Raw genomic sequence first — 248,036 nt, 5'->3', positions numbered from 1 at the left:
TTGTCAGGAGTGGATGAGTATCCACACTGCCGAGGATGCTCTCTGGGATTCTCACTGCACATCAGTGTTTTCACAGCAATGCCATGATGCCCCTCACTGTAACATCAGAGAGAAATTTAAACAGGAGCAGTGTCTACAAGACACAGGTGGTAAATCTTCCTGTCCATTGATGGGGCCTCAATGGAACACTGTGCTTCATTTTTTTATATATTTGAAACAATACTGTAAACCAATTTCCAGCCACACCAGCTGTTTATACATGTTTATTCCTCCCTACAAGTCATGCCTTCTGGAGTTAAAATAGTTCATCGGGGCTTCCAGTCAAATTAGTTTGGAAAGTCTGAGCAAACCCTTTCAGAGAGTTATGAGAATAATTAGTTCAGCGTAAATTGAAAAAAGCCAGAGAAACAAAAACAAATCCTGAAGTTTGCCATTTCTGCAACAGAGAAAAATGTTTCATTAGTGATCTAACATTAGCTACGAATAGCCATGAAAATACCGTGCAATTCTGAAAAATGGTGACTGATACACCTTTAGCTGCTGCTGCAAGAGGATGATGAACATTTCCCCTCCAGGATGATGGCAACCATCCTATATTATTGCTCAGACCTGAGTATTTTAAGTGAGTAGAGAAATCCATTGCTCGAAACAAAATTAGACGTGAATGTCTGAGGAGAATCTTGACCTTTTTATGTCCGTTTTTCTGTGAAATTTTGTAAACTTTATTGGAGGCCACTTCCTGCATTCACAGAAAGCTACTTTTCTTTGTTAATACCCCAATAAGTCTGCAGAACAGTGTCAGAGCCAGAACTGCTAAGAACTGCTTTTAACCATTTCCTTTCAGATAAATGTAATCATCTGCTCAAACGCAGTTGTCAGAAATCAGCTGAAATCTTTCGCCATTCCTTCAAGGGCTTTATCCCCCCTGAGGGGCAGCACGATGAACAGTCACGTAACCAACTGCTGGCAGTGGGAGATGTGAACTTTGAATAGATTGAATATGTCATTCCAAGTCCTAGCTCCATAGCACTAACTTTAATTGCCAGCTAATGTCCACCTGCTCCTCTAAAATTTTGTATGAATATACAGGAGATTTCCACTATGAAGTAGCTTTCAACACCATATGGGAGACTAAGTTATTCCCATTTCAAAGATGAGTTTGTGAGACCAAGAAAAAACAGCTTGTTGACACTTGAAAATTGACTAAAAGAGCTTTTCTGGATGCTCTTAAGCTAGAATAAGAAAATGTATTAAGTCAAGTTAAAATAAATCAACTCTTATTCCAGAATGAGTGCTATTATATTTCGCATTCAGTGCATCAATCCTTATGGATGTGCTTCTAGCTATATGTGAGTCCAAAGGCTCTCTGGGGCCATGGTTACACTTTCATTGACTTTACTGGGTCAAGATCTTGAGAAAGGGGCTGAAGTGCTGCAGCCTTGAGACTTACAGAGCTCCCAAGAGGTTGGTCCCCATAGAAACCTGAGCCTGGAGTGGATGGAGATGTTCCCTGGGCTGTGAATGGGTAGGAAGAGACACATGTCTCAAGACAAGATCCTTTTAAGCATCACACCAAGGGGCGGTTGCCCCAGCTCAAGAAGAGGACTAGGAAACCTTCAGTGAGGGAATGATGAGGATGGAGGTACCTTTCATCTCACCTCCCCATAACTGCACTCCTGGGATTTCATCATGCTTGAAATTCACTCCTCAGATGTGTCACTTCAATCTTTCAGATTAAGAATTGGAGCAGGACAATTCTCCTTCCAAAAAAGGAAAAAGGAGAAGGAAAAAACAAAAAAGCAAAAGCTCTCATTCAATATCTCATTGGTTAAAATATTTCTCCCAAACCCAAGACCTAATTTCAACATCTGTCTGAAGATCAGATGAATCTTTTCTGCAGAGTAGAAGAGTGGACTTGTCACTCAAGATTAACTAATCTAAGAGAAAAGGTAACTTTTACTACGGAGCCACCATCACTCAGTGAGACTCGAAGTTATCTGATGATAACAACTTGAACATAAGCATTCATCATCCAGACAAATTATGTTAATGTTTGCAGAAGGCTGAGAAGCCCAAAGCTGTCAGACAAAATGAGTGAGACTCTGGTGCCCAAGTCCCTTAGACACTTTTGTACATCCCAGTCACAGCTTGTCAGAGAAATACCCTACGGATGCTTCAAGTGCTGTCTAGTTGCCATACTTTAGACCTGACCAGTCACTTGCTCACCATTCCCTGTCTCGGGGCATGGGGGAGAGAATTGGAGGGGTAAGGGTAAGGAGACTCATATGTTGAGATAAAAACAATTTATTGACATAAAATAAAATTAAAATAATAATAATAGTAACAGCAGAAAATACAAATGAGTAATGCACAATGCGATTGCTCACCACCTGCTGACTGATGCCCAGCCTGTTCCCAGCTAGTGATCCCAGACAAGAGAGAATGCTGAAACCCCAATCCCAGAAGTGAGAGTGAGCTTCCTGATCCACCCCCATCTACATACTGAGCATGGCATTAGATGATATGAAATATTCCACTGGACAATTTGGGTCCAGTGTTTTGGCTGTGCTTCCCCCACAGCTTCCTCTGTACCTGCACATGGGAAGTTGAAAAGTCCTTGACACCTGGACATGGGAAGTTGAAAAGTCCTTGATTTCTTAGCAACAACTAAAAACATCACTAGATTATCGATATTCTTCTCATATCAAATCCCATACTGAATCCAAAACACAGTACTATTCTATCTAAGAAGGGGGAAAAAAATAGCTCTAACCCAGCCAAAACCAGGACACTAGTTTTTCTGGTATTAACACTCTCCATTTTAACCACCTGCTTAACCATAAGCATTGAGGACAATCCCCTCAGACCTCATTTGTGTGTTCTTTGACCATCCAGCAGAGTCCTTCTTGATGGACTTGAGATCTTTCCCTTTCTACAAGAGAAAAATGCAATAGGTTTTATCCCAAGAGACTTAAAGCCAGATGCTCCACATAAGGCAGAATCCCCAATCACACCCACCAAGACTGATTAGCTATTTTTTTGGCCAGCATGACATTTACCCAGGCGTGGTTTTCTGCAGACTCCTGGATCAAAGCTTTGCCTCTTCGGCATGGCCACAGCCAGAGCCCCAGGGGAGGCAGAAATGGGCAGTGCCTGCTTCCCTGCTTCATCCACCTACTCTGTGTCCAGCCCAATCCTCAGCATCCAAAAACTCAGTGAAGACCCCCTCAGCTCTTCTCCTCGCAAGGGATCTTGGAGAAAAGCTCTCCCTTGGTTCAAAGCGATGTACAACACCTCAAGCCCTCTTCTCTGCTTCTTCCCTGCTGCCAACCCTTGCCGATGCTCTTCTGCAGTCGTGTCCCCTGGCATCCCTTGGGAAGCCTCCAGCCTCAGCAGGGAGCATCACACTACATTTTACCTTCAAACGCCTGCCTGAAGTCAGACCCCAGCCTTTGCCACACACATCTGCAAACACTCCTGTCACAAGATGAGACTTCAAATCTTGCCAAGTCCAAACATGACGACTCTAATAAAATGCTAACATTAGAAACGAGGGACTCTGTTTGGAGCCCGGCTCCTAGATAAGCACCTAACACGTTAGCTCCCTTGCAGGGTCTGTTCTGCATTTCATCCACCCAGTGCAGCTGACGAGGTGATTTCATAGCTGTCAGAGCTGGGATCCGATGCCTTCGATAAGGCATATCCCCTGGGCACTGTCTCAGCGGACACCTCTCGTCACAGCCATTCTCATGCTTGCTGACAGCCTGCTTACATGGGTCAGCTCAGTGGACACCTCAACTTCACAGGTACAATTTTTGAGGGGAAGAACCTGTTCTGGGTACCTAAGGCTTGTTTATCCCCGAGAATCAAACTTCAGAACAAAACCATCTTTCTCTCTAAATGAACCTTTTCTCTAAGTGCATGGGATGCAAACAGGTTGGGGAAACTCATATTGCCCCCAGTGCTATGCCAGATTTTCAGCCTTGGCCTGTCTATTCTGCCTGGAGAGAGCAGAGAGTTATCAGCACCCCGATCTTCCTCTGTCCTGTCAGCCTGGTGATATTTTCTCATAGTTTAGCACTACACCACTGCTGACATATTTCACATGACACTCTACTGCCAGATGCCTCAGTTTCCCATTTGCTGTCACACATAGATAATCCCCTGAGTGCCAAAAGAAGCTGGGGGAGAAATTAGCAAAGCCTGAAGAAAATGAAGTGGAGGATGCCTGGGAGGAGCAGAGGACAGCAGAGGGGACCACAGCTTGGAAAAACAGAGGAAACTCAGGTGGAGCAGGACCTCTGGGATGGCTCCATAACTATCCCTCATACAGCTGCAGCCCACTGCTCCCCCACCACGGTCATCAGTGCCTTTTGTGCAGGGAGATGCCATTTATAAAGCCATCCCGGGCTTTGGCACAAGCTTTCCCAGCCAACACTGGCAAGAGGAGCAGCAGGGGTGCCGCAGGTTAAGCGCCACCCGCGCTTGCCAAATCAAGCTGGGGAAATTCATACGGCAACTGCTTTCCACTTTGCTTGGCTCCAGGCAGTGCTATTAGTCTCTCCGCTTAATGAGCATTAACCACCGGCACACAAACAAACACGCCAAGCATTTACATATGGCTGACGGAGTCTGACGGAGCAATAAACAGATGAGCTAAGCTGCTCTTTACATAAGGATACATTTCACGCATCAGTGCGGGAGGGAATGTGATTTTTCTGCCACAAAGCATATTCCGTGAGAAATTACAGGTGTGTTTCTCATGCCCAGAGAGAATAATAATCATTTTAGAATTCCTGAATTAGGCCAATCACTCATCCATGGGGCAAAAAAACCCCTACAATAAAATCCTGCCTGACAAGCTGCCACCTGAAACCAGAGGCAGGTTCTTGACCTAAAACCAGCCCTCGCCAGAAAGGCTTCTAAGGAGGTAAAACAAAGATTTTTGGTTTTGGAAAGTTTTTTGGGTTTTTTTTTTTGAGAAGATAAATCACATGGATCTTCAAACCAGCTGCATGATGGGTGGGACAGCATAATGTATTCTCATAGTACGATCAGAAAAGGATTGTCTCTTTACTATCTACACAGATAGCAAGACAGTTTCTGTCCTAAAGTGCTTGCAGGAGGGTGTTGTGGCTTGTTGTAGGGTTAGAATATTATTTGGAGGCCTAAAACTGAAACATCTCAGGGTTGGATTTGAGTTTTTCATCTCCACGCAGCAAAATGTAGATGTATCTGGAAAATATTGCATTGCCAGAGTTTAATTTCCCCTTTTGCTTCTTTGCTAGCGTCTCCAGAGGCAGGGAAAACACTACGTAGCAAGCAACAAGGAGAAATAAAAGCATGGAAGGAAGCAAAACAACAGGCATCAATTAGGCTTTTGTTCAGATTTTTTTTCTTCCGTGGTGAATTAGAAGGGAAGAAAGAAATGAAAAAAACCCCTTATGTCAACATGTTTCAGAAGTCCAGGCCTTTAAAAATGCTGCATGTTTCAGTCCCCGCAGAATGAAGCACCAGTTCAAGACAACCACAAACTATTTTGATACAATCTGCAAAATTATTTTTCTAGTTGTTTTGAGGAGGGCTGACTAATTAGCAACACAGCACCTGAAAGTACCCATTTCTGTTATCCCAAGCCTTTGCATTCTGGCTCTCCCAGGGGCCAGGCAGGTGATTTCAACCCTTTTGCCCTGCAGCAGCAATGTTTGCTGAGGTGCGATGGGAAAACACAAACCACAGGACCAGAGCACCCTTCATGGCACTGGGAAGATCAACCACACACTGCCAGGATTTACTGTCTCCACCTGCTAAGGTGGCCTCAGCAGGTATAGGGTGAAGATAAGCCTTATCCCCCTTGCACAGTAAATGTCTCCTGCAGACAGACTGCACAAAGGCTTGAAAAAATATTATCCTGATTTAATTTTTTTACCATGAGAGGTAAACTTGTTCTTGTCTCTGTGTGGTGGTGGTAGACTGCTTGGTCTCCTACAGTCCATTTCAGCTCTACATTTCTGTGCTTCTAACTTCTTATTGGAGTGAGATAAAAACTTGTGTGGGGAGGGAAGGTGGTGGAGTTGCTTTTTTCACCTTTTATTACTTCGTCAACCAAGTTTTAGAATGACTTTATTCATGTCAAAAACTCCCTTACACCAACATGGGTTCCTGGCTTGTGCCTGCATCTCTGTGCATATACCAGCATTTTCCAGATGCAATAGAGGAGGTGATTCCTCTCCTCTCTGAGCGCTGAGCAGGTTTTTCCCCTCTCTCCTTGCTTTCCCCAATGCCTTTCATGACATATTGCCATGCCATTGCCTCTTCTCACCCTGCAGTGAAATTGCATGCATGGGTGGATTAGCCAGCCCCACCCAGTCTGCCCTGAGTAACTCTCAGCCATTAATCACCCACGGCTGTTTAGTGAGCTTTGTGAAATTTGACCGTTTTCCTCCTCTCCTCAATTCACTTTTTTGTGTCCTTGTGCCTACATCTGAGCTAAAAAATGAGAAACACCAATGTCCCCAACTGCTGCTTTGCAATTCAGCAGGGCTGCAAAACCCAACACCCGCTGGTGTGAGGAAGACCATCCTACTTCTGATCTGGTCGGTGTCCTCATCAGAGGAGGAAATTCAGCTATCCACTCACCCGCAGAGCTGAGCCCAGGTCCAGTCTGAAGCAGAGTATCTGAAGAGGATGGTACCCTCAGAGATCATACTATCTCACTCCATCCTCTGAGACTCGGCATCTGTGCGTTACTGGATGAACTACAGCTACAGTACAGATGGACATAGGTGGACCTCTACCACCCTCGCCTTGTTCGTCAGGTTTGCCTGTGGGTAAAAGCAGAGACTAATCATTAAGTGACACAGAAAACAAGCCTCCATTCTGGAGGTACACAGCAGATTGTACTGAGAGGAATAATAATTTATTTCCTTATATTTGAAGTAATTTAACCAACTTTTGCTTATCCCTTAAATGATGTGTCTAAATGTTGCAAACCCGCTCAAGCCTTACAATAACAAACAGGGTCTTTAAAACTTTAAAAGCCTTTCACAAGGAGGGCTTAAATGGAGTTTTTGTAGCCGTGCTTGTCACCAGCCCTGGCAATTGGGTACTGACCTTTTTTGGTGCCAAAATGGGACGGTGCTAGTAGTCCCATTCCAGGTCTCGGAGAATAGGTGTCTGAGTTACACATGAGGCATGGTACAGAGACGGTGATCCTGGAGAGATGTGGCACCGACTCCTTCCAGGTCAGGTCCGAGATGCACTGGGAGCCAGAGGAGAAGAGGATGCTTTATTGGGATTGGACAACTTCAGCCTCAGATGCCTTTCTGTAACTGTAAAAACAAAGGTTCCCATTCGCTTGATAAAATAAACAAAAAGGTAACATTATTTCGGAGTTTAACCAAATTCCAGCATATTTCAGCCAAAGCCCCGAGCACACCACCTGACAGGGAGGAGGAGGAGGGCCATGTCCTGTAACAGGAATCATCACACATGCTCCACTTCCTCCGCTCTTCTCTGCTCACCAGATCTTTATCATGAGAGATCACTCATGCTGTGCTGTTTCCTCTTCTTGTTACGATCTCCTGCACAACAGGGACTTCTCAGAATTTTAATGCTTAATATTATGTTTGACCTTTTCATTAGTCCAGCTTTTGGTTGGCTTTCACATTAACTTAATCTTTTTTTGGGGTGGCACACATTGCAAACTGGGCAGAAACATGCACTGACACCAATTCACATTAGAAAACACTGTAAAAACCAGATTAACGAACTCCGCAATTGGGTTTCAAAGAATTCAGGAGTCATTACAATTTTGGAAACGATACCACCTTTTTCAAAACAGAAGTGGTGCCAGGTGTGACAGAGATGACTACGTTTTGAAGAAAAACAAGACACACTTCTCACTTATTGGTAAAATTCAAAAAGTTAAATAAAATAGTATTATTTGGCATTGCTGAAGACTGAGCTCTCTCTTATTGCTGTAGAAGCATACGGCAAACAGCAGCAATACAAGTATCAGCTGGTGCCGGGACTCAAATACCACCACTTCTCACATCACCCTTTTTGACATTTCCCAAGAAATCAGCACTAACAGTTTCTCTGCTTTTATATCTCTGCTGACTGTTTTTATTCTGTGTTATAATACCCTTATCTGGGATAATCTGAATTTCTCTGGCAGCAGTATTTCACTCATCGGTATATTAAAATGCTTTCCGAGAGCCTACCTTTGGTTCTCTTTTGAAATAGATTTTAAACTAGCCTAAATTGAGATACATTTATTGATTCCATTAGCATTGATTCATACTGATTCAGGTGCTTATTTGGGAGTAAATAAAGTGAATCACTTTTATTTGGAATACTGAAGCTTTTTATATGATACCATTCCACCTGTGGGTGATTTTCTGGCTTCCCTTCCCTCACTTTTGCACAGAGATTTGATACTTGGTCCATTATTTTAATGAGGACAGCAGTGACAGCTATCAATTACCCGATGACAATTGCCAGATCAACCCAAGTTTTCTTATGAACTCTTCCTGAATCACACTTTGTCCCCTCTGGACAGTTTCCCCTGTCCATATGTTTCTAGAACTCCTCCGCAAGCGTAAGGCATCCTTCGAGCAGAGAAAGGTACTGCCTTTGGTCAAAATTTAATTCTGTGAATTTGGCTTGAGGTCACGTGTTAAACAAGTCCAGCAAAGCCTTCAGTACCATGCCTCCGGGCTCTGAGTGGTACCCGAGATGCTCCACACAGCACAGCAGGAATCCTTCTTTTGACTTTTATGGTTGTCTTTCCTGAAACTCCATACTAATCAGCACCATTTTAGCACATCCCACTTCTCTGGATGTGCATATAGACCCCCCTGCCTCCTACATATCTATATATACATTAAAAAATAGGTGTACACATACATACATTAGGAAACAAAATAGTGACAGCTGAGACAGAGAAATGTCCCTGTTTCTTCCCACCCTGAAATAAAGGGATTAAAATTAGTTGCTGTTGCACTATTAGATACGTACAAAGCACGAGTTGAGTGCCTTTATCTTGTCATCACTGGTTTACAGCTACAAGGGCCTGTTATTCCCCTATGATATTTCCTCTGGGGTGACAAAAATCTGTTTCAAAATGTTCCCAGCTGTGGTTTGAGGCTTCCTTGCTCAGGGCCGGTAGATAAGGCGGCTCCCTGTCGCTACATGTGCTGTAAGCAGGGAGCGGAGCCCAGCAACTGGCGCCAACCGAAAAAGGAGCTCTGCCCTGATCTTATCCGTCCGGCGCGTGCAACACCCCGCCTTGCTCCACGCGGGCATCCTGTTTCCCAACGCTGCCGTGATCTTCGCACAAGAAAAAACACATTTGCAACTGTGAGGGTGGTCAAACACGGGCATGGGTTGCTCAGAGAGGCTGTGGGGACTCCGTGCTTGGTGATATTCAAAACCCAGCTGGGCACAGCCCTGGGCAACCTGCTCTAGGTGACCCTGCTTGAGGAGGGGGTTGGACCAGGTGATCTTTTGAGGTCCCTGCCAACCTCAACCGTTCATTCTGTGATTCAGAAAACTCCAGCCTGACTCAGAGCACAGCTACCAAAAGCAACTCCGGCAATGAAACAGAGAAGATGGTTACTCTTTAGTATAACTGTGATTTGCATGGTGTTAATGCCAAATTGCCCCAGTCATCCACCAAGAGCTGGGAATGCTAGATCCTGTACAAACTCAGAAAGGAAGATATGACTCCTTCCCTCTCTCTGCTCCCTTCCATAGACAAAATTACACTGCAGTATCTGAAACAGCAATGCTCTGACCAAAGAGCTAGCTTCATTATTAATACTGTTTAAATTAAATGTCACATATGGGATATATTAACTATATTGGTTCACAGCGCAACTGTCAGGTTTTGTTTTACCCTCTCTTCATCCTCCCCAAATGAAGCATCAGGTGGTGCCTTGTGAGTAGAAGAATATGGCTATCATCTGGGTGGTGTAAGTGATTAGCAATGAATTAAAGTGACATGGAATAGTAAGAACACAGGAGGTGACAAGCAAAAGATCTGTGACACATGACTGCAACTCAATACGCCAGCATAGTGAAATCAGAGCTCCACACTGGCTAAGTAAGGCAGGTTTCATTCTTCCTCTCCACCTATGAATGAATTAATGGGAAAAAAAATCTAAAAATCAAGGGTGATGTGGTGAAATTGTCCTTGAGAAGCAGTGGATATAACGCTGACACTTCATATGATTAATGGAAGCAATGATGGCAAATGCAAGAATGCAAAAGGCTGTGTGCCATGTGAAGATATTCATTAACTGATTTGCTTCCTTGTTTTGCCATTTCCCAAAAGCAGAACCTGGCGACAACCCTTACAAGTTGGATGTGCACATGATCACCCTCCTCCTTTCCTCTCCTTCGAGCTGAAACTGAAGTCAGCCAAGTGTCTTGTCACCTGCACCTTGGTAGCCTCTAACCAGTCCCTTAAACTGGTTTGGGAAGGAAGGGGAAAACCCTTACATTAGTCCCACTTCATAACCATGTCTTCAACTGCAGTGTCCATGGCTTCCTCTCCAGCAGTCTACCCTGGAGGGTCCAGAATCTTAATATTTCATAATCCTACTGACAACAGACAGAATTTCTATCCTTCCTTGTTTTGCCAGGCCATCCAGTGGCAATGTATGAACAGGATCATCTCTATCACACCACTGAATTTGTCTGCACACAGATTCAGGGAGAAGGGCATTTTCTGAGCAGTCCCTGCCACGCTGTGTAGAATGGAGGCATTTGCAAAAATTAACATTCAAATAGGAACCTGGCTGAATTCTGCTTGACTACACATGTGCTGGCTCTCCAGTAAGCTATCTGAATTAACACCAGTCAGCTCCAGCTGATAAAAATGTTTTGATAGGTAATCATTCACTAGGAAATGGCTTTAAAGTACCGGTTTAATTCCAAATAAAGTAACAAACAAGCCTGCATTGGCTGTACCTGTCACTGGGCTGAAACTGAAATTTAAGAGACAACATATCCATTGCCTTGACTACCTATATTCAGTCCTTATCTATTTCTTGAAGCTCAAAAGGTGCGCACTAGTAGATTGCTATGCTTGCTAAAACACTGATTTCATAGAAATTGCTTTGGATATGGAAAAGAGATAACATAGTTTTGTTTTGTTTTTAAACAGGCAAAGAAAACAAGGTGACGTGTCAAATGATATTATTAAAGTTATTTCCTTTGTTAGAAGATTCCTAAAAAGGCTTAAAACCCAATAATTATTATGAATCAAATGCACCAGAAACACATTCTTAAAGCTTTGCCCATAGATAATTTATCAGCTGATTAAGAATAGAGATTTCTCTCCTAATTATGTGAGCATGGAGCAATTGAAGAGTTTTTCCCATTAAAAGTGAATATTATTCATTAATCAAGTCTCCCTGCCCCCACCTGAGCTCTGCTAAAAGCAGCAAGTTAAGTGGGTCAGGAGAAGGGTTACAAGTGATGCTGCAAGACCAGAGATAAGCCATCAGGCAGTTGGAGGGGAAAGCATTTTATCTAGAAGAACAGGCCTGGCTTTCGTTCCATCGAGATAAGCACTAGAGCTTCTCTGTGTGGGGAAATAGCCCAAAATAGCTGTTGTGGAATACCCCTGCCTAAATACCTCCCGAGATAGATACACTGTGCTTTGCACTAAACCCTCTTTTTGGTCCAGTGAGGAATGGGATGAGCCAAGTGGTGCAAAGGCTCTGAGAATGATGAATTAGAGGGCACCCTGAGAGAGCAGCAGTGGGAAAACTATTGTGATACAAAATCACCATTTGGCTTATTCCACCATCATTTCCCCCTAAAAAGAAACTTCAGGGTGGGGATTCTGGTGGAGTGTAAGCTTGGTAGCAGAATAGGGCAAACAACTAAAGATAAAATTGCATCAGAGGTCATCCATGGTTTATTCAGCCTAGTGTAGATGTGCACAGATCAGCCTGAAATAACAGCAAAGGTTTGCCTATTAACAGTCTGGGGCTCAAAGAAGCCTCAGCAATGCCGCAGTACATACAAAGAAATAAAGTACATGAGCAGTATTGCGGTCATCTGAATTTGTCAGGACAGGAGAGCCAGAGGCCACTAAAATATCGGCAGTTGCACGTAAACCTGAATGAACCGGCTAGCAATGTTATCTTCAAATCACTCCTTCCTTAAGGGCCTAAGTTTTCTTTTATAACTGTCTATACCAAACCCAGAAAGTCCTTCACCTTTCATCTGTTACATAAAGTTGTCTCCTAAGAGCAGCTGAAGTGTCTTGTACAAGGTGCATCACACACTGGCTTAATCTTAAAAACTTCCTTTCCAGCAGATATTACCAGCATAAAAATGGTATCCTATTGATACTGTTATCACTTTCCCCCTCTCTGGAGAAAACAAAAAGTCAATGCTCACATATTAAATGGATCACAGCCCATTTATGTACTGGAGAGTTTTCAGTCGGAACTGCGAATAGGACATCATCCAGCTGCAGTGTTTCTAGCAAGGTCCTGTGTAGATCTGGTTTTGACCCAGATCATGTAATATCTTATCAAAAGATCTAACAAAAAAACCCAGAGAAATAGAGCTGGTAATGTTCACAGATGCGGCAGATGTGTGAGAGCACGATAAAGATTAGCATGTCAGTTATCCAAAGCCATCCAGATCTGTTGGGTGGCTGGACTCGTTTGACCAACATGTGTTTTAGTACATCTCAGCTTCAGATCGGACATCCAGGGACCAGCGATGCTGGTCACATTTCTAAGGAGGGGAATGTATTCTGAAAAGCAGTGATTCAGCCGAAGCTTAGAGGTCAGCTGAACACAGGGTAAAAGTGCAATGCACAACTGTAAGCACAGCTCACTGCTCTACAACTACTGAAAAGCCATTCATCAGAACACAAGGGTATATATCTCTGTATGTACCCATATATAAGTACATGGGGCATAGTCTCAAGAAGCAGCAAGATGTTAGAGGGACAGTTACTGGAATATTGTATCCAAGTCTGGTATCCATGCTTTGACAAATAAAAGAGTCAGAATAGAATTACAAAAATATCTTTGGACTTTTGAAAATGAGAAGAAGCTTGGTTTCTTTTTATAATTAGATGATAAAACCGTTAGTGCTAGCTAGGACCTATTTTTGCTCTGTGCTAGAACACCACCTAGCTCTGAAGGGCTTCTAAGACTAACATAATGCAAATAATCAACATCAACCTGGACTGATTTAAACCTTACCGTACTCTAATGTCTACTGACAACTTCTGTTTTCTTACTGGAAGAAAGGGGGAAAAAGTTGAAGGGACATAAAGAGAATATTTGACTGAAGAAATTAATTTTTTTAAAGAACTCCCAAGAAAAAGCCCTTTAAATGCACTATCATGGCCACACAGCAGCAGCATAACACTCAGTATGTACTGCAGGCATCTGAACCCTGCATTCACTGCTCAGGAAATGCAACCATCGCCCAAACACTACATATTTCTGCCACTTCAGTGAAAGCAGAAGCTTTTCAAGCTGGTAGGACTTGGGTTGTTTTCAGGTCAGCCATTGAAACACCTCTTTGATAGACAACGATATACAGAGGTATCCAAAGACAACTGTATTCCATACTTTTCATAGTACACTGGCCAAAACAGTCAAGTGTGCCATCGGTTCTGGGTATGCAGCGTGCAACACCAAAACCTCAGTTTTCATGGAGACCAATGACTGATACTGCCTACAACCCCACGCACAAGGACTGTACATGTCTCAAGCTAACTGTAAAAAAAAAAATAAAAATCCGCAATGACTGTACTCCTAGATTCCTGGATTTATCCATAAATGACATACAGACTGAACTGACAACTAGAAGTCAAGTTGCACTAACACAGGCAGATGCTGTCTCGAAATCACCCATTTTGGGGGTTATAATGGCTATCACCAGAACAGGTACACACAAGAGGATATGCACAGATGAGAGCATACCCATAAAGGCACACACAACAGCCCAGAGAGGTCAGAGCAGCACTCACATCTTGCAGAGAGAGAGGGTGAATCAGCTTAGCTCCAGTAAGGCTGCTCAGGCCACAGATTTGTAGCAGCTGAGGATCTGGTCCTACAGGTGACGGACCCCCTTGCACCTTATACAGCAGCTCGTCCTTCCTAAGGTGGGACTGGTTCAGGAAAGGGTTTTTGAGAGCCAGAGCATCTGTGGTACCGCTAACAGCAGGCTGCCAAAATGCCTCTTCACAGCTTGTGTGAAATACAGCTGTGTTTCAGGCACGTCTGCTATGGCTTGCCTGGAACTGAAAACAGTTTGACAACTTTACTCGAGTCCAACAGCAACTGCAGAGCTCCCTTTTGTAGATTAGTCCTGTTTCTTCACTGTCATGAATCGCATTCAGAGGCAAACCTTTAAACTTGTTTTTTTAAAGTCAGTTACCAAGAGACAGCCGGTGGCAGGCTATCATGGGAGATGAATTTGAAAAGGGAGGCCGGTCAGATTTTGCAACTAACTGATAAAAACAAATCAACCACAGAAACAAATTCCTCTACTCATTTCAAAGAGGGAAAAAAAAAAAAAAAAAGAAAAGAGAAAGGCTTCAAGCACGATCTCTTTTTTTCCATCTCGGAGATTTCTGGGAGTGCTTTGAATGCTTTATTTTAGCAAGGAATAAAAGTCCCTGCTCCTGACAGATTGCAGCATTCTCTGCCCTGAGAACAGATCAATATTACAGATCACAAATAAAATAGTCAGAAGGATTGAAAACAGGATTTACAACTGAATAGCTACCACACCTACATGAAAATAATAATTTACATTCCTCACCACGCCCTATAAACTACACACAGGCAGTCTGAAACAGGAAAAGTAACAAAAATAATGGGAAAGAGCAGCAAATAGTGTCTTGACATTATTTGAACTGATATGAAAACAGGAGTTGAGGGCAGGGAAGTATTTCCTCTTGAAACCAAACAAAATAACCCAGAAACCTTTGGAGGGTTTAGAGTTTCAGGCTTTCTTATTGAGAAAAAAAATCCCCAAATCCTCCCAAATCTATGAAAAGCAGACACTTTCCATAGAGAATGGGTTCATTGAAAAGCAATTTTCTGTTAAAAATCAGTTTTGACAGGGTAGTTTCATCCAGGCTCAGATGTTGGATGCCACAGGAGTGTTTGCCAGGAATAAAAACAGGCATTTAGCTCTGAAGGGCTGGGTTGCCAGGGTTAAAGAATTCTTCTTGCCTAGGGGAGAGGTTCCTCCATCCCAGGGACGGCCGGTGACAGATCAGAAGGGATAGAGGTTCACGATTTGTGTGGGAGTCTTGAATAATCTGTTCCTATTTTAATGTGAACATGGGTGGTAACATGGAATTACAGCGTGTGGAGGCGGGCTGGTGTGTGCGGATTAATGAAAAATAATGAGATAATATTGAGCATTTATATAGTCTCATTAGAAGGGCTCGGTTTCTCCACTGACAGAAATCCCTGGGAAATGTCGTGTTCTGGGACTCCATCCCTAATCTCTGTACCACGAATTAATAAGACACACAGAGGCTATTTCACAAGTATATTCCTTTGAAAAGAGCTTTCATTCTTAGCCTTAAATTTTAAGCGACCTAAGTACTTACACAGTAATCCTTTCAACTCATATTTCATTGAATCCAGAAGTCATTGTGGCTCCTAAGGTACTCCGCTGTGAAAAAAGATAAACACTGATAATTGCATGCTGGAAATTATGACATGCTTATACGATACACCAAGACAAAAATAAGCACTGAAGGGCAGAAGGATAAAGCTGGGTTTATTGAGGACTAACTACATTTGGGTTGACTAAAAAGAAAAAAAAAATAAAATCAAGCATGTTCAAACTGCAATCCAAGCAAAATTTATTTTTAGTCCCTCGATTATTGTGAGTTTCATAATGTGATTTTGAGGGCCTACCGTTGCCTCCCATTAACACGGCTCTGTTATATATTCAGTGGTGTCTTGGTGGGAAATGATTCATTGGAGAGCTGGGATTTGACATTCGAGCACAGGGATGGAGAGAAACATACTTTGATTCACCACGTTTTAAAAACACAAATTCACCCTCAGATGAAGCTTTCTTGAAAGTACTAAAAATAGAAATACTAGCGCCATAGAGGCGAAAGCCAGGAACCAACACTTAAATCTTTATTAACAGGGAGAATTACATTGGTTTTGGTAAAGTTGCAGAAGGCACTTGTCAGAATGCACCGCTCAAAATTCACTTGTGCTGTTGTGGCCTGTTGGTGACAAGGGGAATTTTGGTTTAATGCCAAGGCACTGGGCAGGCAGGTCAGAAATACGTTGCTTACCTGGCTACTAGATTGATCCAGTCGATCAACATGAATGGTGATGCTGCAGATTAAGACCCGCTGCAATTACATCACTTGATCCAGTAACAGAGAAAATGACATATTTTGAAACCAGTTGCCTCCCACAGACCAAACTGAGACTCCATGACGATGGCATATGCAGGCACTGGTCACTGGAGGAATTTTTAAGCCTCTGTTACTATAAAGCAGGAAAAGGCTATTTTCAATTGAGTAAGAGTTTCCCAGCAAAACTGATGCGGGGAAGGATTAGCCATGATTCCCTGTTGCCTAGATTGAGTTGAACGGGTGAGGTCAACCTGCCCTTTGCTTGCAGCTGCTGGCAGGGTGATCTAGAGAAAAAGGCAATGGTACACCATGGTGTGTGACTCTCACCCAGACACTTAAACAAGCACAAACACCACGCCGGCCCTGAGTTGAGGCCAGGAGATTTCTAAGACTCTCTTCGTTAATAACACGAGGCCATGCACAGAATTTCACTCCTGCAAATGACTCAGCAGCCTTAATGATTATTAGTCAATTTAGTTCCTGCCTATGAGCTCTCCTCTCATCTTCTCAGACCCTTATCTGAAGTCAACGAAAAGAGCATCACCATCTCCAGTAAGTTTTGGGACAGGACCTTGAGTTTGTCAAGCCAGTCATTTCTGTCTTAATATGGCACAACGTGGTTTCTCCTCCACGCATTAAATATTTGGACTATCCCATTAGCTGAATCTTGGGTCTTTTTGAAGCAAAATCAGTAATCTGGCAACCCTTAGCGAAAGAAAATGGGAAATTCTGCTCGTTGGACAAAAGCATTCCTTGGAGACAACATACATCAAACATGACTTAAGGGAAGATTAAGTTTTATTCAGATGGTATCTTAAGGAGTTTCCATTCTCATGTCAGTGGTGAACACTTTTATTGTGGGGAGAGGCTGGTTAATCTTTAACCAAGACTTTACAAGAGATTCTTAAAACAACAACAAACAACTTACGAAGCTTCACGAGCTCTTCCTTTTATTCTGAAGAGTGTGTTCTGTGAATGCTACCAGATTGATAGCTGCATTATGAAAGAAAGAACAAGTTAAGCGATATGAACTACCCAATAAATCCCTACTGGGAAGATCACCTCTGGATACAAGACAGGAACTCAGCCAAAAACCCATGCTGAGGGAAGGGTTCCAAAGAATTGTTTATGCAGTCTGAATGTTTTCCAGAAAAAGTTGGACCTTGGGCCACTAACTCATTTCAAAAACATGGTAGACCAAGTGGCAGGTGACCGATGCCACCATTTTACATAGTAGGACCTTAGGGTGAATACTTCTCTAGCTCAAGCTGAAGCTGATGATTGTTATTAATGTCATTAGCTTCAATGAATACCAAAAGTGGACCTGCGCCCAACTCACCAGTCTCATAACCCATACTCAAAACCCCAACTCATAATGCATTCAGTCTCTCTAGTTAATTAATAGGATTTGTTATCAGGTAGAAATGCAATTCCTTTGAGGTGCCAAATTGCTGTGTGTTTCCTGCTGCAAGAAAGAGATGTTTCCAGAAAGCTTAAATGGAAAACCCTTTTGTGTCAGAAGTTTATTTTTATTGGTAAAATATTAAATAATATACAGAATTAAAAACTGCACTTACACTTCTGAGAAGAAATAATTCTTGGACAAATTATATGCTTGTTCCTGAGATTCCCTACATTTATTCCAGTAGCTGTGCACTCAAGACAGTACAAACCTTTATAATATAATCCTTTTCACAAAGTATTACAAAGTTTCTGCAGCTTCTTTTATTTATACACACATACAGACTCACACTCTCACATGGCTGTACAACACTCACACATGTACAGAGTACACACATACAGATGTGGAACCATATGTATGCATGTATACTAAGAAAGAAAAAAATAATAACAAGTCCCATAGTTCAGTCTATAGCGGCAAAACTTTTTTAGCAGGGGGATACAGGTTTACATTAGGGTTGCTCACATGCACCACTGTCATAGTGATAATTTCTGAACTCCTTTTATAAGAGCATGTTCCAATGACCATGTAAAGCAATGGGACAATTCCCAGTGTCTTCACTGGCTTTTGAAATAAACTCTGATTTTTTTTTTTTTAATTTAATTTTTTAAATTTAAAAGTTTCCTCAATTTGAGCTCAGAACATCTGTCACAGAACTAAAAAAAAAATGTAACCTGGGAGAAAAGTGGTCATTTGCCAGATTACTCACCTGGCTTGTTTCAGGAAAACAGCACTAAAGTGGGCAGAGTGCAACTCCGTATGAGGCAGGGAAGATGCCGTGACAAATGGGTCAGACCTGATAGCCCAAAATTACGCTCACAAAAAGGTGCGTGCTTTGCTATAATCCCACTGCTTCAGGGCGGTCCCTGTTTGTGCGAGGACCTCAACAACCTATGTGAGGTTACCAGAATTTGGCCCAAGGAGCATGAACCCGTGGGCAACCGTGACAGTCGCCCACTGAATGCAATTTTCTTCTTGAACTCAAATGCAAGAGTCTGGGAAATAATTTGGCAATCAATCAGAACAGGATACAGTCTCCTCACTTTTGTTATTATTAAAAACAAACATCTTAAATACAAATTTAAAAGACAAAAGTGGCTACTGTGCATGCGCAGTAACTGCCTTTCAAAGAAATCTCAACGGGATTTTTTTTTTTTTATTACGTACCTAAATACATATTTACAGAACAGCGGCTTCAGTCTACTGGGGGAAAAAAAGGCATTAAAAATACACTATATATAAATATGTATGATATGTAAAACAAGTCCCATCTAAACTTATATAAGACAAGGACAACTCTAAAGAAGCTTTTCTGGTCTCTCAGGTAGATAAAGGACACGAGTCCTGTAATTCTTATGCAGGCAAATCTCTCCCATTAGAGTAAATGGCAGTTTTGCCCTAGCTAAGAGATTAGGCCTAATCCAAAATCCATCAAAGTCAACAGGAGTCTCCACTGAGTGGGTTTCGGATCAGACCAAAAGATTAATTTTTTTTTTGTTATTTTTAATAAACATCAATATTAAGTGCTTTTCTTAAAAAGAAAGCTGCAGTTATAGAAGAAAGGGAAGGAAGAGGCAAGAACAGGTATGTCCTTAATTCATACACTGGATGTGTTTCAATGTCAAATAAAAGCAGGAGTTAAGGTACGGGCTTTCGCTTTAACTTATAGTTTCTCACCTTTTGTCAGTCACAATCTTAATTTACATAGTTAGTTGAACCTTATCTTTGAACGTATTTAAGACAGAGCATTTTGTTTCACTGATTTGTGTGGACTGAGGAAAGAAAAACCATTGTACATTAATAAGACGTCAGGGGAAGTATTGCACATGAACAGAAAAATAACCCAAAAAGGTGGTTTTGTTGGTGATTTTTTTTTTAAACCAATATAAGCAAATCATCCATTTCTGCAATGAGCACGTTTAGAAAGCAGGATCCAAGAATGAAGCATAAGAAGCAAATTTGGGGTTGGTAACCCCCACCCTGGAATACAACAGTAGTAAAACTTTTTTAAAGCATTTTCTTCCAACAGGAAAAAAAATTATATGACTTTTTTACTTTACAATTTTAAATCTTTCTAAACATTTGCATTAAAAGTTTCCAGTTTCTCATAGAAAGATATACATTTTAGGAAAAAAAATACAACCAGAAAATAAAACCAACTAAAAAGGAAGGCAAATATACAGTATTATAATTACATCACTGTGGAGTCATCTCGGAAGGTACCCTAGATCTTTAAAGTGTTACAAAGTGTACGTACCTTATTTTTTTTCCTCAAATCAACTATCTTTTTTTCTTTTTCCTGTTTTTAATATAAAACTACACTTGAGTACAAAAATATGTAAACAGACTGTACAGCCAATGAACAAAAAAAAAAACAACCAACAAACAACAAAAAACAAACCCCAGAACCCCTAGACAGCCCAAAGCTACAGGAGATAAGAGCAGGCCCAGACTTAAAGCTCAGAGAAGGAAAAGGGGGAGAGAGAAGGAGAAAACCACTGAAAGCCAGAGGAGACTGCTACATGGCAGAGGAAGTGAACATGTTCAAGCTCTGAGGACACTTGACAATTCGTCAAATAATTGATCACAGTTTCAGAATCTGAACGATTACAAAAATAACCAAAAAGTCCTTCCCTTGTTACAGTGTGTTCAGGAACGAACATCCATTTCCAGTAAGCAATGTCAAATCCCAGTAAGTGCATAGTAGGGGATTCAGTGACCTCTACCCTTCAAGAAGCTTTTCTTATTCGATGTCACTTGAGGTAAAACTAAATGGCCCAATTTACTGCAAACTGGCCTCGTTGTGCCAATAACGGAGTCATGCTCTCCACCATGCCTTGCGGGAGGTGTCTGTATTTTATCCATGATTGATAATACAGACTAGAGGCTACCGGTATTCACGTACCGCCGAGTGCGAGGGATTAAGGCTACTACACAAATGTAAGTGAATGTGTCTTCACTGCAGAGCCCTGCCACTCAGTGCTGATGACTGAGACCTAACCAGAGCTGCTGCGCTGCACCAATTAGCAAGTAAGGCCCTGATCTCACAAATAATGGTAATTATTAAGCACACGGTTAACTGCAAAGCTCCTGTGCACTTCCAGATCTAATCGAAGGGATGGCAGTAGGCTAATCATGTGCTCAAATGTTTTCTTGGGCTGCAGTGCAGTCACCGAAATCAATACCTGCTGCAGGAAGGAAGCATCAGCCCAAGCTTCGGGTCAAGCTGCTCCCTTTCTCCCAACAGAGTACACATCATACGAGCCCCTCTTAAGACATGATCTGATTAACTTCATCATCATTCACTCTATTAAAATACTTCACATACTGCTAGTAAACACATAGCAGTATTTTTTTTGCAACTCTAAATAATACTAGGTTTTACTACAGCAATGTCATTGTTGAAATGGTCATTTCTGTCCACGGATTAATTAGGTCCCATGATTTGCATGTGAAGGAAAAGTTTTTACAGAAGCAGAGAGCATGGGCAGTTATCCTCCCAAATGAGGAGCCACGCGAGCATACTGATAACCACCTTTCTGAAGGCTGGAAGCGAACAGGAACCAGGAATGCTTGTCTGCATGATCAACTGAAAAGCTAGGTGACTTAAACAGATATAAGTTTTATTGTTATCTTGGCCTGTTAAGCGTGCAGCATGGCAAAATGTCAGCACACCACCTCCTCCTGACTGCCCTCTATTCACTTCAGAGCCTCAGTGGAAGGAGAAAGACAGAAATCGGACGCTTCCAAGCATGGCTGTAGGATGCTAAATTAGAAACTGGTGATGTTCTCCTTGGCCTGCACTTCAGGACAACTCTTAATGGGATAAAAGGGAATATATTTACTATGAAGCAAATTCTGCCTCTTTTCTACCTAATTCCTGCTCCCACATATGCTCTGTGACTGCCGTGGGCCCAGACGCAAGTGGAGAGGTGCCGAGGAGCTGGCACCGGGCTGCCCCTGGGCTCAGAGTCTGAACAAAAGCATGCTGGCCTAGTCACCTCCCCCTACCCACAGGCTTCACTCCATGTCCGTGCTGGCATGCTTAGGTGCTGCACCCGTCCGGGCAGGGTAAATAACTAGATCTGAAACTAGGTCACCAACCAGCCAGGAAAGTACCGAAACAAACACTGTGCTTTTCACCAAGTGTTCCAGCTAACAAACCCCAATAACATCTTCTACAGATGCGCTTCCCTCATCTCTATGTTAATTATTAGGGCAGCAGCAGCGCAACGGTCAAACTTGCAAACCATTTCCACAGAACTTTTGTTCTTGCTGGATTTCTTTTTCCAGGTTGAAGCAAGTGGCGGATACTTTAAAGTCTGCTCCCGTTCCTAAGAGGGAACTTAAAAGCACAGCAAAGTCCACTGTCAAGCATGCTTTACTTAAAGCTCTGGAGAGGGAGAAGCAGGAGATGGCTGCCCTGGCACTCCGTAGGGCACGTGCAGCTGGGGGCTTTGCAGTGAGTCTTGGCGCCGCTCTGGGGACACCATGTTGGTTGGGACCAGCTCTGAGACCAGCTCTGGCTGGACAGGTGGAATGCACTTTGCTAGGGTAATTTTCAGCCTTTCCCACTCCTAAAAGCCAGCTGACTCCAGGAAATCTCACAGCAAAGGACAAGGATGGTCCTCTCTCCCGGTCAAGCTGCCGAGGAGGGTGCGGAAGGGGAGAGGGATCTGCCTCGCTACGCCATAGGAGAAGGGATGTTCACTTTGGGTTGGTTTTTGTCGTGCATTCTGAAAGGGTATGGTAGGATATCATGAATGACATCACAAACTTCCAAAATGCATTTGAAAAAGGCACATATACAATAAAGCATATATCTAATTATATGATACCATATATATATAAATATACTTTCTCAAATCTCCAGGTGCTCTAGGCCACAGGCCATCACTACCATCCATTTTTGTTTTTAAATGATACTAAGCAAAGCTAAGATGCAAATTTCTAAAGTCAAAGCCAATTTCATCACACTTTTCCTAAAATCCCACACTGAGTTTAGGCGACTCAGGTATCAGTGCAGCCTCCCTTCTCCCTCCTCATTACATTAATAATGCACAGCTAAGAGTTAAGGAAAGGAGTATTATGTAGCAAAGGAACTGTATTACTGCGGCTCTTGTCCTTGGCTGAAATAAGGACCTTTCCCTAAATTATCAACAAAGTTTCTTTCTGGAAGAAGGAGTGTCTGTTGTCTGGCTTCTTTCAAATATGAAAAAGCTAGCTCTGGACCTAGACAACAAGAATAATGTCCTTTTAAAGGCCAGTTTTGAAGGGTTTGGTTTAATTCCTGGCCTCCTCTTCTGCTTGACAGCCCCAATTTAGGAATACCCTTGTAAACAGAAAGAAATTTGGAAACTCCTAAAATTGAGACTTTCTTCACCTTTTACTAAATATATTTTAGTTCCACATGGCTATTTTGTGAGCTCTGTCCTTACATTGTAGAAACCACCACCATTAAAAAAATCAGGCCAATTAACAAATTTAGATTCCTTCTCTCTAATACAGACCAACAGAGGTTAATGCCTAGACACCTTTCACGTCATGTCATAGATGGAAGCACTTTTTAAGGAGGATAAAATTGTTTTAATCCTATAAGTTACTGAGTAAAGAGCTGGCTTTACTGAAAAATGCTATATATTTTGATGTGCACTCCTAACTGATTGCAAAGAGAGGTGGCTGTAAAATTAATTGGCCATAACAGCAGATATATAGATAATGCCCTTTGCTCCAAGAATATGGATCATACCAAGAGCAGAATAAGGAGTCACACTTCTATTTCAATTAATAGGCTTGTAATACTCTAAATTGAGTCAGATTTTTGTGATTTTTGATGTAAAAAGAGGTGAAAGGGTTTACTGGCAGGGATGTGTACAGAAATGGCTTTTTTTTTTTTTTTTTCCCCTCATGAAAATGGGGAATGCTCACAGGAAGCCAATTCTAAATTTGCAAATGCATGTTTTTAACTGGAAACCCGATTCCAAGAATTTCAAGAGAGTCCAATAAAAATCAGCCAGGTTCGATTTCCAACACTAAATACTTAGAACAAATGGATCTGCAGGCCAAGGATTATCTCCTGAAATTCCTAGTACACTGTGAATGACTAATGAACTTGACAAAACTCAAGAGCTTTTCTTAGAAGTCTGCAGAGAACAAGCAAGAAAAAAAAAATTTCTGAGGCCCCATATTGCACACTTCCGTGTAGGGGCAAATTGCTTTATCTAAAACCCTCCAATAATTTTCAGTAGGAAGTGAATGCTAACATAAATGCTAATCCAAAACTTGTTCAAAATTTGAACAGGAATTTAATCTTTCTCCTTTCCCTAGCTCTAGGATGAAAAACTTCAGAGAGTGTTCAGAAAAGGACATGGATAATAAAAATTAATGCAACCCCTCAGCTTCTTGCTCTGCAAAAAATGCAGTTTTTGGAAGATAACGAAACCAGGGTGTCTCCCCACTGCCTCCCCAGTTTTCTGTGCCTGTGATACTGGGACACGGTAGCGCTCACATTCAGATCTTGCATGCTACCATTGGAACAAGAAGTTGGGCTTAACTGAAGCCAGCTATAAAACCGCTGAGCCTCCTCATCTGATCTTTTAAGCATCTACAGAGTATACACTACAGGAGGTATCAACGAATCACCAACGAATGAAAGTGCACGCTAATGAACTGCAGATATAATTGCAGCCAACTTACTTGTGGATACACAAGAGATTCTCTGCCTTCCCCATACTATGGTCCTTTCCCAAACACAGGCAGAATTTTTTAACACTTTTTCTCTAGTGCTAAGTATTCCAAGAAACTACAGCCCATGTTCTTTCCACTGACCACAGAGGGGAGAACGGAGTGTTGTCCCCCAGAGACTGAAAAGGGATTGCTGGCAACCCTTTTCTCAGGTTCAGGCGCGTGTCTTTCTGGAGGCCCACACAGCCTACTGACCTTTGGGCCCAGCACCTTTCCCTTTGCACATTGTTCTTGAAAGACCTTTCCTGCCTCAGCAGAAATCACAACCACTTTTTTTTTTTCGGTGGCATGCTGTAAAAGCAACCCCCCTTTTCTGAATTTCCAAGCACATCCTGATGCAGAACATGGCTGGCCGCCTCCTAAGCCAACCTTCATAGCTGCAGAGAATCAGCCATATGGAATAAAAGTGATGCCCTCCAGCATCTCCTTGTTTTATTCCTGTACAGAGTCCTTTGATTGCACCAAGCACAAGAAAATGAGAATGGTCTGGAGGATGGCAGTAGTTCATTTGCCTGAGTTGCCTCTACATTAGGATGAAGAAAGAAGGAGGGGGAGGAACCCAACGACATTAAGAACAATGTTGGGAATAGGTCTTTAAATCTGTCTCTCCAAAGCCCGCATATTCCCAGCCTTGATAGGTCTCACATTACACAAGATGACATTTCTCTCCATATTGTATTATAATTAATAGGCTACTGCAAGACTTTACCAGCTCCTACTTAATAGCATTTCAGTGCTGGGAAGCAGTCATCAGGTAATCTGGCCATGATCTACTGTATCCTTTCTAAACACAGGTTCTAGCTGCCAAGAATGTCACCATAAAAAGATTTCAATCAATACCACTCAGCTCCTTACTTTCAAATGCTCCAGGTCTAGGAAGAGAAGAAGAAAAAAACCAGTACCCTCAAAACGAACAGCAAACTGGCATATGCATCAAGTACGCAGATTGAAGTGAGCAGATGGGAATTCATTATGGCCTGATCTTGCTCTCTCTTTTATACTTTAGTAACTTTATACTTTGGAAAAGGTCTCACCAAGCGCATGGAGACCGTGTGCACAGAGGGGGTTAAACCCATGCAGATCTTTCCATTCTCAAGCTGCGCTCTTGTTGCCAAACAACAACATTTCAATTGTGATTGGTACAAACAGTTGGGTTTCAATGGCAATCTGTCACGTAGGTTTAAGCCCAGTTTTTACTGATGCAACCTGCAACTTGCTGGGTGGTTGCTGGCTTTGTTATTTATTGGGAGAGAAAGAAAGGAAACAAAACAGATTGGTGTGGTTTTTTTTTTTTTCTTGTCCAGTCTGTAGTTCAAGGACTTGCTCTGGAGTTTGTTTCTCCATTTGTTTTCCCTACAGTGAAATTAATAAATTGGGAATAAAAATGAAATCTGCAAATCCAAATCAAAGCACAGCACCTGCATCTCCTTGTATCACTTTCTGAAGAAGGAAGGAAGGTCATATGCGATCTGTTCATTTGCAGGGCTTCTGTGCTCTCTAAGAGCAAGGGCTATCCAGCAAAACCTGCAAACACTTCCACCTCTAAATTAAAGCAGAATTGATGACTTAAAAACAAAAGGAAATCACTGGTTCAGCAAATTAGCAAATAAGATGTCAACAGGAGAAAAAACGGTCAAGGCTCGGATCCTGATGTAGCTGAAGTAGTTGGAGTAGTTCCATTAAATTCAATGGAGCTAAGAGGATTAATGCTGGCCAAGGATCTGGCTCCTAGCTTTTTCCCAACTGCAAGTCTTAGTTTAGGCTGTTGCCAAGAGGTTAACACTGTGATAGTAGAAGGAGAAAGTATTTATATAATTATATATCTATATATACCTATATTTAAAGAACACTTTGCTACTAGTACTTTTGTCATTTTAAAATCCGTAATTTTAAAACAAAATTATTTCAGAAGAGCAGCAGAACCTCTTGAGTAAACTACAGACTCTCTCACCCACTCCTAGGCCACTTACCATCCCAGGAGCAAGAAATGTTATTTCTAAATGCTGTTTCTTAAAACATAGGGTGCAACTACATAAGAAAGGCTCCCAAGGGTCTCTAAGAAGCCAATGAGTCAACACATAGGCATGAAGTAACAGCAAATCAACAATTCTAAAAAAGGTGCTTCATAAGTTAAGGAAAATAAAAATACAAAGCCTCAGACTTACCACAGAAGGCCCTCAGACTTATGAAACTAAACTGCTGTAATGTGGTACAGTGTTAAGACATACATTTCTTTTTTTTGTTTTGTTTTTTTAACATTCTAGAGGGGCAATACACACTGAACCCAGGAAAAAGCTCACCCTAAAAAGTAACATCAACTTTGATTCGTGCTCCTAAATCCCTAACAGTTTTGCTTTAAAAATAATTGTTCATTCTGCAGAATAAAGTTCCCCCCCCTCCAGCCACCGAAACCCCGCACCGTATCTACATGTTTGACAAAGGCTCTCCTCCAAAACGTTTCTACCTATTTGTCTGAAATTGTACATGAGTGGCATCTCGTCAGGACTTTAAAGCACCTAGCAGGGTTGAGCGATATCCCAAAACAGGACATGATGTACAGCTGAGTGAGACAGAAACAGACTGCCTTTCAATTCCCACAGGAAGCGAGGCGGGTCACTCACCAAAAAGTGACGGCAACAACAATCCCCTCTTTTATCCCTTCCCTTCCTTCTTTCCATTCTTAAGCTGGGCAGAGCAAATGAGGTTGGGTCCACAAAAAATAAGGTTAATAATAATAATTAAACAACAGCAACAACAACAACAGCAACAACAACAAAATAGGCGTCTCAATGTCTGAGGAAAAGTGGGATTGTAAGTGCAGTATTTCTTCATGTGCAGTTCTTCTACTTCATACGAGTCCCCTTTGGATGAGAAGGCCTAGTGGAATGTGTGCTCCCCTCGGACTATGTGCGACGAGAACTCATAGCGGTCCTGGCTTCGGTAGCCACAGATGTTGCACTCTAGCGGGTCCCGGTAGCCGTGGCAGCCCATGTGGATGGTGTACATGACATGGTCCAGGAAAAGGACGCGACAGTGCTCGCACTTGAAAGCCCTAATCTGCTCCCCTTCTCCATTGATGACCTTGTAGATATCCTTTAAAGAGCCCTTAGAAGCTTTTGTGGCATCCAAAGCCTTGGCGTCCTCCTTCATGTAAGCCGGGCTTGGCTTTCTCTTGGGATTTAAGGCAGAGTTTCCTTGGTAGGACTGGCGGTCTTCGTGGCTGCTCTCTGAGTCAGTAGAATCCAGGCAGCTATTGCTGGGGGAGCCCTCTCTATCCTGGGTTCGACTCTTTGGTCTGATGAGGGAGATCGGGCCATCCATGTTGTTCTCGTGACTGTCAGCTGTTTCCCTGCTAATGGGCCTTTCTATCCTGTTAGGATGATAGACCTGAGCATAAGCTGAGCTGATGACCGGGGACACCTCTGCAATTGTGCTTGGTGTGTGCTGCATCAGGGGGTGAAGCGCCTCAGCTCCAAGGTAGGTGATTGCATTGTTGATGGCTTGGTCCATCATGTGAGACTGCATCAGCTCGGCCTCCTTCTCATAGGTTAGGTTCATATCAAAGGGAATATCTGGATAGCCAAATCTCATGAGCTTTTCACCTAAGGGACAAGAGCAAATCAATGAGAAAAATCAATGTAATCACTCCAAGGTTTCACTGTAAAAGGGGTAGGGAGGGACAGAAAACGCCTGACTTGGGGTGAAATTTATTCCAGAGTCCAAAGTTAGCTTCCTTCTACTTGTTTACTGACCTATAAAGTTTCTGTCCTGAGATGGGTAGAACAGCAACCTCACCAACAGCTTTTTTTTTTTTTTTATTCCAGGTGAAACATGTGGCTCCAGTGACCTCCAGACTGATTCCTGTCGGGGTTACCATTAGCCGGGGTCCTTATTTCTCCGTGCGGGAACAGGAACGACAGAACACCAATGTGATGATCAGATTGTCCATCTTTATTTTTTCCAGTCCTAGTTACATTTATATCCTACTAAGTTCCGTACACGCACTCATCTATCTTCTAATAGGCTACAGGTTATCTACACGCGCTGTTCATGTGCCTCTACAAGCATTTGCATTGGTTAATTGCAATTAGCATGTAAAGCCCAAAACTTGCCAAAAACTCCCCTGTCTCATACCCTGTTTTGCTCAGACTTGTGTGCTTTTGCTGACCAGAGGTGTTTCTCACTTATCTGCTATCTTGTGTGTTTGTGCCAGCCTTATTTTGCTGGCCTTGTCTTCGTCCTTGCATTCTTCTGCCTGCACTAACTTTCCCTCAGTGTGGCTCAGACTCCTACAGATTCCAAACCTTCCACTGGGCCGACTGTGCCCGTGCTTCAAGTTAGGAAACACACGGTAACTGGTAGAAAATGGGATTGAACCACTGAGGTCAATGAGGCTCCAACGGTTTATACCATTAGACAGACTCTCCCAAAATTAAAGGAGGCAGTACCACATGTCCCCCACACTCTGAGGTGCCTCATACCTACCTTACAACAGGGCTGCATAGTGAGAAACCTAAGCGACAGTACAGGGGGCTGGTACGGTGGCACCTTTAGAGCCACGTACGTAAATCCTTCAACCAGAAGAAAAAAATATGAAATGACTGTATGCAGCCACAGAATGGAGGAAGTAACGGGAACACTGGGGGCTGATCTGCCATCTCACATTCAGGCTATAGTATCTTTGTAGTTCTTACCCTCAAAAAAAAAAAATCCTATCCCAATGTTTTGGGCTGAGGAAAAAAGATGCACACCCTTCAGTGTCTATTTATGCAAGAAAACAAAACAGAGAAACCACATGTATAGCTTAGTTTCAGTTGGTAAAAGGCAAAACCAACTTTCATTGACACAGGATAAATAAATACATAGTGATAATGAGGCCAGCTGATTCATCACTATGTGAATCCAATTACACATCCTTGTAACCTTTTTAAATCAATGGCACTACAAATATGCAAAACCAGAACCACATGCTGGTAGATTATGCTAGTCACAAGGTATGTTACGTATCACAGCTCTCCTTTGAAGTTAACAAATTTACCACTACTTACATCAGGGCTCAGCTCAGCAACACTGCTTTTCCAGTGATGGCTTTAGAGTGTCAGTACAAGGGAAGTTCATATAACAACTCTTCTTTTTAAATAGAAAAGGTTGTATGTGTAACGATGTACAAGATACAAGACATACATGCTCATATGTGTTCACACACACAAATATCAGCTAGTTGCTGACAGATAATTTTTAAGCTGATTTTAGAAAGTATGATAAATAATTTTGGTTGGTTTTCAGTGTCTTTGTTACTTTTCACTGCCTGAGTACATAAAACCAGACTTTTCTTCAATAGTGTAAGCTAATAAATTCAAGGAGTCACTACATACGACTGGTTTGGCTATCCAAGAATTAAAGAACTCAAGAATCTTCTATCACCTTTTGCCAAAACTGCTTGGAACAAAATGTGTATAAACCACCATAAGAAAGAAACAGAACTGTAATCCTAAATCTCTTCCAAATAACATTAGTACATTTCAACATAGCTATCACTCAGCATTTTATTTTTGCCTGTAACAATTCATTCCACTTAGTGTGGCTTATCTTAAAGTGATGCATAAAGAGAAATAATTTTACATTACCCATGGAACAATCAGGTTATCCTTGGAGATGATGCATCACTCTTGGTTGGGAACTTAGCCCTGATTAGCAAGGTAATTAAATGCAAGTCTAAAGTGAAGCATGTGAATATTCCTACTCTCTTCAGCAGTACTGCTCACATGCTTCTGATTAGACACCATGTTCATGTACCTCACAACCTTTCCCTACAGCTGGCTGTGTTACAGCTTACCGAAAGGAAGCATGATGTAGAAAACTGTTCCTTTGTTACACATTAGACATTTGGAGAAAAATAGGGAAGGAAGAAGTAAATGGTGCTACAGCAATAGCCTCTGTAATCTAACGTGACCTAAGGATGATTCTTGCCATCAAATATCCTCTTTTCAGCGTTTCTGCCGAGGGCTGGCAGTCTCACTGTCTGTGATGGCTGTCCCGCTGCTGATAGGATGGACAACTCTTTAATGGGAGGTGGCTCCTGCCTCACTTGAAACTGAGCAGCCCTTCCCAGGTTGGGCCAAAGTGGGACTGGGGGACAGCTCCAGGAGGCACGTGATCTCTTTGGCACAGTGGAAAGAAAGAAATGAAAATGGAAAAGGCCATTGGTCTCTGTCACCTGCTCTGGCCACCTGTATTGTTCCTGTGTTTGAATAAAGAACTGGATCTAGTAGGAGTCTGATCCAGCCATCAAACACGCTGTCAGTCCTCTGTAGGCTATACAGATCAAGAAATAATACCTATCCTTTATGGACTACTTGGATGAATGATACAAACCTTATTTTGATTCCTTTTATCTTCCACATTTAGTTACTCCACCACAGACAGCAGAGTAGAGAAAACTGTAAATTGCCAGTAACCTGAATTATTCATTCTTTTAATTATGAACCGGTTCCAAAGATGTCAGAGCCTTAGAAATGAAGCATGACATAAAAAAGTAAAATAAATGATAACACGGGGAGGAGAGGGCATAAACCACAGAACTCAGAAGAAACATTAACAAACCAGCCTGACGTGGTTCTCAATTTGAATTCCTCTTTAGCCAAATCTGTACTTAAAACTAATCAGATTCATAATTTTGAATTTTCATGCAAAATAATGCTCAAATTCTACTTATTCTTGCCATATATTAGTGAAGTAGAAGAAGAAACATTCTTCACTGTGGTCACCTTATCGTATGACATTCAAAAAACCTCAAAACAGGTATTTGAAGCTAGATCAAAGCACACAGACACAGTTGTCCTGTGATACCTGTAGTCCATCTCATCAAGTATCTAAAGTGACTGCAATGCCAGACACTTAGAAGAAAGCTGCAAGGAATCTTGGAGAAAGCGGTTACAGAATCTACCACCGGGTAGATTGCTTCCTTAACCCCATTAACTAGAAGCTGACTAATTCTGAAGCCAGTTGATCTTTACCTATTCTGAGATGCCTGTGTATTTTTAATTCTTACTATAACAACCGTGGTCTTATCGTAAGCCACACAAAAGTCTCCTTTTGTATCCTGTCAGTTCTTAATGCCAGTGACACTCTGTGAGAGTAAGCACTACATTCAAACCGAAAATACATGAATCTGCTTCATGTGATCAGCTTGAAGATGGTTGCTTTCAATTTCACTAGTGTCTGCTTCTTCCTTCATTGAAGGAGAGGCAAAAAGAACTACTCAGACTCCTGCGCATCAGAAGTTATGCTTTCTGCCTCCACTATTTCAACAAGTTTGGTAAGACTAGTACCTCCATAGCAGATATATAACCAAGTCTCTCACTCAGAAATTAACAGAAATTTGCTGTATGCTGCTTCTTTTCCTCCCGAACTTTCAGCCAGAGTAGAGACTGTGGTCCATAACCAAGGTCCCTTGGAGATTGCTGATCAGAAGAGCAGTAAAGCATTGATAGATGTAGCATGCAAAGATTTTAGCTTATGCTTACATGACCTTCTCATAAACACCATTAAGTTGTTTTGGACAGGTGCCACACTTGCAGTATGCACAGGAAAATTTCCTGCAAGCAAGAGAACCATTACAAGTTCTTCCTGATAGAGTTGAACAATATTTCATTGGGGAGAAAATGGGAAGAAAAGTAACATCATGGTGAAAAATGAAAAGTGGCAAAGTGGAGACTGCTGTTTTTCAATTCAAACACTGTGATGCCATGAAAGATCAGAAAAGGCAGAAATAAAAGATACAGTAAATATGAAAGAGGACACTTTTTCCCTGCAGCTGGATCTGGATAAAAAGCTGCACGTCACATGAAACCCTGAATTCCTAGCCCCAGGAGAACGGAATACCAAAATGATCTGTTACACCTATAGAAGAAACAACAGTTAGAGTTTCTCTAACAACAAAGTAGCATGCCCTACTGAAGAGAATAATAATCTGCTACAGCGTATCTCAGGCAAGGATTTCCAATCAGTAAATTTGCCTTTGAAGACAGTAACAACATATGGTCAATTCCACCCGAGTGGACAAGTAGCATAACCTTCCTGGTCTGAAAAGACCATAATCTACGGATTCCAAAAATGGATTCAATTTATACCATCCAAAATGGTATAAATTTTGGATGGTTGCCTCAGTTGCAAGGTACACTTACAATCAGTAAACTATACTGCTTTGGGAGCAGGCATGGGTACACCAGAATTTAAGGGAAGGGAGCAAGGTCTCCAGCCCTCTCAGATAAACTCTCTAGCCCCTGCGCAGATAACCTCTGAGAGGTATTGCAAACACAATTCTGTTCAAGTCAGTGGACAACCTGGGGGAAAAAAAGAGCAAGAGGTTTGAACTGCCCTTCTTTCTTTTGAGGCTGTAATGTTTCTGACAACACTAGGGAAACCTGCTATGATGGGTCCATGTTTACAATCTCATAAAGCTCTATTTGGCTTGTCAGTGCTCCCATTTCCACCCTCTTCAACCCCAGCTGTTGTCACAGCAGTAAATTAAATCAGAGTATAAATCCTCCAAGTTCTTATCAGCTATACAGCAATTCATTTCAGACCACTCTTAAAGACAACAGTTTTAAGAACTAAGCTTTTGTCTCAGAAGGACTAATAACAACAACGTTGGAAATACTGATGCCTCCTGGTGTTCATCCTGTGGGATGGATTGTTCCTGACCTAACCTCGGCTTAGCACTGATATCTGGGAATGGTCAGATGACTGAGAGCAGCCAGGTCAGTGTGTCAGTGCCCTCCAGGTGAGCTGCTGCATGCTGCTAGCTCCCTACTATTCAAAACCATGTGGGTTAGCTTAAAAAGCCCTTCAAGTGGTGATTTAACATATCCATCTGAATCTGCATTTAACTGAGGGGCAATGACTTTCCTAAATGGCTGTGTTAATTGCTTACAGTCCTCTGATCCTCTCTCCTAATTGTCCTTGGTGTAGGCAGAATGAGTATGTGACATCCTTAAATTCTGTACGACTGTCCATCCGGGGACTGTGTGGAAAACATGTATTACATGACTTCAGAGTCTAGCAGCATACACTTACCCCAAGTAATTCTCTGTCCCAACTCCACTCCTAAGTTCAGCACTGCCTCAGTAGCAGTAAAAAGAAGCTTTAAGCTACAGCTCAAACCCATACTATCTCCTGTTAGAAGCTGAACAATTTTAAGATGTCAAGACACAAAGCAAAATATGAATTCTGGGCCTAGGATTCTAAATTTGGTAACCAAAAGTAAGCCAGTGCTGTTTTATATTCATGCGTTAATAAGGTTATTGTGTGCAGAACGCTACACTTGGAGCAAGCACTTCTTCCAACAGAAGTGATGTGATTTTACTTCCTCATGCCGGTATTATCAGGCCAGTTGTTGCCAACTCTCAAGAATTTAATACAAGTCTTGAGATACTTGTTGTTTGTTTTTTTAACACACACACACATACGGAGCCAGATAATTATACGAGTCTTAGGTTTTTTTTGCTGGGGCAAGGAGAGGGAAGATGACAAGTCTAAATCTCAAAAAGGCCAGAGAAAAGTTAAAAAAAAAACCAAACCAGCCTTAAGGCACAGTAAAAAGCTCAAGATTTTCTAAGCCATTTTCATGATCCTGGGGATCTCACTTTTGAATTCTCTGGGTTGGTAAAATTAATTAAATAATTTTCATGATTTCTTGCTTTGATTTAACCATCTCCATTGTTGCCCCTCCCCATCACAACCAAGTTCTGAGTGCGCTACTTTTCCCTTTGTTCTTTTGGCTATTACAAATGACAAGTAACCTACCTACGCACTAAAAATAATAAAAGGCGTATTGCAAGCTTACCCACAAACTTCTGTGGGGTGGAGCTTTTACGCTTTCCCATGTTGCTTGTCAGCTTCTCTATAACAGCAGGTCTCTCAAAAGGCACCAGAGAAATATTGTTGTCCATCACAGGCTCTTGTTCCTTACAATCTTCCATAGGAGGTACTACATAAAACCAAAAAATCGTATCAGACAAGTCTGGTCTACACTTCACAGACAACACAAATCATTTGAGCCCTGCTGATTGCGCAACAAGTGCAACACAAAATAAAGCAAGGTGCAAGAACACACTGGCCATCAAGATAGCAATCACCTTTAAGCAGAGCCACGTTTACAAAATGCCTCTCTTTAGGAGCCTCTTACTTAGCAGAAGTCCAACTTTAAGCATGTATTAAAGGACTTGTTTTGTTCTGAATGCTCAAGATCCCCAGTGAGAAGGGGACACTTCTGAAAACTCAATCTGTAGATGACATTTTCTGTTATTCTCCCTTGTCACCTGTTGTCAATGTAACTTTTTAGTTAGCATTCTGTGTGTATTCCCTTAACTTCACGCTTATCATACAGCATGTTATTTTCTTTTCATGCTAACCTTAATGACTAAAAAACATACAAGGCATTGATGACCTGTGTTTCCTGGGCCTGGCTGTGCATTCCCCAAGACAAAGGCTTCCTGAATGAAGGATCTGTTTGTTCAAGCATGTTTCCTCTCTATACACAAGACTGTAAAATCAACAAACACTGTACTGGAATTACAGGATTAACATTGCATGGAAATTCCCTTCAGAATCAGTCGCAGAAACTATAAATTTTTTGATTAATACTTTATTCCTTCAAACACAGACCTAAAACCAACCTGTGAATGCAAGTCTTCTGTGTCTATCCTCCCACTTCTTGGGATCAGCAGGGAGCATTCCTGTGCTAAATAGGTTAGGGGAATGCTCATCCACTGTCTCTGAGATGATAAAAAGAAATCAGTGACCCCTTCTGTCTTTACTCATTTCACTCTTCATTGCTTGTCGGGTTAAGGACTAAGGTGCTAGAGCAAAAGAAGTATAGGAATTGCCCAGGCTCCTGACCAGGATAGCGACAGACTTGCACAGGGTTTTATGTCACTTGCTGACATAGTGATTCACTAAATGCCTACAGAGCACTCTGATTTTGTCCAGCACCCTCTTATAAACACCAAGAAGAGTCAGTGGTACCGTGCTGCAGATCAGGCCCAGAGAGTCTGAGTCATTTGCAATATATGTCAAGTGTGACTCCACCTGTGGCTCTGCTGCCATGAATTTAATACATGGCTTAATTGTCCTGCAATCATCTTCAGACGGTAGTAAGAGACACTTGAGAAGGATCAGCCACTAGTTCATGTGCTAATGGGATGGTAAGGTGTAAAAGATTTTTTGAGAAGAATGGATGGCCAGAGAAATAGAAGCTAGGATGATCTTGCACAGAGTTCCTACAATTTGTAAAGCGAGCAACCCTTTGTATACTCTGTATTAGATAAATCTTCCAGTGAAGTGCAGGTGGTATTACAGAGGTAGCAGAGAAGGGCTGAAACCCTTATCTTCTGCTAGTCCTCCTCTGGTCTCCCACTATAGCAGCCTTCCGTGTCACAGACACCTTCTCCCATTATGTGCCATAAATGAACACCACCAGCCTACTTTCCTCCCAGGTAACTTTACTACCTTTAGGATCCTAATATGGAGTAATCACTCCCCTGTTCTTAAACATGCAGCTGTTTGCTAGCACATAATATATGAAAAATGGGGTGATAAAAGCCTTGTCTTTGCCATCTTTCTAGTAAGGAAGAGCAAATACCAGGCAATTACAAGAAAGAGTATCTGCTCAGGTGAACTTCTAAATCCAGACATTCATAATAAGAAAACATGGCAATTTATTCATTTGATTCCATTTGTGCCTCTGCTGCTATGGAAAGCTGAGTACTTTGAGGCTCAGAACCTACCATATGCTATAAAATGATTTACTCTGCTGCTTTTTTATTTGTACAGGATGCTCCCCCTGAGAAACACAATGGTTTCTCATTTACAAGGCAGTCCTGCTGGCATCAGTGAAAGAGAGGAAGAAAAAGCGTAAATATGAAATGAATCTAATGTTGCAACAAAATGCGATGCAGTGTTCAAGTGACCTAATTAATGCCCAGTGCAGACTGGGAGGTCTGGAATACTTTAATAACTAAGGCTAAATTTTTACGGTTATTTAAATACTGTGGTTGGTCAGGAGCTATCTTTACTAGTTCTACTCAAGTATTTACTGAGGAGATTTTTGGGAGAAAGGAAAGATTATGTCTGTTGATTTTCACTGGGAACTGGCATCTGACTGTCCTTTTGGTTTACCAAAAACGAGTGTATGCACGCACACTCTGTGTGAAACCCTGGATCCCTGCTCCAAGGCGACAGCCATCCTCACTGCGATGGGCCTGGTTTGCACACAAGTGCTACTTCAAGAATTTCCAGCCGTTGGTGTACAGAACACACGAGGCTGGTGGTGGGGACCTAGGGAGGTGCAGAGGGCTCTAAATCCCTCCTAGGAAGACTTCCTAAAGGTATGCTAGCTTTGTAGATCTGTACTTACCCATAAAATCAGTTGAAAACCTCCTGATTACTTCCATAGCCATCTGAATAAGCCCCAAATGCAGTGACATTTGTATGTCTTATAACAATTAAGTAATAATTAAATAATTCTACTGTTGGGCATATGCGTATAAAATTTCCTAGACGGAATTTGAAACCTTTCTTCCATGAAAAATGAATAGTGCTAAAAAAGACATCTGCTCTTCTCTAAGTCAGGCAAAAATTCTGCTTGGACTCCTTTTAAAAGAAGTACAATCATCACCAATAAAAACATTTTCTTTTCTATCTTTCCTGCTGCAAGCTCTTTTTCCCACCTCAGAACTCAACTCTATAATCCAGACCATGGCTCTTCTGCAACAGAATCACTGAATCATGCCAATATTTGTGTTGTGATGGGAATAAGTTACCGGAATGTGTTTTGTTATGCAGATTTCCTGGGAGAAGGGAGAGAGAGAAGTAGTCTAGTTTCTGGAACCATTTAAATTGCATGCAAAACCAGACCAAACAGGTGAGACGTCACATCTTAGAAACCCAAGGAGTTACGCTAAAGATCACATTATCAATTCTACATACACTAATTTTCATTTCAATTTAAAAAATGTACAAATAAAGGGCAATCAGCCCAGCCTGCATAATTTCTTTTTGGGAAAAAACAAAATAAAAAAGAGGAAAAGCAAACCGATCACACACAACCAACAGTTATCACAAATCAGCTGCTCTGTGGTAGAAGCTCATGTGTACACATTTACTCTGCGGTAAATGCAATTCCTTTTTTGTTGTATTTCATTGTACTTCATTCCCTTGGTAGTGGGAGCTACCGAAGAACAGCTGACATGTTATAACTAGCTTTGATACAGCAACTCATTTTAGGCTGTGAACCTATGGCCTCAGCTCAGAAAGGCTTTTTACTTCTAAAAGCTCACATTTTAGTAGGCTTCTGTTCAGGGATATTCTTAACCAGCTATCAGGGTGTGCTCCTGGATTGCCCATGCAAACATTCACCACTTCTAACACTGTTAATGTCCTCAATTGCAGTTAACACCAAATGTTGTTTCTAAACCCAAACTCTCAATACACAAACACAGATGATCTTCAGAACAAAGACTTTATTTTCCTGAAGAGACACTGGTCTTTCAATCACACTGCTCAAAGTGGCTATCTTTTCATTTCTGCTTCTTAATTTGTAAGAAACGACACATACTATTAGAGAAGTTTATGCTGTTTCAGTGAGGAAAGAATAGGGAAAAAAAGAAGTAAAATAAATCACCCAGTGTGCATTTTGCTGATAAATACTTTTGTGTGCAGACGACAGACACTGGGCTGAGTCTCAGCTGGTATAAATTAGTATTACTCCATCAACCTCAATTTCCTTTCTTAAGCTCACAATATTGCTATTTTAAAAAAGTGTGTGTGCGCAGAAAAATGACAGGAAATATTCCCATGTACCCTGGTGTGAAGTCTCCTGTGGGACCAGCATTTTAATGATGTTTTAAGCAACTATGTAAGAGGGAAGGACACAAGTCCATTGTGTGTTTTCTGTGGAGCTGGCCTTTGAGCCTTGCACTGCCTAGGGCTAGGCTTCTTTCTCCTTCTAAAAAGGGTATCCTTCTGCACCCCAATTTAGGAATGTCCCTAAACTTTTTTGCTTTGTGGAGATGGAGAAGAACATATAACTGGGTGTAAACCATAGCTAGTCTTCAACACTTCTCCCTGTTTCTTCCCACCAAGGTCATGTTCTTGGCATTCGGAGTCTGCCACTTTTGCCACCCCCAACACACTGTGCTAACTAGGAGACCGCAGACTAATTTCTACCTCCAGGGCCAGCGCTGCTTAGCCGAAAATTGCCAACAACAAAGTCACTGGAGCTGTCTTGCAGCTGCCATCGTGCTGAGCAGGGAACAGGAGCTAGCCACAAGGAGGGGCAGCTCAGCAAGCAACCGGCACCCTGCGAGATGATGCAGAGGGACCCAGAGACTTGTACATTCCTACCCACACACCGAAACTAGCCCTTCTTCCCCTCCTCTGGCTTCCCCTTACAACTTTAGTCAGGTGATCTAGCCATCTGCAAGACAAAGATAATTGAAATTAAAGGCCTCATCAGGCCACTGCGTAAGCATCCAAGTAGATGTCTGTAGCATGTCTATAAAAACTGATCAACTTGAGCACAATGCTTGAAAAAATTCCAAACTCTCTAGGGGCTGCCTCCAGTTTTCCAGAACAATTCATGTCTGCAGAAATAATTTAGACTGATATTAAGTGTTGGCCATATTGGTGGAGACCCAGCACAGCTACCTGCATCCTTAAAGCAGGATGCAGGTAGGGATAAGAAAATCCCCACCTCTATCTATTCTGTGCATACTGGTGAAGTTGTGACCAGGAGTCACACCAAAATGCATTCAGAGGCTTCAAAACACTCAGCAAGGAGAAAATACTGAACAAGTATTTGGAAAGAGAGTCAGAAAAACTTAACCCCAGTGTGATGCAAAATAAACCAATGATCAAAATCTCCAAAGCATACACTCACTCATTCTCAGGAGTACCTTTTCCATGTGTGACATGGGAGAGAAGGAAACAAATACATTTTTCAGGGTTAGACTAAGACCTAACTTTAAGCTGAGTAATCATTTCTATGGTCTTCCCTGGTGTCTTTATAGTCCCAGGAGAAAGGACTTTGCTGCAGACCTCTACAGGTTGGTGCTGATGACCCTCACACTCCCATGCTGAACTTCACGGGTGGGAGTGACGCTGGGATGTGAAGTGATATTTATTACTGGTCCCAGCTGAATTTGGAGCTCCCTGTCGCTGCCTGTCCTTGCTGTGCCCTCGCTAAACAGCTAAATGAAGACAGAAACAGCTAAACAAAGACAGTGGATCAAACATCCCCTTAAACATTCACCAGGGGAGATTTAGACATATTTGCCCAGAGGAGAAAGAGGCACTAGTTGAATTCAAAGTGCTGTTTTAAGCTAATTTTGTTGAGAAAAGTGAAGTGGTTGTGTGAACATTTCTATTTTAAGCCCAAGCAAAGTCAGTCAGGCTGTAAATAAAAGAACTGTCCACATGGGGTTTTCACTGGTTTAACTTCCGTTGGTAGAAAAATCAAGGCAAGGTCAACCATTCCAGCTTCTTTGGGTAGACAAGGTTAAGGACTTACTCTTCCTGTCATAGCATTAAGCAGCTTAGAAAAAGCTTTACATTTCCACAGAAGTACACTACCAACAAGAGTAAACCTAATTTTAATAAATAACTGAATAATAAACCCAGAAGTTGAGTAGAATTTGGGTAGATCCTCCACAACGTGACCTCTGAAACCTCCTGGCTGTCATAACTCTATCAGCCTACTGTTATTTCCCTAGGGAAAGGCTGACTGAAATCACCATCCAGCTGGTTAATAAGACAGGCACACCCTCATAGAGTGAAGAGGGTGTATTTTGTTGGGAATGGAGTCAGTGGTTAAAATCCTACTATCAACTACGTGCTCCATCTAGCAGAGAAGCACACAACAGGTACCTGCAAATAGCAAAGCCCTGAGATCAGTCTTTCTGCTGACTTTTACAAGTGTAAAGTCAGGTCTAAAGCTGATAATCACTAACTTTAAAGACATTGAAGTCATCCATTACATTTTAAATGTTGATTGTAGTCTCCAGGGTGTCTACAGAGATAGTAATTACTTAATAGAGCTGTATGAACATTTTGGCAATACATATCAGATATATTTAAATGCCTTTATAGGATTAAATTGTTCATGGAAAAGTACTCTTTAAAATTTTTTGGTAATTTCTTTCACCAAAAAATAGCCCATATTAGAAACACCAAATAGAATTTATTTCAGCTTGTATTTTTAGGTTTTTAGAAATGACCTTTCAGAACTTTTACGTAATTAATTTGTAAATGAAGCCATATGACTCCACTCAACACGGTAAAACAAAATGGAAAAAAAGAGGAAATGTTCTTTCACCTTTTCATCTACCTACAATCTAACTTTCTGGTATTTTTAGATATATGGCGGTTTTTAATCAAAATGGAAAACATTTAATTTTTATATTTTCTGATTAGTAAGAAATTTTAAATCAAGTACCAAACATCTAAAGACAACTTTTAAAAGTTAAGAGATACTCGGTTTTAGAAGAGTTTCCGAAAGACTAGTTTTGAATAAAATTGTAACAATTTTTGGACAGCTACCATTTAGTATTTAGTGCTACAGATAAGCTTACAACCCTCCAGTCCAAGACATTATGCTCACTATCCATACTAATAGATACAGAAATTTTTGAAAACAAATTCATGGAGTTTGACATTTCTTGCTTTCAACAATCTTTTTGGCAATCTTCAGTCTTTATGTATATTAACACATGCAGTGTTAGTTAACATATTAATACTAACACATGTAAATGCATATAAACATTTTTTTTTGGTTATAATGACTTTCATCAACACTGTTGAATTCCATTCTGCTCTGGTGATTTTTATATCTATCCCTTCCCTTTTTTTGGATAAAAGAAATATTACAGGGAGTAGAAATAATGACTTCTGAATACGTCCACCATTCTTATCTCTTATAATTACCAGTCACTATCAGAAAGGAAGGGGAGGGGAATCATACATTTCATACATGGCTTAGTTAATTTTTAGGGTAACTTCGCACAGATGACTTCGCTTTATTTTCATGACTGCATATTTATACATACTAAAAAGTGAAATACTGACTTAATAAATAAATAAATAAATAAAATCAGCAAAACCATTGCTGTTAAATTGGACAGAGTGAGGATTTTACCCATCTTTTCTCCTCCTGCCTATCCGAGTATAAGCAATCTATAAGATGGAAGTGATGCAAAGCTGAAAGGAAGGAAGAGAAAGAGATGGAAAAAAATCCGCAAGAGATGCTGCAAATCCAAGAGACCTCAAGAGGCAGTTTCCACCCACCATGGTGACTCATGACCTGCCCGGCAGCCTCCATACTGACATTCTGCAGATAGTTGTGGCAGCGTTCCTTGTGCTCCTCCAGCGAACTGCGCTGCTTGTAGCTCCGGCCGCAGTAGTTGCACTTGTGAGGCTTCCCCACTGCGGAAAGAACAAGAGCATCAGGTCAAATCCACTGCAACCCACTTTTGCTATCAAAATCACACCTTTGCAAAAAACAACTCTTGCGATGGAAAGACACCCAAGAAAGGTTACTCAAGTCCCAGACCTTTTTCCCAGCCCCATTTTCCCACCACACACACCTCCTCCCACCCACCGGGTACTTCGCCCCATCCGTTTTTCACACTAACGCGTAGATTCATCAGAAGGAAAAAGAGGCGGACTTGTTGGTCGCAAAGCAAATAAACAGACGACGAGAGAGGAAAACAAACCAAACAGCTGAATCACACCCCAGCACTGCCTGTGTGTCACCAAGTCTCGTGGGAAAGAAACTTCTGAGACATTTTGCCCATGGCACGAACAGTTGCCTTTACAAAAACGAGTTGCCCCAGTGGCCTAATTCTGCTCCCAACTGTGGGGAAACCCATTACATGGCCCAGAGGAGTTGTTCTTTCATTGAGAAAACTTTGCCAAAATTACTAAAGGGAAAGTTGGAAAATAAAAGACAACAGAAAGTAACTTTGGTAACAGCACTGTTACAAGCCAGAACCAAGCTGTCAACAGTAATTCAGAGATCAGCTAATATTAAAATATATATAATATAAATATATAAAAAATATAAAAGGCCATAGGTACAATGAAAATCAAGCCAGACAAATGCAAGACGTAACTCCAATTTTTTAGTTTTTTTTGTTTCACTCAGCAGCATTATGAACAAATGGCAAATGCCTCTTAATACATGCAAAACCTGGCACCAGATTCTCATAAAGTATATCCTTTTCATAGCATGTCATTAAGAAACCACAAGAATGGCCTAACCCAAGGCCAGAAAGCTAGCCAGAAGTGTATTTTGCCAAGCTGTGATAATAAAGGCTTTTAATATAATTTAAACTTGTAGAACACGAACATTTATTCTCTAATAACTAAAGAGCTATTAAGTCAGTACTGCAAGTCTAGTAAAACACCATCGGCTGTGATTTTCAGAGCTGGCTAAGGGATGGGGAAGGCCAACTTCTTCCAGAATTTTGAAAATCTTAGGTAAGAATTTTAGTTTCCGGCCAAAGAAATTAAGAACATCCTCTGTTGGATACTATACATGTTTCTATTGGGTTTGTCCCAATACAGAAAGCTTTTCATGGTCATTTATTTAATGAAATCCAAGCTGCACTAATTGCAGCCAAAATGCACCGTCACTACTGGGATGGGAAAATGCAGGGGAAACTGGGGAGGACACCTGTAGCCCATAGGAAGCTGGTCAGAGGGCTCCTTGCATTGGGGCTGAAGACCCAGAGTCAGGGAAATTCTCTGGGGCTCTGCAGGACTAGCACATACCACAGTGTGTGCCCCACATCACCCATATAATGGAAGATGAAAAAGCCTGAGTCTCCAGTATCAGAGCTGGTCAAAAAATTTCAAATGTTTTTGTCCCAGAAAAAATGGATTTGATGAAATGAACACACTTGCAGAAAGTTTCTGTTTTTCTCAAAAAGTTTGTGCGTAAAGTTCAGTGACACAACCAAGTCTTCCACTGGGGGAAAAAAAGCTGCTTTTAATAAGCATCCAAACTGTGGATTTATTTCTCTTTACTTAGAGATAAGGCTTATCCTCAGGAAAGTATTGTGTCTTTATTTTATTTTGCTCACTAACTTACACTGTTGCCATAACTGGTGCCGATACTGGAAATCTCAGTGGAGGCCAAGCATGAGGCTCATTACCATTCCCAGAGTAATTGCCCTTGATGTGAACGATCTGTATCAAGTCTCAGCTCTTAAACATAAACCAGCCATCTCATTCTGGAAGCACCTTTAGGAAAACACACTGGCGGCTCCCTAGGGTGGAAAGACTTTTATCATCACCATTACGCTGCTTCATCATGCATCTAGATGGCATCCATGTCTGCCAGACTGACACCTTTATTAGAAGCTAAGTGAGTCAAAAAAAATGAGTCCAGTTAACTGGATCAAAAAAATCAAATACAGTTGAAGGGATTAAGTTAACCGAGCTGAAGCAGGGCTGAATTAGCCCACCCAGTTTTGCTACACAGGTTTATCAAGATAAAGTGTAAGACACAAGGGAAAGGGATGACTGCTTTCAGCTATTCAAGGGGCAGCTACAATTAATTAAATATGTTATCATTTAGCACAGAGAAACATATTCTGCTACAAGCTCACTGTACAAAATCAACAATCAAAAAAAAAGTTTGTATTACACTTCTTCAAATGGTTGCTCCCTGCATTGCAAAAATTTCAGAAACACAAGGCTGAGCTTTTCCAATGATATCTAGGATAGTCAGCTACACAAATTCCATCAAATTTCAAGGTTCATAGAGAGATGATAAAAGCTAATGATAAAGGTACCATTTCTACAGGCAATATGGGATTGGAGGAACATAACTCCCCAAGGAAAGAAATACTCCAGCACACATGCTCCTTCCTCTGGGGAGAAGATAAGAGAATAAACAACACGTGACAAATGTTAGTCATGTTGCCTAATACACAACTGGAAGCTGCTCAGACACAACCATGAAGAATGAAGTTTATGAGCTCCAGTTGAGTAGGATCAAATACAACTCCCTTGGGTTCATTTCCAAATTCTGTTCCCCCTGCTCTACAGATGCAATCACATCATCGCCCCACATGTGAAAAATCTGATTTATACTACAAAATCACACAAAGTGACGGTGACTTGGGTTGCAATGCAATTGATAAGGTCAGACCACAACGGAATCAGTTCTGATAGCAGCAGTTTGTGTCACCAGCAATTCTCACAACCCATTTGGTAAGAGGTGCAGCTAGCTGAGGTAGCAATTACAGTCTGGATTTTAGAAACCTTGTTGTTGTGACAAATGTCACGTCATTGAAATAGCTGCAAATTTCCCCTCATATTCTCAAAGTAACTAATGTCAAAAAATATATATATTTTTGGATGTGAGCGTTGCCAGTGGGCGTACATTTTTCCATATTTTGTATTACGCAATAAAAAGCTGTAAAAGTGTATTAGCGAATTCAATTCTGGTGATCTCCTCAACAGCAGACTTTTTTCCACATAAACCACTGTATGAAACCACATGACTGCCAAGAGAGATTTCAGCCTTTATCAAATACTGTATAGGAGGTAAACATTAATAGCCAAAATTTGCCCCCAAAACATGTGGCTTGCACTACTGGGCATGAGCAGTCTTGGTCTATAGACCACTGACTTGAAGGCAAACAGTCTAACAGTGCTATGGCCTTCCAAAACCCTCTCCAAGCACCCACTAAAGGCAGCTCTTTCCACCATGGAGCCATTTCCACTGTGAAGTCACTCAAAAGTTTGGCTCAGCTTGCTTGGTACGAAGCTGCCTTCTCAGAGATCCTCACTGAAGACCATGGTACACAGACATCACATTCAGCGTTGTATGCAGCCGCCACTGCCAACGGTAGTGGCACCCAAGCAAAGTCAGTTTGGAAATCCCTGGTTTGGGGTAATTATTCCTTCATCACCTTCTCAAGGTAAGCAATCAGATAAAAAATTACCATCACTCATTCTCATAGAAATGACACAATACAGTGAATGCAAACAAGCCCAAAATCTTGAGAAATCTTCAATCTGTTGTTGAACTGGGAAAGACCAAGGCACTGGGCAAAACCCAGCAGCCATACCTATGAAACAGCTAACTTGAAGAACATAAAACCCCACTTTATATTTCTTGCTGAAATGTCAGAATTTCCACGCGTTTAAGCTCAGATTCGTACGGATGACAATGTGGCACAGAAAACCCACAGTGGAGTCTCAGCCTCAAATGGAAAATATTATGACAGTCACAGTGAAAAAGACATTTAAATTTGAAGTACAATTTTTACCATTAAACAGGTAAACCGCTCGTCGAGATTCACAGAGAAACGGAGTTTCCTTATGAAATTAAAATGCTCATGTGGAGGGAGGAGGGGGAAGAGGAGGAGGAGGGCATAAAAGGCAAGGTGTTTCTGAGTTAGGAATACTTTGAGTCCTGTGGGTGAACTTTGATAGCTGAGAAGTCTGCGTGCAGTGACAATGAGATGGTGTAACTCTAAGGTCAATATTCAAGACAGAAAGCAGACTTGGGCCTAGGGAAACTTCTTTAAAGTCATAAAATAAGGTCAGTGAAAGAGAAAGAGCCCGTAAGGCATTCACGCAGCATTTTGTTCTCAAAAGACATGGGAGTGCATAGCAGAATATAAAGTAAGTCAAAGGGAAATAACAAGGCATCCCAGGTAACACCTTGCCATAAGCATATAACAGCTTACAGAACAGGTTAAGAGCAACGATACACTTTGCTGAGCCAAAATCCTGTCTCCATTAAGACCAATGACAAAACATTCACCGATTTCAGCAGTCAGGATTAACTACTCCCACTATTTTGGGTACCACGTTCTCCTCTGCAGCAGCACAGAGCACAACTCCTTGCCAGCCACCTGCCCGTGTCCCGAGTCCCTGCGACAGCTCAACCGCTAACGTGACCAACTCATCCAGGAAAGTGCATTACTACGGCCGTGTGACGTAGGTCAGCACAATCCAAGGACTAGAGACTTTGCACTGAGCTTTGTACCAGACTTTTATTACTTTTGCATTATTGCCCCATCAGGACCTTGGAAGGGAAGCCAGCCAGGATTTCTGAACTAAGTGGCCATCTGACGTAGCTACTTTCAGTCTGAGAAAGTTCCTCTGATAGTAGTGCACTGAGCACAACTTATTTCTATAATATCTGAAGTCCTACTTGGCCCCTATCACCCCGGAGTTGGAGGGAACCCCAGCACTCTCCAACTGAAGCTTTCTGAAGCTGCATTGAGGAAGTTAAAATGTTCTTTTGGGCTGATACTCACCCCTATTAGTGAGGTTGCAGAATTGTCTGTCACAGTCATAACACCAGTATTAATTCATTATTTCTACTTTCTTCCCTAAAACCGGAAGCTGCCTGGGAGAGGGGAGCTGTTCTGCAGTCACACAGTGCCTACCACAAAGCAGCCCTTTGCCTTGAACAGGACTTATCACAGTAAGATCAGTTCTAACACAGAGGTAGGACATATTATTAAGGTGCTGGGTTGAGACTAGGGAGCATAGGGTTCAACTCTTAGTAATGCTACAAATTTTGTGACTGCAGGCAAGTTATTCTGATTTCCTGTGCTTCAATTATTCATATGTATGATTAAGGTAATAATTCCCTTCTTCACAGCATGTAAATGAATTCATGCACTTTGTGAGATGCAGAGGCTAATTTGGTGAAGCTCACACAAGTAGGTAGACACAGACAAATACGGCCCATATCTCCACTGAGAAATTAAGGACTTAATAATACACTGTGATTTTATTAGATATGGGAGTGAACATTAAAGAGCAGGAGGAGATATTTGGGATGGCACAGAGTGGAGGATCAAGCAGGAATAAGAAAATCAAATCAGAAAAAAAATAAGTGGCATATGAGGCAATTTGCAGGCATGGTGTCCTTTCAGGCCGTGAAACAGTCAGCCCAGGGAAATGTAAAATGCCCCTGAGCCTGGTGACATTTAACACCATACAGGACAAAAAAAGAGAGTGTGCAATAGTCACAAAAAGGTGGATATAATAGCTGCTGCGGTCCTTCCCACCTCCAGCTTCCCCAAGCCAAGGAAGCAATTGTCAGAGCCAAGGAGGGCCAAGGCAGCACTGAGGTTTCGGCAGGAGGGCTGAGGCTGCAAAGAGGTGACACACAGTCCCTCCAGTTCACTGCTGTAATTAAACAGCGCACTTTGGCTTTTCTAGAGCTGTCTAGCTCAAAGCTTCACACACAAAAATATTTACATGAATAATAGACCCCTAAACGAATTAATCACCAAAAAAATTAAAGTGAGACCTAAGCCCATGCTGGCTCTGAGCAGCACGTAGCTTTGCGAAGGAAACTGCCTCCTACTCCGATGCTGTATCTCGCTGCTGTGCTTAATGACTGTAAATGTGTTCATTGAAATTCATGGGGGCTCTTTGATTTGTTGCCTTTTTTTTTTTTTGCCTGGGAGATTACACACACACAAACACACAATAATCAGTATATACGGGAGTTCAGAAATAACAGCAAGTCCCACAGCTAACCTGAGATTGTCTGAGACAAGCTGCATGCAGAAGTCACAACACATAAACGTCTAAAATAAGGCTCCAGGCTGCTGGAGGACACAAGCACACAGACTTGCGACACACAGTGTCAAGTACCTCCACTTCTGAGCGCCCAACCTGTGACATCTTAAAGCAGTCTGATTTTCAGAAAGAACCAAATCTTTAATCACATTAAGAAAACTTTGCCTTCACCTTGTCATGCTTGCCAGTCCAAGCAGAGGCAGCAATACCTGAGGTACGTTTCATGAGATATAGCTACGTTTCCGGACCCCATGGAGTTCTGATGTCTCCATTCTACAAGCACTTTTTAGATCACTGTATTTTGGGCCAAGTCTTAAGGTTTGTGAAGTCATGTGGTAAAAGATGGGTTCACTAGATCATGCAGTAGAGGAACCATACAGCTAGATCTGTGCTTAAAGAGGTTTCTGAACACCTCAAAAGGTTCAAAAAATCAAAATGCAGCATTACAACAGGTGAAGCCTACATACATGCCATTAAGCAACTAGTATTTTCTTGACTTGGAGCTTGAAATAGAGCACTTGACTCAGTTTGGGCCTCGTGGCCCAATGCCTCCTAGTAAGGATTATTATCAATTGCCTATTGATATATACGTGGCTGTTCAACATTTTGTGAGCCTCCCAGCAAATCAAAACCAGCTTGTCCTGACTTTCTGTACAGTGGCAGTCAATGATAAGTTATTTCTGTCGACAACTACCATGTACTATTACTAGCAGTGAAACACCACTAGATACTTGAGGTACATCAGCATGCAGTAAAACAATGGCAAAACATTGCACCTACACACCCTTTGTTTTCTAGACACGCCTGCCTTCCCTATAAACATCTCCAGGGCATGAAACAGCAGCTTGACACCTGCATCTACCTGCCAGTTTTTTACCGTAGTGTAAAATAAGCGGCTAGCAGTGAAATACTGTACTAATGTTCTGTTCTCCCTCGATCTTCTGCAGCAAGCAGTATTAAACATCAGATTTTCAGGACGTCATCCGTCCTACATTTTGGCTAGAACCGACCACAAAAACACGCGCACATGGAAAACAAGTAAAAACTCTAGTCAGGAGAAACTTTCAAGCATCTATACAGGCTAGAATCTGGTGTAAATCAGTAAACATTAGTGTTCATGTACAACAGCTCAAGGGTTGGGGTCCTTACTTGTACCTTTGAGGCAGTTCTGCCTGCAGCCTTTTATTACTTTAGTAGTTTACTATGATTTATCTTGCAGCTGCTGGTGGCTCTGTTATTTAATCTGATTCATCAGATTGTGTTTATTTATTAACTGATCTGCAGGATTTTACAGATAAAACAATGTTCCAATCTGCCACAAGGGTTATAAATAAGTAGGTGGCATTTTTGTGCCAGAAGTTTAGCAAACAAACAAACAAACTCCTGTTTCATTGGCACAGTCACAGAATTACTGAACTCTCCCTAACCACCCAGATACTTGCAGGGCTCCTGCCACAGTCTTGCAGCACCCATTAAATAATTAAAAACAGAAAAGCGAGAATCTTATACTCCATTTTCTTTCCTTGCAGCACAGAAGACACCCAGTTTACTTTGTAGGTTTGTATGTTGTATCTTAAATATGTGTGAAAAACAAAGGAAAACGTACCTGTCTATGTGAAACCATGAAAATAGATTACATACTCCATCAAGGAAAACACAGATAAGGACACTAACATTGTATTTAGTTCTGAAAAAGATGAAATTCATGGTTACTTGCTCCAATTCCACATCCCAAGAAACATACATCCTACCACATAGAAGCTCCCCTCATGGTACCTTTATCTCCTTCAGTGAAGAGCTTCAAAGCTGGCAAAAGGCACCTGACACTCATTTTTTAGTTAATATGAATGTCAGTGGAGCTTTCAGATTCTCCACCACATATATTTGAAAATTTCAAATGCAAATTCTGCTGTGAGGCCACTGAACCGGGCACAGTGCCTTTGTGCCATACCAACATGTCCCAGTCCTCCAGGCACCCCTGGCACTGGTGGGGTTCCCAGGGACTTTACACTGACTCTGAAATGGTTAAACACTATTAAAAAGGGACTCTGTTTAAATAGCACTCTGGTGGTGAGATAAACTAACAAAAACCAGGAAGTCCACAAAATAACTGTGTATTTTATCACCTGGCTAGCTTCAAAATTGCTTAAAGGCAGCCAGGTTTATGGCAACTTTCTTTTAAAGGAGGAGAGGCCCTGCTATGAATACGAGAGGTGACTTCAGAAAGGAGCCTCCTCCTGCAATGCCCTCACACTATCTGGATGTGGGTGGGAAGTGGCTTAAGACAGAGGTTAAACCTTAACTGTATGTACTGACTCTGTACTTTCCACTCCACTTCAGACCTTTAACATTATATTAAAGTTGACTTGATAAACAGAGCGTTAATTGGTTCACAGGACAAACCTTCCAAAATACACTCGTTGGCATCTCTTCATTTTAACCCTGCTCCTGGGACACAGTAAGTAGGAAAAACGAAAACAAGTTTAGGTTGGTCTGTTGTTCTTCTCTGCCCTGTCCTGTCTGCTCGCTGTCAGTGCCACAGCTCAGCAGGAATTTAAGGAGGTGACTGGAGATCCACACGCCATCGCAAGCCGACGTCCGACTGCAGGTGAAGAGGAACAGCTCACACAGGCAGCGCAGGGTGTAGGTACCCTGGTGCAGAGCAGGAATGCTGCTGGACAAACACTCCCTTGAGAAGTGCTTTTGTTTGTCTTGGGGTTTTTTTTCCCTCTTTGGGTAAAACAAGTGTAGATGTTGGGCCAGATTCGTAGGTAGTATTAATGGAAGTAATACCCTGAAGTCAATTTACCTCAGCTGCTTACAGTTTATATTTATTCCAAGTGCTGCCCCTTTGCAAATTTTGCAGAAGCTCTTTAGCATTATAAAGCCAACAGAACCTATGAGTTATTTGAAGCGAGCAGTGCCAAACATAGTGTTACCAGTTATTTTATACTATATAAGCAGAGACAGACAGAATACATGACATTTAACTTATAGCACTTAGCTACAGCACTAGATAGTTTTCTTCTGCATAAAATCACTGAACAAGCCCTTAAACTCTAGCTCAAGCCTTCTCATCCCGTGGCAGTGAGCCCCACTGTTCCAGCTACATGCTCCTGCACAAGAAAAACCATTTCTTTTAGCACCTGACACCTTTTAATTCTTTGTCTCATATTAGGAGATAGGAGGAAGGTGCTTCAGTTTCCCTTTAAGTAAGGAAGTTTTCCCTTTTCTTGTCACTGTCAGAAACAAAGTTCTGGAAACAGACAATTAATAGCAAGCTGTCATGAAGATAATAGCAACATGGGGGGAATAATATTGACAGCTCCTCTTCTTTTCCCAACCACTTTAGTTGGGAGTTTTCACTTATTTTGATTAAGGCTAGCAGCGAAGGAAACCTTGCTTCCAAAAACAGGTCAGGCAGTGAAACTAATGGGCTCCTTTGGGACATGAAAATTTTTATTCATACTTTCCTTAGTGCCCAGGAACGTGCGTGGCTCATGCCTTTGTGTTACCCTCGTAAAGATTTGCTGTTCAAGCATGCGGTTTTGTCATCTCTTGCACAGATGTCAAATGAGGTCAAACAGAAAAAGAGCTGACTGACTCCTTTTACCTACGCAGTTTTCCTATCTGCTCCTGTTGCTCTCTGCCAACACGCCTGACAACATATATATTTATCACCAATGTTACAGAGGAGCTTGAAATATGGGTGGGACTTTTCTCAAGCAGACAGTGCTGAGCCACGCTGTGCTGCGTACTTTGGAAACCCTCATGCGAACGACTACTCCAGGAAGAGACTTTTTGGTGCAGCTCACTGCTCCCAAAAGCTCATCCCAGCTCCCATCACATTTACTCCAGCTTCAACACAGCAAATGAATCTGCTACCACCAGGGCTGGACAGATGCCTCCTTTCCACACCATGCTCGTCATCAACACCTGTGTTGCTCAGTGCTCCATGGTCAAAGTTAGCCATAGTACTTGGCAGGAGGAAGCCAAGATGATTTTTTATGGAAACAATGCTTAGCACAGAAAAAAATTAACAGTAAAGTTATCTTTTGAAGGATGATGGGATCCTTTAACTCCCCGAGAGATGAATCTGGGATACTGGACAGCTTTTGTTCTAGCACAAAACTCTGCATCAAGTGTCTATGTCTGCCACTGAAGCTACATTAAGCTTTTCTGTGTAATAAAATTCAGCAATTCCTGTTAGCCCCAATATCTTTCCTAGTTGTATTTTTTTTTTTTTTGTAACACAAAAAATAAACGACAGCTCCAGAGCACTTGCTAAAATGCAGGATTTTTTAGGTTTGCTCCGTGGAGAGAATGAGAAGGGAGGGAGGGAGGGAGGGAGGAAAGATTTTGGGTTTTTAGGATGTTTCTTTTTTGGTGCGATTAGTTTTGCACTACAAACCCTGGATAGATTCAAAAACTGTTATCGTGACTGAAAGGAAGGCAGACAAAATGAAAGGAAATTAAATATGGGTGTGAAATTAATCCAAAAGAAAGAAAAAGAAAAGAAGGAAAGAAAAAGAAGTGCTTGGGCTGAAAGTAAAGACAGAAAAGCTTGAGAACACAAAACAAAGCTCTCCAGACATCCAGAAGTACTTTGAAAAGGTTTCCTGTAAAAACAGGGAATTTAGGAAACTCCGAATGTACTTATCTGCATTCGTTGACAGAAAAACATCCAAACAAAAATTCACACTGAAGGTTCTACTAGGCTATTAAAAAGAGGTGTTTTCTCTGAGAAGTCTGAATCAAGAGTGAAAGAGCATAAAACTTCTCACTTCACCTGGGAGAAGAAAAATCTCCCTTTCTCATTTTCTTACTTTTTTTGTGTGTGTGTATAGTCTTGTAACTGGGTCAGCAGACAGGGCTTTAGGACATCTGGGTTCATTCCTGTGTGTGACACTGATGTCTTGAATGCCTTTGGCAAGTCCCTTTTTGTCTGTATTCTAGATTCAACCTCTGTAGAGGGTGGTTGGGCAGTAAACCTTGTTGCCTTCTTGTCTCGGACTTGAACTCTCTGAGAAACAACTGTCTCTTGCTATAAGTTATATGTTACCTGACACAAAATGGCCTTTCCCTTCTCTTCACCAATGGTACAATCCTACCCCAGGGACTGTACACCAGCCAGGTCAAATTCATCCCAGACTTCATGCTGATCAAGGCAGGAACCTCATGCATCTCAACCAAAACTGTACTTGCAGTCTCCTGAATTTGGCTCATCATTAGCCCTTGGGACAAACTCATTGCTTGTAGAAGACTAATGATATGAACATAATGGATACATTTTTCACAATATAGCTAACGTGGACATTTTACTGTGGCACATAAAAGTCAAACAAAGCACTTTTCTTGGTGGATGATCTATTCTTTGAAGCTGAGCAGCTTCATTCCAACAAAACATGCCAAAAATCAATTCTTTGATGGTACTTGATGGAAATGTAGCTATGGATACTGAGACACACCTGATCCTACAGCATTACCAACACCTGCAGTCAGCTGACCAAAAAGAAAAGTTAGCTCGCAATATTTTCTCACTCCCTCCCCACTCATGAAATAAATATTGTAAGGTAAATAAAAAGGCCAGTTTATCACCTTTCACTCTCATTTGTAAGTGTCTATGATCTGCAGGATCTAGATTAATGGTTTTTTAATTCCTGGGGTTCGAAATACATCAATAGTGTAAACTCTGAGGAACTGTGCCATATCAGTGGAGTTTCTTCAGATTAGTACAACTACAATTGCTATCAAAAGCTCAGTCATTTTGTTCAAAAACACTTTTGTGAACCACCTATTTTCCTACTGGAAATTTTCTACTCTCCTGTTGTTTTAAAATCCAGTGGAGTAAAGATGGCTTTTTTCCCTAAATGTGCTCTTACTTATGCCTTAAATCATTTCCCTGTTCCATCCTGGTGTTTTACAGGAAGGAAATTAATACTATACATGAATCACAGAATAAAGTGCCTCCTACAAAAGACATCACTCTATTAGGAACACATTGTAAGTGGCACATTCACTATGCATTTAATTTTCATTTACAGTATGCACTCTATACTCAGTATGCTGCCAGTATCAGTTTTTGTTTTCATAACCTATTCCTGACACCTAACAAGAACTGGGAGTGCTGCTCCAGGATTTGGCAAGAAGGAACAGGTTGTGGATGAGCAGGTTTCTCTGACTCACCTACACGGATCAACAAGGAAAAATAAAAGGGAGAGGGTGGAGATTGCAAAGGGGAAAAAAAAAATATGAGAGAGAGAGAGAGAGGAGTGACGTGTTCCTTTGGATGTGGTGTGTAATGCAGCTGGCAGACTGCCTGCTCGCGGTGCCACAGAGTTCCAGACATGCCAGTCCAGCTGACTCAGCTCTTCGGAAGAAGGAAAGGGAAGGGAGAAATTTCTCAAACGTTTCTGCTATCCGAGGGATGGGGATTGTGAGGCTCTCCTTGAAGATCTTTGAACCCATCTTTCACACCAGGGACTTGAGTGGTGTCCCCGGAGAGGTATTAGAGAAAGATGCTCACATTATAATCTTGTACAGAACTGCTTATGCTTGTATCAAATCATGTCTCTGTGGTTGTTGGAAAATTCAGCAGCACAGCTTGATCCCACAAACCAGAAATGTCAGGCCTTTCCTAGCCAAGGCTAGCTGCTCTCAGACAAGCCACTGTCTCCAAGGAGACGAGCAAAATGCATGCACATGAAGGGTATCCAAGTGAGAGAGAGTCTATGGCCCATGTCGCTTTTCTATATAAAAATTTCATCATCAGATTTTCAGCAGTGTATCCCTTGCATATGATTTATTTTCTAGGAAGAGCTTGAAGCCCTTAAGTAGTCTGGGCTCTGCCTACCTGTGAGACCAGCTCTAACCCATGATACAGCACTGTGCTATAGGCAGCTCAGAACAGTCCCGGTCCTGTTCAGCTCGGCGGAGACTCTGTGCTGTCCTAGCCTTCCACTCCAAACTGAAGAGGCAGGGGGAAGAAAGTACCTACTTCCCAGCAAAAGGAACTGAAACACAGGCTAATGCCCAGACTGTCAAATCCCCTAATTCTTGTCAAAATCAAGCAGACCTCAGTGCTTTTGAAGATAAGAACCATGGTGAACTGGCCCCAAAACCAGCACTAGGATGAGCTTGTCTTAATTTTCTGGTCAAGATCCTCACTACGGGCCCTCGACCATCTCGGAGCACGTGAGAGCATTCACGCCTGTCTCACTGGAAGGGAGGAAAAGGACACATGTTTGGGGAGCACATTCCCCATCCTTAATACAGGATAGCTAGCTCTCTGAGCAGGAGGAATTTCAGGGCAGCAGCAGCATCCCAGGGAACTCTGTCGCCTGACGTTGAAAATCCTACTGAATTACACTGCCCCACCGATCACTTGCAGCACTTCCCACAGAGGTACAGTGACACTTGCATATTTAACAGAAAAAGCCCAAACAACCTTTAAGTAGAGGCTTTTCCAAAAGTGAGTGCTTTGCAGTGGACAGATAACTGTGTGGATGGGGAGCGTCCCAGCCAGGTGCTCTTTGTCAAAGTTGCAATAGGCAGGGCCTCAACAGCATTTTTCCAGCTTCAGGAATGAAGATAGAGATCTCGTGTCTCTGTTGCAAGGCACGGAGGGAACTTGGGGCACCCTGTCTGAAATCAACACAGCACAGTTATGCAAAACATGTATGCAACTGGCATCTCTTGTGTAATCCTGGCTGTAATCAACCTCTCTAACCACTCCAGAAAGGAAGGAGGGGCAGAGGGTGGAGAAAGTTCACACTTAGATCAAATAAAAAATGGGAAGATATCCAGAGAGCTTTAGTCAGGTAAAAACACAGTTCCCTCTCATGGGAAACCTCCAGGACAAGTTTCCTTGAACTTCACACAGGGTTATAAATAGGAGGAGAGTCACACAGAGTTCAGTACAGGTTGACTGTAAAAAATCTAGACAATCTCATTTTCCTTCTTGAGTGATATCCATCAATATCTTTGCTGTAAGCCAATTCATAATTACAGGTTGCTGAGAGCTCAGGAGAACATATCAGTAGCAGCTTTCTGCAGCTCTGCTATGGCGTGGTGTTAACTGGGTTATTTTTTCCCCCCTTTAGTTTCTCTTGGGTTTCTTTCCAGATAGCAAAAAAACCCTCTCTGACACCTTAAAGCACTCATATATTATCAAAAATGTCAGTGGCTATTCTCCATTTCACACTGCCCCATAAAATAGCTCTGAGATAGCAGTGAAAGACGGCCTCAAACCACCGTTTGACTCCAAGCTCAAACTTTCTCAAGCTGAAAGGTTTCACAAACTCCTTCAAGAACTGACAAAGGCCAGCTCCAAATGCTGGATCTCCTTTCCTCAGAGGCAATATGCAAAAGCTTTTTGCCCTTGAAAATAATTTTCTCAGGGGAAAAAGAAATTACGTTTTTCCTCCTTAGAGCTGCTGTGGTATTTTGCTGCTCAAACAGAGTATGTGCAAGAAGTGGTCTTGGTTTTGCTGAGATGTGGCTTTGTCAAGTCAAAACCATTTTCTCCTCTCAAGTGCACAAGAAAGCTCTCAGTCACCTCTTGGATCTGTTCTACAGAAACCACTGCAGCTACCTCAGAAGGCTGCCTCTGGAGCAGGAGGACTCCTCATGCACCGGGTCACGTCCCCCAAGCTTATTCTAATGCAAGGAGACACCCAGCTCCCAAAGACCGTCTGGAGCCTGGCTGTGCAATGCCTGTGTTTACAGCTGCACCTTGAACTCTGATTTTGTATGTACATATGCAAACTTGAGCATAAAAATAGTGGATCTGTGAAACAACCCCTGACGACAAGGAAAACAAGGCCAAGAGAGGCCTCTATAGTTTGAACTTAAAGGAGCAAAGGGCTACACATCTTTAAATACCTAAGCTACTAGACCCTCACCTGCCAGCCTGTCCACAGTAGTTCTGGAGCAGAAAGACAAGTAATTCACATGAAGTTCCCTTGGTGCTTAGGTACCTGAATTTGCAAATTGGGTCTTATGGGTTTTTTTCTATTTCATTTTCCCATCACTGAAAAATGGATAACAACCAGGCAACAACACATACTCACTTCACACATGCTTTGGGCTGATGAAATAGATAGGGTTCATAAAAGAAAAAAAGACACAAAAATTGCAGGCTAAGTAGTAAGTCCTTTAGCATTATTAATAATCACCTTACTATTGTGTCTAAGATAATCATGCTGGTATCAGGGTATAATACCTCAGTGGTTATGGTAACAATACAATGTTATTATTCCTTCCACTTTGTAATTATCTCATTTCACTATTGCACAAAGGCTAAGTAAAACTAAGGAGATAATACACAATGCTATGCAGCAGGGGCACCAGCAGCACCAGAATACTCTGCTACGTACTTACATGACCTTCATTGCAGCAATATGCATGCGCCTTGCAATCATTTGTGCATGCTGCCCTCTCACCATCATGACAAAGTTGAGAAGTGCTCTTTATTTTGATTTCACTGACAGGCAACTGAGGCAGAGACGAGGTTAAGGGGTCTGCATCTGTACTGGCCCATGTTTCAAAAGTGTAAAATGACTTTACAATTTAAGTCCTTCATAAATGAGTGAATAACAGTAGCAAAAAAATTCAAAATTAGCAATAAAAAAAGAGATTAGAGGATTGGAAGATAAAGAGAGACTAGAACAGAATTAATGCCAGACATATGACTACAGCCTATCACAGTGTAAACTGAGCACACGAATTACTCACAGTCACAGAAGATAGTGTTAGGAAGAGCAATAATCTGCAGCAAAAGAAAGTATAGTTTAGGTTAAGTATCAGGATAAGAGTCACAGCTATAAAAAGCAGATGGGAAGTGGAATTGTCTCCCTAGGGAGGCGATAGAAACAGTCTCTCTGGATGTTTAAAAAACAGGTTAGGCATGCTGTTTAGAAGGACTGCTGCTCTATATGCAGAAGTCTTATCACATTCATCTCCTGTTTTGATGCCAGTGAAATCCCACATATAGCACTGTGGCAGAGTAAAAGCCCAGAGGAAAAAGAAAGTCACTGTCTCATTTGCTCCTCCAAAGCAGGATGGCTGGTGTAAGAACTGGCATCACCCAGCAGTGAAGAAGTGTCCGTTTTCTCTCCAAATAGCAGCCCAATAGGGCAGGACCAGGTGCTTCGTTCTAGTTGTATATGGTCTGAGGCAACACAAAGAGGTACAGAATCTGGCTGATGATGCCAGGATGTGAATTGCTAATGTGAAGGGGAGACAGAAACCACACAGCAAACTGGACATCAGCAGTCCTGTCCCAAACACACACTTCCATCTTGGCACAGGCATTCCATCAGGAAGAAAGGAACTGGTCAAAATTAATGAGGCATGATCCCACGTGAATCTTACACCACAGTGATGCTGTCTAAATAAGGACCTTGTTACCCCTAAGTATTACAGGGCTGTCTGACCTTCTGGATGAGGTGACAGCAGGTTCAGGAGGTCTGAAGAAACGGGCAAAGGACAACCCGTCCCCTCTTTGTAATAAGCACCTTGTTGCACTGCAGAGCTGAAATCTGCCCTGAGGAAACTCCCTCATTGTGCAGCTGCAGTGTTGGGGCATTCGTACTCTTCCCCATTTTGTGGTGCAGGACCTCCTGCCAAACATAAAACTCTTCCTTGCCAAGGATCTAGAGACTTAACCTGACACCAAACACAATTCTGCCACCTTGTCTCATTAAGGAGAAGAAACTTGGATGATCAGGGAAAGGAGAAGATGACGCAACCTCCCTCCAGATCTGCTCTCCCCATTCTCTCTGCTGAAGAATAGAGGACTCACTGGTAGACCTGCAGGAGGCAGAGACATAGCAAGGCCACATTCCACTGAGAGATACAGCAGGAGGCACGAGACTTGTCTCACAGATACCATGATAAATCTTAGCACCTACTAATCTTGCTGTGAATTGATATTTAGAACAAGGATACTCCCATAGTGTTGGTGTCTCTCATTGCTGGCGGAGTGGGTGAGTCTTTCTCTATTCCGCCAATTTACAGGCAGCCCCCAAGCACTAAAGGAACAGGCCACCTCCTGCTTACACTAGGGCATCACGAGAAGCAGGGAGCCACACAGCATCTGTTCCCCTGTCATCTCAATCACACACCCTGGAGAGAGGGGGAAGGTAAAAAAAAAAAAAAAAAAAAGAAAGGAAAAAAAGGAAAAAAGATGATACCCAGTCCTAAAAGAGAGAGATATTCATGAGGCTGGCACACAGCACATCTACCTTTGTTCACCACGACCACTTCTCCTGTTTCTCTGTCTTATCTGTCGGAAACAGATCTCTTGGGTTGAAGAGTCAAAGATTGATCCATAACTACCACAGATAAGAGGGAATCTTTATGGAATTTCAATACTTTTAAAAGTGAACACTTCTTGCTCTAGGTAGAACCATACCTTTTCAGAAGTTCCCCCCAAAACCAAAGCCTACATGTATCTTTTCTGGAAAGATCATGATCCCACAGCATCTTTAAATCAAAGATGATTTCTCAGTGATAATTATGCTCTGTAGAAAAGGCTTAGCATGACCAAGCTTGTACACTGAGATAATTCTGAGCACATAAAAGATGATCTTTTTATATAACTGATACTAATACTTATCACAGTAGTGCTCTGGAGGTGAAGAGGACCCCACCACTTCAAGGATCAGGTTCAGATGGGGCTTTAGTGAAGTATGGGATCCAAATTGGCTCTACAGAGGATTAAACTTTAAATAAGGATGCCTGGGGGATGAAAGACCTGGCATACCAAACTCCTAACCCTGTACACATTTTGGTCTTACCTTCCAAAAATGCACATACAAACAATATGGAAAGCAGAATACCAGAGATTTTAGACACTCTACAACACAGACCGAAGGCCTCTGGGTACTGGAAGCATTAATGAGAAAGCAGAGACGGTGCAGTATTGTGTACATGCTAATAACAGTTTGGGACCTGGCATCCGATAAGAAAAACACAAAATGGTTTTGTGACGAGGTTAATTCCACTGAGTTTAACTGAAATAGCACAAGAAAACCTGAGAGGAAGAGTAGCTCTGCCTGATTAAATAGAGCTTTAAGTATCAGATCAACAGAATAAATGCCCACTGGCTCATCACAACTGAGGGAAGATGCTGTTTGCTAACCTATTTGTGGAACTGGGATTTGCATGCAAAATATCCCCTCGCCTCTTCACATACTTGCTTCATTTTTCACAGATAGTATCCTACTTGTTCACATTTAATTCTTTTTTGCCATTCACAACATGTTTGAGTCAGTCCAGCGCAGAGAGTAAGAAGAATTTCAGGTCCCAAGATTCTTTTAATTATGATGTTCCCAACCTCAAAGACATAGTTACACAGTAGATACTGGGCCTTTTGAGACTGGAGATGTTAATAGTGGTAAAAGTCTCTTCAAGATGAAAAAAGCAGTTTAAAACATTGACTCTTCATTACTCTTAATATCTGTCCTTGCCACTGTTTCAATAATTCTCACTGGCTTTTGACAGGCAGGACTTCATGCACAGCATTGTCTCTTTCAGCACTGTGCTTGTTCACCCAATTTTTCAGCTGGACTGAGACACTCACAGGTGGAATGACTCTCCCAAATATGTATTGAGTCAGGCACATTGTCAGAACTAGGAACCAGGTTCCTTCTGCCTCTGAGCACAGTTGCACACACAGATATCACTTGTCAGTTCTGCCGACAACAGCCATGCAATTGCAGGCGTGTAGGACATCTCGAATGGCTCACTACCACACAGGAGGAGCTGAGAAGAAAGTCCTTATGGAGAAGACGAGATGAGAAAGATAGACTTGCAAACCAAGAAGCGTAGACGGAGTTACTATCTTTCCATGAACGAGGCATTTACCTTTTTAATTATACATGCCTTTTATCTTCCACACTGTACATAGTTTGCTAAGATTGTGCTTTTGGGAGTTTTTGCCTGAGCCTTTCTTTTCAAAACAAATGCTTCACTGCTTTTCTTTTGCAAATAAAATGATACCATTAGTTCAGTGCTACTGAAGAGCTGGGCAGTAACAAACAACGTGCAGCAGCAACGCAGGAAGAAGAGGGGGAGGAAAAAGCAAATATTCGTTAAAAGCGGAGAAGGGGAAAAAAAAGCATTTTCTAAACAGGAAAAAAGTAGCTTGGAAGCAAATTTTAAAATGTATTGCAAGGAAAAGCTTCTGTGACAGGAAAAAATAATGATCTGACTACCTGCTTTTAGGAAGAAATAAACACTAAAACTGCTTTCATATACGAATAACACTTACATACTCCCACAGTAAGGGAATGTGATTGAAGTTGCTAAGATAAAGAGAAAAATCAGGAAATTCCATAATTAAGGTTGCCTGAGAAGGGTTCATGTGGTCAGTGTGTGTGCATGCATGACGGGACAGTCTTTTAATCACAAAAATCACAAAATAATTTGCCCACGGGACCATCCTTGCTTAGTGCAAAGGATGGATGGATGGCTCTCACTTAATCTGCGTTTTGTTTTCCCCTTAGCAAGTGATCCCATCCCTCATTTACGGCTTACTGCCCAAGCCCTGCTCTGAAAACTAATGCACTAATGTTTTCTATGGGGTCTTCCAGATTGCTCATCATTGCAACCTTGACTTTTTAAAGAATTATCAAAGCATTTATGTTGACAATAGCATTATGAGGGGAAGGCTGACTTGGCTCCATTTTAGACAGAAAAGAAATTAATGTCAAAACATGACTGCTAATTTTACGTGCCCATTTGAAGATCCCTGGCTTTTTAGGGTAAAACAGCATCAGGTTGTATGTCATATCTTTCAAAGCACAGAGGTTAACATCTTAGGTGCTTTAACCATCAGACTGATCTGTTGGATCAACTGTCTTCCTTAAAATTTCTGGGTTTTGTTCATTAAATTGCCTACAGTAGAATTCATCTCATCTGTTTTGCATCTGCCTTTGTCTCGATGTGCAATTCTAAAGATGAGAGAGAAGATGGGCACGTCTCAGGGTGAGATAGCAGGTACTCTGTGCCTGCCATCAGGAGACTGGCTTTGCCTGGGTGTTTTCCTCTTTAAAAACAGCAAAACCTAGGCAAGGTGAAGCCAATCCCTGCTGGTCTGTCAAGGGCATCCTGCAGGAGGGGGCTACCAACTTCTGCCCCAGCCCTCCACAGCCTGTCCTTACACTCACATCCTGGAAGCCCACTCGGTCACCTCTCCTGTATTATCTGTGTTGTGGAACTATGGAGTTAATTCTGAAAACAACATCTGAAAGTCCCGTAAGTACCTTGAGGCTCATGCCCACTCTTAGTGTAATTCTGTGCATGAATCTCTCCCCAGGCGTTATCCTACTGATGTCCTGAAGGCATCATTATATTCCTGAAATCAAAGAAGCTGCATGTGGGAGGAAAATACACACACAAAGTTCATCAGAACTCCATATGTCAGTAAAAGGTAAATAATTGCAGGGGTAAATCACTGCAAGATAAGTTCTTAATTATTTAGGGTTAAAGAGCAGCAGTGTTACAGATGCGAAGTAATATTCTGTTAACCACTCATCCTGGGAATATTTATATAGTAAAATATTATTCTGCACAAGAAGGGGAGGCACAATGTGGATTGTGATGCTTAGAAACATTTTCAAATAAATAGGAAATAATATTAAAAATCATGAATTAAAAATCCATCCAAAGTGCAAAAAAAAAAAAAAGCTGTCATAAATTAATTTTTTCCAGGTTAATAGTAGCTTCAGCTATTTCAAATATCTCTGAGATGCTTCTGCTAATTTCTGTTTGCAATTACATTTCCTTATTTTTTCACCTTTCCTGTCTTACTGCATGAAAATCCTGCACTAAGCACAGGAAAAATTGACTAAATGGCAGTAGTGAGAGGGTGTAGCTGACTAAGTGGTGACACAAACAAAGTGCTTTCAAAATCACAGATCAAACTAGCTGGGAGAAAAATAAAGATATAAAAAATTCTTTAATTCCTTTCTTGCATACTCTGCCTTCCATAAAAAACAAGTAGTTTAAAACCTTCTTGGGAAGGAAGAAAGAATGCGGTTTTTTTGATTAATAGCACTTTTTTATTTAAGAAGGAAAAGGACATACAACAGAAAAAAGGAAATTGGTCTTGCATTTTTGAAATCATGTACCAGATCCTCAGCTGGTGCAAAATAGCAGTACTTTCTTTGCTTAGGGGATGTAATTCCAACCTGTATCAGCTGAGGATCTGATCTAAAGAGCTTTCCTCTTCTAAATAAAAAACATATTCAGACTCACCTCAATTTAGTGTACCAGATTGAAACTGGATTGAAGTCTCATATTTCAAAACAGTTTTCAACCTCTTCTTTCTATATTTTCTCTGATATCCTCTTTTCTGGTCAGAAATAGCAGAAAAGGTAAACATTTATAGAATCATAGAATCATTTAGGTTGGAAAAGACCTTCGATGAAGTTTACTAGATTTTCTACACCTTCAAGGTCTACGTACTTTGATGTGTGCTTTATTAAAGCAGAAAGAGCTTGTATAGCAAGTACACTAATACGAAACCGCTTAAAACAGTTTCGTATCAGTGTACTATACAAGCACTTTTTTAAAGCGAACATCTACCCACCTTCTCCATGAACCAGGTTCCACAAATACATATGCATAAACCAAGCAAGCTTGCCTGTGTAACAGGGACAGAAGGACACCTTAATTTCCATGCTCACACTCAGACTGGCATTTCACCTTTGTGTAGGCGGGTGCCAGGTTTTAGGGCAATATCTCAGGTTTCTAACTCTTCATCTGTGAGTGCTACTCTAAGAATTGTCTTGGAGAGTGTTGTGGGAGCACTTGTTTGTTCCTGCTGGCCCTCTGCTGAAAACTGTCCTAGCTGACTACTTAAGAGGGGTGACACTTTCTCCACTGAAAACAAACCATAAAATTACAAATTGAGCACACCTGAACACAGATAAGTCAGTTAGGGAAGGAGCTCCAGGGGAACTTGTATGCCTAAATAGCTTAGGTGCCTTCTGAAAATCCCACACCTTTACATTTCATCCTCATGCAAAAAGCAGAAACATCAGCCATGCACTTTTCACACAGGAAGAACGAACAATCTCTATCAATGGCTGTATCTAGGTAACAAAACCTATATTCATATTATGAAAACAATCTTCAACCGCAATGTTCATGTTTTGTAATGTGGGCTATTTTATGTCACAACTCCCTTTTTTATTTTAATGGTGAATATTTTTATCGTGTTTTCTTTTTTACTAAATTTCAAGTTGAAACTACAGTTATGGTCAGATGTGTGAAAATTGCACCTCACAGCTCCACAGACATTTTCCCTTTTGACTTTCAGATCAAATCCTCACGGCTGACAACTCTCAAGAAATTCTCTCTCAGTCTAATCCCACACTTGCACTCCCTTGGAAGCTCATGCTTTCTGTCAGCAGTACGTTTGCATCAATACAGCCTCCTGCATACTCCAAAGTCTACCTGGAGAAGCTTACTAGCTTATCTTTCTGATTCTTGGAAATGTCAAGGCAACTCTGTATCCTAAGACCAGCCTAATGCTCACAAACCAGAAACCTCTACTGAAGTGATGCTGACCCTGCAGAAGAAATGCATATAAAGAGTCAGGAAGCTCCATGATTACATTTTTACATGCAGAGTTTCTGTCTGTGGCTGCACTTCAACCACTGTGTTTCAGTAGTCACACATTTGCTAACACCCAGAAAAGTTCATCTATAATGCTGTCACTTGTAACCAGTCCAATTATCTCTGCTCATTCAACAATGAAAAACACAGTCTCCTATAAATGGCCTGGACACAAAAGCTGAACATCCTAGGAGATAAAAAACACAGCAAGATCTCACTCAAGAGTCCTACACAAATGACTAAGTGGGCAGAATGCAGCCCCTTGGTGTAGCGTACAGGGACTAGAAACACATCCGATCCTGATCATCAGGGCTACCAATATAATGACTAACACGCAGTTACGTGACAGGTATTTCTTTAGAACTTATCAAGAAACTGTATCAAGTAGGCTTGATATAGACACGATACTATCAGGTAGCAAGGCAAGACAAACCCAATCTCTCTTGGCCACCATCTAGGGCGAGTGCTGTGGCTGCCATGAATTGGGACTAGAGCAAGATGTAACTGAATCAGAAATGCAATTAGGAGGTTTTTGAAAGATGAACAAGTATGAACTCCACCAGCATATGGCATTTATTAGATGAAGAAATGGGTATGAACTGCAAAGCAGGCTTCCAAGAGCCCACAGTTATTCTTTTCGATCTCTGGAATTTCACAGCCACTTTGGGGCTGAGAATGTCAAAACAATCTGCCAGCGAAGCCTGGATACACCCAAGGAGACATTCAAAGGGAAATGCGATAGCATCAGCAGAGGAGCTCAGTTACACAAAAGGAGAGGTGTGGCTGAACCACAACTTTTCTGATTCACATCAAGGCTTTCCCAAAGTTCAGAGCTGCCCTATCTGAAGAGGATAGTACAGACCCAGAGACACCAGGAACACACAGTTATTTTCACAAATCTACTTCACTTGAACGGTAAAGGAAAAAACAAGAGGGAAGAGAAGACAAGGTGGGCTCACCAGAGTGCGTCCTGAGGTGTCCTGTGAGGGCGTCCCTCCGTCGGCAGGCATAGCTGCAGAAGGGACATTTGAACGGTTTCTCCCCAGAGTGCAACTTGATGTGCCTCAGCAGGTTCCCCTTCTGGGTAAAAGAAGCTCCACATTGGTTACAGTGGAAGGGGCGTTCACCTGGAAGGGAATTGGAAGGGAGAGAGCTGTCAAGAAACATCACAAGACGCATGGAGCCAGTTATCCTGCTCTTTGTAACAGTGCCATCTTACATAGGTACAGTCCCCACCACCACCATCACACGGCACTTGCTAAAGTCAGAGGCTGTTTCTTTTGCACAACAGACAAAGCCTCAAATAGTGATTTGAGGCTCTTTCCTTGAGGTGATTAATGTAGCCCAATTTTCTCAAAGTTCTCCACCTCAGAGGTTTTATCCTTCATAAAAGATGAGCTCTGCTCAAAATTTAAATCCATAACTGTGGTTTTGTAGTATTTATCTCTATGGTTTTGCACTTATTTTTAATATAGGTCCAATCCATATGAGTTTTTAGAACTGACTAACAATTGGACTTGGACAGATGTTAAGGTCTTAGCTTCAAACCAAATCTTTTGCTTACATTATACTTTAATTGAAATCCCCTTTTAAAGACTGCTTTGCAATGCTAGAATGGTATGAAGAGAATCAATGACAGTGAGGATGAAGCCCACAAGCTCTGGGCAGTAGCAAACACTGATAAAAATCTTAGACCATTAAACTGTGAAATAAGCAAATTTGTGCTCTAAGTAAAACTAATTGAAAAGACTCATTTGATGAAAAAAAAATTAACAGAAACTCTACACCTTACCCTCTCCCTTCACCCCATGCATTCACACACATCCAAAACTTATTTTGATGCTAATCCTTCATATTTGCCCTAGACAGTGGCACTGGATCCATAAAAACAAACAACCTTTAAAAAATATTATTATTATTATTATTATTACTACTATTATTATTATTTAGAGGAAAAAACCTGACAAACTCACACAGGTTTTGTGAAATATTATCAAAACCATACTCTTATGTCAACATTTGTTGAGGACACTAAGTCTCTGCTCCAGCATTCTTGGGCAGACAGTCAGCTCAAATCATCCACTTGTGTCCCTCTGTGCAAACCAATAGGGCACAAGCATATACTTGTGCTGGCCACTTGCCTAAACGCTTTACTGCAGCTGGGCTTTAGATGCAGAAATGTTTTCACCAAGTAGGGCTCCAGTGCAACAAGGTCCTGAACATCAGATTTCAGATGTAAGCAACCTCATTAATTTTTTCAGTGCATCACAGAGTCTGGTGGGACTTTCTGATGTTGAATTCAGTGGCCTGAAGCACAGATCTCATGAAGTACAAACACATTCTGTGATCTGTCACATCTCTCCAAAGCCTTTTTCAATTGCTTTAAATTGATTACTCCCTTGCTGGACAAAATTAATGCTATGTTTTTACAAAAGGAGTTCACGTGTCTAGTGCAAAGTCCAAAATAAGTCTGTAGATTCAAATGGAAAGAGGAAGACGAGAGCTCTTACAGATGCCCACAAGCAATTCTTGCTTCAGTGGTTTAAATCACTGCCAGCATTACGGTCCTACCAGGAGGGTAGCAGAAGACAGGTGCACCATATATATGCCATACCTCTGCAATTTCACTTCACCTGTGTGAGCTGGAAATTACATCTGAAACCGCTTCAGATGCACTGAGGAAGATACTAAGGTTTCTACAATCTTACCAAGAACATTATAGAGTAATGATAAAAAAAAAAAAAAAAAATCAGGGCATAAAGCTCTTCTTCCAATACACCGAACACGAGCTCATTGGAATTGATAGAGTTTGTGGTCTCCCTTTCGAACTCCCACACTATACTTAAAGGATCTGATTAGCCATTATCTTCTTTCATATCATTTCAAAATGTCCATAAGAGAGATATGTAAAGAGCCTGCAGTAGAAAAACATAAGGGTTTTTTTTTTCTTTTCTGTTTTGCTTTCACTGTCTGAGAAAACAGGCAAAACCCCTTCCTTTAACACGTTTCTCAGTATTCAGGAATGATAGCTTCAGTTTCAGGATGACAACATTAAAGAAGGTAGCGAGTTTCTTACCAAGTCTAAAGTCTTTCCTTTTACTCCTGTTGTATTTAAAACTATGCAGTTAATATGTTTTACCCACTACATCACCCACTTATCTTTGATATTTTGGAGGCCATGTAAAAGCAGGTATTATTCCTTGATAAACTGGCAGCTGAAGCCTCTGGTCAGGAATTCAAACAGTCACTGCACCTCAGTTTGGGGGCACAGATGACATGAAAACACCCACCACAAAGACACCAATACTCTGCTCTTCTCTTGCAACAGACAGAATCTGCCACAATAGCACATTTTACCTTAAATAACCTTTTTATCTATTCAAAGCCAGCACAAATTCATTTTTCCTACTGGCTTAATTCCGGGTAAATAGCTGCTTTGATCTGTTTGTTATACTTTTGTCTAATCATTTGATTCCTTCTCCTTGTTTAAGCTGCAGGCTTGTGGGATGACTGTTAATTTTGGTCACACCTTTGCACTATTGATTAGTGGCTTTTACAATTAGTACAGTTAATCTGAGAGACCATTCTCCAATAGAAGGGTACAAAAATAGTGAAGACTTAATAATAAGAATATTTTGCTGGTTTTTAAGAACTGTGCTGATGCCTGCTTCAGATACTAGCAAACCAGATTTCTTTGTCACTTCAGTGCCTTGAGAAGACAATCATTTATCCTGCTGCCTTTTCCTAGTAGGTCTGTAAGCAGTTCTCCAGTATTACTATTTCCTAATAACAAAATAACAACCTTGACATCCTTTCTCCTCTTACTCTTCTGTGAAAACTCGAAGTTTTTATCCATAGGCTCAAATTAATCACACTTCAAACTAAACATCCACTCACAAAAAGTCTTTAAATAAATTTTTTCTCTACATGACAGTCCTTGATGATGTTTCAAACGTTTTCGTATCTTTGGGGGTGATGGCAGCACAGACATACCAGAAACTATAGACCTGTTAAACAGGTGGCATACACAACTACAAGAGAGTAATGACGATTACAAGCATGGTACGTTTTTCACTATTTATAGCTATGTATTTACCATTTCACTCTACATACTTACACTGCTTTATTAAAGTAAAAACTCCTTATAAGAAGAACATGTACTGAAAGGCAACTTAAGCAAGCGTTTTGCTTTTCAGCACTGGGAACTATGTGACAACAACGCAACTGCAAATATTTTTAGTCTACTCTAAGTATTAAACCTTTTCTCTATTTTAGAGCTAAACCATGGCAGAAAAACCTCAAAGCTTAGTGATTTAAAAAAAACAAAACAAACTGACTTTCTGAGTGGGGAGAGGGGGAGGAACAGCTAGCCAAACAAAAATGATGTTTCTTTTCAACTCCAGTTTTAAGATCTAAAGCCAGACAAAACCAAGAATGTCTAAAAAGCCTTGTTCTGCAGCTCAGGGAATTTAATTATCTAAAGTTACTTCAGGAATGGACACGGTAAGGTGAGCTAGAGCTGCCAAGTATTACCTTTCCTAAGGCTTAGTAAGAGGGGCTTGTGCCAGGGAACAGCCCTGATAATTAATTAAATAAATACATAAATCCACAGGTTTTTATCATTTTACAGTTAAATAAAGTAGTAATTAAAAGGTACGATTTCAAATATTTACCTCCAAATTACAGTAAAATACTGCTGAAACTTCACAGTTTGTTGTTTAACATGCATCCGTTACAGCTATGTCTCCTCCAGGAAATGTAATAATGAAATATTACTGCTCTTTAACTACACCAGTATCTAAAGTACACAAGTTAACTTGCTGTTGCGCAAACAAATACTGAGATGAAAGGTGAAGTGGACCAAGGGAGTCAGGGTTATTAGCAAGACACTGTCCCTTCATAAGTATCTTTAATATTTGGCAGCTGGCTGGAGACTTCATAGAACAAGCTACGAACGCCGTCTAGCTGATACAACCTGAAACCAAGCGAATGAACTGATTAACTTCCCACTAATAGCATTCATATTTTACCACTTATATGTCAAATGTTATTTCAAAAAGCAAACCAACTCCTTTTTCTGCTTAATTGGAAGCTTCCCTGCACAATAACTCTCCTTTACCGCCTCAGCACGGAAGTGCTGCGCAGAAGTTTCAGTATGAGTTATCCTTCTTCGAATCTCATACTGGTGCAAAATAATACATCAGTGATATTTTCTGTATCAAAACAGAAATTTGACTGAGGACAAAGAGCCTGCAGACCTCGCAGCCAAGGAGAGTTAGATTTTCACAACCCTTGGCTGGTAACTTTTGTGCCTTTGAAATCAAACGGAGCAGCTCACAAAATAATGCACTGGTTCTCATTAACAGTGAGGCCTAGTTATTTCTACAGCAGTGCTCAAGTCCCTTCCTGTGAATGTTTTAATTACCTTTTTTTAAAAAAATGTTGGTTTTAAAGTCTCTTCATTATAACAAGGAAAGCCAGGATAGAGTCCTTCTACATAGAACCGGGTCCAGTGGGACTACATTTAACATCCGTCCTGGCTAAATGTGTATCTAAGATCTCACCCTTTTTTGTTTGGCACATACTTTTGATATGCAAAGGATAGCTTAGGTACTTCTCAAACACATTTATTTTAACCTCTTAATGCAAAATTACTGTGTCCATGCTGCCATCAGAAAGTATTTGCTCATACTAACAATACTGATTTTCACCCTTCTGTAGTAGGCTTTTTGTTAATATTCAGTTAAAATGAAACATTTCTCCTGATTCATCAGATGCCGCAACTGCTCTGATTCTGCTCTGTCCCAGGAGCACAAATGAAATATCAGCTGTGCTACTGACAGAGTGACAGGCAGTGAGTTGCAACCTGCCTTTACCCAAGCGAGATACAGAGCAGCAGACTTCGCTCCAATTCTGTATTTGTTATTCTGGGGACAATCTAGTCTGCATACCTACTTACTGTTCTATCAGATTCACTTAACAGGCTGCACATCACCTGAAATCAGTGATTTTACTAGGGCTTTTTGTTGGAAAAACCTACTTTCAGAAAGGGCAATTTATTATAAAACAGTAGAGACAACTCTCTCATGAAAAATTCTGGGAAATCCTGGGTGATTTCCAAGTGTCCTCTGTACACAAATTTATGACCATATTCTTAAGAGAGAACTGTGAACTGGCAAAAATACCAGAAGAGTTTAGCTACTGAGTACTGCAAGTAAAACGCATCCTTAGGCAGAGAGCAGTTTTGAAAATCTAAGCTCCCTTTCTTTATGCTTAAGTAGAAAATGAGACTTCTGGAAATGTTAGATTTAAGAACCTAAGTAGAAAATATCACTTTTAAAAATTTGCCTCTGCAGTTTTTGATTCAGTGCCAAATCAATTCATATTGCAAGAGGCAGGAAGCCTGCACTAGGTTACAAATTACAAATTAAACCAAATAAAACCTTTCTACTAGAAAATAAAACAAGCAGTCCCACGGAGTAAATCGTAATATGTTAATATGACCATTTGTTTAAATTTGTTCTTGGTTAGCTTCTTTAGGCACAGAAGTCTTTTATACTGAACAGCACAACTGGGTTTTTCCTCATTTATTAGTGGTGTCCCAAAAACTTGAACTCTGCATGAAAAAAAGTTAAATAGCATTCAGAGTTCCAGTGTTGCATATGTTCAGTTATAACACTATGGATGCTAAAGCAGAACTTGAGGATTTTCCTCATGGGCACATAACATATCTAATTTCACTGAATTTATGGTACTAAAATGCACGTGGAGTGCAAGCAAAGATCTGAGACCCTCCTGTAGTTAGCACCCAAAAAAAGCCTAAAAATAACCTATGAGCAGCCCAAAGTGAGAGTGGGTCAAGACTGCTATCCCTGCTGACTGCTGTGCCCTGTACCCGGGGACCCAGATTTGACCTGTCACTGTCCCACTATGTCCACACAGAGAAAGCATTTAATCTCTGGGTGTTCTTATAACAATGAGGACAATCCCAACCCTCCTTTAGAAATAAAAAGCAGTGGACTTGATAAAGGACTGGATGTTACAGTGGAGAAAAAAACCCCCACAAATTCACAGTGCAAGGGAGAACAATGCGTGGACCTTGCAGATTACAGAGGCAGCAGCAGGGCTGTATCAGCAAATGGTTTCTGCTTTACCAAAAATGAGGAGCAAGAAAATTTTAATTCAGGCCCGCTAGCAGAAAGCCTAAAGAGGTGAGAAATCACTGGAGTTCCTTTTCATTACCTCAGACAAATTGGATTATTGACCTTATCTTCTTCTTCTCCCCTTCCCTCAACACCCCCAAGCATAAGCCCCCGGAGTATCCAGTGGCAATATTATGTGACCAGTCATCTCCTGAAGTAACAAAAAACTCTGATAAAGATGTTGCTATTCAGGGCATGTGCTGTGGAATATGAAATCTGGACCAAAAGAAGATAGTATGAGAAAGGAGGAAAATAAATCAAACCTGACACATGCTATTCTTCTGACACAAGGATGTACCACGTGCAGGAGGGGGTGGGGGGGTACCCTGCTCACTAAAGTAGGGAGTGCATCATGCTTAATTCCCACATTAAGTGTTTTATTTATTTTCTGTCAGCGATGACAAATAAATAGAAAGGGCCTTCTCCTGATGCCCATGCAGATTACAAAAACGCTTCACCTAAATTATCAGTGTTTTCAGAGAAATGTGTTTGGCAGTATCAGATGAACAGTGCCATGGGCTCCGTGACAGAGGTGCCGTGGACCAAAGCATCGCTTCCACCACACGCACAAGGCAGCGCTTGTGCAGATCTGAAGGATGAATGGGAAATCCCTGGCTTGGTCTATCACGGGAAGGGGTGACTGCAGACATCAGAGGAAATGGATGCTCCAGCACATGAGGATGAGAGATCGGACACTGAGTTCATCTACTCCAGCATCACTCACAGCACAGATTAATTTTCTCTGTCCCTATATCTGTGTGACTGAACTACCATAACGTGGCAGGGAAGACAAGTGCTCCTCAGGAACAGATGAATAATGGCTGAAGAAAACTGTGACTCCACATGTTTAACGCAGCCAAAGCCATATGGCACAGCTTCTCGCAAAGCCTAGGTCCCTGGTGTAAGGAAAGCCACATTCTCGTCCCAGCATACATGCAAATTACAGCCTCTACTATGGACCACAGCTTTTTGTGTGATTTACATAGAATGCTGACAGGTTTTTTGGGAAGGGAGAGAGACTTTAGTTTTTGCCAATGCAAACAACTGGCCAGACCATGCTCTGGTTGTGTACAGATAAAGAGAAGAGTATAGCAGGATTCAGCTCCCAAAACATACTTAAACTGGCTTTGAGAGGTAAGGATTTACATGCCAGTTGCATTAGCTGATAAAGAATATCATCCTTTTGCACTCACTAGGGACAACCTCCCTTCCCTCCACCATTCTACCTTAGGCTGCAAAACCAGACTACCCGCAGGTCAGGGCTCATTCCAGAGCTGGGGCCAGCCCATCGCGCCCGGCTGCTGAGGAAGTGGCACTGCACTTTAAGAGATAGATACCAGTATGTTAAAAATACTCCTTAAAATCAAGGATGTGGAAATCCAAGCAAACTTTTCCTTCTGTTGTGGACAGTGAGGCAGCAGCATGTATTAAAAAACAAACCAAGTGGGGGGGGGGAAAAAAAGAAAATTCCCCCACAAAATTTGCCAATTGGTTTACTGAGAGTAGGCCACTGAGCTGCACATTAAAAGGAATGCCATTTCTATATGCTTGAAATCATCTGTATAGAGCAATACATCACATCTCCTCTGCTCAGATGGGAAAAGAGTCAGAGCTCTAAAAGGAACCAGCCCAAAGGAAAAAGCTACCAGTTATGCAATTCCTACCCCTGTACCCGCATACAGCTGTCTTGCCTGCACACAGATGAGATTTGGTTCTGTTCGCTTTGAATTTGCATGTCGTCTTCAACATGAAAAAGGCAGCTTGTTTGTATTTAAAGATGCGCTAGCTATTCAGTATCTCAAAAAAATGCAGACCATTTAATTAAGTACCTAAATCTAAATTTAGCAGGTCTAATTTAGCTGCTCAAGTTCAAATACATGGACTCTGATGCACCTACAACACATATGCTCAGATACACGCAAGTGCCAATGAAAACTTTTGGGGAGGTTGAAAGCTGGGGACTCAGTCTGTTACATTCTCTATTCTCTTTCCCTTTCCTAGTAATAGCATGTCAAATTGTTAATCAAGATTTTGGTACTCCAGCTAATGCTTTTCCCCCGTCATAATTGCTGTCTAAAATCATGACTACATCGTAAACGACACTGCAATGTTTTGCATTATACATTTATGTTAAGTTATTATCAATACAACTTATATACAGGGCATTAACTATGTAATATATATTTGTTATTCCTCTGTACAGAAATTCTATTGATTTCTTTCCCATCAAGAGCACACTACTTGACTGCAAACTACCAGGTTTACAAAGGGATTACCTAAAGTCTTTCTTACCCTACCTTAAAACCCCACTTTTCTTTTTGTATCTTAGCAGATATCTCATAGTCAGTGTGAGTCTCTCACCCCATTAAATATTAGCAGAGAAAGATAAAAAACCAAAATATCTTTCATTTTGTCCATAAAATATGAAGAACAAACACCCACTGAGGCTCCAACACAGGAATCTGCTTAACCTTAATAAGATTTAAGTGTGTATCTTAAGGTAAGCATATATTGTAGCACTTCAGGTGACTTACACATGCTTATAGCTCATAAAAGTTAAGCACAAGTTTACATGCTTTTTTGAATCAAAGGCTGTGCTAGGTAGACCTCTGCAAGACCAGAGAGTGTTGTCTTCTGGCACCATCTATACTTTTATCCTGTTGGAGGTAACTGTCACTCCCCCCCCGAGGAGCAGCAGCAACAAAGTGAGTACCAGCCTCCTGGGCACCCTAGTTTGTCATATTAGCCAAAACTCCCCTGAAATTCCCTGTTTTGAACTTGAGGCCTCATCTTTCAGGCCTCACAGACCTGCTCAATCAGCATATCGCAAAGGTTTTGTCTGCCTCTTGAATTCTCAAATCCCTAAGCCTAGTAAGCTGTTTTGGTCTCCAAACAGTAGTAGTACTAATAGTAATAAATTATAGGAGAATGCAAGAATTGAAAGGCTGTAAAAATGGTATCTGGATGGTGAGGGGGAGCCAAGTGCTAGTCCGTGACATCGGTTCAGGTGAGGTTCCCCTGATGGAGCTGTCACACAATGAGCAGCAAGCCCACCCTGGCATCAGGATCACTAGGTAGTGAGTGTGCCCTGTGGGGTTTGCTAATCCCAGGTTTGCCAGGCCACCGGCATCATGTCCAGCCACTTGCAAAGGAAGTGTGAGATCCCTGGGAACCTGCTGGCATTGTCTGCCTGTGAGCGCCTCTAAGACCATCTAAGACTCACCTTAAAGGCTCAAAAGCCTTGCACATGCACACACACGAAGACACACACCCCCCTCATGCCAGAGGATGACTCTCACCATCTTGCCCCTGGCCAAGAACAGTAAAAAAGGCAATTTCCAGACTCTGTGCTGTTTTTAAGAACCAAAGGCTGGAAATCAATGTCAAGGAAGCACCATGATTGCCAGAAACACAGCATCACCGGAATTTGGGGAGTAGGAAGAGAACCAAACCAATGAAGCCCGTCTCACCCCTCCCCAGCCTCCTGCTACCCCATGAATGAAAAGGGAAGAGAGAAGAGTTGTCAGGTAATATCAACATCAGACGCCACAGGCAGTCATCAGATTTTCTTTCAGCTGCTTACCAGTGTGGCTCCTTTTATGTACCATTAGCACATTGGGCCCAATGCAAACCATGCCACAGACGTCACATTTCAGTTTACCATTCGGAAGCCGGATTCCTCCCTCGCTCGATAGCTCCTGGATCTTTCTGTTATCCGCCATCTCGTTACTCTCAGTGAGGGGCTCTTCCAGGCTGCTTCCTTCATCATGAGCCCTGATCTCATCCTCCTGACTCAGGGGCTTCCTGTCACATTCCTCATCACTTTGCATTTCTAGCTTTACTGAATTTGCTGAAATAAAAAAAAAAAAAAATTAAAAGTGTGTATTTTCGACGTTCCAAATTGATATCATGACAAATTCCTAGTACTGTCAATATTAAAGCACAGCCCTGAAGCTCACACCAACATGAGGGCCTCGTGGTGGTGATGGCACCACAAGTTACAACTGCATGTTTCTTCAGGGCCTTGTTTGTTTTTTTTTTTTTAAATCCTAATTTCTATCCCTACTTTACAGAATAGGAACTAAGGCACAGCATGATTCAGAGACCTACCAGAAGTTGCAGAGATGCAGCAGGCTTAAGAACTGACCTCCTGCTTCTCAGCTTGAAACACAGGCACTCCCTTCCTTTCAAGGAGCCTGAGTTACAAGAGCAAAGGACATAGCCAGAGCTGCTTCCTTCATGTCTCTCCTGCCTTGAGCTACTGCACCAATACATAATGTTTCCAAAGAGAGGATGCTGCACTGCCACAGCTCGTGGAAACACCCTTTGCAGGCAGGATTGTTCAAAACACAGGAACCTAGCGAAGCCAGGCTTGTGGACTGTGTTGGTAATCTCCAAATGCACGGGCAGGTTTCCTGACAGAGGGGAGACCAATCTCTGGAGGAGCCTCCAGTGCTTTTTTGCTACCATCTTCTGATTCACGTAAATGGGGCACTGCCAAGGCAAACAGGTCTGAAGCAAGACCTATGCTGCTGGCTTATTTATATTTGCAAGTGAAATAAGTGCAGTTGAAGACCTTTCATATCTGCCTAGTTAGGCTGGTGGGCCCATCACTGATTTCTGTGATCCTCAGGTCACAGGATAAACCTCCTCTAACTATCAAGAGCTTGTGGGATCAGCAAATCTTTAAAGAAAATGAATGCATCACGCTTTTTCATGTAGGGGTGTCGGTGCAGGGGTGTTTTAATCACCAGACACCCCCATTTCAATGCCTCAATGCTTGGTCAAAACTGTTGAAAGGCCTGTCCCAGCGTCACACTCTCCAGCCACACTGCCAGCCAGAAGGCAAGCCCACGTGCCTGCTTCCCTAAGCCTTGATCCTGCTGAGAGGTTTAAAAAGAAGGTGATTCAGCCTTCATATCTAAGCAGTCTTTGACCTCTGTACTAAGGCCCTTGGCACGAGTGTCAGTGACAGCAGTGGACCTGGCTGGTGTCTCCTAACCCTGGCCAGGTGTGCTCCAGAGCAGCCACAAAAGGGGCACCTCACTGGGAACCCAACAAGGGAGTTAGGAGTAAATGTGTCTGATTGCTGTGAGGCTTCAAACAGCCGGCCTGGAAATGTCAGAACAAACCCTACCACTTAGACTTCCTCCTTCATCATGCTTTCTCCTCCTTTCCCAGAATTTATAGTTAAAGAAAACCCAAGGTTCAGACACTGGCGTTGATGTTGCAACTCTAAATCACTGCTGTTACTTCTAGGCAAAGCATAACAGGCTAAAGGCACCAGAGACCAAACAACAGTAAGATGTTGCTTTTCAATCACAAAATTGTTGAAACGCATCTTCCACTATTCATCACGGCACTAATGGGAGCTAAGGAATGAAAGTACTATTACAGCAAAGCACATCCAGAGCAAGGACACAGCCAGATCAGATCACAGCAGGCTAATATCAGCACAGGCACTGTCATTGAAAAGGTCTATAACTACAAAATATTTGAGCTCGTCATTTATAGAAGGGAATTGATATTTTTGTTGCCACAGAGATGCATTTATTGTTTAAAAAAAGAAACAGTGGCACAGACTGAGAGCTTGACCATGACCTGGCCCCAGCCAGTGCCCGGGGGCAGTGCTTGGCTGTGCTGGCCTGGGCGCAGGATGGCCGTCCCCACCTACACCCAGCGTGGTGGAAGAGCACAGCCCCACGGGGACAGCTCTCTGCTCCACAGTGCTAATCCTGGTACCAACAGCACGCACAGGGAAACGTGTGGATGAAAGCAACCTCTTGCTGGCCATGAAAAAGACCCTAAACTTCTATGTAATTGCAAATCACCTCCCCCTAAGGTCAAGATATAGTTGTTTTCTTAATAGCTTTTTCTGCGAGGCCACCACCACCTCAACAAAGGGAGGAAGAAAGGCAGAAACAGGTCAACAGGAGACTGTTTGCACAGCAAGAGCAAGGCAGCCTGCCCCACCACGGCAGCAAGAGAAGCAATCGGAAGCCATCCAATGCTTGTGTGGAGCCCAAGGTATGGGGGCTGGCACAACCATCACCAGCCTCGTGACCAGAAGGATGCACCCTCAGTGGAGGGGCTGGAAGAGCGGGAGCTTTGCCAGCTCCACGGGCTGGCAGGGAGAAAGCTGAGGTTCTACTCCCACCTCCCCGTGGAAAGCACGCGTTGGTGATTTATGGACAGCCCACTTTCAGAGCTAAGGAATGGCAGTTCCCTCTAATAATAGCAGCCTTTTGGGGTATTCAGCAAGTCTGAGAATGAAGCCCGAATAAACAGTTTGCTGTCTTCAGGAGCAGGATTTAATACACTTGGCCACACAAGTAGCTAGGGTAGAGCCAGAAATAGTGCCCTGCACTCCTCACCTAAAACCCCAGCCGCTGCCACGAGCCTGCACACTCCCCACGCACAGTAATGCACAAAATAACCAAAAAAACCTCATACCAATTGCGTATATTTATACGTACTCACAAGAGAGATAGAAAGCCTTGTATCTTACGTATGGAAGTTTTTGTCTCTATTTCTCTGACATGGAATAATAAACACTTGACTGTAATAAGTGCTGAACACCACGAGTTCCCATTCACGTCTGTGGACCTCTGCCTGCTCAGCACGTATGAAAGCAACGCTGCAAGAGCTTACAAACTGGAAGATCACTTACTTTATCTTGCCCTAGCGTTTCTTTCTGCTAAATGATGGCTTTCATCCAACAGGATAAACAGCACAACAAAACGGAGCGAGCCGTTTGCTGAAATGCAACCTCCCCAAACACACAGTGCTCCACAACTCCTGCAAACGTAGCTCACAAAGCCCAAGTAATTCACATTGCATCTCTCATAACATGCCAGCTATTCTGCAAAGTTGTGCAGGCTGTTCACTCTTCTTCCCTCACCTTCACACACACACAGAGCACCATCACTGACATTTTCAGAAACCTTCCGCTAGCTCTTGTTGCTGCGGGAAGGTTTCCTTCAGCTGGGACTAGTCGCAGGTCTCCAAGGAGGGGTGCACTGGTGCAGCAGGGATCTCCTCAGCTCATTGCTAGGGCTTTGCTAATCAGGTCATCTCCGCTGCCTTACATCATACTGGTGTGTATATTAGGCTTGAGTGGTAGCCTGCATACAAACAGGCGCTTAAATTGCATATAGTTTGTTTTCTCTGTTCTCAGTCAGTCTTTGAAACTACAATCATTTTGTATCACTGTCTTTGTTTTCACCTACAGCCACAAACTCAGAGAGCATAATGAACTCCGCTGCAAAGAAAAAAGGGATTCAAGGGATGTTTATGGCTATTCTGCATCGTACACAAGTCTCCACATCAAATTTTACCCTGGGTTCCCTTGCCTTTCTTGTTCACACGCTTGCTAAAAGTGGCAGGCTTTCTCATTCCTTGGCAAAGCAAAGCATAAATAAGTAAATGGAAAAAATTTTTAAATTTTTTGGCACTTTTCCTAAAAATTACAGCAAAAGAGATAGCAGGGATAAACTGTAATCCAGCTCACTGCAAAAGCATGAAGTCAAACCATTTCCCTCCAGTTAATACAAGTTCCTTCCACTTTTTCCCAGTCCAGCACAACACCTCATGGAGAAAAAAGAAAAGAAAAAAAAAAGAAAAAAAGAAAAAAAGAAAGTCAAGCACCCACAAAAGCTTCTACCTATGAACACAAAGCTAATGGCATATAATCACCAGACCACATAGCAATGGGTTTTTTTCTTCTTTTTTTCCCCTCTTTTATTTTTTTTTTCAGAGCACCATCCAGCTGATCCTGAATCACACTTTATCCTGAGTGGCCAAGTTGAATACAATTATTGCTAATGTCTCATAAGTGCTAATTAAACTGTAATTCCCTGTTAAACAGCATTTTGGCAAGTTTTCAGTACCAAAATATTTCCTTCACCCACAAATTAGTGTAGCTACAAACCAGAAGTTGGAAGATCCACCTAAAAAATATTCCTACTATTTCATCCTCTGTCATGGAAATTTGTTCCCCTCAAAAGTGAGATCTGGGAGGAAAAAAAAAACCCCTCCTGTCTTGTTGAGACATTTGATCCCCAGGTGGGATGTAAATTAAAGCACTGGCCATCTTGTCCTTCAGTGAGCAAGCTCGAGTGCAATTCCCACCACAGAACAAAAAATCCTTCTACCCAACACAACAGGGAACAAGCAGCAGGACTGTGCCCCTCTGTCTCCTCCACTGTCTGCTGTCCTAGGTCGTTGCTTATTTTATCTGTGGCCGTGGAAAACCAGGCTGGCCACTGTCACCAAGGGTTTGTGGTCTCCGGCTAGAGGTTAGCCTTTCCTGGCAGCAGCTGCATACCACCAGCCTCTTCCTGCTGCCCCCGGAGCAGCAGAAAAAGCAAGCCTGACTCCTCAAGCCCTCCCGTGCCTCTTCCCCCATCCCTCTTCTCGCGCCAGCAGGAAACAAAGCTTTGGCCCAGCTTCAGATACTCATCCTTGAGGAGGCAAAATTCAAATCTGCCGCCCCCGAAGAGCCTTGGAGTGGCTCTGTGGGCAAGCACAGCGAAGGACACTTGCAGCTAATGCAGACACAATGCGTTCTCTAACCAAACTTGTCTGATAGCCGGGGGCAGGTGGCACATTAGCTCTCCCGGGGTCTGCTGCAGATTCCCTGTCCAGAACACAATATAATGCAATAGTCAAAGCCTGGATAATGTGTCTTGTCTTTACGCCAGAACACAAAGAAATTAAGAAATTGTTACTTCCCTCTGGAAAATGAGACCGAGCTCTAACTACCACAACACAGTGACAGGCAGCTACAGCACAACCTTCCGCGTATCATCTTGTCAATGGTCAGTGACACCACCTATTTTAATCATGAACTTCTCCTAGGCAGTGGATTAGTAACATTGCTAATTGGCAGCTAAAGACAAATAGAAAATGACCCAGCTTCTCGCATGTTTTAAACCTGGGTACCTAGTTCTTACACATCGCAAGACTCAGATGTGGAGTGTTTCTGTACTATTAAATGCCCTGTTTCTATACAATTAAAAGCCCTCAGTAATGGTGAGTGGAATACAGTTAATATGGGATGGCAAACTGCTAAGTGTTTTGTAAAGCAAAAATTAAGCAGGGAGAGAGGGAGAACTCTTCTGTCTTGACAGATTTTGAAAATTCAAGGTAAGGAATGCCAAAAGCTGGAAACAATGAGCCCTGACTCTTTGTTCAGTCTAAGAGCACTCTGGTAGCAAAAAGCATCCTTAAAGAGAGTGTTTACACCACTCCAGAAGTGTAGTGAGACTTTAATGCATGTTTAAACATACTTTCCTCCTGGAACAGTATAAAGGGGTCTTAGTGAAAAGAAAACTTCATCTTTGAGTTTCTTATTGCTGGTAGAAGTTGGCTCTTAATTAACGAGGCTTTTCAAGCCCATTTTAGCTTAATTGTGAGCTATCAAATGTGTAAACAAGGGACCACCAAGACAAATCTTCCCTTTTTCAAAAGGCACCCATACAAAGGGTGAGAATGCCAGCTGAGCAGCGGCAGAACCAGGCAAGGAATCTGCTCTGTTTTTGCCTCATAGCCACAAAGTACTTGGCAAACAGGTTGACGCTAAAAAGCAAATTAGCTAGAAATTATATTCAGTTCCTGAGAAAGGAACAGGCCTCCCCTTCTCCTTGTGCTGTGCTGGTGCAAAGCAGGTATCGCTGCAAAGCTGCGTAAGCGTGATGCTGAGGAATAAGGAGAGTCAGGTCTGCTCAAGGCACTGGCAGCGCATCTGCTGCTTCGGGTTAGATAACCGTGATCTCCGGGAGAAAAGAAGACGTCTCGAACGACACCTGTGGGCAATGCTGCCCTAACGACACTGTAATGGAAAATGTTTCAGTTGGGGGTTAGAAAGGTGTATTTCAAGGGAGTCAGTTCTGCTTTCACAGTAGATTGAGGCTTTCTGGAGGCTTAGAGAGAAGTGAAGCTGTATCTGGATGGAACAAATGAGGGTGAATGTCACCTGCAAAGAACGGGGAATTACCCAGCTCCTTTCTCAAGTCAAGCAACAAAAGCCCAAGCAGGGCCTCTTACGTTACACATGGACATCCCCGATGCTGGGTGTCAAATTTGTTTATCACAAGCTGCCAAAGATTTAGCTTTTTGGCCACTGAATAAGTGGGAATCTTAGATGGTGACACCATGTTGTCACGGTGACCTCAGCAGGCTTATGTCCATTTGTAACTGTTAAATCAAACCAAATATTTCATAACTAATATAAAGGAGGGAAAGGAAAGATTTTAGAAGCTTTGTGCAGAGTCCTTTTCTGCATGCTACAAACGGGATTCTTCAAGCCCACATGGAGGTAGTTAATACGCCAGAAATTCAGTGAGAAATGATCAGCTTATTTAGGCATCCTTAGAAATTTTTAGTTTTCACATTGAAGAATCTCAGTTTAAGCCTGTTACCTCTGAAGTCAATTTAAACTCTCACTAAATGCAACAGAATACTTATTTCATATCTTCCGGAGGTGGTGTGTGCAGTAAGTGTAGACTAACAGGTCTGTTACACCCAAGTTTAGTTTAAATTAGGATGTGATTGCATAGCTAAGCCAAGCTTCAGTCAGGTTTTAGCTGACACAAACTGTGGTTGCCATCCTCTCCTTCCCCACCCCTTCCATCTTTTATACTGGCACCAGCGCTCATGGAACTGGATGGTAAGCCAATCTGGTTGAAAACTAACCTTCCTGAGAAAAAACAACCATTTTCAGCTGGATCTGGCATACTGTGCCATCGCAAGAACCAGCTTTGGCTGATGTGGAGCAGCACCCTAGATGTCACTGCAAGCTTTCAGTAGCAATGGTTTTAAAACACCAGGCAGCTTCTCCCAACCCAGCTGTCCACGGTCAGACACAAGGAATGAAGACTGCAGCAGTGAAACCTGTGGAACAACTTTTATGCTCAAACAGCTATGCAAGCTTATACAAATATTAAACTGAAAAGACCACAGTTACAGTTGGACAGGCTCCGATCTAAACACACGGCATCCCAGCAAGTGCAGCATTAAGACCTGAAATTTATTTTCTATCACAGGACCAAATTCTGATGGTTCCAATGATTTTTGAGTTGCATTCAGTGAGAACCCTGCTGAAGTCCAAAGACTGAGACACTGATTAAAGAGTACTTTGGTATAAGTAAGGATGGCAGTATCTAGACCAGAATTTGCCCCAGATGCCCAGCCTTTAGACATGACTGTTTGCTCACCACAAGTCACCCATGCTGCATACCTCCATCTGGCAAGAGTCAGAACTCCTAACTGAATATATATGATTGCTCAGTGTCGCAAGATTCCTCTCCAGAAGGACATCAGGCCAAATTTCACCCACAAATGCATCTATGCAACTTGTACTTACACAAGTGAGAGTCTTGTATTCATATCCCAGGGTAGTACTCCTGATGACCCATCCTCCCCCTCCTTTTTTGACTATACTTACAAAGTAATTACAGTGCAACAAGTATTGTGCTTAACATTATACAAGGTTTCTGCTGATTCCCTATAGGTGCAAGGAAGAGCTTCCTCACCCCCATGCCCCCCTATCTACTTGCAACGTCAGAACCTGGCTCCTGCAAAAGGTGAATGGAATGCAGTGGTGCTCGGCTCCTAGCCGCTGTCCCCTCTATTGATGCTCAAGCTAGGCCAGTTATCAGGCTTGGACTCATGGATTTTTCCCTACAGTCAAATTAGGAGCAATTGTGGGATACCTGTTTATTCGTTCTACTTTCTGGGCTCTTTTGACGGGGTGAGAGGGAGTAGGATTTTTCTTTTTCCTCTCCTTTTTCTGTGGCATGAAACATGCTTTACTGAGCAAATGTCGAGCAACCTTTCTGCCTTTATGCTACACCTGGTCAGCACTTGCGCTCCCCTGCCCTCTCCTGCCACATACTGTAACCACTAAGACTTTCTGCCTTTGTCTTAATGACTTTACGCTCGTTACAGACGGGCAGGTGATGTTGAGGGAGCTGTGGTGCATGGCAGGTGTTCGCCAGGGCCCCTTTTCATTGTAAACTTTTATTTCACAGTTACTGTGAGCTGCAGGAGGCAGGGTTCGGTGACGTGGGTGGTCTTTCACAGCCCTTTCCCTTGCCGATCTAAAGCAAGTCTCTTACTGTCTGCAACATGTACACTAAATACTGTCAGTCTCCTCTCCTACCACAGCTCTTTTTTACTTCAGTGGAGTTATTTCTGATGCACACTGGAAAGCAGAGAGAGGAAGAAAAATAAAATCGGGCTCAGTCCTGTAGTGAAACACTCTGTCTCTCAAAACATTAAACCATGAACACCTTTTTATTTTTAAGATCAATTCTAATTCTAATAAGGGAGCAGAACAACATACTCATTGAGCAATGACACAACATTCACCTCTAAGTGGATTTTCTAAGAGGCTGCTGAGAGCTCTATATGGTACCCAAAACTAGAATTCTGTAATGGAAAATGCTGACAAACTACAGCTATATATGGATCATCTCTTATAAACAAAAATAAAGTGATTTATAAAACATCCATTTAAAGTGACCAAAACCTCATTGCTCACTCATTGTCATCTCTGCTTCTTAAAAAGTGCATGACTTCCTAAAATGCTTTCCAAAGTGCGCAAAGAGTAGTAATTAGAACAGTAATGATTATTTCATTTATAAGGAACTTTCCATTAGGGATCTGCACTATATTTGAAAATACACCTGAAAAAGTTGTTTGAAGCCAATGGAGTGACTTCTCTGGGTCCGGACCAGGTACTTTGCTTCATTTTCTGGCATTTTTACCACTAGAGACATTATTTTAAATACGTGAAAAGCTTTCACTACAAAGTTACACCTTTGGATCATTCACAGCTTTCAAGAAAAGATGTATTTATTTTTAATTATATAAACTCTAAATCATCTTAATGCAACCTGATCTAGCCATGTCCTCCTCCTCTAAAGGAGGCACCTCCCCTGACTCATCAACCCATGGAAAATTATAGGATAAGCACCTGCCACAAAAATATTTTCTGTCTTTGTCACTACATTGTAAAAAGGAGATTAACAACAAAATCTGTTTCATTTATTTGAGTCAAAGCCTTGTCTGCAACCTTGTAGGCAGGTGGCTGATGCAAAGCAATGGGCAGATCCCTGGATCGCTGCAAACGTCTAAGCCTAGGGACTTCTCACCATGCACTTCACAGTCCTTGGTGTGTTGGACTCCACCGTGATTACAACAAAAAAACGGAAAGCAGTTTTGCCTAACCGCAGACTGCATATAGTTGAAGGAAAACTCTTAAAAGCCAGTGTCTTCGTAAATGCTGAGTTCTGTCAGCATGGTGCTGCTCTGAGACATGTATTTTTACTTGAGACAGTTGAAAAAGTATATTCCCCTCACTTTTTTTTTTCTTTACTGATTTCAGATAGCCAGTGGGGACAGAGATTTGGGGATCTGGGATCTAGAGAGACCTGCTCACAGTTCAGAGACCCCAGTAGTATTGAATTCAGCACATTAAGGCAGGATTTAGAGCTCAAAAATCTACCTACATCTAAAGATTCACATGAAAGTGCTGCTCTGAGAACCAGACATTGATGGTGTGTTATAAGGATGGCAGAATCTGGTTTAGTCCTTTAACTTTTCCAATTTAAAGGCCAGAACAGTCTATAACCATTTTCTACTTTCAAAAGTCACTTCAAGAATTTAAATCTGTTTAAACCCCAAATTTAATATACTAAAAATGGGGAGGGAGGGTATCTCTGTTGCTTCCTTCCCACAATTTAAAACACACCAGCTATTAAAACAGCAAGATATTTAAATGACTATTCATTCTGATTTTTTTTTTTAAAGCAGTGCTAGGCTTTCACCTGTATCATTATTATGTAGGCAGTGACAGATGGCAATGGAAAAATATAAAATAACTCTTGGAGTATTAACTTTTTTTCAGTACCGTATGTGTCAGATTCTTTAGCATAAATAAATGGCATTACACAGTCTCATTAAATCTATACATCTGTGTAGTAACTTGCAATTTATGGATATTTTCTGACACAATGTTCAAACCAACAGGTTTAGCTCACATGTTTCTTTTCTCACCATGCCATCTCCAAGTCACCAGAAAAGCAAACAAAAGCAAAACCCTACAGTAAATATTCCTGAAAAATTCTATGATAAGATTTGCTATTCATCATCTACACATATTTAAGGGAAAGAGAAGGGAAGAGGGTGGTGGGATCATGGAAGAAAGGGGCTGGAGGGAGTTGGCAAGTCAAACAGATAATTAGGCACCTAAAAATTTACATATCTAACAAGTAAGGAATGATTCCTCAAGTTAGATTAAAACAATAAGAATGCGGGGGCACATGCACATTTTCTTGTATCAACCACTTAAACACCGAAAGCACCCACCACATTTTCACTGCAGTACCCAAGAGCACTGAGCGGATGCCCCCATCGACAACTCAGACAAGAAAGGACTAGGGATTGCAGGACCAAACCCCAAGCTGAAACATTTCAGCGTGCCGAGGAGGTCATACGATGCACCATCACCAAACAAGTTAAAAGATGCTGCAAGTGGTTTTGAGTACTACTTGGTATTATTCTGGAAGAGTCAAGAAGTTGGAGACGTAACAGATTCATAGACTGAAGCATCTGATACTTCCTCAGGGGATACACGCAGCCCTCTCTCGAACACGTCTCAAACTCAGCTACTCCTTGGAAACCGCACATTCAACCACCACGTACAGCCATGCACACAGCTTCTCTGATGGACAGCAGAACTATTTCATTTGTTTGTCCTCAGCTAGCTGTAAAGCAGTGTGTGTCCTTTGTTTTATTAAGGGGCTGAGGCTGGGCAGCATCAAGGAAGGTCCTTGTTTGCCTTGTTCTGGCTTCTTCAGCCCGGGTTACACAGGGAGAGCAGGGACACTCCTCCTCCTGGGAGCACTCCCAGGCCCATCTTCATTCATCCTTGAGCAGGAGCAGGGCAGCTGTGGAGACCTTGCAGCTGCTACAGCCTGTCCCAGTTAAAGAGTCTCTTCGTGAGCAACAAGTTGTCTTTGGGAGCCCTCCCTTTAACACAACAGCCCGCTGGTCCAGGCTGGTGGAAGGGGATGCAGCACCACTCACTATTACTAAACATTCATTAAAGATAAAAATCCATAAACATAGCTGCAAAGAACAAGCACCCACCAGAGAGGAGTACAGCAGCCCTGCAACTACATTCCCGATTGCTGTGTTTCAAGAGGTACCTCCTTTTCCAAGTGCCGTGAGAGTACCTCTGGAGATGTTCTCCAAAGAGCTCCAACGGGTCTGGAGAGCTGTTAATACCTCCAAAATATCACAGAGTATCAAGAAACACTCCTGCCTGAACATCAAGTCACATCTTACAGACAAACTCAGACCTCATGTACGTGACACATTCCCATTGGAAAGCTTAAATTTGGCATTAGCAGCAACTTCTGCACATCACCCTTTTGTCTCCTTGGGTAAAGGATCTGTTGGGAGCTATTTACGTACTGGCTCTTTTCCTCTAGGAGGAGCTGGTATCTCTGCCTAAAATTAAGATTGCTTGACACTTCCTACGATGAGGCCCTGTTTTTTACTTGCTTATCACTTTGCCAAAAACAATTTAGGCTGAAATTTATAGGCAATATTTTAAATTTTTTATGTGAAACTGCAAATCAAAACAGTTCAACTGGCTCTGACAAAGAGGTCGGAGAAACCACCACCACTGGTTCTTAGAGTTCAAGTAAGGTGATCCATGACTGGCCAAACTAACGAAGCCTGCTTTTCTACAGATTTGTACCCACGGTCTCTTTCAAGCCCTCTTTCCTTGCAGTAATCCTAATTGGGGTACCTGCTGCCAAACAGAACAAGTAACATCTGAGTTCCACTTGCCTTCCCCCTCACTAACAAAGGCCAGCAATCCCAAGAGATCCTCTGACCATGCCCCAAATTTCATCTCATGGGTACACTTCTACTGTGTCAGTTCAAGAAAAGTGAGATCCAGAGACATGAAACATCACTGACATGCCTTACTTTGTTTTTGGGGATGGGTCATATGCATTTAAAAATCATTACTCACTGCAATGAAAAGAAGAAAGAAAAAAAGGAAATAATTTGGCATCCTAAGAGCCTCACTAAAGCTCTTTAAAGTGCATAATTCCATCACCGTACTGTACATAGCACACAATCTCTGAGGGGTAATTATCCATGGATTGGAAGCCAGTGTGAATATACACACAGTCAGTCAATATGATGTTGTGCTTGCTGCTGCTGCTGCTTCTCTTTTTTTTCTTTTTTTTCTTTTTTTTTTTTTTTTAAATCAATTTTAATTGTTGTAGATCTATTTCTGCTAATAAAAGAGAGTGAACTGATTCTGGTCGGATAGATTTCTGGATACGGAAAATGAGTGAGCAAAACATGTGAGAGTACTTACTGTATTACCAGAAATATTTATAAATGGCTCTTCCCTCCCTCAGCTGGCAGAATATCAAAGCACTGAGGAAGCAGCACGGATGGCTTCTGAAGGGATGGAGAAAGCAAAAGTCCACTCCTTCCCCATCAACCTGGGAAGGCAATGCCACAGAGCTCTGGCAGAAGCCCAGACTAGAACTGCTCTAACAGCAACATCTCCCCTCTTGTCAAAGGGCTAACGCTATTCTGAGTGCAAACTGTATTAAGAAAGGATCACAAATGAGCCTCTACAGGGAATAATGTGTCTACTGGGTTATGACAACATATGGAGACCCAAGGTTTTTTGTAATTCAGATGTGATTCCTGGGACTGTCGGCCATTCCATCTGAGGACAATCTCTGAAGGCTTGATGCCTACATACATCAAGACTAACCTAGACTCTTTGGGCTTGACAGTAGTGCAGCTGTCCCTATAAAACACAGCACTATCACAGTGTATTAGGTGTATTTATATCAGCAAAATAAAAACGTGGAGACAAGCACATTTTCAAGAGGCACATAGAGAATCAGCCGTATCCCTGCGTGAGAACTTGGCTGAGAAAGAAAGGACTCTGCACTACGAGCTCCTGCAAGAGGGTTTCTGCAGAGGTACACACACACAGAGTGCTATACTGGGATGCAGATTCCTGTGCTTTTGCATAACTCATACCTGTACACAGACTAATGAGGCTTTCTAGAATTGGATTAACCAAATACACACTCTGAACTCTGATCATGGTTTGCTTCCACGTATCCCACTTGTGTTAATGCAAAGGCAGACAGGCCAGTTGTGGTCTGCAGATTTACCTGGGAGGAGACAAGCACCCTGTTGGGCTGCTGTGCTCCCAGCTGTCCCCATGCACACCCAGGTGCTGGCAGTGATGCCCAGGCTGCAGAATTGTCCCGAGCCTGCTGTTTGTTCTCGTCGGTGGAGAACTACAACAAGGTGCACCAATTCCCAAGTTAGCTTGTGCATGTGAAAACGCCTGGGGGTCCTGATTCAGTGCAATACTTAAGCAATCACTGGTCTTTAACATTAAAGTCAACAGGACTTCGGTACATACATTGGTAATTACATGAATTCATCACTGGGCTGAGCAAGCATGTTCCAGCTCACAAAAGCAATGAAAGGACAACGTGCAGGAAGAACGAAAAGCCTTCAGGAAAGGATTAGTAGTGTCACAAGTTAAACATCTCCTCCCTGATGACATACAGGATTGGGTCAACTGTGCAGACAAGCGAGAATGCTGTAGCATTAAGTTAGAAATGGTAATAGCCTGCTTAAACTACTGCCTGTAGTATCATTTCAGATAACAAACACAGAATACTAATGTACAATAAGCAATAGTTTAATAGCTCTCCTGTATAGAGGAGGTAGAGATTTTTCAATGTTTAACTGCACGTCGTTTCTATTCCAGATCTCCTATTTGGCTGTTTTAACTTACCTAGCAGATTTGAGTATAAGAAATAACAATAAACTTCTCTCTGTAATCAACCTCTGAAACCCTGCAACTCTTGCTTTACGGTTCTAAAAATCATAACCTAGGAGGGCTATAACCTAATAGCGATATACTGTCATTAACAGTCTACTGAATTACAACAAATAATGTAGAAGGACCTGAGCAACAACTCCGCCCCACTATTTTAAAAATAGCTAACAGAGGTTTGGTGACAGTATGAACACATTTCAGTTTTATAGTACTAAGTAACCTACCACTGCTTATGACCAATCTTGCTCTTTTTTTTTTTTTAAAAAAAAAGCATTCTTTAAAAAATTGTCTTAATCCACACTAAATATACAAGTTCCTCAGATGATTATGTCTTCTCATAAGTACAGGAAATATCAAGAATTTACAGTAGGTCATTCGAGTACCCTTGCTCACAGCAAGCAGAAAGTAGTTCAGCACCTACTGAAATAATTGCCAAGCAAGGAAAAGATAAAGATATAAAACAAATTTATTGGCTGTCTAGCGGACTTTACATTCAATTTTCTCTTGTCACATTCTCATCAGGTGTATGTACCCACACAATTCCAGTTGCAAAGGTTATCATCAGAACTGTGTCAGATTCAACTACCCTGGTGCCAAATTTGATCTGAGGGGTTCAGGGAGGCAGTGTGCATACTCCCAGGTAGGACATATAATTTTATATATCACATGCGATGCTTCATTTATCTGCTTTCATATGCATTGCGGATCCATTGATTTCCTTTAATGTTCCCAAACATTCATAACCACCATTATTCATGCATATATGCTAAACAGTCTTTGCAGAAAGTGACTTGTTCATATAAGCAATGCCTCGTTACTACTCTGTTGTCAAGTTTCTGGCCTGGGGCTTTGGGATCATTGGCTTCCTTAAAGACATCATCAACAGGGGATTCTCACTCTAGGGTAAGAATAAAGCATCTACCATGACGCAGAGCCTGAGATGCTTAAAGCTTGATTTATTTTAGGCAGCTGCACCCCGCACACATGGAGGTGGAATATTCCAGTCTCCAACTTTCAGTTCTGGTGGGAGACATAAGGAAAATAGAGTTTTTTTGCAGTGACTACTGAAAACAAAAAGAAAGAAATAATCATATGGGTCAAACAAACAGAAACATTTCATTTACTATGAAAATAATTTGAGCTGACTCGAGACGTTTATTTGAGCAAAAATAAAATAAAACATTTCTGAAGTTGTATAACCTCCCCCTTTCAAGTGCTGGCCCTTTTGAGCTGAAATACATCATTTTGAAACAAACATGGAAATGTTTTCTACTTTCAAACATCAAAAGCCATTTCAATGTTGCTGAAGTGTTTTCTCCCCCAACATTTTCATCTAACTTGACTCAAATTTCATTCTGGTCCCGCTCACAAGCTGCCTTTTTTGACAAATTTATTACTTGTCATTTCCACCTAGCAGTTTCCACAGCAAGCTCGTTCCCAGCAGGCTGTAAGGATGCAAACCAGTCTCGAGCTAGTCTTTTGCATCAGGAACTAAGGAAGCATTGAACTCGTTTAAATCAAGGAATTTCTGAAACAGGCATGGTTTAAAACTAAATAAATGGAAAAAATAAAAAAGCAAACATTTGAAACCTCTGTATGTCCTTAACTGTACGATGGCATAGTTACATCATATTTTGGAGAGCGAAACAGCTGTCCCTCCTATCCCTTTCTTCAGCACAGATGGTTAATTCAGAAGCCTTCACTGTGCTCCTGGCTGCCCAGCCACGACAGGGATAGAGGACCTTTGCAGTCACTCATCTCCATGGGGCCTGGAGCCGTACCCTCTGCTATGGCTGGAATGGATCCAGCTGAAAAGTAACCTGAGGTGGGAAAGGGGTTGCTGATAGAAGTACAAGGCTGGGAATAAACAGAAAGGGGGAACTGTGGCTGGGTATGCCTGTGTGAGTAGTGCTGTCCCCAGACACCAGGCGTGGGCTCCTCAAGGTCCCAGCTTTCATCTCCTGCATGCACTTTCTGCCTGTCACAAGGTGCAAGTCTGGGTTCGGCTCTAGGTCTGCTCCCAAACACAGGTGAGACCAGGGAAGTCAGCACAAGACTGCTATAGATCCTACAGTGCCTAGCTGAATTTATAAAAGCCCCTCACTTCTTTGGGCCCTAAACTTTCACTCAAAATCAGTTAAGGCACTTTCATAAATCTTACTCGGCATCTAGTTGCATCCTTAGGTGCCTAAACACATGTTTAAACAGGAATCTAAATCTACAACTCAGTTCATCTACAAAATAGAGGTTGTAATTCTTTATCTTATGGGGGTTCAGCGACGATAAATTGATTAATGTTGGAGATTAACGTTCATGCGCTGAAGTCAATGAAAGCAGAAACAAATCCTAATTCAGCGTGACATACACTGCTTACAGGAATCCCAGCATTTGTAAAGCCAGTGCCTTCTCTATCAGGGACAAGATACATCTGCTTGCAAAGAAACTTGAACAATTTTCACTCCATATATTTTGGCTCAAGCTAGTAGTAGCAGCCTGCCTCTTTTATGAGCCCTTCAGAAAAAATATCTCTGTACATCCTTTAAGTTCTCTACTGTTGGGTTCAATGAGATTAATGCAGAAAAACTTGGAACATAAATTCAAGCGACAACTGAAGTTTAACACAGGCTGCAAGAAAAAGAAAGGCAGGCAGGACTTTGCATATGTTTGCACAAAAGAGAAATTGTTCAAGCGAGTGGGAGGAAATTTCTAACACTAATGTCTTATAACATGACCCCATGCCAGTTGAGATGTCTTTCAAAGACCGCATCACGTGCTGTTGATTCCATGACGCATTATTTCCAATGTTAAAAGAAAAGTATGGCTGGATACTGTGCTAAGAAGGAAAATTAATTTGTGTCACTATTGTAAGTTTTTCTTATATTGCAAACGGAATACACTGATTAAAAAAAAAAAACCAGAATCTGGATGTTAATTTAAGGCAAAATAGGTCATTAATAATAATTTGGAAAGAAACAGTAACTACATCTGCTAAAATAGTATCTGCTTGAAGAGACACAGAACAAAATCCTAATATTTACTACATTTTATTCTCTCCCTCTATAAACAGAGCACATGACTAGCGCTGGCCTTAAAGAGGGTTTGCATTATACAGAAAATGTCAAGGCTGTCATTGAGAAAGTCATGAAGACGATACAGACCCCAACTCAAACAGAGGGAAGAACCCTACCCCTTTGGGGTCTACAGCGACACTGAGCACTTGCTCAGGTTGACTGAGCCCAAGATCTCTGTGGCACTGCTACAGCTTCTACCTTCTAAGCTAGAAAGGGTGTTGATCACGCATCTGTTTTCATCAGAAATTCCATCTGGATTTTAGAAATCTTCTCAATTTAGATCTCATCAAGACTTGCACACATCTGCAGAGAGCTTTGATTTCTAGACACCAAAGGCTTCCAAGCAGGAAAAAAGCTTCTCTGAATAGTTTCCCACCCACTCTTGCAGCAAGACTGATAACAGTACATTTGTGCCTGTGCTTTTGGATAGAAAAGGTACACGCATATATAGATATGTACACACATGTGCTTCTGCTGGTGAAGCTATGCTCTTTTCTTAGCTTGGGTTTGGATGTCCTCACTCAAAAAACATCGCAGCATCCTGAACTCATCAGAGCACTGTCTGCCCTAGAGTCCAGCACCACTGGTTTTAATGAGGAAATGCCTGTGCTCATAGGTTTTGTTTCTACCGTATCTTTATCTGCTGCCTGGAGAATTTAGGTGCAGGAAAGAATGTGGATATCAGCTGGATACCAAACATCATCGGCCACTGGTGAGTCAAGCAAACGGCAGGACTGAATGGAATGGATTTGACCCAGAGGTTACCAACTTTTCAAAATATTGCACGTGACCATTCCTTAAATAGATTAGATGACACATTCTCAGCCAAACGCAAACCAGAAAATGAGATTGTTATCCTCCTATTTGCCCGCTTTTTGGAAAAAAGGGAGGGCAAACTTTCAACCTTCTTAAAAAGGCAGTGAGCTTTCTGCATTCCTGACCTTTCACTTGCAGAGGGAACGCTTATTTCTTGCTGAGCTATGGCTCTGATCATCCTTGCCAAAGCTAAGATGTACACGAGCTGGCTTACCCTTGTTTCCACTGGCTGCTGGAGCACGCCAAAGAGACTGTGTGCCCTACTGCCTTAAGCACCGAGCCAAGCAATGTGATACTTTTCAGAACCTTATATAGCACTTTAAGAGCTGTATAGAGGAGCTCGAAACAAGATGACATAGAGGGCAGCGGTGCAGGGAAGTTGAGAAATGTCTTCTACTCTGGCTGTGAAGCAGATCAAATGGTCAGTTCTAAAGTGGGGCATGATAAACTCCCTAAATTTTTGGAGTCAAAAGTTAGTTGAAAGACTAGAATAACACAGAGTAGGAGGGGAAAGTGGATGTGATCACCCACAGACAAAAAAAGAAGGTTTATTCAAGCATTGCAGTATGACAATCATGCATTGCAAATGCCCCTGTGAAGTGAAAATTTGCAGTCAGTACTGGAGGCCTGGGGTTTCAGCATTCACAAGGTAGGTCAGCTAACCGAAGCACTTTGGGAACTGCATTTGGCTTTGTCATTTCTCCCAGTAAGCCCAACAGGAAACATTTGTGCTGAACTACTACTTCTAAATACCTGAGTTACTGTTTGAACAGACTTACTACTACCCCTTCCATCAGAGCTGTGCCTACAGATCCTAAACAATGCCAGGATCCCTTCCTGCCCAGTGCTCTGTTTTACCCAGCGTTAGAAAAAAGTGCAGAAAGTCAGGAGGTCTGTACCTGCAGTGCCCATTTATCTATCCTGTTATCTAGGGTAGCGCCTAATACGTGCCGCAGTCCTACAATTCTACTCCTAAATGAAAAAAAGGGATCAGGGTTTCATTTTTCAATCACTGCAGCATATATCTGGGGTGCTCTCTACCAATATCAGCACAGGCAGAGTCTATCTTCAGGCCTGAGGAGAAGAGAATTTGGCCCAAGATGTTAAAGGGTTATTTTAAGGAATGCTTTTTTTTTTTTTTCTCTCTCTCTCTCTCCATTTGTTTGTTTTGGAATTGATACCAGGAAAAAAAAAATGTAACTAGGAAACAGAATACATAACCGCCTGAGGTGATGTACAAGAAGTTTCTTCGCATTCTCTGACTTTTTCCTGGTTAAAACCAGTTTGCCTGGGGATGGGCCAGCTTGGTTTCGGCTTCTCCTGCTTTCCCAGCATTCCACAGACCAACATGACCTTCATTAACTCAACACAGCAACTGGATCCAGCTAACAAAATCCAACACATGTAGGCACTTGTCCCCCTCGTCCTCAAGGGTAGAGAAACAAGGATACAGTTGTTCCAAAACTGGCCTTGCCATTTCCAATCCTTATCCTCACACAGCAGATGCTATCAAGACTGCTTGTTGCTGGTCAAAGGCTGCAGCAGCTTCTCTGCACCCTTTCTGCTCGCTGGATTAACACCCAGTTGCTCTCTTAAGGAACTGTGGATCTAGTGAGAGAGCTTCATGAAAAATAGTTTACAACAAATGATAAATAACTAGTAGTCAGCTCTATACTTGTCTTGGCTGAGTGTCAGGGTATTTGTTACTGAGAACATGGACTTATCCCAATTTAAAAAAAAAAAAAAAACAAAAACCAAAAAAACGAAGCAACAACAGAAAACCTCAGAATTGTAGCAATCTGGACACAGTTTGATGGATTAGGGGGCGTGGGTGAGGAAAAGATCTAGTCAGCCTGCAAAACTACGTATCTGGAGATGCAACAGAGATAGTGGGCAGTGAACTGAAGATAACAGCCTGGCCTCATATTTCATTATTTATTCAAACTTTTCATGTTTTCAGCAGAAATTCCACTACAAAAAAACCCCAAAAAACAGTCCAGTAGCTATCAGCAGCAGAAAACAGGACACTATCATGAGCTAAAAAAAAAAAAAAAAAAAAAAAAAAAATCTCTCTCTGTACCATTTACACTCAGGACCAACATTGACGAGCCCAGACTTGGCAGCAGCAGGTCTTATATGCTGCCTACATCCTGCTGCCTTCAGTAAAACTATTTTTCTGAATTTACAGGTTAGTGAACAAGTGAAGTTTCAGACCCACTAACTCCAAAATTGGACTCTGCACCTCATCTAGGGCAGAGAACTACAGTACATAGAGGGACTGCATTATTTTATCGACTGTGCTTTTTGTCATGCTGTACCACTACTTGTGACAGCCTTACAAATGCTAAAGCGGATATTAATCCACAAAGGCTCTTTCAGTGAAACCAACCCTTTGCAAAGCTACAGATCCAGAAGCAGAAGCCTTGCTCTAGATGAAGCCTAAAGCCATTCTGAATCAATTCAGTAAAGGGTTATTTGCTTTAACTGAGACAGGAACCAAAGGCAACTGGGTGTGATGCTGGTCTGGCCACTTCCTCGAGGAGATGAAAACTGGCACACCTCCTATGCAGGGGCCACATAAGAACAAGGAAGACCCTTGACATATTTCTGACCGTGATTTAAGTGTAAGACCTTTCCAGACTGGGACCCTTTCCCTCATTCTTTTTTAAAAATCACAAAAAAGTCCATAAAGTCCACAGACTAACCAGAATGGAAATGGGCAATGGGAAATGGTGGAGGAATAAGCCTGAGTGAAGTGTTACATAAGGAGTGTTAGGGTTTTAGGGGGGATGGTTAGTTTAGTTTGTCATACCAGCAAAGTAAGAAAGTGAAAGTGTTTCATATTTAGAAAGTTCAATAAATACTTCTCAGGACTTTGCTGCTCGGTCAAGATTCCAGGTACCAGAAGGAATAAAAAGTATCATCAAGCTTGCACAGCAGTTGCTATGTCTCTGTTATTTGTGCAAACGGAGAAGTCTGTCATTTTTATCCCCAGTTTAATCTCAGATGTAATCATCTGGTGGTGCGTGTACTTAACCAAACTTCTCATTATAAGTGCATATAAGTTCCACTAGCAGAAGGTACCCTGGATGATGCTACAAAGATCATTACTGTTATGAGCATATAGTATATCAAAACAACCACTGTATTTAAAGTAACCAACATGAGAGATGTCCTCGCCATAATCAAATTCCAGAATGGTTTTGTGCACGCATTCCCATCTGTCTTCGTCCTTCCCCATAGTGAGTTTAACTATCACCTCACCATTTTCTGCTGCAAGGGCAAATTTATGCCACCTAGTTTTACACATCTAACAGCTAGTTAGCCAAGTCCCAGCTAGCACTGTCTAGGTTCCCTGTGAAGTCAATCCAAATAAATAAGCATCTCCAGAGGGCAAATAATTTCATCCCACCTGTTCTGTGAGATGATGATTTTTGGAAGAGCCTACAGAATAAGATGAAATGACTAGTTTGGACTAGATATCTAGCTTCTGCAAGGCTCAAGTTCCTAAAATGAACCTCTCGTGGACAGGACTATTCAGTGCAGAACTTCACAGATCCTTCCACAGAAGTTGGAAAATATTTTAATCAGCTATTTCAGCTGAAACCATTTATTACTAAGACAACAGTCCCAAATCATCTTCAGAGCAAGTCACCCTCACTAGATATCAAGCAAAGCTGGACCATACTGCTATGCCTTCCCAACTTTGGTAGGGATGCTCAGATTCACCATCACCGTTCTACTTTTTCGCCTTCAAAAATCCTAAAAGGACACGGCTTGTCCATGTTTTCCACATGATGCTGAAGTCAAGTTCTCACAATATTATAAGCCCTGTCTGGATTTGAGAAAGTTATAGTCAGAGTATTTTACGTTACTGGAATTTCTTATATCAAACTCCCTTTTACAGATCATGGACTAATTTATGCCAGAAGAAAATCTTGTACTTATTTTAATTATTTTATTGGTTCTTGGAAGAAGAAATACAAACTTAAACTAGGAAGCGGGAAAGATAATGTGCACTTGTCTTCCACATACAGTCAAAGTCCTTCCAATGATACTGGTGTTAATAATGCCCAAGATCTACTCTTTTGCTTTAAGTGGTAAAAACCAGACCCTTTTCTCTCCCCTATTCCCATGGGAGAAACAACTGCAGAGAAATAGCAGGAGTGAAAAGACATGGGGAGACACACTCACCTATGAAAGCTTTCACATACTACAACTTTGCAACAAGGTTACAAGCATTCACCCAAAGCATGGTATGTTGAGACACCACTACTGTTAAGTCACTGTGAAACAATGAAAGGAAAACTACCAATAATGAAGGGGGTGGGATGGTTTGAGAAGTCCAGACTCAGGTAGGATTCGGACACATTAAGATGAGAGGGGTTGTTATGAGCTTCTAGTCTGACCTCTCTGCCCACAGAGCTTTGCCTATCAATGTCTGCACAGATGCCACAGCTTGTTGGCTGTTACCTTTCCCTAAACCACTGACACTCTTTCTCTGCGGGTGCCAGAGGCAGGTTGTTCAAAGGTTTCTATCAACTTGTTTCACTCCCTTGTACACAACAAGCACATTACATACACAGCTCTTCTGAGGACAGTCCTGAACTCTAATGGTGTGACCAATGTAATTAACTCAGGATTCATTACAGGTGTGCTGTGATCCACTCTGAAAATACCTGGACACGTGGCTGCCCACCATGCTAAGTCTTCCTTCCCGTCAAGCTTCCAGCCAGGACACTGAGCAAAATCAGGTTTAATCCCAGGTTATGAGTGTGTATGAGAGCATACTGCTGGAAAAGAGCAGATTAATAGAAGCTGGAGTTCCTCCTAACTCCACGAGTATTGCTAGGGCAGAAGTCCTGCAAGCTGACTCACACAGTTCCCCACCCTCTCTGAAAGAAGCAATCTTGTTGAAGAGACCTATAAACTTAAACAGAAAAGAAACCCTACGGGTTTTCTCAAAGGGGAAAAAAAAAGAAAAAGACAGACAGAAAAAAAGGTCCTAAAGAAACACACAGAGAATTTAGCTACGCTCGGATATTTTCTAGGACATTAAAAAAAAAAAAAGTGTAATGGAGAAAAAGAACTACTTTCCTAAATTTCTAAAAATTCTTATTTTCTAAAGTAACTTTTATAAAGCTAGTTAGTACTCAAGAGAGTTGTACCATCTACATTCTAAATCAGATCTGCGACATAAAAATTAGAAATTAAAAAATCCTCTCACAGAAAACACTGTGTTCTGGTTTTTAAACTCTGGCTTTTCACAGCTCCAGGTTTTCTCCTGATTTTCAAAGCAGAGCCTGGTCACACATAACTCAACCAGAAGAACAGGCAGTGCCTAGCCTGCAGTAGCATGGATATGAGAACAAGCAGGCAAGGGATGAGGGTCTTATCCTCTACCTGTTGCCAGCACTCTGCTGGTGGAACAACAGCACGGCAACACCTCATGAGCCTGAGTCCTGGTCTGAGGGATGGAAAAAATAATTGCTTTTTCCTACAGTGAAACTGCAAAGGACTAACAGGTTTTCTGTGCTATTTAAGGGGAGGAGGGGGAAAGACTATTTGGCTTTTATTAAGAATGGCTGCTCTCACGTTAGAGATTATTCTAAGAGGCGTTATCACCAGTTAGTCTGAGTTCTTTGGTTGTTGCCTGAGCAGAGCTGGAAAACAGACTTGTACTCCCTGCAATAAATTATTGACTGCTATGATTTTCAGGAAGCCCAAGGTGTGGTCCTTGCTGGCAGGTGTGAGGGTGTTTGTTTGCCAGCCTTTCCCCCAACTGGAGGAAAGGTACTCATAAAGTAGAACTGCAGAAGAAAAGCAAAAAGTGAGAGCCAGGATTCCCTTAAGTGACTTTTTGGTGTTCAGTGGACATGCACATTTTGACTATGTTGAACAACCAAAGTGTACATCAAAGCACAAACGCACCCCACACCAGAAAACAGGTCTATGTACGGAGATGTCTGACCTTTGCTACGTCTCCTTCTTCAGAGCCACAGGTAACCATTATCAGGAACACAGAAAGCACAGATCACACATGCACTACACAGACCAACCACAGAGCAAATACGGACAGACCACTGCTGTGTATCAGACCACTGCTAATAGCCACTAAAGGATATTCATGCCCTCTGTGGTGATCTTTCCAAAGATTCAGATGGGATTTAATTAACTATTCTGCCCAACACCCATCCTGGGAGGCAGGCAGGGAAATGTCCTTACCCCTTTCCTTGCAGAGAGGAGAAAAATGAAACAGAAAGGCGAATCAGCTTGCTCAAGTCTGCCCCATGAGCCAGAACTAGATTTCACCACCTCCTTCCTCCCAACCCAGTTTTCATTCCTACAGACCAGACCACCTCTCAGATCTGCTCCAGGTGAGCAGATAACACACACGTACTTCATACCACCGAAGGAGGAAAAGTCATAGTGAAAAATGACTCGAGGACTCAAAGATTTGGTGTGATTTATAACTAAGCACCCTGGGAACAGCAGAGGCTGATGATACTTGAAAGAGAGAAGGTAAAAGCATAAAATTAGGACTGGAGCTAAGGTGCTGTGCTAAGCATGACAACCTGACTGCAAGCAGCAACCCCTGTTGCACTTCTTCAATGCCCTCAGAAGACTTCAGACACAAGACAATTCGTATTTCATTCATGAATCCCTGGTACTACACCCAGTTAATATCTCTTGTAAAGTGTATTTCCTTGGGGTTTTGGTTGCTGAAAGGTTCAAATGACACCAGGCTCTTCAGAGTTGTCCTTCGTGGGTGTTTTCATCATTCTGACCTCCTACTCTAAAACACAACTGCTAATTCCTCCTAGTTAGAAATACAAAATTTTAATAAACCAGCCAGCTCTACCTCATACCATAATAAAGTAATGCCCCTTGCTATCTCCTATTTGTAAAAAGCTGGCCTTTATAATAAATCTTAGGCTCTGGAAATAGAAAGATATCATGCCTAGATGTACAGCCATCGGAACAGTACAAATATTCCAAGGTGAAATGTTCTATGGCCAGAGGCTCTGAAAAAGAGCACACTTAAGAGCCCTGAAGTTACAGGCTAATTTCAGTACTTGGTGAATCTTAAAATAAAGCCTTTATGTAAGCCTTTTTAGGATTGTGGCCCTCATTTGTTTTTAACTGAAGAAATGAAAACTATCATTATATAGCTCTGGAAAAGACTTATTCCCAAATAGATCCTGTTTAGAGGCCAAATTCTACCCTTCCATGTTTATATGCAACTCCCATATAAAAATTAAATACCGCCCCCTGAAGATCATGAGATCGTGTAAATACACACAGGCTCCCAAGCATGCTCGGCCTGGCTAGAGCCAACTTTACAAAGGTTCCTCTAAGGCAGCATCTGTCGGTCCCTTGCTGTCGTGGTACTGGTGCCCCGGCCACAGGGCCCTCGGGCTCCCCTGGGCTGCAGTCAGGGTCGATACCCAAAGCATGCTAAGCCTCTGCTGCTGGGGTGCAGCGCTGGCCCTGCCCACACGTACACACGAGCTAATTTAGAGCCTGCCCAGGTAAATCCACAGAAGCTCTGTTCACACCTCTGACCACACTGTAGATGTGCTTTGAGGGGAGTAGAGTGACCCTGAATTCTTTTGAAAAACAAGCCCTTAAAGGTCTGATTTCAAAACCAAACTTTTTCACCTATCACAGACCTGACAAATTCACAGTTGCAGAAAAATGGGTTTCCTTAGACCTAAGAAAGGTGCTGTTTTTCAGCTTATTTAAGAATTAAGAGTTTCAAGATCACAACCATGTGCCCTGTCTCCCTGAAAGCATCGCCTCAGTCATACCTTGGTGGCTAACATAGGTGAAACCAAAAGGTTGTGTCAAATATTTTACCAAAATCAAGATCACTACCTTTTGGGATGACTGACTGCAGCATTTCTTGCCGAAAATAAATTTCAGTTTCTTTTGATAAAAAATACATTTGGGGTTTTTTTATGCTCTTTGTGAGTAAGCAAATCTGCCTGGCAGCCCCCTCTCCACTGTGCTGCTGAATTCTGATTGCGTGGGGAAGACGGGATGGCTGTTAACCTCTGTATTGTCGCGTCAGCATCACAACAACATGCTCCTCCAACAATCCTACACCTCCTGTCAGAACATTCCTCTACCTCCGCTTGTTTTTCCAAGTTTAATTAAAATTCACCACAATTTTTTCCCATCTGCTCCGAGGGGTTGAGTGCCTCTGCCTCACTTCTGCCTCTGGAAAGCAGCAGGAACAGAGGGGTTAATGCTCTGTATTCAGAACAAAAACCACAACGCTGAGGCAGACCTGCACTCATCCAATCCATTCCCTGACAAAACTTGTTGCTAGTCCTGTCTGCACCATCCTAGATCTCCCAGGTTTCGCTGGCCTCTAGCCAAAAGTGTCGTTTTACTCTCATAATGAAGGGGGCCAGAAGGATTTATCTTTCCCAACCTCTCCCTACATTATGTCCATCCCTGCAGAGCAATCTTCTTGTTTTTCCACATTTTCTTGCAGTCTGAAACCCTCCCAAGGGCATATCCCCAAGGATCTTCTGAGATGGAGGGCTTCTCAGTTTACAGCTTCTGCCTACAATGCTGTATTTAGCCCATTAAAAATCCCAATAAGGTTACACATAAAAGCTCCTTCAAAGTTTTGGCCCTGACACTTTACTCCTTGCCTTCTAAATCAAGTTATGCCTTATTTGAAAATCTTTAGAAATTGTTTGGAGGAGTGAATGACCTATTCTGAGGCTTTAAAATTAGATCAAAAGTATAAAGTTGCTTCCTCCCAAGCCACTGTATTACTAAACAAGGAAACGGTCACACAATAAAATTTCCACAAGAAGAATGGAGTCTGTAAACTGAAGCTGTCACAGGTAAAATAGTGTAAAAAAAAAAAAAAAAAGGAAAAAAAAAACCCTGAAGGCTGATGCTTTAGAATTTGTTAAACTCCTGAAAGCTAAATTAATAACATACAGAATGCAGTTCCCATCTTCCAACTTGCATCAAGAACTGCCTCCCCAAAACTGCGGCTCCTCCAGAAAACCAAACCTCTGGGGTCAAACATTTTCCCTAGAAACTAAGTGCAGGCTGAGAGACACGGGTTAATGGGGCAGATGCCAAGTTTACCTTTATCTGCTCGAGTAGTCTGCTACTCTGGTGGAGTCAGGGGATTACAGACAAGTACAAATAACAAAGTCTGCCCACTGGATCCCTCCTTTCCCTTTTCAGTCTCTTTCCTCCCTACAATGTTATCATGGCCGAGTTAGTCACAATATTCCCACTGAGTTGTGAAAACCCTCAAAAAGCACTGAAAGCACAGCTGAAAAGCAACCAAAAAAAATCCAGCTCCGTGCAAGGATATATTAGCTTTCTCTGAAAGGATTTATTTTCTTGGGCCTGGAAGACTAATTCAAGATTGAAATTGTTCTCCTCCTGGCCCGTGAAGAAAACTCAACAGTAAAAGTTCTGCAGCTGGAATTTAGCAAATAATCCCATTGACGAGGCACAAATACCTGTTCTAACGTGGCAGTTACGACTCTATTGGGTCCATCAATACTACAGTTGGAGTAGAAACCTCCCTTATTTTTAAGCAAAGTGAGCAAATAAAAGTCTGAAAGCAGGGGGAAGGATCCTGAAGCCAGTAAGTGCTATTTTTACACACTAATTGCCGATAAAAATCACACTTAAGGAAAGAATGAACTTTAGCAGCACATCCATTGTTCCCCATTGCCATGGTCTACTGAAGGGAATCTCAACTAGATCGAGCCTGCCTTGAGTTTTACTTTGTGTTTTGATTCCAGCTTTGATAAGGTCACACCTTAGAAGAGCCATGCACAGTGTAACAGATGGGAATAAAGCTTTCAGCTACTCCTAGACTCTGCTAATAGCATTTCTAAGAGAAGAAAAATCATAATTTTTTTATATCTATATAAATAGGTACGGGTTTTCAAGTTACTTTTGCTCCCACCTCATCCCACCAACCCACACGGGGATGATTTCTGCTGCAGTGGAGGCTGTAACAGCTGAGAGCACAGAGGCAAATACCCACTCAGGCAGGCGGAGAGCCTGCAACTGCCTCCCCCCAAGGACCATGGTCGCTCCTGGCCTCCTCTCTGCCGAGCCATAGTCCTCAGGGAAGGAACTCCTACCACGAGCTCTGGAAAACCACCCAGATCCCCAAACCCATGAAGGTAAAGACCAGTTTATGTTCGGACCTTCCTTCCCAAATAAGCCAGCCATCCTCCACTGCTGCTCCACTCCTGGCACTGATTTCACTCCGAATTCACCCCTCTGAAGCCTCAGAGCCTTCCTTTGGTCTCCCTCCTGCTGCCAGCTTGGGATCCAATCCATCTTGGATGTCATTGGTAAGACACCAACAGTGTCAACTACAGGATATACTACGGAATTTAAAAAAATAAAACATATTAAAAAAAAAGTGAGGTAATGGTGACCTAATTTCCTAGACTGGCTGTCTGCTAACCACAACTTTAAGGTTTCAGAGACTTTGGCTCACTATCAGCTCTAAAAATGCCTTCTCTGCAAACTAGAAATAAGCATATTACATTGTTTTCAGATAATACCATCCAAAAAAAATGAAGGAAGGCCACAGACTTGCATCCCATGAGTAACAAGCCAAGAAACTTTTTTATTCATATCAAACTTTTAAAAGAAATATGAGCTTTTATACACAAAGGAGCTTAACTCTGGTCCATCACAAGAATGATGCTGCCACACAAACGATCCCATACCAAGATTTCTACAATGCAGGCTTAATCTTCAGTGAATTATGTTAGAAAGGCCTTCAGTTTAGTATCACTTTATATCAGGTCAGGAGATAAGCGGTAACATTATTAGCTGTAATGCTGAAAATAGACTGTGGAGAGAAAGTTTTGGAAACTTCATGCCATAGGAATTAAATGCTAGGAAAATGTGGAAAGCAATTTGCTTAAGACTGTGGCGGCTGGACCGAGGCAGAAGAGGTCACGCTTAGCAAAGCCTCTGGAATTCCCAGGGACGGTACTGCAGTGTCGTGAAGGAATTTCGGGGGATGTTGTATACTCAGAGTGCTAAAAAGCATTTCATGAGATTCTGCACCAGACAGCAACAGCTAAGGTGAAGAGTTTTGAAATAAGATCTGAAGTGGGAGCCTATACAGTAAATAGAGTTAAGAGCAGGAGCCAAAGGGTACCAAAAGTGTACTTCAGGTTGGAATGAAATCAAAAGATCACTCCAGAGGTCAGTTTAAACCTCTTTCACAAAATACGTAGGTACTCATTTATACAGGCTCTTCTTGCCTATTTATGTGTTTGACAGAAGTATAGTAAGTCCATAACGTGGTTTTGGTTCGCTCTCCCCTTGCGTGTTTCAGTGTATTACATTTGCGCATCATTTTACAGTTGCTAAAAAGCAAGGTAATGAAAATAAATTGAAACAGGACTAGATCAGTGAAGGAACAGAGCCATTGTACATCAAGTGATGTTTGATAGACATGAGCCTGAAGTAGCTTCATCAGTATACAGCCATGTGTGCCTAAATAGTTCATACTTGGAGGTTAGTATACACAAGTACGCAAAACCACAACCCAGCACACTGGTCAAGGAAAAAAAAAAAGATTAGGCTGCATTTACATGGGTCACAAAGACTTTTGGTCTGGACACTAGAAAAGGTCTAGAAAAACTGTGGAAGATAAGAGGCAAAAAGCCTAGCCAAATTCAAGATGGAGCTTAGGGGAACTGAGACAGTTGCCTCTACCACAGCTAAAGATAGTAAGGCTCCTCCATTCTTAACTAGGGATCACGGCAGAAACACGTCTCAGAAATTCCAGTACCATACACAGGAGCTAGTGAACAAGCAAAGTACATGGTTATTCTTCTAGAAGGCTTCATTCAGCAAGGCTCTTAGGAGCACGCTCAAATCTTGTACAAGCCAAAGGGGCTTGCTAGTGTCTTCAGACCCGTGGTGAATGGGGAGAGGACTACTCAAAGGTAAACAAGCACATAACTGTTAAGCTAAATAGTATGCTACCGAAGTCAGATCTGAAACATTTGCTAAAAACCCATATTGATCAAGTTGCATAAATACAAATTCAGTTCCTCAAGGACATATTATTATTATCCCAGAAACAGTTCAATGAAAAGCAATCAGGAAAACGCCAAATACCAAAAACCGTACATGTTGAAGAACAACTGGAAAAGACAGGTTGATTCCCAGCAGAAGAGACAATTTCTAGGAGACCTTTTTGAAATTTTTTATCAGTACAGGAGGGACAGACATTGTTCACATGCCAACTGTTTTACAGTGGTAAAAGGTCCAGAAAAGTAGGAGCAGTGTAAAAAGAACAGAAGTAAACATATTTGCTTCAATGCCTGGTTAACTCGGGCAAATGTAACTTGCAGAAAAAATCTCAAATTTTTAACTAAGCTTAGAAGAGACTTACTCAATAGCAGTTCTGGACAAATCCACCTAAGCTCCCGGATCAACTGGTTTGTGTTGGACCAGTCTTTGCTGAAAAGCCAGCCAACAGCAAAAATCCAGCTCCAGGAGCTCAGAAAGAATAAAAGACAGTGAGCACAGGCCACCTGATACTTTTTTCAGGAAAGAAAAGTGAAAAATAAAATTATTCCAAAGACTGTCTCCATTCCCTAAAGTGTCCTCAATTTTGCTAATTCCACCACCATCAAGCAGACAAAAACATCAGCTTTGCTCATTTGGACTGAGCTAAGTACCTCAGATTCTGCAGATCACTGACATGGTTTAAGAAAAAGAGGAAATTTAGCATTCTTATCACAGAGCATTTCCTACAACCAGCTAAATGTTAGCAAAGCCTCTGGCCTCTCAAAGTATCCTATACCTAAACTGCAACTGTGAGCTTCTCTAACGTGTCATGGCTGTTTGCCAAGTGATTATTCAGCAGAACTACCATGAGAACAGAGGAAGATGCTTCTGTACTTCCTGGCTTTTAGACACAGATATTTCTCAAGTCAACTGTTTTGCTTTTTTCCAGCTTTACTGCAGGCTGTGGGCATAGAAAAATCCTGGACCCGTCAGGTCTTACCAATATTGCTAACTCAGTATTTAAAGGATGCTCTATGACACTGAGGTCTATTTGCAACCATAGACCCCTGGTGCCATTTTTCAGCTTGCCTCTAGCAAACAAATTCCTTGATAAAAAAAGAGATACATTATGTTCACTCTTCCAGTTAAAGGAAACAGGTAAATAAACTCAGTGATAGTTTTCAACCAAAATGTACCTCTCCTTCCTCTTGTCAAGCAGCCCTTGTAGAGATAGTAACCCAGCAGCGGAAACAGGTGTAGACACGGAAACAAATTTGCAAGAACTGATCCCTATTTGTCACGTTGTCCATGAGATAATGAAGTATCACACTCCAAGAACTAACCTCAGGGCGAGAAGGTACTAATCTGTGGTGACTCTTACTCCCCCCCAAAACCCATCAAAACACCAAATTATATTCAATGCATATACATGCACGATTTCTTATTGTTCAGGTTTGACAGAGAAGATATCTTGAGGTAAGGGTGGTCAGAATAGTCTTTCGCCTGAATAGCACTATATATTCTCCTACATAAATATAATGAATGTATTTATCTCCTAGAAAAGCCCAGCCTCTTTCATTGTCACATCAGGCAGCAGAAACATGAAAATTCTGCATTAAAAGATAATTTTGAGGTAGTCCTTTTTTTTTTTTTTTTTTTTTTTTTAAGAATCACTTGTAGTAGTTTCTTCCAGTATGTACTTCAGATACGATAAAAGCTGAGAGCATTGGGAAATTCCTATTCTTAGTATTTAAAGAATACAGTAAGTCTTAAACGTGCGTCCAAAAAACTTCTGACACTTATGGATATGTTTTCAAAGCAGCTCACGGGAGGTACATGCACAAATCCTGTTATTTGTTAACAGGATTAGTGAACACTGCTTAGAAAATATATCCCAGACTGTTTTGGCATTAACATGCACATTTACAAATCTCAAAGACATTATAATTTATTCTTTGTAAGGAAACATTGGCCTACCAACTATTGCCCAAAAATTCCAGTTAGCCAGCCCCAATTAATCTCTTGTCTCATTTACTATCTGGGCAGCATAGCTTGTTTGTCTGACAGCAGTGACATTACACCATCCTATTTCATAGCAGAAGCGCAGTAGTTCGTAGAATTGAATTTTGACCATTAGAGTGAATTAATGATTTCAACCATACTACAGAAGAATGGCATTCCTTCTCTTCTTACGATAAATATATGGGAAAGAAAACCAAACAATGTTTTATTATGGAGCTTTATGTTAAATAAAAATGATGGCACAGTTTTAAAACTAAATAAACGATAGATAGTAAACTAGAACATCAGATACTCTAAATCAGAAGCCCTTATATTAGATCTATACTTACGGCACTTCACACCAACTGAAAATTTGGCACCAGCTGAGGATTTTCGTTCTGTATGAATGTCTTCCATAAAAATCAAAGCAAATTTGCCAGAATATTTATACACAACTTACAGTAGGTTTTATAAAAAAATTATAGATAGTTCAGCCAAAATTTTCATAACCATTAGAATTTCAGTTAGTCAAGGGAGAGTTAAATCTCCAGTGCTCCAGACACAGGCCTGCGCTTTGATTTCTGCCACTACTCATTCATCTAAAATTGAAGATGGGCCTAACCTTGCCCTGAACAAAGTGAGTGGAAAAAGGAATGCACTAGGTTTTCAGACTCCACACCTACTGTCACCTGTCGCTGATGAGGAACACTGAATCCTTGGACTTACTCTCTCAATTGAATTTTACCCTTGTACTCAAGATTAGGTTCTGAGTATAGGGGTATAGAAAATAACATAGAAGTAACTTGAAATGCACGTAAGGAGTATGAAACACTGTTTTCAAGGGAAAAATATCAGATTAAAAGCTATGTATTTTAATGATATTTATTTGGAATGGGGACATATTGTTTAAAATATTCTTTATCTCTACTTGTTCTTCCCCTCCTCAAAATACTTAGCCTGCTGCATAGCTGGCCTCAAGTTTGGACAGCAAGATTTACTATAGAGAAGTGAAGTCACCTTGCTCCCAACAGCTAATGAAAGAGCAACACTGAACAGGACCAAAACGTCACATCATTTAGACTCCTTCCACAGCTGCTCAGTGAGATGACTTTCCTTCTTTCACTGTCCTCTCATAAGGAGAGGAAGAAAAGCCAAATGCCTGAAGACTTTCATTTTTGCAGCACAGCAAACAAAAAAGAAACATACTCTTAGTTCTCACCTACTCCAAGCTCCCCCTCAAATACAGAACACCCCATCCCACTAAAGGGAGTTCATAACCATGCCTCTCTGTATCTTGGGACTTCTTGTAGGCAACTGATTCCTTGCTATAGACCTAGTATAAGTCTTGCCAAAGAAAACCTTGGTTTTCCTACTGGAGCTCATGTCAATCAACAGGGTAGCAAACTCATGCTGGAGTTGCAGAAAGTCATGAAAAGTACATGGAAATGACGTTTGTGCTGCTGCACAGTTGAACTGTGGCCCATGAAAACCAAGGCCTTGTGTATGTGCACAGACATTGAAGGCCTTGGCTTGGACTTCAGCGTAGAGAGGGACTGCCACCAGCCTTTGAGTGAGAATTTGAGAAGATGAGGAAGGCTCCAGGCAGGCCACACAATTGGTGACCTCTATAAAGTGAAAAGGTGCCTCGTTGCTCTACGTGACTTCCAGCCCTTCACTGTCAGGCCATCGTGCCATATGATCCCATTCAGAAATGTGTCAGGCTCCTGCCCACATTCTGGCAGAAGCAAAAGGGTAACTTTGCTTTATTCGTTGTCTGCTGCTTCTCGTGACAATTTTATAAGTTTAAATAGCTTGCCACCCCACCTGATACTTGCCTCTTCCTGTACCTTTCAATGGGCCAAATCCCTTGCCCTTTCAAAAGGTTTAATTTACCAGGCTGACTAGAAATGGCAGAATACACCTTCATTTCTTGACAGAGCAGAGAGATTCCCGAAATAGTTTAAAAAGGGAGTTCATGAAACGGAAGACGTCTAGTCGCTGAAGCGCAGACCTCTGCGTGGGCTAAGCTACCCTGGTTCTCAGGCTTGTAAAACAGCGTCAACATTTCCCTTCTCCACTGGAAACGCTTTACCTGCAATATCACATCATGGCATATGCCTTTTTCATAACTTTATGATGTTGGTGCCTGACAGACATCTGGTGTCGCCTAAAAACGTTCAGATATTTTTCAGGTATGCAGGTTACAACAGAAGTTCTTATTAGTTCCCGTATGTCTGACCTTGTACCGTGCACTATTGTGCTTCATCTCATTTTCACTGCTCTAGCTGAAGTGTGTCAACTTTCCGTGATTCTCTTTCACGTTGATATTGCCTTCTCATTTGACTTTGAAGATACATCAGTACCTCCTCATTTTTAATGGCAATTCATTAACAGGTATTTGAAACAAATTCGTTTTGAGACTGAACCAGGAGCTTGCAACCTTCTTGTAGCCTGATAATTCCCATCTATTATAGCCTGCCATGATCTTCCATTTAGACATTTTCTCATGTGCTTTATAACAGCATATCAATTTCTATCTTCTTAGTTTAACTAACAACTTTCTCAGTAATAGCATATCAGCTGCACTACCAAAATGCAGATAGATTAGGTATACTGTGTTTCTCGTTTCTAAGATAAATGTATTTTATTAAAGAGAAAGACATGCTGAAATAATTCATAATCAAGTGATTTAATCACCTTTCAAAGTTGAGGTTTAAAAAAGCAACCAGGAAACTTCAGTTTAAATACTGTAGCTGAACCTTGTCTCGCATTTGGACTCAGCTGTTTTCTAAACAAAAACTATCAGCCACAGAGACCAGTGATTTTGCAAATAAATGTAAGCTTTATAGTAGATCAGGCACTTTTTATTACCTCAGGGGATATACCATGCACTTATTTAAAAAGCTTAACATTCATTTATTCATACATTTGTTTTACATGTTAAGATATTAAAGGTAATTAACAGCTTCATTTCCTAGATTATTTTTAAATTAATGATTTATGTCAACCTTATCCTAAACGCAAATTGGAATTGGCCTCAACTTCTCAAACCAGTTTTTATTCACCAGCTTGCAGAGGAGAACAAATCTCTCTGCTTTTTCACCTCCTAGCCATCTTACCCATTTTGATTGAACTCTGAATAAACTGAAAAAAATATCCCTGTACCAACACAAAAAGCAGCAACTACAGTAATAAAGCACTTTCAGCAACAAGCTCTGCTTTTAGGTGCCGATTTTGTGACATCCCCAATTTTAGTAGCTAGACATTCTTTAAAATTTCAGCAGCAAATATTTAAGCAGCACTTTCGCTGTTATTTAAGTGATCTTTCTGTTACTGTCGATTTATGTTTTAAAATAGGCTCTTACGAATAGGCTCTTCAAACTTAAGCAGGGGTTTGAAAAGTTATTGAATCGAACCTGAAAATCCAATCAATGTTTTAAAACTTCCTCTTTAAACTGTTGGATATTTATGTACTTTGCTGTTCAGCTTGCTCAGCCTGCCTTTGGAAACTTCGGTTGCACATGTTCCTGAAGGCATCTTAAAGCGTTTTCCCCTGCATCCTCTCTCTCTCTCTCTCTCCTTTCCTCAATTCTTTGTACTATTGAGGTCACACTAATCCAGCTATAGCTGTTCACATGACTTTTGTCCTGAGATATGCCAGTGGCTACTATGCCATCTCTGTGAGTGATATTTATTAAATTATGCCTTTGTGGACATTTATTTATTTAAAAACCCCAGGCTTGTGCAAAATAGTGTTAGCTAAGAGGAAGTGCACAGAGTTTAATAGACAGGGATGGGCATGTTTTGCTAACTAGCTAATCAGACTCAGAAAAGCATAAACCCATTTAAAACTTCCTGGTAAAACCTGGTGCTGTCACAACCAGCCAGTTACCGAAGTACAGAGGAATCGCTCTCCATATTGTCCTCCTCCCTTCATTTTCTGCTCCGTTCACTCTGTGGGTTCCTCCTTTGAGCAAACCAGTATTTAAGCCAGAGCAAGCTGCACTTGTCTGCACCGGCTGGCCAGGTCAAATAGCTTCACAGGGACACTTAACATCTACAAGTGCTATAGGATAATCCTGGAGTCCTGCCCAGCATTCCTTCTCTTGCTTTCATAATCATACGTAAATTAACTGGCACAAATTGAAAGTTCAGAACTGTGTGTGGAATATTGTTGCATGCCTAATGCCTATCTTCAGGTGCATAATTAATTGTTTTGTGAGGCATTTTCAGGCAGGGGGAATAAAAGCTCAGCATAAATGCCGATACAACAGTCTGTAAAGCCAGTGGACTAGAACAGAAAGGCCTCCGAGATCAGTAGCTTTCAGCTAAGACTCCCGCTATCATTATGCGGAGGACTAATTAGGATATTATTTGTTACCATTTGGAGGAGCAGCTTCTCAGTTTGGTTAGAGGTGAGCACTAATCAGCTGCTGAAATCTAAACTGATTATGTCTGAAGTGTCGACAGATGCAGAACTCCCCGAGTGAAGAATGAACATGTGTCAGCTTTTTGTGACAAGCTAAGGGAATACTTGTTTAACAGAAAAAAAAAAAAAAAATTGCACATTATTTAATACTGTGCAACAGTCATGTACAAATAGAATAAAATCATATGGAGAACAGTGGAATTGAATGTACCAGTCTAACACAAAAATAATTATAGAAAATGTCCTATTTCTTCTCAACATAACCAAACTCTTTCCCCACCGATGCTTTCCCTTAATAGAGTTGTCGAGGGTAAGAGAGGGCAGAAAAAAAGGAAAACCTCTCAGACTTGTCAGCAAAGCATTGCTCTGTAGACTGTGCATTAACGCTGTTGTTTAAACAAGTGTTATAAATAAGTTTTCCATTCCTCAAAGACTAAGCTCAAATCCTTCCCCCTATCCTAAAGTCACCTGTGCACTTACATTTTTACACAGTAACCTACGCCGCCTGATATATCTACACACAACAAAACAGCAATCTTTGCCCTAAGGAATTTAGAAGGGAATTTAATAGCGATACTCCCATCCCTGCTTCACAGCAGTTCAGAAGTAGCAGAAAGATCCTAGTTCTAACCAGGACAGTCCTGTGGGCAGCCAGGGAGGACTGCCTAACTTGGCAGGCCCTAAAATTTTTTTAAATTTTGCCAGAGGAAAACTCCATCCTGTTTTCAAAACGCCATGAGACTGAAAGGGAGTACAACCCAACCAATTTCCTTTGATCTTCTCCTCTGTAGAGTCTGGACCGAACAGCTCAACACCTAGCAGGAATAAACATCAACACTCCACTTGACACAAGTTATGCAAACGCATTAGTATTTGCGGGATTGGGGCTTCAAAGACAAGGTTTGAAAAGTGAAAAGAACAGAGAGATACAGCATCAAAAATGGCATGTTTCAGCATAATCACCTGTTCACACAATTGCCAGATACAAGACAAAGCAGTTGCAGTTTATCATGCTCATTGCATTAAGCGAGGCAACAACTTGCACACTTATCCTGTCTGCACTTTGCTGGACCAGGTATACAGGTAAAAATATGAAAGAGCAGTTTGAACTGTTGCACAAGTAATATGATGAATTATAAAGACACTGCAAAAGCATCTAAACTACATAAGGTGCTGAGCATATATATGGAAAGAGACAGCCCATATCCCAAAAAGCTTTAATCCTCCTGAAAATTAAAATCCAAACGAACGTGTGGGTTTGAAATGTCATTGTTCAGCACCAGCCAATGAGATATTCCAGTTTGAGTTTCTGAACCATCTGGTAAAGCATCACAACAGCTTTAAGCATCCAAGGATCTGTCAGGGGCTTTAGTTTAGAAATACTAATAATCCCATCATGTGCAGCTCCTGCTGAATGGAAGATATACCTACTCAATGATTTACTCCCCCCTCCCTTTCCCAAGCGAGCTAGGGAGAACTAGCCTGAACAAGATTTGTTAACATTTCTCCATTTGAATACAGCATTGCTCAAATGATTCGAGAACTATTACCCTCCTTCAGCTTATGAGCCTTTGTGAGGAGCTTTGGTGGGCCAAAAGGGAAGAACAATACCCAGGACGAGCATTTAAGGAAGAGGAAGTATTTTTCATTGAACCACTTAATTCTACTGATTTTATGCTAGGGATTTCTTTCTTTTTTACAGTTTACCTTGACTTTTAGAGGCGACATTTAAAAAAAAAAAAGACAAAAAAAAAAAAAGAGGGAGGGAGCTTCATTAAACACATTTAACACTTCTACACAACCCACAGAGCAAGAAACACTGGTCTGGTGAAGTGAACTCATAGCTGGAAGACAGGCATTTCAGCTTGTTTGTGGCTTGGTCGCTGACTCACTGCATATGATGGACCACCTCACTTAGTCCAACTTCATGTATCCTTGACCCATTTTCAAATGGTCTAGCAATCCACGCCATCTCTAAAAGTCAGGCCTACAGTATCCCAAGTGGAGCATCCCAAAGACAGGTGGCTCTTGCTGAAAAAGAGGGTAAGCTCTTCTCCCACCTCCGTTCTCTGAAAGTACAAAGGATGCTGCTTGTTCATCGTTAAAGAGGACTTTGAAACCTTTGGATGAAATACCCTTTCTGAACCTTATTCATGGCCTGCCAAAACCAATAAGGGGGCTTGGGATTCTTTTTCCCTTTTAATTCCAACAGGGTTTAAGCCATGTCTACAAGTATAAAGTTGAACTAGCAGCTCAGGACTGTTGGCCCCAACACGTGGCTTGTGGTCACCGTGTTGCACTTGGGAGATTTTGATGATGCTCACAGCAACAGAAAAACAAGGTGACACAGAGACCTGAATACAATACATTTGCAGCACTGTTATTGCCCATGGGCTGAGAGGGGCTGGTGACTGTTTTCTAGAGTAGCAGTTTGCAGTCACTAGGATACTCCTAGCAGGGGACCCACACAAAAAAGGAGAAATGCAAAGCTGTTATTAAACAGTCTTAAATTGTGAAATCCATAGCTACAATGCAAAATGGTTTTGGGTCTGGAAATCAGAAAAAAAAAAATTAAAATTAGCACTTTTTAGAAGAAACTGGCCTTTGAAAGTAACCTCACAGCCTAGCCTCACTAGAAAGGCACTCTAAGCCTAATATGCAGGCTCTTCAGGGAAGTTGTTTAAAAATACTTTGTGCACAGCCAATTAATTTTAACTTATCGATTGAGATGGCATCTCTTAATTGTTCAATTTGTTAAATACTTCTTTGAAGAATTTTCTTTCCAAAGAGCCACTTAACACCAATTTCTGTAACTTGCCATTCAAGCTGTTGGTGGACACATATACATTCATAAGCATTATATACATGGTGAAGATATATACATTCATAAGCGTTATCTACATGGTGAAGACTTTTTAGTAGTTCAAAAAAACAGCAGCAACAACAAAAATAAAAAAAAAAAAAAAAAAGGGTTTGTCTTAGAAAACCACACTGGAAAATAACCACTCACAGGTAATTCTAAATAGAGACTTGTGAAGTAAAGACAAATGCAACTGAGAGCTAATAAAGCCCTATCTGTTAAACTCAGCATCCTGTGAGCTGATATTGGGCTTTTAGCACTCACCATTCTGCAAACCACTGGAAAAAAATGGTAATGGGTAAAACCCAAGAAGATGTGATAAAGTCTTCCTATTTCGCTGAAAAGCCACACGTCATTTGCATGAACACTTCAGCAAATAATTGCCGAAAAATCAGCTGTCAATCAGCTGCTGCTTCTATACGACAAGTTGACTGGAGGAAAAAAAAAAAAAAGTTATTTTCAAAATTAAGAATTGTGTTGATGTATAGAAGCCATTGATCAGTACGTGGGCCAACGCAGAAGTGACGCAAATTACAAGGTACTGAATTAAGAGTCAAAACCCAAAAAGTTTTAGGTAAATGAAGAAGTATTCTTTATTGATGGGAAAGCAACCCAGTAAAGGGGTTCACAGCCTTAAAGAACAAAAAAAAGCAATTCACCAGACAAAAACTCCATGCTGAATGGAAACCTACTGAACACAATTGACAAGATCCAACTTCTTTGCTGGCATCTGGGCCTTTTCCTATTAGTATCACAACTTCACAGTTTCCAGTGCAAACCAGTGCAAGTCAAGTTGCTCCACAATCAAGCCATGCGTGAAAGCTCTCCCCATGCAGGATTACAGTGAGGGAATTTATCATGACAGTAGCCTTAAATTGTTTCAGAGCAATAACATAGATAAGATATGGTGTTTGGCTTCTAAGTGTCCAGTTTTGTTCACCACCAACTCTTCCACACCCCCTGCCTAAGACACAAGCCTGTGAACACTGAAATACATTAATAATTCTACCCATGTTGGTATTCCCATGGCCTGCTCTAGGCCAGGGTATGCATGTACTGAATCACAAGCAAAACTCACGTTTTACACTTGCTAGACATCTGGACATAACTTGAGATTCTCAAAAGGAATGATGTGATGAACACTCTGGTCTTTCTCTGCCTCTCAAAACTGAAAAGGCTCGTGAGCACCCATGCACTAGATGACAATGTTCTCAGAAGATTAAAAAACAGATCCTTTTACCCATCCCAAGCCAAGCATGCCTTTTATTGGGGCAGATGAGAAAACAGAGTGAAACTAGGCCTGGACAACAAATATCACGGATGTAAGATACAACTCTACCATTAAAGAATGCCCCATTTTTCAATCAACAGCAGAACTGCCTAAAAATAATAGTAATTTAAACTCAATCAGAAAATTGAGGTATTTTTCATTAAAACTGATTTTTCAACCAGCTCTAACAAAAAGGAAGTAGAGGAAGAATGAAAATAAAAGGCATGAAAATGTAATATTAAAAGTACTCCATGTTTTGTGGCTCTTACTACAGTAATAGCACCTCCCTGCCCCATCCACAATTTTCTTTGCAAGATCAAAACCAGACTGACCCAGCACCTCGCTCCGTATAATTTAGCCTTCCACCGAGAAACATAAATAATACTCTCAGTCTCCCTCATACAGTCTACTATTTATCAGCTACAAACATCTTTACTCTGAGATAAAGTAGGTTTCCAGCTGTCTAGATCAGGGGATAACTTACAGCAGCATTTCAAAAACATGTTTGCCCAACTGGGGAGAATTCAGAGCAAAAAGGGAAGTCCTGCAGGACATGCTGTCCTCTGATAGTCAAACCTCTGTGCTGTTACATGAAGAACGAGGAGGAGGAGTGAGGAAAAGGAAATGTACACATATCACAACTTTGTACTTATACAACACTTTCTCTCCACAGTCCTCTACAGAGAAACAAGGCATGAATCTTCACCAACCCCATCTACCAGGGATGAAACTGAGGCACAAGAGAGGGGGAATTTCCCCGAGATTGAAAGAGTACTGGAGGGAAAGCAAAACTCATGCTAAAAATTTTTACTGGCTCTGAGGATTACGCTAGTACTACCACCTTGTTTTTTTTCCAACAGAAGAGTCCTACCACATAATTGCTTCTCCAACACAGCAATGGACATTGAACTTGGAGTTCAGGGAAGAAGGAGGAGGGGGGCAGAGAAGGGGAAACAAGCAGAGTTTCAAATCTTTGGTGTGTATTTATAATGTTGTAGAGAAACTGCATTTCAGGATGGAATGATTATTGATTTCTTAATGGATTACTGCTGCACAAATTTACACTCCCCCCCAAAAACATCAATCTTAGGATAATAATTATAAACCTATCACAGTGTATAGAGCATTCTGACTGAGTAGAAACGTATCACTATCTGCCGGGAAATGGCCAGTTTTCTATTTCTCCCACTCCAACCACATTACAGCATGGCAAGGAGCTACTAAAAAATACATGCTATTATAAAACAAAGTTTGTAATAGCCACAGGACATACCTCTAGTCAACTTTCATTAAACGGACTCTTTTAAACTGCTGCCTTTAAGACAATGCTTGATCCATTAGTGAACAATTAGTTATTAGAATCCTTTTACATTATTTTTATCATAGTAATGAAGCAGCCCCAGCATAGAGTGAGACTCCTTAATGGGCAACATACATTCACAAACCCACACACCCTCACTTTTTCTGCTTACCAGCCTACAGTCAAATGTTTCTGTAGCTAAGTAATTTTTTAGCGAAGGCATCCATAGAACAGCTTTGCTACAAGCAGCATCACATTGCAAAAATGACTGAATTACCACAAGGACTTCCCTTGACTTCAAGAAGCGCCAGACCAAATCACTGGAAACGGGGCACTATGGCAATTTAAAAATCATTCTAAAACAAAAACCTCAATATCCCAAAGTTTGTGCAAGGTGCAGGAATGTGGAAGATTCAAGTCTGGCTCTGCTCAGCGGTTCCCACCCATAACACCACCTATCTTCTGCCCACTGTTTAACTAGAGACATTATATGAGGTTATAGTCCAACATGAGCTAAAAGCGACCTGCAAAAGGGCTGGTTGTGAAGCCAGCACCTCTCAGCTGTTGGCCCCACCTCTCTGCAAGAGACCACCCTTTGCACTGGGGCAGAGGCAGCAGAAAAGCCAATCTGCTGCCTCCTTGACCAACACAATTTACAGATCTGTTAGCTCCAGGTATTAGCACGGTTCAGCATACCTTTGACTCTGCAGAAACATCAGCACCAGGACACCCTACTTAGACACCACCCTCTCACTGTGTGAGACCGTGCAGTAAACTGGATCAGTGAATCGATCCAAGCTAAAAATATCCCATTTTGTTGTTTGGTTTTTCTTTTTTAGAAAAACTGCTGGCATTGCCACAGAGAACAAGGCACATTGAACTCTACTTTGAACGCTTGCCTTAGGAACAGTCATCTCTGCTAGAAGGGCATGTGGGGCACTTGCCAGTCATAACATCTTTAAAGAGTCCTAACTAATGACAGCCCACACATCCACTGCAGGTTAAAACCTGGCACACAACAGATTTTCAAGCTCCTGCAGCACTGTTTGACTGCAGTTTGCTCTGGAGCAGAGTTGCAGTTACACCCTGCTCAACACCAGTCCCACTGTACCCAGTGCTGAGCCTCGCCGTAAGCAGCACTTAACAGAATAGCTTGTAGAAGCCAAGTGCTAGAATTTAAATGGAAAGATGACATATAACTTGATTGTAACCTGGCTGTTCCCTTCCATGCCTAAAACAATTTCATATACAAATGCAGCCAGTTGATGTTCCCCCAGACTAAGGTTGTCATTACCTACAACTTGCCCCCATGAAAAGGGTCTGCTCCAAAAGCACGTGGAACTACATGAAGAACCTTCCACGAAGTGCAGTGGGCTTTGGATAGGGCCTAAATTACGCCTGAGGAAGCTCTCCAGCTACACAGCACAGGATCAGCACTCTAACTCTCATTTTCCAAGAGCCTACAATTCAATTAGTGCAGCAACTTCCCTTTCTCATAAACTGTCATTCCTCCCCTAGTCCAGGAACTAGTCATAGCTGCTGTGGGACAGCAAGAGCATCCCCAAAAAAACCTCATCTACTCAAAAGGTGGTTAACAAAAGAAGAAAACAGCCAAAGAAAGCAGCATTCTCCAAGGTACACAGGCCACATAAAATAAAAGCAAAAGGCCCAAAGCGCAACACTTGCCATCAGCTTCAATTAGCAGCAAAGTGGGGTTTGGGAAAACAAGGGCCTCTTCAGAGCTGCTATAGGGCAAAGATGAAATCCCAGAATTAAAAACAAAATCCCCACATGCATATTAATATTCAGAGGCAATTACCTTTCAGCTTAAAGTCAGCCAACATGCATCTTACTACAGCAGCTCTTAAAGCAATCTTGTTTACAATTGGAAATGGATTACATTATCTCAGCTCCACCTATCCTCATAATGCAGAGCAAACTGTCAAACATAAAATTACAAAATGGTTATTGTAAGGTATCCCCTTCAGCATAAGAATTAATTTGACCTATTTTATTACTAAATTATTACTCCCACACAAATTTTCTATCATAGATATCTATCAGCGCTGACATTTATATTCCAGAGAGGCGCTCTCAGATGCATATTTTCTTCTTCTCCATCTCAAAGGTGTATTGAGCAGATTTGATGTAAACAGCCTCCTGCCAAGCTAGTTAAAATCTTTAAACTTTATACATACAATTAGACTGTGACAATAACCATTTGCTGGGGAAAAAAAAAAAAGAAAAAGAGAAAGAGATCTACACAGAGTTTCAGAATCTGAAACAAAATGCTTCACAAGTTAAAGAAATGATTAATCTAAATTTAAGGAGGACCTACAGATATTTTTACTATGGCTCCGGCAGGTAGTTCTGATTGTCACCAAGAGACACGATTTGACACAATGGCCCTGATTAAGAATGTGCTTAAGTCCTATTAAAGCCAATGGAAGTTAATCATCTGTTTAAGAGCTTTGCTAAATCAGGACCAGAACAGGAGACATTTCCAAAAAATCTGGGCCTAAATTGAACACACACTAATTAGCTGCACACACCAATTACATGATTATGGATGAAACACAGTTGTTTAGCATTTACAACAGCACACTTTGTGTGGAATCACTTAGAAATAAGGTCTAATTATCATTCCGTAACAGGTCCCACAATGCATTATAACCCCCATATACCATGTTAATTTGAGTTGAAGGAATAGCTTAAAGAGAAGAAAAAGAAAAAAAAAAAAAAAAAAGAAGAAAAAAAGAAAAAATCCTTCCAGTAATATTTGTCCAGATTCTCAAGTGGATCAAGATCTGACCCTTCTGGAACTTCACTGTGTTCACAGTAAGAACATCTGAGCACTCCAGCTCAGCTCTGTTTTCTTATTGCTACATTTTGCTTACAGAAAATATTCACTCTTGCATTTCAAAATGTAACATTTGTACTCTATGCCGCCTAATGACTTAAGCCCTGCACTCAGGAAACAAATTGACACAGATTTGCATATCCAGGATTACAGATATCAGAAAATTATTTCTAGCAAATTACTGTGCGTACAAACCAGGAGTTGCTGAAAGTGTAATTGTGAATGATCTCAACCATCTGAACTACTCGACATTAGCCAGGATTGCCAAGCCTCACTTTTATGTCCCTTAGACCGATATTTACTGTTTTTTTCTTAGCAGCAAGACTTTCAGATAAGTGACCTCAAAAGTCTCCACTTTCATTAAATTAAGAAAAAAAGACATTCCCAACCCCAGAGACTGCTGAAAAGCCATGCTTCAGTGCAAAACACGGCTCAGAAATGAGAAGGTAATTGAGAATTACATTTATTAAACAAACACACACACAAAAATTTCATGGCATGTAAGGCAATCTTGCGATTTAAAACTTGACTCATGATTGTGAAAGTTTGGAGTTGGCATGCCAACTTGGTGAGCCATCTGCTCACCAACAATTTATAAACGAGACTGCTGCCAAAGCCACCCGATTACTCAGTTCTAATATTAGTGATGTAACTAAAACCTTACAAGCGTGTTTTTCTCCCCATGAACCAGGAAGCACAAGAAAAAAATCCTCACAGAGGAAAAGTTAAAAATAAAATAGGTAAAATGTATTTATGCTCAATATTCCCTTCAAGGCTGATTAGTAGGAGCATTCAAGATTAATTCAATGCTTCAGTTCTGTAATTCCCTCTAAACCAAGTCAGAAGGAAAAAAATCAGTAGTGATTACAAATGATGAGACAAGGTGAATCATATATTCTGTATCCAATACCCATTTCTTTGTTAATGATTCAAACGGTACTTTGTTAAAATAAAACACACTACGCTAAAAAAGCCCAACACCTCATAAGAGCATTTAATATATTTTGACAACAGATTAAAAAAAAAAAAAAAAATCAAGAAATTGTGCATACACGCTAGCAGGTACAACTGCTAATTTTACTAGTGATGCTAGAACCAGGCAATTTGGGATAAAAACACTATCCTATTTAAACAATTCCTTTCTTATTAAAATTCCAGATTTCATATAGCAGTGAAAAACTGCTGGAAATTAACCTACAGTAAATAATCCTTGGGGCAAAAGATACTGTAATGAAACTGCATGGAAAATTACTCACTCAATCATTTTTAAAACGTTGAGTCACAATTCAGTTTTGTTGGCCTGAAACTCCAGATCTATCTCCATGGCAAGTCAGTAGCAAATCCCAAAGCACAGTCAGTATTCCCAGAGCTCAGACATGTGGATGTGCTGCTACAGTAGTAAACCCAGGAGCCTGCAATGTCTTACACTAGCACTTCCACGTAGCACCTCTTCCCACTGAAGTAAAGAAACAGTTTAACCACTGGCTTCAATGTGAGCAGAATTAGGACATTCTGGAGTGCTCTATAGGGGACACTAATAAGACTGAAAACACAGGCAATCCTGGTGGTATTAATTAGAGGACAATGACAGCGATAAACATCCCACTTCATTTCAGAACACCTTGCTCTATCACTGCCAAAAGAAGGAGCTTTTAAATCTGCATTTTGAAATTAAATGCATCATCATTACACAATTACTGTTCTAATTAGCCTCCTCAACAACAGATCGGCTTTATTTATGATTAATTTTAGTTAATGAGTTAGTTGTAGTTTTATCTGACAGATAATGGGAGAGAATTAATAATTGCTTAATCCACACAAAATTCTGTTGTTCACATAGTGCACAAAATTTTGACAAATTATTCTGAACCCTAGCCAACAACCACCAGCACATTTTCACTATCTGAAAGCAGCCAAAGCTCAGCAAATGTTACCATATTACATTACAGTAGATTAAACTGTTTATATATATAGTTAGAATTATTATTATAAACTACAGTCATAATTATAAATTGAAATTTCGTCGCCAGCACATAAGGAAGCATTCCCCCTTCCAAAACACCTGGCCAGAGCAATTAATTCAGGTCATCTCTTTGATGGTCTACCAAAATCTATTCCATTCACAGTCACACAAGAAAATGATGCTGAGACCCAAGCTGGAGAAGAAACTGTCGTGTCCCCATGTCAGGCATCCCATATCTCTCATACCTTTGTCCATACCTCTCCAATGAGCTCTAGCCTGCCTCTGAAGCCAATTCAGCATCACAGTTCTAGTTTTTTAACTAGGCATTGGTTTTAAATGGTTTTAAACCATCACCTTCAGTTGCCACATTGCCACCTTCTCTCAAAAACACTTTCCCCTTCCCAAACGCTGGGCTGGTTTTGCCTCCACCCAGACCTGAGTACTGACCTCACAACAGGAGACACGTCAGGAATTCCTCAAAGGGACTCTCACACACCACTAGTCTCATAAGGGCGTTTGGATGCCACAGCAAAGGCGAGGAAAACATGACAAGCTGGGGCACCGAATGACATTCACGTGTTTGAGAAAACAGAACAGATGATAGCGATCAGCATAAGCAAAGCAGAACCGATATCCTAGTGCAATTCTCTTCTTCTAGCACAGTAGTCTGTTGCTGGAGTGCTGTCTATCAGATGCAACATAAAACTTAAGGATCTCCCCGTATACAGTCACTAAGGAACCTTGGATAATTATACTGCAATTATCATTCATGTTTCTACAATGAAAACACTATTTTTACTCTTTTCCCAAGGCACTGTACTTTGCTGTTCTAGGCTGTTAAAAAACAAACAAACAAACAAACAACCAGGGTTCCACTGCAGGAATGGCAGCAGCTGGGACACAGATAAAGCATCCTGACATGAAGATGAGCAAGTACTTCACAGAGCGTCATTATAGATTATTTCCTGGAATGCACTGCAGTTTGCTTTGGTTTTGAATACATATGTGATATATATTTACTAGAGCAAAATTCTCACTATTATCGATTTTTCTATAAATATTTAATGGTTACCAGTCAGAAGCTAAATTTAAGTAACAATAGCGCTAATGACATTAAATAAATGAAGCACTTTAAAAGTGTGAGAAAAAAGCAAATACCTCTCTACAGCATTTTAGCACAAGAGCAGTAAGACAGCAACCTGCAACCATGTTACGTGCTGATAGCCTGAGTCATGTCTGGTCTCACAGTCCAACCAGCGAGGTGATTTTGCACAAACATCTAACAAAAAAGTAAGTTCTCCGAGCAGCAGATTTAGCAGAGACTGGCTTCCAACAACTTTTTCCCATGCATCTGACGTTTGAAAAGGGTAGCGCTTAATAGCTTTTCCTTCAGCAGAGGCACAATTCACATACCTCTCCTCTTTCTGGCTTCCTAATTTCATGAGACCTGCATGATACTAGTATTTTTCAAGCCTGTACATCTCTATTGTATGTGACCGAAACTCTCTATAAGTGCCTTCAATTTGTATTTACACACATCGCACATGTACAGGCTTGTCATAAACCAGGGCTGGACACATTTTCATATTTTTTTCTCCAGCTGCCAACCTTCTCTACTTGGTATTAGCTAATCTGGGGGCAGCTGACTGGTGATAGCATTTATACTCTGAGAACACTCTGGTTTGGGATTCACATATAAGTGCATAGGATTTTAGAGAAATAAAGAAATTGTGCAACTGATAGAATACAAATTTAAAAGAACACAAGAATCAACTCACAGAGCTCTCACAGCCTGCTAATGTCATATACTACTTGACCCTTAGATACACAACTAGCACATTACTCTTCCGAACTCTTGAGTTACCTATAATCTGACATTTTGAAGTCACATACACAAATGATGAAGCTGACTGCCTCCCACCTATAGGAGCTGAATTCATACACTAATTTCTCTAATTTTTCTCCACCTCTTCAGCCTATAATTTTATTCACCCATTTGTATCTCTTCAACTGGCATCCTTTGTGAAGCTCTTAAAGATTTATTGTTGAAAAAGCATGATATAACAAGGAGATATTATTACATTACACTCTAGAAGAATAGATTATTCAAAGGATAATACCTAACAGTGATGGAGAGAGGCCTGTGTATTTAAGCTAGAGGAAATTTTCAAACAGGGGGCTCAGTAAAGCTGATACACTTGATTGTTCCACACAGCTGCATGGAGATGTATTAAACTCATTGGGGAACCACCTGTGCTGGTTACAGGGTGAAAACAACTGCTAAAGTTGACTCAATTTTGGGAGATAAAACCATAAAACTGTTACACACATGTATGTCTAGGACATGCCTACATCTGAAAGAGGATGAGGATTAAGGCATGGTGTGACTTTAAGGCCCAATAGGTGTATTCTAAAATACTAAACTCTGCACGGGTACCAGATCATTGCAGGCTCTCCAGAGATGCAGGGGGAGGAGCCCCTCATCACGATACTACACATGCGATACAAAGGCTGTACCTAGGAACAGAAAATTAAAAGCAGTAGGAAAAACTGCTAATTAAGAAGATTTGTTCCCCTTCAGGGGCCATTATCTGGACAAGGCAAAACAGATGCTGCAGGATATCAATTTCTCAAGAAATAAGATTAAAAACCACCAAAACCAAACCCCGTTTTCTTCTTTTGCCTGAGCCTTCTCCCCCTATTACAGACTTGGCTGCTAACCAAAACAAGGTCTTCAATCTACTGCAACTCTTTCCTGGAAACTTTTAAACCATCCATGACTTAAAGAGAATAGCTACTCTTCCTCAAATGAATAGACCTCATATCTCTTCTGTGTAAAGACTTGCTGTTTTCATACAGAAAGAGGCAACTTCTTTCACTTTCAAAAGAAGGGAATTCACACCATCCTGTTTGCTGCTCTCTGGGCAGAAGTGAGTGTTCTAATTCATGCTACTGGAGTCTAAAGGATGCACAGATATATGTAACAAAAAATGTCTCAGTTTGTGTTTTATGGCTAGGCCATTATGTAAGAGAGCACATTTCCTTGCAGAGGGAATCATAAAATGTCCGAAGGCTGGGCTGGGGACTAGGAGAGTAGCTGTGAATTCTTGTATGACTGCACACACACACATTCCCAAATCAAAGAGTAATTATGAGAAAAATTAACATGGATTTGGGCATATCACAGGCTTCTCCAGCCACCTTTCTGGGCCACTCACCAACATAACTTTCATAGACTAAGGGAACACTTGTCCCTTGAGAAAAACCAGGACAACACCACTGTCTCCTGATGGAATTAGGGGTTTTTGGAGGTTGAGGGGAATGCAAGGCAAGCATGACTAATAAGAGAGAGGCTGGAGAAGTCTCCAGCCTACTGTTGAAGGTCACAGCATCATTATCTTTAGAACAACACTTGTTTTGTGCAAGTGGAGGAACAGAGGGGATAAACAAGAAAATATCCCACATCAGAAACTCAAGGTTTGTCACATATGTGGTTTAACTGCAAATGGAGCACCTCTATTATAATCCCTGCCCAGATCTTCCATTAGCTGGAGATGAAACACGGACTGTCTTACCTCCTCACGTAAGAGGAAACTTCACAAGAAAAAAGGTGATAGACAGGACAGGCAGACAAGGTGAATGGATTTTTCTGTGCTTCAGTATGTCCTACCTTCTTTGGAAACTCCTCCAGACTTCCACCCCCCAGGACAAAGGACCTGACACCAACAGCACCAAGATGTAGCTGGGTCTTCTATCCCTATCACTGCATGAAGCTTCGGGGTAGACAGCGGAGCTGAGTCCTCAGAAGGCCTTCTCCAGCCCAGCGATAGGGCAAGGACTTCAATACTCCCACTAATCTTCCCTTTCTTGATCCCCTACTGCAGTGACTACACCTGTGCCCAGAACAGCCCCACAGGTGGTTCCCATATCTCGGCAGAAAGAGTGGGTGAAAATAAAGTCTTTGCAGCTTCTCCAGGTAGTATGAAATATGGTGGGGAGAGGGGAGGTAAGTCTGGAGTGAATCAGATTCCTTGGCTCATGACTTGCGTAAAGCCCACAGCCTGCTTAGAAGAGGGGCTCCTGCCTACGTAGTGAGACAATGCACTTAAACTCTGCTGTCTTTTTCATTCACCACCAGCTGGCAGCTGCAGTTATTCACACCCTCTACACCAGGGCTGGGAGTGCAGTTTGGCCCTAGGACTGACCTCCAACCGCCTACAGGTGTTCCCCCATTCCTGAGGGGGCACAGGGATCCCACCAGCAATCTTAGCTTCACTGCAGGAGAGGCCAGGAGCCCCGTGACTTCTGGACAGGCCGAATGCAGAGCAACGGTGAGCTAAAAGAGCGGGTATAATGCGCAGGGAGCCCACCACCTCTGTGATGCTATGCTATGGGAATAAACCCCAAAATTGGAAAGTAAAAATAAGAGGTGCGGAGAAAGCAAAAGTCAGTTTAAGGAAAAAAAAAAAAAAAAAGAGGTTTAATTCATGGATGTTTACATGACCTATCAGCACAGAAATGGGGGGGGAATCAATCAACCCCACGCTTTTCCAGGAACGGTGTCTGCTATTTTATGGTACGCTCCAGTGTAACACCTGTAACACCGCTTGCAGGTGACCCTGCCAGCCAGGGCTGTGCTCACAGCAGGAGCTTCTGCCAACATCGCTCCGCCTGTGAGGGATTACAGTTCTTCAAAGCCACAGGCTGACACAGCAGTGCCAGCAGAAGCCGGTAATGTAGACCTGGCTCCGGATCAAGGGCACATTTTGCTGGGTAGTGTAAATAGGGGTTTGTCCACACAGATTTGGTAATGCTCAGCTGCATGGGAAGAGTTAAAATGCTGTGGTTGTTCTAAGGTAATCACAACATAACAGGGTGCTTTAGCACTATGTGGGACAGGAAATAAGCTACACTGGTATTAAGGTACTTCTGAATGTGTCTCATTGTGGGGCTGCAAAAATTAAATGTAAAACAACCCTGAAGTTGTTCTGTAGATATTGTAATAAAATTCCTACTTTTGTCAACGCCTAACATGTGTCATTCAAACCACCATCGTAAGTGATCTACAGCCTCTGTGATTCAGAGAAAAAGGCAAGAGAGGGAAAAAAAGCAGCACAAAAACATGAAGGGACTCCCCTATGATGACAAAAGTTGGGAGAAAACCTGGACCTCTGATCACCTAGCCCAGAGCCATACCCGTCAAGCCTCATCGCTTCTTGGTGATAATCACAGCTCTGCTTCCTTCTGTTTGGATGCAGCAGTCAGCCGCCTGGACTCCAAACAAGTGTTCACCGCTCTAGGCAAGGGACAACATGCCGTGGCACAGGCTCTGCACCCGGGCTGGCAACAGGTCTTGTTACACAGAGAGCAGTGGCACAGCCTTCTCTTGAAATTTTCTACAGAGCTGCTTCAAGGTGGATCCCCTGAGGAGTTTGATTCACTGGGATTATTGAGGAAAAAGCAGAAGAGGGCTATCCCTTTTCTCCCAGGTAGAACAGCATCGCTTCGTTAAGGTGCCCTCTTGGCACTGGAAAGAGGTCACGCACCACTCACCCTCAGTAATGCACAAAGATGACACAGGTAGCTGCATTTCCACCTGTAAAACCTAGTCTTGCAGACCAGCACTTAGCTGGAGGACCAGACAGAGCCTGTGGCCCACAGGAACGGGAAACAAGCCCTCGATCCAATTTCCCAGGGGAAAATACCCACTGATTTCAACAGGAATGGCACCTTCCCCTGGGTTCAGGGATGGGAAAGACAGAGCGCTCTCTAATGGGTATCTCATTTCCATTGCTATCAAAGTGCCACATTTCAAGGAAGATGAGGATTGCTCTTTTCGTTGACATGTCTGAAAAAGAACTGAAATTCCAGAAGCAAACACTGAAAACTTGCTGACTACCAAGCTAGCAAGATCACTAAGTGTTGTAACAGGGTGTGTACCAAGGAAAGTTAACCGAACCTGACACTCCAAGAGAATAACAGAAGCTCCCTAAGAAAGGTGTGTGCTGCAACAAAGCCCTGGCAGATGACCTCTCAAAAGACTTCCATCAGAATGAATAAAAACCTATTTAATGAGATTAACTGATCATTTCGCTCCACCCTCATTATAACACTCACCGAGAGAGAGGAATGTTTTTTCAGCCGAGTATCTGACTCCATAGGGAATGCCAGAGAGACTGTGACAGAAGATATTTAAAATACACAGGGGAACTCTCCGCCACTGGAGTGTGGTAGTAACTTAAACTAACTTAGTAAATAACTTAAACACCTACTTAAACACCTTAGATAACAACTTACTTAAACAAACAGCAAGTAGCCACTGAAACTAGTAGGTGTTCACACAGAGTTCATATCAGAGGAACTATTTAATGATTTTAAACATACCAGTGTGAAAAATCTACGCTGATGTGGATGAAGCTACAACAATCCAAGGTGCATCCCAGCAAGTATGTCACTTCCAAGTAACCCTTTTTTCTTTTCTTAAAAACATATATATATATATATATACAAACAGTGTACACTGCTCTGCAGAGCTTCAGTTTCTTAGGTGTGGACAAAAACCTAGGTTTCTGTTTAAAGCCTGATCATCACCTTTTTATTTATTATTTTTCCTCCTTAAACTTCAAGAAAACTAAACCCATTGGCTAAAACTTTGATGAGTATTATTCCCCCTGGAACTCTCAGGGAGTCTGAGGTTAAAAGACTGAGGCAAAGTCAGTGCTCCTGAAAGCGTCAAAGGAGCTCACTTCTTCCAGTTCCCTGCCACACTTTCTTGAGCTCATCCCTTACATCTAAGCTCATTTTGGCATAGTGCATCTTCACTGCCCTTCACCCTGTAAGACCACAGGTACGTCTGTATCGGGCATCATCGTGAAATTCCACAGCTGAGCTCTCTAAACATCAAAGTGTCAAGGTTGGGAAGTCAGACACAAAGGACTGGAGGACATCTCAAGGGACTGCCAAAAGTCCACCTTCCTGCACTGAGGCAGGATCAAAGATACCCAGACCAATAGATGTTGCCTACCCTACTCCTTAAAGGCTGCTGGGGAAAGAGATTCATCGGCATCTCGAGGTTATCCAGTCCAAGTTTTTCGCACCATATGCAGTGTTTCACACTTTCCAAGATATTTGGAAGAACTAGAGACCTGATTCCCTACTTCAGAGCACAGCAGTTTGGCTGCCAGAATTCTTCATGCCCCAGTGCACGTGTCAGGGGAGTGACTGCCTCAAAGCACTAATTCAGTCCTCCCAATGCAGCCCAGCCCAGCCAGCTTCAACCACCCTCCCTACAGAAAAGTCTCCTGCAGAGGCTCAGCCTCCGTTTCCTCATCCTACTGAAAAAACACATACTGAGCCAAAAAGAATCCCAGTGCAAGGTCCAGCCTCACGTGCCTGGGCAGCAGACTCTGGCGATGGCAAGACTTGCTTGCTGTGTATCTGAGGCACGAAGCAACCTCTAATTTCATGCAGTTTCATTCCAAAAGGCACGCTCCACAGTTACTTTATCCATACAGATGTGGTGCTGATACAGCTGTGGCACATGAAACTTTCTGCTCGAGGCAACACAACTGTGGCGAAACAGGATTTGCATGACAACTTAGAGCTGAAAAACTAAAGTAACCAAGAAAGATTTGGGGCTTTGAAGTTACCAAAAAAAAAAAAAAAAAAAAAAAAAAGAGGGTGCAACTGATGGTCCACCCCAGTCTTCTCTCATCACTGGGAATACAGTATCGGCTACATGATACTAAGACCTTGCCTAAGTTCTCTTTAAATACTGCTGCTGAAATCACTCACACTTAACCCTGTTGTCCCAATAGCTATCTTGTCAGACAGCACGATCATTCCCCACCATGGAGAAAATGCAATCACCTCGTTATTTTCAACGGAGTCAGCTCATAATGCTTATTTTCTTAATAAACTATTTCTCATAACTTAGTAACACTTTAAGCTACTATAAAAACATCTTGAAAGCACACCACAATTTTAATCAGTTTCAAACATCAGATGTTGGGTTTGATATTTATGATTGTTCTGACTGTTTCATTTAAGGGCTCCTTTTGTCTATGAAAGCAAAGATAAGAAAATTATCTGGGACACCCACTGTAAAGTCTCCAATCTAAGAGGAAGTTTTCTCTGTCACTGACTGTCAGATGCTAATAGCTGCTGTTACTATTTTCTGTATGATATCAGGCAAGCAGTCTTAGAGAAGTATCCTTCATCCTATACAAAGTAGTCATCAAGTCAACAAATTGAACAACTGTGCCCCTGCAGTTTCTAAAGGGCACATTCTTCTAAATCCATTTTAATCTACAGGCGGGAAAAAAAAATCTCTAATAACTATAGTAAGAACTCAGTGTGGTATTATGAGGAGGTGACTGGGAATTATTTCTTTTTAAAGCCTCTTTTATAAGGATTCCCCATCAGCCTTTAATTAGCGTACCGGTTCCTATTGGGAGGTTCCTGGTTACTTACAGCCCAGTTCAGCACTCACCGAAAGCAACAAGACAGACGCCCTTGAACTCCGTGGGGTCTATAGAGGGCTCAGAGCCACGCAGGGAACGCTCTAGTACCAACACGAAGTTAATTGAGCAGGCCTTTGATGCCCAGCTCTGGGTGTCAGCCTTTGGAAGAGTCTTCCTATGGAAGATCAGAAGAAAATCTGGATTTCCCGATTTGGGGCTATGTAAACATATCCTAGGTACTCGGCAGGTATAGCACTAATTTGTCTTGCTGTAGAGGAAAGTGAGATGATCTATCAACCTATTCAATTTGACTATTTACACATAGTTTAAATCTTTGCTTACATAGAACTACAATAAGGTACTTTAGAACAGAGCATCTGCCAAAATACATACAGTATTCTGCTAAAGGCAGATACATACCGTCAGGTATATGTAAGATCATTAGTTAGCTATGACAGGCGATTTACTGTGATTTATCTTTCAGGATCATCTCATTCACAAGGAAAATTGAGTGTCAACCCCATCCATAACCTATACATACCGTCTAAATACTTGAAAACGGTAATAGGTTAAAGGATGCTGTAGACAACTCTCCAACACAAGCCAAAATATTTAACCCAAAACCTTTTGGAAAAGAACCTGAAAACACCAGTAGCCCAGCCAGAACTCCTGCTAACACCGATTGCCAGGGGCTAACGAACACAGAAAACTCTTTACCTAGCACATAATTTTACTGTTGCTGGGAGAGCACAGCTCAGTCGTTTCGGTACAGATCCAAGAAATTTGCTTCTCATGGTTTTCTGTCTGAGCCAGACACAAATTAAGCCTAAATTAAGAGCTGTGGTTCAAAACGATTCAATGGAATGCAAGAACAAAGGTCAAAACTTAGATCTCTGGCCTGCAGGTGCACATCCTGAGCGTACAGCTAAATAAGGCCATCCACCTTCTCGGGATGATTGGCAACAAAACCAGGAGTGAAACATCTGGGGTCTGATCCATGTGCCACCTTACGTACCAGCTCCTCCATTAGCAAACCCTACCCAGCCAGAATGACATGCCCTGGGCTTCACTGTAATGGCAGGCCAACAGTAGATCAGTCTCCAATGGCTCCACTAGAAATTAAACCGTACTGAAACACTTACAATGAAGGATGATGGATTGATCCAACAGGAGCAACTAAATTCATACAAAATATTTCAAACAGACATTCCTCCTTACCATCTCCCCCTCGCCTAAAAAAATATATTTAAAAAAAAAAAGAGGTCACAGGCCTGTGGGTTACTGAACCTTTCCTATACCCTGCAGAACAGGTGGAAAGCTCTAAAGCACAGCCTGGCAATTTAGTCTACACATGCCAGATTCAAGATTTGGCCAAAAACCTTAAATGAACCAACGTAACAGCTGCCACAAAAGCCGACAACCTCTAATCAATACCTTCCATGCTTAAGAGAGAACAAACCACCTCTCTGCAAGACATTCTTACGCCTGCAAAGAGTAAATAAATTACAACAAATTTAAGAAGTTCAAGTTTCGCTTGGCTTAAGAACCTCAGGCAGAGCCCCTAATTTTTCAACAGCAGCACATGCTTAATGCAGAGCAGCAGTGATGAAAGCAGTTGAGACACCTGTGAGATACCACAAAACACATTTTAAAAAATAAGATATTCACCAAGGCTGCAGATACATGTGTGTTGCAAGAACTAATGAAGCTTAAAAACCACTGAAAATGTTAACACAATGAACAGGAAAATATTGAATGTGTTAAAGTATTTTTGCATGACTTCATTCTAGATCTTTTTATTCCCTAATTTGACTCTGGTTTTTAGTCTAGATTATAAAGAAGATTTAAAACAGGGAGCTTTTTTTCCCTTCCAATGAAGGCTTCCCATTAATAAAAAGGAAACAAAGAAAATGAAGAAAGTGAGTAGTAAAACTTTTACAACATAATAAAATATATCAGAATCCCAGTGCAGCAGGATTGGAATTGTCTAAAGATGCTGAATTATGATCGGTTGTCATATAAAGTTCAGTCCAGAGTATTAGCAATCATATTCTCTAGCAACATGTATATAATTGGGAGATCTTCATAATAACCCTCAGTTTTAAAGGCTCATAAAAACTGCGTTTTACTCGTAATTTGCAGGAGGAAGGAAGAATTCTTAAAGGAAAGTAACATCTTTCTCTCAGTAAGAAAGACTCTGAAGGCAATACACTGTGTATTTTAAAGCAGGCAACCCTAAAAGCTCTCTTCCTTTCACAGTTTTCAGTGGGGTTATTAGACAAACACTCAGTTTAAAAATATAAATATGTATCTATAGTACACACACTAGAAAGAAAATCAGTATCACATAGAGAGAAACCTTCTGAAGGTATACTGGAAGCAAAGCATGTTAAATTGTTTTTGAATACAAGTACAGAGTTACTTTAAGGTAAATATCTTGATGTAGCATTGTAACCAACACTAAAACGAGCTGTGGCACTCATGCACAGAGAAAAGAAAGGATGTTGGGTTTATGAAATGTGTGTAAAGAACATTTATCGACTTCCAAAATACAACATGAAAATAATTATAAAAATATTATCAGCACTTGACACTCTGGGTAGACTCCCAAATGTCTCTATGTTTTCTCAATTTCTCCGCTGACATTCTAAAACAAAATCCTTTCAGTTTGTTAGAGAGTCAACTACCGAGTGCCATAAACTTCCAATTATCCCAGCCACTTTTGGACTTGCCAAGGCAAAGCTGAAGTAATGAATAGGATGCTGAAGTTTCTGTATGGAATACTAAAATACAACCTGTCACCAAGCCCAGATATTTTAACTTTATACTTTTGCCAGAGTAAAGCCTTTTTGTAAATAAAATGTGTTTGTTTTCAAATAAAGCTACTTCAAGCTGTTTTGGGAAGCACAGTAAGTAATAATAATAATAACAACAACAACAATTTCCATTTGGATTTCAAAACCTGATGAAAAAAACCCAGCACATGTCAAGCCTAGTGTTTTCCTACCTGCAACAGGTAAGGACCAGCTCTCAAATGCCACCTTGGGATAGTTCAGACTAGTAATCCCGTTCATGTTTAGATGAGACACCAGCATGAACAAGAAAGGAAAAAAAAAACAACAAACCAAACCAAAAAGATCTACCCTGTCCTCCTCTTCTTTTATTAGCAGTGCCCACAGCAGTGGTTAAGACCCAGTAAGCAAGCTGAGGACCTGGAGGACCAGACTAACCCGAACCCGCTGCTAGAGAGAACCAGGTTTAAGAGGAGACTTACTGCTTGCCATGTGACTGGGGGAGGTATGCTGCCCATTGGGTGTGCTGGAGGTGAGGTCAATGGCCATGCCGGAGTGCTCCCTTTCGGGCGAAAGCTCATTGTCACCTGCTTTCACAAAACAAGTCCCCCGTAAGTTTCCATCCCCTTCATCAGCAGAGCAACACAACAGTTAAAAAAGTACGACTCGCTCGCTCCCTTTGCCCTTCCCTCCTTTACCAGTGGGGTCTTCCACAGCCTGCAAAAACTGAACTCTCAGTGGCCACAAGTAAACATTTGACTGATTTTAAGAGCCCCCCCAGACCTACTGTCACCAGTCTTCTACGCACACACCTGTGACAAACCTTGCCCCAGATGCTTTGTCTCAAGAGAAGTTAGGATTACTTTTCATTTGCAGACACCGAGAACCCAGGCTGGGCAGGAGAAGTCTGAAACAGTACTTCACCGTACGGACCTTCCCCCCTACAGCTCTGGGTTAACTGACAGTTAAACAAAGCACTTACACAAACCCTGACACAGAAAACAGGAGAAATGCATAGTGAAAGGGAAAAAAAGTTTTTGGCTGCAATTTGAATTTCTGAAGATGAACTCTCTCTCATTTGCAAAGTTCATTCATCCTCAGCAAATATTTAAACCCAGAGGTACTCACTCATGCACCCCTCCCCACGCATTTTTCAGTCATATACAAAGTTTGTGTTTAAATGCTATTAATTCAGTGTCATCTCAATGCAAAGTTCATACACAAGGAAGCTAAAGTTTCAGGTGTCTGCATTATAGAAAGGACAGTGGGAAAAGTAATTCAGAATAATCAAATGAAATGACTACTTACATGTTATATATCCATCAGCAGCCTCTGCTTCCATAGTCAAAGTGCAGTGCTGCAAGGCAGAAAAGTACACCCTCAAAGATGCCTGTCAGTATCAACCATTAAATGATTAAACTTACTTAAAGCCCTAAGTAGTTGCCCATTTTACTGCTGTTGCAACCATTGCCTAGAGAAACACACAAGTGTACTGTATGTGCTCATTTGCAAAGCACTGAACTCTTCCTGCAAATTATGTGAGTAGAGAAATTCAGCTGCCTCCTGGGCAGGCAGCACTGGGATCATCTTCGTCTGACTGAACCCCTGTCTCCCACTTGCATTTTTACCTGATCTGAGAGTTTTCTCCCTGACTTTCCGCTTGTTTTGTTCAAGCTGGGACGGTAATGATTTATCAATTACCAGCTCTCACAGCCAGAACAGACTTTGAGGAGATGGATACTATTAACAATTGCTCTTTTCACACGCACTCCAAGAGACTCCATCCTGATCTAAACAAAATAAAGCCCTCCCGTGTCTGTTCCCCTCTGAGAGTTACTACAACTCTTTGTCTCACACTACCGTACACGGACGCACACACCTGTACACGCACCTGTTCACTCTAACCCTTATTTATCTGCCACAGCATGGGGCCGAACATCACACTTAATACTCCCAGATCATGCATTTTGTGGTGTGAAGCAATCTTAAAGTTTCTGGAAGCACTTTGCTGACACAGAACAAGCTATTACTTTCCAGAAACCCAAGTAACTGTATAGAATGACACCCCCTAGCTATCATTTGATATATATTGAGGGAAGAAAAAAAAAAAAAAAGAGAGATCAATAATCATAACTATGTTCTTTTAAGTGGAAAAGTTAAGAATCTGACATGACCAGAGGAGAATTTTATTTCCTCTCTCCCTCCACGGCCTCTTTTTTGCCTTTAGTTTCAAAACTCTCACTGCACCAGGCAGCTAAATTATTCACAATGAGCCATTTCTGTATTGATCGCCAAGTATATTTAGCCCTGGCTCCTGGAATTTCTCCATTACTTACTGGAAAACAGGCAGCTTCACTTCTTGTCTCCAAAACCACTTCCCTCCCCCTCCCTTAACCCGCTTTCCTCCCCCCACCACCCCCCCCCCGCCGCCTTTCCCCCAATAAATAAATACTTTTCTCTGTGCTCTTCTTTGGTATAAAGCAGATCAAATTCCCAAGGCATTCAGCACATAACACTTAAATTTCAACCTGCCCAGCTGCTACCAAACTCTCTTCAATTACTGATTTTCACATGACTCTTAAAAAAAGAAATCTCAAAAAAAAAAGTTTTCAAAACAGGTAAGCCGCTTCCTCAAGCCCTTCAAAATTACCTTATCTTCCCCCTAGTCCAGGTAGGCAGGCACACACTGAGAAAAAGAAAGAAACATCAGAAGCAACAGGGAAAGATCATCCCAGCCAATGAAGTGGAAGGAAAGAGAGGGGAGGAAGGGAGGAGGAAGAGAAAGAAAGACAAAAAGAAACACAGAAACATCCATAACCGAAATTAAAACACGGTTTGATTTTTATTTTTTATTTCTTCAACAGGGGGGGAGGAGGAGGAAGAGGAGGGGGGGAAGAAAAAAGTTTGGTCACCATTTTTAGGCTGGTGATGGCAAATCCCAGCTGCTAAGCCTCTCTCTACACAACGAATGGGGAGAGAGAGAGTTTTGCCCGGGCTGAAGACACAGCAAGATGGGGAAAGTTAAAAAATAATTTTTAGAAGAAAGGGGGAGAGAGAGGGAGAAGGCGGGGGGGGGGGGGGGGGGGGGAAGAGGGAAAGGGGAGAGAAACCCGCCCCCGGCACTTACAGGTGGGGCATGCGGAGCCGGGGAGCCGGGCAGCCCCGGGGATGAGCCGGCGGGGAAACTCGCTCAGGAATGGCACATACTTTGAAGGAAGATGAAGAACAAAAAAAAAAAAAGAGAGGGAGAGGGAGGGAGGGAGGTCAGCCGGTGCTACAGCAATGCGATTAACCAGCGGGGAGAGAGAGAGAGAGAGGAGAGAGAGGAAAACTTGATCCACCGGTTCGTTACGAATCGGCACGAAAACGGGGGGAGAGGAGGGGATGTGGGGAAGGATGGGGTGAGGGGATGTGGGGAGGGATGGGGTGAGGTGGGGCCCGGCAGACGCACTCACACCCCGCGCAGGAAACCTAGGCCAACTTCCCCGGAGTGCCGCTCCGGCCCTGGGCGACACCGGGCTCCGAGCCTCATCCCTGCCGCTCCCCACCCATACCACAACCTGTCAAAGTCACGGTCCTGCTTCGTTTTTCATTTTATTTTATTTTCTCCCTTTCCCTTGCACACACACGCGCACCCCCCCGCTCGCCGCCGTCTTTCCCCCCCTCCCGCCGCCGCGTCAGGCCGCAGCCCCCCGGGGGCCCGCAGGTGGCGGCGGGCGCTGAGGGAAATGGCAGTTGGGGCCGGCGCTGACTAACGGACCGGGCGAGCCCCGCCGCCCCCCGCCACACGCACGCCCACCCCCGCCGCCCCTCTCCGCCCGCTTGGGATGGATTGGGGGGGGGGGGCGCTTTTTCTTTTTTTTTTTTTTTTGTGGGGCTAACAGCAACAAGTCATCGGAGCCCACCGCCGTGCGGGAGATGCAGCACAACCGCACTTTACTCGGGGTCCCCTCCGCACACCCCGCCGTCCCCCCGCCGCCTCGCACACCGGACGGAGCTGTCCTCCCCGCCAGGGAAAGAAAGACCGGGGTGAGGGGGGAGAAGGGGGGGAGAGGGAAGAAAAAAAAAAAAAAAAAGAAAGAAATAAAAAGAAGCCAGGCGCAGATTTACCTCAGCCGCGCAGGCAGTGAATCACTTCCATCACCCTTTTGTTTGTGTTTTTATTAGTGTCGGCTCTCTCTGCCTAGTGGAGGTGTGTTTGTGCACGGCAGTTGGCTATGGAAACTAAGGCAGTGGAGCTGTAGCTAAGGGTAATCCTGTTTTTACTTCCTCCATCTTCAGAGAGCAGGGTTAGCCTGGGACAGCTGGTCAAACCCCGAGAAACCGATCCGGCGGCGGCAGCCGCCCGCCCGCCCGCACTCCCTCACACTCACACACACACACACACACACACACACGGACACGGACACGCTCGCGCGCACACACACACACACGGACACGCGCGGCCGCCGGCGCCCCCGCGCGCGCAGCCCCGCGGGCGGGCGCGGGAGCGCGCGCGCGCGCTCTCGGGCCCCAACAACCGCCCCGCGGCGCCTTCTCCCGGGAGCGGTGAAGGGTGCGGGGGGGTGCGGGGGGAGGCGGTGGCGGGGAGCGGGGGGGCGCGGGGGGCGGGTGCCCGCGCCGGCAGGGCCGCTCAGCACGCTCGGCAATCGATTAGAGGACAAGTGCCGCCGCCGCCGTGTGCGCTCCGCGCCTCACGCGGACGGACACACGCGCGCGCGCGCGCGCCGCCCCCTCAGGGCACCGCCGCGTCCCCGTGTCCCCTTCCCCGCTCCGGGCACCGGGCTACCCCGTGTCCCCCCCTCCACACACCCACCCCCCCCCCCCCGCCCCCCCCGCTCCCGCTCCTTCTCTCCTCCCCTCAGGAGCGGCGACCGCTGGGCCGCCGCGGCCGCCGGGCGGGTGAAGTTGCCGGCGGAGTCATGATTCAGCACTTCTATTTTTAACCGCCGGGCGGCCGCGGGTGCGCAGCGCCCGCCGCCCCTCGCCGCGGCCCGTCCCGCCTGCGCTGGCGGTGCTCTAATTACCGCCGCGGTGGCAGCCCGGGGGGCAGCCGGATGACGGCGTAAAACCGGAGGGGAAGGGTTCAGAGCTGTCGTGCTTGTTATCTAATTGAACATTCAAAGTAAATATGAGGTAATTTCTTTCCTTTCTTGTAAGTGTTACGCTTAGAGAGAAAGCCCGGGTAAAATAAAAGCCTTGCCACACTATTTTCCCCCTCTCCTGAGAAGCCGGTGTGGTGGGAAAGGGGGAAAAGCCAGCACTATTCTTCTGAGGAAAACCCTTGCTCTGCTTCACAGCCGAGGCTGAAGCAACACCTCCGAGCGCCACAGTCCCACCTCAGGGCCCCGACCCAAACCCACGGCAGCCGGTGGGCGCGTCTGCAGCAGGGCAGCACCCCGTGTCTTCGGGGCCGAGCGCGAAGGCTTGACATGCTCTCTGACAGCAGCTTTCCCTTGCCTTCGACAGGTCTTCGGTCAGGTGCAACAGCATCATCCCTTTTTCTTCTTCGAGCATCTCTTCATCGAAGCTGAGCTGCTGGGTGCTGGTGACTGTGGCAATGCCATTATTAGGCACCAGAGTTAACGGTCCATTAAGAAGCCGTGGTTGTGTATGTCATGCATTATATACACAGATACTAAATTTAAATTTGCAAAGTTAAGCGCACACAAACACTAGGAAGCACCGGAATTCAGGCTGCCCACACACCCTTGAGGCTTTTCACCCAACAGAGCAGCCAACAGGAGTAGCAGGGAGTTATTATTTTCACTGGTACCAAAGGGGAATAACACACACATTTTGCCAGCGAGTTTCAAACGTGCACTGATGAGAGCACCTTCATCGCTACATACCCACGTTCTTCGTGTATGAAAAGCCTGCAAAGGCTCCAGGTACCTGTAAATTTTTTTGCTGTCAAGCAAAATCTTAACTACAGCCTTATCTCTTGCTCCAGCTACATGCGAGCGCAATACTGTGGTTAGGGACAGTAAAGTAAAACCCAGGTTTTATTAGCTCAGCCACTTCACATCAAATGACGTTCTGCTTTGTAGTGGCAGAGCCGCCCTATCCTGAGAGAGGGAGACAAACTCCACTTTTAAAAACATATTAAGTTATTCAGCCAGCCAAAGAAACTGAAGTTAATAGACAGCTCTCTCCCTCCCCAGCGCTACAAATTTTAGCCAATTAGTCATTGCGCCACCTCTGTGAAGTGGGTTAATTTAACTCTTCTCATTTTGCATAGGAAGGAGGCAGAAAGGTTAGGGGACTGGCCCAAGGCCACAAAGAGCACGCAGAGCTGAGCCTAGAAAGCAGACTTCTTGTTTCCCACGCCTACGTTTCAACAACTAGACTTGGCTTGCCTACATCAGAAAATAGACTGGCATAGCTATAGCTGTGTAATTATACCGTAACAGTTTATGCCGGAATAACTCTCCTCGTGGACATTCTCCTCCAGATGGAAAGTGGCTTCCCAAAAGCTGTCCAAATGAATTCACTCAACAGCCCACACTTTGGGTTTTGCCTTTTTCCCTGCCCCCCTCTTCATTTTGGGGGGTCAAAATTCCTGAGGTGCGGGCCTCGGTAGCATTTTGAAGCCTTTGATCACTTCCACAGACCATTGAAAAGCAGGGACAAATGCAAAACATGTCATTGAAATGCTACAAGTCTAGTTGTCAAGATTTTTATGGTGCTTTTCATCAAAAATGTTGAAAACTGAAAGCTTCCAGCTGGCTCTCTTTACAGGTAATAATTTAATAGCTAACAGCTTTTCTCCCAAAACTGCTGGAACCTGCTTGAACCATGGAAGCTGATGGGAAAAGCCAGACCCATCCTCTACAGTAATTATTTCTGATTTTTTTAATCCTGCAGCTTTCAAAGCCAAATGAATCTGTGAAAACAAGGAGGAGTGACCAAAGGAAAAGTAAGGGACAGGGAATAAAGCGAAAGGGTTTGCCTTTAAAAATCAGCTTGTTCACTCCAAGGACTGCAGAGATGAGCGCATCTTCACTACAGCAACATGGGGGTGAGTCACTGGTTTCAATGCAAAACGCAGCTCGGGGGCTGCAGCAAGAGCTCGGTGGTGACTTACATCCAGCACACACCTGTCCCCAAACGAGCCTCAGCAGAGCGGCTGGGATGAGCTTCAGGACCCAGCGATGGTTTGGGGATCAGGACACCTGGGTTCCCATCCAGCCACACTCAGAGGTCCTTCGCGTAATTTCAGCCAAGTCGTTGTTTCCCTGCGTTTCAGTTTTCCATTTCTGAAATGCGGGGAATAATGCCATGAGAGTTTTTCTTCTGCTGAGCAACACCCCAAGAGTGTTCTCAGCTTTGCCATGGTCTTGTGCCGCATTGTAGAGGTCACTTCAGTGCACCTCCGCAAGAGCCATTGCTGGAGCTCCTGTGGGGCTGGTGGGCAGCCCCTGCCCCTTCCATTTCCACTGGCAAGACCGAAGCAGCCTTCGCCTGCCACACAAGCCCCGCTGCCTGGGGATCACAGCCTGTGCTGACAGCCACTTACTCTTGAGACCCGCGTTGTCCTTCCGGGCATTCGCTCAGTCTCCCCGGGCCTGAGCTCTCCTGCCGTGTGCTGGAGACAGTAGAGCTCTCCCATCTCACAGGGACTCTGGGAGGAGAATTTAATTCCTCATCGCTTGTCAGTAATGTGCTTTGATAAGTCAGGGATGGCCTCAGCCTATTTTCAGCAAAATATTCAAACATTTAACCCACATATACATGTGTGTATGCACATGCATATGTGTGAGAATTATTACTCAAAACGACCATGATGCTTTCATGTAAATTCTGGCTTACATTGTCTAATCCTCCTTTTTTATATGCCTGTATAAGGTCAAGGTATTCCAGGAGTTCACTCCCAAAACACTTGTATTAGGTATTCACATAAATAGTAGCTCATCACAGCAAAAGCTCCAGCTTTATTTAGATTTATCTGACACACTGCTGCCTTGGACAGCTATGAACACCACAGAGCGGCAGACCCCTGCATCAGCTTTCTTGCCTTTAGACTGAACACTCTCTTTTCTCCCCACAGAAGGGGCACTTTGAAGACAACCTGGATCAAATCCCAACATACTTTGGGGAGGACAAATGTAGACCTTTCTTTACTTAGCTCTGTGTTGGGCAATCTAAAAACCATATAAGCACTAATCTATTCGTTATTCCATCTCCTCTTTACTACAATAAAGCACTGTTTTATGCTTATATGCATCAATAAAGAGACCTATAAAGAAAATAATGAACATCCTTTAATATCTTCAGAGTATACCCTATTAATTTTAAAAGGGACACAACATACTGTACCCCTTGTATTTCACCAAGATAAAAGCCTATAGATTAATTCCTATTAAAACAGTTGGTATTTTCAGGACATGCAGATGTAATTTATGGAGAGGCACAATACTCATAATAGCTCAAAGGCCACAGAAACTGTAGATCTGTGTCTGTTACTGTAGTTGTACAGGCATTCATTGTACAGAGAGCAGTTGAAAAGGCAGCGTATGTAATCTGAATACTAAATTTGTGAATAGTTTCTCACTTGGGCTGGTTAGGCTTTTCAAGAGCAGCGGATGCTTTGTGGGGGACTTTGTAAAACATTCTGCTAATATATCACACGGTTGCTGTATTTTCTTCTCTTATCGTTACTGTTAGAGCTTTATTCATGAAGACACAATATTTGATTCTTAAAAGGGCACCAGCTCCTGCTCTGTACTCTCCACCTGAATTCAGTGTGCTCCATGAGAGACAATTTTCACAACAAATACTTCTTCTTTCTTCTGTAAAGTGGACAACTTTAGGTATATATAACCCAAAAGTGTACAAGAAACAAAGATCCTTGTCCTCACCCCTGTGCATTCCAATTGCTATATCCAACTTACTTGGAAAATAGTATTATATTTTCTGGTTTATTATCAATAATAAAAGTGTACAGGCTTTCTCTTTTATTATGGAGATATAAATGTATATGGATATATCATTTGTGAGGAAGGGAAATTCTAAAGTGTCCTAACAAAATTTAATTATGATACAAGCTACTAACAGAGAAGCCTTCAGCCCGGGATCATTTTAATTCTTTGCTTGTACAGCACCTAGCACAATGAGGATTTATGCATGACCTAGCTTCTCACTTAGTACTTCAACAAAATTAAGAATTAACTCTTGCTTTGCTTATGGCTGGAAGTCACAGTACCAACAGAATGATATACATCCAGTAGGGAACAGTGAACAGCACAGACTTGTGAAGTTTGTTAGCAGCTGATACAAAAGCATGCTAGACCGATTTAAATTACTGGAGTTGCTGGAGGCATTTAGGCAGATAGATAGTTGTTACTTGAGCTGAAATTTGGCAAAATTATAGGTGTCAATCATGTTGAGTATTGCAAAGTGCCAGGAAACGTTCAGTGACAAGCGACCAGGCTCATGGCTTTGCAACATCTGAAAATTTGGTGGGAATGATGTTCCTCCATTTCTCTATGACAGGATTAATGTGAAGGCTGAACCTCAAAAGGCCAAAGGTCACCACTTGGGTTTGAAGGGGCTTCTACAATACAGAAGACTTCTACCGAATTAGGCTGCAAACATCATGGGAGCAGGTCTTGTAAGGCTTCTGACACTGACCTCTGGGTTCAGCCTGATACACTGCAGATGCATTCACAGTTCTCATCCTGGGTGAAATACAGACTAGACAAGGCCACCCTATGTATACATTTCTGAACACTACAGCTCTTTAATGCTTGGCAAAGAATTAAGGAATAAGGACATTTTCTCTTTGAATCCAACCTACCTATGAGTGCACAGCATGAGCCAGTGGCTTCCTGGGGGCCAGGAGCCACAGGGGTGTCCCAGGCCAGCATGGCAAGAATCTCACCAGCCAGGGTCCATCCCACAGCCTTGGCCTGGTTTAACCCCAGCTGGCAACTAAGCCCCACCCAGCCACTCGCTCACTCCCCCCACAGTGGGATGGGAAAGAGAATCAGAAGGGTAAAAGTGAGAAAACTCCTGGGTTGAGACAAAGACAGGTTAATAGGTAAAGCAAGAGCCGTGCACACAAGCAAAGCAAATCAAGGGATTCATTCACCCTTCCCACGGGCAGGCGGGTGCTCAGCCATCCCCAGGGCAGCCGGGCTCCGTCACGCGTAACGGTGACTTGGGAAGACAAACGCCATCACTCCAAACGTCCCCCCCTTCCCTCCTTCTTCCCCCAGCTGTATGTGCCGAGCATGACGCCACATGGTCTGGGATATCCCTGGGGTCGGTTGGGGTCAGCTGTCCCGGCTGTGTCCCCTCCCGACGTCCTGTGCACCCCCAGCCCCCTCGCTGGTGGGGTGGGGTGAGGAGCAGAAAAGGCCTTGGCTCTGTGGGAGCACTGCTCAGCAACAACTAAAATGTCCCTGTGTTATCAACACTGTTGCCAGCACAAACCCAAAACACAGCCTCATACCAGCTACTATGAAAAGAATTAACTCTATCCCAGCCAAAACCAGCACAAACCCTGAGCAAGGGAGTAGGGCAGGCCAGAGATGAAGGCCAGGTCTAACCAAGACCCTCCAGGCAGGTCTGCAGGGATGAGGCAGGTCAGACATTGTGCCAAGAAGTAAATCTGCAGGTCAGGATCAGCAAGGTCCAGGGCTAGGCAGGGGCACAACCATGGCCAAGCAAGAGACCAGCACTCCCCAAGCACAGCCCAAACAAAGAGCAAAGCACGGGCTGAGCTTAAACGGGCTCCTGGCCCAATGGCAGGAGTGTGGATGGAGGTCCCATCTGAGGCTGATCAGGGTCATTAAGGTCTGTTAGTGCCTTCGGGGTCCTCACACTGCCAACCCAGCTTCGACTCTGGACAGCTATGGGTAGGAGTTTTCAAACAATGAAACAAATCGCTGACCTTATCATAAAGTTAGGTAGTCTAATTGACTGTGCATGTTCTTGCTCAGCAGGAGTATTTAGGCATCTCACTCCTCCTTTGCTGAGGAGCGACGCTGTGCATGAGGGAAGTAACTGGCATGTTTTAAGCTCATGTCTCACCTTACCTTGCAGGAGCTTGCAGATCTCCCTGGTAAGCAGGCCGTTTCCCCTGATTCTACCTGGGTGGTTGCATGATTTCCCTCAGTGTCCCAGGGTCTTTCTTCAAAACATCTGAAGGATGTCCTGTTTATTCATTTCACTCCTCGCTTGACACATTTCCAAAAACAACACCACCCCTGTTCAGTGTGCATTGCTACAAAGAAGTCAGCATGGATTTACTGGCATGTACTTTACCCTCATTAGTCCTTGTCCCTCTTTCTTCACCATCCTTCCAGCATCATGCTGATGCTTGTAGGGAGCTGGGGAGAGGTGGTGGTGCTGGGTGGAAAACCAGTTGCTGTAGTTGTCAGGGTCTAAACAGCTAAAGCATCTTTCAGGCTGACAGCAGCTCCTGCAGGTGTGGGGCTCTGTAACATGACCTGAACCAGAGGGCAGGCACGGCTGTCCCAGGCCAGGGGAGCAGGGCAGGGGTTAGTGCCATCTGTGCTGCTCCATGCAACGTGTGGACTCAAGTGTGAAGTGCCACCACCACAGTGAGTGCTGGGGGTGAAAAGCTGCCGTCCGAACCAGTCTTTTGATCATTGCAGAAATGGTAAGTCATCAGAGTCTCATGAGTAATGAAGTCAGAATGTAAAATTGTCTTAGAAAACAAAAACACCAAGTTCTTCACCTCCAGAAGTGGCACAGCTGAGCCAAAGGCTGTCATCTCAGAGGTGAAGGACAGCCTGGGAACTAAGCTCGCTTTCCATGCCTTGCTTTGGAGGAGGATATACATTCCCTGCCCGCCCCCCCCCCCTCCCCATTTACAAGAGGTATTCTGATATAGGCACCTTGTTTAGCCTCCTGTTCGTCAGCTGCTTCTGGAGTTCATGGAGAGGACTGATGCATCCAGATTGCAACTCCAAGCACCAAAATTAGATTCCTGCTTGTAGTCACTCTCTAGAGGAGCATTTCTTTCTGTGGTGACTGCATAGGGAGGCTGGAGATACCAGCCAGCTAAATCAGGTACTTACAGTGGGTGCATATTCCTGTTCATATTTCCGTTCTTCACCTAGAAAGTAAACTTGATAGTATTTATTCTCCTCTGTTAACTGTGCTGAGAATCAGGAACACCTCAGCGAGAGGGGCAGGGACTTGGATACAGCTGCGATAGAGGCCGTGCGAATGTGCAAGAGAGAGCCATTTAAAAAACAGGGTGTTTGTATGCCTCTTTTGTGCCCATAACCAGTGTCATCATAGGAGTGTCCTGGGGTTTGATTGTGAAAATACAGTCACCTTAAATTAACTGGCCACATAATCAGTTTTAAAGTGAAGCCAGGTTAACTTTGATTAACCACAAGCAACAATTTAGATCGTAAAAATAAAACATTAGCATCTTTTTACGCTCCTCTCAGTGTTACATGAAACAATGTTTGACCACAGCCTTTTAAAGCTGCATGTTAATTTTTATTGCAAAGCATTCCTCTGTATTGCTCCAGCAGCAGAGCTGATGGAGTGCTCCACAGACTTTTTTTAGGATACTGATTCATTTAGTGGTAGAGGTTTTCTTCATTTTTCCAAGTTTTATTTATTATTCTTATTTTACTCCAGGAAAGGAATAACATTTCTCTACATCCAGACATTACCCACACATAACTGTGCAAGCAGAGAAAACATAACTTCATTCTTGTGGTTTGAAAATGCCTCCTTTTTCCTGTTTGTTTGTTTTTAAGAGGGAAGCGTTTCCATTTCTTAGGTCTCCTTTGGGGATTTAAATCAATGAAGACATCATTTGGTCTCTATATTAAAAAGACAATCTTTTATTCCCAGCTACTGCCAATACACTATCATTTTTTTCTGAGATCTGGAAGAACAAGTGTTAGTTTCGGTTTATTAGCAACATGAGGGAATCTTCTAATTAAGATTTTGGGTGGTGGAACGACATCTAAAGAAGATGTCATTTTATCAGTTATCTTTTCTTCACTGCACAGACCTGAGCTTATACCACTAATATCAATAGAAATTCTCCTACTGACTTCAGCTGAAAAGACCTCATCTAAAATCTACAAAAGTGGAAAAAAAAATTCAATTTTTACAGCATTATGAATGAGGACATAAATAGAAAAAACTGCAGATATTATCATCATCTTTTCCTTAAAAATCCTTCTCTGAATTGCTTTTGCCAGTTTATTGCATCAGTACACTGCTAAAGAGTGTTCTTCTCATAACAAAACTTTCCTCATTCAAAACACAGAATTTATTATGACGTCCTATAGAAGTACCAGGTCTCAGCTTACTCATTGCATTAGAAAGGCAAATGCTTTTCATAGTGGCTTGCTGCTGGTTAGGTTTTGTTGGGATGGTTTTTAATTCAACAAGGGTATAATTTTACATTCAACTCTGAAGTCTGGTTAAAAATAGCAATTGAAAACGATCCTTAAAATCTGAAGATGTTTTCCATGGAAATTGTATCCAAAGCAGCTAAAGGTCTTTAGCATTGACTTGATCCTAAAGTGATTTCCACAATATATTGAGTTGTCTTAATGGCTGACAGGAAAATCATGACCCTCCAGCGAGGTTATCCTAGATGGCTCATACAAGACCTTTGCACATTTGCACATATGACCCTTTGAAATAAAGTGTTGTCTGACTGTAGATGGTGGCTTCATCTTTTGTAAGACAAAAGAGCTCTGTTGAAAACCTTGACTTGTCATCGCCCTAAAATCAGACATACTGAAAGACGAAAAACTAAGACAACGACTTCTCTAAGAATTACTATCTGTGACTGCTCTTAAAGTAGACAGAGCTATGAAAAAAACAAAATGCCAAACTGTGGGGCTGACCTCACATTTCTCCGTGGGAATGTTTTTTTCCACGGCCTCCTTTAAGAGGTAGTTTCCTACTTTAGATAAGGGAAGCTCCATCAGCTGCTTCATAGAGCAAAACTGACACCCACTGGCCACCCCCAGTACTTGACACACTTTGAGCTGTTGAGCAATCCTGACTTCAGGGCAGAGCAGGAGAAAGGAGAGGTGATCACCCTTCTAGCTCATCTCAGTCCTTCTTCTTTACAGTCCATGACCTCAACTTTGTCAGTGGTAGCCCCAGAACCCTGCTGCCATGGAGTGGGATGATGCATGACGTAACACCCGGGCTCCCTTTTGCTCCTTAGGGAACCAGTCATATAAAGTCCTTTTACATGACAAATGGCAGGGCTCCTACCCCTTTCTATAGGAAGATAGAGCAGCTTTACTGACCATTTTTGCCTCGAAATTCAAGAAGACATGTCATTTGATCAATCTCGGGCTTGCTGTGCCCATGGTCCACCACACTTCCCTGCATCAGCTATTTGGAGGCAGCCATCCATGTGCTGGTTGCCACTCAGCCAGACTTACTCAATTCTGCTCCAGTGGAGGTCCGTATCTTCTGCATCCCACATTTCTCTGTGGGATCCTCGTTTCTCGTCACGCTGTCACCTCTGATCGCTGGAGCTTTATTATCAAGGCTCCCAAAGATAATGTTTCCTACCAGGTACTGTCGCCTGTGTGTTGTGTGAAGAAGTGTCCCCTTCTGCCTCCCTGTCACAGCACAGGCCAGAGTTACATTGGCATTTATACATTTATTTTTCAATCGCATTGCATGCTCATATCTAATTTGCTATCCACTTAGGCACTTCCAACATGATTGCCTTGTAAGTAGCTCCTTCCTACCAAATATCTTTGTTTTAGATTATATTTATCTCCTCATGGAGAACTTCAATCTTCCCTGAGATTCAATCTAATTCTCTTATTTCCTCCACATGTCGTATATCATCATGTGCTACCCTCTGGTAGTATTCCTTGCTCCTGTCTGGTATTTGAAACTCTTCTCCGGTCTCTTATATGTTACTGATTTCATAGAATACATTATATTCAACATGGAACATGTCACTTTGCTGAAAGGTACATTATTACATTTTATGTAACCAGCATGCCCTTTTATGCCTGCGTGATCAGTTTGCACTTTAGCTATTTTAAACATCCCGGTAGTACATTATTCAAAATCTAAAGCATGGTGTCTATAAAGCACTGTCCTGTTTCTTATCACAGTTTCCAGGCAGCGTAGAGTAACTTATGTTGTTAAACGGGGAAGAATGTTTTTTGACACGGAGCAGCTTCATCCACGCACACTGTCCCTGCCTGTGCCCCTGCCTGAGCTGGCTCAGCCTCAAGTGAAAAAGGAAACTGGGGTAAACTGTGCTCTCCCTTTCTGAACACTCATACATTCAGATCGTCTCACAAGGGTTTTCAAGAATAGGCAAGCCACTCTAGTATTTTAAATAATTATTTTTTAAGACCACCAACAGAAATGAATACTCTGACTTAATTTTACAGTTCTTTTAGCTTTTAACTTCTCCAAGTGAGCAAAGCATCACATTGCGTTGCTTTAGAGGAACCTGATGAAGTTACAAGATTATTTGATGATTTCAATAGCTGGTTAATTAATAAGTTGAAGGCAACATGTGACACACAGCCTCTCTAAGATGAACAGAGGCCACAGTGTTTCTCTGTATTTCCCTAACGCTATTTATATCCACTTCAGCCTCAACAAATTCCTCTCGCCCATAGCCTGACTTCACAACAGGCTGCATTGCAGGCTGCCGGGTCCTTAGGGGACACGAGCACAAATACCTCTGGCAGTGCCATCGGGGGAAGATATTAGGGCCGCTCATTGCCACATACCCAGCATCAATATTGCAAGGGAGGAAGATCCCACCTTGGCTTTCCAAGTCCAGGGTCCAAGTGCTTCGGCTTAGCCTGGTTGTTAGTCCAGCCCCAGCTCTGAAGCGTGAGCCTTTCACAGGTGTCAGTGGGGGACAAGCCATGGGTCTGGGTTAACAAGACAAAACTACTTGGCCCACGGCTGTACAATGTTATTTGTGAGCATGCAGAGATGCCCTGTCTGCCCAGGCATTTGGGAGCAGCGGGGAAAGAGCTGGAGGGAAAGTCCCATCCGAGCACAGACGTACCGGGAAGGGATGCCAGCTTCAGCACAGTTATTACAGAAGGCGCCAACCAGGAACCTGTCCCTCGCAGTACAAATATACTTTATTGCATCTCACTTTGGTTTCTAGTCTTGCCTGAATTACAGTTTCTCCCAAGCTACAGTGTGCAGCCTCGTGGCCAGAGGATGAGGAGTTTACTTGGAGAATATGGAGTCTGTTCGTCCCCAGATGTCACCACGTCCCAGAGGCAGTGGTGCTGGTAGGATGGTGGGGACACCCTGCTGCCTCACTGGGGGGACTGGGCTCCCTGAGCTCCCTCTGCAGAGAGGGGGGGTCATGCTGAACGCTGAACTGAAGCAGCAGATACCTCTCCCCTGCTTTCCTTCTGCAGTGATAACATTATTAAAATAATACTAAGCTGCCGTACACATGGCTGATGGCTACACATCATTTATTGATTTTTCTTGCTTAAAGCTTAGCCATGATCTCAGGCATGCAAAAATCCGTTACATCAGAATGATTTGTCAGTAAATTGCTTTTTATGTTAAAAAGTGGAGGAAAAAAGATGTTCAATAAAGAATCCTGAGATTTTCAGGCTATGCTTAGGTAATGGCGGGGTTATGAAAATACAGGTAAGTCCCCACCTTGATTCATGCCCACACAAATTATATGCTTTATCTGCGGGCTTTCGTTTGAATATTCTTTTCCATATTCAGACTAGATTTGTCTCTATATAGTGGGATTCCTGGGGGAGAGAATTGTTTATATAGACAAACCTCAGATTGTTTAGCTTTCAAATTTCATTTTTCAAAGCAATTTCTGAAAAATGACCCACCCCATCGCCCTCCTAAGTATTTGCTTTCTCAAGGTCTGCAAAGAGGGATAATTTGCTGCAGCTGTCAGTGTAGGGGCACAAGAAGGGGCTGTATATTTGCAGTGGCAAAGGACTCGGTTTGGTTGTGCAATTTTGTGGAAGTGTTTGAACACAGAGTCCCTGTGCTTTCCCATGCTATCAGGTCATCGTTCTGAAAGCCCAGTCCTGTTTGGGTGCAAGTTATAGCAGCATGTCTCTTCTGTGCAGTTTCCCAAGTCCATATTAATGTATGGTGTTGATGTACAACCCTGATCTTATTACTGTTTGACTTTTTAAAACTAGACATCACATCCACTCTACTGCATCCTGTTGAGACCTCTTCACTGTGCCATAAACTGTGAGGTTAGTATCTTACTATCTGTGTTTCCACCTTCTCATATCAATACCAAGCGATATATCTGCAGCCACGGACACAGTAGTCTTTCCTACATAGCAACAAATGATTCGAAGACACTTCTGAAATATGTGCAGGAGCCCTTTGTGAACTGACACCAACACATTTGAAAGTTTGGATGCTGAGAAATCCCTCAGAGACAGACAACATGGAGACCATTTGAAGTCATCTATGCATATATTTTGCTGTGATCATACACAGGTGGAAAAACTGCCTGGCAAGTCTGTGCTGCTGGGTAAAGACTACTCACATACCCCATGTTTATATGTGCTTATTTGTCAGCTGAGGGTTTCGTATGAAATGAGAAGAACTTCAAGACACTGAAACCCTGAAAAAAATGAAGGGCTAACAGCCTTCTGATTTGCCATACTTTCACTGAGATGTATCAAAATCTATACAGAGATCCAGACATCCAGTATAAACATGCAATCCAGACACTTTCTGTAAGTGATGTGAATTCAGGGAGGAAATCCCAAGAGCCAGTTTTAACAGTGTTTTGAGTGCAAACTTGTTTATAGACTCACAACCAGTATTTCCATGATTTTACCAGCTATGTTTCTGTTGTGAGACTGAGACTATTGCTCGGTTTTTACTTTGATAACTAAGAACTGCTGATGTGGTTGGGTTTTTTTCCTGGTCTTTCAGCCTTCCTCTCAGCTGCTTGAAAACATGCAGACTTTTTCCTTTCAATTTTCAGGTTTAGGTCTCAATCCAACAAAACACTTAAACTAATATCTTCATTTGAAGTTAGCCCTTTTTTTTTTTTTTTCATCAGGAGGATGAATTATATGAGCTCTACTGGTGTCCTTTCCAACCTAAATTACACACCCACACCCCCCCATTAATAGTCATAGTACTTAATATTTTCTGTAAGATTCTCTCATGGCCATTACAGATCAAAAAGACTCAAAGATGTTATAACCCACATATATAAGAAGCAAGGACAGAGAAAGAAAGGGCACTATAAGGTGCAGAAAGAGAGTTGGTTTCCAGTAGTCTAATAATTTTTTGCAGTATCATGGATATGATGTGGAGGTTTCTCATCCCATTTTTTTTGCCCTTCATGCATGTTTAAAATCCATAGCCAATTTCCAGCCTTTGACTCTTCTGGTTTGGGTTTTTTAACATTATTTGTAAAGGTATTTGAGAAATAAATACACTGATCAAAGGGTTTTCTGGAATTGTAGCTTGCTTTCTACCTTTCCATAAATAATGGCAATACACAGCCAAGGCGTAGTAAGCATGTGGCTGTAATATTTATTGCTTTCCTCTGGGGAGCCATTTATCTTACAACTACTACAGTTTAGTTTCGGAAACATGTCTGATTGTAACACTTGCAAATGCATATTTCGAAAGCTGGCTCTGATAATTTATGCACTCACGCTTCCAGATCACACGTTATTTTTAAAGCTTCCCTTTTCATGATGTTCCCCATTTTCACTAAAACAAAGGGGAAGAAAAAAAGCCCACCTGTGATATACCTAAAGGGAAACCCATGTAGATGAAGAATAAAATTTCCATCACGTTGCTCTCTATATCACATTAGTCCTGTTGGGCCACAACATACACCATGTATGCTAAGATCAAAAAAATAGGGGAAAGCTAGAATTTAGTACAAATTACTCTAAATTTGTCAAGATCATTAGTTCAGAGTAGGAGAAATAGAAAAAAAAAAAAAAAAAAAAAAAGCTGTGCAAGTTTACTGTACCTGCAGACTTGTCCCCTACAATTTACCTCAACAGATAGAAAAATGTGCAATTTGGTGGAATGTTTTCCATCAAAAACCCAAACTGTTGGGTTTTTTCCTCTATTTTCATTTCTGCCAGTCAAAGTTCAAAAATGTCCACCCTAAACTTAAGTTTTCTACTTTTGGAAACATATTTCTGAATTTGGGGTCTTCAGTTTTCTCAAGAAAAAAACAGCACCATGAATGGAAATTATTTCACTCTCAATTTTTTTAAGTTAAAATTTTCTGTTAAAAATCTTTTGATTAAAAAATTTCAGCTAGTTTTAATCTTGATTCTTGCTTTTTGACCATAGCTGCAGGCATGGCAAAAGACTGAAGAGAGGACAGAAACAAGAAGTCCCCGGCAAAAGTTCTGTGAAAGGAAAACATGTGAAGAATAAGTAAGGAATAATATTATTTGCCTTATTCTGATCAAGTTTCCAATATTCAGTGATTTCTTGCCACTATATTTAACAAATGAAATAAAAGCCAGAGTCACAAATATCAGGGTGTTCCACATAATTATTTTGCTGTGTATTTTACCCCACACGCAAACTGAAGTTCATGTTGCTGAGAGTGAGCAGTTCCTAACAAACAGCCCTTACACAAAAGGAACTGTAATATTTCTGGCCATTTTTATGATTGCCAGTAAGAAAACCAAAGTGATATATAATCTCCTACCCCTGCGTATACCTATTTGTTTTAGGGCACTATAAGCCAATTTTGTCATGGCAAAGGCCATATTATCATATTTTGTCTAATACCAGCTACTTTTCAGTGAGTGAATATACTTTATCGTTTACAGTAGTCTGGCTACCCAAAGCTAATGACAGATATTTTTAGGTGTGAATTTTTGAAGCACTGAGAGCAGATGATGAAACATTGCACCTCAGAGTTTGCCTTTGGAGTTGCACGCATTTGCAGGGAATCTCTTTGAACGTCCCTGCCAGAGCAAAACACGTGCTGCGTCTTTCCGCTAACTTAGCTTCTAGTGCTCTCCAGATCCACCTGTATAGGGTGTTATAAATCCCTTATCCCTGTCCTTCCCAAACTCTTCACCACCCTCATGAGTGTATCCTGATAAAATCCCTGTGCAAGAGGAAAGCAGGGTCACAAGTGCCTCTCTCAAAAACAGAATTAGGGAGCATGTGGGCTGCTTGCTGTCTTCTCCAGCCTGAAAACTTTGCCCGGTGAAAGGTTTTAGAGCAAGAAAGCAAGGGGTAATTTACAAAACAACCCCCAAAACTTTCCACTATACATAAACTTTTTTTTTTTTTTTTTCCTGTGGTAAAAGGCAGATGAGTTTGATGTTTATTATCAGTTTTTCCTGGTGTCATTGTGCAGAGTTAATGTAACTGCCATGCTATAGTAATATACATCTGCACTTTGAAATGCACTGGTGAATGTCAGTTAGGCAGTATTTATGCTTTTCATGGTGTCAGAGTAATTAACATCCCCTTCGTTTTAAGTATGCCATGAAACAATACATTAAAAGTCCCCGCAGAACATACCAGAAAGGGTTTAAACAGTAGAGAGAAAAATATAATCATAAAGATCAGGGCTGCATTTCAGCCCCTCACTTTGGGTATGGTAAAGTTTAAACCCAGGGCAAAATCCTACTAATGGGAATTAAGCAAGAGGTGCCTGGGCTACACGCTGGCACGGAGATGAGGGTGGAGGAGTGTCATTTGCTGAGGTTCTGGACTAGAGACACCTGCGCTGCTTGGATTCCCTTTTGTTCTCCATTTGTCCACCCTAAAGCCTCTTTCTCTCTTTTTTTTATTCATACAGCATTGAGTTTCATTAAATGTTTATGACCCTATTACAGGATACAGTTTTAGATTACTATAATAAAAGGGAGTTGATAAAACTTCATTATCTGTGGTGGCAGAGGAAGAATAAAATCTTACACCTTCAAGTTTGTCCATAACATTGGTTGTAATAACTTTTTTAAAAGCCAAAGCACACACACACACACAAAAAAAAACCCACCCTGAAAAGCCAAATTCAATGTTCCTGGATTCAATGTCACAGTGTCACTGTTGGAAATTAGTAAATCAAGCATATCAGGAGAACTTTACTAAAGCCACAATTTCTTTGTCACTGCATATATTATTTCAGGGCAACACCTTTTTGTTCCCTGTGTTATAGGGTGGGAAGTATATGATGGTTAAAGTACAGGAGTATCACCTCAGCAAGGACAAATTTATACCTGAGTCAGGGTGTGGAGCTCAGAAATTCCTGTGATCTTTTCCTTTAAAAAATAAATTGCTGGTACTTTAATCATTTATCAGAAGGAAGAGAGTGTTTGTTTCAAAGGCGCAGAACGAGGGCTTTAAAATTAAACTCTGCTCATCTTTGGCTTTTGAGTGAATGCAGAAGTAATAAGGATTTTAAGATCTGCAGAGATGTTTTAATTCCTTTACATTCTGCAGGTAAAAAAACCCACCTCTTTTCCTCCCTCTTACTAGGTGTGCAAAAAGAGACATTTTGATAAAATCCAGTTCTCAGTTTTGAGTTTTATAAAATAAGAGAAAAATGTTACCAATGCAAAAATGCCTCTCTAACAGCCCCCGCAAAATACTCGCCTCTTCCCCTCCCACGGCATTTTAAGACTAATTGTATTTAGCGTATGGATTCGGCCGGGCCATGCAGAGGTGATGCTTAGTAACCTACTGCTGGGCTGAAACACAAGCAGCCCTGAGAGGTACCTCACGTCCCAGTGGTCTGGGGGAGCCCACGGAGAGGTCCAAGATGCACAGTCTGAAATGCCTGCGGGGTTTGGGCTCTGACACCCCTGAGAGGGGTTCAAGAGCTGCAGCCTCGAAGGGGCATGACCAAGGGTGGGCAGGGAGAAGGAAGGAATTGTGCAGCTGGGGTTTGGGAAAGGTTTCTGCAGGGGAACCTGCTGTCCAGGTTCCTGCAAGTCTGCCCAAGAATGGTCTCAGAGGAGCATATTGGATACAGCGTGAAAAACTGGTCTCAAAGGATCCTTCAGAAGCAGAGGGCTGGGCAAGCTACCTGAGCTGGGGGGCAACCAGCCTGACTGCAAAGGGTTGAAAAGAAACAGGAGGTAGTTCCCCAGGTGCCCTGCTCTAGCTACACCGCCCCAGCACTGCCCCCTCCAAGCCTGCATGTATTTCTGGTGCTTTCTCTGTTTCTCACCCTTTCTTCAAAAAAAGTTCCTCTGAATGGGAGAGCCACCGCCATTTGATGGCAGGGCAAGCTGCAGCCCCGTTGGCCAGCTGTGGGCTCCAGATGTGCTGGCAGAGAGCAGGCACCCACCTGGGTGTCTCTGCTCTCCTCACCTGCTCCCAGCCACAAAAACTGAGGGTGCTACTTGTTCTGACCCTCCATCAAACCTGGTTGAAACGCCTCCGGGGGCAGACAGAGGGTTGGGGGCCGTGGAGAGAGGGAAAAGGAGACACCACGTGGTTGGGGTGTCCCTTGGGCCCCAGCACTGCACTGCTGGCATCTCCCCGCAGGCAGAGGAAGGAAGCCCACCAACAAAAGACAAAGGCAGGTGTGCAGGGGGAAGGGTGAGGAGATGAGAGATATGGGGCAGGGTGAGGCCCTGGATGGGAAAAGCTGCATTTAAGGAGCCGTTTTCATATCTGAGACTGGCAGAAAGAGCACACAGCCCTTCCTTACTGATGGCCCGTGGACTGGTATGGCCTCTGCTTGGGAAGCCTTGGTCACATCTCCTCTCCAGTGTGCCAGCAGGGATGAGAGGACCTCTACCCAGTATTCAATGCTGGTTTGATTGCATTTGGACTAGCAGCAATCTGCATCACCAGGGGTGGGGAGAGCTGGTTCTCCCTTCACCCACCTGAAAACGCATCTTCAGTTTGTGGTCCTGGTCCTTGCTACCACTCCACTTTTGGGCTTTCGGCACTCACAAAGGTTCCACGCTCGGCCTTACGGCTGGAAGCACGAGGGCTAGAAACAGCTCTCATTTAAAACCCTCTTCATATATAAGCAGAAATGCTGTGAGATTTGGCAAAATCAGGAGCTTCTTGGCTGCTCCATTTTTTGTAGAAGTTAAAAGGGAAACGGAGCATTCCTGATCCTGAAAGACCCAATAACCAACTTCTTGTACTAAAAAAGCTCTGTTGCACACACGGAAAATGTGTAAAGTGTAAATGTGTAAAGTTTAGACACAGGATCATGGGTGTGTGCGCTAGAGCCAACAGCCCCGTATTGTAAAACTCAAGCACGTCCAGGCTTTGGCTCTCCAAACTGGCATGTGTGCAGACGTCCCACTGAGGCATCTGGTGCTAGAAATGCAGCAAGTCAGCAAACAAACTTTCATTCCTACCTGTGAAAAAGATCAGGAGGTGGAAGGAGGAGGTTGGGGGGAGAAGGGAGATGCTTAAATGGTCTTTGAGTAAGATCTGTTTTCTGAAAGTGGAAGCAACCATCTCATGGTTGCTTCTTGATGGTTGGAAGCAACCACCTCCTGCCCTATAAGAAACTAACCTCAGGTACACTTCGTACGTCAAAATAAAATTTTAGTTCAGTGTCTTGGATGGAAACTGCTTGACATGAAAGAGGCAGTTTCATATAGATGTCATTAGGATTCGGGGTTTCTGCCCACATGCAAGAGAGTGGAAAGCTGCTTTTAAGACGTTGTTGGAGCAGCCCCGTTTGTTACATCGGTTTGTGGGACGGACTATGCCTCTGAGGGTTTAACTAAGGTTTTAACTTGCTGTGGCTTGAGCCCTGGGGGAAAGAGGGGGTTCAGTGAGTATGTGCCAAAGCTCCTCAAAGGTAAAAATGAAGTTGGTGCCTATTAGTCAGAAACCACCACAAAGCTGCGGAGCCGCAGGATGCTGAAGCCCTGGGTGTGCTATTTAACACCTGCCAGCTTTCAGCACAACTGTATCCTATGAGGCTGTTTCCACTTGCATTTGTGGTTAGCAAAACCAAACCCCAAATCTTTAGCAATTAACACTTTTTCTCTAAGGTTTCTGCTGAAGTGGACTGTCATTGCACGTCTGAATCTCAGTGAGGAAAACCCAGGTTGAATGCTTGAACTGTATTTTTTTATGGAGGCTTTGGTTTCAGGAAAGGCAGATGTGGCTCAGCAATGGGGAGAAAGGGATCAGGGAGATGAAAAGACGGCAAAAGAAAAGGAGACCGCTGAGAGCACATGGCCTCTGCAGAGTAAAAATCTTTCTGGATACTCAAATTCCTTTGAAAATCCAAAGCCATTGGGATAAAGCAGCGAAGTGCCTGCTTTTTAGCTTCTTTTAAAATACCCTCCAGCCTGTGACCATTTAAACAAGGGTTAAAGAGGGGGATTAATTCACACCCCCCTAAAGCAGCCTGCTGCCTGAAGCCCTGCCTGCTCCATCCTGTTTCAGCTCCCGCAGCCCAGTTCGTAGGCACGCAAAGAGCTGTAGCCTGAGCTCTGGCCTTCGGCTCACCCTTGCTGCGGCAGGGCAGCCTGGAAATACGCTCACAGCTCCAGAGATGCGATTTCACTGCGCTCCTCCATGAATTTTTGCTGCCCTGAGAATGGGGTGGGTCTGCTCCCAAAGTCGGGGGGAAAACCTTACAGACCTCGACTTGCTGCCAGGTCCGGGTGAAGGGAGGAGAAGAAAGCAGGTAACAACTTTTTGGTGGGAGGAGGGGTGTGCTCTGCTCCCCTGCCCAGGGAATGGGAGGGCTGTTGAAGAGCTGCTTCTGCAAGAGCAGGTCCCTTCTGGCCCCTCTCCCTGCCCCCGAGCAATACACACTGTGTGGACATAAGGTCCTTAAAAAGCTTTGGAAACAGGAACAGTTTTAAACTTGAGTGTCCCGTGGGTATTCGTCTTTAACGAAAGAAACTAGAGGAATCAGCCATTTGGGAGCAGAAGCAAATATTTATGTATGAGCTGCATTTATTAAATTCCCTTTCATGGTTGACCTCTTTTTTTTTTTTTTTTTTTTTTTTTTTTTTACTTTTAAGGGGTAAACCAGCTTAAAAACAAACCCTCTTTGGATCAGCGTCTCAGGCCGCTCTAGACCAGGCGTCTCCAGTAATCCTGCTGTTTTAACTGCAAACACAGCTCATTGCAGACCTGCTCCCCACCAAACATCTCAAACTTCCTAAGCGGGAAGCCCTGGCTTTGCCTTCCTGTTAAGTCAACAGAATAAAATGGGAGGAGAGACGACACTACCCAGCAGTGTCAGCCTCAGAGCTGTGGGGCCGTTCAGGAACAGCATAGCCCTCCTCAGTCATTAGCATGTAGCAGAGGTGGGAAGGGAGAGGATGACTAACAACATGGGGGAAGAAAAGAAGAAAAAAAAAAATCTATGCACAGCATTCACAGCAGCTGAGTCTGTCCCCTTCTCCTCTCTGAAAATGGTAGGGCTCGGACGAGACACCTGCATGCTCGGGAAGAGGTGAAAGTAAATAAAACACATTAGTTAAGCAAAAAACCAAATGCAAGCTCACACAAATATAGGATTTTCAAGGACTGGTGTGTTGCAAGTGATGTGATGGTCTAAATTGAGTCTCTGGTGTGATTCTGTTCTGCCTGAATTAAACTGGCGCTTCCCCTTGGCTGCTGTGGGATACAGCGGTGCCGCAGGTCAGTGGGTACATGGCTGCTATCTATACATTATCAGTGTGAACAGTCATATATATTTGCATAAGGACTTCCAGCTGGAATGAACCATTGGGGAAAGGAAACCAAAACACTGGGTAAAAGCAGTGATGAACAGATTCAGATACTTTAGGCCTGCTTTGACTCCTGAGAGCAATTAATTGGTGGTCCCTAAGGAATTTTGATGGTGGCATCTAACCTTCATCAGCAGCACCTCGCTGACCGAGCAGGCTGGGGCTTGCGTACGCGTCCATGTGGGTGCCTATGGAACAACGTTTTGATGTGATCTGGGATTATCCCATGGGACTTCACACTATCCCATAACCATGGAGGTGACTCCAGTGCTATACTGGGAAAGCTTTTCCAGAAAGCCTCCCTGCTCTGCTTTTGTTATCCAGGCAGCCTGCGGGTGCTGTACCTAGACATGACACATGCGCACAAGAAATAAGTCCTGTAATATTCTTGCACAACTAACATGGTAAGTTAGACTGCATTCCTGTCTTTCAGTTGTCAGGAGAGTGTGGAAAGAAGATATTTATCGCATTAGCCCTGCATGATCAAGGAGAAGCCTGGCTGTTTAAGGATGCTTTATTAATGAATGCTAGAGGACATCTACCCCTCCTAACGTACAAGTGGCTTGTTACTGAAAAATGCAGGGAGATAAACAGCCAAGTCCTCTGTCTTCTGTGGCTGTTCAGTAGGTGTGTTACACTTGACATGGGTTATTTATGAGTCTCAGATAGTGCCCAAGGCTAAACCTACCATTGCCATTAAAAAATAAAAGCAGATGTAACTGACAGTGTTCTTCTGCTGCTGTTTTAATAACACGAATGTCTTTCACATGACTTAAAAGGCCCAATCCAAACTGTATCAAAGTCGAGGATAATTTTTCTATTGACTTCAAAGGGTTTGGGATCAGGCTTAATAATGCAGCTGGTACCTTGCCCCCCTCTCTCCCGCCCTCCTCCCCCTGCGCTTGCTCTGGCTGGAGGCATATCAATACCTCAGACAAAACCAGCGCTGTGTGTGCGACTGCTGCTGCTTACCTGCTCCATGCAAAATGTGTACTTAACCGCTGCTGGAGCACTCCCCCAGATCACCCCGTGCTTCCAGCAAGGTGCCGGAGCCCCACGGGGGGTGCTGATGGGAGAGCGGGGAGCCAGGGGCACCTTCTTCCCTGGTTGACTCTTTCTTAGCAGCGCATTGACAGCTCGTGTGAAGCTTAGAGAGGGTCAGCTGGCCCACCCTGGGTGTTGGAAACGTGTCCCTCTCCAAAATGTAAACGTGAAGGGGTGCTGCTATAAGGGAAACCCTTCCCAGGTCTTCACCTGCCTGCTTTTCTCCCTCTCCCTGAAATCTGCACGCACCTACTAAATTCAACCCACAAATAGTAGGGGAGAAAAACCCCACAACTCCAGTAAATCACACTTCGTGTTAAATAATGAGATGTATTTACATCCATGGCATTCCCTATGGCTCGTTCAATCCTGCTACAACTGGACAAAGGCCAGTCTTGTCATTAGAAGACATATAGCAACCCTATAGCCTTTGTATACCATCCTGTAGCAACCTTTTCCACTCCAGCAAAGGGAAGCAGAGCAGGCAGGGTTGGCAGGCAGTGTATGGTTCCATACCTTACCATCATGCTGCTCACACCCTCTTGTGCCAAGCACCTGAATTTTTACCAGCCAACCTTAATTTCCATAGCAAACCACAACGTGGAGGCCCTTGTGACCTCATGGCTCTGCGAGCTGGACAGTTAAGTCTTTTAATTAAAACTGAAGGAGCTGATGGCTCCAAGTGTCTCATAATGCCTGCTGGCAGCCTGGCTGTGGGAGGGAGCTCTGCTGTCCCCCCTGACCCACACAGCTCTTCAAAGGCTCGGGAAGGCGCCCAGAAACACCCTGGCTGGTGGGGACGGGGATGCTGCAAGAAGCCAGGCACACGATTAGCCTCACTGGAGACTGCAAAACCAATAACACCAGGTACACACGCAAATGCATGGCTGGAGTGGAGCCTTTTAAAACACAAAGTTAATGAAACTTCAGCTCCTGATGAGCTGTTAGTATTTTAACCCTCCTAACATGAAGGAAGGCGTAAGGGCACTGATATATGGAGAGTTGTCCCCAAACCAGAGGGGCTGAGGTGCTGGTGGTAAAATGCCCTGGTTGCAGTGAGTTTACTGGGGCGGGGAGCTGCAGCAGGGGCGACTCAAAGAGCATGGGGTACCCAATGGCGGTGGCTTCAACACAAAACTGCTTTTAAAATGAAATGACTGAAAGAGCTTCCCCCTCCCTCCCAGCGCGTGCTCGCTGCTTGCTGCCAACACATTGCAAGCGCTCTGGAAAATGCTGCTCACTTGCTCTGTGGTTGCTCATGACAGCTTGATTTGGATGAGAAGAGAGAATTAAAACAGTCTTCTGAAGAAGATGAACGACCTGCATCCAATGCTACCTTTTTTTCCTTTTTTTCTTTCTCATTTTTTCTTTCAAAGCAGTGCTGTCCTTCCAAAGGCCACGTCCTCAGGACACCAAAAGCACCAGTGCATTTTCAGGGAGGCAGTCGCTGCTCCTTAGCTCCCCTTTTATTGCACACACTGCACACAGGCAACACGACACCAAAATAAATTTACCTATGACTTCTACCAGCTCCAGACCCTGTGGGCACATCACCCCCTTACGAACGCCTCCGTGCAGAAAGGATAAATTTGCCCTCCAGCAAGCGATGCCAGCAGCACCGCGCTCGGGTGAACCGCACCAGATTTATCCCGCTGCGCGGGATAGATCCTGCCGTGCTGGATTGATCCCGCCATGCCAGGTACCAGTCCAGGGACGGGTTAAACCAAGCCCTCCCTCAAAACAGGAGAGCGCCTTGCTCCCGAGAACGAAACTCCTGCAGCACACACAGACACTCATTTTAATGACTATACTTTGTTGTAATGTTACCAGATATTTTAAAGAGCATATCACTCTAGCAGAAGCCACTGCCATCTGTGCTTCCCCAATTAGGAATGCAAGCAAATATGTATTTTACAGTAACATCAATAAAATGTAATGCGCAAGTGATGTATCTTTGGTTTTGTTTTTTTTTTAAAGACACAAATTAGGGAACCAGTCAGTCTTGAAACTGCGGAATTCCCTCGCAGAAAGAATGGGGGTTTTGTAACCAAAAGAACAATCCAGGCAGGGCCTCTGTCGCAAGGATTTTAGTTTTCAAAGCAGAATAAATGGGCTTTAATATCTTTTTTTTTAAATGTATCATCACTTTGAGAACATATCCTACACTTTTTTTTAAAAAACCCCAAAACCCTGCTTGCCAGGCTATTCATTAGTGAGCATCCCATACGATATGCCTGAAACCTGCCTCCTGTCAGAAGACAGGTGTTGAATGTTTTCAAAAATCTTGGCTCTTTTTTTTTCCACTGCTGGCTCAGATCGGTCACCCGCACTGTAAATCAGCAATTCAGGGAGGAAAATGCTTTCTTTTCCCCATTACTTGCAACAAGGAGATCTGGGTGCTCTGCAAATATTTTTGGTTATTTCCAGAAGGTCCTTTCCCTAACGGAACTGGGCCATTGCCCTCCCCATTACCCCACAGTACCCAGCTCCCTGGGAAAAGAAATAAAAGCTTTCAGAGGGCAGGGGAAGAAAATACCAGGGGAGAAAAAACACATTGCAGAGGAATAGAGAGGGTGGAGATCCCTGGTGCAGGGCTGGAGAGCCCAGCTCCTCAGGGGACGAGGGGTGAGGCCGGGTACCGCGGGGGGGATGCTGGGTACCCCAGGGTGTTGCCAGGTAGCACGGGGGGATGCTGGGTACTGCAAGGTCTCTCGCTGGTGATGCTTATCAGGCTGCAAAGTTGCACAGCAAGGGCTCACTGCAGGCTGGGGAGGTGTTTGAAGTCAGAGGGGAGCCGTTAGAAACCTCCAGCCTGCTGAAACAGCGCTCTGCACTGCGGTCACTTGCCTCTTTCTGCCTTTCTTCTTCTTTTTTTTTTTTTTTTTTTTCCATCCAACTGTGTCTTAAACTGTTTCTCTAGAGCATGCGGTCCCCAAAGGGGAGGGGGGACCAACCCAAACAAAGTAAAAAAGCAGCATATTGTCTGCGACTGCCAGCAAGGCATCCCCTCCCTATCTCATGCTTAATGTGATAATGAATCTTCCCGTAGGAGCTTTTGTGGTTTAGGGCTTACTGAATAATAATGTAACACAGAATACATGCAAAGCCACATTTCTCTCTCTCCTCCTCTTTTTTTTTTTTCTTTCCAAAATACACATCTGATCAAAAGCCAGGCTGCAATTAAAACGTAGCATAGTTTGAGGTTTTGGTTTTGGTTGTTTTTCTTTCTTTTTAATGCCACTAGATGGTATTTCATCAGCAAACGAAATCTAAGACAGCGTAAATATTTTCTCCACAATGGCAATGATAAAGGTTATACTTTGTAACTCTGCTTTGTGCTTTAGCACTTAGCCCTTTTAAAAATATTTTAAGTTTAGCATGCAAATAACTAAGAATTGTGCTTTGTGACAAAGGGAGACAAGCACAGAACTTGCTTTGCTCTGTGCAAGTTTCCCATTTCAGCATTCCCTGACCCCATCTGTAACTGTGTTGCATTCACGTGTGCGTCTCCTCCACCAGCTTAACCACGAATAACTTCTGTCTGACAAAGATCTCGGAGCATCCCTGCGTGATGCTGCGGAGACCCAGAAACGATGTCCCTTTTAACAGCGGGGAAAGCCGTCAAACTGCTGCCATCTTTGCCCAGGTTTTTCACCAACTTTATGCCAGAGAGAAGAAGAGAATCAAGTCTTTCGATGGCCTCTTCTCCTCCCTATGCTGTAACTTGCTCTCTGTGTGTATATTAATGTACTTGAGAGACTCCTTGATGTGCCTGGAGGCTTCACACCACCTATAGGAGCAGATATTGGGTAATAAACCCCAACTAATCAAAGTGAGGGGAACATGAATAAGAGTGGGATGTGAGGACCTCACCATGGAGTAGATGGTGTCAGTCATGGCATTTGAGAAAATACTTGCAGGACCAGAGCATTAATTCTGTTCTCAGTCTCTTCTTGTGTAAATCCAAGTATAAAACATTAAGCTCCATATTGATGTGCAGAGATCCCTTCTTCAGTCCATCGGTGAAGAGGGACATTCTCAGGAGGAGCTTCTCTATTTTTATCAGCTTGAAAATTTTCAAACAGGAAAGGAAAACAGGTCACCAAATCTTCCCTCTCCATTACCTTCCTTTACACTAATAGTTATGGTCTTCCTTGTAGGATACAGATGCAGTATCTTACTTGAAACCCTGATGGGAGTCACTCATATGCACAATTAAAATTAATTACATATCTGTAGAAATGTCCCTGAGCCTTGCTAATAAAGAAATAATTCAATTTGATGGTCATCCTCATTTCTATCTTAACCACAGCATGTAAGATTGGAAATACATGTGTTTCATTTCAGTTAATTACTCTGGGCACGCACACAAATACACGTGCTCCACAATTAATTACTCAGAGCTCAGTGAACTTTGCAGGCACTCCAACCACATTCATCAAAGACCTTTTCTCCCCAGTTTGGCCCTTGATTTCCCTGTGTCTCTCTGGAAGCCTATTCCAGGGAGAGGTGGGCACAGGGTTTTTTGGTGCTCCGGGAGCCACAGCCAAGCAATGTGTGGCTGGCAAGGAGGTTAGGTGAGGGAAAGCGCTTGCCTTCCCTCCTCACAGCCACCTCTGATCTCAGACAAAGACAAAATACTGGGCGAGAGGGAGCTTGGGTCTGGCCAAGTGCAGCTGCTCTTATCTCCTTGGGTAAGAGAAGAAAGTCTTGGCACCAGTGAGCCGCTTGAATCAAAGTCTCTTAAGTTCCTCCAGAAAACGTTTTGCGTGGGAGCCAGCCCAGAGGAGCTCCAGCCCTAGAGAAATGCCTGTGCCGCCTCTCTGGGCTGCCCTCTGCTCCTGCCCTCCAGAAACAACCCCATTTAGCCAGGACAGTTTTATATAGGTTGAGAATGACATTTACATAGTTTCCTTTGGCTATTTCTCTGTCGTGTGCAGCCTGCCAGATCTCCTGGGGAGAGCTGCCTCCCACCCTGGGCTTGCTCCATGCAGGACAGAGCAAGCAGGAGGTGCCACCTGCAGCAAAGATGAACTAGGAAAGGCATTAAAGAAAAACTTTCTAGCGGCAGGGGGACACAGGCATGGGAGTAGATGAATTGCCCAGGGAGGCTGTGGTGTCTTTGTTATTAGTGTTTTCTAAGGTTGAAGAAACTTCTCAGGGGCAACCTAAGCAGCATCTGCAAGTCTCAGGACAGACGCAGTCATCTTAGGAGTCTCTTCTGGCCAAGCTTCCTGCAATTTCCAGCACCCTCGTACCTCACAGGGACTTGGATACCCCCCTGCAGGACCAATAACCAATACAAGAATTTCCGACCCATTCAGGAATTTATTTTACATGCTGATGAAATTTGAGTTGCAATTAAGTCCCGTTCATCAGGACTTTACAATATCTGTGATGGAAATTCGGCAGATCCCATTCAGAAGACGCTAGCTGCTGCATTATGTTTATTTTGAATTTAGAGGCTTGTGCTTAGCGACAGGTTGCCAGTGTCCATCTGTAGCTTGTTTTTTGTTTTCATCCATGCTGCACATTTGTGTGACAAGACGTGGGCATGTTCAGCGTGGAACAAACCTGCTTGTTTTTCACCTCCAGTCTACCCACAGGGAAGGCTTGGCAGATCCCAAGCCTGGCAGCTTTTTCCCCAAAGGCACCTTTAGAAGCTCAGCAATCCCATCCACTGCCCCAGGCATGCCAGGGTCAGGCAGGAACAGGCTCTGTCCAGTGCAGGAGGCCTCTTCTGGCCAGGAGCAGAAAATCCCCTAAGCCCTGATGCTCTAAAAGAGTTGGGATGGCTTCTTCCTAGTATTTCAGCTATAAAAGACATTAGTCCTACACTTCTCATAACCTCACCAATGGAGCAGAGGATAACTTCACCACTGTTATTTAACAGCTGGATCCACAGGCCAGGGACATCTGGACATCAGAACCAATCAGTCTCCCCCAAGCTTGCAAAACCTTAACCAGGGCTTTACACCCCACATGCATCCTCATCCCAGCACCCATTCAGCAGGCAAAGCATCTGCCAATCCTCACAGGGCTTTTCGCTTTGACTCTGGTACCCTCCCTGCAGGCCTGAAGCTGGCCATGTATTATTTATCTTGGTCAGTTAATTAAGCTCCCAATTTTTTTTTTCCCCTACTAAGGCCTTTCCTAGCATTTAGGAGAAGCATTTAAATGTGCTAGTGGCCCATCCCCGAGCGCCCCCAGCTATTTAAACTTCAGGCTGCCACAAGCAGCTCACAGGAGAGAGGATGGGGAGACCAGGCTGCCTTTTGTAGGAGATTTGGGGATTATCATAGCTCTCTGAGCAAATTCAGAAGTACACATGCACACAATTAACCAACGAGTATGTTTCAGTAACAGAAGAGCCTCCTTTTGCCATTAGTTGAAAGAAAAAAAAGTTGATGATTTTTAAAGCAACTTCTTTAAGGGAGGAAGGGAAATGATGCATGTTATGCAATTGCAATGACAAATAAGGATGAAGTTCTGCCTGGTCTCAAAAATAAGCAAGAGGTAAAACGGTGCTGATATCCCTCCTAAATCACTGAAAGCAAGCTAGCTAATGCACAGTACATCTTGCAAAAGCCTGAATTTTGGTTTTCCTTTTTCTGCTCTCTCTCCTGCAGAGAGGAGCTCCCTGTTAGGGTGCTGGGGGAAAAAGCCCCCAGGAGGAAATCGCACACATGAACCCAGGGCTGGCTGCATGCTGCCACACCCCAGCCCTAACACAGGGCAGAGACTTCACCGTTCCTCACTAAAAGCTGTGCCTGAACCGCCCTTCTGCGGGTGCCAACCATCGTGCAAGGCACGCGCTGCAGTCAGATGGCAACGTAGGAGATCCAGAAGTTGTGCCAAGGCTCTGGCTGGGGCGGGGGAAAGAGAAAAGAAAAGAAAAGAAAATAGTCACCCACACAGAGCAGCCTTTCTTTGCAGGCTCGCCGGCGATGGAAAGCTCATTGATGTGCCCTGAAAGAGCACCTGAGAATCCCAAAAATGGCAAAGAGAGGAGCCAAGCAGGCGGTTGCACAGGTTCTCTTTCTGCAACATGCACTTTTTCAGAAAACCTTAAAAGAAGCAGCAGTCTCTCTCCCTGAGCACAGAAGCCAAGACTTTTGAGGCTCTTCTCTTACTAGATTTAAATCTTCACAATAATTCAGCTAAGGGAAAACAAAGAAAACCTCAATGGCAGCAGACTCGTGTGCAAGACTTTGGCAAAGCCCTTTCAGGCAGCACAGCTGGAGGAGGTTGCAGCCTGCACTCCCCGGGAAGGCGGCAGGAGGAGAGCAGGGGAAGCAGCCAACACACGAGGTGGGTTCGGCGGGATGAGACCAAACGTTAGAGGAAGCCTGGCCCACGTGCACAAACGCTACAGGTCCACTATTGTCAGAAGAAGTCCCCTGGGAAATAGACACCTGAGCAGGAATAGGTGAAAAGAAAAACTGTTGATTATTGTTACAAGCTTTCCCTCCCCTGCATGGTCAATACAGGAGTTGACGGCCTGCTCCTGTTGCAGGAACTATGTGCAAGCTCTGCTAGGACAACAACTGGCAAAGCCCATGTCTATCCTTAGCTCTGCCCTAAGCTGTCATGTAACTTGGAGCAATTCCCTTCCTCCCCATGTAACCCTGCTTAAGCCGTAAGATCTTCAAGGCAGAGACCTTTTGTGTGTATAGCACCTGGGGGAACAAGGTCAGGGGGATATCATCTCAGGTATGATATTTTCCATCATCATCATAATAATAATGCCTGGCTGTCACCCACCCTGCGTTCAGTCACAGGCTCTGACAGTTTGGCCAGAAATCCAATTTATTTGTTGATGTCCTCATAGCTCCTGCCTTTATCACAGAGAGCTGCTCCCTTTGATCTACACACAGTGGGAGACTCCAGCAATTTCAGAGGCTCCAGGCAAACTCCTTGGAAGGGCAATCAGCCCAGTATGGGACTGGAGAAGATTTATGACCTTGTTAGTACAAGTGAGGCTTTTCTACCCAGACTATGACTGGGCTGAGACCGGGCTCTGCAAGTGCTCTGCTTCAGAAAGCTGGGCACACAGGTCAGCTTATCTCTTTACAAGCAAGCAGGTAAGACAAAAAAGCCAAACTAGAACAAACAAGGAATATTATTGTCTTTGTTTATGCTCTGCTCACTCCTGGAGGAACAAGTTAGGACTCAGGCCACATTGTAAGAAACACACTCCATGGTGCTGCAGGCAGCAGCCACCAGCTACACCCAGGACTGGGCTTACAAAACCATCTCAGGCACAGAGGGCCAGCTGGAGAACAGACCTCCAAATTCCCCGAAGGGCAAATACAACAGAACTGACTGAGCAGCTTCACAGACACACACAACGAAAAGCTCAAACTCCTCCCTCCTTCACTCAGGGCACTCCTAAGTGGGGTGTAAGGGACTTTCAAACCAAAAATACTCCTCCCTTAACAAGCTCCAGACCTCAGGCTGTAGCTGATGGTAATTGAAAGCTGTTAATGTGACTGCTTCCAGCTGTGGCCAAATCCCAAAGATGCTCCGTCGCCAGACTCTGTCAGTACCCCAAGTGACTTCATAGTTTTTCAAAGGCAAATGTGTAGCTCTCATGGTTATGGAAAACCCTGGTTCAGAGACACTTAATGGGCTCAAAAACACAGAAAGAAAATAAACAGATCAATGAAAAATCCTGGTTTGGGGTGCTTTTCTTTAAAACCACTGACTTAGTTTCTGCAGGATTTAGCTCATAATTTTTGAATACAGGGGAAAAGCCAAATACTGAGAGTTCTGGAATCCAAACGGGGCAAGATGTTGGCAGCACCCCTCAACCTCAGGTGCTTCACCAGTCCTGTGTCCCTTCTTGTGCCCCCTGAGCTCCTTCGAGCTATGGCCGTGCTGCGGGGCTGCAGTCATTGCTCCCACTGCAGGAACAGGAATAGCCAGTGGGACTCGAGTATGCTTGCTGTTCATGACCTGTATTAACTAGAGGATTTTCTTTTGAGGGTTTGTGCCTTTTTTTGTTTCTCAATAATGATGAGGGAGATACAAATATGTTGGGTGTTCTTGTAATGGTCTGTTTTGTTTTGTCCCTGTTCTGTTCAATGTGTTAGCATTGCTTGTGTTTGTGACTTCAGCCTCACTCTTGGGACATCACCTTGTTTTATAGATGTCCCATTGCAGTTATAAATCTTCTTTTGTGAGTAAAAGCTCATGGTAGTGGTGGAGGTAGAAAAAAGTGAAAGCTGAGCACCTTCAGCTGGGAAAAGTGAGAATGTGAGCCCTAATGCTGAAACATTGTCAAAAAGAGAGGCAGGGATTATGATGGACTGTAATGTCTTTTTCTGTTTAATCTCTTGCTGCTTGGTCAGTTATACTTTGGCTTTGTTGTGGGGTTTTGGTGAGGTTTTTTTAACACCTGGGCTTGATTGTACGCATTGGTTTTTTATTTTTCTTGGTAGAGGATGGGACAAAATATGCTACTTGTTTTGCTTCTGTGCATAGTCTGACACTGGCTATAGCCTGAACCACTCAGCAAATAGCAGCCCTACCAACATGATGTTTTATTGCCTACAAACAGACAGGACTCCCCACTTCAGTACTGGTTTAGAAGGAACAGCCATCACTCATGCATTTCTCCCCCTGATTTTGATAGGAGCACCACCAAGTAGCTTGAGATTTTGGAAGCAGCACTCAGGAGTCTGCAGAGCCTTACTTCATGGCCTTGCTCTGACGAAGGAAATCCTGAAATAATTCTTAAAGATTTTGGAGCTTGTTTTGTTTGTTGTTTTTTTTTTTTTTTTTCCCCCCTAAGGATCGTAGACTGAACTCTGAGTTTTAAGAGGTTTCAAACAACATTAACCTTTATTTGCAAATGGTATGAGCTGAGAGAGACTTGCTGCAGGCATTGGGTTTCCATTCCCGCAGGCTCAGAGCTTTTCCTGGTAGGTTTACGGTGCAAGGACGGATGGACTTTTTAAAGGCTTTCAGCACTGTAACTTTGGCTTTTATTATCCCCAAAAATCCACATTCAAATGTAATGAGTTGGCTATTAGAAAAAGTAAGACATGCAAACAACACGTTTGTAAAATCTGCCATCCTGCTCGTGGGAGAAACCCATGCAAGGATGCATCTCACACTGACAGGCATCCATGCTGTCCTGGGCATCTTTTTCAGTCCTAGGAAATAAAAAAAAAAATTTTAAAAATCACAAATTGTGCTTTAGAAATGCCATGCTCAGGCTGCAGGGAGACAGCAGAAGTTGTGTGTTAGCAGTGTCCCTGTGCACTACTAAGCTGCAGTGGTAGGACTCCTGGGGCACTACACCAAGGACGGGGGTACATGCAAAATAACCCTGGTGATTTTATTTCATTTTCTGTGAGGTGCAGGGTTGCTCAGGCTCTACAAGGTTGGGGTATCATGCCCAGCAGAGTCCAGCTCACTGCTGAAATGGGTTTTGTTCACTCCTTCCCATGAAAAGGGGGGAGCGAACACCAGCCCGTGATAACCCTCTTGTTCATCGAGCACCATTTGACAGCAGCTGCGTTCTGGCATGTTTCAATTATACTGCACCCATTACGATATCCAGCAGTTTGATTACTACAGTTAACTGTTATTTGAAAAATCTGACCAAGCTGAAGAGATGTGAACAGGTCTCCTGGTTAACATTTCTATGATAGCTTGGCAAAAAAAAAAAATCCCTTCCCACCTTTCACCTAACCTGTTCCACTTGTCAGGATGCTCTCCCCACTCATCCCATGCCCAACCCACTATTCTTCAGTTCACGCTTCAAAGGCTGCTCTTTCTGAGCCCACTCCCAGAATTATACATGCTTTGAAGTACCTGGGCCTCATCTTCCTCACCGGAAAGGTGCTTATAAAAGGAGCCCAAGGAGAGAAAACTGCTTTGTTGGCAGTTCTGCCTCCAGAGCCACTGCCCTTGCCCCATTTTCCTGCCACACCTTGTTAAATACCTGCAGGAAATTGCCTGCTTCCCTGGGGTCCGGTCTCCCGTGCCTTACACAAGTGCAGAACAAGGATTAAAAAGTTATTAGTCTAACCTGGCTGTGTTTTCCACCTGCCTGCTCTGGTATAAGGGACTGCAGGACGTGTAGGGCAACAGACCCAAGGTACAGCTCACTTCACATGGTTTCAATCAACGAGAGGCAGAAACCTCTTAAAAAGGTAACCCTGGCTGAGGCCCTGAGCAAAACCCCACTGAAATAGGCATTAAGATTCATTACCGACCTCTGACATTGCTCCTGTAGCAATGCTGAATGACAGAGCAATGTTTTATAGGTAGTAATTTTGCAAACATTTCTTCTTCTGCCTACAGAAGTAGCACATCCCTCATCCTCCCGCACAATCCAATGGCTGGTGTAATTAAAATGAAGCCAGACTCAACTAATTTGACACTCAAGCAGTTCAGATTTAAAATATTCTCTTGAAAAAATGCACTTTGCTGTTAAGAAGCAGCACATATGTTTATGTATGGATAATGAGCCTTGCTGGCAAGGACAATTAAGTCTCCTGTAAGCATCTGTGGTCATTCTCCACCCGCATTTCAGAGGGAGGCTGCCTGTAAAATATTTGCCATTCTCTAAGGTAATTGTACCATCCCTTGTACTAGGCTCTCATGGTTGCTGCAGTGATTCTATAGAAGACTGTTCCTTGCCATTTTCCTGATGCGCCTTCCTAATCTCAAAGGAAGCCTGCACTCATCGCCTAAAGTTAAGTGTATTTTATCTTTATTCTCCTTTTACATCGTTTTTCTGCCTTGGACCTGGTCTTGCAGTTAATTATAAAATAAGCACAACCGAAAAGATTGGGTTGCCAAGTACAATGACAATATATCTAGCAGCAATTTCTTTCACCCAGGTTTTTCCAGTTTCTTGCTTTGGCCCTATCACATGTCCCAGCTGCTAGTGAAATAGCTCATGGGGTTTTGCAGGTGTGGAAATTCAGGGAGAGCCTGATGGGAGCTTTTTCCATGCCAAGAGGGGGTGGATGGGGCCAGATCTGCTCAGGGACAAGACAAGAGGTCCAAAGCAGATCAGGTGATATCACCCATCTTCGCTGCCAAAAATGACCACATTTCTGGGTATTTATGAGATTTTTCAGCCCTCCCAGGAAGGAAGCTCTTTTCCCTACCCCTGGAAAAGAGTTATATCATACTTGTTTCCAGAATCCAACTTAGAAGCAGCTCAAGCATGATGTTTTTTGCTGGCTCTGTGCCAGGCAGGCCAGGCTTCTCGCAGGCAGTGTGCATGCCATCACAGGCACAGCGGAACAGGCAGGGGCAGGGCTCCCCTGTCCCTGCAGCCACATGCAGCATGTGCAGGGAGGAAACATGTGCAGCTCTGCAGGAGAAGGGAGCCACCGTGCCCGGTTTCCCTACTGCTCCTCCCAGGGGAGGATAGAAGCCTTGTTGCATTTAGGCCCACAGGATGCATTAGCTGCTTCTGACTTCTTAAATACAACTTTCCCTGCAGCTAGATGGAGTCAGGGCAGTATGAGTGTACACTGGGGCTTTGCTCAGGCCAGAGTTATTTCTGGCACCTTTCTCCACGCAGGGAGTTTGCTGAGCTCTTTGCCTTCCCAGTAATTCCCACTTGCTCTAACACTAGGAATGCCACAGGAATATACTGAAATAACTCATGTTGCAAAGATGGTGCACAGGTAGAAAGTTTTATACTGGGTTGTATTCTTGTGACAGGAGCCCACAGGGGAAGGCATTATCTTAGGAGCTAGCCCTATCTTTGCAGGGCTAGCAGTCCTGAGTTATCAAGCTATACCCATACCTTACCTAATCATTTAAAGAACAGCTGAACAGGGGACTAGCAAAGGTAGCCCTGTGCATATCAACTCTCTTGCTTTTTAAAATTTATATACATGCACATGTTTTTGGGGCAACGAATAATCCAGTGTGGTCCTGAGGAGTCCCCTTCTGAAAGTGCCTTTTCCCCACTCACAGCTATTTCACAGTAATACACTTTTATTGTTTGTTATAAGTAGATTTCTCAAATTGATGTGAGTCAGAGCCAATCAAAATTTCAATTGTTTACTTAGCAAGCGGCAACAAGCAAAACAGCGCTGGGTGGCCGGGGAGTCCCTGCTCCACCAACAGCGCGCACTCACTTCCCAAGGGTCCGTCTTTTTTATATCCTCCGCCTTCCGGTATCGGGTCTCCCTGAGAGGTGTACCCTGCGTCCGCGCACTTTGCAGCTAGGGGGTCGCTCCATCCGGGTCTTCCTCACGTCACCAATTCCTCGTGTTTCCTGCTTTCCTGAGAGTGGCTCACAAAGCTTTTGTTTATATCTTACAGAGTACAGACACTTCCCCTTTGTCCTTCTTCCCTTTGTCTTTCTCCCCTTTGTCCTTCTTCCCTTCTCCCTCTTTTCAATCTTTTGTACAATAGGAGTCCTTGCTTCAGCATTTCAACTTAAATAAGCACTTGCAGTCAGTTAGTCGTTACACAATGTAATAGTTAAGATTAAGCTTAGGCTTACATAGTTTATGGAATAACATGTCACAAGCTCCCAGTATCTTTAATGGAATTTGATGAACAAACAGTTTACTGTCTATCACAATCCCCCCTTTTTCTTTTTATCATTTTGTTCATCAAATTGTTGCAATTTTTGTTGAGTTAACAGGAGAGTTGTTTTTTTGTTGGTTTTTGTTTTTTGTTTTTGTTTTTTTTTTAAAGTCGTCATCTAATTGGTCGTTTTTGGTTTTAATGAGTATTGGACAGGTGACAGACATCAGATATGTTACCCGCTGCATCATTTTCCAAGTTATGACATATAATATTATTGACAAAGTTAAACTGATCAAAATTAATATCAAGAGAACCACAATGGGGTGACACAACTTATTCAAGATGTCTGTAGCAGTAGGTGACCATCCAAAAAGGGTGTCCCACCAGTTATGTTCTGCATTCTTTTTGCTCTTTCCAAGACTCGGTGTATTTCCTTCACATTGTGATGAACAGTTATTAGTTTTTGGGGGTTTTTTTGTCCGTTTTCTCAAACTTTCTCTAAAATTTTAACTAAGTCTTTGTGTTGAAGTAACTGCTTAACCAAAGTGAGATTCATTCCAATGGGTGTAGGTTGTAGATTATGTATTAACGTATAATTGGATTGCAGGAGTTGGTGAGACATGACCGGGGCTAAATAGGAAAAGTCACATTCGATTATCTTTGTGAAATTGTAAAATCAGAGATTTGAATAATTTTTAGTCTCTACTATGACCTTATCTACGGTTAAGAATTCACAAACCGTCCTCAAACATACACAACCTTTGCCGATATATATGAGTACTGTTTTAGGACTTTCATTGGGATGGACCTCAAAGTGGTAAATATTTTGTTTGATATCTAAACAAATATCTTGTGCCTCAATTGCATTGCCTTCACAAATAATTCCTTGTTGTCCTCGTACAATGCAAGGTTCTAAATTGACGGTTTGTCATTTTTCGTTTACTTTTCGGGCCCATACTCTATGCTCAGAAGGATAGAGTATGGTCCCATTGTGATTTAGTCTTAATGAAATGACAGGGTAAATTTGGTATATGGTGGTATTATGAACAGTGAGTACAAAGGCAGTAGCTGTATTTGTGATGGGGTCATAGGTAAAGTTTACCAGATTCCACCAGGATTGGAGTTTCCTTTCAAAATCAGTGGTACTGTCCCAAATTATTCTCCGAATTTCAGTAGGGTGGGTTCCTTCTTCATCTTCTTTTATAATTGAAGTAGCTACCGACTGCATCCATATTTGGGCCTGGACGCAGCTGAGAGCCAAAGATAGGTTATTTTGGAGTATACCGAGTGTACCTGTAATCAATTCGTGATCTTTTATATTTACCTTTTCCCCTTTTGGTAATATATTTGACAACAGCTACTGATTTGTCCCCAAAGCCAATAAGGAAGATTACAAAGGTTGTTGTAAATCAGTTAAATTATTAACTGAGGTTGTCAATTTGTTCATTATTACCTCCGAGTCAATATTATTTAAAACTCCTAATCCTGTTTCCAAAACGCCGGTTAAGTTTCTCTGTATTCTTTTCATAGGAGGAGTTCGTTTTTGTAGCCAGGTTGTCCAACCTTTATAAGAGGTTTTTAGGAAAGGTGAACAGGTTGGTTGAATATTTGAAACATTATTTTGTATCAGCAATTCAACTTATTTGAGAGACCACACCGGGTTAAATAACATTTGTTGTTGACCTGTATTTCTAATTGCATATGGTCCAATTCCAAAGATTCTTGGGTTAAACACGGCAGTTGGTTGTGTTGGAACAGTATGAGTAGGAGTAGTTATAGTTTCCTCCTGTATGTTCAGTGGGAATCAGAAAGATACAACCTGGTCTCCTGACCTGGTTCCCCCCAAACAAACTATGGACACTGGTTGGGTTGCAGTAAACGCGTACCAACAGATCTCAGTCTCACAACGGGTTTGAGTTATTTTAGATCCCGTCTTGTCTCTTATAACGATTTGAGTCAAAGGGGGCTGACGGGTTATCACACTTACATTGAATGTTCTGCAGTCTATTTGTATCTCATCTCCTTTTTTAGTTGTCCAGGTATGGGATGAATTTTCCTATTTATATGTTTGGAGTGTTCGGTTATTATTTAATATGGTGGTTGTCAACCTCATCCCATACAAATTTGTACCCATACTTCCTGTATGTCCATAATAAGTGTCTGACCAGGGTCATGGTATTAGGTTAGTTAGGGTATGTTCAAAAGGCTGGTGGGATTCTATAGATTTATGTAGTTTCTCTTACATATTTTTTTTTTTTTTTTAATCAGGTTGTTTGGCACTCCTATCTGGCCCTTCCCTCTCAGAGGTCTTTTTCTCCTCAGAGTAGGGTAGCAAAGTTTTCCCCACTTCAGTACGTCTCTGCCTCCTCTGCCTACTCTGTTGCTTAGAGCAGCAGGGTGCTCCATCTTCTCGGCAGCAGCCGTATTCTTCAGGGGTACGCTTACCTCTGCTCCGGGACACGTAGGCCTCCTAGTTTTTAATTTTGACTTCGGGTCCACGGCAGGGGACCCAGGGGATCTGCTTTCTACAGATCACCCTTAGGATCTGAGGGTGATATTCAGTAGGCCAATTAGGGTGAGTGCACTCTATTTCGGGATTTATCCCTTTGGTAAATATTTCCCACCAAATTTTCGAATCCTCAATTATTTTTCCCATTTTTACTCCAATTTTTAGGACCTGATTAGTTAATCTTCGTTCTCGTTGATAACACTGTTCGCAACTAGACCGAAGATTTATTCCATGTGCATTATGAACCCACCAGTCTTCTTTACATGCATTACACTTTATGTAGATAAAGGGAAAACAAATACAAGTTTCAATTGGACAAAATATCAGGGTCTCACTCATCGAGTCCTTCGTAGGTTCTTTCAAGTTTTCCGAAGGGTGACTCGTAGATCCCTAGGAGGGCTGGTTACTTTCCAGGTCGGATCCTGTATAAGTCCCTTTATGCGACTTGCGTGTGTCCACCCCTTCTCAGCAGTCCAAACAGCAGTTTCTGTAGTGATAAGAGTAACATAGGGTCCTTCCCAACGGGGGGGTCAAAGAAGATTCTTTCCATGATTTGATTAGTACTTTATCTCCTGGTTGGATTTGATGCATGGCCACATCCAATGGAGGCCTTTGTGCTACCATCCCCCGGGCCTGCAGTTGTTTTCCCCTTGCCATTAGCTGTATCAGATAGGATTTTATCTTTAATTCTTCAAGTTGGGGGTGATCTGGTGGTATTTCTAAATCATAGGGCATCCCATATAACATTTTGAAGGGAGAAATACTTACATCGGTTTGGGGTTGAGTTTTGATATTTAACAATGCTAAAGGGAGACACTTGATCCATGACATTTTGGTTTCTAACATCAATTTGGTAAGGGTTTTTTTTTGTTTTGTTTGTTTGTTTGTTTGTTTTTAATTTTTTTATTTTTATTTTTTTTTTCTCCATTCATACGTTCAACTTTTCCTGAGCTCTGCGAGTGCCACGGGGTATGGTATTGCCACTGTGTACCTAGGGCAGCCAAAGTCTCTTTGGCTACTCTAGATACAAAATGTGGACCCCTATCTGAGTCTATTGTTTCTATTGTTCCATACTGAGGTATAATTTCTTCAAGTAGTATCCTTGTTACTGTGTGAGCTGTGGCTCAGGCTGTGGGAAAGGCTTCTACGAATTGGGTTAAATGATCTATAATTACTAATAAGTATTTATACCTCCCCACCTTTGCTAATTCGGTAAAGTCTATTTGTATTCTTGCAAAAGGTCTATGAGCCAATTCTCGCCCCCCATATACTTGTTTTCTTATTTGATGTTTATTTACTTTTTGACAAACGAGACATTCTCCTATCACTCGTTTGGCTATATCATATATCCCAATGCACATGTATTTAGTTGCAAATTGATCCACTAATGCCTGAGTTCCCCAATGAGTGTTTTTATGGAGTTGCTGCATTATCTTGGTAGCTATGGGTTTTGGGAGAACTTCTCGGCTATCCGGGAGTTCCCATTTTCCATTAGCTTTCTGTTTAATCCCCATTTGATTTAATTTTGCTTGTTCTTGAACAGTAAAGCTTAAAATTTCATAGGATTTTCCATGGAAAAAGCACTACTTAAACCCTGGTCTTTCACATACACATTCTATGCCGTCTACCCCGAAATCGTCCCAGCAAGCATAACAGGGGAGGTAATTATCTCCACAATTAACACACCGCTTTCTGTCCTCTATCGGATCATCCAAGTGCACTGCTAATAGCGCTGCTCTCTTTGCCTCTTGATCAGTACGGTTATTCCCCCGTACTAAAGGATTTAGCCCCCTCTAGTGTCCCTTTAAGTGTACTACCGCAATTTCGCTGGGCCCTCGTATAGCTTGCAAAATTTGTGATATTAACTCCTGATGTACTAGGCCCTTCCCCCGAGAATTGATTAAGCCTCTCTCTTCCCATATTTTTCCAAAGGTATGTACTACTCCGAAGGCATATCTAGAATCGGTATATATAGTCCCCACTTTTTCTTTTAGTAATTGTAAAGCCTTTAATACTGCATATCATTCGCATGCCTGTGCATATTCACTTTCCTCCAAACTAAAGGGTTCCTTTGAATTGACATAAATGTTTAAGGCTTGACAGACCCACTCTTCAAAGGACGCAAAAAAACCAGGCCAATAGAGATGGTCGCCCCTGGTTTGTTTCCCTCCCCAAACCTCCATACAATAATAAATCATTTCTACTTTGTCCTTACCCCCTCTAGAGGGGTAATTTTCCCAATGGTTTAACATTAAGCCTAAAGGGCTATCTGGTGGTATTTGGGGGTACCTCACCTTGGGTCCCACACCACCCACGGGATCAGAAGGCTTGCTCTTCTTCTGTCCCATCTTCCGGAGCGCCTTCACAAACTCACACAATTCGTTTTTCCCCCTTTTCGTGACCCAGTCCCTTGCGGGATATGGGAAATGCACTACCGAGGGGCCTGCACTCGCTTCGCCCTGCTGGGCGTCTCACACACCACACTCCGGGAAACCCAACCCCAACCGAACGGATAACCGGCCTATACTCACACAACCCTGCGTCTTCGTCCGGGGCTTCGTGCACAAAGATTACGGGGTTACCAGTATTCTTTTGCTTGTTGCCGAGTTTTGGAGTTCGTCAGTAGAGGGTGTGATGTGATAGCACTCAGCCAGGGCCGCTGAACTCAGTGGGGCGCGCCTCCTCGTATGGGGCTTCCCACCAGATTGCCTCTATCCGAGTCATGGCACCAATTTTGTTATAAGTAGATTTCTCAAATTGATGTGAGTCAGAGCCAATCAAAATTTCAATTGTTTACTTAGCAAGCGGCAACAAGCAAAACAGCGCTGGGTGGCCGGGGAGTCCCTGCTCCACCAACAGCGCGCACTCACTTCCCAAGGGTCCGTCTTTTTTATATCCTCCGCCTTCCGGTATCGGGTCTCCCTGAGAGGTGTACCCTGCGTCCGCGCACTTTGCAGCTAGGGGGTCGCTCCATCCGGGTCTTCCTCACGTCACCAATTCCTCGTGTTTCCTGCTTTCCTGAGAGTGGCTCACAAAGCTTTTGTTTATATCTTACAGAGTACAGACACTTCCCCTTTGTCCTTCTTCCCTTTGTCTTTCTCCCCTTTGTCCTTCTTCCCTTCTCCCTCTTTTCAATCTTTTGTACAATAGGAGTCCTTGCTTCAGCATTTCAACTTAGATAAGCACTTGCAGTCAGTTAGTCGTTACACAATGTAATAGTTAAGATTAAGCTTAGGCTTACATAGTTTATGGAATAACATGTCACAAGCTCCCAGTATCTTTAATGGAATTTGATGAACAAACAGTTTACTGTCTATCACAGTGTTAAATACAGGGTGGTTTTTCAAAGAAGCACACTTGGGAACAATTACTTAGCTCTGGACCCATCCATCTACTTACACCCATCTCCACCCCTTTTCCCCTGTTATATTTTTGGCATCTCTAATACGTGTCAAAGTCTCAACAGAAGAATAATAGTCCTGAATGAGAGGCCTGGGAACAGCAAGCAGAGCATGTTATTAAGGGACCAACTCTGCAGCGTTGCACAATAAGGAGCTGCACTCATGGAACAGGGCTGTTTGGGGCTTTAATACCAAGCAGTGCAGTTGTCTCCTTTTTTTCTTAAATTCCTTCTTTTATAAAAAGGATTCTATTATTTATTCACATTAGGAAAGTTGAGGCTACCCTAAGCTCAGGTGAAAGCAAAAGGCAGTACTAAAATATCATTAAAAATGATAGAAGGTTCCAGGTCAAGTTGGCTATTGCAGATAAAGCTACTATCATCTCCCGTTAGTGACTGGGACTGAGCGCCAAGTGTTTTCATTACACACCAAGTAAGAAGTACTTTATAAATCACAATAATTCCTGACACGCAATAACATCCAGTCTTATTAATATAAACTGCAGGGATTTTTTTTAAGTCTGCTGGCAGTAAAACCACCCCTGCCATAAAATGTTGGCATTCACACATGCCCTCCAGCTCCTCACAGCACCTTTAAGCACTAAAGATGTTCATTACCTCATACACTGAAAAAATAGAGTGGGATTATATTATTGCTTCAAAATACTTTCCCCCACCTCTCCCTAAGTTGGAAGGTGCCAGTTGTAGGCACACCAAAAACCCATGGAGGTACCTGACTTGCAGCAGCCAGCCCTGCTCCAGCACCAGGTTGACTCTGCTCTACTGATGCACCACTGGATTTAGCACCCTGGCACGCAGGTAGGGCTGAACGCTCTGAATTAGGGCAGAAGAGCATTGCACTCAATGCTTTCTTCTTCTTTCCATTTAGAGACAGCTAGGTTTTATTTTATTATTGTGTTGGGAAGCACTGCATCTCCCTCAAAGCAGCTTGTCCACATAGGCCATAGTCTCCCCTGATTTAGGGGTTGCAGGTGGGACCTCCCGTGCTGCAGGGAAAGGGCTGGAGGTTCCTGGAAAATGTCCAGACCCCTTCTTTCTCCAAGGAGCTTCAGACAAAATGACAGTGTGTTAGCTCAGGTCCTCACTGCTGTGGCAGGGGGGGGTCCTGTAGCCACCAGGATCCCACAGACTCCTAGCCCCTACCTTGCTGGGTCCTGCAGCCCTTCCTCCTCCTCCTCCCTCCCTGCCACTTCCCTGGGAGCTCTTCTGTGCTCAGTGCCCACAGCACAAAGTTCTCCTCTCTATTGAGGGTCTGCAAATGTTTTCCTAACACAAATAAGCATCATCACAGGAGACACTGCATTCTTGTGCAAGGAGGGACATGTGAGCTCCTGCAAGGAGAAAATCAGAACTAACCACAAAGAGACAACTGGGATAGAGGTAGCACCATGACCTTGCTGGTCTTCCTGCATCCATCCACCAAATAAGTAACTCTTTCTACCTGTGTACAGCAAACGTGTTGCAAGAGGAAGATGTTGTTGCAATATAAATACTAGGATAGAGAACAGCTCAGTGAGATGATACCTTTTTTCTATCTAGGAAAAAGGGGACTTTTCCTGAGATACCCCTCTTTCTGATTCAGGAGAACACACGTCGTTGAAGCAGGGAGAAAAGACACTGCTCCTCCGGATTAGCCAACCCCAAAGGAAGCAGCAAAGAGATCTGAGCCCAAATTGAGCAACAGAGGGACTTGGCTCAAGCTCTCCAGCATACCACAGAGCCCCACCATTACCAACCTGTCTGGGAAGTTTTCTCTTCTTGATGAAGTCTTTCATCAGACAATTTCTGACCAGCCCAGCTGCTGCCTTCCTCCCAAGAGCCTCACCAAAACCATCACTCCAGCTTAAATACACCTTGTATTATAGTTAAAATGCTCGTCAGGTGTTGGTCTTACATAGTTTCATGCCAATGCACCACAGCAGGGCCTCATGTATACCTGCTCTGAATATTGACAAGGATGTGAGAGGAAAGACAAGCCCCAAGTTTCTGTTATTTTCAAGTGACTTTTGATGAGATACGTCAGAAATGGCAGGATCATTTCAGAAGTTAGTTGTACTTTGTACCAATAGCTGCTTTTTGTGCATAATGTGTTGAGGAGTTGCTAGCGGGAATGACTGGAGCACCAGTTAATAAATAAATTAATTGCTTATAATTGGGAATGCTCCAATAAGGGCACTTAAAAAAAGTGTAATGAGGAATAACTCATCTTACAATAAACTTTTGCAACTTTTTGACTCACAAGTGAAAGCCACTTTGCCTGCTTTGCTGTGTGTGGAAGCGGTGGATGCTGCTAATGTATGCACAGCCATACACAGTTTTTCTGTTTCTATTAATTGCCAGTGCCTCTCAGTACTGCATTTGGTTTGTGGCTTCAAGGTTTATTCCTCCCCCCGCTGATGGTTCCTATAATGTACACAACAAGGGGCTCCTGAATGTCACTTAAATGTTACTAGAGATGCAGCATTGAAACGCCGCAGCAGAGGCACAAACACTGTTATAAGCTTCATTTGTAATCTTTAAGGCTTTTTTTTGGCAGTTTATTCTTTCTTGCTGCAGGAAATAAAACATGTTTCCTAGCTGCACCGTGATGAAAAAAAGAAGATTTTAGTACTAATTGGATGAAAGGAACAGTGTAAAACTTAATAGAGAAAATAAATCTAGAAGGGGGAGAGAATTAATGCGTAAAAGTCCTGTGGGTCTCCTAAAGAAAGCAAATGTTTACCTGCCCTGAGTATGTATATTTTGAAGGTACCTTAGCCCAGTAACAAAACTGAGATCAGTGCAATACACCCTTCTATCAATATTTGCACTTCAGCTCGTTCTCTGGGGTTGTAACATTATGGCATGAATTTTATTTCCTTGGTTTCTTGGTATGTGTGCTTGCCCTCAGCTAGACTCGGTATTTAAGGCACCTGGCCCAGGGAGAAGCCATCTGAGGGCAGCTGGTGGAGGCGATTCCGGGCTGCCGACAGCAGATGTCAGCATTGCCATTTTCCTGAGAGGAGCAAGCCCACCCAGCGGCCCCCCCGGCTGCCTCCGCCAGGAAATTTTCATTGGAGGAGAAATTAGTGAAATAGTCACATCGAGAAAATATTAAACTAATAGGCAAGAGCATTTATTTTTGCTCTTCTGCACATTTCTAGGCGTTTTAAAAATATTCATGTTACCTAATGTCTTAGGATGGATAAAAAAGACAGCGCTGTCTTTTTCCATCAGTTTAATGCTTTGCCGGATACTCTTTTAAGGTTTCTCTTTAACGATTTTTCACATCATATGACTGTGAGAAAGAGCATATAACAAATTATTATTCCTTTGTTTGACCACGCAGGGTCTGAGAAGGGCAAGTGGCCTCTCTTCTCCCTACTCTCCATCAGCAAGTGCCGCACCTATAGCGCTGTGCATCAGTTTTACCAGCCTGGGATGGCTTTCCGATAAACTCCGGTGCCTTGCAGGAGGCTGATTGCTCCTATTCTTGAATCTCTGAAAATCAGGGGCTAAAGCATCCCCCAGGTCCATGCCCCCAGCTTGGTTCTGTGATGGGCTCCGCTCGTACACCGCAGGGCTGCGTGGCGGGGTGCAGGGACGGGGCCGAAGCTTCTCTGCCTGGTGCAGATATATTCTTTGCTTTGCATTAGGGTGGCAGCATTGGCCGCGCAATGGGGACTTGCAGCAGCCCTGGCTGTGCTGGCAGGAGCTGTGCATCCTACGCGAGCTATAGGTGCTGAGGTATACGGGCTGTGCAAGCAGGGGAGCGAAGGGCCGGCTGTGCATGGGGACACAAAGCAGTCCAGTAGCGTATGCACCACCAGGCCCTGAAAAACTCCTCCAGAGTTGAGGTTTCACCCAGCTGAAATTAGAAGCTTTACTCTCTGACAGCTCTGGGATATTTTATGGCATGAAGTAGCCCCAGGCAGCCCACACGTGGCCAGCTGGTATTCAGCGAGCTGAATCTAAGCGTGGTATTTGCCATAGCGAGGACACATGTGAGCAACCAGCCCTTCTTGTCCCTGCTGTCCCCTCCTGCTTTCAGCATTTTGGAAAGGGAGATGGATGGAGTTTGGGGACAGAAAGTTCCCACTGGGGTGGGGGGCAGTGATGCTAATGAAAGGGACTTCATCTGGAGGGCACTCGAGTGAGAGCAAAAGAGACCAGTTGTCTGCCAGCGCCGTGTCCCCATAAGCTGCCCTGTGCCTTCCAGGTGTGGTGGGAAAAAGGGGATGTCTGGCAGGAGGAGGGGAGCCAGGGAAATGGAGGAGAATCAGAGAGAGGAGATAGTGGTGCATTTATTTACATGGGAAGTTTTAAAATGATGATGGAGTGCAATCGCCGGTAAAGATGAGAAAGGATCATTCACCTTGGAAAATTTCTACACTCCCAGCTTCTACCACAGCCCCATTCGCAGAAAATGTGTTTTCAGGAAGGCATTCATCTGCTTGTGGGATTTCAGGCTTTTGGATATCTAAAATTAATGCTATATTGGAGATACTGACACACCCAAAGTCTTGCAGTCTTTCTCCACCAGTCCACCTGGGATCCTGAAGTGGCATGAACTATTCTGCCAGAGCCGCGCAGTGCCGTAACATACTTAAAATTTCATTTTAATTTGCACAGGGCTTTGAAGGCCTGGAGCAGCACCATTTATGAGCAGTGTAGTCTCCTTTCTCTTGCCCCACAGTGGTTCACTGGTGGGAAATACCATTTGAAGATTGTCATCATCACCTTAAAAATATACTCGCTGGCTACAGTTTTTGGAGCAGCTGACACTTTCTTTTTGCTCTTTTTGAACTTCAAGCTCACAGAAACCAGAAGCCTTTGAATGATGTGAGTCTTCAGATGGTGCATGCAGTATGAAAACCACAGCAAGATCAGAATTTTCCATTATAATTACACACAATTGTTTGGACTGATCACAGCATCCTTCATTTCTGTGGTAATTACACTGGCCTTGAACGCCATGTACTGACATCCCAATGTCTCCCTGATATTCAGTAACTGCTTCTGATCAATGCTGATGTGAACGAATTAAAGTTAATAATATTGCCTCCTACTAGGGCAATGGTTGCTGGGCTCTAATTCAATCCTGCCAGCTGGGAGCCAGCCTGAGCAGGTGCTTTCACTTTGGATGTGAAAAGAGACATGATTTAAGGCCCTGGTGAGAAGGCTGAGATGTTTTTTCTCCTGGAAAGGAGGGAGAATAGGTAGGTAGTGATTGCATATTGGAGAAACACTTTATTAAATGTGGTTTTTAATAGATGTTTTAGGCCTTTTTGTTACCATGATAAATATTAAAGAAAGGGTATTAAGACTGAAAGGTTTCACTTGGTTTTGCTTTTCTGCAACTGAAAGAGAAAAAATGCTTATTTTAATTTGCTTCTATGTTATAAATAGGTCATGTTAGGATAGGTAGCTTTATAATGAAAAATATATTTGTATGGTGCATGGAGCCAGCACCAGAATGCTTTTAAACTCATATATATATATATACACTTATATTACTCTTGAAGCCTGGGGCCTGAGTTTACTGTTGTCCTGAACTTTGTTCACCTCATTACAAAGCAGATGCAAAATCTAATTTGTCTTTGCTCTAGATGGCTGAAATTAAAAGCCAAGGTACTAGTGAAAATGACAGCACAAGACAGCTGGCAATGGCTCCTATTTCTTGCTAGTACTTTCCTTTTGGTTAGGTCCCCTTGCAAACTGACAAAAGATATATCTTTGCAAATCATTTTCCAGCCTGCACATGTGTTTAATTAGTCTCCAGACTGCATAAGGAACTGCAAGGAGGAAGATAATTATGCAGGTTTCATGCTGTTTTGAGCTCTTGTGCTTTGCAATTTCTTTTCCACTGTTCAATTAAAAGCTAAGCACTTTTTGAGGCTATCCAAGTAGACAGCTATTGATTCTTCACTCGGTAGCAGAAGCTCTTCTTATAATTTGTCAATTTGTAAAGTTGCTGGCTGGGAGAGAAACTGGGTAGCACAACATCCTTGGGGAAATAACACAATGAATTCAAGGTGTGAGCTACAAGATGGTCTCACACTTAAAGCCCAAATATCTGATAATTTAGAAGCACCTTGCTTTTTTAAAGCATTAACCAATAATTTTCTGGTTAAATAAAAGGACAGTTAGTGATGTGTGGAGTTTTGAAAAGATCTTACTATGTGAGCCAGTGGAAGCTGAGGGATTTTTAGGTGTGTCTATGTTTGGAGAAGAGGATCCATGGGCTGTTCAGAAAAAACTATGTCAAGACCCTTTACCTATATTGACGAAACACTAGTAAGATAGTGCTTTGTATAGTTGTAAGGTAATCACGCTGACAGCTCCCTGGGACAGATGAGAAATGTGAGTAAAAGCAGTGCTTGGACTGTGTGGTTCTGCTTGGTGGGGATCCTGGATCTGCCAGTGATGTGTTTTTTTCTGTATAGGATGAAGTGCCGCAGGGTGGGGGGGGCAGTACTGTGTGCCTTAATGCACAATTTAACTACCATGTACATCTTTACTATGTGCACTGCTTATATGCTTTGGAGGAAAGAAATATGTTGTTAGAGATTCACTGTCTCTCCTTCACTTGTGGACAACATACACATGTCCTCAGTGGCCATGGTCTACCACTGCCACAGGAGACAAGTTGATGTGACAACACCGGAGGTGAGAAAGGAAGAAAATTGAAAATGTTTGATCTTTTTGCTATTAATGGGTTGCCTTGGTAATGTTTGGTCTGTGGAAATTTACTCGTTTTTTTCATGAGTAAAAAAGTTTCCATAAGTACCTAATGCAAAGAACATTCACCCCCATGGGATCTTTTCCTTTATTTTAAGAGATTTTGAATGTTACCTCTAATAAAGCAACAGCCAATACACTATTAGAGGAACTGACACAGCTAAAATAGAAATTCCCCATGCAGAAGTAAAGATCTTTATGCAATAATGGCTAAGGAGTAAAGAGGATGGTTCAGATGAAGATTATAAATATCCCCATTAAGGGCCCTCATTTTCACTGATATAATTACAGAAAAAGCAGGGAAATTTTATGGGCAAAGCTGACAGTCCTCATATAGGCTTTCAGCATTTATACTGGCACATAGCTTAATGGTGACCAAGTCAAACAGTGCCTTCTGTAAGTGTTCAGTTGTGGAGATCCTCTGCGCTACCACTTTTTCACATCTGATCTACTGGATATGGGCTGTGCTTCACAGCAGCTGGGTACAAGCTTTGGCATTGAAAGCACCTGAGCCTGGTCCAAGTTTTGCTTAGTCTTTTCTCCTAGGCAGCTTTAAGGAGGCTGCAGAAAATGGTGGCTATGGCTGGGAGAGCAAGGAGGCTGCAAATGGAGGGTCCTACTTCTCCAGGAGATTCCTCTCACCCTCCTGTGTTGGGGACATAGGCAGGAGAGGGCTATGAACTGCTTACAACAACAACATTTTAGATCTACAACAGCATAGCTCACTCAGTCCTAATTAGCTGTGACCAGTGGATGCATAAAGCTGACACAGTACAGTGAAAGAAACATATCTGAAAATGTGCCTAGGAGGAAGGCTGTTATAGAAATACTATAGTAGAAGATGAGTCTTTCTTTAATTAACAGATTTATGGTACAGTGAGTGCGTGATGAATTGAGATGGTATGGTTAACTGTGGTGAACAAAGCTGTATCCTAACAACTGGTGGCTCTATAAAACTACGTTTGCAATGAAATATCATCATGCTTGATAACCCCAGGGCAGACTAAGCTGCAAAGCTGAGAAACATGTGCAAGAAGAAATGTTCAGGCATGGAGACTTTGGCCGGGCTGACTTTACAAAGTCCATCTGTGAAACCTGAACCCAGAGCTGGTTTCCAGGTTTCCATGCCAGTTCAGACTGGATTTTCAGAATGAAGCTTTTGGTCTGTATGTATTGGTACTGTTGTTGTACCCAGACATAGCCACCAATTTCATCAACATTTTCTCAATGTTGAGAATCTGTTGCTTGTTAATATTAATTTGCACTAATGGTAGTGTTAATCAAATGCCAATTAAGACATGGTGTTCTGTGTAATGATGAAACAGGCAAAGTGCTTTAATGGTCACAATTTTTTTTTTTCATGTAGGGACTGCACTCTTCACTGGAGGGTATTGGGGAATGGCCGAGGTTGTCTAGAGGGCACTCACCTTCCTTGTACAGGTGGAGGGCGAGACCACTGGCAGGACTGTAGCTGGAGATGCCTGCAGTTTTTATTCAGGTGCCATCATGCTATGAGCCCAATTTCATACAGGGTGTCTCGTGGTGGATCCTGGAAACTGAGACAGGTGAGATGTCAGGTCTGCAAATGTTCAATTAAACATCTTGGAGTTGTACAGAAAACCAGTGCCCTGTTATGCTACTTGCCATAAAGCCAAAATCTTTAGGGCTATTTTGCCTGTTATATAATTTAGTGTGCAAAGTTTTGAGGTTATTCCTGCATTCCTCCTGTGTTTAAAACTGCTGTTCATTAGGCACACTTTGGGAGGAATGATAATATTTTTGATTTAGACTAGTTAAGAAAAAAATGGATTGTGTTTGGTCCTACCTGTCTTCCTTCAGATATAAAAGGATTTGGGCTAAACATCACAATTACACTGATCTTGCTGGCCATTTAGTATGAAAAAAGACGGGGGTGGGGAAAAGTTATGTTTTTACACCTCTTCATCAGAGTTGCTATTTAACACAAATTATCTTTTTCCTGTGTAATCTAATTGCCAAAACTTCAGCCATTTCATTTGCACAAAGTAAGGTAACCCATGGGATATTATACAGATGTAAGAAATAGGTTCTCTGCACTGTCTTAATATATTTATAATAGAGATTCATGCACAAATTAGGTGAAAACAGACTTAACCACGTGTTTATGAAGTATGGCAAATCTAATTTAGAAAATGCAGGGATGAAGAAAACATTGCTGACATCAACTTTACCTTCCTCAGCCTTAGATTTGCTGGGCAACAGCATATTGTAGCTATTTCTATTTTTATAAGCTTTGTGCAAATTAATGTGCCCTGTGGCTCTTGAAAAGGAATTAACAAGTAGCTTCCAAAAAGCTGGTGATTTAACTTGTGACGATGAGAGCCTATGAACGATGACATGATGGGTTCAGTTCATTACCTCCGGTCTTAAGTTGATTGGAAAACCTCATCTGATTTTGCTGAGGGTTGGGCCAACAGGTTGCTTTTTGCCTTTAGCAGTAAGTAAAATCACTGTGCGATGTCTGCATGCTTGGTATACACAGTGATTTTTAAATTGTTAATTCTGTAGTCAACATGTCTCACTAGGTTCAGTGGGTGCTTGTTAGAGACAGAGCCTTGAGTTGGAAAAATGGACCGTGAAGGTGATTATTTCTTTCTGAATTATTCATTGGGGAATCTTCGGCTTGTAAATGAGATAAATGTCTTTGACACAGGACCTGACCACATGCCAGTCTGCGTAATTGCTGGCTCACTGTGAAATCACCTGGCAAGGGCTAAGGAGGGTGAAGACGTGGCAAGAGGCTCTGCCTTGCCAATTGGAGTGCAAAAGGCAGGCTGTCCACGTTTAGAAGTGTTCCAGCTGATAGGACAAAAGGTGTCTGACATTGTGTGACGTCTACCAGGACAGCTGAAGGCAGGCATACACTTTGCATTGTGCCACACATGCACGCTCCCTCCTGCACAGAGAGAGATGGAGAGAGGGAGGAGGAACTTGGGTCTGGACAGCTATGTATGCCTGCAACAACTCCAGCTCGCTCAGAACCTGACTTCATGTTTTTGTCCACAAAGTTGTTTTTTTTTAAAGCAGGTGATCTTGCCTTCTGTAAGAGTGGGAATTACAACTGCAGTCACTTGTCGTATGTTCAAAAATACTGATTTGCAGCCCCTAGCTTGTGAAAACTAATGTTTCCTTCTGCTTTAAAAACACTTTATAAAAAGTGTAGAAAGCGAAAATTGCAGATCTGTGATGGAAATGTCAAAAGGGATCTGTATGGGCTACTTGGCCTACTTTCTTTTTCTTTCCACACTTTGTTTCACATTTCCCACTATTATATGGAAAGGACTATACAGAGCTATGCTCTGATGTGGGGTTTGACTTGATTCTGGCCCTGGGAAAGGGTAGTGGATATGGAAGTGCACATTGATCTGGTACTGGACAGAACCATTTCAATACCAAGCGCAGCAAGGTGAGTTGTGGGTCTGTAAGGGAGAAGATGGGCAGACACTGGCCTATGATGATACTTGTATTATGTCCCAGTAAAGCACAAATACGTGTTCAGAAGTTGAGGTGAATTTAGGTGAGGGAGTTCTGATCCTTCTCTTCTGACCCAGCTGACTATTTTGAAGGGTCAGAAATGCCTTTACAGGGAGGTATCTGTTAAATCTGGTTAATTTGAACAGATAAATTTGTAGTCCTTAAACAGTTGTATCATCTTAACTTCCACTGCAACAAACTGCTATTAAAGGTAAGGCTACATTTCTCTCTATTCCAAACCAGTGGAGAGGAATCAGCAGCCCTCAGACTGCCTTGTAGATGCATGTTTTAGACAGCTGGCTGCCTCAGGATGGTAGCATAGTAATCAACACCCAGGGTATGGAACTATCTCATCTGGTCAAAACAGCACTGGGAAGAGTTGGATCTGAAATGACATACTTCTCGAGGGCTTGGGTACCTCATCCCTGGCTTCAGGGAGTGGACTGGAGGAGGGTGGGGGCCCATATACAGCAAGCCTCTCCTGGACACTGGCACTGCAATTGCTCTTTCCAGAAAGGTGACAAAGCTGGCAGAGTCAATTTTAAGGATTTGCAGTCAGTGAAAACCTGGAGGATCTTCCTCTTGGTTTCAGGTGCCTGGATCCCTTTAGGCCTCTCTAGATTCTCAGCTTATCTTAGGGATTTGGCTCTAAATTACCAGGAACATATCTGAAGTATAAAGTGGCATGAAATATAGTAAGTGTTTATATTAAGTTAAGCTTCTGGTGTGTGAGCTAGCACATTTTAAACCAGTTTGGGCATCTTCAAACGCAATTCAGGGTGCTCAAGATTTAGGTGTAGTTTGAGAAGCTGAATTACCAATATTTGCTCATTCTATTCTATACCAAAAGGATCAAATGGCTTGATAGCAGAAGTTATGGCTGTGCTGTAAGAAATATGAAGGTAAAAGCAAAGAACTTAAACATAACATTTTCAGACTTCAATTTTGTGGCACTTCAATATTTAAACAAAATATTACAAAAACCACAAAGCAAAGCATTGACATTTAAGTATAGGGTGTCAATATTGTACTATTGCTTTCATCAGACATACATGAAAATGAAAACCATAAAATGCTTCATTCACACCACAAGCTGCATTCAGTATTGTATATAAAAGACTTTTTAAAGAAATCATCTTTTATCCAAATGTTGGATTTTTACAGAATTGTTGCCTGAAGTCCTATATCTCTGTTAATAATAAAACAAAAAGATGGACATAAAGACTGTGCAGTCTCCGTTATATATTAATATAAGGAAACTAGCGTACACTGCCATCCTCAGCTGAGTTAAGACAGATTAGAGGTAGATGACTTCTAATTATTTATATCTTCACATTCTGTATGTGAGAAAATGACGCTGCACTAAGAAGAAACAAAATAATAGAGGAAATTAAAATTCCATGCTTGGTCTTGATCAATGTGACTGACTTCAGGCAGTTAGTGAAATGTTTGGCTAAATACCCTGATAGAAAACATTGCTTTTGGCTACGAATCCCCTGCTCGTCCTTGCCCATCTTGCATGAAACTCTGTGACCTCTCAGACCAATTTTTTTTAATAATTTCCTGGCTGTTTTCTTGGAACAGGAACACATAACATCTTCTAGGTGTATCTCTGAAAGCATACGTGTTGAATACCCAAGGATTGTCAAACTTCTAAAAGCACAAATGGAAATGGTCAGATTTCAAAGGAGATTGGTCAGAACAGGGAAAACCGAAGCAATAAGTCCAAGTAAGGAAAGCAGCAAAGAGCAGGCGAACGTGTTTTGGCGCAAGAAGGGTGAAAAGAAGTGAAGTTGCCTGTCCTCTGTCTGATTAAGATAGAGATAAGAGAGGATTGGGTGCAGGGAGTAAACTTAATTTTGGTGAAGCACCCAACAGTTTTTAAATCACTTATATTTTTGCTAGATATATTCCTTTATGTATATTTTTAATCAGACTTTGACAGAGAAAATTTGGTTATGTCAGGTCTTAATGTGTGCATATATATACTCAAAAAAAAAAATTGAGCAGGAAATGAGCTAAAATGATTCTGGCATGTGTTAATTAATATGAGACTCAGACTTCCAATGGGAAGATGCATTACCTGGGTAACAAGTAGTAGATTACTTGGAAGCATGATAAAATAAGTAGTAATTTCTGCTAGCTTTTCTGTTGTTTGTCCTTTAGTTTTGTGTGTTTTCTGACATGATGGCATCTTAATTCTTGCCTGTATTACTAAGCACAGATTACAGTAATACAGCACTTTGTTTTCTCTGGTCTTTTGTTTTTAAGGATGGTGGCTTTCCTTTTTAAAACTGTCACAAACATTTTTTTAGCTTGTAGCAGGAGTGTATTAGCTGCTTTGTGGTCAGTTACCTAAATCTGAAAAGCATATGAAGTAAACTCAATTTCAAAGAGGAGAAGAGCATATGAAATGAAAAGCCTCTAATTATCAGGAACAGATGATCAGTAGTTCCTGTAAGCTGCATAAATAACTTTGTGTTCATAAAGCTGTAGTTTAGAGAGAACGTGGATCACAGTTCTAAAATAAAAAAATCACTGTATGTCACCTGTCTTCTCTCTCTCAGCAGAATTTATTCTTGTCTGTGATGCAGAAATACTCCCAAATTTAGTACATGGAGAGCCAAAAGGTACCATCTGTCCAATGCTCCTGAGAATTTTCAAAGGCAACAACAGCAGAAGACGTGGAGGCTGTAGTTCTTGGGAACAGCAGCATCTGTGTGATAGAATAACTCTTTTATTATACATTACAGTGTACAGGCTAGACTATATACAATTACAGGTCCAGTGTCTGCAGTGGGAAACCTGCACTTCACAGTACTGTGCCCTGTGCAACCTGTGCTGTGGGGTCACACTGTACTGATGTCAATCTGCATTATTGACAAAATACTTGACCATTCACTCCCAAATTCTTCCGTAAGGGCAGTCAAACCTTCTCATACTTCTGTTTGCACTCATACTGTTGGGTTTTGAGCAGAGCATTGTCTCATTCTTTCCTGAGAAAGAGCTGTGCAAAATTGAGGCCAGACTAAATTTTAGAAACTTATCAAAGAAAAACAGCTTTTGGATTAGGTGATTGAATAGTATAATTAGTATTTCAGCTAATGCTAGTTATGCTTTTAATAAAATCCTTAGGAGAATGAACAACAGCAGAAGTGCTGAACTATTGGGAAACGGAGTTTCTTGTTTTCACACCATCTCAGCCCAAACCCTTCTTTTTGGAGACTTAGTATATTCTAGATCTAGTTTATAGAAATAACTGGAAATGTAGTAGAAGCTTATAAACTGAATGTTCTTCTATAGAGATAAAATAGTACTACATTTAATAACTTCAGCTTACCTCTGAATGCCAAACCTCTAGCTTTTTAGTATTGCTTTTCCTAGCATGCAAAAAAACCCCCAAACTAAGCCTCTCTTTTTTTTTTTTTTTTTTCTGGATTAGCTTTTTTTAGGTTTAAAATACTTGAGAATCATATGAGCACCAGCACAGGAGTGAGGAAAGAGGCAGGAATGCACAGCAGGAGGCAGAATAGAAACTTTACTGATTTAAATTGTCACAGGATCATATTTACTGAAAATCCTACTCCATTTTTTAAAGCACCCCATTCCATTATGTTTACAGCCCTGCAAGGCCCCTCAGCTTTGCAAATGTGACCTTTATAAATATGAAGACCTGTCATTACAGCTATTACACTGTACTTCATACTGTAGTTACACTGCATTTGGCAATCCTTACATCTTTAGATTAAATTTTTGTTCAAGTACCATATTTCTGAGACTGTTGTTTGTACTAATCAATTACTTTGCTTCCTTTATCAAAACTACCTTTGGCATACGTTGTTACAGGAAAAAAAAATCCTGCTCCTCTAATTTTGGAAAAGTGAATGTATTTCCATAGCATGGTAAAAATGTTGATACTTTCCAAGAACAAACGTTTCATTGGATACAATGTTCACATCCTTTGGAAACCTGTATGTGCCACCTCCTTAGAAACTTCTATGGGAAGTCTGTAAAATAAATACATGCAAAACATAAGGATGTATAACTTCCCACTCCCTTTTCCCTACCTTCAATACTCTGCATGTAATGCCATCAGTTAAAGAAACTTCCTCTGTAAGCTTTTTTTTTTTCATTTCGGAGTCTGTGTCGCAAGTATCCTTGATGTGATTCTTAGGATAACTGTTAGCCAAATTCTGTGTGTTACTCTGTTGTTGTACAAGCAGCTGCCAGATGGTAATATGGAGAAAATACATTTAACGTCAGTCACCTAACTGGAAGCCAGATGGCACAGCAGAAGTTGGAACAAGATGTCTGCCAACTCAGTCTGGCTTCCAGCTGTGGTTCCATGCTCCACCATGACCATGTGGACAATGGCCTCGACTCACCATGATACTGCCTTCATAGTGTTCCTGGCCACACTATGTGCTCATTCAAAAAGCTGAGTTGACGACATTCCCTCGTCCTTTTTCCCCAAAAGCTGCACTGAAGAACAATCAGAAATGGGTGTGTAAAAGTCAGTGGGGCGGATAATTCTTTGCTGGCTGCTTGTCTGTCGTGATGAAGTGCATAAACTGGACTTTTTGGATGCCTTCCTGCAGGGGAGGGAAAGTCACTGGAAGTAGCTTCCATGGACGTTCTGGATTTTTAACTCAACTTGTCAGGATTGTAGTCAGTTTGCTTGTTTGAATTGAGTAGGAGGGGATATTTTGCTCTGAATGAGAGGACAGTCTCAGTCCTTCAGTTGGTGGTATAAAGCTGGAAGAGTATCTGGCCATTAGGGCTTGGGAGCATGTGCAACACTTCTGGAGCATTCCAGTGTACCCAGTTCTCATGAATGATCTTTTTCAAATACTATGACTTGTCTGGCTAAGGTGCATGGCTTAGTCTTTGCTGTGTGAGAAAAGTAAACTGTCTAATGAAACGCTCAAGCTACAGCAGATGCTGCTTCTGTGTCTTTCCCATGAGAAGTTATGGGCTATAGTAACAACACTGCTTATTGCCATTTGGGAGACGATAATAATTTATAACTCAGACTGTTATGAGGCTATAAAGCAGGGTGAATTGGCTGTTTGGAATTCAGCTTCGCAATAACCAAATATAATGTATTTATGGTAGGTGGCTTTCAACAAGGTAGAGAGAAACACATTGGCTTGTTATGCCTTCTGAAGGGAAATTATTCTATCAGGTCACTTATATAGTCACGATGGGATGACATAAATAGTTTAGAAGTTGCCAACGAAACACTTTCCAAACAAAGCTTTACACCTTTGGAGAATAACAATCAGTGACCAGCCAATTCTTCTTTAAAAGCAAACAAATAATGGGTCCTTTAGGATAATGACAAATCGCCACATATGGTAGAACTTGTTATCTTCTCATTTCAACTTTTTTTTCATAGTAAGTACCATTGCAATAACTGTATCTGACTTTTTGAAAATGCAAGCCACAGGACGTCCTGAGCTACCTGGTGTCTGAATGTAGAATGTAACTTTTATGAGGAACTCTGTTGTTGCTAAAACCCTCCAGGAACAGTTTCCATTATACTTGGAAATGGGCCAAATAATTGTTTGTTAAAAATGTGCTATTTGGTTTTAGTTGTAATTTATTTTTATATAATTCTTGACATGGTTGGATATGTTTGTATCTTTGCCTAGCCTTTTTTATCAAATCTATTAACCATGCACTTCGATCAAGCTGTTTAAATATTCCTTTAATAAACCAAGAAGACTGGGATCCTTTTGTCCTTCACTATTAATAGTTGTCCAAACTTAATCTTCTCTGAAGCACTTCTCTGAGCCCTTTTTAAGCTTTCATCAGCCGCCTTCAGTTGTGAATACCATACATTTCCATATTTTAGTGAGATAGACAAGTCCTGTGAAAGATTTGTAGGGAGAAGTTAGGCCTGTAGAGGCAGAGAAAACTCACAGAAGTGGTGAAGGGTACTGCTTAGCATTTTATTTGTTCAACTCTGTAAAGGCTAACAGCAAGCCTGTTGCTGAGAGAAGTGAATGGTGTTAACTTTTGGATATTAATCATCTGTGCTTGCCTGTATGACCAAAGTACAGCTACGCTTACTCTGTGATTTGTGGTGGATTTGGGAACTTCCCTAAGAGAATGAGGCCTTTATTTGAAGCCATCCCAACTGCATTATGACTTTTTTTAATCCTGCAGTTTTGGAAGTACTGACTCATGGATGTGCTTTATGATGCCTCTTCTGCTTCCTTGTTATTTTTTTGAGGCGCTCTCCTGGAGTTCAGGATTGTTCTTTTGGGTTGGATGTGGACAAAAGAACGTTGTTCTGATCACATCACTTTTCTCTGAAGAAGACAACCCTACAAGATAAAAAGAAAGCTATGTCAGCATTTGCCCTCCATCTCTTGAACCCAGATGAGTTCAAGCTCTGACATGTATCAAACTCAACACAATGGTGAAGCTGACAATTGAGAATTTATGAAGGAATGCAACAGTTCTTTTTGCCTTAGCAGAGCTGTGACGATCTTGTGCGAAAACACCGTTCTTCCATTACAGTTTGGAGACTTTGACAGTGCCAAAGTCCTCATCATTTCTCAAGAATGTGTCTACAATGGGAGAGGAATGGCAATCCTGTGTGACAATCTCTGGAAAGAAAATGCTAAAATAATAGTTTCACAGGTAACAGGCCTTCTTGCATGACTGCATCTTGTTTTTTTCAGGCTAAAGACTGAATTGAATCATATAATTCAATTTCACCCACTTCTAGCTTCTCTGATCTTCAAATTATAGTTCAATTGTTAGATTTTTTTTTTTCAAAGCTTCAAGTGAAACTGGTGCCTCTCTTTCAGGCCAGCTACTATCACTTCTTTTTTGATCCCTCCCCCGAGACTTTGGACATTTATTTTCAGTTACTTTACATGAATTCAAGCACTGATTCTGAATTCCTACTGCATGCAAAGCCCATTAACTCAAGGGAAATTTAGGACTGGGACCTCTAAGCTTATTTTAAAATAAAAAAATGGAACAGAAGGTTTTGTGTTGACTCCTGCAACCTATCTCAAACTCCTAAGAGTTATAACATGTATTCTCCACAATGTGGTATGCATCTTTCTCAAACTTTTGCCTGGGAAAACTCCTGCTTTTAATTAAACTAGAACATACTGCAGGAACTTAATTAAGCAATCAGTCCCACAGGACTGAGCTCAGGTGGACCAGCAAACACCTGTTTCAGCTACAAAAATGTTTCTGCTGAAGAATAAATTAGCCCCTTCTTATGAGATTGGAGTTTTTTCCTCCCTTCTCCTGTTGTTTTCTTTCCATTTAAGAAAATGAGCATTTCCTAGCCAGAAAAGTCGCAGAAGCTAGTGGGGACGACCCTGAGGGGACACGGAGGCCCGCCCCGGCTTCGCCCGCGACCACCCTGGCAGCCTCCACGGCTCCCCTCAGGGTGCCTCGACTTAAAGGCAGCACCCTTTGCTACCTCCGGGGGCCAGAAAGTGAAGTGTGAGTAACGCTAAATTAAATTAATTAAATCAAATCGCCGCCGGGGCTCTGTTACCGCCACCGCCCCGCGGCGGCCCTTCCCGTGCAACGGCGGCGGGCGCCTCCTCTCGCGAGAGGCCGCCTCTGGCAACTGCACGACGCGACGGCGGGGAGGCAACGGCCATGGAGGAGGGGGCGGCGGCGGGCTCTGAGGCGGCCTTCTGCCTGCAGAGTATCCTTCCTCTTCCTCATCCTCGTCTGAGGCGGGCGGCTAGGGGGTGCGGGGCGCCCTGGGGTGCCGCCGGTTCCCCGCCTCAGGGGGCGAGCGGCGCGGGCGGGCCCGTCTCCTCAGTGCTCCCGCCCTCCGGGCTTGTCCGGCCCAGGCGGGGGAGGGCAGCGGCAGGAGACCCGTGGGCTGCCAAGTTGTTTCTGAGGAAGGGGGGAAAAAACCCTCAAAGCCTACCACCTTATTGCTTGTTTTTGTGGAGCTAAACAGGGAAAATATGCGCGGTTGGGTTTCGTTTTTTTGTTTTTGTTTTTTTGTTTGTTTTGTTTTGTTTGTTTTTGTTTTGTTTTTTTGTTTGTTTGTTTGTTTCCCTTTTGAGACAGTAGGGTCTTGCTCACTTTAACGGGGCGTTTTCATTGCTGATGGTAAGAGCCCTTGAGTGACCCACAGCCTAATTTTATTCTCTGCTGATGGGGCAGTCTAAGCAAGAGTTAAAATTCTGAAGTGGAAGACTGTTGTCGCCTCTCTTGTGCTAGGTGCTGATCAGTAAATGCAAAATATCTACGGAGGGGTGACAAGACTTGTTACTAAGACTCACAGTCCCACAATATGCTGCTCTAAGAGGTGCTCTAATTTCCCAGTGCCAGCCACACTGAGTAACTGGCTAGGTAGTCGTGGTTTTGTTTGGTAATGTATATGAACAGCTTATAAAGATCATGATACAATAGCCTAGACATAATTTTATTTGCTGTGGCTTTTAGAGGAAAAAAAAAAAAATATCAGTCTGAATTCTTTTCACAATTGAGTTGTAGCAAATTATGTTATGGCTTTTAAATGTGTAATTTTTGGTCAGATGACCCAAATTCTAGTTTTGTCACTAAGTCAGACTAGCTCTGTCTGTTCTTTTTTGTAGTTGTGAGCTGCTAAATCAAGATCTTTCAAGCTTTGTTTTAGAGGCTAAACAATCAGAGCTTAAGTGTTAGTCCCACCAGTACCTTAGTTTTTCCTGCCTTGCTAGTACTAAGATATAAGCCAATATAAAAGCAATTAAAAAAAAAAAAAAAAAAGTGAAAGGTTGTCCTTTGCAAGCTTGTGCCTCAGTTTGTACCTTCCTGAAACTGCACAGCTGTTTTCACACTACATGGGGTGCTTAAAAAAGCACTGCATCAGGATGTGATAAAAAAAATTTTGACAGTGTTTGTTGGGAAAATACAGTTGTTCTAAAAATTAATTGACATGTTTTATTGTGCACCTGGCTATGATTTTTGAAAAAAGGAGGAGAAAAAAATCAGTATTTTTAATATTTTATTCTGTGCACAGTGTTTGCAATGACGCATTAGTTTAGACCGTAGTGAATCGCAAGGACGGTCAGGTCAGTAGAAAATTCAGGAGCAAAACAGTGTTTGAAAGTGTTTTACTTATCAAGGGTATACTGCGGTGATGTTTCTGTCTGCATTTAAAGATGTGATAAATGCAGAAAGTAGTTGAGATGGGGGGAGGATCATTCAAAAGATAGCTTTGGACAAAATAGTCTCTGATCAGATCACTAAACGTGGTGTGAAAAAAATGCAGGGTACAGTATTTTATTTAAATGTACTCTATTTAAATTTTAAGTTGATAGATACTGTGCTATAAAGTAATGAAGAGGCTTAGGGGTTTCAGAGAAGCATGCAGATACTTAGTTTGTACGTAGAATTACTACATATATGCGGTTATTGTCCCCTGCTTCATACCAAAAATGTTGTTCCTGGGTATTCATGCCATATAAACACGACCACACTTTTTAAAGTCTCATTCTTTAAAGAGAGAATGTGTAGTCAGCTAGCTAGTGCTAGGATACCTTAATCTAATTTTTAAAAAGGGCCTTTTTAGAATATTACCCTAACTAGTCAGTCAATATTACTGTGTCTTTTATCTTGGCTTGCCTGCTGCAAGCATCCTGGCTTTTTTGAACAATAAAGGAAACCTATTCCTCCTGCTTTGCACTTGTGCCTTGCTGCTGTTCCCTTTTTCTGGTGTAGTCAGCAGTTCAGATGAACTTTTCTCCCTCTGAGTTGAAGGAACAATGCCCAGGAATCAGGAGCTGTTTCATTAGGACGTGGTCAGACACTGATGCGAGGACCAAAGCTTTCCTGCCACAGAATCACAGAATCATCTAGGTTGGAAAGACCTTGTACTGGGTAGCAGGCAGGCAATTGAAAGCTAGCCCAATGCTGAGTCCCTGGTCACTATCTCAAGTCTGTTGGTTCAACTCTCAAAAGTCATGTCTCAGCGTGAGCTATTTTCATCTTGGTTCTCTTCACTTACCTTGGTGAACCCACATATGGTCCTGGAGTACCATCCTGAGAAAAGATGCATATGTTGAACTGCACAATTTCTTTGCCCTCCCATTAAAGTCAGAAGAGTTGATCCAGATTTTTTCTGGTCTGACAGAGACAGACTTAAGCCTGATAAATCTAATAGTTTGGGGGTTCCTTCCTTTTTTCTCCCCACTTGTGAAAGAAAGCACAGTAAACATTTTTTGGAGATGAGTTTCTCTATAGTTCAGGTTTTAGAATGAACCATTCCAGAATCAGTCAAGTTAGAGAACTGGGCTTTTGCAGAGAGCAAAATTTGAGCTGCAGAAAGGAAGTGACTTGAATTCAAGTCCTGTGTTCAACATCTGCAGTCTGTGATGCAGTAACTGAGGAAGTAAATTTGGGGGCACATGTATTACAGGCATTTGTTTTCATGTACTAAGCCTAGATGGGAGATTCTTAAGAAGCGTTCATACCAGTTTCCTCTTTATGTATACAGTTTTTATAGTAAGCATGTAGTGTTGTTACGCAGTTGGAGGTACACAGATGTGCTTCAACTTGATTACCGAAAATTATGCCTTCATACATTCAATGACTTCCCTATTTGTCTTTTGTTGTTGCTTACAAGAGAAAATGATCTCTCTCCATTTTTTATCTCAAACTTCTAGAAAGTGGTGGTTATCCTGTTTTGGGATGTGATCCTCAGCTGTTAGCCTTTCAGATAGTTACAATTTAACTGATAGTTTTGCTGATGCTGTGATGCTGGGGTCTTGAATGCAATGAGACTTTTACACATACATTGTACTGTGAGAACTGTAGCAAAAGGCCTGTTTTTTACGAGAATAATTCAGATTTGGGAAACTTGATGCAAAGCTGGAAAATCATGTATCTCCCCCCCCCCCCCCCCCCCCCCCCGTGTATGTGTGTGTGAAGTACTGAATTGCTGGCTTTTCCTTGGAAGTTAATTTCTGGTTTATTTACATGGGTCGTTTGTAGGCTTACTGATTTCCTAGGCAAACTGTCAACAGAGCATCTTGCTAAAAACATTCATTCTTGTTATACTTTCATGGGCTGTGAGGCTAGTGGATGAAAAAAATGTTTACTTGTGTTTCATTTTACACCATTTGTACTTATTTTTAATGAAAACTTTGACTCTAAAGCATTTGGAGGAACTGTAGATAATTTCCAATTTTTTTACATTTTGAAAGTTCCTTATCTTTTTATTGTAGTTGTGTTGTAATTATTAAGGCATTTGTATCAGCTTCAGTAAATGGTCCTCTGATATTCAGTGTGTGATCTCAGATGTTCATGTTTGAACTCATACATCTGAATTTTATAAAAATGCCATTCTCTGAGAGTGTGAAGCTAGTTATGCTTAGAAGCATAAAGTCTGTGGAAGTCTCAGAGCAGTAAGACCCCTATGCAAACCGATGATTGGGTAAGTGAGGGCAGCATTTAGCTAGTATTTAATTCAGAACAGTGCTTGATTTCTAACTTTGATAGATCTGATGAGGCAAATTTTAATGGTGTTTAAACCTGCTATAAAAACTTTGTAAATTCTGTTTCTGTGCACATAGTTTTCACTGGAGCTGGGCTTGTTCACCTAAAGGCTGAAAGAAGCCTTGAAAGTGAAAAGTCTTGTGTCAAAAAGAACAAGGGCGAAGGTGGTGGTAACAGATTTATAAATGGTTGTTTTAAGTTGGAACTCATCACAGACATCAGCTGTTTCAGACTTAACAAAATCTGCAGAATTTACCATAACAGATGAGACTGAAGATGATTATCAGTATGAAGAGGTAATTTACTAAATTGATAATCTTCTGATATATGTGGTAGAGTATTCATGTTTCATTCTTTTGTTTTATTTCATCAATCACAAAAACATCCTAGGACAAATGACAGGAATCTCTTTTTAGTGTGCTGATGCTAGGCATATCTTTATTTTTCAAGGGAAGATTTAGTGTCAGTTGATTTGTTATGTTTCACTTTTATTTGAACATTAAATACATTTTAAAGATACAGGTATTTCTATTTAGACATTTCAGCTTATAATGAATATTTCGGTGATATAAATTCTAATTAAATATGGCAAAATATTCTTTTAACAAGAATGATATTCTTTTCAGTAGTCATACTGGGAGTGAAAATGGTATTCTGAAAGAAAGATGTATAAAATATGTTGATACCTAACTTTAAATCATTTAATTTAGGTTCCAACAGATGATGAATTTAGTCTTCAGGAAGATGATGAGGATCTGTCAAAGGCTTTGCAGACTGTTCAAGAGCAGGCTGAAGATGCCCAAATTTTAGTAAGAACTTCCTAAACATTCCAAGAGTCTATCTGTAATTCAGTTGGCATTAGTGGCTGAAAATTTACACATCGTAATTTATTTTAATCATGAAATATTTGTGTGGAAAAGATTGTCTCTTATTTTTTAGAAGTTTCTAGGAGTAAATATATGCCACAGTGAAAAAGGCAACTTATGTTTGCCGGGTTTCATCTTCCTTTAACTTTTGTTCATGTTCCATAAACAACCTGATATAGCAAATACATGTAACAAATATATAGATAGATTATTTAAAATATATTAATGTTATTACAGTGTATCAGTATTTTAGGGTTTGTTTCTTTATCTGAGCAGATTTAATGAGATCATGATCCCTGACACAGTAAAGAAACTTCATGCCACAGAAACTTGTGTTTGAATACTTTGCTAAAAAAGATTATTCATATATTGAAAATAAAGAATGGGCTGTTACACTGTGTTAAATCAAAATAGCAGTGAAATTATCAATCATTTCACACCATTAGTTTTTGACATTTTTTACATTTACAGTTTGATTTCAAACCAGTCATGTAATAGTTCAGAGTTACACAATGGGATTGTTATATTGCATTTTCCAAAATATGATTTTACCTGAATTTACTTGTTTATAGCAATCTAATGTGAAAGTGCTTTTCCTTGCTGTGTTTCTAATATCACCACTGTCTTACAGCCTCATCAGTAAGTTGTCATCATAGTGTTTGTTTTGCAAAAGTGAATGATTAATAATGAAAAGATAAAATTATGAGAATGAGTCTTAATATCAAAATGGAGAAAAGATGTGCATTTTCTTCTGTACCAGTGCATATCAATGGATCAGTTTTGTATTTTAGATCAAACTTTGAATGAAAACTGATAATACTGGAATTTTATGTGTTTTGAAACTGAATATGCCTGAAAATTAAGGGAAAGATGGCAGAAGGTTTTAAGACTGAACATGCTTAATGTTAAGCAAGTAGTGGAAGTTCTTAATGTTCTTTAGGGATAACTGAAGTTATGTCTGTTTTACTGTGTGAGTTGACATTCAAATAAAAAGTGAGACAAGGATGAATATTTTTAATCTATTGATCTTCTGACAGTGCTATATTTAATATTTTACCATTTTATTGATTTGTTGAACTTTGAGTGGTAGGAAACAATATGCTAATATCTACCCCATTTAATCAAACTGAAGAAAGTGTTACCTTAAAACAAAAGAAGAACGTGTGTGCTTAAACTCAAATTCTCTTTGATTTGGTGCTTATGCTGATAGATGTCTGCCTTCTTGCTTCTTCACTCATTATTTGGGGGCCTCATTTTTTCCATAACTTTGAAACTGAAATAATATTTTCATACTTTAGACAGAAAGACGTGAATAGAAAAATGTTTTAATACGCTTGCTAGTTCCTTGACAGCTTTCATAACGTCTTGCTGTACGTTTTGTGAGGCTCAGTGACTAGATTGTTTGATGCTAATTCACTTGGAAAAACCAAGTGCTGCAGCAAATGCTTTTGGTGGCCAAAGTCAGAAGCACTGTTTCCTGTGAGTTAATATTGATTCAATATCCAAAATCTGAGCTAAGAAGCACAGTAGAAGCTGTTGTCTTCATGTGATAAATAATGGGTAGACTTTTTCAATTATTAGCTTCTAATCATGTCTAAACCAGGTTAAATTAGGTAACAACCATATCCTGGAATAGCTACTCCATGATGAAGTTTTAAGTGATTGTGTATATTTGCTGTTCATAGTAATTTGTATACCTAATCCCATATTAAAGATTGCATTTCAATACTAGATGCAAATCTTTTTGTGAAAGGAAATAAATTATATAGAGAAAGCACAGATCAAGTGAGCATCCAAAAATACTCAAGTGATTTGCCAAATGCAGATATTATAAATATCCATAGTTTCTAAATTGAGTAACTACAGCTTCTTTTACGCTCTGTTAAAAAGGTCAAGTATAACCAGGAAAATCTAAGAAAAATGCTTATTTTCAAACTTCCTTCCAAAGTAATTCACACTAATTACTAAATCAAGAAGAGCAAACATAAGCAAATGAGAGATGGTGCTAGAGATGGTGTAGGAATTAAAGCTATGTTTCTACAAGCGATATTGAGACATGTTTTCCTTCCTTCTGTATCTCTGCATGCATACAGTGAAACTGCTGGTCTTTAAAGAGTATGGTGAGGCTCCCTCACAGTTCATGTTTTTGTTTGGATCCCAACAGGGAAATGAGGGTGATGGAGCTCTAATCTCTAAATATTGTTTCCCCCTAGTCTGGTGGTAAAATGGCAGCTGATTCAAAATACAGCTGTGCTGGGCAGCACATGCGCTGGATGGCAGTGATTCCGCCTGCTGTTCCTGTTCTAGTCATCATTTGTCCTTTTCAGTCACAACTCTTTTTTTTTTTTTTTCTGTTGTCCTTGTTTTGAGACATTGTAAAGTAATATAAATTATTTTTAAACACAAGTAACAGAATATTTTGCATATGAAAGAAAATCTTCAGCTGATAGGGACCCTAGGAAAAGGATACAGAATTTCTGGAAAACCACACACACAAAGCTTGCTGAAATACTTTATTCAGTAGTTACAGCTGTTACACTTCAATTCTAGGATCTTTATTTTCTTAATATCCCAAATGATACTCTGAAGTCACATTACCCTTCATTAACCTTATATTTTATGTAGGTTTGATTTATAATTTGTTTGACCGTTTTAAAAATCTTTGAATTCTCTTTTTTATTCTTTTTTAGTTTAAGTTTTGCAAGAGCATCTCATTTTATTTTCCAGAGGAATTATTAATTTATTTGGTGTTAATCTTTCTTCACTGGACAGAATTTTTTGCTAGTATTATGGAAGTCCTTAAGGTTAAGCTTTTAGCAATTATTTTACTGGCCATATTTGCAATGCTTACAGTCAAAATGTTTTAAAGATTTTAATTCAAAAGTAAATATTTAACCAAGAAACATTTAACAAAGCAAATATTTAGTTTGTTTATTTTGATTAAATGGTCAGAATCCTTTAATAAGTTGTTTTAGTCTGTGTAGCTTCTATAGGGTGTGTTTGCACCACATTAATAGATTGTATTTTCCTTATTTCTAAATAGGTAAATATATACAAAAAATTAGTTATGCCATTCTGTGGGTAGTCATCCAAGGTTAAGATTAAATTACAGAAGTCATTAGCCTAATATCACTCACAAAATCTGCAGAAGAGCCAGGAATTTAATTCTGGTTTCCTGAGGCCCTGTTCCAATACTGTGCCTGTTAGACTGCATTCATTTTCCCCTATATTGTTCCCTGCTCGAGCTTTGGTTCCTGAAATGATTCTCAGTGCTAGTATCTAGCTAATAAATTCTCTTCTGCACAGATGAAATGAATTCCTATCATATTTCCCTTTATTAAGGGAATCAAGCTGTGTCATTTCTTCCACAGCCTGGCTTTATAGATGTGTTTGGGAAACTACAAGCAACAATATTTGCCTCACTTAGAATAAAGAAAGAAAAGAAGCAAGAAAAGGGATGCAGCTGCATGTCTGCAGATGTACTCTCTTTGGTTCTTGTATTACCACAATTAGAAAATAGACCTGTCTGATGTACTGTATCTCTAGTAATAAAATATGCTAAATATTACATTGCACTTGGCATGTTGTATTAGTCATAATACAGTGTTACATGGCCGTGATCGTACATGTACAATTCTTTCTGTTTATATTAGGTAGGTTGCTTGGATTAAACACAACATTTTCTGTATTATACAAAATGGCTGTGAGATTTTTCCAGTGTTTTTATTTTATCAAGAGAAATGCCTTTATCTCCAGGTAATTTATGCAGTCATGTTGATAGAGCTCCCACTAAGGACATGAATAAGCCATAAATGAATGGAGTTATCACAAATACCTGGCCTATAGATTCTTTTTTAAATGGATGGAGGAAATAATTTGTAGTCACAGCCTTTAGCATGTCTTGATGAATATCTCACTGGAATTTTTTCGTTTTCTTAGTATTGAAATGAAGGAAAGAAGGTAGGCATGTGTGGAAGCTGTTTCTGCTTCTCATCTCTACAGTGGGTTTTTTTTGGTTTGTTGTTGGTTTTTTGTTTTTTTGTCTTTTTTTTAACGATATATAGCACATGTTATCATAGAATCTGAGTTTTCGTCAAGTGATAGTTGTCACGCCCAGGTTTGTTAAGTCATTCTCTCACCAGGAGGCAGGCATGTGCAGTGCAGTACCTTGTCTTAGTAGATTGCATTGTTGAGCAAATCCATTGTAGTGTTATGCCCATGTGGAGCTCCCAAATGCTGAGACCCTCATATTTAGGTATGTCAAGTCACTGTAATCTATTTGAAGTCTGAATGAATTAAAGCCACATCTTTGGCTGCCAAGTTGTGGCAGTCTCTCTCATCTGGTTATCTTTAAATGTATTTTGCGGGGGAGCAGGCTCAGACTGGGTCATATTTTACTTTTTCCATACCTCCTTGGAACATGAGATCCCTCTAGGAGAGTTTAATATTAAGCTATACACTGAGTGGGCTGAATGGGGTTGGGTGAATGAAAGAAATTTGCATTGCAACAGAAAGCTGTGAAAGGGATTTCTTTCCTTTTTTTTTTTTTTTTTGTCTCTTCTCTGTAGTAGGATTGCTCTGTCTTGTTTTGATTCTGCTTTTGGCAACTGTGCTTGACCCATGAGCTGATCTTATCTGAGTAGCTGTCTGTCTTGGTGGCACTGGAGGAGCTGCCTATGAAGCCTCGGTGTACCATCTGCATTCTGCTAGCACTTGTAACAATGTTGTCTGGCAGCTTCGCTCAGTGCCTGCATATGGATGTTGAGAAGAAAAGGGAGAATTGATCTTCGTGAGACTTCCTAAGAGATCTGATGATGGAGATGCAGTTCTTTCAGTCTCTGTGTTGCATGCATCATTACAAAAATAATAAGCCTTTTTACTACCACCTTGGACTTCTGCATTTTTTATTAGATGAAGCACTGATTTTTCTCATCACTAGTTTTTAAGGTTGCTGAAGGGTGCAGGAGTATGAGAACTAACGTTTTCTCTCTGGCCAGTGACAGAAGATCATCCATCAGTTTAAACAGTTTCGAGTCCATATTGGATTATGTCAGGTTCAGAATACTTACTTAAATTGGGTGATTTTTGAGTTATTTCTCTATAACCTTTCACAGACCTTGACATTAGAAGGATCAGTGGTTACAGATCTGATCAATAAAGACAAGGGAAACACTCAGCTGTACTCCAGTAGATCTGTGACTTTAGATAAGTTCAGAAATAGAAGGTATGATAATTACATTTATCTTGTAGGTTTAATAACAATTATCAAATTTTAATTTCAGGCTTTGCAATCAGTTCTGACTTCAGAGAAATCAGTGTCTGAAATACCTGAAGCAATGGATGACTACTTCTGCAATTTTCTGGTCAGATTGGGAATGTCCAGAACCCTTGACTGCTTCCAAACAGAATGGTAAAGTATTTTAAGTGACCATGTTACTCTGAGAATTAGGAAGTAGATGCTCAGGATTCAAATATTTCCAGTATTTCAGGATATATTTCCAGTAAACTCTTCTGAGGACAAGTTGTTCTTAAATATGTAGTGTTTTACCAAATAAATATATTCATGTTGAGAATGAGGATGCAGAAAAGGACGGACTTTCAGGAAAGCTGACTGCAGGTACCTTTGAAGGACTGTATGCATTTCAACTAACATTTACAAGCCTGAACTGGTCACCTGAGGCCTCTTTTGTGACCAGTGAAGATAAATACTCATTTTCAGGATGCAACTTATCTGAGTTAAGCCATCTCCTTTAAGATGAAATGAATTCAATTATATTTTTTCAAGTGTATTCGACTCTTCACTGACTACCAGTGAAAACTAAATCCAGCTACAGTGCTGAAGTTGTCATGGGATCAAATTAGTCCAGTGCAAAATGACCAGCATTTCACTTCAGCAGTGCTGAGAAATCACGTGGTTTTGTTATTGTCTTGCTTTCCAGAACATGGGTGCCTGCTTAAAAACTGAATATTTTGTAGTATGCTATAGTGTTTGCACCTTAATTGTTTGGGTGGGTTTGGATATTCATCATAGCTACCTTGTATTTTAAGTAGAATAATCAAAATTTTTGATACTTGGTAATTTTTTGTACATTAATGGAAATAATATGGTTGGTTTGTTTTTTTTCTTTTTAAAATTTAATTCATCTAGTAATCAGAAGAGTAAACTCTTGAGCTGTTGCTATCTTTTTTTTCACAGCTTTTATAGATTGCAGGGATTTTTGTCCATACTTTGTGCAGAAGTTTAAACATGCAGCTTTGTCTAAATACTCCCACTTCCTCCACCACTGTCTTCATTTATGAAATCCCATAGGATGTATACTTTTTTAAATATTGATTAAGAATGATATGCCAGGAATGCTGCAAAGCTAGAGAGGAGGGCTGAATTATTTGGAGCAAAAGATGACACTTTGTAATACTTCCAGTTACAAGCTTGCTTTGAAGCTGCAAGTTACATTGGAAAGATTCTGAGAAGTGGAAACACCTTCTTGAATTATCTTGTAGGCAGTCTTTAAACATGAGAGGTTCAGATATTTTTTAATAAGGTCTTCTGAAATAGTTTGTTTTGAAAATTAGTGAAATTGAAAAGTTAGAAACATCTTATTTTTTCCTGCAAAAGCCTTGAAGCTTTTAAATTTTCTTAGAAATATTTTCTTAATGGGGAATCATTGCTGTCATTTGCAAGGCTCTGGTCTTATTAGTGTAGAGCTCACCAATCAGGTGTTGTCTTTGGAATTAATAATGATCCACTTTTTGATAGCATAACAATGCGACTTAAATGATTCCTTAGAGAAGGAGCACTATGGTTCTGTATTCTTTTTCAACAAAAGAACTGATATGAACAGCATTAAGTTTGAAGTTTAACAGTTTTTGTGCTAAAAGAGAATTAATACTAGACAGGTATAAATAGTGACCTTTTTATGAAACTGCAGCTTTCTTTGAAGCACTTAGACTCTGAATTCATATCAATGGCAAAATTCAAATTGCTTTTTTAACAGAGCAAGTGCAGGTCTTAGCAGGCCCTATCTTGTAAATCCTTAGCTCTATACATATATTTTTTTCTCTATAAATAATATTTTTAATTTCAGTAGCATTACAATTGAGGATCTAATCTTACTGTATTGAGACTTTTGCTGCATTAATACCTTATTTCAAAATGTTTCATGTTGGTTTGAAATAGATAATTTACAATATTAATGAAAGTGAGAACAGATTAGTGTACTCGGGTTCCTCATTATGTATTGGGATGACACTCTTGCTCTCATGCTGTGGTGATCAAGTACTAATGGAATTTAAAATGAGAAATTAATTAACGTAGAGAAAATTTATCAAAAGGCTTGCTTTGAAATAATTGTCTGCCTGAGATCTAAAGGTCACTTAAATTGGACCAAATTATCTGTGTTTATTTCAGAGTTTGAGAAAACATTCTGTTATTCTATCCAGCTGTATAACATGTTATGATTTGATTATGTTTTATTTTAAGCCAAAACCACTACTTTTCTATGATGTAATGAATAATTTTAGTACACTTGTAGTGATTTTTTTATTTATGTAGTTTTTTGCACATACGCTTTTTTTTTCTTCCAGTTATACTTTAAGGGACTTAAAATTAGACTTAAATAATTTTTAGAATATTTAATTTACCATTAAATTTTCTATTCCTTTGATATACAAGACTTTATAGTGCTTTTGTTGCTTATTAAACATACTGGATTGACAGCTTTGGTGTATGAAGTACAAGGGCTGATCAACTGTAAATTCATGCATCTGACAGTCTATACCTCCGAATCCCAGAGAGCCCACTGCTGCTGGCAGCATGTCGTGAGTCTGATGAGCAGATGAATCATTTGCTGTTCTCACATACGCACGGAGCTATCACTGTGATTAGTTAGTACACTCATCGGACTGGTAATCTCTGACTAAGTGTTCCTAGAGACCTGGCAGTGTTTCAGCTTGTGAGTAAAAGGAGAGCTGCAGACTAATTACGGAAACACGATTTGAAAATTCTTTTTTGTTTGATGTGGTTAAAACTATGAATAAAGTTACGGGACCAAGCCAGGTTAAAAGCTATGTCTCTTGTGTATGCCTTGCAGAGATTGCCTGGGCTATGTGTTAATGGAGGAAATGCAACAAAGCTACTATATCTTCTCTGAGCATAAAGGTAGACTCATTACAAAGCAATTCCTTTTTGCAGAATGAAGAAAATGGATATAGGTTGTGATTCTCCATGTCACAACTCCCTGAAGACAGTGGAAACAATCTACTTATTTCAGGCAGACCAAAGTTTCCTCTGCTCTGTGTCCAATTTGACCTGGAAATCATATGACCACATTAGTGTGCGTTGTGCTCTGAGTTCGTAAATCTGGAGAGAAACGAGCGTTATCAGTTCCAGAACAGCATCAAACTAAAACAGATACAGTTTTTGGATTAGAACTGGCTCAGAACACAAGTGAAGTAACCTCAAGTTTGATTTGCAAAAAGTCTTGTGGACATACCTACTTTCTTGCTTACATAACAAGCATGACATGATAATATAAATGTTCTAGTTATATGCCATAATAGATTGGGGGAGTGTACCAGGGCAAAAAGGTCCTTTATTTTTCTGTGGTCGTTTCTTTCTTAGCCTTCTATTTGAAACTGTTTAAGAGGTTATTAGCTGGAATGATAGTTTTTAGTAAGAAGTTCTTGTAAAAGCTAAAACTTAAAATTTTAATCCCTGAATGCATCTCTAGGTGAGTTATTCCTTGGTAAAGGATTATCCTGAGCTACATATCAGTTTATTGCAGGGTCTATCTGCAACCTGATTTCTTTAGAACTCTTAGAAACTTGAATTCCATGTAATGTATATAGTAATAATGTATTTTTCTTAGTCAGTCTGCACCGGACTTTGATCCTAAAATCATAGTTGACCATCTGTTCCTTAGGTTTCCAGATTCTTGGTTAATTTTAAATAGCAATTCAAGAATAATAACAACTCAGTTGTTCTGAAAAGCTTAGAAAAATACCTGTGTGTTCACGGAACTAACTAATTTAATTTGGATCATAGTTCCCCTCTATAAAAGTGAGAACAATAGCTATTTGGCAGTTGGCTAGGTAGGTAGGAGTTCTGTAAGTTTTACAGGACTAGGTTGATGAAAGATAATGAGAATTCACAATGCAATGTTGTTGTGTGGTTTCCATTTCTGCTACATGCACAGAAACCTTCATTTTTAGTAGTGTTCTTGGACAAGGGCATAGTGAATTTATTGGCATTAATTGTATTTCATTAAAATTGTCTTTCAGAGTTCTTAGCTCTGCTGGAGGCTAAGTTCATCAATTATCCATCGCTGATGTGTCTGTGCAGAAATTTGATGGTTTTCATGAGGTACAGTTAGGGCATTCAGTGGAGAAATTTTTCTGGCAAATAAAGGAGTGTGTAGAGTTGTGATCATCTGCAATGAGAAGTGCCCTTATTTGCAGTATTTTCAATAGGAATTGTAACCTGCTCATCAGTCAATGTTTGGTTTTGGGTGTTTTTTCAAATAAAAGACTAAGGTTCTTAGTATTAAAATCTGTTGCTACTGTAATTTGCTTAAGAAGACGAAGTGATGATAGAATTAATTTTGCTTTGGACATGTTCAGTTTAACTTTTCAAAGATCTTTCATCTACTGATGGTGAATGTGGGTGACAGCTTAATTCATAGGGGTGAGCATTCCTAGAAGTATCCACAGAATGCAGGTAAGTGGCTGACCGTAGGAAGTTTTTTGGACATAAGAGTTTCTAACATTTGCCTTAATTTTTTTGAGGAAGTTAAGTAAAAGTTGCTTGTCAAGTAAGAATCCCTTATTCTACAGACACTTTTTGTTTCTGTAACATGTTTTATTGATCTATGAATGCTGTGCTTACTGTCTTCAAGCTTCAAATCTGCTGTTTGTGTCCAAGTCCAGGAGATAGCATTTAGTATAATTTTCATCTCTAATTACTGGTGTTCTTTTCATACTTCCTTATTACTTGGAAAAAAAATAATGTGTGGATACAATATATTTTCCACCTGAAAAGGCAAATAATGTTCATATTACTCCTTCTAGTGAGTTCCTACCCAAAACATCTTCCAGCAAAGTGGGAAGATTATGGGGCTATAGTCTTTGTCTAATATAAATAATTTATAGCTCCGTTGAACCTATGCCGAACTGATATCATGGCTGCAGTGGTGCACAATGTCTTTGTCTTCAGTGGGTCTATAAAAATTTGTACCAACTGAAGGTCTTGCTCTTCTGTGTTCCAGGGCAGAAGTAGATGAAGAAATAGATGTTTTATACATGCGTGTACTGGATTCTGGAATCGCCTCTCCAATGTCTGTTTGCACAGAAGCATCTTACGCTTGTATATGTAGACTTGAATCTTGCAGTCATTTGAAATACTTTGACAAATACTGATAGCTTATAATCATTCCTTGAACAAGCATGATTCTGCAGAAGCATTTATTTTGTGTAATGAGAGTCACATGTTTTGGATCAAATTTAGCTTTTCTGAATCCTTTCTAATATCACCACTCTCTCTTTTTGTGTAGAAGATACTTAAGTACTTTCAGTTGCTCTGTATTGAAATGCCTTCAAATTAAGCCTAAAATGAATAGTGTCAATGCCTACATCCTTTTTACTGCCTGTTAAGAGTATTCTTAGCTTTCATTGACATCCTACCAAAAGAGGTAGTCCTGAGATGGACTGAGCAGACTTTATTGCCAGGGGCTGTAGAGATTCCTAGGTTGCTACACAGCATTACATACTGTGCCAGACCCTCTTTACTTCTCAAAATGCAAGTTAGTCTGTATAAGTAACTAAAGCAGCCTTCAGGCTTCTGCATCACAGAATCATGTTTTCTTGGGGGCTGGTAAAGTAGGTAAATAGTGGTAAATATAATCAAATAAATAAAAATAAGTAATCTGCAGAGAGACCTGGACAGGCTGGAGCGATGGGCTAAGGCCAACTGTAGGAGTTTCAATAAGGCCAAATGCCGGGTGCTGCACTTGGGCCACAACAACCCCCAGCAGCGCTACAGGCTTGGGGAGGAGTGGCTGGAGAGCTGCCAGTCAGAGAGGGACCTGGGGGTGTTGATTGACAGTCGGCTGAACAGGAGCCAGCAGTGTTCCCAGGTGGCCAAGAAGGCCAATGGCATCCTGGCCTGTATCAGAAATAGCGTGGCCAGCAGGGACAGGGAAGGGATCTTACCCCTGGACTTGGCACTGGTAAGGCCGCACCTCGATGACTGTGTTCAGTTTTGGGCCCCTCACTCCAAAAAGGACATTGAATGACTCGAGTGTGTCCAGAGAAGGTCAACGAAGCTGGTGCAGGGTCTGGAGCACAGGTCTTATGAGGATTAGCTGAGGGAACTGGGGTTGTTTAGTTTGGAGAAGAGGAGGCTGAGGGGAGAACTCATTGCCCTCTACAACTACCTGAAAGGAGGGTGCAGAGAGCTGGGGATGAGTCTCTTGAACCAAGTAATGAGTGATAAGACAAGAGGGAATGGCCTCAAGTTGCACCAGGGAAGGTTTAGACTAGATATTAGGAAGTATTTCTTTACAGAACGGATTGTTAGGCGTTGGAATGGGCTGCCCAGGGAGGTGGTGGAGTCCCCATCCCTGGAGGTGTTTAAGAGTCGGATCGACATAGCGCTGAGGGATATCGTGTAGTTGGAAACTGCCAATGTTAGGTTAATGGTTGGACTAGATGATCTTCAAGGTCCTTTCCAACCTAGATGATTCTGTGATCCTGTAAATAAGGAGAGGGCAACATAAGTAAACAGGAAGGAATGAAGACATTTCCGTAGGTGAACTCTGTATTCCATGTTGAAGATAGCTCATAGAATAATTCATCCAGGTTATCTGCAGCTTTGTCATCTTATTTGAGTCCTCAAAAAAAAAAATCTTGCATATATTTGAGCTTATGAGATAACATTTGTAAAAAACTCACAGTCCTTTTTATTTAAACAAGAAATTTTTTTCTCTCTTGTATTTAAGCTATTTGGAAGAAAGGAAGGGAAAGAACAATTGTTTAAATGGAAGTACTCTGTTGTACAGGATATGTCTTTTGACTGTTATGAACAATAATACATTTCAGAATGAAAAGCAGTAAAACAGGAACACAGTGTGGTGGGATAGTACTGTTACTAATTGTTTATGATCATAAAAGGTAAATGCCTTGAGATGATAAATGTATTTGTGATTCTAGTTTAGGTAAATTCTAGCATAAGAAGGGAGACATCAGTGAAGTGAGAAAAAGGAAACACGGAATAAATATCTCTCCATTTCTCTTCTACTAGGTATGAACTCATAGAGAGGGGTGTGTTCACAGCTGAAGACGCTGGACTGGTTCCAACTGCCTATACCCGCAACCAGCAACTTGAGGCTGAGAATATGCGTTTGAGGAAAGATTTGGAAAACTATAAACTTGCTGCGAAGTATGTTATTTGGTCTTCATGAAACTTTGATATACAGTAATAAATGGCCAGATAAAGTAAACCCAAGTACTTAATGGAAATAATAAGTTCCTGTTTGTTATGCTGGCTGCACATATTTTTACATCTAGGTGACATTTATAATTAAAGTTCAAGTTTCTCTGAGCTCTATTAGAAACCTAAATGTTAATTTCTTTTATTTGTATTTACTGGGCTATAGAAAATAATTTTCAATATCCAGTAATCACAACAAATTACTGCAAGGAGTCATGAGAGTATAATATGTAGAACTAAAAAATAAATGGTTATGTGCAATTTGTATTGAAATACAGTACTATAAATTACATCTACCACAAACATCAACATAGGAGAAAATCACTATACATTTATTCTTCATTTTTTTTAATTGCAAAAAATCTATCACTCTATCCCTAGTGGTAAATGGTTGTCAGTGTAAATTACCATCACTAAATATACTTGTGTGTACATTGTAGTAGGTGATTTTACAAGTCAGTTGTACTTTGGTCATAAGAGAGTTAAAATATTTAGCCTATAATGGAGAGATGCAATAATGAACTTACATGTAACAGCCTTTTCTGAAGAATGGTACATCTGCACATGTATGTGCTTACTGAGAATTTACCTGGGACCTAATAATGTACTCACTTCAATTTTGCCAGTGCATAATTTTAAAATACGGAGCTGTAAAAAAATGTTAACTCCATATCTCTGATTTTCCTCAAGATTGCTCAATCAAGATTTTCCTTTATATGAAAAATAGCTACTTAAATAATCATTGCTGCGATAATAATGATAATCAGATTATTTTCCAATGATAATGATTTATTACATTTTAAATTAATAAACTAATTGGCCATAGTCTAATAATTTAAGTAAATAGCTTTAATAATCAAGTCAAATATTGTGTAGTCTAAATATACTTTTGCAATGGGAGTTGGGCCACATAGAAAACATTCCTTTATTTTAATCTGCAGCTTCTTTTGGACAATGGATAGTTAGGGGTTGTGTGTCTCACTTCAGTGAGGGAGTAAGAAGCAGTAATGCATAGTAAAAGAAGGAAAGACAAAATCCATCCCTTCTGAAATTTATTATTGTCGCTAGTAATTCTAACAGACTTTCCTTTCTGTTTTTCTCCCCCCCTGCCCCCACCTTTTTTCTTTTTCCCCCCCACCCCGTATGAAGCAGAGCATGCTATAACAAGATAATCTGAGTGGATTATGACTTGATAAGAGTTTTCCTGGGTTTGTGGGATTGCTACATGATTGTTTAAGAACATAAAGCTCAAAACCATGTCACCGTGGTCATGAATGAGTTGGGTTTTCCCATAAGAATGTCTATATCCTCTGTGGGGTGCCAGAAAATTTTTTTATAGCAGAAGTCTAGTTAAAAGGCTGGAAGATGACATGGTAATGTGCAACAGCAAGAAAGCAGGGGAGGGAAAAGACGTTGCCAATATGCTAAATTCCTACAGGCTCTCTTAAATAAAACTCCCAACACTCACTTAAGTGAACTGTGCTAAAAAAAATAAAATCCATGAACTGAAACTGTGCCTTCCTTTTTCACATTCTAGTGTTTGATGAAACCTAAACCAGCAGTGCTGTGATGGTAAACAAATGGGTCATGTCACCCATTTGGTATTCCAGAGAGGGCAGTGAGAGATAGGGCAATTCTATATGACACAAATTAGAAGTGTTCATTGGCATTTACCATTGAATACTGCACTTATTCTGCATGCACCTTGTTAAAACACTATTAAAATTAGTCCTCCTTTCTCCTCTTGCAGGAAGAGCTTTATTTTCATAGTCTTTCTGCTAACGTTAGAATGGAGTATATGTAGATGTGAAACAGTTTGTGCTAATGGTCACTTCATTTTTCAACCTTTTTATTTCAAGTAACTTTCAAAGTTTTCATTGTTACTAATGTTCAGCACTTCTGTGACATTCATTTCACTTATTTTGTTTTGAATAATTTATGAATTAAAACAGTACTGTTTCTGGAATAACGGGTGAAATTGAGCATTTCTGCTGTACATACCATGAGTTAGTGTTCCTTTATGTCTTTTGGATAAACCCTGATCATAATACACTGTACTAAATCCATTTACAGTAGTGACTGTTAACAGCATTTTTTCTTGTTCATACATTCAATAACTGGAGTCAGTACCTTTGCTATGATAAAGCAAATATTCCAGCAGGAGCCAAAATCATCTGGAGGACAATTTGAGTTTTCAAGTATTGAGAGAGAATTCACCAGCTTGCACTGAAAACAGAATGCCTAAGAGCACTGAAGAAATGCTGATTTGACTGGTTAGAAACTAAGCATTTGTGTGAGCAAAGAAAGCCTCATATTTTCCTCTGTGGATTAGTTGGAAAACTTTCATTGTGAGATACAGTGCTGTGAAGAAAGCTTTTAATTACATTTCATATTTTTCAGCTTGGTACTCTTGACAGCCATCCTGCAGAAAAGAGATTCTGTTTGGGATTTAGGCAGTGTGGGGGCCCAGGATAAATGACTGTAAACCAATTACCTCCTGCTTTAATGTTGTTTAGCAACTGGTGGAAGAGATTCCGTGTCTAGAAGCTAGCTGCAATTGTATTTTGGGTATTTTAATATACTATTTACATGATTGCATGGCAAGCAGGTGGGCAAATAGAGTAGACTGCAGGCTCTTGGTTACATTTCACTGGGGCGTTTCATTATTTAAAGAGAAAAATCACAATCAGCTTCACTTCCTGTGTACGATGAGTATGTATTTTTAGTAGGCTCTCCAATGTCTGAAGGCATCTTGAGATGTAACAAAATCCCTGAATGCATACATTAAAAGAAATAAATATTAGCATAGTTCTTTTAGTCGGCAGCTAGTGATAGTTATTACCTTAAGGTTTAGATACACTACTAACCTTCTAAAACCAGACATTGTGTTGTGATAGAAATCAAAACTAATTTTATGTTGGTTTTCCATGTGACAGTAGTTAAAGTATACCTTAAGTGTACTCCCTTTCTCTTTCTTTTATCTTGAAGGCTACAGTTGAGCCCTGATTGATTTACTGGTAAGGGATGTTGTTATCTGCTGCAGTATTTCTCTAATGGAAGCATAGGTATTCTTTCCAATATGCAAGAAAATTTTGAAACTAACATCTCTGAAAATGGTTAACAGAAGACTAGTTAATTTTAATTCATTGTCTTCAGTGATGGTTTGTCATTCAAGCATTTAATATTCTAGTAATAGTTGCTTGAGTTGAATAATAGATTGTAATTTCATGGCAACATTGAACTCTGCCTATCTGATGATTTAAAATAACTTGAACCCTATCTATTTTGGTGTTTTCCTATGGCCTGACCCTTTGCATTGCTTTTGTATTTAAACATGTAGGTAGACAACATAATGGTGTATCAGGTTTAAGATTGTGTTAATCACAGGGACTGCTGTCATATTTCTAAGTTCTTTAAACATTTAGGAGTTTATTAGGGAGATGGAATGAAAGTTGTGTACAGCTTTTGCCTGAGGTTTGTAATGGAGTTCTCAAACATCATTTAGAAAGTTTGAACGTTTGCAGATATCTTCCTGTCCTGATTTTTGGAAGCACGCTCACAAATACATGCCCAGTTTACAGACACAGTAACTGTCAAAATATGAAGCAATCCTGGGAATCATATTTATTATTACTGTTAGTGCTATCACCAGCAATAAAATCCTCAGCTGATCTCCTATTTCTGTGCCAAAATCTAACCATTCCTGCGCATATTTCTCCACTTATACCATGAAAACAATAAAGTGCACACTTTTTGTATTGTGCACTATATTTAAATGCATCTGTTTAATTATGTGGTACATTTAGCATCCTTGCTGCTAAATGCTATATAAACTAGATACAGTAAAAACACGAGACTATATGTTTTCTAAAACTGTCTTTATTTCAGTTAAAATTTTAGAGCTACATCTTACAGCATCTTGGGGAATAAAGTCCCACCTATATTCAATGGGAACAGGACACGCAACTCACCTTTGAAAATCCCTGCTTGGATTTATTGAACCCTGTCCTCTTCTGCCATTTTTATGAAACTACTTGCTTCAGAAAAGTTTAAATGGGGATAGCTGCAGTCTTTGACATATATCTTAGCTAAAAGAAATGGATATTGGTTTTGCTATGGCTGTAGCAACCTATTTTAGAGCAAGCCATCTGCTTAGCTCTGAAGGGGCAGGTTTTATATTCAAGATCTTAAGGCAAGTCACATTTTGTAAGTGGTGTCATGATGGAGTTCTTTCACAGAACTATCGTGAGACCATCGATTGATTTACCTCTCAAATGTTTCGCTGTTCACAGGAACTGGAGCAGAATCATTAATCTGTACTTTGTATCCCATTCCAATTTCCTAAGTTACTCAGTTCCACAACTTCTGGTATTTGTCCACAGGCGTACACAAAGCTATGTGCATCCCCACGGCTCCTTTGAGCTATTCACAGTGTTACTGTAGGGGCAGCCCTGCCTGCTTTTTCTCAGGTTTGACTGATACATAGTGGCATTAATTCACTGTGCTCTTCTTCAGGTCTTTCTGACTGTTCCTGCTACAAGCAACCATTCATATATAAATGTATACATATAAATATGGTAGTTTGTATAGGTAATAAATATAGTAAATGCATATATAGTAAATATAAATTATTTGTACAATTAAATATAATGCACTGGTGGTTATGGGTCTTCTTCCTGGACCTGTGATTTTACCATACTGCACTGTCGTAGTGGTTTTCCTAACTCTTCAACTCTTTTTGGAGAGGAAACAAGCTTTCTTTTTGTGAAGAGCAAATATCTAAATTCTATGTAAGGTAATTTCAAGCTTCCTTTCCAATTAAACAATCCATCTGCTAATCTTTCCTGCCAAACCCGTTTCAGTAAAGGCAAGGAGAAAATGTATGAAATATATACAGAGTATTTTCATTTACGTTTATGGAGCAGAGCATCTCAGGGTGTCCCATGGCTGTGTGTAGAATGTGCTTAGAAAATAACAGGTTATCAGTATGTTTGTAATTAACTTTGAAATGGATTCCTTTTGCTTCCTGCTGTCACATACAGGGGACTCTTGGGGACAGGCTGCAAATATGATTGAATAGAGCCTAGAACTTTTTTAGCACTGTTTATTCCAGAAGGTCTCTAAATGCATATATTTGCAAGGCAACAATACAGTTATTCTTTTGTGTGTGTCCTTCTAGCGTGTAACAGATGTGATGTAGGTATTAGAAAATCATATTGCAATACACGTTCATGTAGAATTTTAAACCCACAACAAGACTTTTGTTTTCTAATCACCTGTAATTTGAATATGTACCTCCACAAGACCCCTTGTGCTTAAAGTAAGGCTGACCACAACTCTGAGATTTATAATGCCAGAATCCTTATGGATCCTATCTAGAGGAACTGAGGGAAGGTGAAGAGTACCCACGTTTTTGTACATCAGCTGGCAGCAAAAAGACCTCAGAAGTCCATGTTCTCCACCACAGGTCATACTACCAAAAGTTTCCAACTTGGATACAGTAAGCATGTGCATATCTGAAAATTAATTCTATATGTTTTCAGCATACCTTGATGAGCAATTAATAGGAGACTTCTCTCTTTTGTCTTCTGTTTACATATAGCAAAGCAAAAGAGGCTTTCCTAAAAATGCAGAAAGAACGTGACTTCCATCGAATGCATCATAGGCGAGTGGTCCAGGAGAAAAACAGGCTTATTTGTGACATTAAAAGGTAAAAAATTATTTTAATTACTATACACGTAGCATTGAAGAGAATATCTTCAATTATTCCTTGGTAATGAGATAACATTGTGGAATTTAAAGTGCTAAAGTAAAGCTGACTGCGTTTAGTTAGTGTCCTGATAAATAGCAGTTCTATCTGAGCATTCTGTCATGTCTCTTAAACAATTTCTAATGATTTTGTGATATATTTTCCATGGTCTGATGTGGCATTAATATATGCATAGTATTTCTGATAGTTGAAAATATAAGTAAGATTTTCTTTTACCCAGATCTTTTTCCATAAATAAATAGTGATTTCAGGCTTTAGATCCTTTGTCCATTTTAAGGGTAATTGGTATCACACTGAGTTCAGAATCTTTGCATTCATGATTCTCACAGCTGCTATTTTCTGTCCTTTTACATTTTGAACTTCCTATATGAAATTTGCTGTGTTGCTTTGTTTGAAATAAGCCCAAACTAGTCCATTGATACTGAGTTACAATAGTTTATTTTATAGTATTTAATTCCATAATTTTGTCGTTCTGGAATTCTGTGAGTTTTCTATTGACTGTTGTGCTACTTTGCCTCCATGAGTAGAACTTTTATATTGTTTATCTGAAGATCAGTGGGCCAGGTGAAAGACTTGAGTTTAGAATCTCTTCTTTGCATGTGTTTATGCCAGCACTTTTTTAAAAATAACATTGGGGAGTGGCCTACATCTGCAGCTCCAAACAATTACAGAATTTTGTTGATATTGTTATCAATCAGTGCATGTAATAGCAGCTACATGTTCTACATCTTCAATCTTGAAATACATACATACTAATGCAAGAGAGCATTATTCATTGACTTATCCTCTGTGTATCAGCTTTTTGTAAAATGCAGTATTTTTGAAGCTGTTAGTGTCATGTGTTTGTCTTGAGAGATTATATATCTGACTTGTAGTTGGTCTGAAGAATTGAAGTGATTAAGTATTCTAGATGTAATGTGCAGTGAAGAAAGAAATAGTAATCATATTATGACTGTTTTGTCTAGATTAGGATCTTGCTTGGTAGTCAGATAATAGCTGTAATTCTCTTTCTTCCAATGAAATATCATCCGTCTTCAAGAAAACGAGAATTATGAAAAACTCATGTGTAGTATGTGTATGAAGAATTAAGGACAGGTCAAAACTGGATGGATTGTTTTAAAAGATATGAATAAACAAACTATGAATCCCCTTATTGATCTGACTTCTTATTTTTGGTTGGGTTTTTTTTTTTTTTTTCTTGTAGTATTCCAGGTGGGTGGTTACATACTAAATATCTTTGCTGTCTCCTCTGTGTTGACCTTTTGGCACTTTTATCATTTTGTTTGGGGAGGGGTAAAGTTACCCGGACATAAATCTCTGATTTAACTCGTCTTTGAGGAGTCATTTTCCTCTTCTTGTTCACAGGCTGAAGGCACATTATGCATCGTATGAACCAGTGCTGAAGCAGCTGACAGAAAAATACCAGACTGCACTGAGACAGAAAATGTTAACTAGTTTGGAGAGAGACAGAGCAGTTGGGCAGGTAAAACTATGGTGAACACCACTTGCAAAGCTGTAAGGTTTTTACTTTGGTAAACACAGAATATTTCTGTTAAAGCAACTCACTTATGCAGTAGTTTGAAGCAGAATATTTTGGTGAGTTTCATGATATTTGGTGAAAGTATGTGAAACTTACCACTTGTTACCATTTGTGCTACAAAGTAGTTCTGAGTCTGTACTTGCTCAGTGCTGCTCTACACAAGTCAGCAGTGTGCAGACCCTGTTACACTCTCAGTGTTGACAGCTTAAGGAAAGGTGTGATGTTCCCACTGATTCACATGCTTCCATCTATGCCTTTAGAAATCTCTTATTTTAACTTCCTTTATCTACTATTTTATTTTTTCCTAAATATATCCAGGAATGACCTACTAGTTTAGGAAAAAATACATTAAGATATCAGAGACCATTTTTCTGTCTTGTGAGTGGAATAATAGAGTAGTATTTTCCTCCTATAATCTTATCTGATGTATAGGTTGGTATACAAGATTGACTGCTCCTTTAGCTGGAAGTGCTATAAGCACAGGTAGAACAGATGAAGAACAGAAAATTATCTGGCATGTGTTTAACCAATAGGCTGTTAAAAAAAAAAAAAAAGAAGGAAAAAAAGAAAGAAAAAACTCCCCAAATGCATTGCATTTCAGCAGTAGCATCAATTACATGTGGGTAACATGAAAGAAAATTACCATGCTTGCACTCTCTTCTAATAGTCTTCATCTCTCATTTCCTCCTTTCCTCTGCCTCCAATTTTTCTCAGGTTGCCTGAGGGCTTACCTCTAAATGACTGAGGGTTATATGTTTGAGATTTCAATAAGTGAAAGAAAATGTCCTATAGAAAAGAAAGGTTGCTGTCCCTATACCGTTATGCTGAATCAGGAGTACAAAACACGAAACGGTTACAATGCTGTGAAATTTCAGGAACATACGTAACACTTATGCAGTTATGAACTGTATGCATTCTGGAGGGATGACTTCTTTGGTAACACCTAACACTGTATTTTGTGGCATTTTCTTATGGCAAAGCTGTATGTCATACTGTGGCTTTAAGTTAAAGATCAGTACAGTGATAGTGGCTAAAAGTTGACGGTGCAGTAAGAGCCCTAGTATTCTATATGTCTGCATTGTTTTAATAGAGCTGTAAAAGTATTTTGAGAGATTCTGAATGACTTGTATTTTATCACATTGTTTCACTGTGCCTTTCCAAAATCTTGAATTAGGCATAATGTTTATAACCTAGAGACAATAATCAGAAAAGTAAAAATTTATAGATGGAATTTATTACTTATGCAGGCATAAATGCTGTGTGTTGTGAACAGCAGTTCAAAAGCAATGTTTTCACATCACCTCCTCTTGTTCTCTCCTCTTTTAAAACTAGGTTACAGGGTTGCAAGCCGCATTACAAAATCTAGAGTCTGGATGTGTTATTCAGATTCCTGTCACAAAAGGTAAAATACCCTCATCACCAAGCTCAGACTGGTTATGGGGTTTTTGTTGTTGTGATGCATTTCAAAATCTGGTGTAACAGTAAATCAAAAATTCTTGCTCTGTAAACATTTTATCAGCTGTCCTGGTGACAGAGCAGCAGTTTTATCATTTGAATATTTATTCTAAAATGTATCCACTAAGGACAGTGAGACTGCTGATGGCAACATGGAATATGTGAGTAACTGTAGAAAGGCTTTGTTCTAGAAATCTATTTTGTGACTCATTTTGTTATTTTATTCACTAATACTCTTTTTTTTTTTTTTTTAATGCAAGTGTTCTTTTTTAGCTAACTCTTAAGAAAATATATATGATGGTCTGGAAACATTTTGAAAATACTGGTGTTATGAAATCCAACCTCTTATTTTAGCATGTCTCATTTTTACAAGAGGTTGCTAAGGTTATATAATACCTGCTGGAATAATATCTTATCTGTATGGTACTACACTACTTCCCTGGTGTTTTGGGTAAATGCAGAATTATTAAATTATTTTTCTAACTCCATCAGAAAAAAACCTAGCACCTCTGGTTTCCAAAGTAAATGAAGCTCATGCTATGACATTCTTTGTGAGCATCACTCCTACTAATAATTTTGAACCTATTTTCCAATTTCAGCTACATTTGACAGTGAGATAAGTCTCAAAGAAGACAGGTTTTTAAAAGACTCCTGAGAATAGATGAGATGATGAAAAAGGGAAACAGTGAGCTCTGCCCTCTTTGACAACAAAGTATTCACATGAGAAGGGGATGTTGATTCTGCCTTAGTCATGAGCAGGACTCCAATCAGAGATTGCAGTTTATTTGACATTAGAGAACCCCAAATTTCTCAGCTGCATAGGTGACCAATGTAGCAAATATTATACAACTTCCAGGTGAAGCTGTTGCAGTTAGGACATTTTTTTATATCTGTTTATTTTGCGTTTTTTTCCAGTGTGTTAAAGGCCTAAACTTCCTTTTGCACTGGTAATATACCCCAGGTTAAAAGCCAGTGAGTTACCCCAGCCTTTGACAATCAAGCTTCATTAGTTCCTATGTTCATGGAGTTACTTCCATTGTATAAAATTCCTGTAGAAAAGACAAGGCTGAGGAGAATAGTAGCCACATAAAATTTTTTGGTTTCTTTTTGGATTTGTAGCTGAGTGAAGAGGCTAGCAAGCATTTCCTTGACTATTAAGATGGCTTACTTACTATTAATGCAGGCATTTCAACTACCATCCCGATCTTTGCCTCCCTATTATGAGCGTAGCACATTCAGTTTAATTTTTTCCTTTGAATCCTGTCTAATGTAGGTTGAAGCAGCTGGTCTCCTGAATTGTCGTGAATTGCTGTGAGCACGGGACTGAGATCGAATTGCCTGAAAGATGCCCTCATCCTAGTTCAGTTCTTGGTTTCCATGCAGCGGTGGGAGGCTTGTATTGCTGAGAGAGACCCTTGGAGCACACGCTATTCCTTTTCTAAACTACTGTTTAGTTAAGACCGTAGCTGCTTTCATTTCTGGCAAAACTTGGAAGGGTTCTGTAGTCTTACCCAGCATAAATTAAGCTATGATTTTATTTTGTATACAAACAAATAGCTACTAAACTAATAACTTCTGTAAAGACAGACTTCAGATGTGTTAACACGGTGGAATACTGAAGTACTGGTGGCAAACCTCTTCAGTGTTCTTTCTGTGATAGATAATTATCTATTCCTAGATAATGGATTAGAATCCATTCGAATTTGGATTCTAATGCCTTTTTTTGTATGTGCCTCCTAAGCAAGGCACATTTCAGGCTCCCAGAATACCTTTCTGTGGCTGTATGTACTGGATACGCTCTGCTGTAGTCTTTAAATCTTGTTACAACTAAAAGTATAAGCCTCTGCCTCACTACAGAGCACTGTGCTCATTTTCATCCCACTTCAGATAGGGAGGTAGAGAACGGGCTTTTTATTTTATGTTAGTTTAGGGCATATACCATTCAACTTTTCATTATACTCTGGCTTGAGGATATATAGTGTGGGTTCTTCCCTCATACTAGTGTTTTACAGTATAGATGCCCCATCTGTCTGTTTTTCTTATTACACATACTTTTATTTGTTGTTTGAGTGATTCTAAAAACCACTCTCTGGCTGTTCACAGTACTTGTTTATTCTCCAAAACTCTTGAGAGCCCTTTATAATACCAGAAAGTGACAAGCAGGGGAGCACTTCAAAAATAATAATATAAAGAAAAAAAAAAAGTCACTTAGTCTCCAACACAAATTATTTAGCTCATCAGCCACCCATGTGCTTGTACAAGCCTTAATTTGCTACATACCTTGTGTATCATAAATTAAGCAGTATTTCAGATCATTTCTTTTCAGTGCTTTGTCCTCTAGTACTACGTAATTTTTATTACCCTTTGTAGGTCATACTCATGTCTCAGTGGGCGATAGTGTCTCTTACTCAGATACTTTCTGCTGCCTCTTGAAGGATGGTCGTGTTCTGTTGCCTCCTGAATTCTTATTCCTGAGACAGTATAAATGCAACCTTGAGAAACAAGCAGTGCGTAGATACTGGAGAAATGTTTGCTGCATTTTTCTCTGAATTTAAGTTCTTAGTTTGGAAGAAATGAGTGCTGTTGGACTTGCAGATCTCTGCTGTAAGGAGACCTACAGGTGCATTTTTTCAGTTGCCATCTCTTCGGGGCTCACTTTTATGCCTTAGTACATTGGTATGTTTTAGTTAGAAGATAATAAACATTCAGACTGGCAAGGTAAGATGCCTTTTGCCAAGGTAAGATGCCTTTTCTGGCCAGCTGTCTGCTCTCACTGCAGTGCAGAGCATGAAGGAAGGAGAATGGCTCTGCCCGGCAGCAGGAGATTGTCCGTCACTGCTCCAGATGCTACTTCTGTCCCACAACTGACTTGACTGCACAACACCTGGAATGCTGGCTTTCGCTAGAGGGCACTGAGAGTGGCTTTTAAGTAGTTTTGGATTTGCTGAATTGTTTGGGGTTTTGAATAGTGGCAATGAGGTCCTGCATGTGCAATCAGGTTGTAGGTTTGTTTTTTGGGGGTTGTTTGTTTGTTTGTTTTTGGTGGTTTTGTGGTGATGTTTTTTTTTCCTGAGTGAGTCATGTGCATAATGAAGAACAAAGGGAAGCTTCGTAGCCTTCACAATGACTTTGCATTGTAAATTTGTATCTGATGGCTAGGTAGAAAAAAAATTAACAGTAGTTAATTTTATAACTATTCTGGACTTAGTACATAGGCATTTGATGTAGCAGCTTTCAGCCCTTTTCAAACAATTAAAGAGGATACCATCTATAATACAGAGCATGTAATTTATTTACTAGGGTTATTTTGCTGTCCCACTGGCAGACTGCTGTTCAGCTTTGCAAACAGCACTTTGTACACAAATCCTTCAAGAGAAAGTTTTCTTTAGGTGTCTTAAAAATTATTAGAAGGTTAAAGTTTTATTTCCTATTTACTTACCTTGCTTGTTAGTTGATAGGAAGGACATTCAATAGTTGGAGAGGAACTAGTTAACAGTTAGGATCAGGACTTGGAGATCTTGTAGACTGCTTCTCTGTCCCTGCTGTGCTCACTCAGAAGCCAGCTCTGAAAGAAGAGTTGTATTTTGAGTTCAGGTTATTTTTTAAAATGATTGGATGTTTTGTATAAGAAGATTTGCATTAAAAACCAGTTTTGTTTTAAATCTGGTCCTCCCTGATGTGGTATCAAGATCATACATAGAGGAATAAGTAAATTTTTTTTTAAGGTTATTGGTGTATATTAACAGAACACTCACACCCTTACTTACGGATCAAGACACAGGGTTAAGTGGTGCTCTGAAAAAAGACCACTTTTGCCTGAAGGAATTAAACAGTGTTGATTGTGGCTTTCTTATAAACCTAAGTGAATGCTGCTATAACAGCTGGTTCTAAAATCATGTTATAAAGCTGTTACTTGCTCAGTACGTTTCTTGTATTTTCTAAAAGCAACAGCTGCTTATTTATTACCCAATTATATTCAGAAGTTGAATTCAATGAGTTTCTCTACTCATGGTTGAATTAACTCATTGCTAAGCCTGTTAACTGTGCTTTTCCTTTCCTTGATCTAATGTAATTGCTGTTAGAAGGTCATGCAAAAAGAAATTTAAAATGCATCAGTTAAAGTACTTAAACCTTGTTGTCCCTGTTCCATCTACAATTGAATCAGAATAGAAAATCTGTAAACACAAGCTGCTGACATCTTAATGCAATCCCAACAGTTCTTTAGAATTTGTTCAGGGTTTTTTTAATGGTTACTGACTTTTTAAGCCCTTTAACTGTCATAACTCTGTTGGTTTATAAGTATGTGTATTTCAAAACCCAACAAACCAAATGCTCCGTGAGGAACCTGCTAGTGGGTAGAAGTTACTAAGTGTGTAGAAAGTGTTTGACATATAAACCAATCTTGCAGCATACAGTTCCTCAGAGAAAGGTATTATTCAGGATATCTGTGACAGTAGCTTTAACTTTTAAAGTAGGGAGAATACAGATATTTTGTTAGAACAGGCATGGTTCTTTATCAGCTACAGTTTTAGTTGGATTGGGGGTTTTGTGTTTGCTTGATCCACTTTTTTTGCCTCAAGAGTGGAGAGGGTGGTGGGTTTTTTTTCCTTTAAGTCAGAAAGTTTGCATGTTGGTGTCAAGGTCTTAATAAAACTATTTTTACAAGAGCAAGTATTTAGAAATGCATAATGTCAAATACTTTGGTTCAGTCTGGATTTTAGCTATATAATATATTTTTCAATCTGAGATTTTTTTGAAGAACTGGAGGGGTGTAAGTGCCCAAATACTGTTGGAATTCAGTATTCCAGTCTTCTTCCTGTAGACCCATGTACATACTGCAACAAGGTGCAGGGGTCACAAGGGACTGTATTCAGGTACGTGAGCTGCCAATACAAAGACTGTCAGAGAATAGTATCCTTTCTGCTGGATCATGGCAGATGCATTGTACTGTAGCCCACATGTGCTGTACTGTTCCTCATATTCCTTTTAGCCTATTCTGATGATTTACAGCTATGCTACCTGCTTAGGATTTCTTTGCTGAGTTACCTATTCATAAGTAATCCTTGTTTGAAAGGTGGGTTGGGAGAAAGTGCAGAGAAGCAAAAGGGAATGCAGGCTGTAAATCAGAATAATGCATTGGTGGTAGATATTGGGTAGGATGCAGGGAGATGATGTTTCTTCTCGCTCTGAGGAAAAGGAAGAATTGCATCCATTTTACTGGGACTCTCCTGTACTGCAAGATTTAAAATCTTTGCTGCATTTTGGGGGCAGAATTTAGGATACTGTTAGGTAAGCTGAAATAGATCACATCAAAATGATTTGTGGAGCAGAGTTATATATAGTCTTGGAATACTTCATATGGATGGCACGATAATCTGAATATCTTTTTATAAAGTGGTGTTTCCTTTATAATTTCACATATCTAGCTAATATTAAGTAAAGAGATATCTTCCAGAAGACTAAGTAAAAAATGCATTCTGATGATATTTTTGTTGATTTTATGTTATAGCAGGCCATGATTGTCAAAGGAAGAAAGGGTTGGGTCCCACCCAGAAAGCTCTGAGGGAAGTCAGGCAGCAAAAATTCCTTGATGCTGAAAGCTCTTCCTATGATCCCGTCAAAGATGTGGAGAAGAAGATAGGCAAGACACCCAAAGGTATGCAGCAGGGGAGGTTCAGACTGGACACTAGGAAAAAATGTTTCACAGAAAGAGTGGTCAGACAGTGGAATAGGCTGCCCAGGGAGGGGGTGGAGTCACCATCCCTGGATGTGTTTAAGGGTCATTTGGATGAGATGTTGGGGGATGTGGTGTAGGGGAGAACTTTGTAGAGTAGGGCTGATGGTTGGACTCAATGATCCCAAGGGTCTTTTCCAACCTGAATGATTCTGTGATTCTTTCCAGTCACTCAGTATCTAATCCAAAGTATACTTTAAACTTTTACTAAGCTGTGGTGAAAGATACTTGTCCAACATGACTGAAAGAAGTCATACTTAGTAAAAGTAAATAGGATAGGTAGGTAACAAGCCTTTTATTTTTAATTGTTAAATTTTTATTGTAATTAATTTTTCAGTGAATAATAGGAACTCAGAGTAGTTGAAGCTAGCAAGCTACTTTTCGAGTGTCTGATATAATTACCCTGCAGAGGAAGAGCACTGGCTGTAAATGCTTGTTGCTCTGTTAAGTTTCTTTTGTAACTGGAGAAATCCTGACCTATTCTGTAGTGCTTGCAAACTTTTCAAGCATTTCAACCTATCTGTTTCAGCTGGATCTAAAAGGTATAACATCTGGGAGACTAAGGGCAAAAACTTGGTGATTTCTTAATAATCAGTGAAAGTTTCTAAACTTGAGTATACGAAAGCTGTGTTGCTGTTTCAGTTTGGAAGTTGTGCAAAATCAAAATTAATTCCTTGTTGATTTTTTTTTTTATTGTTGAAAGGAATTTTTGTTTACTTACTGTATTCTACTTGGTTTATTTATTGAGATTGCATTTTTGGGACTATATAACAGTGCTTTTTATTTTTCCAAATCAAGGTAAACATTTTAATACCTAAAATGTCTTGATCTCTTAAAACTGTTATACTGGCCTATTTTTATTTGAGAACCACAGAGTTTAAACTGTGCTTTTTGAGAAGAAAAAAAGCTTTAGTTTACAGTGATGTAGACGGAATCAGCTTCAGTCTTTTCTTTCCCTGTCTCCACAAGAATATATCTATGGTGACTTATTTTTTGTATGATTCTGTCTGGTTTTGCAAGGGCATTTCTTCTGTCTGACACTGATAATGCACCTCTCCTCTGACAAACACCATTTTATTTCTGTTTTCATCACTTTTCATTCTCCTGAACGTCCAAATAAAATTAGAAAAAATATATATATTCTATTGCTTTCTGAAATGCTTCTCACCACATATTGGAAATGATTCTCTATACTGTCTCGCCACCTATTAGTACCTGAGTCATACTGAAGCACCTGCCAGTTAGTCCATCTCCACCTTCCCTGCTTTTCATTTGGTGGTTGGAAACTTTCATCTTAAACTCTTATTGATATCTCTTCTTTTCATTTTGACTTGTGAACAGATGAGTATTTCTTGGCTTATGAAATCTTATTTTTTGTTCCTGTTTCTACTGAAGTCATCAGGATTTTTATAGTAAACTTCAGTGAAGGTATACTTCACTCCTAGAATATATAAACCCTACACAGGTAGTATGCCTGTCTGGCTCTTTCTTGTTCTTTAAATTCATGAGCACTGTTAGTTGACTAGTTATGGCAAGCATCTGTGTTTCTGCAGATCTTATGTTTCCCAAATGAGTCCTACCAGAGGCCCTGATGTCTTTATTTAATCAATGGATTAGAAGACTGGAGTGGCTCCAGAAATAAGACATCAGAAAATATGGGCATGTTTGAATGTACTAGATTTTACCATGGCTAAGCAATAATCTGAAACTCTAGGTGCACATCAAACATCTTTTTCCAACACTAGAACAATACCTTTTCTTCAAATTTCATGGATCTATTATTTCTAAATATTTCCTTTCGCCTATCAAAGGAATACTACCTTAGATACCGCATGTGAATTGTCTTCTCAGGCTGTTAGAAATAAATGGCAGAGAGAATGATGAGTTTGTAGAGGGTGAAGGGGTGAGTTAAAATTGTGTTTAAAACAAAGATACTCACAGAACTCTGTCCCTTAATGCACATTTATTGAAACTACAGTTTTAATCTAAGCTATTTTATTAAAACAGTGCCTTCTTACTCAACAGTTTAGTTGTCTGAGTAGTTGTTCCAGTCAAAAGGATTAGGTATAAAGGAGTGCCTTGCCTTCCTTAGATCATTTTATGTGATACTTGGAATCAAACTTGTGTGGTGCCTCATCTCCTTTGACCTATATCAAAAGACCTTTTAAATTGTGCTGTGCCTTATGTGTATCTTTATTGAAGAGTGTACCATAAATAATAGTCTTGTTCTCATTTACAATATTGAAAATAACTCTTTAAATGTTTTTTGGGGGGTAAAATTGACTTACACATATTCAGATTACACTTCATTTAAGTTGTCCTTAATACCACAAAGGAAGTAAGAGTCAGGGCATAAATAGTTCAGTTCCATGGAGTTCAGGTGAGGAATATATAGAAGAAATAAATGCAATTAAAAACCCTATATTCAAACAGTGCATTTATGACAAAATAGAGTAAAAGATAACAGAAAGTTATGGGAAATCTAGGTAAAATTCACCGTCAAATATTGTTTAGCTCTCTTCAGTAAATGTAACTGAACATTTAAAGTTTACGAAAGTTCAGAGTGAACAGTTTATTCAATTTTAAAATTTAGGCATTTGGATTATATTACGTTCAGTAAAAAGCAAATACTTTGTCATGAAATTGTATCCTTGAGACAAAATTATAAATGTTTGTATTAACTGTACTGTTACATAGGAGTGAACTATGATTTAAAATCTTTTCTGTGTCTTATAGCTAAATAGTGATCTAACAAATGTCTGTGCTTACTTTTAAGTAGATGCAAATATGACTCATAGCTGAGCTAGAAGGTTTACTTCAAGGACAGACATATATTGTGTTATTGTAATATCCTGTAAAAGCTGATGTGTAATTTAAAACCTAAGGTCCCTTTGATATGAAGTTTATCACTGAAACAGTGAAGAAGCAACTGGAATTTTTCTGAGAGAATGTATTCTGATTTTAAAGTCTTTGTTACAAAACTCAATTAAATTATACAGTAACAGGCTATTAGGCTAAACTGTTTACATATCTAGCCCTTAATAAGCCAGTATCAATAGCATAAATATTCTTAGATTAAGAATGTGCATAGAGTACTGCTTTAAACATTTAAATTAATTAAAATGCACTCACAGGTCATTAAAAGTGTAGAGAACCTTTGATAATGTGATTTTCATTATCCTGATGAAATATACTTTTCCTGTTTTTATATTTTCATTCTCCCAGGTTCCTCACAGAGTACATTCTATGTTTGATTGCTTTCATTAGTTATTAGCAGGGCAATTGCAACTTCTTTATGTTCAGTAAATCCTATTTCCACATATAATGTATTACAATTCAATTTCATTTTCTGAAGTTTTGTTTGGTGTACAACTTGATCAAAAGGTGCATTGGACATTTCTGGAGTTAACACATTATCTGTTTCTGTGGAACAGATTTTGAAATTATGGCCAATCATATATTAAAAAAATGCAGAAGTAAAATCCAATGATCATACAAACATAGCTTTTGTAATTAACAAGACTTTTGGTTGAAATATCACATATATACATGTATAATACCCAAGTTTCTCCTCAATTCTATGGAAGAAGGCATACAAAATTTAGAACTGCTGTTTCTGTGCTCTCAAACAGAAGGGAAGTGTCATGTCCCGCTCAGATGAGGGAGACAAGTGACTCAGATTCGCAAATCCCCAACAGAGCGGACAATGGTGAGACAAGTCTCAAAGTCCAAGCATTTATTAACTACCCACAATGTACTAACTGAACACACGATAACTGGCTAAGTGTATAGCGAGTTGTGGTAAGCAGTACAGTATGCCTTGCCTTTCTTAATGGTAGTGAAGGAAAAAGGGGGAAAAGGAAAGAGAGGGAGATGGAGGGAATAGAGGAATAGAGATCACCAGTCTGAGTTCCTCCGTCAATCCCACCAGTGAGGGTTCCAGGAGGCATCCATCTTTTTCGCTTGCATCCATCTTCTTCACTTCACTGCACTCTCCAGGCCCCCCCCCCTCTTCCCCCCCGCCTCGATTTATACCCACTTTCCTTGGGTCCGTCCCCTAGGTTGTCCCACATACCTACATATCCCATGTACAGGGAGGGCCAAGGTGTTTCATGGGATGATGTAATTATCATGATCATGTTAGTCTTCAATAGCATATTGAGGGATGTCAACTTTAATATGCATTTTGTGGATAATGAAGCAAAGGTCATTCACCGGACAGATGGCCCTTGAAGTTTGTCCAGGTGCACCAGAGCAGAACTGTCCTGTCTCCACAGGGCTCCTCCCTCCAGCTGCATCCTGTTATTGGGGCAGCCTTATCAGCTTCAACCTCTACACCATCCACCCTGTGACTATAGTTTCGTCTTGCAACTGTTTGAGGCATTCCTTAGCTCGGAGGACCTCAACTTTTATCTCTTTCTCAGGTTGTTTTTCTCAGTCCATGTTTCTCACAGGCCTGGTTTTTCATCTCTCACAGGAAAGTAAAACCAAATGATTGCTTAATCAGATTATTGAGCTTGAATATAAATTAGCACAGCCGTATTGGGACAGAATTGGAAAGATGAGGTCCCAAAATACAGTGAGGAAGGGTTGTAAATGAAATAGGCAATCATTTTGTGTTTGTAGTAAGGTTACTAAGAAAGCACTGATTTGATATTCAGTAGAGAGAAGAGGACTGACAGATAATACTGGGAATACTTATTTCTACAGTCCTTCACTGGTATAATAAAACTCCAGACAGATAGCTAAGAAAATTAATACCAGTTACAAAGATAGAAGATCGCAGTCTAGAGAAGGGGAAAGAAAATACAATGTCTGTATTTCAAATGAGATAAAAAGTAAAAGCTAATAAATTATAGACTAGACAGTGTAACTTCAATTCCCAAGGAAATTTGTAATGAACAAATGACATTTTACTGAACATCTGGAAGAAACCAGGAACAGAAGTAACCGTGAAAATGGATTTGCAAGGAAAAAGTGTTTCAATCCAGTCTAAATTAGATCCATAACAGGATAAGAGGTCTCATGGATAGAAGAGGAGCAGTAAATGTTGTAACTTTATCTTATTCTCAAAATATGAGTGTCTTATGTTTTTAATAAGGTTTTGGACACTGTGCCACAGATCATTCTGATTAGCAGCTGTGGAAATCTGGCCTGACAGAATTTTCCTAAATTAATGGAAAACAGGTTGGAAACATGCAAATATTGAATAGGCTTTTGCTGGGATATGTTGTTAATGGTGATCTGGAAAATGAAACAGAAAATATGCTGACTAAACTTGCAGACCAAATGAACTGGGTTTGGTGGGGGTGGAACAGCAAGCACAATTGAGGACAGGAGTACAGTTCAAAACTTGACCTGTTGGAGAATTGATTTAAAGAAATAACATGTAATGTAAGAAAAGGTGCAAAGCTCTACCTTTAAAAAAATGATCAAATGTACAAATACAGAATAAGAAAAGAAAGAGTCAAATAGCTTTTTTTTTTTTTTAGAATAGACTCTAGGGTTTGTTGTATAAAACAAGCTTAGCATGAGTCAACAATGACATAATATTGCAGAATAGCAGAACAGCATACTGCAGTGTAAACCAGGACTATTGTACAGAGGATGTGGAATATTCGTCTTGCTTTGTTCAGTTGGCATGTATCTTTGGCTGGAGCATTGTGTTCAGTTTGATCACAGCTCTTCAGGAGACAAGTGAAGCATCTACAATAGAGCAATAAGTATGATTAGAAGTCTGTGAAATATAACTGTCAAAGCAAAGGTGAAAAGTAAAATTGCGTAGCCTACAGAAAAGAACACTAAGGGGAGGCAGGATACATCCTTAAAATCTAAAAGAAATCTGTTAAAAAAACCCAAAACCAACAAAACAACCTCTTAGAACAAGAAATAATAAAGTAGAAATGCAATAAGAATGATTCAGATTACATCTTGCACAATTTATGGTGATAAATATAGTGAAGCCCTGGAATAGATTGCCTATGGAGTTTATGTTACTGGAATAGGACAGACAGATTTTTCTGAGGAATAACATAGGTGCAGTGTCCCCTTGGGAAAAAGGATTTTTTTTAGCTGTCTAGCTGTCATTATTAGTTTGATTTTCCCCCCAAAATTGTACTTAAGGGAAGATTGTTTCTGCCTTACCTTAAAATAGCAGGCCACTTCTAACTTTCTATTAAAGAATAGCAACATCAAAATATGTTTTTATAATTCCCATTTGACTTGATGGCTGGGGAAAGGGGAAAGACTCACATTAGTGCCAGCAGATGGGAAAGCATTCAGAAGATATGCCAGCTAGCAAATGTGTATTTGTGAACTGATGAGCATGACTGTAGCTGTACAACACGTACAGCATGTGCAGCTTCTTGTCCAGTGGGACTGTCATCAGGTACACAGGGAGCTGGAGTTATTGTGGTGATAGTGGATATTAAGCATCAAAGAATACGTATCTTTAGAATGTGATGCCTCTTCTAGTTATGGAATTGATGTTTCATGACTCAAATGTTAAGAATATGATCCAAGATTAACTGGATGTAAGCTAAGAAGTGTTCTTTGGTTGATTCTGCTGGAATTTAGTTTAAAAGAATCACATATTTTGTTAGGCAATACTTCAGTTTTTTAAAACCTCCTACTATAGACTTGAAAATGGTAAAAAAACCCCCACCTTTTTGGATGAAATCCATGCTTTTAATTTGTGTATGATATTCTGTATGTAATAGATGATGTGATGATGGCTTTAGTTTTAGGCTTTGCCTAAACGTCTTTTTAAATATGACAGGCCTACATGGAGAAAATAAGAAAATGTTTAAGAATGTTAGCTACAAATAAAGCTGTATAGAAAAAAGAAAATTCATACATCTGCAAGAAAAATTTATGAAAGACAACATAGATATAATTTTCCATCCATCATTGCAGCTTTGTTAACTCAAGACACCCAAAGCCATGCATTTCTAGAAATAGATTGTTTGATATTTGAAGCCATTGGTACTTGATAAAATTACCTTGCAGAGCATCCAAAGGGTTTCTTTGTGCTAAAGAACATTGCTTATTTTGAGTCATTACATGCTGCTAAGAATAATAAAATAACAGGCCCCCAAGACTGAAAACAAATACAGAAGAATGTTGGAAAGTAAGATGCATTTGATCCTAATTTTAATTGTAGATATGCTTTGCATATTCATATATTTCTTTCTGTAGTTGAGTGTAAATAGTGACAGATTTTAGAATAATAGCCTGTCTTCTGTGAGACTCTGAATTTCACTCTTGCTGTAATTATTTGCAAAAACTGCTGATAATAAAATTGCTAATATTATATATGCAAATGGTTTGATTTCCTGGAAAAGGGACCTACTGAAATTGTATTTAATTTAAGAAAAAACCTTTGAATGTTACTGAGAAAATGTAAAAAAAAAAAAAAAAAAAAAAATTATATAAATATAAAAAATACAAAGACTTTAAAATGTTTATTTTTATTGATCGCTGTTGCCATTGCTACATTCCTCAGGACAGACAACCCTGACAAATGGAAAGAGCTGGGAATTGTGTTGTGCATAAGGGTTTCCTTTATCCCACAGGAGTTCCTGCAATGCTTTCCCTCCTTCCCTTTGGGCTTCATGATAGGATTTGACTTTGCATGATTTAAGAGGGAACTTGACAGCAGGACAAGAGCCTCCACACAAAGCACACACAGCAGGTGGCAGAATGATGCTTGTACAACTCTCAGTAATGTCAGCATTGTTTGGCCTTTGAGACCATAATTGAGTAATTTCATTAACTCTGGAATAATGCTTTGTGTTCCCTTTTAATTAAAGTGTCAAGACCTTAACATTTCTCTTGGAAATTGTTTGGGAATTTTGGAGGGGTCAAGGAGGAGAATGATTTAGTTGTGCTTGTTCCTTCACTAACAAATGTACGGTGCTTACAGCACACTTTTTGAAACATGCTAGGTGAAATGCCACCGAATGGGATCCTGCCAGTACAACTTCTCTCTGTAATTGTAATGCTCTTCTCAATGTTTAACTTTTGCCAAGGTCTCTGTTCTCTTAAAGAAAAGAGATATTGCTATCATTAGAATGCACTACACAAGACATACAGCAGTGCACCCCTGGTTGGGTTCCTTGGTTATGATGTTATTGATGCAAACTTCATTACACTTGAAAAATGTCGATTGTTTTTAAGAAGGGTTATTTTGTGTGAGAGGAAAAATATAAATTCCACAGAAGTCTATTTCCAGTTACAATTCTTCTGTTTTTTTAAGGTCTGTTTCATAATAAAAATTTTATAATGCAAGAGGTGTGAAAAGTTATGTAATAATTTTGGAACCCTATATACATAGTTTTATCTTTCAATACAACAAAACTATGATCTGCTTTGGCATTTCTGGGTATTGATAAAATACATATAAAAATGTTAATTACTTAATTGTAATTGATATACAGTTGCAGGTCAAAATGTTCAGAATGGTAAATGTATTTGAACTGGGGGAATAATCAACACTATATTTTTAAAGAAATATTTTCCCAGAAGAAACATTTGCAATATAAAATTCAGCAATTAACTTACATTGGTGTTCAGAGATGTGGTTAAAAGGGACAATATGTGAACTACTGCAATATGTACTTACACAAAAAAAGTAGATTGAATGAGGCCAAGGTTAACAATACTAATTGGTTTTTGTTTTTCTATTTTAATGTAGTTCATCTTAAATTATTCATGCATAAAACTAGATCCCTTTCAAATTACTGAAATGTGATTGAAATATGAAATAAGCACTCAGACCCCAAAATCTGGAAGGAAGGGCTCAGGTGCTCACTAACTGTGGTATTTGTATTTCAAATTAACTATTCTATACTAAGTTACGGATTTTGGTGTTTCGGTCTTTTTTTCCAAAATTTAAACAAAGCCTTTGCATATGTAAACATCACTTTAAGGAAAATGAAATTCAACATTAGCATTTCGTTTTCATGGTAACAAATCTCTCTAACATACCATAAGTACTTTAGCAGGAACGTGCACTGCTCATCATGTTCAGGGTTGTTTGTCTTGTATATTCCAACAGTACTTCTGGGAGTAGAAAGTAAAGTCTTAATTGTTTTTGTTTGAATACAATTAAATGAAATAAAATGCTAAGGTTGTATTCCAAACAGTTTATGAATTAATAATCAGACAATTTCCTCCAGAAAATTTAATTATTTTTCATTGTAGTGTTGCATACTATGAAGATAATGTTAATGGGTCACAGGACTTTTCATAATTGTATTTCCAGTTCAAATCTAGGCCTGACAGGTTTGATCATGATTAAAACTAGTTGTTGTATAATCGTGCATTTGTTGATCTTACCTTTTCTTGCATGCAATAACCAAAGTGAAATCTCTGTCAGCAGGGAGATTGAGTTCTGACAGAATACTGAAAATTTATCATCTTCTCAGTCTTCAGGAGGAAACATCACTGGGACGGAGAGAAGCTCTTATTGGCCTTTCTGTGTAGTCTGTGAAAGATCCATTGAGGTTGCTGCCTTCCACCCCCATTCAGTTTATTTGTCCTTAACCAGCTTGTTTTATACAGATCACTGAACAATTGTCAAATGGTAGCACCTTCACTCCTATCAAGTAAGGGGTTTGATTTCTTGAGGAAAGGTTCCTTGGTGAAGGATTTCTGCTGGCTACTAACCTGTAACGATCTATATACAGGTGGGTTTTGTCTGCCAGTGGAACAGAAATAATTTTACAGAGTGACATTTAGACGGTAAAGGTGGATCAAATCTGCTGCTGCTAAATGCAACCACGTGTGTAAAGCACAACTGCTAAACAGCATACACTCTGCAACAGGAAACAATTTTGTAGATATGTTAAGAATGTTTTCAAACAAGTGCAGTCTGATGTCTTACTGTGGAGTTTGGCCATGATCTCTTGGAGCCTTGTCTTTGAGGGGAAAAAGCACAGTGTATTCTTTTGTACTCAAGTGGTTTCAAATTCCATTTAAAAGAATGCTCTTTTTCCTGTTACAGTCCTCCTTTCTTCTCCCTAACAGCCACCCTCTTCTTTCCTACTTCTATTCTCTTTGTAAATACTTGAAATTCTTTCAACTAAGGTGCTGAATTAAAAAGTTATTTACATGAGTTTGAAAGTCTAGTATAGAACTCTGTTATGCAAAACACAGGACAAAACATGCTAATGTGATAGCAGTAGTATTATACACTCAGCCAGTGGTTTCAGTTTACATCTCTTATATATTTTGTGACGTTTTTCTGTATTCATGTTTACAAGTTTTTATCATCTCGTGTATATACAGTTCAGATAGTGTGCTAAGTATTGTAAACCATCGAAAGCAGATCAGTCAATCAGACATTCAATTTACCACACATCTGCAACTGCTTTTATTTTTGCAGGAATGCTTCACTCATGGTAGAAGGCAAAGTTATCCGATGTTTCTGTAGCACCTGTAGAGAAATTGTTCTCTTCAAGCAATACAGAAAAACTGAGATCGTTTGCTGTGATTTAAATCTGTCAAGAACAATTTCCACAACTTTTTACAGGTTAAAAAGTAAAAGAACAAATAAACAAGAAAAAAGTTTTTAAAGATTTAGTCACATGTACCAGTGGTATTTGTTAATGTGAGAATTCTTTGTGTACATTATATTTCCACACTTCTGTTGTATACTGATTATTATTTTTTAAATTTTGTTTAGAATACTTAGATCTTGTAGCTAATTTGGGAACAATGCATATAGCTGTAACATCTGTCTCAGCTGTTTGTATATACATTTTTCATGCCTATTGCCTAAGGAAATGGCTATAAAAGGGTATTCATAATAGTAAAGAAATTCACAAGCCTCCTTCACACTTCATGTAAAAATGGTTGCAATGCTGGTATGGTGTACATGCCCTGGCTTGAACCCAGCAGATAAAATAATCAGAAAGAGCAGCATGTATCCATGTTAACGTAGTAGTTTGGGAGAATACCCCAATTATGTGTTTCAGATCACTGAGTTGGTTAGCGTGACGATATTGTCCTTGCATTATTGCAAATAAGAAAGATAATAATGAAGATAGAGTTGAAATAGTAGCTATTTTAACTTTTAAAGATTATCCTTTGGAAATAAAAAAAATCTTATTTTGAGTATATTGTACATGGAATTTTTGATATACATTCAGTTGTTAAGTGATTGGTTTTGTCCAAACATAATAGTAATTTGAAAGAGATGTTCTCTTGATTTCCAGGATATAAGGCTTTGGCAGCTTTTTCTTCTGCTGCTTCTGTTCTGTTGTTGACTAAACTTCACTTGTTCTGATTTTGACTCTCCAGCTTCTCTTCTGTTTTGCAAACTAATAGTTCATGGCCAACCTTTGCCTGCCACCAAAGCTTTGAACAAGCAGTGTATGTAGACTTGCTTTTGATCTCAAAAATCTACCCAGGCTAAAATACTTTTGGAAATAACAATGAAGAGAAGCTGAAGGGGCTTTGTTGGCACTACTGTTTAATTATAGAGTTTTGTTTTATTTTAATGGAAGACAGCCTATTAGGCACTAATTAAGTGTTTTAGAAACTGTGTAAACATGAGAATGAGAGGGGAAGGCTGACAATACTCGGAACATGTTTAAGTTTAATTGGATATGTCCTGTGTCATATTCTGTAACTCCTGTATTCTTTCTAAAAACACAACCAATCTAATATACTCGTGTACGTTCTTAACCTTGGTGCTACTTTAACTGATTTTTGGTCTGAGAATCATAGCAAGGAGCTCTTCACAATCTGTGTGTAGTTTATTTCCATTTTTGTCAGGATACACACACAGTAAGCTTCTAGCCACCATCTGGTAAGCTGTACGAGTAGACAGGCTCAGTGGCAGTAAAACAGGCTGTATGTGCCAAAGCCGTGGCTAGGAGCTTAGTCAGGACACGCCAACACCTGTGCAGGAGACTATTCTTATTCAGCTATAGCAGCTACTCAGCGATGCTTTAGATTGTCTTAAATTTTATACTTTTGAAACAATCCTTTTCTAGTTTTTTGGAATAAAAAGTTTATTTTCTTAAATAATTTATGAATGTCAGGAAAGCTTTTAAATTGGAGATTTGGAGCTATAAATATTGTTCCTAATATCACAAATCCTGTTTTTATTACTTCTAAAAATTTTTACTAATTGAATTGATTCATCATGAATTTCATGTCTGAAGTAAGTTACTGTGATAAAAGTAATGAGAAGAAACAAGAAAAGGGTGACCTTTTTGATTCTCTTCCCAGCCAATTGTATTTGAATGTCATTTAGTATGTCATTGGATTGTTCTAGTCAATATATTAATGTCACAGCTGAGGTTTGATTTTATTAGTGCTGTCTTTTTGGTGAGTCTGCATCAACTCTAATTTGGATATTATTTTTAGCTACACAGGTATGTGCCTGTGTTTTATGAATTAGAGGTTGATCTACTTGTAGTTAATATCATCTTGATATACTTTAGCTGCACACCCTATACATGTAAACCAATGGGGTTTAAGGTTTTCAATTTTTCTTCTCAAAAGAGTCTATACATTTAACAGCAATTAGTATTTAAAGCTCTGCAAAGGTGTTTAGGTTCCCTGTCATAGAAGTTATTAGGAGTAGATGCCAGTGTGATTCCAGCAGATTTCTGAGTCTGATCTGGAAGCAGAGTATTATAGAATTTTTCATCAGTTAGGGGCTGGAAGTTGGAGACTTTATTAGGATTTCCTTCAGGGCAGATACAAAGGGAGTCCAGAGGTACAGCTGATGGCTGAAACATTATAGGCCTTTTATCTAATGTGTAACAATGGCTGTGATCACATAGAAAACATCTTTAAAAACATATTAAATGCCTTTAGTAACTGCAGTTTATTTGAGTAAAAATTTTGTTGGGTTTTCTTCCAGTTTTACTGTGTGAAAGCTCTTGCCAAATATTGCCTTCAGTGCCTGCAGATTGAAGGCAGAAGCACAACAAAAAATGAAACGATTTAAGGTGTTGGTGTGACAGCTGAGGGTAGAAATGAAAGATAAAAGAATGAAATGACAGGTGATGAAGACAAGGCAGTTCTATGAGGAAGATGACTGGATCTTTGGGGAGTTTGAAATAAAAAGGCAATTTACAGTGTAGTGCAGAAATTAATGTAAGCATGGGGAAGCATAGAGGAAAACGTGATTGTGAATCTTGTGTTGCAGGTGAAAAGTGAACTGTAGCAATTCTATGTTTGCTTGAATACCAACAAGTAGAAGTTTGCAATCAGGCACTCTAGATCAGAAATGAGAAACTGAAGAAGACCTGCCAGCAGAAATAGATTTTATACCCAGATCCAAAAGGCATTTTCCACAAACGCTCTTTTTCTGAAACTACTGCTGTCCTTATGTGTTTTCACTGTAAGAACGCTGAAATACCTGCCAATTAGAGTAGGACTTAAAATGGGAAAGGTGGCAGTGCAGGTCTGTCTCTTTCTGCATAAGTGGAAGAATTATGTTTCATATCATTTTCTACATACCATGTCTTACATACCTAGGAATAAATGGAAGCTAGAAAAAGAATAATAGACTGAAAGGTTGGTAAGAGCATGGCAGATGACTATGAACTGCAAATAAACAAAGAGTAAGGCAATGATAAAAATTATACATGATAAAAAATAAGGGGATAACAGATTATTATGATTTAGAATTTCAGAGGATAAAAGTAGGACAGAAAAGCTACAGTTAAATTTGTGTGTGGAAGGGCCTAGTGGAATTTTTGTCTTGTGAAATCAACAGAGAATGAGGACATCCGATACAGATAGAATATTGGCAAAGGAAATCTAGTTTGCCTACTCCTGTCCACTTGGCTTTACTGTAAAGAGGAATGTGTCAAGGTGGGTTGCTCTCCTAAGCTTTTACTAAAGTCATAGAGAAAGATGCCAAGAAGATGAGGTAGAAGGTTGACATTTACAAACCCAATTTATTTCATAATACAAGTGGGAGTGAAATTCAGATTTAGAATGGATTACATTTTTGTGGGGGTTATTACTGTGGATAAGGGAGAGTCGTACCTGCTCAGGCACATTCAAAGGGCATTTAGACATAATTTTATGACCAGTGAATCAGGGCTCAAGGGAGAGTCTGAACCTCTATAGATTCTCAAGAATTGGGAAAGTTACAAGAAAAAGCCTTTGCTGGAGGAGTAGATGGAGGAAGCAAAGGCAATAGTATAAGGATAGTCAAAATAACTTGAGAGGGTACTTTCCTAAAAAGCTGGGTGGTATGCCGGTTTGCACAATTTACTTATTTTGTATGCTGCTAGGTTCTGTATGCTCTATGGCAGAATTCTTTGGAGTGTCCACTTCTCAGCCTGTTTTTTCCCACTAGGGTCTCACTCACCTTATATCCAGGCTGTCTTTTTAGTTTTTCTAAAACTTTTTTTTATCCAGAGTTTATCTCTAGAAATGTCCTGTGAATTAAAACAAGCTGATGCAACCTGTGATCAGACAATTTTTTAATTTTTCCTGGGTAGCGTTGGGTTTTATCGCTCTCTCCGTTGTACATTTCTGGTACTGTCTCAATGCCTAGATTTAGAATGAAATTGCAAATTGTCTTGGTTCTGTCTATGGATGAGCAGTTGTGGAGAGTTGGTTTCAGATATTCCCTCTGATTTTGTTAGAGTGGACAGAACAGAAAGCTGCTGCATATGAAAGGGTATTCTACACTTTGAAGAGGGAGACCAAGAAAGACAAATAGAATCTAGTTCAATTTCAGAATTGAGTTGGTTTTGAGGGGCTAATGGCAACAAAAAGCAATACAAACTGTTACTTGCATTCTCACTAAGAATATATGATTTTGAATACAAAAAAAGAACAGGTCTATTGGGTAAACCATTGCTGGGTTTTAGATTAAAACTAATTTTGGGTCTCCATGCCATCTGTCCTAACCCACATAAACCAATTACTTTTCTATTGAGAGTACACAGACTAGGTTTCAAGAATTGAATAAGATCTTGCAGTTTCTGATATCCCACACGAACGCTCAGTCTTTCAGTTTTGTAACTTAGGAATCAAGTGGTAATTTCATTCCTTCATCTCCTCCTGTAGTAAGAAATTGTCTCAGTGAGATTGTGCCAGCAATCTATGGATACTTCCAGAACTATCTTTAAGGTGTAAAAAGTGACTCAGGAAATGGAGAACTATAATACAGAAAACTAAAAAATGTAGTAATATTAATACAAATTATCCCATGATTGTAGAACATAGATTTACCCACAATTAGCAGTACAAAATCACCATAAGTAATGTTACTAATGTGGTAAAGTCTGACATGAAGCCTTAAATGGAGACTCACCAAATGTTTTCAGAGTTGTTTTTTTTTTTTTTTCTCATAAGCTATTTAGCATTTTTATGTGTGACTCAGAAAAAAAGAATCTCAAAAATCTGACTGGGATTTGATTCAGAGCTACTGAAGTAGAACAGATGACACACTGCAGAGGTCTTATTTCATGAAGAGACCAGGTAAATGAGGAGGGAAAAGTCTGGATCACTTGGTAAACAAAGTAGAAATAAAACTCTACTTTTTTACTTTAGTGTCTGTTAAGGTTCAAAGAATCATAGGATAGTGTGGGTTGGAAGGGACCTTTAAAGATTGTCTAGCCCAACCGCCCCTGCAAGGAGCAGGGACATCTTCAACTAGATCAGGTTTAATTAAGGAGTTCTTCATCATTGACTGTGACAAAGGGAGCAAAATATTTTCTTAATAGGACTGTTTACTTAGCAGACAAAAGTAGAATAGGATTTAGTAGATGAAAATTGAATCTTTTTCTAATCCAGAATGTCCTTAAACTGTTGTTTTTTAACAGGGAATGTAGTTAGGCATTTCACAAATGTACTGGCAGTTACAGTAAGTTCTTCAGTCTTGAAAAAACAGACAATTTCTAAATAATGGTTTTTAAGTTATGTGTAGCTCAAGTAGAAATTAATTCAAGAAAGTGCAATGGTCTGTGTTTTATGTGGTCCAAAATCAATTACAGGTGTTGTCTGGTCTGGCTTTATAATCTATGTCTTGATTAATTTAGAACAGACTGACTTCCTTGCACCTTAAGGCAGTTTTTAGCAGGTTCAGTTTTACTGCTGGCATGTTTGTGAATTCAATCTGGCAGTACCTCACTTACGTATTCTGTAGTATCCACTTCCTGCAGTGCTGAAAATATTTATGCTGAGTTACGGTGATAGATAATCAACATTATCACTATTTGATATAGTACTTATTGCTAACAACTATAGTAATCAATTAATTAGCGCTTTATTATAAAGAATCCGTTACTCTCCAGTATTGGCAAGTTGAGTGCTTTGTATCTGCATGTCAAAGTACTCTTACAGCTTTGTTTTCGTTATTTATTGTTATGTGGAGCTTGGAATAATGGTTGCTACCTGTCCTAAAACTGAACTGGTATGATTAAATGCAAAGGGGAGTAATACGGACAGCATCTGTAAAGGATAATTGCAAATAAATCAATAACTAATGGTCCCTGAATGTGTTTACTAGTTCATTGTAGTGAAATATGGGCCTCTGTAAACCCTATGTGCCTTATAACAGTTACTGAGATGATTACAATACGTACTTTAGTCATGCGAAAAATTAGTGTATACTGAGAATATAAATACAATTTTTGAGGTTCCTGACAATGCCTTAGAAGTGGAGTATTAATCTGGGAAAAAAAATGAAACTTGTTTGTTAATGTTTGGAAAGTTAATAAAAAAATGGCAAAATTAAAAACTTATTTGAACCTCTAGCATCAATATTTGGATATTACTAATGGTAGGAGAATTTTTAGAAGATATATTTTTCTCTTATTAGAAGTGCAAGATAGGATCACATCAAACTAAATAATCCAAAAAAAAGTAGCATTTTTCCAGACTGTTTTTACAGTGCATGTATTAGAAATAAAATCAAAATTAATTCAGATGAACTGTACTTTGGAACATCTGTGAATGAATGTATGATCTTCTATTAGCTTCTAAGGAATTTTGTCCCCCATTTCAGCAGTGCTGTTTCTGTGAAGTTTTCCACTTGAACCCATGTGATGTTTTGGGGGGTTCTTGCTGGCACTATTTCATCCTCTCATTTTGCACAGAATTTGTAGGGACAGTCCTTACAGTTCTGGGACTCTAACCACGTGTACTTGCTGCTGCTTATCTTAAATAGACAGTTTATGTAAAAAGTCTCTCTAAAATTGCTGGTAACCCTGGGAAAACTGCATGTAAAGTAGAATAATATAGCAATTTTTGTTTGGATGGGGTCTGAGTTTCAAGGTGTCCTGGTTTAACCAGGATAGGGTTAAGTTTCCCCAGCAGTGGGGGGGAGCTCTAGCCGGGTTATTCAGATACCATGCGGAGGTCACATCCTGGCAGGTCACATTTTTCCTGGCGCGGGAGCGCGGTGCACTCGTGGTTTTGTACATCGTGCTTCAAACTGCTGTATTTGGTAGCTATTTTGCTCTGTTCATTGCTATCACTATTACTGTTATTGTTATTGCTGTTGTTTGTTGTGTTGCTATTGCATTGTTGTATTAAACCTTTCCTTATTTCAGTTTTGGGGCTTCGTATTTCACTCCCTTTGTGGGGGAGGGGCAGCGGCCGCGTGGTCTCAGACCCCGGCAGGGGCTAAACCACCACACAAGGCAAATCTGTCCAATAGCTTATGTTCTAAGAAAATTATTCTGATAAAGCCATGACTGTTATTTCGGAACTCTTAGGCTTGTGATTTTGCCATCTTGATCAATGGGAAGATATTTCTTACAAAAGACATGACACACATGCTGGAGGAAGGAATTAGTGAAGAAACATTTGGCAGTATTTTGTAGCATCTAAACATTTTGATAGCTGATAAAACTGATGCTCGTTTTAATTATGATCTTTTGGACTAAACTTCATAATGATTTAACAAGCCTATGTTGGGAAAATATTATAAATCAGTTTTAGTAATTATAAATCAGTATTTGACATACCAGTCTTAAGCATGACAAGGCCTGTATGAGTAGGAGTATTTTCATTTTCTATTTCTTTTAATCAGCGCTTATGTCAAGTAGCAACTTTTTTTTTCAAAGAATAATTATTTTTGGTTTTCTATTTTGAAGAAAAACAATATCCATTACATGCAGTCGTACTTAAAATTTGTAAATTCAGACTCTTCCTCTTGCTTCAAATCTTGCACACTGGTTTTATATATGGACATATGTGTGTATAAAATCTGTATATATATTCTGTATATATGCAATATATAGTCTTTACATATAATAGCTATTATATATTAAAACATTTTATGTTTATTGTAAAACGATGCATTAGTCCTACTGCTACAACAAATAAGCCTATTTCTATAAACTGCATTTAGGATATTTTAGTGTGTTCTTGCTATATTTAAAGAACCAGTGCTGTCTATGTAAATCTCTCATTTTCTCAACCTACTGTGCAATTACAGTATTATTTCTCTAATGTGCATTAGGATTCTGTAGACATGGAGGTAGATTTTTATATTATCAGGT

The 248,036-nt window shown here is 41.2% G+C and overlaps 2 protein-coding genes across 7 annotated transcripts; one reads left to right on the top strand and one right to left on the bottom strand.

The window, feature by feature from the left end:
• Positions 1-17,902: 17,902 nt before the first annotated feature.
• Positions 17,903-138,238, bottom strand: IKZF2 (IKAROS family zinc finger 2). Of its 6 annotated transcripts, none has more exons than XM_074872579.1 (9): positions 136,957-137,000; positions 136,480-136,515; positions 135,138-135,186; positions 134,312-134,416; positions 75,633-75,899; positions 65,807-65,974; positions 41,940-42,077; positions 34,444-34,587; positions 17,903-28,198 (listed from the first exon to the last, which is right to left on the bottom strand). In XM_074872579.1, the coding sequence occupies exons 3-9, from the start codon at positions 135,169-135,171 to the stop codon at positions 27,474-27,476; spliced, it is 1,581 nt and encodes a 526-aa protein (XP_074728680.1). In that variant the 5' UTR covers positions 135,172-135,186; positions 136,480-136,515; positions 136,957-137,000; the 3' UTR covers positions 17,903-27,473. The 6 variants fall into 6 exon arrangements, with proteins under 6 accessions (XP_074728680.1, XP_074728684.1, XP_074728682.1 ...); XM_074872583.1 differs by having other exon boundaries at positions 75,711-75,899; XM_074872581.1 differs by lacking the exons at positions 136,480-136,515; positions 136,957-137,000 and adding an exon at positions 137,940-138,238.
• Positions 138,239-197,793: 59,555 nt separating this feature from the next.
• Positions 197,794-229,902, top strand: SPAG16 (sperm associated antigen 16). The gene is made up of 10 exons (XM_074872360.1): positions 197,794-197,902; positions 201,943-201,989; positions 202,404-202,502; positions 207,842-207,969; positions 214,855-214,992; positions 220,646-220,753; positions 222,179-222,296; positions 223,686-223,755; positions 229,318-229,464; positions 229,880-229,902. The coding sequence occupies exons 1-10, from the start codon at positions 197,854-197,856 to the stop codon at positions 229,900-229,902; spliced, it is 927 nt and encodes a 308-aa protein (XP_074728461.1). The 5' UTR covers positions 197,794-197,853.
• Positions 229,903-248,036: the final 18,134 nt, after the last annotated feature.

This window comes from Strix uralensis, chromosome 6 (assembly GCF_047716275.1).
Source record: "Strix uralensis isolate ZFMK-TIS-50842 chromosome 6, bStrUra1, whole genome shotgun sequence".
Lineage (NCBI taxonomy): Eukaryota > Metazoa > Chordata > Aves > Strigiformes > Strigidae > Strix > Strix uralensis.
Note: the sequence above shows the minus strand (reverse complement) of the source record. Positions and strands in the feature narration are given on the sequence as shown.

Coding starts and splice junctions, on each gene's coding strand:
- IKZF2 (XM_074872581.1), bottom strand. CDS start 135,171: ATGGAAGCAGAGGCTGCTGATGGATATATAACAT. Junction 42,078..65,806: donor ACACCTCAGGACGCACTCTG/GTGAGCCCACCT, acceptor TTCTTTCCGCAG/TGGGGAAGCCTCACAAGTGC. Junction 34,588..41,939: donor GCAGGTCATGAGTCACCATG/GTGGGTGGAAAC, acceptor GGTTTTATGTAG/TACCTCCTATGGAAGATTGT.
- SPAG16 (XM_074872360.1), top strand. CDS start 197,854: ATGGAGGAGGGGGCGGCGGCGGGCTCTGAGGCGGCCTTCTGCCTGCAG. Junction 201,990..202,403: donor ATGATTATCAGTATGAAGAG/GTAATTTACTAA, acceptor CATTTAATTTAG/GTTCCAACAGATGATGAATT. Junction 222,297..223,685: donor GAGACAGAGCAGTTGGGCAG/GTAAAACTATGG, acceptor TTTTAAAACTAG/GTTACAGGGTTGCAAGCCGC.